General features: G+C 39.9%; 1 protein-coding gene and 3 long non-coding RNA genes across 15 annotated transcripts; 1 reads left to right on the top strand and 3 right to left on the bottom strand.

The window, feature by feature from the left end:
- Nucleotides 1-15,776: 15,776 nt before the first annotated feature.
- On the bottom strand, nucleotides 15,777-63,150 carry LOC144588384 (uncharacterized). Its single transcript, XR_013543918.1, has 2 exons — nucleotides 62,515-63,150; nucleotides 15,777-50,454 (listed from the first exon to the last, which is right to left on the bottom strand). It is a non-coding gene; the product is annotated as an uncharacterized LOC144588384 (long non-coding RNA).
- A 21-nt stretch (nucleotides 63,151-63,171) lies between these two features.
- LOC140705953 (uncharacterized) lies at nucleotides 63,172-99,016 on the bottom strand. Its single transcript, XR_013543917.1, has 3 exons — nucleotides 98,911-99,016; nucleotides 74,589-74,692; nucleotides 63,172-63,313 (listed from the first exon to the last, which is right to left on the bottom strand). It is a non-coding gene; the product is annotated as an uncharacterized LOC140705953 (long non-coding RNA).
- On the top strand, nucleotides 70,279-242,245 carry FGFR2 (fibroblast growth factor receptor 2). Of its 12 annotated transcripts, none has more exons than XM_078391162.1 (18): nucleotides 70,279-70,438; nucleotides 119,179-119,421; nucleotides 140,263-140,526; nucleotides 142,379-142,453; nucleotides 152,852-153,021; nucleotides 168,287-168,410; nucleotides 191,467-191,657; nucleotides 194,941-195,085; nucleotides 200,131-200,327; nucleotides 210,162-210,313; nucleotides 215,269-215,390; nucleotides 218,311-218,421; nucleotides 219,300-219,490; nucleotides 227,590-227,712; nucleotides 229,057-229,127; nucleotides 230,451-230,588; nucleotides 232,313-232,418; nucleotides 240,333-242,245. In XM_078391162.1, the coding sequence occupies exons 2-18, from the start codon at nucleotides 119,265-119,267 to the stop codon at nucleotides 240,495-240,497; spliced, it is 2,502 nt and encodes an 833-aa protein (XP_078247288.1). In that variant the 5' UTR covers nucleotides 70,279-70,438; nucleotides 119,179-119,264; the 3' UTR covers nucleotides 240,498-242,245. The 12 variants fall into 12 exon arrangements, with proteins under 12 accessions (XP_078247288.1, XP_078247285.1, XP_078247291.1 ...); XM_078391159.1 differs by having other exon boundaries at nucleotides 70,293-70,438; nucleotides 200,131-200,334; nucleotides 210,163-210,313; XM_078391161.1 differs by lacking the exon at nucleotides 70,279-70,438 and adding an exon at nucleotides 109,753-110,514 and having other exon boundaries at nucleotides 194,941-195,034; nucleotides 200,131-200,334; nucleotides 210,163-210,313.
- On the bottom strand, nucleotides 103,165-109,568 carry LOC140705952 (uncharacterized). The gene is made up of 2 exons (XR_012085590.2): nucleotides 109,420-109,568; nucleotides 103,165-109,282 (listed from the first exon to the last, which is right to left on the bottom strand). It is a non-coding gene; the product is annotated as an uncharacterized LOC140705952 (long non-coding RNA).
- Nucleotides 242,246-258,350: the final 16,105 nt, after the last annotated feature.

Raw genomic sequence — 258,350 nt, 5'->3', positions numbered from 1 at the left:
AGGTTGAATGGCAAGCTTTTGAGGGGTTTCTTATTATATTATGATAGAACATAGGTTTTGCAATCAGTACTATTTAAGGTCTCTGCAGTTTTAAAATGTCTTATTTTATATACATTCATTTTCACTGAGGGATTCTGAAATCACATCTATTGCCTCATAAAGGAAATCAGTAATGGACAGTATCAATTATGGCTCTGCAGTAGTGCAGCTATATTATTGTCATTTTGGTCACCTTGGGTCCCCTTATCAGGAGAAAGATGGCATATAAAACAAACAAACAAATTATGCAGCAGAGCAAATCAAAATTCTATAAGGCAATTCTAAAATTGGGGATAGCCCAAACCAATTATAATTTTGAAACTGGACTTCAGGTTAACACCAAATCTGGAAAAATTGTAGCAGACTGTCCACTTTTGCTCTGTGCCAAATTTGGGTAAATTTGGAAAATGGGGTTTTGAGTTTTTTTAAAAAATTAAAACTGTTTCCCCCTTGCACAAACAAGTTACCCCAAATGTCCCCAGATTAAAAAATAGCTCATACAAATTGAAAATATCAGTCTTACTTGTCTTGGAAGAGAATTCTTGTTCCCACCCACTTTTTTTTAATTTGAAAGAAATTCAGGCTGCTGATCCTCAAAATCAGGCCTTTCAGAATCGAAAAAAATATGACTGAACATCCATAGAACACACTTAGCAACGAGAGTGTTCTAAAGTGATACATTGTTGCAACTTCTTGTGCTGGGAAACGGTTTGGAGGGTATTGAAAGGTTACAAAAACAGTCAAAAGACAGGTTCCCTGGAGAGCCAAGAGAGTGTCCTGAAAAGCGTCTTGACTGCTGCCATTGGTGTTGTCAACATTCAGGATACCCTTTGCTATGTAAAGCTTGACATCTTTTTTTCTACTGGCAACGTGGTCATGATATTGTGCAGCAATACTGGACCATTTTCTGGCGTTTTGAATTGTGGACATAGAATGACAAGAATAGAATGACATAGAATCCCACAGTCATAAACCAGAGGGTTGTTTTGAAGAATTGAATTATCTTCCTTGTAGTTCAAGCACATTGCATTCTATTCAAAAACGTGGAATATTTAGTCCTCATGTCTATCAAAAAGGAAAATGTGATAGCAGAATCTGGATTTCTAATAAAACTAAGAAAAATGGAACTATTTGTAACTGATTATAGAGAGTTGTCTATATCATTATAGGTAGAACATAAGTGAATGTTATGGCTGACATCTCCTCTGTGTGTGTGTGTGTGTGTGTGTGTGTGTGTGTGTGTGTGTGTGTGTGCGTGTGCGTGTGCGTGTGCGTGCACGCATGCGTGCACACGCGTGTGTGTATGTGTGTGTTTGTGTCGGTGTGTGTGTGATACATTGTATCCAGAAATCAGACTCAGCACTGGTGTTTATGATTTCAAAAAGCTTTACTCTAACAATGATCAAGCAGAACATTTCTCCTTGTACTGATTTTATAATTAGTACACTGCTAGGATTATATTATGTGTGCATGAAAAATCAGATAATCAAAGTAGTTTAATGTGTTCACGAAGGCTTTCACAGCTGGGATCTAATGGTTGTAGTGGGTTTTTCAGGCTCTTTGGCTGTTTTCTGAATGTTGTGCTTCCTAACGTTTCACCTGTCTCTGTGGCAAAACAGAGTGCTGTCCTCTGAAGATGCCGGCCACAGAGACTGGTGAAACGTTAGGAAGAACAACCTTCAGAACACAGCCAAAGAGCCTGAAAAACCCACAACAACCAATCAAAGTAATTGTTTGGTTGAAGCCCCATTGAAGTGGATAGATGTTCCAAACTAATGGGATTCAGGGCAAAGAAAAAACAACAACATATTGTCAAGAGAAGATTAAAACTTAAATTGTAAACCATTTCATTGCACGTGAATGTTACCCATCTTCCAGCAACAAATTTAATAGGGAAAAGTGACAGTAAGTGTGCAACTGCTAAAGATCTCTTAGGGAGAAAATTGTACATGTTTCTGAATCTTCATGTTGCACCATACTTTATGTTCTACTTCAATCCAGTTATTCTGCTAAAGTAGTCCCACTGAATCATTGGTAACTTTGTAAGTTAACTCTTACATAAATTCCATTGATTCCATGGATCTGCTGTAGTTGAGTCTAACAATTGGGTTTTAGCCTACATTCCCAGACTGGAAAGATAAAATTGATTACCCTTTCTTTAAACTGATCCTGTTTAAAGATGACACATAACACATCCTGTTACTTACTTATTCTAGTATTAAGCCCAATAGTAAATTTCAGCGGTAAACTGTCACTAATAAAGAAGTTGAAGCTTGTGTTACTTTTGCATGCCAAGTCAAGTAACTGATGTGCAACAAGAAATATTAGCACCAACTTCTAATGTGGGACGTGGTGGCACTGCTGGCTGAACTGCAGAAGCCTGTGCTGCAGGGTCAGAAGACCAGCAGTCGTAAGATTGAATCTACGCAACGGAGTGAGCTCCCGTCGCTTGTCCCAGCTCCCGCCAACCTAGCGGTTTGAAAGCATGCAAAATGCGAGTAGATAAATAGGGACCACCTCGGTGGGAAGGTAACTGTGTTCCGTGTCTAAGTCGCACTGGCCATATGACCACGGAAGATTGTCTTTGGACAAAACGCTGGCTCTATGGCTTGGAAACGGGGATGAGCACCGCCCCCTAGAGTCGAACACAACTGGACAAAAATTGTCAAGGGGAACCTTTACCTTTACCTCTAATGTAGTGACAATCTGCTGCTGAGATTTAGGCTGATAGATTTATACCGGCAGAGGTGAGTAACAGGATTCTCAACATTATAATTTGAATGAAATGCACCTTCCTGTGTTGAAAAATGACAGTAATGTTAGATGACAGAGTTTGTAAATGGCTCTCGTGCATAGCCTCTCAATTCTTAAAAAAAGAGAACTTCAAAACACTTGAGATATAGTCTATCTCATATCAAACTAAAACCATATGCTTTTATGAAAAGTGTGTTCTGATCATGAGAGACAAATGAATGCAGTCAGTAGCTAGAAAACACCAGATACCAATTATTGCATAAGTGAACTACTGTTCCCCATGCTATTTTGTCCATCATTCTACTTAAAAAAAAAAACCAAAACACTTCTGAGGGAAAATTGTTATGACCTCACTACTTAATCTTCAAGTGACAAGTCTTTTGGTCAATGCTTTGAAATCTGTCTAAAGTTTTCCTCTAAAACATTGCCAAGGAAATAGCTGTACTTTTTTCCAAAAATCACATCTTGAGTTATTTCTTTATGAGAAGCTTCACTAAATAGTACAGGGGAAAAAAGAGTAATAATACTGAAATCTGCCTAAAAAATATTACAGGTGTCATGAATATTTAGAAATATTATCCAATTAGAGAAGTCAGCATTGCAAAAAATATTTCAGTTTTCCCCTCTAACTTTGAAAATGATTTCCAAATAACATCATAGTCATTCATCATTGTGGTGTCATGGATTCAGTGCAAAGTTTCATGTTGTCTCCAAATGAGCTACTTGAGAACTACTGAAGACTGTAGTCTGAATGTAGAAGAGGTGGGAAAGAGGGTTTCATCATGCTTTTGAACTTTAATGCGCTTGTTTTATGAATGGATGGAAAGCTAAGAATGTTTTCTGTGTTACGTGTCACCAAGTCACATCTCACATATCATGACCTTAATAATGTTTCCAAGGAACGTGAGATATTGAAGTAATTCCACCTGCCAGCGAGTTTACTTGGCCAAGTGGATTTCTGAGTCCTAGTCCAACATTCCATATATTACGGCACCTTGGCCCTCAAGGATGGATGGAAGCTCTCTATCCAAAAATGTCTTCTACAGCTCACCAATGAAGAGAAAAATGAGAGAGAACCAATAGGGATCAAAACGTAAGTACCATTGCAATTTTGCTTTCCCCTACAGAGTTGTCAATGGATTAGGAAAGTGAAAAAGGAGAGGAGCACATGCCAACCATAAGTGTATGTCTCTTGTCACTGTGGGGTTTTTTAAAGTATTCCATTTCTTTTAGGTGTGTAGATTGGTGATGAAAGTGGCTGTCTAGTGAAAACTGTCATAATGGGTGACAGACATAACCCTTTTAAGGTAGTTCACCAAGTCACACACAAGTTAGAATTTAATAGGAATCAGGGCTGTGCACCAGATTCAGGCAAATACCAGCTTATAATCAGATGGCCTGATTTTGGACAATTTTTATGAAGTCCAGATCAAAGCAGAATGGCCAGACTCAGTTCTGGAGAAAAGCAAAGTAATTTTAAGAATTGATGTTTGTCTGGAGCACAAAAGTTGGATGGGGCACAATCTTTTTCATTTCTTTTCTTGAAAAAAAATGCCCAATATGCGAATCTCAGAATCTAACTGTCTGACATTTTGTTGGTTTCTGCCCTCTTTAGGGGGGCGGGGTAAAAATCTAATAAAAGTAAAAAAGTAAAAGTAAAAAGTATTCCTCTGTACCAAAGAATACAGGGTGTGAGGAGGAAGGTGAGACCTTAAGACGAGAGAGGATCTGCATCCATGATGGGTACATCCCCATGCCTAAAAAGACTGGAAAATATGATCCCACAAGACAGCCTTATCTCAGAAAGAGAAATAAATATTTTGAAAAAGGACAGAAGGGTATAGATTTACATTAAGTTTGCTCCTGCAAATTTATATGCACAGAAGCAGATTTAGAAATACTCACTATATATATTTTTTAAAAATGTAGTACATCCCACCAGATGGTGGAGATGGTGGTCACATGACTTGTGTGAATACTTCTTGTTGTGGCTGTCTAGCCATTGACTCTTGGTGGGTATTTTCAGAGTCCCTGCTTTCTTTTCTTGTTGCCACATGCTGTCAAGTTGTTTTCAACTCATGGTGATCCTGTGAATTAACGATATCCAAAAGTTCCGATCCTTAATAGCACAGCTGAGACCTTACAGACTAAAGGCTGTGGCTTCCTTTATTGAGCCAAACCATCTCAAGTTTAGTCTTCCTTACACAGAATTATGTTAGCATAATGTGTGGACCTATGCCCTATAACACAGTGATGCTGTTTATGTAGATGTAGAATGTATAGAAAACATGCCATTTGATAAATCAGATATAAGTGCTGAGATATGGAACAACTATTCCAGTTTGTCTTTATATCTTAATTTCTGTCCCATTGCAACGTAAGTATCTTCTGCTATTATGAACCACTCCCTTTGTCTCCCACTCCACCCTCCCTAATGCACTGATGTGGAACAGCTACTACATTTTAGGATAATCCATCAAGAATTTCTCTTGCTCAAGCCCTAATTAAATGAATGAGTAATACAGAAGAAAGCATTCTGTCATATGCAAAACACATTTCATCTGCCCCTACCATAACCTTTATACGAAATTATTAAGGGCTCTATTGAGTATTCTCCTTATATAATAACATTTTTGGATTTAGTGAATTGGATGAGTTGTTGCTATATGTGATCAGCAGTGAGTACAATAATGGCCAGTTCTCTCTTCATCTGCATCCGGGCTTCAGAACCTCTCAGTGGGTGACTGGCTTATATTTATATACTGCCTTTCCATTATTCCAGTTTATGGAAGATGTAATAAAACAAAATAAAAATAATTCAGTTATTGAATATTGAAAGAAAGAAAGAAAGAAAACAATAGCTACAACAATAAAAGTCTGTCCAAACAAGAGGTTCTGCAGCCAAAATGTACATTTAGCCTCTAGGACTGAGAAATTGGAAACATTATCCACTTATGATAGAGATGATTTAAAGCTGTGCCACATCGTTGCCTAACAAGTGTGTGAAAAACTGTTAGTATTTAATATTTCCTTAATATTGTTTGCCTATTATATAACGGTGTAATATGTGAAAGTTACCACCTCAGAGACCTAAGTTGTGCCTACTTGCTTCAAGCAATGAGGGCTTTGCCAAGGTAATCCTTACTGAAGTCAAGGAGGTTTGAGCTGAGATTGTCCTTCAAAAAGTCTCTCTTCCCTTCTAACGATAATATTTCCTTCTACAGAAGAATCCCTACATGTGGCATTATATTTCTCTGGCTGGATTGCTTAGTTAGGTATTTGGCTGTGCAGACAGAAGTTAGGAGTTCAATTTCCCACTGTGCCTCCTCATGCTTCCTAGGAGAAGATCCAGATTATGTGGCCTTGGGCAAGCTGCACAGAAGAAGGGAATGATAAACCACTTCTGAGTATTCTCTACCTGGAAAACCCTGGAAAGGGTTGCCATGAGTCAGAATTAATGGCACATGATGATGGTTATGATTACATATTTTGTAAACTATCCAAGGTCTAACAATATAGCAATATATTTTCTATTTTACATGTGTTGGTGCTAGAGTAATGTTTGGGATAGAGCTGACTTTTTTTTGGCTACTGGTTTCTGGCAGTGAGAAACATATTTCCAGGACAACTTGACCAGCCTCGTGTTTTCCTGATTGACAAGAAGACAAGATAGCATCAAAGCAATTCATATTATCCCTTCTTTCCTCTTGGACTCAATAGTACAGCTGGGAAACCTTCACATTTGAGGGAGTCAGCTCTCTCCTGCTTTTTCTTAACATTTAACAGGTGTTAGTCACAGCCTTATGCAAATGACACACATTCAGAATGAAAGAATTATGAGTTTGTGAGTTAGGTTCTGAACTTCAAAATTGGACAAGAGTTCACATGCCTGCCTTCCATTCAAAAATTGAGTCCTGTTGACCCAAAGGTTTCTTCACTTCAGCAGTGGTATCCCTAAGGAGATAGAAGGTTATTTTATTGCTGGCTTTGCTAGTATTTTATTGTGGAACAAGTGGCAGCCAGACATCATTGCTTACAAAGTTCAAATCACACAGAAATGTACAATATGTCCAGATCTACCTTCTGTCTGCTCTTGCACTATAGTGGCTTGGTACAGATAGCAAAAAGAATAGGACTCAGGCCTAGAAGATAAGAAACTTTCATTCATGAGGGCTGGGGCCTTAAAAGAAGAGTAGCTGTGAACCAGGATTGCAGGAGGAGAGACGTAATACCAGAACCTCCCAGGAGGCGGCAGTGTGTGGTTCTTCCCAGTTTGGGATGCCCCTGCTGGCATGTGTGCCTTGTGTGTTTGCCCTGAATCAAAATGCCTCTCAGTCTGAAAGCTTTATCACCTCGGATGTAAGCCATAATTGTTGTTTAAAGCAGTGGTTCTTAACCTTTGTTACTCGGATGTTTTTGAACTGCAGCTCCCAGAAACCCCAGCCAGCACAGTTGGTGGTGAAGGCTTCTGGGAGTTGCAGTCCAAAACTCCTGAGTAACCCAAGGTTAAGAACCAGTGGTTTAAAGCAACCACAACAATAAAGATAGCAGAGTTACATATAAGTTAAATATAAATTTGAAGATGAGTATTTCCTTCAAAAAACAGGAATGCATGTGAGAGTTTGAATATTTTAATATGATGCCAAAAAGATAATGAACAGGGGATGCTAGACAGGCCTCCATAAGTAAGAAGCATTGGATCACTGCTACAGAAGTGGCATTCCTATCTACTCTTGACTGATAGAATTAGCTGCTTCAAAAACAGAAGGCTATATCTATATCTACAAAAAATGGGGAGGAGGATCACCTTTTAAATCACAACATTTCACGTGCAAAAAAGGCTATATCTATAGATAAAATGAGGAGGAGGATCACCTTTTAAATCACAACATTTCATAAGTGCAAAAAAGCAAAGTGATTTATAGATGTTATTTTAAAATGTACACAGAACACAGAAAAACATCAGGAGGCAGCTCTTGCATAAAAGTCATTTAAACAGCTGGAAAAATTGTCATTTGTCAGAGAATTATGATAATCTAGTCTAGACACGACCAGTCCTTAAAACACACTTTCCAGTTCCTAACACGTTAATATTCATTGGCACTTAGAAGTGCTCTTTAGATAGATGTAGATGTTTGCATTCCAGGGTGTGTGTGTTTTTTCCTTCCTGATTTAAAAATATTATGTTTCTAACTGATAAGGAACCAATGTAAGGATAACAGATTTTTCAGACCCTGATAGCCCTGCCTTAACTCCATCATACTGATGTGAAATTATGTTTCTGCAGTTCCTAAAAATGAATAAGATCAACAATAGATCAGACTTGAATCAGAGACAAGCAGGTGGGAAGCAGAAACATCACCTCATTAGGCTTTGCATGAACAAGCAAGCTCATCTGAGTGATCATCTCCGTAAACAGGATCATCAAAGTCTGTTAAATTACCTTTTGGTCTCCCCCTCTCCAGTACTTTAAAAATATGAAATCATTCTCCCTGACAAGGTCAATAGGAGAGTCTACAAGACAGCTTTAAGGTACCACATCTATCATTTCATGTTGTCAACCATCTTGAGGTCACCACAGATATAAAGAAAAGTGATCACTTAGCCATGTAGAATATTTTCTGGAAAACATTTTCTCCTCTTGGCTGTGTTTCATTTAGAACAAGGCATCCATCAATGGTGGGTATACTATATCTGCACAATTGTTTCAAACCTACTTTTATCTTTTTTAAAAAATAATTGATTGTCTTGTGGACCAAATTGCCATGCCATCACTTCACATGAAAGCAAGATCTGAGCAATTAAAACAAGTGCTGATTGACTCATTACCAAAACTGTGCTTTGTCTCAACTCTTGAAGTTTGTGAGTGAACATTTTCCTGTTTTGAGTTACAAGGAGATTGCTCAATAGCAGTTTTGTGGGAGGGCAGCCTGAAAAATCTTAACTTGTGCCACTAGTTAGTGGTGTGTGTATTTTATAAGATTGTCCTTAAAGTTGCCCCTTGGCAACATATTGTTTGATCCAATCTAGTCTGTTGACAGTTTTAATTGATTAATTTTAATTGATTAACCATATGGGGATCTGTTATACATGCTGATGACATGACTGATTTTCTTACTTTTTGATTTCAGAGTACCAGCAGACATCTCCTCATATTTTCCCTCCCTCCCTCCCTCCCTCCCTCCCTCCCTCTCTCTCTCTCTCTCTCTCTCTCTCTGTGTGTGTGTGTGTGTGTGATCAACACTGACTTATGGTGACCCCTTTCAGGGTTTTCTAGGTAGAAAGTACCCAGAAGCGGCTTACCATTCCCTTCTTCTGTGGGCATCCCAGGACTGTGCAGCTCACCAAGGCCACATAGGCTGGCTCTTCTGATATGCACCATGGGGAACTGAACTCCCAACCTCAGGTTCTGCAGCCAGATATCTAACTCACTAAGCTATCCAGCCAGTTGGAAAAGTTCACCATAAGGCGACTTTTAAGGTAAATGGATTGGGTGGTGTCGCGTCGACCCAGTGTCCTTTGTTTATTTTCCCTAAACACCAGTCCACCCTCTGGATGCATTTCCTCTCTTCACGCTGCCACCAAGTATTATACACTCAATACCAAATAGATGTCTCTTAGACACGTGCTGCCAATACAACAGATTTATTGATATTATAGTTATGCAAATCACAGATGTAAATCACAGATGTTTAGCATCATTTATTAAATAGCATTTGATTCCACGTTGGTTTGTATGTGTTTTTATTCACTTTAACAATACTCTTTGACTGTCTATTCTCTATACTTTTTAACTTTTTCCTATTCTCTCTAGCATTCCAGCTTTCCAATCTCTGTCTTAACTTTCTCAATTCAATCTCCTAACTATCTCTCTCTCTCTTCAATTCCCTATCTCAAAACCTCTTTTCTCCAACTCTCCTTCTAACTGTCTCTCTAACTGTCTAACTGGTCTTTTGGTTCCGCCCCTCCTGTCCTATGATAGGCTCCTCCCTTGAGTTCCCCATGATGGACAGGCTGGAAATTTCCACGACTGAGCAGGGATTTGAACCCAGGCCTCCTCAGTCCATCACTCTATTCACTACACCACACTGGGTATCTCCACCACACACAAGTCTCATACAGTAAGATTTAAGCATCTCTGGTTAAACGTGATGACTGAATGGTTAAAAGCAGTAGTTGCACTTTTGTGGAGCAACTAAAAATCCATGGATTGCCCTCACTTTCCTTTCCGGTCGTGCTCAGCATCAGACTTTCTCTGTTAGTCCCAGTTTTCATTATGAAGCTTTGCACTCCTACCACCTGGGAGCAATGTACAGAACATATGTGCTTATAATTTATTAATATTGGAGGAGAGAGAGCAAGAGAGAGGAGTAGGTTGTGTGGTGTTGAATTCCCCACAGGTTGGTTTGATTTCCTTGATGTGTTAGCAGAATGTTTTCAGGGGGTTAGCATTTCCTGTTGTAAAAGCTTGATTCACTGTCATGTCATAACACCAGTTCCCTTGATTGTTAGCAGGATATCTTGGTTTAAATGAAGCCCCACCCCACCCCCACCCCCACCCCCAATAGCATTCTACAGAGAAATCTGGCTTTTGGACTGACTTCAGCTTGCATTTGCAGCATGGCAAAGGCCACTGAGTATCAGAGCTGACTAGCTCCAGGTGGCTTCTTTTCATCAGGTCTTGATCTAGCTGAACTTCCTACCTTAAGCCTATCCAACAGTCTGGTGTGGTGTATCTTTTCTTCAGATTCTGAATCGAGTGTGACCTGTGTTGGGAGCGAAATCACAGCAACGTTTTTAAAAAATCCAGCTTTCTACCACAGAAGTGGAGGAGAAGGAGGATATTTCTCCTTTTTATTTTATTTATTGGATTTATTGTTGTTGTTTAGTCATTAAGTCATGTCCGACTATTTGTGACCTCATGGACCAGAGCATGCCAGGCCCTCCTGTCTTCCACTGCCTCCCAGAGTTGGGTCAAATTCATGTTGGCAGCTTCGATGACACTGTCCAACCATCTCGTCCTCTGTTGTCCCCGTCTCCTCTTGCCATCACACTTTCTCAACATCAGAGTCTTTTCCAGGGAGTCTTCTCTTTTCTTGAGATGGCCAGAGTATTGGACCCTCAGCTTCAGGATCTGTCCTTCCAGTGAGCACTCAGGGTTGATTTCCTTTAGAATGGATAGGTTTGTTCTCTTTGCAGTCCAGGGGACTCTCAAGAGTCTCCTCCAGCACCACAATTCAAAAGCATCAATTCTTCGGCGGTCAGCCTTCTTTATGGTCCAGCTCTCACTTCCATACATATATCGCTACTGGAAAAAATTGGATTTATACCCCGCACCATCTAGCAACCAGGCCATTCTGGGCAGCTAACAACAATATAAACAGCAATATTAAAACACAATAAAAATTAAAATAATACATAGTAACAAGATAAAACAGATGGCAATGAAGGTGGTAAAAGGCTTTCTTATAATATTTATTGGATTTATACCAACAGCCTTATCCTCATTGTGGACTTATAAGCTATCACTCCTCTGAGCCTCGAACTTTATCATAGCAGCCTCTGTTATAGGATGTTAGAGGCTCCCTGGCTCCAGTGAAGCTAACTCAGGGTTAGAAATCAGCAGAGACTGGGCAGGGGCAAGTGCAGTTAGCAAGAGTGACATCTATTCCCAAAGTTATTGTTTCTCATTCCCTGATTACAATAAGCCCTATTAAGCATAGGCTAGATTGTGTTGAGTTTATGCATCTGGGCATGGGTGAGGGGCTACCCACTGCAGGCTCACACCTACACATTTTTTAAAATTACGGCTTCTCCTTGTTCCCCATGGAGAGGGAGACAGAAGGGGATGCAGGGGCTAAACATTGAGATCCTGATCCAGCTGGACTGGCTAGCTGCACCCTAAGAGAATGTAAACAGTTCTATTCACACTGCACAACAAACTGCCCTGACAATTACTATCAGAGTGTCAGACTGTGGAGAAGATCTCCCATTTATTATTATTTGGAGACCTTTTCCATAGCTCTTTGGGCACCTTTTTCTTTTCATATTCTGGAACAGTTCCCCCCACCCCCTGCCAATTTCCCCTCATTCAAGGTAGTCTACTGTAAGGCAAACTCAGAGCCATCTCAATGATAGTGGAGACTTGAGAAGGGGCATTTGACGTTGTGGAAACAGCAATAGCTCTGTTAAATACTGAATTCATAGTTTCTCCCTGTACCAGAGTAAATATCTGTATGCCCATGGAGAAAATACCCTGTTTCCCTGAAAAATTAGACCTAACCTGAAAACAAGCCCTTGTATGACTTTTCAGGATGCTCGTAATATAAGCCCTACCCCAAAAATAAGCCCTAGTTAAGTGAAATCCCACCCTCCACCATTGTGCAGTAGTGTGCAGCAACTGGAAGATGACATGACTGTAAAATAAAACATCCCCTGAAAATAAGCCCTAATGCCTTTTTTGGAACAAAATTTAGTATAATACACTGTCTTATTTTCAGGAAAACACGGTAAATCCTGTTTTGCATTACGTGAGGAGGAAGACCCCATGTTAGTTGGGATATTTGGGGTGTTATATTCCCCTTCCCCAAAATCTTTTTCAAATACTACAAAAATATGTAAAATAGCCCACCAAGAACTGTTCAAGAGCAAAGACAAAATATTGTGAAATAGAAAAATAAGAGTAATACTTGAGAATCATAACTATAAAGATAGTCTTCCTGGATTCAAGGAATTATTATTTTTGCCACTGGTCATTTGTTGCTTAAAACCGAGGTGATGTTGACTCTTTAGATAGCTCTTTTTGAAACAGTTTCTCCACGGTATTGTGCTAGGAATGTATGTATTCACTTTTGATCAAAACAGCCAGGAATGGTAGGCCTCCTTCAAGAAAGGGGGCCTTGTTAAGAGCCAGAGTGAGGTGAGTTAAAATTAAATTGACCTACAGCCAGCTATTCCCAGGGGGCTATTTATTTTTTTGAAATCTAAAATAGAAAGTGTGCATATGGCATACACTGTAAATCTGAGCAAGGCAGATCTCCATTTCAACTAAAGCTCTCTTTGTGCTCGTGTGCGTCTCAGTGCCCTTGAGGAAAAGTGTGGCAGTGAGCCGGCTTCCCCTTCTGACACATGGAATGTGTAACGTTTTCAACTTGTTTGGGCGGGAAGTAGCCTGGGGTATATCGTGGGTTGTTTTTGCTTTGGGGGCTTAAAGCAAAGAAATTAGTGTGTGTGCTAGACTGCTGACAGAACTAGTAAGAGTTTAGGAGCTGCTTTATTATAACCAAATAGACCATACATTCAGTTATTGTTGTAGAGATAATTTCATTTCCTGCACTTTAAAGTTTGCTCTATGAAATGTTGAACTATATAATAATCATCCTTGAAAAAAAAAAACACTATCAGACTAACAAACAAATGCAACTTACTACTGATACAACCAACCTGACCAATCCGTTTGTAACAACAGGTGTCTCAAAAGAGCAATGCTATCCTTCAAGCAGAAGTGCTGTGCAGCGTCCATTAATTTCAGTTCGATTTGCATTAGAGTTCTTGCCCATTAATGGAGGTTGCACCTTAACAGAGCTTGGTTGACTGCCAAAGTACAGCCTCTCTGAGCAAGTATAGCACAGATAAATTACGCCTTCCGTAGAGTTCACTCTGTCTATGAGGTCTGAGATGATGGAAACATTTTTTCAAAAAACCAAAATCTTGCATTTTACAAACCCTTGAGCTTGATCTACAAATGATGGTGTCGTGAATAAGGATATCACAAGAAAAGACATGAGGAGACATCTAGAAGAACAGTTCCTATATACAGTATTTATTCTCTATGACTTGGTTGTAATTATAAAGGTAAAGGTAAAGGTTCCCCTTGACAATTTTTGTCAAGTCGTGTTCGACTCTAGGGGGCGGTGCTCATCCCCGTTTCCAAGCCATAGAGCCAGTGTTTTATCCGAAGACAATCTTCCGTGGTCACATGCCCAGTGCGACTTAGACACGGAACGCTGTTACCTTCCCACCAAAGTGGTCCCTATTTATCTACTTGCATTTGCATGCTTTCGAACCGCTAGGTTGGCAGGACCTGGGACAAGCGACGGGCCCTCACTCTGTCGCGTGGATTCGATCTTACGACTGCTTGGTATTCTGACCCTGCAGCACAGGCTTCTGCGGTTTAGCCCGCAGCGCCCCCACGTCCCTTTGGTTGTAACTGGTTAGACTGTAATTTTTTCCCTGTAATTAGCTGCACATTCTTGTGATAATCTATGCCATTGGTCACTTCTCTTTTTAAAATGGGTTGTTATTTAAGTGGGGGTGGGTGAGAATCATGCCTTCTTTTAAAACATTATCTTTTGTTTTGGAGGGTTTATTTTTTTTGAAAAAAAAATATGAAGTGTTCGGAGGGAGGAATCTGAGGCCAGCTAAATTGGCCTTGAGGCCATTTTAGCATATGATCTGCAGACTGAAGGATTAGATGAATTTTCCAAAGTCTTTCAGGCAATTCCAATTTATCATCCATATACTTGCAATACATTCCTTTATAAATAAAACCAGTAAGAATGTGAGCAAAATAAGAAGATATACATTTCAACATCAGGCTCCAACATCAATAATTATGCTATTACCTACTGTTATTTTCTTTCAAACTACCAGACCCATCTTTCAGTACAAGGCTCAAAGGTAAAAACTGTTAATATTCTCTGTATTAACACATATTGTTCCTTTGCAGTCTCCTTTAATCATGTCACTGCTTACAGATGGTCTTTACGGTATCACAACTCCCCAACCCCCCTTTTCCACTCTTGCTTTATTTTCTGTTTTCTGTCTCTTGCTTACAACACGTTTACAAAACCAGACTTCAAAAGAATTGAACATCGAATATATGTAAACAAATATTGCACATGTGAATTGCAACCATACACCACCAAGGATCCCTCTAAGGCAGGGGTCTCAAACTCAAATTACCTGGGGGCCACTGGAGGCAGAGTCTGGGTGAAGCTGGGCCACATCAGATTTTCCACCAAGTGGAGCAAGAGCCTGAGGAAGCCGCCCAGGAGTTTCCTTAGCCTGGCTGGGGCTCCGAGGAGGGGGGGTGCGAGCCCTCGTTGCCGGCCAGGACCCCCTCCAGCTCCTTCTTCACTACCACCACCATCACCAGCAGGTCGAAGAAGCAGAGAAGGGAGGGAGCACCGGCGACCGCCTAGCAGGGGGGTAGGACGGCATGACATAATTTTTTAAAAAGCCTCACAGAATCACCTTGCCAAAGGAGAAAATCCCCCATTGATACCTGCGAAATTAAAAAGAACAGGGTGGGGGCCCCACAGGTGCACGCACGCACACACGCACACGGAGGTCCAGCAACCTTCCTCTGAGGGCCCCCCCTCAAAAAAAGGCACACTCAGGTGGGCTGGCTGGCAGGCTGCAGTTCTGGATGGAGGGTGCAAGAGGCACTGTTCTGGGGGAGAGGCAGCAAGCGAGGCGAGGCTTTTTTTTACTCTTGACAGCAGAGGACGGGTGGGCGTTTCAGGGGGTGCAGGCAAGGCAGGGGCATCAAACTATCATCCAGCGGGCCTCAGATGGCCCCCGGGCCACATGTTTGAGACCCCTGCTCTAAGGTGTGTGCCTGCATGTGTGACTCTCCTCCCTCCGCACAGCTTTCCTCTTCTGTGCAGCCCCTTTGGTTCCAGTCATGATGGATCCCAGTGTTTGTCTGTGTGGGGGGGGCAGGGTAGAAGGCAGAGTCCCATGTGCATGCAGGGGAAAAGTTGTGCATGAGGGAAACAGAGCGCCCCCGCCCAAGCAGGTCCAAAAATTAGAGGGTATGTTGTAGACCCTGTAGAGGGTATGTTGTATCTGAAAGCTGGGCATGAATATTCTATTGTGTGAACCTATATTTTAACTCATACCTGATTATCTTAAGAAGTGGACTTGTCCATTAAAGGTCACATTAAAGTATAACAGTTCGTCTTTAAGGTACTACAGTGTTTTTTTTTCTTCTGTCCTTTTAATTATTATTTTTTCCTTTGGGTTCTGCCTGATATGCTTGCACAGACGAAAACAGCTTCCTCTTCTAAAACTGATGATGACTCCTCACCATTCATGCAAAATAAAAAATGAGGTGGGAAGGTGGGCTCTTCCACCAGGCCCTGCTTTTTCCTCACTGTGCCTCCTCCATGTCCCTTTTAAGAACTGCATACCTTTAGGCAAGGGCTGCCTTTGAAAAATCTAACTGCATGCAAGCTACTCCAAGTGCCTTCTTTGGCAAAGGAATTGGGGTGGGGCGGGGGGAGGGAATGCTATAAACAAACAAACAAACAAACAGATATTTGACTTTTGAAGACAACCTTCTGAATACTTTGTCTTCTGTAGCCTATAAGCATTAATCATTATGCATGGCCAAAATACAGTGGCGCCTCGTTTAGCGATGTTAATTCGTTCCGAAAAAATCGCTGCTAAGCGATTTCATCGCTAAGCGAAACACGGTTTCCCATTGAAATGCATTGAAAACCAGATAATCCATTCCAATAGGAACAAATTGCCGTCCTTAAGCAAAAATCGCCATAGGAAACATTGCTAAGTGAAACGCGGTTCCCCAATTGAAATGCCTTGAAACCTATTCAATGCATCTCAATGGGGGAAAAATACAACAACAAATTAAAAAAGAGTCAGAACAAAGTCAAATTTGGTTAACAAAGGGTTTATTAAGTGCACTTTATGATTTCAAACATTTTAAACAGTAAACTTTAACTTTATAAATAACAGAAAAACATTTAAAAAACAGCAAACATGAGGCTGTTTAAACCATCGTTAAGCGAAACAGGGGACCCAAATATTTTTTTAATTATAATTTTTTATTTATCTAAGGATACAAAAGGCAAAAAAAGGGGGGTGAAGGGAAAGGAAGGGATTAGGGTTGGGGAGGATATCAGAACACATAATATGCCATCATCCAATCAAATCATATTGCAAGGAAACAATTCTACTTTCAGCTCTTTTTTTTTTGTAGTTCATTTGCCCACTTACTATCCACTTACAACTTTATTTTAGTTTGCATCTATGTTATTCCGACACTGTCTGAGACCCATCTCCATTTGTATGTTATACAATGCGGCAGGAAAACAGGAGTACTTATTCAGCCCCATCATGAAGCTAATAGAATGGATTCTAGGCTATGTTGGGTTCTGTAGCTGCACAAGACTCTGGTGCATTCCTGTAGGTTCTTATGTGGGACATGGAATGGAAAGATTCTCTGTAGCAAGGATCCAAACAGGCATTATAATGAGGCATCTTTGGAAATGGAGCTTTCTTAAGACTTTTTTTTTTCTTTTAAATCTAGCACATTCTTTTTTAAGTGGCCCTTGGGAAATAAACAACTCCCATTCTTGGCAAGCTAACTGCAGACACAGCAGTTTCGACTTTCAAATTGCAAAGCTACGTCTCACCTGGTGAAAGATCCATGTTACCAATATTCACAGGTGGTGATGTACACATGGGTTTTATGCTACCTTGTGCAGGGGACTATCTTCTTCAGAGGAGTTTTAGTTGACCACGCCAAGCAGTGTCCTTTAAATTGATTGTCCAACGAACGGGAGGGACATTATCTTCGACTACCCATCTCCACATAATATTTATTTAATTAGTTAATACTCAACCTTTGTTCCAAGGTGGCTTAGGAAAAAAAGTAAAATAATAATAATAAAACAGAAAAAATGCAATAAACTACAATGACTGAAATCCTGTAGCTTTAACTTAACTCTGTGTAAGCCTGATGATGTCATCAGCTGTGAGAATTTTTCAAACATTCCAGTCCCTCCTCCCAAAAGCTCTAAGGATCTCTAAATCCTTTTCAGTGGGGGAAGGTATTGGGGGCACAGGATAAGAGGGTTGGGGTGGAGTATTTAATTTTCAAAAATCATGGCCTTTGGAAAAATCATCCCATTAGCAGCAATTTTTAGAAATTAAAAGCTTCCCCCCATTTATTCCCCCATTCCATGGTCCCCAACCATGGGGACCTTCCAGAGTAATCAGAACATTTTAATTTCAAAACAAAACCACTGCAGCTGATAATATCATCAGCTTCCCACAGTTTAAGCTAAAGCTATAGGATTTCACTCACCATTTTTAAAAGCTAGATATTACAGACTGAAACTACAGAATAAAAATAATTTAAAAACACATTTTAAAATATATGGAATATATTTTTCCCATTAAAACCCCTTCCTTAGCAGTCATTTACCTACCCAAAATCTACCTGAATGGAAAGATCTTTGCCTGCTGGTGCTAGGTCAGCCTAGTTTTGCCATGGAAAGACAGAACTTTGAGAACAACTGAGAAGGGTCTGCCTTGTGTCCTTATAAGGATAAGAAAGGCCTCCCCTGATCAACTGGAGAGGCTCAAATGGGGGATATCATCCATCAGGTAGGGTAGACACAAGCTATTTACAACTTTATAAATGCAAACCAGTGCCCTGAATTGTGCCTAGAAATGGATATGTAGCCAGTGAACATGTTGTAACAAAGAATTTCTGTTCTCTCTATAACTTCCTCCGGGCAGCAAAGGAAGACTCAGATGGCGCACCTTGCTGTATTTATTTATTTATTTATTTATTGCATTTATACGCCGCTCATCGAGTTAATTGACTGTGCAAATAGAATGAAATGAAGGCATGGGCCTATCATATACATGTAGCTGTGACCTCTCAGTGCCATGAAGTGTCATGGAAGTACTCTGAAAACCTGTAAAATAACAGTGGTATAATTAAAGCTTTGAGTGAATTTCTCTGTTTTTGTATAACACCTGGGTGGGCATTTTACCCCCAACCCACGCACCCAAGACAGGAGAGGGTATCTTCTTTGAATTCATTTAACCACCAGTTAAAAAAAAATTTCAAAATTCTTCTTGCTCACAATTTTGGATAATATCCTTACCATTCAAAACAGTCTTTTAAACAGCCACAAGAAAACTGCCCTTTGAACTACTTGCTCTGCATTAGATCATTGCATTGCTTTACCTTCAGGGTTTTCTTTACCTGTTCAAGGAGGTGCATCACAGGTTGATGTAAGATGAAATGATCAATGAGTCCTGGAAAATAACTGGACTGGTGCTTCAGGTATGCAGATTTAAATGGAAACGAGTGGCCTATGAACAACTCAAAGCTAGCCGGTAAGCCTCTCTTTGCCTATGTAGCACCCTGGAATTCTTTTTTTTTTTTTTTTACTTGCTTGTGTACGCAAGTGGCTGTGCCATGGCTTTGGTCAAATCTTTAGCAATAACGCAAGCTTTAGCAATAAGTTCCCCCTCTTCTTGTTTTCATTGGCTCCAGCCAGACTGAGCAACTGAGAACATGTCATAAGGCTGGTGTTTTTACAATGCAAGATATAGTCTGGAAGAGATGGAAAAGGTTACAAAAGTTCTGTTCATGTTCTTTCAAAGATGTTTGCTTTAGAGGTTTTTTTTTTTTTAAAAAAAAACAATTATTAATTGAGGAGATTGGCAAAATGGTAGACCTTTAGCTTGCTTAGGCAAACTAGAAGTGGGAATTTGATAGGATCTTTGTGGTACAAACTGACATAGGTCAGCAAAATACTGCCTCACACTGTTGCTCCTCCAGAATGCAATATTTTGTAGATTCCTTCACGTCTGGCAGACCTAAGCCTCACTGTGCCCAAAAGAATGTTTATGGATCTGATTGCAATAAATCTTGGAGTGGTTTAAAAAATGGTCCTAGGAATGTCAGAGCTTGGAAAGTTACTTTTTTTGGACTGCATCTCCTGTAACTTCTTATGCTGGCTGAGAGATTTTAGGACTTGTAATGCAAAAAAAGTAACTTTCCAGGCTCTGCTCTTTGTACTCTACAGCAGTGGTCCCCAACCTTGGGCCTCCAGATGTTCTTGGACTACAATTCCCTCTGCTGGCCAGGATTTCTGGGAGTTGAAGTCCAAGAACATCTGGAGGCCCAAGGTTGGGGACCACTGCTCTACAGGACCTGATAGTAGCTTTCAGCTATTTACAACCCAACCTGTGAAAGGTGTAAAAGAAATTAGCTTGTAACTCAACCAAGTTAGATGTTCCCTCCATTTTCAGCTTATTATTCATTTAGAAACAACTACTGGGCGTTATGGTACCCTGTTTCCCTGAAAATAAGACCTAACCTGAAATAAGCCCTAGTATGATTTTTCAAGATGTTTGTAATATAAGCCGTACCCCCCAAAATAAGCCCCAGTTAAGTGAAACCCCACCCTCCATCGTTGTGCAGCAACCAGAAGAAGACATGACTATATTTGAATAAATGTAGATTGTTGTACATGAAAAAAATGAAAATGTCCCCTGAAAATATGCCCTAATGTGTTTTTTGGAGCAAAAATTAATATAAGATCCTGTCTTATTTTTGGGGAAACACGGTATTTTAAAAATGCTTCAATCTTACATATTTCATATATGTCTGCTTGAAAGCTACTGTGAACAACATTTGGGAATGTCGGATATGTAGTGCTAAATAAATATGAGAACCTGACACCTTTTGAGGTATGGAAGCACACAGAGAGCAGACGGGAAGGTTTACTGTGAGGTGAAGTGTGAACAGGTGTGCTTGCAGTGAGAGGTAAACAGCAGTATGGGGGTAAAGAGCAGTATGTGGGAAGCTAAGATTCAGAGGACAGAAAGGTTGTGTTTCAGCTTGTATTTACTGAGTCACATAACCAGCTTTTGAACAGTTCATTTTAATACAGTGGTGCCCTGCATGACGATGATAATCCGTTCCATAGAAATCACTGTTTAGCGAAATCATCGTCTTGCGAAAACCGTTTCCCCATTGGAATGCATTGAAACCCGTTTAATACATTCCAATGGGGAAAATTGTTGTTTTGCGAAGATCACCCATAGGGCAGCCATTTTGCGAAGTGCCAATCAGCTGTTAAAATGGCTGTCCTGCAAAGCATTGGTTCTGAAAACCTAGGGAAGCCATTTTGCGAAGCCACCGATCAGCTGTAAAAATCGCCGTCTTGCGAAAAATCGGTACATGAAGCATGGACCAAATCATCGTCCAGCGAAAATCACCCATTGGAATAACTGTTTTGCGAATCGCTGTGTCACAAATGTTGCAAAATGTGAGCTATTCCCCTATCTGATCACATCCTAATTTCAAGTATAAGTTCCAGAAGGGACTGGAATTGTGATTTGTAGCCATCCTTGAACAATCTTCTGACCAGTTTTTCAAACAGGAGCAGAAACTACTAGAATTGTTCTCAGGCTGCATGTGAATGGAGCAATTCTTATTTGTTTGTGGGTTAATTACAGCAAACCTACGGAAATCTCCTATCATGAGCAGGTTTTGCAGAGTAATGGCTGCAGCCTCTTTTTCTAGGTCAATCTATGTCATGTTTGGTCTTCCTCTTTTCCTAGTACTTTCAGTTTTCCTATTAGTGTTGTATTTTCCTGTAACTTTTGTCTTTGTATAATATGCCCTAAAAACAATAACCTCAGTCTAGTCATTTCAGCATCTGCTGGAATCCACTTATTCATCGTTCAGGCCTTATTTAAACATATAATATATTTTAGAGCTTTTTCTAAAAAGTCCCAAACTAAACCTGGAACTTTGGGATTTCTCCCATGGCAGCTACATCCTTTTAATGCCTGCAAATGGCTCCCCTTCAAGGGCTAGCAACACAAGCCTTGGCAAAACAAACAAACAAAAGACCCCAAACAAAAAGCTCTTTTCTTCCCACTGTAAGCCCTTTGCATCTTTACTGCCAATAAAAACAAGATACTGAAAAACTGTGCCAATGGCAGACCTCCCTCAATATAACTCCTGTGATTATTGAGCTGAAAGAAGAAATTCTTCATACTTCTTTTTAGTATGCAGGAGAGGCAGGGTTTCTTGTGAGCGTAATTTTCCTGCATAGTAGTTTTAATAGCGGCTTCATGTTTTCAAATGATTTCCTATGACTGGGCTTTTCCCCCCTCTGTGAGATATGGTAAGGAGGGTGGAAAATATGTATTTTCATTGGAAATATTATTGAGCCTCTTTTTTTTCTAAATTGGGGATGGGGAAAAAGTTAGCTGAGGAGTGGAATATTTTTGTAGGCTCACTTTACTGCCTGCTATATATTATTTGTCTTACCTAATCTTGATCTCAAGTAGCAGTTTGCCAGTCCCACCACTTTAATCAGTGTGTGCGCTCCAGTGTGAGGTTCTTCTGTTTCTCTTTTCTTTCACTCAAGTGTGCTTCTGTATATAATCATGGAATGCTTTGGAAGTCTCAAACACTTCACGAGGGGCCCCTCTCACTAAGATCCTGACATGAAAGTTGGCCTTTTCATTAAGCCAAAGCTCTGCCCGCTTCATCCCTGTTAGAACCCAGTCTTCTTGAGTTGGCTGTTTGGCAACGCACACTGCTCCTGAGATGTGAAGATAGCTTAATAATAGAATTTCCTGCAGTGCTGGACTTACATACCCTGAAATCCTAGAGAGAGTCAAGGAAATCTGCATTAGAATACATTGTTTGGAACAGGTTTGTGCACTGTGGGGGTATACAAAATGTAACGGAAACTAAAAGTGTCAGGCGTCTAATCCAATGTGGAGTCTGTTTAATCTCTTTCAAAAGAGGTCTTAAGAACTCCCAGTGTCTTCATTGCCTGATTCTTTGTGATGGATTAGTAAAGGGTATGAGAATAGTGCACAGGCAGGATGTGATAGCTGAATCAAGCATCATTCCAACATCTCAGCACTCCTTCTCCGCCCCCCCTCCCCTGCCTAGACTGCAGCAACTTAACTACTGTTCAGGTTGATTAACACAGAGAATTGTGCTTTTCTTAAAAGGCAGACATGGGAGACTTCAAGAAAATGTATCTATCATTGGTGGTTTTTAAATGGTAACTACAAATAACTTCAAAGAAGGGTTTTGTAGCTTCTTGGGCATGTCAAATAATAAAAGAGTGATAACTATATACAGTACTTGGGCCTCTTTTTAATGCACACAGACCAACATGTTCAGAACACGGCCAAAGAGCCCGAAAAACCCAGAACAACCATTAGATCCCAGCCGTGAAAGCCTTCACGAATAAATATATATTGTAGTTTAAAAAAATAAAAGAAGAGAAAAATTCAGAAACAGAAAGAAATTGCACCTGTGACATGTTTCATGAATGATTAAACTGTCTATTGAATTTACAAAATGAGGCTGGGGAGTGCACTTTTGCAAAATATAAGCGAAAGGTATATAAAATATTATATTGTAGGCTCAAAGCTGTTGCAGAAAAAAAATGTTAAGGCACCTACAAATTCCCTTGGAAATGGAAAGTTAAGGAATTTGCCTTAACAACTACACGGGTAAACAGGTACTGCAATATGTAATTTCTACACAATCTATACAGTCTTACATATTTTGACTGATAACTTCACATCCATATATCTTTACTCCTTGTCTTGGCCCCATAGCCCTTATCCACTTCTTCCACTTGGATACTGCCATGAATCCCTGTACTAAAAGATGAGTAAGATGGATGAATGGATAAATGGATGAATGAATGACCTCACAATTTCACCCCTAAAATGTGGTCTCTTTAGTCATATGGGACTTCCTTTGTAGCATTTAAACTGGTTTTTTTTTTTTTTTGGACCACCACCTCCTCTGGTTAGTGGTACTATTACTGTATTTGGAAGAAAGCATACTCAAAGCTGTGGATAGAACATATCCCATCTTTGCTTCCTATCAGGCAGAGAGAGTCCATGGGCCACCCTTATTCTGATAATTATGTGACCATGTGCATCACAATTTAATTTCTCCGTATTCTAATGAATTTTTTTATGATAAAATTATTCAATATTCTTCTTTCCCTATTACCTTCATCCCCTTCATGTATTGCTGCCTTGTCGTGGCAAAGGGGCTTGAGTAATTCAGAGAAGCTATGGGCTATGCCGTACAGGGACACCAAAATGGACAGGTCATAGTGGAGAGTTCTGACTAAACGCGATCTACCTGGAGAAGGAACTGGCAATGCCACTCCAGTATCTTTGCCAAGAAAACTCCATGAACAGAAACAAAAGGCTATAAGATATGACACTGGAAGATGAGCCCCTCAGGTTGGAAGGCATCCAACATGCTACTGAGGAAGAGTGGAGGACAAGTACAAGTAGCTCCAGAGCTAATGAAGTTGTTGGGCCAAAGCCGAAAGGACTCTCAGCTGTGGACGTGCCTGGAAGTGAAAGGAAAGTCCAATGCTGCAAAGAAAAATACTGTGTTGGAACCTGGAATGTAAGATCTATGAACCTTGGTAAGCTGGATGTGGTAAAACAGGAAATGGCAAGAATAAACATTGACACCCTGGGCGTCAGTGAACTAAAATGGACGGGAATGGGCAAATTCAATTCAGATGATTATCATATCTACTATTGTGGGCAAGAATCCCGTAGAAGGAATGGAATAGCTTTCATAGTCAACAAAAGAGTGGGAAAAGCTGTATTGGGATACAATCTCAAAAATGATAGAATGATTTCAATACGAATCCAAGGCAGACCTTTCAACATCACAGTCATCCAAGTTTATGCACCAACCACCAATGCTGAAGAGGCTGAAATTGACCAATTCCATGAAGACTTACAACACCTTCTAGAACTTACACCAAAGAAAGATATTCTTGTCATTATAGGGGACTGGAGTGCTAAAGTAGGGAGTCAAGAAATAAAAGGAACAACAAGTAAGTTTGGCCTTGGAGTTCAAAACAAAGCAAAGGCTAATGGTCATCACAAACACTCTTTTCCCACAACAAAAGAGGCGACTCTACACATGGACATCACCAGATGGGCAATACCGAAATCAGATTGATTATATTCTCTGCAGCCAAAGATGGAGAAGCTCTATACAGTCAGCAAAAACAAGACCTGCAGCTGATTGTAGCTCTGATCATCAGCTTCTCATAGCAAAACTCAAGCTTAAACTGAAGAAAGTAGGAAAAACCACTGGGCTAGTCAGGTATAATCTAAACCAAATCCCTTATGAATACACAATGGAAGTGAGGAACAGATTTAAGGAACTAGATCTGGTGGACAGAGTGCCTGAAGAACTTTGGATAGAGGCTCGTAATATTGTACAGGAGGGAGCAACAAAAGCCATCCCAAAGAAAAGGAAATGCAAAAAAAGCAAAGTGGCTGTCCAACGAGGCCTTACAAATAGCAGAGAAGAGGAGGGAAACAAAATGCAAGGGAGATAGGGAAAGTTACAGAAAATTGAATGCAGACTTCCAATAAATAGCAAGGAGAAACAAGAGGTTCTTCTTAAATGAACAGTGCAAAGAAATAGAGGAAAATAATAGAAAGGGAAAAACCAGAGATCTGTTCAAGAAAACTGGAGATATTAAAGGAACATTTTGTGCAAAGATGGACATAATAAAGGACAAAAATGGCAAGGACCTCACAGAAGCAGAAGACATCAAGAAGACGTGGCAAGAATACACAGAGGAATTATACCAGAAAGATTTGGATATCCCAGACAACCCAGATAATGTGATTGCTGACCTTGAGCCAGACATCCTGGAGAGTGAAGTCAAGTGGGCCTTAGAAAGCATGGCTAACAGCAAGGCCAGTGGAGGTGATGGCATTCCAGTTGAATTATTTAAAAAAAGATGATGCTGTTGAGGTGCTGCACTCCATATGCCAGCAAGCTTGGAAAACTCAACAGTGGCCAGAGGATTGGGAAAAATCAGTCTATATCCCAATCCCAAAGAAAGGCAGCACCAAAGAGTGCTCTAACTACCATACAATTGCACTCATTTCACACGCTAGCGAGGTTATACTCAAAATCCTACAAGGTAGGCTTCAGCAGTATGTGCACCGAGAACTCCCAGAAGTACAAGCTGGATTTCGAAGGGGCAGAGGAACTAGAGACCAAATTGCTAACATGTGCTGGATTATAGAGAATGCCAGAGAGTTCCTGAAAAAACATCTACTTCTGCTTCATTAACTATGCAAAGGCCTTTGACTGCATGGACCACAAGAAACTATGGCAAGTCCTTCAAGAAATGGCAGTGCCTGACAAGCTTATATATCTCCTGAGAAATCTAAATGTGGGACAGGAAGCAACACTTAGAACTGGATATGGAACAACTGATTGGTTCAAAACTGGGAAAGGAGTACAAGGCTGTATATTGTCTCCCTGCTTATTTAACTTATATGCAGAATACATCATGCAAAAGGTAGGACTTGATGAATCCCAAGCTGAATTAAGACTGCCCAGCGAAATATCAACAACCTCCAATATGCAGATGATACCGCTCTGATGGCAGATAGTGAGGAGGAATTAAAGAACCTCTTAATGAGGGTGAAAGAGGAGAGTGCAAAAAATCGTCTGAAGCTCAACATAAAAAAAAACTAAGATCATGGCCACTGAGTCCCCTCAGTTCCTGTCAAATAGAAGGAAAAGATATGGAGGCAGTGACAGATTGTATATTATGTGAGCTCTATGATCACTACAGATGGTGACAGGAGCCCTGAAATTAAAAGTTGCCTGTTTCTTGGGAGGAAAGCAATGACAAACCTCAACAGCATCTTAAAAAGCAGAGACATCACATTGCTGACAAATGTCTACGTAGTCAAAGATACGGTTTTTCCTGTAGTGATGTATGGAAGCGAGAGCTGGACCATAAAGAAAGCTGACAGCCGAAGAATTGATGCTTTTGAATTGTGGTGGTGGAGGAGACTCTTGAGAGTCCCCTGGACTGCAAGAACAAACCTATCCATTCTAATGGAAATCAACCCTGAGTCCTCACTGGAAGGACAGATTCTGAAGCTGAGTATGGCGGAATGCCCATCTCCCACCTGTCAGTCATGTGAAGCTCTAGAGTGAGAGCCAATGATAGGACAGGAGAGCGGAGTCAGGGGGACAGTTGGAGACAGAGAGAGAAGGAGAGAGGAGGTTTTGAAGGTTGATGAGAGAGACTGGAAACTCGGTGCAGTTGGTTGATGTGTTAAAGAATAGTTAAAGGATAGAAGTATAATAAAATAGATAGTCATCAGATCTTATTCCAGTGATTGATGTGAAGTAATACAAATAAACGTGTTTAATATCCAAGTTGAATGCAACACAATAAAACATCTATAAACCTACTTATGTGATTCAACAGCCAAATAATAAATAATCATTTATATTTGACAACACGTGTCTATGCAACATTACTGGTAAAGTGTGGATAAAGATCCACTGGTGGCAGTTGGTGAAAGGAGAAATAAGCAAGTCGTGTCCAAAGGTGGACCTGGGTTTGAGGGAAACAAACTAGGGACACTGAGGGTGCATGACACTGAGGCTCCAATACTTTGGCCATCTCATGAGAAGAGAAGAAGAAGGTAATAGTAAACCACTTCTGAGTGTTCTCTACCAGGCAAACCCTTAAAAAAAAGGTTCACCGTAAATCAGAATTTACTTGATTGCATATGATGATGATTATTAACTACTCTGTAAACTCTAGACTGCTCTAAGGCATCATATGTTATCTTAGAATGCCCATACACTAAACAGCATTGGGATTTTTTAAAAAGGTACAATCAAGTAAGAGAAGACTCCCTGGAAAAGCCCCTGATGTTGGGAAAGTGTGACGGCAAGAGGAGAAGGGGACGACAGAGGACAAGATGGCTATACAGTGTAATCAAAGCTACCAACATGAATTTGACCAAACTCTGGAGGCAGTGGAAGACAGGATGGTCTGGCATGCTCTGGTCCATGGGGTCACGAAGAGTCGGACATGACTAAATGACTAAACAACAACAACTACCTTCATCTTTTCCTACTGTTATTGTCTAGGTATTTTATCTGTAAACTTTGCTGACATTTTGCCCACAACTGTTTTTTTCCCTTCACTCCCACCCCCATATTGACATGCATTAATATTACATTGTCACTGAAAAACTGAAATTACAACGGAAATTTATAATTTTGGAGTCTAATGCTAACTCAGGAAAATAGCTTGAACTGTCCACCAAGATTTACTTTAGCTCTGAGGTTCCGTTTTATATCACTTTTGCATGTAAGTGGGTCAGCTTGTAGGTTAACGTGCTAAGATAAAACTTTTGAGCATGTAATTTCCAGTATCCTTTTTGAAAAAAGAGCACATCACTTAAAAAGTTTCAATATTTATTTCCCTCCCCCTTTCCATCACTTACCCAACCTACCTCCTTTCATACAGTCATTTTTTTCTCTTTTTTCTTCACATTACCCTTCATTTGTTTCTGTCCCTGTAATGTTTTTTCATATGGGAATCATTCTGTGAACTCATCAAAACCCATAAATATTGTGAAAAAAATACTAAGGAATTTCAGTGGATGGTGGTAAAGCTGAATCCCCTTTCAGCCCAGTGTTTCAATCTTTGCCCTGGCCATGATATGAAGGAATAACAGTAGAACACCGTGTACATATTAACCAAATGCTAAAATATGTACGTAAATACTCCTACAAAAGTTTTAAAACCACAACACTGCTTATAAAACTAGTATTGTCTCCTTCCTTGTTGGCATCAGAAAGATTGCTAATGCCAATTCTGGCTTTGCTGCTTTCCAGCCACTCTACTTTGAAAAAATAATATTTTTTTTCTGCATCTTTCCAGAATACTTGTCATTTTGGATCTCTGTTGTATTAGAACAAAATTCCTTTCCTTTTCTGTGGTAGAGATATGCTTAGATTTTTTTGTCTTTATCCACTAAACCTCTAGAGCTTTTGCTTAGTCATCATATCTACTGATTTTCTTCAATTAATATAAGTCAAGGGGTTTGCTTTGCACCTATGTAAGAGGTGGAAAAGTTGCATAAATAAACATTTTCTTCATTAAACTTCAGTCCTTTCAGTGTCTGCCTCTTTGCAGCTGCCTCTATAAAGAAATAATGCAATGCTGCTAGTGTATTCCAGTCCCTTTCAAAAGGATACAATTCTATTTAACCACACAGCTGCTCTACTAGAACACAGAGGAGCACAGTAGTGGGCTTGTTAAGCCAATTAACACCTAATTAATTGTTTTCTGTTTAGCAAAACAGAGTTGAGTTCAACAGGTGTCTAGAAAATCAACCTGCCTGAACAGGAGCCCAAAGTCCCCCCCCGCCCCGATGTCTGAGCAACAATGAAATAAAGGAGAGCTGTAAATATCTCCACTGAATACTCAGCAGGAGAAATCAAACTAGTCATTGTTGGAATGAGCTGAGTTCTTCTGTCCAACCTACTGGTTGAGATCCTTTAGAACTTGTATTTCCCATTTATTTTCTGTCCTTTCCTTGCCCAATAGGAGATAGACAATGGGCTTATCTGTTTCAAAACTGTTCTCTTTCTTCTTTCTTCACTTTTAGGACTTATTGGGAGATGGCACAGCTGGGGTTAACAATGCCTAACTACAGTTAGATTCTCATCTGAACATGTGTACACTGTGTGAACACTATTAACTTATTGCAGACCAAGGTCTCAGCAAAATTCTTGGAGAAAAAAGGTTGAGCCCTCTCCTGCCCACCATCACATTCTCCACATGGGGAATGACTATGCAAGAAGACTTCTGCTTCCAAACAATCAATAACTCTGGAAAGCTGGGGTCCTTGTTCACATGGCAAACTTACACATGAGCAGCAACCCCTCCTCTTCAAACAGGTTGCTGTCCACAGGCAGGAAGCAATGATGGAGATGGCTGGGACTAGTCATTTCTCTGTCAGTATGTGGCTGAAAACCTGTTTAAGTACCAACTGGATAGAACTAAATTCAGGGTAACATGTAAACACCACCATAATCTATGGGTTACTGCAAATCCATATTTCCTCCCTGTACAATGTTATCTCTTTGACCATGCAGATATTTCGGTGCTGTTTGCCTGAGATAGGAGACATGCAAATTAAGCTGTACTCTCTGTTGACCAATCTGAAAGCAAAAGCAGGCTACTCTGCCCAATGTGGATTAAGGAAAGCCGGTTAGGGTAAGCAGGCTGTCTTTTCTTCTTAATGGAGCTCTACTTTTAATGATGTGTTAACTGTATTGTCTAGTTTGGCCTCACAATAGGACATCTCTCGGGCCAATGGTGTCCCCACTGACCCATCGTGGGTGACACCCCTCTGAAAATGTGTGTGCTTTTCCTGATTAGCAGGCGGGTGGATAAGAGAATGGAAAAGGGTCCTCCACCTTACCAGAAATGTTCTAGATAGGAAAATCACTACAGTATTTTGTAAAGTCTCCAGGAGTTATAACTCTACTTTTTATAGGTTTGTTCTTGTCTGGGAGGGTCTGAGGAATGCAAAAATGGATTAAGTCATGTGGCCCATTGTCTACATGCTGCCCATTCCTAGTGTACTACATTGAAAGGTGACTCTGAGACAAAAGCATAAAGAACCGAAGCAGGACCTATGTCTCTATGTAGGCACATGAATACAACCAACAAAGATGTCAAGAGTAGTTAGTAATCATAGCCCAGTCAAGTCTAAGCACTCCTTTGACATGGAATATGGTAAGTCTCTTTGAAAATACATGGCTGGAAAACTCAGTGGTTTAGATATTTGGCTGCAGAGCCAGAGGTTGGGAATTCGATTCCTTACTGTGCCTCCTTCAAGAAGAGCCAACCTGTGTGGCCTTCGGCTAGTTGCATGGGCCCAGGGTGCCCCTAGAAGAAGGGAATGGTAAACCACTTCTGTGTATTCTTTACCTAGAAAACCCTGCGAATGGTTGTCAGTTGTGTGACTTGATGCCACACAATTGTTATTGTATCAGAAAATGCATATCCTAGCAGTTGATATGAAACAAACCATGCTTTTGCCTTCTCATGGACGAAGGCTGAATAAGTTTTTTTCATATATAAATATTTGTGGTTATCACTGGGAAAACACTTGTTGGCCTTTTCATAAGTTGCATCATCTGTAGGTCTTTCTTAACCTTCATTAACTGAGGATTACATTCTATGAATAGAAATTATTCTTACCTAACAACGTTACAAAAATCTAACCACAAAACATGAAAGATGTCTACATACAAAGCACAGACCTTGCAAGTCTGGTCTGATGGCTTTTAGTGGAATTATACGTTGATTTCATGAGAACAAGGGTGAAAGGTAAAACTGGTCTGTCATACAGCAATGGTGTGGCATGTGCTTGAGTGAAACACATTTTGTCCAGTATACATCTTTCCTCACATCACATTTAAAATGGATTTTAGGAATGGGGTTTGGGAAACAATGGAAAGGATCAAGATGGTTTCTGAAGATGGTGATCTCACGCTCTTGAGTTTGCCTGAATTTCAGTACAATAATGATCTCTTTGTAGAGTCAGGCTGACTCAAGCATTCTTCAGTTTTCCTGCAAATATTCTTTAGAAAGAAATACCTAAGCTTGGCAAATATTATCTGGCCAAGATAAGGACACTATAAAACTCTTAGAATGCCTTGATAGTTAGATAGACTTTGAAATACAACTCTTACGGAGAGTTATTTCCCCCACTTGATCCATTCTACTTTCTCAATTTAGGGTGGATAGTTTTCATTTGTGGTCCTTGTAATTTTGCAGTTGTTGACTCAAGTCAGCAAGTGATTACAGTTAAAGAGCAGTGGGCCACTTTGGCTTGCTTGATTTTCAGTTGTGTGTATATAAAACTCATTTTAAGTGGTATCGATTAAACTTGTGCTCAGTTTTGTGAAGTAAAGGGAATGGCTCCATCGGGGGATGGGACTAGCCAAGATTGAAAAGTCTGTGCTCAAAAGATTTAGACTTGATTCTCAAATGGCAGCTCTATGACACAGGGCAAGCTTTTGAGGGGGAAAAAAGAGTGTCCAAATTAGAAATGATATGAGTTCTCCTGCTCAAGGGAAAATTTAATGTCCCTGCACAGGTTTTAGAAATGTTGGGAGCTGACTTATGGTGTAAACGTGTTATGTGCTGTCAAGTTGGAACCAAATTACACTGGCTCCAATGGTGCTTTCAAGATAAGTGCGATATGATACACAGTCCAGTCTCTGCTATAATAAAGTTAGTTTTCTTAAAAACTAACTTTATTATAGCTATAAAGAAATTAGTTTTCTTAAAAGCACACACACGTGGTGTCCCATGGAAGGAGTGGATCTACTTAGATTTACATAATTACATTATAAATTATATAATAAATTCCCCAACCTATAGCAAATATCTACTATGTACAATTCTTCATAAGCTAGTAGTGTTATTTAGTAATTGTTTTCTAATATTCTGTAACTGTTTTTAAATGATACTGATGATCTTTTGGAATGAGGATAACTGGTTGGGACCATTATGTAGCCGGTTTGTGGAATACAAGCCAAATTAGAGAGTATTAACATTAGTTGGGGAATTGCATGCCCCTGAATTAAATTCCCCAACAGGGCCTATGCCGTTTAGCCCTATTGCTTTTCTATGTCATAAATTCTGAGTTTTAGGTTGCCGTACTAAGTGTAAAAGTGACATACCTGGCAGAAGGGGCCTGGTGAACACCCAAGCCCCAAATGTTTGTAAGCAACCCATACCTTCACTTAGCAAATAAGCCAAATCCAATGGCAATTGTCATTCAAGGATGATTAATAATCATCATCATGTGCTGTCAAGTCAATTCTGACTTACAGCAGCCCTTTCCAGGGTTTTCTAGGTAAAGAATACTCAGAAATGGTTTACCATTCCCTTCTTCTGGGGGTGTCTTGGGACTGTGCAGCTTGCCCAAGGCCACACAGACTGGCTCTACTCACATGAGGCACAGTGGGGTATCAAACTCCCAAACTCTGGCTCTGCAGCCAGATACCTAAACCACTGAACCAGCCAGCCAGCTCAAGGATGACTACATGACCATTTTTCTCTTTGTACAGGAATATTTTGTTGGGGTTACCTTCAACATTTTTCTCTCACAAAATGGCACTGGCATTCTTCTACTTATTTTTTTAGAAAAAGGCAATTAAGTCCTTGTATTTGATTAATAGCTTTAGAGCCGCATTACCAGTGTGAAACAGAAGCTTCCCTCTATGCATGGCCTCTGGGACATTTCCCCCAGTGCTCTTCTCTAGTGGTTCCTACTTTATGAAATTATTACAGTTGGTGAACAATTAGTGCAGTCTTTCTAGACCAGTGGGGAGTGCTCATCCAGGGAGGTGTGTTACTATTTCAGGGGAGATGTGTTTAGAATGAAAAGAAAAATCAATATACATTTTTATTTGGAAGATATGAAAAAAAAAAACCCTACTAGTACTTGCTGCTTTATAGTATGCAATTTACTGCATTATCTTGTGATGCACAGTATCATTACAGTATTGCTACTGTATTGTTACAGTATCTTTATCTTTCTTTCTGTCTCAGTTAATCTGAAATGAATATAACTTTTGTTTTGGAAATGAAACAATTTCACACCTTAAATTTTCAACTGCTTTGATTTATTTTTAGCTGTTGTAGTTAAAAATTGAAATAAAGTTGTCAGGGAGGAAAATTTTAAAGGGGCTTACACTTATTTTGTGATGATCAAAAGGGGTCATAGATTTTTTTCAAAAAAATTGAGAACCATTATATTAGCACAGTTCAAAGGAAGATGTTTAATGACATATTAGGCAAAATCCTGTTGTGAAATGTAAGCAGAGTTGGTTCATTCTTTGTGGGTCAACAAAGATCCCCTGTGGTGATTTTTAGGGGCATGCATGAATGTTGGCTTGATGCTTCCACGTGCCTGGCCAAGAATCACAGTAGGACTCTTTATTTACCAGTGTAGAATGGACCAAAACCTATGTCTTTGCTTCCTATGCACTTTGTCCCAATCAAAATGGTAGCACCATTTACTGTTTGGCTTCAGTTAGCAAAATGTCTTGGGATCACCTTGGTTCAAATTATGCTGTACTTTCCCTCTCATAATGTTTTGGCCTTCTGATGCTCAGGAACACATTTAGACTTGTTAACTGACTCCTCGTAGCTAACTAATGGCATTGGGGGCTGTGTTTAATTTCCCCCCCTTTTTTTTCCTGAGAAAGGAAACATTATTCCCCTGTGAGGATGTGATTCTAACCTGTCTTTGACATGGAACAAGGCTAAGTCTCCACTGCCTGTGTCAGAATTTTATTGGTTTCATTCACAACGGAGCTGTGTAGCTTGCACTTAGGCTGCTTCGGTCAAAATTGATTCTTTGTGAGAGTGAGACTTCATATTAACACTATTACCTGTCTTCTGTGTCAGCCTTGTAAAATGCCCATTGCAACTTCACAAACAAGCTACTTTGCTGAACTTTCGATGGCCCACGACTGCAGTACAGACCGGGCATCTCTGTAACTAAATAAATGAAAAAAGAAAGTTACCACTGCCTTCCATTGGTAGCATGAAAGGAATGCCACTGGCAGAACCACTGGGCATAAAGTAATTCTGCAGGCATTACCTCAGCACTGAGCTGCAGGATTTCTTTTTATTTTCTTTTTCCCTCCTTAAAGATGCAAGGAGGAAAAGAAGAAATCCATATAAATGAGAGAGGCAAATGTCTCCATGCTGTCAGGACTGCGTGGGGTTCTTAGATTCCTGGTATTTTGTATAACATGGGTCAATAAAATGTTCTCCCAAGCTGGGGGCAGATTTCAAAGGCTGTTTTTGCTTGTCAGGGCTCTTATCTTAGCCCCCTCTGTTTCACAGGAAAAGAAGAAAAGATGAATGGCCGCTCTTGGAGACCTTCACTTTTAAAATAAACCAGAAGGCTTTGTTTCGCCATTAAACACACCAAAACTGGAACTACATTTCTAGCTGCTTCTGAGTGTGTTCTAGCATTTCCAGTAATCTGTGCAGCAATTTGAGAGTTCAGGGGACAGAATATTGACTCCGAGACCCACTAACACTGCACACCTCCACTGTATAATTTGCCACATAGTTCTCTCTCTTTGCAAAATACCAAAAGGTGAATTCTGCTATTAGCTCTACTGTATTTTCTTCTGATCTTGACTGGTTGAACTCATGAGCCATTTGTCATGGTTGGATGACAGAGTGCCCTTTAGCATGCCTCTCTGATGCCCGACTTAAGCCTGTTTGTCTATGGTGTGTAAGGAAGGCTTCCAGCTTATCTGGTGATCTTCAGCTGTCGTCTTTTTCTTCCTGCTGGAGAAAGAAAAAAAAAGATACAAACCCAACAAAGCCACCCAACCGTCTTGATCTGTTAGAACTCCTAGGCTGACCACAACCGTGGCATAGCCATGGTAAAGAGTGATCAGAGTTGTAGCTCACAATATCTGGAAATTATAGGTCCTGGTGCTCTACCACATTATAGTTTATTGCCCATCTTCAAAACTGAATGATGAGATGAACATACCAGTTTCAGCTTAGCAGCCTGGCCCTGCCCTGATTACTCGCTTACTCACCCCCATCATCTTCAAGATGCTCACTCCAACTGCCAGTTTGGGTAGAACTCCTTGTTACCCATAAGTAAATGTGGAAGATGAAGAGCTGGTGGGTGAGGAATGACACATAAGAAGGCAAATCAAATGGGCTTGAGCCAGCCTTCTATTTGTTGGTTATAATCATCTGACAGTTCCCTCTGAAGGAGAGGCCTGAAGAACATGCTAAGGGTCCTTGTACTGGTGTAGTTTCTTAGTTGAGATGAAATTGCTCCTATTGTGCTAGGCAGGCTAAACATTCAGAAGCCACATCTGCAAGAGCAGACGAAGAACAGACAGCAGGACTATTTTGTAGTTTTTCAAGTGTTGAGCTTTTTCGTTATGTCTTTCATACAATATTGCCAACATTCTTCAAAACAAGCAAGCAAGCAAATGAATGAATAAATAAACAAACCAGCCAACCAACCTGGTCCTATTATTGAAACTGTTTAAGAAAACCATAACTACATGGTTTTCTTTTGCTTGAAATTGCTAGCATCTGTTCCTCAGGAACAGGTTTTCTCAGGAAAACATACATCTGATGTATGTCAGGAAAATGTATGTCTGATATCGGTTGGCAAAAGGCCAAGTGATATTCACACAATGTGGGTACTTGAAATCTAATCACATTGAACCCCATATTCTCCATCAAGGTCACTTGCGGCATGGAAACTGAGGAGAAAAGCCAGATATATAGCTATCTGAAAAATAGTTGCATCATTTAGTTCTTAGGAGGTTTTCATACTTGGGTGACAACCTGGCCATGGAGGAGAAGAAGAGGGAAATAGAAAGTGTTTACATGGTATTCCCTGTGTTGTTCTAGAAAGGCTGTACTTGACCTACAGTGTGGATACTATTGAGATTGTGTTTATATAAGCTCAGTACAAAATGAATTCCTCATTTTTACTGTCACATGTGATAAATATTAGGTAAGGGAATAAAAACAGTGAAGAACATGCTACCCACTATCCCGTTCCTTAGGTTACACTGAATAAGTACTTTCGATCTGCTCCTCCCTGGTCAATGCACTAGTCTTGCTGCAGTTCTCAGGGGTGCATGCATGGACATGCTGTGAGAATTGAGGGTGTGGGAAGGCATGTAGTTTGTTTACCAGGGAGGAAGGGACTGAAAGTCACCATTTGGCTTATGCTAAGCAACAGGATTTTTTGGTCACTGTTAGTAAATAGGTTTGCTGAAAGCACTTTGGGATGTCTGTGTGGGAGCAGGTGGTGTGATGGGAAATAGGTTACAGAGAACTATAATGGCTCAGATTTATTTAATTTTTTTAAACAAAGCAGTAGTTGCTTCATTACTAATTGGGCATGATAAACAAACAAACAAACAAATACAGCTAGCCATTGTTACCCCATTAAATTTACTGAAAAAATTAGTTGGTGGTGATGTTTGTTGCTTTCCTACCAAAACATGGTGTGGCTCACTTCTTCAAATCCTATGGGTGTATTTCATTTGCAGTTGCTTGTTCATATTGGAACCCACAAGCAGACAGACTAGGCTAGCTCTGTCCCCCTTCATCCTGGCTCTCATGTGTGGAGAGCTAAATCTAAAGAGGAGAGAAGGACCTGTGGGTGGAGAAATTTCATGTATTCAGAAAACTTGATTTTCAGGTCTCCTAATTACATGGAAACCCACCTCACGAGACTGCTGTCCTCTTCGGTTCTTGCTCTTTATGGAGATAGCTGCCGCAGAGTGGAGTGAGGTTTGCCCACTCCCTTTACTCATGGGTTAAGATTAATCCTTTCATTGAATGCTGAAGAGGGCTCAGCTCTCTCTGATTATACCTTTTCATAGCAGTCTGCTCTGGTGTTGGTTTGTAATTTATTCCATCTTGCTTCACTAGCTGGATTGGTTGGTCTCTTTGCCCTATGCCCAACCTCTGCCATTAATGGAGTCATCTGAAAGCTTCTGCAGAAACTAAACACTGTAGCATTAGGAACACACAGGCTCTTTCATGGTTTTCCTGTGGCTCACACTGAGGTTTGGAATGCTGAATTGCAATGTCTTCATCTTAATCAACTAACCTCAAGTCAGCGCGCCAAGCATAAAACTTGGCACATTACAAATCTCAATGCCTGATTCATATATTCTGTGGAATGTTAGGCTAACACCATAGAAACAATAGACATGGTACCTTTAAGGCTCTATACAACTTCCTCTAACACCATGCAGACCTTGGAGACACAGTGGGCTGCCAATGTCTCTTGAAATCTTAATGTAAACTGTGCTCTGTAGGTATGAGTGTTTTCCAGAACTAGTCATCTTTTCTGGCTACCTTTCTCTCTTTCTCTCTCTCTCAAAGGTGGGCCTCACCAGCCCAGTAAAACAAAGCAACAGCCAAAGTCAGCTTTCACTCCTCCCGTGATCTTCATCGCCAAACAAAAGAAAAACAAACCAAAATGTACTTCGGGTGGTGTTCTCTGAGCAAAGCAAGGAGGGCTGTGTGCAGCCGTAACTATTTGTATCGGATCAACGATATGTATGTTAAAAATATGGAAGCAGTCTCACAGTACATTGTGGCTTTGCCACCAACAGACCTGTAAGGCTTCTCAACTACTATTGTTTGAACAGCTGTTTTGTCTGCTATCACTTTTAAAGGTTTAACAACAACAACAAGAATATCACAATATTCTCCAATACTGTGTTTTAGCCACCAGGTTTGCGTTCCCTAGCTCTTTCCTTTTTGAATGGTCATTGACACCGAAAAGAGGGCTTCCACTCTGACTCTCCACACCATCAGTTCTGAAGTTGTTCTTTAGACTCCCATTTATTTGTGTTAATCACCTGGCTTTTGGGGGCAAGAAGGATATATTAATTCATTTACTATCAAAGACAGGGGATGTCCAGCAGGAGATAGCAGGGAGGCCAGCATTCGGAAAGATAAATGCTACTGGAAAGCACCAGATGGGGCACACCAAACAAACAAGGTAAACTTTCCTTGTGAAGGTCTTTGGGGTTTGGCCTCAAGTTCTGAAACATCTGACAGCTAGGCTGAAGATTATTGCAATTGAAGAGACTGCATAATCCTAATACGCCCTTTTATTGTTCATGAAAAACACAATCAAGTTTCTAAAGGTGATAAATTTGCATCCATAATTCTGAAACAGATGTGTGTGTAACATGTGCCTGCAGCTGCTTAGCATCTCCTTTCAGTCAGGGGGCATCTAAGCTCATGTGCATGTTTACCTATCCATCTCCTGTTTTTGTGCTGAGTGTACACTGAAATACTACTGTGTGACTGATTTCGCCATTTAACTTAATGCATGTATAGGCGCCTTCAGAATCAATATATCATACCACTGCCTTAATTGGAGTGAAATATTTCTCAATACCAGAAACCTGTAAAGTAATACCACAGAAACTGCCTCTGAGCACACTTCATGCATTTGAGGACAGGGCATTACAATGAAGTTTGTCTCTTTTAGAACACTTGGCAGGGTGTGTCGTGTGCTCTCTTCTTGGGCCTGTATGTTTATCTTTCTTTCTTTGTTCATGTCTGAAGCACCACTATACAATTAAGAAATGTTTCAAATATACAGGCAACATCAAACACCAAACCTTCCATAATATACAATGAAGGACATGGACTACACTGAGCTAGGTATGAAATGGTCTGATCTTTTCTTGACTTGCAAAAAAACCTGTGTCTGTGTAAAATGCCAATTTTCTTAGGTTTTCCTTGGTTCTGCCAACTTCAGTCAGTATCCTAGCAAGTGACTTCCAATCAACCCGGTGTATGACTGGGGGCTAGACTTTCCTGGAGATCCATCAATTTTTAAGAGGTGGGTAGTTCTTTCCTTCCACACGGCCTGGCATTCTCTGCTGTTTCTTCAGAATTCACAGATGTTCTGAAAAAAAATTCTTGAAGTGTACAGAGATGCAAGTACTTGTCTGTATGTGTGAATACAAAGGTGAGACCAGTGATGGGGGCATCATGGTTTCCTGAATTACTTGGGAATGATACATTCTTGGACGATGTGTGATAGGCAAGTTCTCCAACAGCTCAGAAGAGGTCAGGGCTGTTTCACATCATGACCCCCCCCCTCAAATCTTGGCAAAAGAAGTAAAAAATATTTTAATGTAAAGAATGGCATGTAAAAAAATTTAAAAAACTAGAATGCATAATAGTAAAGCAGATTTAGCTAAAGAGACTACCCACATGAGGTAAAGTCTGGGTCAAATGGCCCCACTGCCTCCCCCTCCCCATGGCCTGCTGGTGGGGTCTTTGTTCTTCTTGAACCACATCAATGAACTGTGTTCATGTGCACTTTATCATTCTTTGGGTTACCTATACTGATATAGACTGTTTTCCCTATTTAAGAGGTCCAAGGACATGTCTGTCTCACTACATGGTTGGGATTTCCTGCTACTAGTTTCCTAGCTGGGCTCCAAGTCTAGGGTTGTGATTGGTTGAGGACCTACTCCATTCCACTGCTGTGTGCAAGAGAGTGCTTGATATTCTTCTGCATCATTTTGCAATTCTTTGTGGCATGAGTTTCCTCTTGAAGAATCAGGGATGGTGATAGTGGCTATACTGTGAACTAGGATCTCTCGCATAGCCATGCTCAGAGCTTAGGGTGTACAGACAGCTCTTTGGGTTTCTCCAAAGTTAGTCCTCCCTGTCTCTGTGCTTAGTGGTATTCTTCTGAAATCTGTTCTTCCATTTCCTAGTTCTTTGAATATGCTCAGAAGTATTCTGCAGTGGGAGTTCTTACATACAATCACAAAATTGATGAGAATCTTTTCATTCTTAAGTTATTGTAAAATTAAAATGACTTGTGTGCAAATTTACCAAAACAGTAATTAAGCAATCAGCTATAACACCAGCTAATCCAACATTATCTTGCATAGTTTACCTCCCACACACATTGCTGCAACCAGAGTTTTCTTAACAGAAATATGGGCGCCACCTCTTGCCTGCTGAAAACCACCTCAAAGTCTTCTTGTCTGAATTTCCTGTCATGTTTTAAAGATTGGTTCTAAGGTGAAAACTACAAAACACACGAAGCATACATCTAGACTGCTGAAAACAGCAGCTACAGATTTAATACTTATTTGTCCTTCTCTAACCCAGAGCCGGGGGATTATTGCCAACATTTTGCATTACTGTTCCCACAGTTCTGTATCATAGGCCATGTTGAGTACTCTATTTATCTACTGTCACTGTATTTATAGAAATGAACTCTCCTTTTAATAAGCAACCATAACTGCTACAAAAAGAAGGAATACACTCCAACATTTCCCCACAGCATACTCATTTCCATAAGTTTTTAAGTATTGCTGAAACCATAAAGTATATATGGGGCACTGACAGAATAATCCAATGTGTGTTTACTCACAAGTAAGTTCCACTAAGTTTGGTGGGGCTTACTGTCTACTAAGTGGGAGACAGAGCTTGGGTTTTCTGTTTACTTGCTTGTTCCTGCTGAGGTTTAACAGTTTGATTACTTCTGGGTAAATATTTCTGACAGGTTTGGGAGAAACCTGGAGGAATTGTTAAATACAGTTTTGTACTATGCAATAAGTATTTGTAAGGATCATTACTAAAGAAACAAGCAAAGCTAGAATTTATCCAGCTGAGTAAATTGTAATAGCTGAGAGAGCAATCCCAGGATTGGCTAACCCTGGGATAAAGCAAGCAGACCTAGCACATACACTCTGTGGTGATGTGGGTTGGTGTCGTTGTGGATTGCTGTCGTCGTGTTGTTGTGCTGGAGTATCCTGGAAGAAGCCATGTCTTCGTGCTGTATATTGGAAGAAGAATTCTGCCTACTGGACTGAACGTATGGTATTTGACTGCTGAACTAATTTACAAGGACTTTGACCTGATTTATGCATTGAACTCTGTGGAAACTGCTGTGTATGACTTTGGGACTGGAAACAAGGACTAAGCTGTACATGTATGTATATATCCTGTAAATAATACAACTATTCTGCTATCAACACTGCTTTATTGCTTGGCGTCTTCATCTCTCTGGGGAATTCTACTGGTTAGCGCCACCTAGTGCCTCCTGGTAATACCGCAACTCTGTCAATTTCTTCACTCAGCGTGTTGTTAGTCTGTGGAACTCCTTGCCACAAGATGTGGTGATAGCATCTGGCCTAGATGACTTTAAAAGGGAATTGGACAGATTTCTGGAGGAAAAGTCCATCACCGGTTACTAGTCATGTTGGAGATGTATAATCTCCAGGCTTAAAAGGAAGGTACCTCCAAATGCCAGATGCAGGAGAGGGATATCAGGAGACAGTTATCTAGTTGTCTTGTGTGCTCCCATCTGGTGGGGCCACTGTGACTAGATGGGCCCTTGGCCTGATCCAGCAGGGCTTTTCTTATGTTCTTATTGTTCTAGCCAATTACATTTTCCCAGCCAACAAACTATAGCAAGTATGGGGAACATGTGCCTCTCTAGATATTACTGGACTTCACTCCTTATCATCCCTGCCAGTGTAACTAATTGTGGGGGATGAAGGGCCACATATTTTCCCCCTCTGCCTTTGATTTGGATATAGCCTAAGAAGAGACAGTGAATCCTGTGGACTACAAATTGCTGGGTAGCCCAGTGGTTTAGATCTCTGTCTGCGGAGCCAGAGGTTGGGAATCTGATTCACTACTGTGCCTCCTTGATAGGGACTAGACTCAGTAATCCATACGGTCCTTCCCAAGTCTGCAGTCCTACGTTTATTATTATTATCATAATTTAAGTTCCATTGCTTTTATATAACTCACTGAGTTGTAGCACAGGGGTTTGGATTCCTCACTGTTCCTCCTGGGAGAAGAGCCAGCCTGTGTAACCTTGGCAAGCTGCACAGTTTGAGAGCACTCCCAGAAGAAGGGAATGGTGAACTACATCTAAGGAATCTGTACCTAGAAAACCCATAAAGCCATTATTGACTTTATGGAACACAATTATTAATATTGTTACTCAAAGTATGACTAATTTTAGATTAGTGTCTGATTTCTAGGGAAATCCCACACAATTTGTTGAGGTGATCTACTAAACAGGAAACGCCTTATCAATTTGGGTTTCTTCATTTCAGCTATGAAATGATATTTATACACAATGACAATCTTTTGAGAGGGAATGGCTATGATTGAAGACCAGCTATGCATTTGAATTTTTTAACTTGTATACAAGTTAACAATTCATTTGCTATGGATCATAAGTCAGTTCTTTGAGATTTATTTTTGCAAGTGCATGCATGGGTACAGTTTCAGGTGATGACCTGAATGTCTGAAAGAGCTCTTGCAGGGCAAATGGCTGAGAGAGTGATTTCACAGAACTTCACATTGCATCAGCTATGAGATTATTTTCCAATGCAAGCAGTTCCTAACTTGCAGCCAAATGCATTAAGTGATGAAACTTTGAGAGGTGTGCATTCCTGTGTCAATCAGGCCCCACTGCTTATCTTTATTTATTTATTAACATAAGAAAGTTCAGCTTTGGTCTTCAGATGAACATTTTTCCTGAGCAGTTTACATGTCATCAGTCAAAATATTTGCAATCAAAATGCTGCCTCACACAAAGAAATCAGAATGGGAGGGGTAGAGGAAAAAAGTGCAAATTCAGATATTTGCTCTTAAAGTTAAATAGTAGATTTTTTATGATAACCATGTGGAAACACTTCAGAGAGAGGTGGGGGTCAAAGAAGCTGGGTCTTTTAGAATAAATGATGAAATTGCCCAGCTTGTCATCCCTCCTTATTAATGATGGGTGACAAGAAATAGAGGAAATTCAAATAAGAGACCTTTCAGTCTGAGGACAATGGTGATGTCCAAAATCTTGTTGGTCATTTGTACTTACTTACTTACTTACTTACTTATACCCCACCTATCTAGACACAAGTCTACTCTGGGTGGTTAACAATAAAAATAGAATTAAAACAGTATAATAAAATAAAAAGCAACAATAGTAATATGGTTCGGGGGGGGGGGAAATAAAAATAGTCAAGTGATGACATGAGGTAAAGCCTGCCTAAAGAGCCAGGTCTTAAGTTGGCTCTTAAAAACACACAGTGAGGGAGCCAGAGAGATCTCTGAGGGCAAACTGTTCCAAAGGCGAGGGGCTACTGCTGAGAACTTCCTGTTTCTTGTTCTTTCTCGGCGTTAGGCCCCTCAGCCACCCTTCCTGGCTAGAATGAGTGATCTGGGCAGATCTAGGTGGGAGGAGGGGTTCCGCTAGATATCAAGGTCCTAAACCGTTTAGGGCTTTATATGTAATCATTAACACTTTGAAATCAATGCGGAAATGAACGGGCAGCCAATGCAAGGCAGCCAGAGTGGGGAAAATATGCTGATATTTTTGCATCCCATTGAGAAGTCTGGCTGCCACATTCTGCACCATTTGAAGCTTCTGCATCAATCTCAAAGGTAGCCCCACGTAGAGTGCATTCCAGTAGTCTAACCTTGGGATTACAAGTGCATGGACCAGAGTGGTGAGTGCCCCAACATCAAGATAGGGACGCAGCTGGGCAATCCGTCACAGATGGAAATAGACAGAGTGGACCACTGACGCCACCTGGGTTTCCATGATGAGCGCCAGATCCAGATGGACCCCCCCAAGCTGTGAACCTCACTCTTTGTGGTAAGAGTTATTCCCCCAAAAGAGAAGGAGTTTCCCAAACCACCGATAGAGGGGCCACCCACCCTCAGGACTTCTGTCTTGTCTGGATTCAGCTTCAGTCCATTCGTCTGCATCCATTGCAGTACAGCCTCCAGGCAGTGCTGAAGGGACGGAACGGCATCCACTGTTGTTGGAGAAAAGGAGATGTAGAGCTGGGTGTCATCAGTGTACTGATGGCACGACACCCCACACGCCCTGATGACCCCACCCAGTGGCCTCATGTAGATATTAAACAGCATTGGGGAGAAAATTGAACCCTGCGGAATTCCACAATTGAGATTCCACAGGGCCGAAACACTCTCCCTGAGCTGTACTCTCTGAGGATGGTCCTCCAAGAAGGATTGGAGACAGGCAGGTGCCAGACCACTGATTCCCAGCTCGGAGAGCCTCCCCAGGAGGATAGCATGATCGATGGTATCAAAGGTGGCTATCAAGGAGGACCAACAAGGACATTTTGCCCCTGTCAGCCTCCCTCAGAAGGTCATCAAACAGGGCAACCAATGCCATTTCCGTACCGTGGCACGGCCTGAAGCCCGACTGGAACGGATCCAGGGCTTTGGTTTCATCCAAAAGAGCCTGAAGCTGGTCAGCCACCATCCTCTCTACCACTTTGCTAAGGAAAGAAAAATTGGCGACGGGCTTATAATTGCCAATATTGTCCGCTGCCAAACTTGGTTTCTTCCTTATGGGTCTAATGAGTGTCTCCTTGAGGGAAACACTTGCCCTTCTGGAGAGACCCATTAATTATTGCTGTGTGACCATGGCCTCAGTCAGCTTGACTTAGACACAACCTGATTTTCCAGAAAAGCAGCAGAATCCATGATCTCTCGTTTTCCTAATCTTTTGACACAAGAGTTGTAAATCAAGGGGAATGATAAGTTCTGGGAGTTGCCAATGCTAAAATATTTCAGTAAAGCAATGGAAAGCAACACAAAGTGTACTGCTTTTATACCACTTATACTGCTTAAAGTCTCTCTGGGCAGTTCATAATTTAATTATGTAGGCTACACATTGCCCCCTCCTCAGTGAGCTGGGTACTCAGTTTACTGACCTCAGAAGCATGAAAAGTTGAGTCAAACTTTGGCCAGCTACCCAAGCCTAAGTGAGACTGAACTCAGGTCATGAGCATTACTTCAGTTTAGCCACTTCACTATGAGGCGCTTAGTACCATCTTGTATGATAACACTGCTCAGAGGTGCAGGCAAATGGGTCCCAAAGAAGGAAAGAAGCAGTCAGGAGTAGTATTTGAATCATCCTTGAGAGAAATGAACTTTTTCTTATTTCCCTACCCTGGAGATCCCTCCTAATAGACATCTCTGCCCAGTTTACTTTGTGTTCCCAGAATGCCATGCTGGTTGAGACTATTTAGTGAGAGAGCCAGACCTTTGGATATGTTGTTGTTGTTGTTGTTGTTGTTGTTGTTGAATCTCTTTTCACTTGGGTGCAAAAAACTGATGCTGAAGATTCTGCTATTGAACATATGACAGCAAATGTGCTGTTGAAATAATGTATTCGTTACATTTATATCATGTCTTTTGAACTGAAGGTTTCTCCCTTTTTAATCTTCACAAAGGCATACATGAAATTAAATTACAAATCTTTCACTACACAGTGTACAGATAAGTAGACATATTTTTTTGGCCAGGAAGCAGGGTTTTTCAAATACCCACATGAGAGTTGTTTATTTTAAATTGATTCTGGATCTGGGTTGTTTTTTAAAAACAAACAAACAAACAAACTCATTTTGATATGTGTGATTGCCTGTGCCAGAATAAATAGTGTCTGTGGGGGTCTGTGGGGTTTGCCAAGTTTTGGGATACCCTGCAGTCCAAACTCTTCCTTCCTTTCCTATCTCACAAGGTATGATTAAGGTGAAGAATTAAATTCTCAGTACAGAGAAAAAACTGAGAAAACCAGGACCTGGAGCGCCAGAGTGCCAATATACCAGGCAGCTTATGACCAGACTAAAAATTGTTCCCTCAGGACTCACCTACCAACACAAAATCCACATGACATTAAACCGATTTTTCAGAACCCTAAACAGCTCCTGATTTAACTCAACAGTGCAGTCACATTCTTAATTAAGTGAAAATAGATACAGTCAGCAGACTGGGGGACTCTTCACATCATGCTGAAATTCCAATTATTAAATAGGCTTGAACATGGTTATAATTTCACACTTAACATTTTGCAAGGGCAATTAAAATTACGGATGCAATTCATGATGCCAGTGACAGTGCACAATTCCCAACTCACAATACCTGAAGGTACAACCAATCAATTAGGTATCTGAACGCTATCGTTTGTGTCCACAATTAATTATGAGCAGGAAAATGGAAAGATGAGTCAAAACCTTTGCCTAAACTATCACAAGTATTATTTTATGTTATTCATCTTTGATTAAGTATTAATTATGTGCTCTGAGAAGCCATTTCCTTTTTGAGATGAAACATTTCCTTTGAGGTATATCCAACTTAAATATGAAAGGGAAATACAAAAATTCACATATAACCATTAGTCTAGAAACAAATGGGTGTTTTGTATTATATTTATATATACATGCTTATATATACGTGTATATCTATGTACAGTATCTATTTTGAAAAAAAACATGATTTATAAACATCTAAGAATTTCCTGTACTGCATTTTCATGTCACTAAAGTGATTAACTTTGATTAAATTCATCAAAATTTGAGTGTTTTTTAAAAAAGGAAATGGAGGGAGGGGAAACACATAGACACAGACATGCAACAGAGTAATTTTTATCATTTTGAAGAATAATTTTCAGGTCTTTGTGTTGCCTTTTCATACACATGCCTTAAAACCTATCTTTTGAGGTAAGGGCACCTAACCACACCAATATAAGGGCAAACAGATTGCTGCCCAACCTTTATGTATCTTTCTAGAAGCATTCAATTTGAAATGCTTCCATGTTGGTGTTGATATTGTGCTTTTCTGGATCCAATTTGTGGATCCAGAATTTGTGGGACTTCCATTCCCACAAATCGGATATGACATTGTCTGGAGATTACATAACATCATGAGAAATTTTTTCTGGCAAAATTATTTGCCCACCTCCAGCCCAGAATACACAAGAGCAAGGGAAGCAGGAGACAGTTGCTATGACTTTTGGCAGTGACACCTCTTCATCAACAAGAAAAGGGAAACCAAAGATGGGCTGGGAAGACAAAGATAGACACTCATGCCAAATCTTTGGCAGAGCATGGAGGAAAGGTAGCCAGTATACTAGCACTTGCTCAGGTGATGGAGATCAGGCCTATCCAGCACTCAGTAGGCCAGGCCTCTGGCCCAGATATTGTGCTGGCCAGGTTTTCTGGGAGTTGCAGTTCAAGAACACCTTTGATTACCCAAAGTTGGGTACCACTGGTCTAGATGGAGGGTTGTCCATCTAGATTGAAGGGCTGCTCTGCTTGTAATTACTTCTTGTGTTATTTTCACACCATGAATTATAAAGTTGATTTGGAAACCATTATATTGTGCTGCTTGCCCCAGAAGCCAAAATTGCTAATTATCGCTCTGGGTAGAAGAAATAATTTGCTCCTGATTTTTCAGTGTGAACTCATCAAATTTGATGTTGCTGAATATATAGGTGAATTGCAATGCACTTGCATACTGAAAGCCACACTTTTTAGACGGTTGTGGATTGGTTTGGAATTCAAAATAGTTAGGTGGTCTAGCTCAGTGGACTGGAGTGACTGGGGTTGTTGCCCTGCCACCCCTGCAGCCTTGGGCAAGCTGCATGCTTGCAAAATGCCTATAGAAGGAGTTGCTGATAAACCATTTCTCACTACTTTTCTATCTAGAAAATTTTGGGTTGATTGCCGTAAGTCAGAATGTATTCTGTGAGGGGATGATTTAAAGGTGCATATAAAACTATGTTTTCCCTGTAGTGATGTATGAAAGTGAGAGCTGGACCATAAAGAAAGCTGACCGCCGAAGAATTGATGCTTTTGAATTGTGGTGCTGGAGGAGGCTCTTGAGAGTCCCCTGGACTGCAAGGAGATCAAATCTATCAATTCTAAAGGAAATCAAGCCTGAGTGCTCACTGGAAGGACAGATCCTGAAGCTGAGGCTCTAATACTTTGGCCATCTCATGAGAAGAGAAGACTCCTTGGAAAAGACCTTGATGTAAGGAAAGTGTGATGGCAAGAGGAGAAGGGGACGATAGAGGATGAGATGGTTGGACAGTGTCATTGAAGCTACCAGAATGAATTTGACACAACTCCGGGAGGCAGTGGAAGATAGGAGGGCCTGGCGTGCTCTGGTTCATGGGGTCACGAAGAGTCAGAAACGACTAAACAACAAAACGACGATAAAACTATGTGCATTCGTTAAAAAATACCAAAAAATGTGTACATTCTTTGTGCAGACTTTTCTGGATAAAAAGCCTGGTGCAAATAGAAGCTGAAATGAACCTGTAGTGAAAAAAATCAGAAATGCAGCAAAACCTTAATGTGAAGATTCACTTACCCCTAGATATAAATTGGTGGCATCTACACATTTCCCATAATATTCTTCTTTATGCCAGTGTTAGGCCACAGATATAACCTTGCATTTGCATACATCTAAAGATATAGGCATTATATCTGGCCATAGATTTGTTTATCTAAGGCCAATATTGTTCCCCAAGACTAACTGGTAGGAGCCTTGTGGACCCTCAGAAATTGCCTACTCCCTGAACAAAAACAGAAATAAAAAAACACCAGCGAACTGGATACACCAGGAATCAAACCTGAAACTTAATGGATACAAAACATGTGTCACTAAGCAATTTCCCCTTTCCTGTAACCTGCATTCTGATTATAGCAACCCAGATAGGGAACTCTTACATTAAAATTTCATCTGAGTATATCCTTGCCCGTGTATGAAATACAGATATTTTCTGCTGTCAGTGGAAAGGAGTCACACAGAGAAGCAGGAGGAATGAGAGGAAGAGGATTGCCATCATCACCATCATCATCGTTGTTGCTATTCAGCCTGTAACTTGAATCTAGAAGCTATTTTTATCTGTTCCTGTCTAGTTCTATGTGTGAGCCCAAGTTCTTTGTTCTGTAGACTATAATATTCGAAGGCCAGTAAACAATTGTTCCAGTTTTTGCTGTCAGGGGGATACAGAAGGCCTTACTCCTCCTTTTTTTCTGACAGTACCATGGAAAAGGACAGTTATATGCAGGGCCTACTTATATTCAGATATTTACTTCTATTATCAACAGGATAGTGTTTCCTTGTGGCACAAATTAGGGAACAGGACTTGTGTAAGAACAGTAAAAATCTTGACATAGGCGAATTTTACACTCTGAACTGCCTTTCCAAAATAAGCTGCAGAAACTGGCAAATGGAAAGACCATCAAATAAAAGCAAGAGTTTGTTTTTGGATTTGGTTCATGTTCACTTTTTAAAACATCCTGTATTGAGGTCATGCCCATCATTGTGCTTAAGATATCTAATTTCAGATGTCAAACTGAAATCATAAACACTTTTGTCATGCACTTTCTGAACATGCTTGCTGGCTTCCTTTTCTGGAGGCACTGACAACATCTTAATCACATTTTGCCTGGCTACATATCACTGGTTGATTTGGATCCTAAGTTCCTTGATTGTTAGCTAAGTGAGGCTGTAGTGTGATTATGCCACAGTCTAGTAAGGTGGTGGCGATGTTTTAGTGGGTGGAGGATGTGAATCGCATTTCTACGTGCAGTTCATGATGTTCCATGAAATCTCTTATGATGGGAAAACCTGTACAAAAATGTAAAGTTTTCTGTTTTCGTGATGTAGTGATTTCTAGCCTAGTCTATTAAACCTGGAAGAAGGAAAAGATGAAGGAAAAAAGGGTTTCTCTGCCACTTCAACTCTGCTGCATTTCATTGGGGATATTTCAGGATCTATTGCTGTAAGCAAAAAAAAGTCATCACTGGGAACTTCAGGTCACAAATAATTGCCTAGCTTTTGCATATTGTTTTATGAGTAGAGCTCCACAGAGTCTGTTGACCTGATGGAAGTGATATTTTGGGCGATTTGCCCTTAGGCTACCACAAGTACCTTTTTAAAAAGGAACTCATTGTAGTCTTTCCCTACCAGCATTCTTATTACTTAGTTTTAATTGGGAACACTAGCTGTGAGCCATCCTTCCAGCCTTTGCTACTTCTGCTAGCCCTACACTCTCTTTCATTCAAAATGGATGTAGACAAGCTATATATAACCATTGGTTAGCATATCATTTTTCCTGCCTCATTGAATTCTGTTGTCAAAAATCTGTTGCATAAGTTAACCCTCATAAGGGTGACAACATCACAGGCAGGGGGAGATTTAAAGACGTCCTTCTTCTGTCCTGTGGCTTACCTGATTTGAAAGTATTCAATTTAATTGTGCAGAAACTTGGGTGCTCTGGGACAGAAGGAAGAAATTTCTAATTGTCACAAAAAGTCTCTCCTGCCCATAACAACTTTAGACAGCAGAAATTTTTGCCATCACTTTTCTGCAGGTGTAATTCACACAACAGGATTTTGTGTACTGTGTGCCTCCATGTTATATTTAGAGCTTGAAAAGCTTTAAAAAATAATTCTTCATTATTTGTCATTCTTCTTCTTCTTCTTCTTCTTCTTCTTCTTCTTCTTCTTCTTCTTCTTCTTCTTCTTCTTCTTCTTCTTCTTCTTCGCAAAGTGTTCAGTGCCTTTCTGACAGCCTAAAACCAGGAATTGAAGTTTATCTTCATCCTCACATATTTCAGGAACAAAGTGTACTTACTCCCTACTCCCAGCCCCCATAGGAAACCTCAATTCCACAATGCAACTTTAAGTCCTGTTCATTTTCCTTTGCCTCAGCCTTTTTCAACTCATGTTTCAGTCTGTCATCCAACAGAGCTCAATTGCCCCTTTGTTTCTGCAGGTACAGCTAGCCCTGGTACAAAGGCACTCCGTCTTCAAATTGCTATTGTCTCTGTTTGTTTATTGTGAGCTTGGCTGGAGCCTGCAGCTTCTGGTGACTAACACAGCTAAGTGTCACTGTGATGCTTCCCATCCACAGTACGGGACTGAAACAAATAAGTCTCCATTGTTGCCTTGTGCTATAAGACAAACTAAAATCAACATAGCAGACTGAATAATGTAAATAAGGTTTCTTAGCCAATGGTTGACCTCTCTTCACACTTCTGTTTCTGTCTTATGATCCAAAATACAGTACAGGAAGGCCTCATAAATAATTTCCAAGTCAAAGGACCCGGTACCTATACACTCCACTGTTCCTGCTTACCAGGACCAATCTGATACCTGTCCCAGGTAAGATGGTGTCACTGTGTTTTGTCTTTTCTGGAAAACCTAACAGGCTGCCATAGGGAAGGTGAAGTCTCTTGGCTCAGGTGCACTGAGAGAGGGAGTCAGCTCTTGCATGCCTAGTCATCACTACTGCTGGTCTGCTGTCACCTGTCCGAAAGAGGTAAGCTTGCTGACTGTAAAACAGATTTTAGTCCTATTCAGGCATTGAAAAGAACGTTGAATCAACAGGTGAAAAGAGGAACATTTTCTCTCCTGTTTCAATCATCTGCAACTGGAAAATAACTAGTCTGAAATGGAGAACCTCCTGTATCCATAGGGCGTGCTGGCCATGTGAATTTGTTATGTTATATGTCACCAGTTGCATCCAACATATAGTAACCCCAACAGGGTTTCAAGGAATGTATGATTTAAAGGGTAGTTGTACCATTGCTATGCCCCAATGGGTTTCCATGACCAAGAAAGGATTTGAGCCCAGGTCTCCTGAGTCCTAGTCCATCACTCTATCCACTACACCACACTGGATCTCACCCATGTGAATTAGAATACTGGGAAGTAAACACTTAAAATTACATGGCGAGCCCTACAACTGACAGAGGCTGTCTACTTCAGATTGTTAACCCCATGCTTAGGAGGGTAGTAGTGGGGTAGTGTGTGCCTACTTCTTGCATGTTAGTTTTATATTCCTTCTAATGCCTAAATAAGACATTCTTCTGCAGTATGTGCTGTAAAATTGCTTCCACCTCATGAGAACCTCAACAGGGATTGAATTTCCAAGGCTAGGAGATGTTGAAGGAGTAGATTACCATTGCTAGCTCTGAGAAGGGATCTGAATCCAGGTGTCTTGAGTCATGGTCCAAGCTCTATCCACTATATCATGCTCTTTCAATATTTATCACAACTGTCATTCATCTTATCCCTTAGATTTCATCTTCTTTTGCCTATTCCCTCCCCACTCCCTCTGGAACCAAAAGAAAGAAGAGACTTGCAGTTGCACTGATCATGTTAATAGACCAGAACATGGCAATTGGCTAATAGTTTTTAGACCATTGGATCCAAACCTTGCGCCCTCAGATAGTCTTGGACTAAAACACCTAGAAGCCTTCACCACTAGCTGTGATGGTCAGGATTTCTGGAAATTGTAGTCCAAGAAGATTTGGAGACCCACAGTTGGGATCCACTGGTTTTGAACATACTGTAGATGAAAATGTGAAGCAATCAGTTGCTGTGCAATACAGCGAAAGTCAGCAATTAGTTCCAGTGAAATAAATGGGATAGTTATGAGAGCAATCTAGTCATTTTACTGGATTACATGGCCTATCAGCCCCAACCAAGCCAATGATAAGGTACAATGGGAGTTACTATAGAACAACACCCATGGAACCACACCACACATTCCCATCACTGTGGTAGGATTTAAGTGCCTAATTAAGCATGTACATGTTATTCACGACAACTGGATTTTGTTATGGATATGAAAGGTTGAGAGACCTGGCAGGTGGGGAAAATCTTTCAAAATGTGTTATTGTAGCAGAGCTTTATGGATAGCATGGGCCACCCAGCAAGACAAATCATTGGGTTCTAGATCAAATTAAACCTTAACCCTCTCTGGAAGAGAAAATGACTAAAATAAAGCTGTTGAACTTGGGGCATATCATGAGAAACATCTCACTGGAAAAGACAATAATGCCCGAAAAAGTTGAAGTCAGCATGAAAAGACCAAGCAAGAAATGTATTGTCTCAGTAAAGGAAGCCTTGAATTTCCAAGGCCTTAGCAGCGCTGTTAATGAATTAGTGACCTATTGGGGGGTCACTAATTCATAGCTGGAAATGAGTTGGTAGCACATCACCACCACTACTGTTCTTATAGTACCTTCAGGGTCATCTATACTTGCAAGTTAAGTTAAATTTGAGGGATTTATGTGAATGCCAATGGAAAAAAAAAAACCCTCAGGAGTACTATTATGATCTCTGTGAGCAGTCCAAAACATCAGGCAAATGGATGCAAACTGAGGAGACTACCAGAAAACCTATAGTAAGTATAACAAGTGTGGCTCACTGTATGGACATTTAAGTTATAGCCTGATCTCTTTTACTGCAGCAGCCATTTTTGTGGTCAAAAGCACATTTGTTTTTGATATATAGCAGATGCTCCTCTTTCATGCAAGAAGGCTCCATGTTGAGGTCTGTCGAATCACTGCAGCTCTTTGTGCTCATCAGCCATGAGGGCTTATTTAGGAAATTCCTCATGGTTTTGCTTGCAGTGTTTCTCCTTCTGCTTTGAAATCCTACAAACTGTTGTTGTGACCTTCAGTACTCTAAGGTAATGTGACACGAAGCTGTTTCAAAGGAAGGGGGTAGCTGGAATCTTGCCAGACTCCTCTTGGTAAGAAGCAGTTTGTGCCAATGCATGAGGAAAACGTGCCCTCAGACACAGCACTGCTCAATGGGATCTGATGGCGGAAACCACCAAGATGGATTTGCATCTCAAGGTTGCTGTGCTTGAAAGAGAGGGGAACAATCTGATACATCACACGTGTATGACAATCACAGATTTGGACTCAGATGGCTCAGATAAGCCTGCTGGAAGTCTGGAGATGAGATAGGCACAGTCGTTCCTCTAAGAAATTCTCTCTCCCTCTCCCTCTTCTACTCTCTCACTTTCTCATTTATCTTCCATATTTTTACCAGTTTCTCCTTCCCTTTTAAAAAGAGTTTAGTGAGAAACTCGAATGGATAGAGTTGACATTACTGTATTCCATCTTAGGGTGAGATCAAAACAGTTGTAGATAATATAGCTATTAGAGGTTTCTTTTCAAAAAATGGTGCTCTAATGCTGGAGTATATACATTTTTGGCCCGCTGGGCCACTTTTGTTGTTGTCTGGAAGATCAGGAATCACATGTACACAAACATTCATCCCTCCCCCATAGCCCGGCATGCCTTGTCTCCTCCTCTTCCCAACTGATATACACAACGTTGAACCAGACTGTGGGGAAAACTGGATTCGGATTATATCAGGAGTGACAGAGAGTAGTGGCTGAAGCTTTAGGTAACTAGGTACAGTTATCTAGTTACTTGAAATAAGTTCCCTATTCCAATGACTTCCCTAAACTACATTATGTTATGACTAGGACTCAGTGATATATGACTTGACTCTTTTTGCTGTATAACTGTAAACTTTTGGTTACATTTATCATCCTGGGTATGTTCAGTCGTTAAATGGTGGAGAGGAATATCACATGGTTCAAGTGCTGGATTGTATCATTATCTTGTGCTCTGTTCTGAGGTGTTGTCCAGACAGCAAAGTGGATGGCAAACTATTGTTTTGCATGACAGCCTAGCTGCTTGTGGCATTCAGATTTTTAGGAATCTAGGAAAAGTAAATAAATAGCTTTTAAAACTGTGAACATAACTAGGTAATTATAGCTGTAATATATATAAAAGCGAAGTGTGCTGCTTATATACCACCCCATAGCGCTTAAATCACTCTCTGGGCTCCTTACAAGTTAATTACACATTGCCCCCCACCCCCCGTGAGCTAGTTCTCATTTTACCGACCTTGGAAGGCAAAACTTTGAGCTAGCTACTTGGGACTGAACCCTGGGTCATGTGCACAGTTTTGGCTGCAGGACAGCAGTTTAGCCACTGTGCCAGTAATTAACCAAACATCAGTTGTTTAGGTATCTGGCTGCAGAGCTAGAGGTGAGGAGTTTGATTCCCCACTGTGCCTCCTGTGAGTAGAGCCAGCATCTGTAGCCTTGGGCAAGCTGCAGAGCCCCAGCATGCTCCCAGAAAAAGGGAATAGTAAACCATTTCTGAGTGCTCTCTACCAGGCAAACCCTTAAAAAACGTTCACCATAAGTCAGAATTTAGTTGATTGCATATGATGATGATGACAATTAACTACTCTGTAAACTCTAAACTGCTCTAAGGCATCATATGTTATCTTAGAATGCCCATACACTAAACAGCATTGGAATTTTTTTAAAAGGTACAATCAAGTAAGAGAAGACTCCCTGGAAAAGACCCTGATGTTGGGGAAGTGTGAAGGCAAGAGGAGAAGGAACCGACAGAGGACGAGATGAATGGACAGTGTCATCGAAGCTACCAACATGAATTTGACCTAACTCCGGGAGGCAGTGGAAGACAGGAGGGCCTGGCATGCTCTGGTCCATGGGGTCACGAAGAGTCGGACATGACTAAGTGACTAAACAACAACCATCAAGTAAACCTCTGCATGTGTCACACATACTGCCTCCAGTACTGCTGCATGGGGTTACAGTCCTCCCTAAAAAAAGGTCTGAAAATTATGTGTGTCCTGGGATTGTCCCTAAGTCTGGATGCCCCGATATCAGTGGTGGCTAGGAGTGTATTTTTACAGATAAAACTAGTGTGCCAGCTGTGCCCATTCCTCGAAGGTTCTGGCCATGGTGATACATGCCTTAGATACATCCTGTTGGGATTACTGTAACATCCTCTATATAGAGTTGCCACTGGAAAATGTTTGGAAACTTCAGCAGGTCTAAAATGCAGTTTCCGAATTATTAACCGGGGCTGGTTACAGGGATCATGTAATGCCTGGTCACTTGTATAGTGTACAATAGCTTCACTGACATCTGGTCCAATTCCAAGCACAATTCCAAGTGTTAGTTTTGACCTATAAAGCTCTAAATGACTTGGGTCCAAAGTACCTAAAAGATTGCATCTTCTTCTATGCATATGCCAAGGTTTTAAAATCATCAGGGGAGACCTTTCTCCCTCAGAGGTGCATTTGGTGAGGATCTTCTGCAAGCAGGCAAAATTAAGCTTTTTCTTAATAACTGGCTGCCGAAGAGGTGGTTTCTAACAACAGGGCTGCTGTTTTTTATTTTTGTTTTTTATTAATAGAAGTTTTAAATGTTTGTTTTACTATCATAAGCCAGTCTGGGACCTCGGAGTATAAATATTTCAATTAAATATTTGAATAACTGTCCCACTATGGTTCCTGTATTCTGGTCAGAGTGGCCCCTTGCACATCCTCTCTTTTTATAACCTATTTCACCCAAAAGGATGATAGAAGAGGGAACTGATGTTCTTGGAGTTACATAGACTAGCTGACATGTAAAGGTAAAGTAAAGGTAAAGGTTCCCCTTGACAATTTTTGTCCAGTCGTGTTCGACCCTAGGGGGCGGTGCTCATCCCCGTTTCCAAGCCATAGAGCCAGCGTTTGTCCAAAGACAATCTTCCGTGGTCACATGGCCAGTGCGACTTAGACACGGAATGCTGTTACCTTCCCACCGAGGTGGTCCCTATTTATCTACTTGCATTTGCATGCTTTCGAACCGCTAGGTTGGCGGGAGCTGGGACAAGCGACCCTGCAGCACACAAAGGCTTCTGCGGTTTAGCCCGCAGCGCCACCACATCCCTGACATGTACAGTTGCAAAATTAGAAACAAATGTTTTAGTTTAAACAGAATTACAACACATCTCATGGAAGCACAGCAGATTATGACCAGGTATGCCTACTTAGTCTGCTATCCAGGTGCTAACCAGAAAGTCAAACTACGTGATCTTCTTTCTTATAAGTTCTTTATTTATAAATCACACTTGAATGGACACTTCTTTAAACACAGGGCATCATCAAATAGAGAAGTGGTTCCCAGCCTTGGGTCCCCAGATCTTCTCAGACTACAACTTCTAGAAATTATGGCCAGCACAGCTAGTGATAAAGACTTCTAGGATTTTTGTCTGAAAACATCTGGGAACCCAAGATTGGGTACCACTAAAATGGAGGCCTGCTGTGTGTCAAGGGAGCCACATAGCCAGCTTGGCATCGGTATTTTTTCCTATTAAATTATTGTTTCCATTTCTTCTTTGAGGCAAATTGTAGAATGTATATTCTTCCCCTTCCCTAGCCCATGTTTATTAGACATACACTAGAATCCATTCATTTTCCTTCCTCACTATAACTGAATTCCGAGTTCATAGTTAATGTGGTCAAATGTGCTACATTTTAGTTGTTCCATAAATACAACCAGACCCATCGCAGGCTGTGTTTTCAGTTAAATGTGTTTCTAGGCTGAGGTTTCAGTTTAAAAAAATGTAAGGGTTAAAAAAAAGAAAAAGAAAAGAAAATACCCTGAGAGGATTCAAATGTGGGGTAAAAAATACAAATAAATAAAAAAATGTAAATAGAGACTAACACATCTGCAATAGAAAGCAAGTCAGGAAGAACTAATTCACAGTAAATTAGTACAGCATATATATAGCAGCTGCATGCCTTAGTTTGCAGGTGTGGGGTAGATGGGTCTGGTATGCCAAGACTACTGGAAGTTCTCATATCTGCATATCTGTCTCATGAAACAGGGCCGACTCAAAACAATTTGCTGCCTGAGGGAGAGTAGAAGATTGTGCACTGCTCATCCACCCAAGTCCAGATGCATAATACCCAAAGGCAGACAAGCTCTTCTGACACTTAAGGCAGAAAACCCTGCAAGCACCACTTCCTATTCATTGCCATAGAAATACAAATAATAAACACTACACACAAAAGACCAGCTAATGACACCCATCAATCATAGTGACAGATAATCTCTCCTCTTTATCACAACAATACATGCTGTTAGCCGCCTAGAGTGGTCTTAACCGACCAGATAGGTGGGATATAAATAAAATAAATAAATACATAAATACACCTACAACAAGAAACACTAATCACCCATTTCCTGAAAAGGACGAAAGCCTATCTCACAACCATAAATACTCAACTCCCAAGCGAACTATACCAGAGCACAGAGTGCTGTCCTCTGAAGATGCTGGCCACAGAGACTGGTGAAACATAAGGAAGAACAACCTTCACAACACGGCCAAAGAGCCTGAAAAACCCAGAACAAGCATTTGATTAACTGTTTGCTGCCCTTTTACGACACCTGTATCTGGCTGCTTGAGGCAGCGTCTGGCAGTCCTTATGCCAGGCTGTGATCTCCTAGTAGGTCTTGACTCACCAGCTGAAAAGCGACATCCTAAGGGGGTGTTCTGGTACTGCAGAATAAGAAAGACTCTTGGGACATTTCAGAAGCTACGGGATCTTCCCCCTCAAAATTCCCAGACACTGAGTCTGAAACAAAGACTGCTCTCTTAGGGAAGAATAGAAAAATAATTCATATGTTTAAACTAATCACCCTATTTGACCGTTCAACCTGGTCAAGGTTGTTTGTGCTAAATCCTATGGACAAATGTCATCTCTTTTATAGGTCACAGAAAGAGACAGTTTCATGTGCAAAGTCTCCTTCTGTGACACATTATGGGTGTGTGTGTGTCAATGAGGAACGAGCTGTAGGTGGGGTTCTGCTTTTGAACTGAAAAACAATGGTCTCTTCAGCTTTTATTTTGGGACTCCAAAGTTTTCTGAAGCTAGAGAGAAAGAAAGAGCCCTCCAGGATGCAACCAAATAAAAGAGAGAAAGAACCACTAACCATGAAACAGCTTTGGTTTGGGACCTCACAGAGTGCTTCTAGGACTAGCCCATCTTTCAACCAAGTCTGCTAGAAATTAAGCTTTAAGTATAAATTTTCCTGTGAGAAACAAAACTCTGTAAGCTACCTTTTGTTCTTTACTTTGGCAAAGGACTGTAAATACAGCATACCATACTGTTTTCATAGACTAACCCCAAACAATTAGTTCTAATTGACTTTCAGGCTTTGTAATGTTGGATCGTATGTAGCTCCCCTGCTTCCAATAATAGGAAAATCCTGGCGGTCTGAAGAACAAGAAAAAAAGAAAATGAAAGCCAATACGGAGAGTTGGAGACATACTTCATTTGAAGGTCTTCCGTGGTTTTATATGATAAAATGCATAGTGCCGTTAACAGAGAAAGAAAGATCACTAGCTCCCTCTTTCCCAATATATCTTGTTGGCTACAGCATGAAAGACCAGTGACAAGTTATGTGCTGTTTCACTGAGGAGCCATTTTAAAATGAATAACACTGATTATTAGATGTCTAGTCTGGTTTGTTTGAATTGAGCTGCGGTCAGGGAGACGAACGCATACTTGACATTTCTTCCAAAGTAAAATGTCTAAAGCACTGCCAGCTCAGATCCAGTTATGGGAAGCTAGTAAAAAATCAATTTGGTATGGTCATGATCAACAGTAGTAACTTTTAATAAAAGGACATGGATTCTTACGCTCAATTTGAAAAATGAACAACGCTACTAGATGCTTAGAAAGAAAGACGAAAAACACTGAATACTTCATTTTTGATGCACAAATCTATCTCTAGAAGCACACATGCTGGGCGAGGTGACATTGCCCCATTTCTTTCCAGTTTAGGTGGAGGAAGATCACTTGTTAGACTTTGCAAAAACAAGTCATAAATATTTTTCCCAATGAATGTGCCTTCTGTGGCTCATATCCTTTTTTTTGGGGGGGGGGGTACATTCACCTATGCTTGTGTCCAGGTGTGAGGTGCTTGGATGTGCTCCCAAGGCATCATTACGCCTTTTCCTGCCATGTAGCTCATACTTTTTCCTGCCTAGAATCTTCAAACCAGTAGCATCCCATTGTCTGAGAATTCAGGGCCAGAACCTGAGAAAAGGACAGGCCATTGTGATGTCACAGAAGTAAGGCAGGTAAGGTTTCAGAAGGGGTTCCAGAACTGTATCTGGGTCAGCTGAATGTAGAAACAAGCATGAAGAGGATCCAGGTAGATAGTCCCAAAACTCAGATAAAACTTAGATAGTCATGTAATATGATAACCACACAGTCATGAAAATTCCATTTTGGGCTGCAATATGCTCCCAGTAGTTACAATAGTTGCCATCATTTCTGTTAGAGCTCCCAAAATGTATGTCTTTACCTTACAGCACATGGCACGGAGGATGCATTTTCCCAGGCCCTGTGCAGTTTCTGGGGCTTGTGAAATTTCACTGACACCCCAGAGAGAGTTTTGTTTTTCCAGGACCTATGTCACTCCTGCCTGCTTCTGCAACAAGAAGTGCCCTCTTTGCCTTGCATCAAGTAGCATGATTGGCCACTGGGCACTCACCAGGTCTTTCCCAGTGCTGTCCCCTCCCTCCTGGCTTTTTGGTGTGCCAAGGTTGTGCAAACAAAACACACACCCCATCACACAGCATGAGCAGCCAACTGGGAATGGGTTGAGAGTGCAAGCACCCGCTAGCTCTCTTTGCCCTTTGTTCTTGATTTTTTGGATGTGGTGATGAAGCACAAGACACATGCACAAGTGCTAAGGAGTCCTAGTGTCAGAAGGATGGGTGTCCAGCACATACATAAAAATAAAATGTTTTCCTCCAGTACTGCTTGGCCGAAGATTTGTCTCCCCATCTAAAGACCAAGAGAAATACAAGAATTCCAGGAAATTTCACTCAGTGTCCAGAGAGCAGGCAACTCTACTCCTTTTCCCAAACAAGCAATGATGAGTGAGCACTACTTGCTGTAACACAGAAGCAATACCTTCGGCAACTAATACATCAAAATGCAAAATAAATAGTGTGCCCTCCCCATGTTATTCCAAACAGTATGTCACTGCAGGCAGCGTCATTACTTTTAGCACATTACTTTCAAGCTCTGGTTGGGCAGGCACTGCACATAGAGTCCTGTGTTGGGTGATTTATTCCAAAAGGTGGTGCAAATCATACATCTTTATTTATTGGCCCCTCTCTGGGACACACTTCCCTTTTAGCTGCATACACAGTTACTGTAGATCTGGTTGTTGGGATTTGGGATTTGATTATTCCCATTTAGTGTGGGAAAACATGTGGGAAGGTCTGCCCAGTCTCACCACTTGCCTTGGAAAAGGAAAAATGATCAGTGGATATTTCTTGGTTGAAGAAAGCAAACAAAGAAACAAATGGCCCTTATATGTATAGTTCATGGCTTTCTTCTTTTGCAGTCATGTCATGTAGCTACATCTCTACATGTCTATCATCAGAGAACAGAACAGAAAAAGGTGAAGGAAGGCAAGGGGACCAACAAATGAAGCGACAGGAAGGAAGGAGTGGTTTCAAATCAATTCAACTCAGATTCTCAGCACATCAATTTGATCATATAAAGTGTTCAGTTTCTAATAGGACATCTCTTTGGGCTTCAGACATGCCCAAAACCTACTGAAATCCAGTCGGGCAATTCTGCTGGGCATAAATGGTGATGATGTCATCATTTAGCAACATTAATTTTTTTACTTAATGGTTTCATTTAAAATATCCTATTCTCCCCACTTTCAGGTTCTGAGGCTCCTTAGGGACCCTTTTTGTCCTGGGGAAGTCTTGGGGAGCCTCAGGATGGGGGCGGGAGCCTTTGATATCAGAACATTACCATCAGCAATCTCGATCTGGGAGTAGGACTACTGTTGGCTGTTTTCGAATTCTAAAGGCTCCTGCCTCATTCCGAGGCTCCCAAAGCCATCCCTAGCACAAAAGGGAGCCTTTAGCAGCACTGGTGATTACATCATAATGATTTATATGGCATAGTTGTGCCAACTAGATGTCAGCCAGTGGTTTAGTCATTGTCAAGCCTTGGAAGGAATCAGTTAAAAGTAATGCAGTTACCTATAACTACTTGCTTTTGGATAATGAGGGTGTTTAAAAGTTGCATTTCAAAAGTAACATAATGATTAGAGCAGAAGTTACTATTGCAATCAGCAATATTTTGGTTTACTTTCACTTGTTCCTTCTGATGTACAATTTTAGGGGCCAAGAGTTTTGACAGGATTTTCAGGATTTATGTGATTCCCATATGAAAGCTAAGTTACCCAGCTTAAAGTAGTAAAAAGTAACAACAAAAAACTTAATGAGCAGTGCAACAAGGAACATAACTAGTTGCTTCCCCCTCCCCCCAGAATTGCAATTAGTAACAGGAACAAATTGTTTCTCAAAATGTAACTTTGGAACTCCACACATACTGTAAAGTGTTTATAATCACTTGAGTAGTGAAATAGAAGGGCAGTCTGCACAAATGCTTAGCTTTCTCACTTGATATAATTAATTTTATTCCTAACTCATGTGTCCTGCATCTAAATTCTGACTTGTATTTGTAAATAGACTGGATCCTAGAGAGGTATAAACTACTGCATTGATTCTGAAATCATCCTATATTAGAGGTACAGAAGCATTATAAGAAGATTTAGAATCTCTCTTTGTTTGCCTGCCTGCCTACTCAACCAATGTTAGCAGAGTATACGAAACAAATTACACATTTTTACTAAAGAGATGAATATTAAAATGCCATAGTGTTCTTATTATGAAAATATTAAAATTTATGCTGAAAGTAAAATCTTAAAAGCTATAAAATTGTCTCCCAAAATGGCCTTAAAAAGGATTTATAGCAAATCCATATTTGGCTTTCATTCCCCCCATTATTATTTTCCTATTTTAAAACTTGTTAAACGGCTTTCTTTTTTTTTTAAAAAAAAATCTATTAATTTTGAACTTTATAATTAGCAGATATGTTCTTCTGATGCTATATTTTGGCACTCCTACCTCGGGCTCCACGGTTCATTACTCAGCTCTTGGTTTTATATCCTTACAAGATGGTGCCATTCATGTTCCACATTCCTTCTCTGTGCTAATTGATAAGGCAGCTGTCCATCCTCTTTCTTCTAGTTCTGTTTCCTGCAACTCAAGATTGACAGGTCAACAATATTGCATCACACATTGAATCCTGAGGTTTTTTTTTTTAAAGGATACTCTGTGCCTGAGTATTCAGCAGCATCCCAATCTGCTACCTCCTAGATAGCTAAAGCTGATGAGATTGATAAGAAAATGGCACAAAAATTGGGAAAAATAACTTAACTACCTAAAAATGTCTCAGAATACCTATTTTAAAGCATTTTCCAACAACTTTCTTACATTGGAGTTAACTTGGCAACTGTGTTTTGTCACTGGCTGACAAGTGAAGTGATGTGAACCATTCATAGTTCACTGAGTAAGCTCCTGTGTCCATCTTGTAGGTACAATAAGGTATTATCAGCTAGGCATTTTATAACTGAGAAAAACACCAAAGGCTCTTACTTGAACCACATGGAGGCAACAAATACAAGAAGAGAAAATGGAGAGATGGTTGAATAGGACCCAAGCATTATTTTGTGGAGCCTGGCACAAATCTGTAACACACCTTCCCCCTTACACACGACACCACAGTCCCTTACCCTAAGCCATGATCTACAGTTTATCCTCATTTCTTACCTCACAGCAAGCTCCCTCAGCCTAGGACCCTCTGAACCATTGGGCCCTTTCCTTCCCCACTTCATATGATAGGTCCCATGGGTGACTTAAAAGGCTAATCAGAAAGAGAGCAAGAGAAAAATTAAATTACAAAGAGGATTGGAAAACATGATTGTCATAAAAGACTGGCTCATTGCATTGAATAGTGCTGGGCCACATTCTGTTTCTGATGTAAAATTACTTTAGGACATTATGATTCATTCAGATTTGGTGGAAACTATTAATAAAAAAGGGATGAGTAGGAAGATGGGAAGAACTGAATTTGTCTCACACATCACAGGAAGAGATGTGTGAGACAAAGAGAAGGAAAACTACACTCAAAGAAGAGTTGAAACATAAGGAGGAGGGATTTCTTCATTTCTAAAATGCAGTCATATTTTAAATGTTTTTAACAATTGGAATGCACTCTGGTATAAAGCACATTATTATTATTATTATTATTATTATTATTATTATTATTATTATTATTATTATTATTATTATTATTATTATTATTATTATTATTATTATTATTATTATTATTGTTGTTGTTGTTGTTGTTGTTGTTGTTGTTGTTGTTGTTGTTGTTGTGTTGTTGTTGTTGTTGTTGTTGTTGTTGTTGTTGTTGTGTTTTGTTTTGTTTTGTTTGTTTTGTTGTTTTGTAATTATTCTTTCTTTCTTTCTTTCTTTCTTTCTTTCTTTCTTTCTTTCTTTCTTTCTTTCTTTCTTTCTTTCCAGCTGAGAACTCTCAGTTACCAGACTTCTCTGGCCTAGGTACACAAAATTAAAAGTATTTAATACAAGCAATACAGAACAACAAAACAGTGCATAATAAAATCAGCAGCAAAGTATTAAAGCAACGCAGCATATAAAAGCAAAGTAAAACAGAAGTGCTAAGATCTGAAAGCTCTGAAAAAACGGTTCTTAAAATCTGGAGACTTAATTTGAAACTTAATACAGTGGAAAAGTAGAAGCCAGTGAAGTTAATCAAACGAAGGAGTATCATGTTCAAACATGGCAAGCGGAAAGAAATAAAATGTGCAGCATTTCTAACAGAAATGGGAAAAAGGTCAAGAGTACAGATGGGCACGAACTGCCAGTTTGGTGGGTTGTACCAGTTTATCCTTCAGACAAACAGATGTTTGCCATTTCCCAGCCCCATCTCCTCTGGTGGATGCTCACTTACAGGCAGCACCCAGAGGTGAGGGGGTACAGAAGCCAGGTGCTGCCTCTGAGTTGGCGCCTGCCAGAGGAGACAGTGTTGGGAAGCACCATCATCTTTTTTCCAAAAGACGAACCGGTCTAAATGGCTGAACTGGCAATTTGTGCCCATCTTTAGTCAAGGGGCCTTGAAGGATGCCTGGAGGCAGTTCTGGATTAGAGAAGGAAGAACAGGTTGAAACTAAATCCAGATGGAGATCAGGTTGCTGGGGAGTTCTCCTGCCTGTCTGAGGGGCATTTCCCCTAAACTTGGTGGATTTGCCCTCCCTATTAAGGATCAGGCGCACAGCCTGCATTTGATTCTTCATCAGCACCAACTATAGAAAAACGTGCCTCCACTGTGGTCTACTCTGCCTTCTGCCAACCAGTAGTCTCAAAAATTGACTACTGCAATGCACTCTATATGGCGCTTCCCTTGAAGCTGGTATGGAAGCTTCAGGGGGTCCAGAATGCTGCAGTCAGATTGGTGGCTAGTATGAGGAAATGTGACTATATCACCCCAATTCTGTTTTACTTGCACTGATTAGTGACCTGCTTCTGTGCCAGATTCAAGATCTTGGTTCTAACATATAAAGCCCTAAGCAGTTTGGGACCTTCCTACTTGTCTGAATGTCTTCTTCCAAGTTCAGCCTCCCGTCTGATCCAGTCATCACAGACCTCATGCCTGTGGGCGTTAACTCCTAGAGAAGCCCAGAAAATACTAACCAGAAACTGGGCTTTCTTTGCAGTGGTCATGTCTCTATGGAATGCTCTCCTGCAGGAAATATGACAGACACCATCCCTTTGCACATTCAAAAAGATTCTAAAAATAGAACTGTTCAGATAAGACTTTGGAGAGAATCTTCCCAAATAGCTGGGACAATAAGGTTAGGATTAATGTAATATTGTAGAATGTTCTGGAAATTGATTCACCACTTGTCTTGGGTTGGATAGTCAGTTGTCTATATCACTGTATAACATATGTTTAATTTCTTGTACAATGCCAGAGTAGCAATTTGCTAGATGGGTAGTATAAAAATTGAATGAACGAATGAATCAATCAACAAATAAGATAGAAGGAGGTCAATGAGCAGAACGTTACACTAATTATGATGAAATATGATGATAAAAGAATGGGCAAGCATTTTTCTTTTAGAAAGGATGGACAGACTGGACTCATCCCACGGTTAGTGGTCTTAGTTCAGAGATGGATCTGGATTAGTGGTGCTTGTAACCATACACATAGGAACTGAGAATGCTCCAATAAAACGTAGAAATTTTAAGTGTAGTCATGGGAAAGGTAGGAAATGGCTGCATGTAGGGTGATGAATGAGATTTTACTTTGAGATGTATGAATTGCAAAAGAGGTCCTGGAAAATTTGCACCTAAGATCATGTCTCACACTTCTTGGCTGACCAAGATCATATCTAACACTTTACAAAAGTAAGTGGCTATTGCCATCTTCCCAACATAACATTACAAGTAATGTTGGAAAAGCAACGTTCCTGATAGCTTCCTGCCCCAACAGTCCCTGCCTCCACATGCATTTTTCTCCTTGGGCCCTGAGGTGAGTAATGATGCTCTGCTGTCCATCTGGGTAAGTACTTCCTGTGTTTTATTAGTGCTCTGAGAACAGAAATAGTGTGTCAATAGAGTAAAGAACAGCTATTTAGTGAAGTCATTTTCTCTTGCATTGAATGCCTCTGAATGCATCCATAAAGAATAATGTGGCGCATCCCAACCTGCTACTAGGGAGAGATGTCGGATTGCTATTCGTTTCACACAGCCGCAAGGAGGAAGAATACAGACTCCTGAGAAAATGACTGCTTGCAATTTTTGCTAAAAGAACTTGCTCAAAGCCACAGTGCCTTGGAAGGCAACGGGATCATATTTCAGTCGTGGAGTTCTGACACATGTTGTGACAGCCTGTGGCAGGCATGCCAAGAGCTTCATTCCATAAATCACATATAGAGTAAAGGAGGCCTCTGTGCTCAATAGTAGCAGTAGCAACGGCGGAGGCGGCCGTTGTTTCTTCTTTTTCTTGGCTGCCTCACTTGGATGGGGTAGAGAGACCAAACCTTTGGTTAGTAGGACCTTCGGAGGAAAAAAAACCAAACAAAAATAAAGCCGCTGAGGATTCCAGCTCTTTTCTTGTTAAGCGAAACCGAGTCTAAAGACATTGTTTTTTAATATATATATATAAAAATCCTACAGGAGTATGGCAAATGTGGAGATTCAGCAAAACTCTGTTTTCATTTAGTTTTCTGGCAGGAGTTTTCATGCTTTGTGCCTCTTAAGCCAGACCTGTTGGTGTGGATAGAATAACAATCATAAAAACAAGAAGGACAGAAACAGGAGGATGAGAAATAGCACTTCTGTTTTCGACCATGAGTTTTGTTGCAAGCATTTTACCAGATATGGGAAAAATAATGTGTTCATTAATGCTTCCTATGTTATGATCAATAATCTTGTTTCCTTCCTACAGGACACAATTTAAAAATATTTCTATCTTTTTCTGTTAGGCCATTTATGTTGTAAACAGATTTTTGTTACCTCTTAGGGGGCAGTGCTTCTGTGTAGCTGTTAAGTGTGTCACAAAACTCTTTAAGAATGGAGTACATTATTTTCCATTTAAAATTGGCAGGAGAGTCCGGTAGAGTACATGATAAGGTCTGTGACATTAAATTTAGAATTTTGGATCAGGAAGGTGTGACAACCCCAGACCTACTGGAGTATCCCACCCTGTAGTTATGCTGCCACCAACCATTCCCTATAAGGAGTCACACAGACCAGGAATGGATTTTAATAAATAAAAGAACAAGGTTTATTGAAACAACCAACAGGGTAAATAAAAGAATCAGGTAAATAGGATACTGGAACTTGGGATAGTCCCAATCATATACATACAACAGATTGGTTCCCACGGAACACTTTAAGGTAAAGCACAGACCCTGAACTTATCCGTTCTGGCTACCTAGATAGAAACCTGAACCTATCAGGTATGTACTATCTGACAAACAGTTGTACCCAGTCTGACCCACAGACTCCAACTCCACTTCTCCACGTCAGCTCCAAATATATATACAGTACAGCTCCTCCCCCCTGATGTCCCGCCTTCCACTCCCCATAGGATGGAACTTTCCCTCCAAACCCATGACAGACAGGTAACATCAGTGCTGTATGTGACAGAAGGTTAGTGACCTTATAGTGAATTTCTGCAGACTAAGCTTCTGAATTGTCTTTAAAGTGAGTCTCATATAAAATGTACTCAAGCAGCCCAGTTTGGATGTAACTAGGGCATTCAAATGGGCCTACTCTTACTGAAAAGTAATAGTAATAGTTAAAGTAAATCACAGTCAGAACAGGCCCACTGAAATCAGCTGAATGCACAGAGGAGCTGACTCCTCAAATTCCCATTGATTTGATGGGCCTCCTCAAGTGTGATTTACTGTACTAGCAACAGGATCTTGGCCATTGCCTCTTGACAAAATAGCAGCCAGTGTACAAGCCTGAGGTGAGAAAACAAGTCCTTGATACTGCCACAACTTATGTTTTCAGGAGGCTCTTCATCTTTACAGAGAGTGTACTCCCATCCAAAAGTAGCTGTTCAGATCAGCCAATCTCTCCACACACTCTATCAATGCTGAATTGAATTTCATCTTGCTTGCTAATTTATATCCCCAAACAGCCTCCAAATACCTGTTCAAGAGTTCCCCAACCTCTAAGGAACTGATACATAGAAACAAATGGTAGAGTCATCCACATATCAATGGCATTTCCCCTCAAACTTCTAGGTATCTTCCTCCCCGTGGCTTTGTGTAGACGTTAAACAATGGGGTGGTGCTACTTCTAGCTGCAGTCCAGGCACCGAAGACTGAGGGGCAGTAGCAGCTCCATCAGTATACCAAATATCTCAGAGTAGAGGACAGATGTTGGGAAAGTGGGAGGGCAAGAGGAGAAGGGAGGACAGAGGACGTGATGACTGGACAGTGTCACTGAAGCTACCAACATGAATTTGACCAAACTCCGGGAGGCAGTGGAAGACAGGAGGGCCTGGTGTGCTCTGGTCCATGGGGTCACGAAGAGTCGGACATGACTTAACGACTAAACAACAACAAACAGCAAAAGAGAAAAGAGTAAATTTATGGATGCCATGGATCACAAGAAAGACAAGTAAGTGAGTACTAGATCAAATCAGGCCTGAACTCTCTCTAGAAACAAAAAAAAACAAAAAAAAGAAAGAAAGAAAAAATGAAAAAGAAAAAAAGGGGGGACTGAGGCTGTTGTACTATGGGCACATCAAAAGAAGACAAGTCTTTCTGGAAGAGGCAGTGATTGCGGGAAAAGCTGATGATAGCCAGAAATTAAAGGCTGATGAAATGACAGAACTGTCCTAAACAAACGCAAAATAGACTTGCTTCTATTGGACACATTTGAAAACTGGCCCGATGAAGATGCCTGCATGGCTTCTAATATTGCTTTTGGGATAAACAACAACAATAACAATAAAAATTGGTACACCGATATCCGCATGGCAGGTGATGGCTAGAATTTTGCATCTACCACCCCATTTGCAATCATAGCAGTCCTCAACAGGTAACTGATATTTGTTTAATAAAAACAAAGCAAAATCAAAGTATTCTGATGGCTTTGAGATTTTATCTACACTTAAACACAGGGCTCATCCAGACTACATTTCTTCTTGGTAAATAAGTGGTTCTATCCCTAGATACTTCCTCAGGGCTTTCCTGCAAACCAATTCAAATTAGCTTAATGCCGCTGTTCTCAACCTTGGATCCCCTGATGTTCTTGGACTGCAACTCCCAGAAGCCCTTGCCAGCACAACTAGTGGTGAACTCTGGGAAATGCAGTCCAAGAACATCTGGAGACCCAAGGTTTGGGAACCACTGGTTATATGAATTTATAGGAGATTCAAATTAATCCCTTCCCTTTCCCTTCTACTTCAGGATTAATTTAATTCACCTGGGGACTTTTCCCTATTGTTAGTGCCAGATGTGTCAGCCATCTCTGTTTCTTTGTCCTGAATAAGCCCAGTTCCTATGGCACATGCACAATTCAAACTTTCCTGACATTAGCTGTGATGTTATATGTGGAAATGCCTTTCCTCAACCTCTGCCTCTGGGAAGGAAAGAGACAGGGCAGAAAATGAGGAGGGGATGAGAGGAAGAAGGGGTAAAAGAGGGGAGGAGGAAAAGAGGGGATGCCTTGTGGTATGGAAATCCAAATTGGAAGAATCCTGATTATACTCAATGAAAAATTAAAACAAGTATGGAAGCTTGGAGTGAGTGATTCTGGATGGAGGGTGAGAAGGGACCATTCTCCCAACCCACCTCCATACAACCCACACACCTCGTGTTGATAAATCTGCAGGAAATCCCTGAGGAAGTATCTAGGGAGGTGGGTTGTAATTCTCAAAAGCTCACACCGGAATAAATCTATTCATCATAAAGATGCTGCAATATTGTGCCTGTGCCTATGCCCACTTTTGTTGTGTTTCATTGGCCTAATGCAGCTACCTTTGTGAAAACGGTGATGGTATTTGTGCAGCTGCAGGGCAATTGCAGTAGTGCTGATGGAGCTGTTGTGTTTTCTACTCTATTGTCTATTTTCCAAAAGCTGAGGGAAATGCAAAATGCCTGCATCAGGACAACTTCCTTGAGGGAGGATTCATGGACCATGCCCACTACAAGACTAACCGTTGCACATTCACAATGGGAAAGTAAAGTCTCTATCTTGCACTTGTGCTCCCTGCATGTTAAGGCACTCAGTGAGTTAACTTTGCTAAAATGTGATATCATTTTCTTAGCTACAAGCCTCTGCCTCTTTGTAAGAATGCCACCCACATAATAGAAGAGAGCTGTCAAGCTGTAACACGCAGAAGGTACTTAGAACACACTTTTCAAGCACACTTTGCCTTCCCTTGAAGTGCCTCATGCTCCTGAAGCTTCTGCGTATTGAAAGGGAAATACACGGAGACCAGGTACTGTAGAGTTCTTGTATGATCTGAAAATAAATGGGTTTTGTGCTGCGGAATGGAAAGGGTCCCTGCTAGATCATCTTCATTGCATGTTTCTCTGTTCTTGTTTTTTTCCCCCCCCAATGGGATATTTGTGGGAGTGTAGAGAATTCATCTATGCATTCAGAGAGAAACAACCGCTGGTAACTTCAGCCTAGGACTGAATGCCTTTGTGTTTTAACTCGGAGGTTCCAATTCACAATTCTTGCTCGCTGCGGTTTACTGTGGAACAGATAGTCATGGTTTGTGTGGACTTTTTTTAAAAAATGGATTGGATGGATAGGACAGAGAAAGAAAGATCTTAAGGTTGATGGAAGAGTTTGGAGCTAGGGTTAGCAGTCAGGCATGTGCCACCTACTTTCCTTTCTGGCATGCTTTTTGTTTTTTGCATGCTTCCCTTTCTGGCATGCATTTTGGAATACAGTATGTGTTCAAATGCGCCATTCCTATAAAACTTGGTTTTTCACATCTTGTTATGTGCAGGAGTGTTGATTTGTGCCACAGGAGGATTTAGGAGACTGAGTTAACAGTGGCTCGGGGGGGGTGCGATGACAAGGAAAGCTAGGCTAGCAGTTGCTAGCCTTTTGCTCTCCAGACATCTAATGAGGATCAAAGGTATGGATAATTCTTGATAAGGATGGCTACATGAACACATAGCAACAGACAAATGTGCACATGTATGTATACAAATCTGTACACACCCCAAACTTTTTTCAGTTCTAGGGAAAAATACTTACTGAATCGGGCAACGTGGTATTTCAAGGATTGTCTGGAGCTTCAGAGAGTTGATTTGATTTTCATCCATTTAAATCCAGCAAGCCGATGTAGTATTGTGAAAACTGTTGGATTAGGATTTAGGAGACCTGGGTTCAAATCCCTGCTCAGCCACAGAAACTCACTGGGAGATGGCACTGGTAAAACCTCTCCTTCAAAAGCTTACATGCCTTGGAAACTCTACTAGGGTCACCATAACTCAGAACTAACTTGATGGCACATAACACACACATAGATCCTCAGAGCTGAAAAGGGCAAATATTGATACAATTAATACAATGGTGCAAGTAAAGCATGCTTCTCTTATGAGGATGAGTTTCCTAACAGGCAATTTATAATTTCTAAAGAAATTTCTAAAGATCCTATTAGCTGACTGAATAGCTCAGTGAGTTAGATGTCTGTCTGTGGAGTCAGAGATTGGGAGTTTGTGCACCACAGGAGAAGAACCAGCCCGTGTAGCCTTGGGCAAGTTATGCAATCCCAAGGTGCCTCCAGAAGAAGGGAGTGGTAAACTATTTCTGAGTATTCTCTATCTAGAAACCCTCCAAAAGGGTTGCCATAAGTCATAATTGACTTGATGTCACATAATTATTATTACAAAATCCCATTGCAGCATAATGCTCTATTTGGGCTTTATGTTCCATTATTTATTTATTTATTTAACATATATGCCACCCACGCTACCCAAAGGTCTCTGGGCGGCTTACAACAATTAAAAGACAGTAGAAAAGATAAAACAATTAAAATACAATTAAAATATATACTCTAAAAATTAGAAAATAAAAAAAAATAGACCAACATTCCAAAACATGGGAAGGGGGCCCTCTCTTACAAAAGGGGAAGGCAACCTTTGGCCCGCAGGACAAATCTGGCCTGCAGAGATTTATTTATTTATTTATTCTATTTATACCTCGCCTATCTGGTCATTGCGACCACTTTAGATTCCCTATTTGGTCTGTGGAAGTCTATGGACAAGTCCTGCCCCCTCCATGGGTCCTCCTGCTTTGCCACTGGGGCTACACTATCTCTCATCATTAGTGGGATCACTAGTGCATGGATCCTATGCATTAACAAGGGGCAGCTGAGAAGGCTTTGCTTCGTGCAGCAAAAAAGAAGGAGGAGGGAAACTGATCACTGACCAAAATTGTGCAGTTCATGCCACCACCTCCGGAATCTTTAATTTCATTCCACCACCTCCCAGTCCATTACATATAAAGTGTAGGTCTAATGATCCATGGCAAGTTGATCACATAAAGAAAGTTGTAAAAGAAATCAAAACATACTATTCAAGAGGAGGCTTGGCTTGGCTTTCTATCTGTTGATATCTTGGCTTTTACTATGTGACAGACCTTGTATTCTGATGTTCAGGCAAATGTGTAATAAGTGTCTGAAAGCTGGACACTTATTACACTTTTTTAAAATAGAAAGGTGGAAGCTCTGAGATGATCACTTCAGAATGTTGAGGACCTAGAGGTGGGCACAAACTGCCAAACCAGTTTGTCCTGGTTCATATTTTCAGCTAAACAAGCAGCAAACCAGCTTTCCTGCCCCACTTTCTCTAGGCTCTACCTCTCTGAGGGAGCACTCGCTGGAGGAGATGGGGCTGGGAAGTGCCAAACACAAGTCTGGCCGAAAAACAAATCAGCACAAACCACCAGTTTGGTGGTTGATGCCCATCTCTAGGAGGAACTTCCAAGGCATGAGTTAAAACCACAGGTTTATGTAGCTTCTAAGAGATTGCATTCAACCAAACTTAAGTCAGGGATACTGATAAAACATTAAACAATCAAGGATAAAGTGGTGTTCTCAGTGACACTGGAGGTTTCTACCCATATTTGAGTGTTTGTGAGCACAGACTGTGTTCACACCTTGCTGTTTAATGAGGCAAAATAAGGAACTGATGGAGTTGGGCACATGGAGATGTTGGGAGCGTGTATATTCCTATACTTTATGTATATGGCCCTTATGCTTTCCATACATATTAATGTAGATCACATCCACACAAATTTGTGACCCACAAAGTTGCGTTGCTTATGACTTGGGCCACGGAATCTGACAGGCCATCTTCTCCTGTATGGCCCTGTCTATTGAAGTTAGTAAGAGAGCTTCTTCTATGTCCCAGACACCATTAGAAGCATCACTAGCATGAACAAGAGAATGGTCTTTGTGTTTATCTGTGATGTGCCATTAAGTTGCACCAGAGTTATGGCTGTCCTCACTGGGTTTCAGAGGTATGTGAGATATTTAAAGAATGGTCTTACGACTGTTATCCCCCTAGTGAGTTTCCATAATCAGGCTCAGATTTGAATCCAGATCTTCTGAATCCTAGCCCAACACTCAACTGCAACACACTGGCTTTCATACTTATCTGTTGTAGTGCCCCAAATGTGAAACTCACTGGTCCTGGAGATTTGTGTATTGTTGTTCGTTTTGAAAATAGTACACATAGCTATCATCCCATTCTATATTTATTTATTTATTTGTTCCATTTTTACCCTGCCCATCTAGATTTGAGAATCTACTCTGGGCAGCTTACAGAATATAAAGACAAAAAAGCATTCAAATAACTTTGTTCATAAAAGCAATAAAAATCAATAAAGAAAATAGAATCCAAGATGGGATAAGGAAGCTATATAATGGAAGGGGGGGAAGGCCTGCCAGAAGAACCAAGTATTCAATTTGTTTTTAAAAATTCCCAGCACAGTTGCCAGTCAGATCTCTGGATGTAAGGTGTTCCAAAGATGAGGAGCCACTGCCGAGAAGGCCCGGTTTCTTGTTCTCTCCTTCCGGGCCTCTCTGGGTTAAGCCGCTCAGCTGCTCAGTCTGGCTAGATTGAGTGACACGAGTAGAACTAGGGTGAGAGCAGGTGCTCTGCCAGGCATCAAGGTCCTTAACCATTTAGGGCTTTATATGTAAGCATTAGTACCTTGAAATCAATGTGGAAACAAATGGGTAACCAGTGTAAGGCTACCAGAGTGGGGGAAATATGTTGGTATTGTTTCACTCCAGTTAATAATCTGGCAGCTGTGTTCTGGACCATTTGTAGTTTCAGCCTCAGTCTCAAGGGCAGTCCCACATAGAGAGCATTGCAGTAATCTAATCCTGAGACTATGAGTGCATGAACCAGAATGGTTAGCGACCCAACATCAAGATAGGAGCACAGCTGGGCAATCCACCAAAGATGTAAGTGGGCGGAACGGGCCATAGACGCCACCTAGAATTCCATGGTAAACGCTGGCTCAAGATGGACCCCCAAGCTGCGGACCACACTCTTCATGGTGTGAATTGGCCCCCCCAAAGAGAGCAAGCTTCACAAATCACTGATAGAAGAGGCACCCACCCTCAGGACCTCTGTCTTGTCTGGGTTCAACTTCAGTCCATTCTCCTGCATCCATTGCTGTTCAGCCCCCAGGCAGTGCTCAAGGGATGCAACGGCATCCACTACTGTTGGGAAAAAAGGAGATGTAAAGTACCACACCCCCTGATAACTCCACCCAGCGGCCTCATATAGATATTAAACAGCATCGGAGAGATTATCAATCCCTGCGGCACCCCACAATTGAGGAGCCATAGGGCTGATACATTCTCTCCAAGCTGGACTCTCTGGAAACAGTCCTCCAAGAAGGATTGGAGCCAAGCAAGAGCTAGGCCACCAATCCCCAATTCAGAGAGTCTCCCCAGGAGGATACCATGGTCAGCAGTATCAAAGGTGGCTGAGATGTCAAGGAGAACCAACAAGGACATTTTGACCCTGTCAGCTTCCCTCAAAAGTTCATCAAGCAAGGCGACCAATGCAGTTTCCATGCCGTGGCACATCCTGAAGCCTGACTGGAATGGATCCAGGGCATTGGTCTCATCCACGAGAGCTTGTAACTGATCGGCGACCACCCTCTCTACCACTGTGCTAGCGAAAGAAACATTGGCGATGGGCGTATAATTGCCATATATATGCATAATGAACCTGTAAGGTAGGCCAAGAACTAGAGCTTCACTGTCTGATGCCAAATTCCCTACTGAGTTTCATTGGAGACTGGGAATTTGAACCTGGTTCATGTTGCTCCTAGGCTGACCACATCCTTCCTTAGCTGATTTTCTATTGCTATCAGATTATTTATTTATTTATTTATCTGACCCTGTGAGATTGATTGTTCTTTTTTCTTTCTTTCTGGAATATTGCTTTAAACAAAAGTAGTTGCTACTATAGTTTCTGTTGTGTTTTCAAATAGTTGGATTGTATGACTTGATTTTGAATTTATGATCTTGAATATTTGCAGTGCTTAGGTCTGGTGTTGGAAGGTGCAAGGTGCAATCTCTCTCTCTCTCTCTCTCTCTCTCTAATCTAATCTAATCTCTTGTGGTCTTATTTGAAAGGTGAGATTTATATAGATATAGATATAACTCATATGGCTTGAAAGCTGAATGCATAAGGTTTATCCTAGGTTTGGGAAGTAGCTGTGCTGACTAGAAGGTTCTGAGTGTTTTGTGATTTTACTGAGCTCTTGGAGAACTACCATATAAGGATTCAAAGTGTGAGTACTTGGTGGGTCACATAGGTTGTGTTGGTATAGTACAGTAAATAGTGTGTAAGACTAGGACCCTGGAGACCTGGGTTCAGACCCCCAGACAGCCCCACAAAATTGGGAGAAGTGGCGGCAGTGGAAAACTACTCCTTGAAACCTGAGTAGAGTCCTGTAAGTCAGAAGCAACTTGACAGCATATAACACACAAGCTTTGTAGCGATAATGTACTAGAGAGAACCTTTGTCTTAAACATGTTGTTTGCAGAAATGACATCTTGGCCCACAGATGACTGTGGAGCTCATAGTACTGTGCAAAAAACAGCAGGGTCAAATGGTGGAGGCAACCTTTTGCGAAAACTTTTAATGCATTGTTTCCTCTGAGACTCCCTGAGCCTTTATTGCTTCTTTAAAATGGAATTTGCAGTCCTGAAAAGCAGAGGGATTTATTTTATTTGAACATATTTTCCTACTGAAAATGGCCCATATGTTTAAGTATTTGATGAACGCTACAATATTTAATACTATTTACTACAATTATAGATTGTAGAGTATGCAGAAGTTCTATGTATGTGTGGTGTGCATATAACCACATATTAAGCTTTGCATTGTCCAGATGTTAGTCATTGCTTCCAGGTAAACCTTTCCCCAAAAGACAGCCAAAATTTTAATGATGATCAGAGAGGTTGAAAATTTTCTTTTTAAAGCTGTTGAATGTGTCACTCTCTGGCAGAAACAAAGGCAATGGTAAACAGCATGTGGAACAGAGCACGAATTGAGAACCTTTGCTTTTCTAGGTCCTTTGGGTTACAATTTCTATCAGCTTCACCCACTATGGCCAGTGGTAAGGGATTGTGAGAGATGTAGTCTAAAACGTGTAGAGGTTCCTCACAACTACACCATCTCCAAAAGGACATGGTCATGAAGCAGGCATTTCTGTGGTTGCAGAAAGTGAAAGATGAGATCCATTACTTAAGTATCAATTACTTAAGTATTAGTGTAATTCAGCCATCAGTGGGCAGTCAGAAAGGCTGAAAGGATGTTGAACTTCCTTTTCCATTTTATTCTATTCGGTTCCATATTCCCTATTGAAAATTCCATAGTCATCTGGAAGAGGCATTGCTTACTTGAGGTATCAGCAGTGGCAATCCCTTCCAGCAGATTTTATTATCTTGAAGAAGAATAATAGTAATAATTGGGTGCCATAAAGTCAGTTCTGACCTATGGCGACTGTTTCCAGGGCTTTAGGGAGTGCTCAGAAGAGATTTACCCTTCCCTTCTTTTGAGGGCATCTTGGACTGCACAACTTGCCCAAGGCCACATAGGCTGCTTCTTATGGAATCCACTCTGGGTCCACAGCCAGATACCTGACTCATGATAGGGGAAAAACAAATTCACACTAACCAAAGTCTTTTTTCGTCATGATTGTATCACACTCTGTGAGACGATTAAAAGCTTGCACAAAGTTCTCATTTTTTGTTTTTCTGTTTGCTTTGGGTTTTTTTGGGGGGGGCATCAGGAGAAAATGGAAACCATCAGATTCTTCTTTCACTTGCTTCTTTTTCAAATTATACACATAAAAATGCATGTGTCTTTAAAATATCAAAGCTGGAAAGTGTGTGGGAAAATGTGTGCTTTTCATATTCCTGCCCCTGGTTTTTATTATTATTATTATTATTATTATTATTATTATTATTATTATTATTATTATTATTATTATTATTATTATTATTATTATTATTATTATTATTATTATTATTATTATTATTATTATTATTATTATTATTATTATTATTGTCTCACTAAATTTTGATCAGCCTCATTTTTATAGCTGCTACCATTGCATATCTTATTATAAATTTAATTTAAGTTGAAGTTTTGTTTGCTTTCTTTGTTTAATGACTTGTTAGTTTGTGTTATGGATACTTTTATTATAAGCTACCTAGAGTAGTGGCCCGATCACTGGATGGGTGGTTTAAAAATCAAATAAATAAATAAATAAATAAATAAATAAATAAATAAATAAATAAATAAATAAATAAATAAATAAATAAATGTAATTAGGAAAAGTTCATATGAAATGAATGCACATGAAGGAGAGGTAGGTAGGTTTTGGGACCCTGTACATAACTTGGATGAGATAAAAAGTGGAATCCTGAGAAACACAATGACAATGGACTTATGTAATGTTTTTATCCTCGGATTTTTGGGTCTATGACCGTACAATAATCTCAAGTCTTAAATGACAATGGACCTGACCTATGTTGTAGTCCTTTCTGCTTTGCCCTTCACACATCCTCACCATACATATATATTAGTAGAATGGCCATGGAAAGAAAATGTTTGGTTTATGCAGAGTATGTTAGTTGTTGAAGGTTTATTTATGACCCTGGTAATTGCTTTGTGTCTGGATGAGAAGTGGTTAATGAATGAAAAAAGGAGTAAGCTTCTGGGATTTTCCCTTGTTTGGTATCACTTTTGTGAGCACAAGAGTAGTGAGCTCAAGAGGGTATCCTGTAGACCAGTGGTTCTTAACCTTTGTTACTCGGATGTTTTTGAACTGCAACTCCCAGAAACCCCAGCCAGCACAGTTGGTGGTGAAGGCTTCTGGGAGTTGCAGTCCAAAACTCCTGAGTAACCCAAGGTTAAGAACCAGTGCTGTAGACCAGCTATTCTCAACCTTTTTTTGGCCACTCCCTTTTCTCAGGTTCCAGGGTCCCCTGTCACACACGGATACAACACAGATATATTTCAGAAACTTCTCAAATTTTTCAGTTTGTGGTCCCTTCAAATATTCCTGGCATCCCCAGGGGGCGATATGAGTCCTGTTGAGAATGGCTGCTGTAGATCATCTTGACTGCTAACATTTGTGAAAGGAAGTCAGCACAAGAGAGTATCCTGTAGGCCATCTTGATTGCTGCCATTGCTGTAGTCAACATTCAGGCTTCTCCTATGTAAAGTTTGGTATCCTTTTTCCAGCTGACAACATGGGCACAATATTGTGCAGCAATATCAGGTCATTTCCTGTAGTTTTGAATGATGGATACAAAAGCACAATATCCAACACTCTTAAAATGGAGAGTTTTTTCAAAAAAAAGAATTGAATTACCCTTAATGTTTTCTAAATCTCTCTCATTATTTGTGTGTTTTAAGTTGTAGATAGATTGTGGCAATATCCACTATGGATAAATTAATTTGTATGTACGTGAAAATGTTGTCTTGTGATTTAGCCCTAAACTAGTATATGGATACAATGACTCAGCACTGAACTGCCAGATTCAATAATAATAATAATAATAATAATAATAATAATAATAATAATAATAATAATAATAATAATAATAATAATAATAATAATAATAATAATAATAGAAGACGTGGACAGATTATATTTACCATGAAAAATTGGAGGCCATGGATTACTACAAATACAGCAGGTAGAAGAGGAGGAAAAATGAAGCCTAAATGATTATATCAGTACAAGCAGAGAAAAATTACTTAAGGTGGTGAAGATAGAAAATATTTTGAGAACAACAGAAACAACGGCTCAGTATAAGAAACAACAACTTGAAAATAAAATAAACAGTTGGAGAAATAAACCATTACCTGAGAAATATTGATGGAAAACATGATAATAATTCAATACAGGCATGACTAAAACTGGGGACCATTAAGAAAGTAATCGAAGGCTTAATTTTTGCTGCATAAGAACAAGCACTCCAAAACAATGTGATGAAAGCTAAGATCCAAGGAATTAGTGCTAACAGCAAATATAGACTCTGCCAGGAAAAAAATGAAACCATGTTGTACCTCATTTGTGACTGTCCAAAGATTGCACAGATTACAAAGTTAGATATGATAGAGTGGCAAAATTAGTGCACTGGTTTTTATACAAAAAAAATATAACTTGCCAGCCTCCAAAAACCCATGGGAACATCAGGTAGAAAAGGTGTCAGAAAATGTGGAAGTCAAGATCTTGTGGGATTTCTGGATACAAACTGAAAGACACCTTGAACATACCACACCAGAATGGTAGTAATAGAATGAAGAAATGTCTAGATCATTGACATTGTAATTCCAGGGGATGTCAGAGTTGAAAGTATACCCTTGACCGAAGAACGGTACACTCCTTCTATCTGGGATGGTCGTCCTCTTCCACCGAGCGCGCAGCTTCGGGAGGGACGCACATGGAGCGGTGAGGGAGGAAGGGGACACCCGCCTAGCCAGCCAGATCAGCCGAATCAACCCTGGCGATCAATGGGGTGACAGATGTCGCAGCCAGATCGCCCTCACATCCGAGTTGAAAGTAAAGAACTGGAAAAACTAGCAAAATTCAAAGAACTAGCAATCAAAACATCTCACTTGTGGATGAAACACACTTCAGTGTTCCCTGTAGTCATTGGGGCTTTGGGAACAGTATCAAGAAATTTCACACAGTATTATAAGCAGCAGCAGATCTCAGAAGCCGCCTAGAGTGGTATTAATTGACTAGATAGGCGGGTTATGAATGAATGAATGAATGAATGAATGAATGAATGAATGAATGAATGAATGAATGAATAACACCATCAGAGCTACAAAAAACAGCAGTATTAGGAGCAGCATACATACCATGCCGATTTTTAACTTACTTTTTTGGTTGAAACTTGTAGTCCATGTTTTTATAATTTTGTTTGACTGTGCCTGGTCTTTTTGAACAACAACAACAACAACAACAACAACAACAACAACAACAACAACAACAACAACAACAATTATAATAGAATTTGAATTGTTCCAGCTTGGAAAAGGCAGAATTCCCCAACAGAAGGAAAAACTATGTCAAGAGCAAAAATGGCCAGACATTTGTATTGTCCTTTATATCATGTGATCAGATAAAAAATCCAAAATAAACAAATGATTGAATTTATCTTTTTTATAACTGGAGGAAATCCCATGGTATTTGATTGTGCAGTTGCAGTCTCAGGCATTTGTGTTTACTTTTCAGTTTTCAAAAAAGTATATGCATGTGGTTGTAGGAAAACAAATAGGGAAAAATATGTTCTTCTGATATTTGTAGTCAGCTATTTAAATTTTACCCACTGTGGTATAATGGACAGAGTGATGGACTAAGACTCAAAAGTCCAGAGTTTGAATCCCTGCTTAACCATGGAAACTCACTAGGGGTGTGAAACTGGTTAAACCACTTAAATATTTTACTTATCTTGAAAGCCCCACTAGGTTCACTATAATTCAGCGACGACTTGACAGCACATAGCAATAACAATTTAAACATTGGTGGAAGTGGTAGTAATTGTCATTAATATAAATACGAGAAATCTAACATGAACTCAAACAGGAGTTTTCCAATCAAATGTAATTTGGTTGTTGTGGGTTTTTCGGGCTCTTTGACCGTGTTCTGTAGTTTGTTTTGCTGCAAACTAGGGCCTCATTGCATTTGACTCTGAATGACAGGACATACCTCTTCAAAATATTAAGGCTTCAAATGATCTAGAAGGGCAAAAAAGCTTTAGGAAACCTGGTTCATTCATTCCATTATCCAGATCTGCGAACTAATGTGTAGCTTTTAACAATTTTACTCTTTTGAGGGAATGTTTCAACAATTGATGAAGAAATGGTGCAACTCTGCTAGTTTGCAGGAAATTTTAGATTAGGTAAAGGTTCCCCTTAACAGTCCAGTCATGTCTGACTCTAGGGTGCAATGCTCATCCCTGTCTCCAAGCCGTAGAACCAGCAGCCCATAGACCAGTTTTGTCCATAGACAGTTTCCATGGTCACGTGGCCAGCGACTAGATATGGAACACCATCACCTTCTCACAAAGGTGGTACCTATTTATCTACTCAGATTTTTACATGCTTTCGAATGGCTAGGTTGGCAAGAGCTGGGTCAAGTGACAGGAGCTTACTCCATCACGTGGATTCGAGCTTACAATGACTGGTCTTCTGACCTTGCAATACAGAGGCTTCTGTGGTTTAACCTGCAGTGCCACCACATCCCACAATTTTAGATTAGGCAGGCATTATTAATAAATAACATTACCAAGTTTCAGAAAACTGCAAGGCCTCCTCATGTCTGCAGGCAGGGAGACAAATCTTAGGTTGACTGGTACTTTGAGGTGGCTTTAAAACTGAGGAACCCATTTCCGCCCATATCTAGCTGGCTGTTGGGAGTACAGGAGCAGCACAGAAATTGTGCTTATGTTTTGTTGAATATAGAATATGTGCTTAGAGGAGCTGCATGATTTTAACTCCGTAGGGTCTTCCCCTGACATCACAAAGGCTGGCCTGACAATCATTACTACAAGAATCCACGGAGAGCTGTTTCGGAAGTGTGCTAATGAGTGGACCCTTCTAGCTTTTCTGCTGAGAAAAATCTCAGATAGGTTCTTTCTTTTACTTACAGCAAGCATGGGACAGATTAATTTTTTTTAATTATGCTGTAGTGTGGGCTTCTCTCCAAAGTAAGATAAAGCAATTGTTGGTTTTTAGAAGATTTTCCATTGAGCGTCTATTGTTTAAAATGGCTCAGTGGGTCTGAATTGTATTTCATATTCTCATTTGCTCTTGTTTGTTTATGAAATATCATATTCAAGTTTCCTCAGTGGCATCTGGAGGCTCCATGGTTTTAGCACAACCAAAATAGAGGGAGGTGAAAAAGGGGATTCAAGATCTCTCTTTGTGCTCTTGGAGTAAGAGTACAATAATGTATTTAGTTCGTTTCGTTTCGTTTAGTCGTTTAGTCGTGTCCGACTCTTCGTGACCCCATGGACCAGAGCACGCCAGGCCCTCCTATCTTCCACTGCCTCCCGGAGTTGTGTCATTTAGTTACTTCAGCCTCAATTCTGTGCAAACTCCATGAGACAAATGAATAGTAAACTACTTCAGTCTGCAGTACCGATGTTAACATGCTTTAAATGAATTTAAAACAATGTTTAATTTGAGCAGTGTTTGAAGTAGCATTTGCATGAGCTGGGCAGAACTTGAACTACCGATGATACCACCTCAAGATGTGGTTCAATGACTGGTTTCAGTTAAAACCTTTCTAATGTTCATTTTTGTACAGCAGGAATGTGGAATCCTCTTCCCAAGCTTCTGTATTTCACATGGGGGGATGCACAGTGAAGTAGGCAAATAGTTTTTTTTTTAAAAAAAAAAAATCAATCAAACAGGGAAAGGATCCCACATGCACACACATGCATACAGAGGGGGAAAAAGGAAAAGGAAAGGAAAACAGCTTCTCAGCCAAAAGCCAAGAAAAGCAAAGAAGCAAGCAAAAAAGACAGGCAAATTACTAACTAATTAACTTGTTGTGTTGTTGTTTAGTCGTGAAGTCACATCCAACTCTTCGTGACCCCATGCACCAGAGCACGCCAGGCCCTCCTGTCTTCCACTGCCTCCCAGAGTTTGGTCAAATTCATGTTGATAGCTTCAATGACACTGTCCAACCATCTTGTCCTCTGTCATCCCCTTCTCCTCTTGCCATCACACTTCTCCAACATCAGGGTCTTTTCCAAGGAGTCTTCTCTTCTCATGAGATGGCCAAAGGATTGGAGCCTCAGCTTCAGGATCTGTCCTTCCAGTGAGCACTCAGGGTTTATTTCCTTCAGAATGGATTGGTTTGTTCTCCTTGCAGTCCAGGGGACTCTCAATAGCCTCCTCCAGCATCACAATTCAAAAGCATCAATTCTTTAGCAGTCAGCCTTCTTTATGGTCCAGATCTCACTTCCATACATCGCTACTGGAAAAAACATAGCTTTGACTATGTGGACCTTTGTTAGCAAGTTGAAGTCTCTGCTTTTGAAGATGCTGCCTAGGTTTGTCATCGTTTTCCTCCCAAGAAGCAAGTGTCATTTAATTTCATGGCTGCTGTCACCATCTGCAGTGATCATGAAGCCCAAGAAAGTAAAATCTGTCACTGCCTCCATATCTTCCTCTTCTATTTCCCAGGAGGTGATGGGGCTAGTGACCTTGATCTTAGTTTTTCTGATGTTGAGCTTCAGACCATTTTTGCGCTCTCCTCTTTCACCCTCATTAAGAGGTTCTTTAATTCCTCCTCACTTTCTGCCATCAGAGTGGTATCATCTGCATTTCTAATGATGTTGATATTTCTTCTGGCAGTCTTAATTCCAGTTTGGGATTCATCCAGTCTTTCGCATGATGTATTCTGCATATAAGTTAAATAAGCAGGGGGACAATATACAGCCTTGTCGTGCTCTTTTTCCAATTTTGAACCAATCAGTTGTTCCATATCCAGTTCTAACTATTCCTTCCTTATTATTGTGGTCCACACAGTCAAAGGCTTTTGCATAATCAATGAAGCAGAAGTAGATGTTTTTCTGGATCTCTCTGGCTTTCTCCATAATCCAGTGCATGTTAGCGATTTGGTCTTGAGTTCCTCTGCCCTTTCAAAATCCAGCTTGTACTTTTGGGAGTTCTCGGTCCACGTACTGCTGAAGCTTACCTTGGAGGATTTTGAGCATAACCTTGCTAGCGTGGGAAATAAGTGGAATTGTATGGTAGTTGGAACATTTTTTGGACTGTACTTCTTTGGGATTGGGATGTAGACTGATCTTTTCCAATCCTCTGGCCACTGTTGAGTTTTCCAAACTTGCTGGCATATGGAATGTACCACCCTAATAGCACCATCTTTTAAGATTTTAAATAGTTCCACTGGAATGCGATCACCTCCACTGGCCTTGTTGTTAGCCAGGCTTTCTAAGGCCCACTTGACTTCACTCTCCAGGATGTCTGGCTCAAGATCAGCAACCACACTATCTGGGTTGTCCGGGATATCCAGACCTTTCTGGTATAATTCCTCTGTGTATTCTTGCCACCTCTTCTTGATGTCTTCTGCTTCTGTTAGATCCCTGCCATTTTTTTCCTTTATCATGTCCATCTTTGCACAAAATGTTCCTTTAATATATCTGATTTTATTGAACAGATCTCTGGTTTTCCCCTTTCTATTATTTTCCTCTCTTTGCACTGTTCATTTAAGAAGGCTCTTTTGTCTCTCCTTGATATTCTTAGAAAGTCTGCATTCAATTTTCTGTAGCTTTCCCTATCTCCCTTGCATTTTGTTTCCCTCCTCTTCTCTGCTATTTGTAAGGCCTCATTGGACAGCCACTTTGCTTTCTTGCATTTGCTTTTCTTTGAGGTGATTTTTGTTGCTGCCTCCTGTACAATGTTACGAGTCTCCATCCATAGTTCTTCAGGCACTCTCTCCACCAAATCAAGATTCTTATATTTGTTCTTCACTTCCACTGTATATTCGTAAGGGATTTGGTTTAGATTATACCTGACTAGCCCAGTGGTTTTTCCTACTTTCTTCAGTTTAAGCATGAATTTTGCTATGAGAAGCTGATAATCAGAGCCACAATCAGCTCCAGGTCTTGTTTTTGCTGACTGTATAAGTTTCTCCATCTTTGGCTGCAAAGAACATAATCAATTTGATTTCGGTATTGCCCATCTGGTGATGTCCATGTGTAGAATCGCCTCTTGTGTTATTGGAAAAGAGTGTTTGTAATGACCAGCATGTTCTCTTGGCAAAACTCTATTAGCCTTTGCCCTGCTTTGTTTTGAACAGGCCAAACTTCCCTGTTGTTCCTTTTAGCTCTTGACTCCCTACTTTAGCACTCCAATCCCCCATAATGACAAGAACATCTTTCTTTGGTATCAGTTCTAGAAGGTTTTGTTAGTCTTCATAGAATTGGTCAATTTCAGCCTCTTCAGCATTGGTGGTTGGTACATAAACTTGGATTACTGTGATGTTGAAAGGTCTGCCTTGGATTTATATTGGAATCATTGTATCCTTTTTGAAATTGTATCCCAATACAGCTTTTCCCACTCTTTTGTTGACTATGAGGGCTACTCCATTTCTTCTATGGGATTCTTGCCCACAATAGTAATTATGGTAATTATCTGAATTGAATTTGCCCATTCCTGTCCATTTTAGTTCAGTGACACCCAGGATGTCAATGTTTATTCTTGCCATCTCCTGTTTGACCACATCCAGCTTACCAGGGTCCATAGATCTTACATCCCAGGTTCCAATGCAGTATTTTTCTTTGCAGCATCGGACTTTCCTTTCACTTCCAGGTGCGTCCGCAGCTGGGTGTCCTTTCAGCTTTGGCCCAACCACTTAATTAGCTCTGGAGCTACTTGTCCTCTGCTCTTCCTCAGTAGCATGTTGGACGCCTTCCAACCTGAGGGGCTCATCTTCCAGTGTCATATCTTTTAGCCTTTTGTTTCTGTCCATGGAGCTTTTCTGGCAAAGATACTGGAGTGGCTTGCCAGTTCCTGCTCCAGGTAGATCGCGTGTAGTCACAACTCTCCACTATGACCTGTCCATCTTGTGTGTTTCTGCATGGCATAGCCTATAGCTTCTCGGAATTACTCAAGCCCATTCACCATGACAAGGCAGCAATCTGTGAAGGGGAACTAATTAACTAACTAACTAAATATCAACCAGTCTCCCAACTACTAGAATTTGGAGAGAGTTCTCTCCTCACTACCACTTGATGCATTATTTTCTCTTCTTTGAGTTGAGCAGGCAGCAGGAAGCAGCAAAAATAATGCAAGAAAAGAAAGGGTTATCCAACAATGGACAGAACTAAAAAATAAAACAAAAAAACAAAAGAAAGGAAAAACAAAGGATAATGTAACAAAGTCGCAGTAAGAACTCATGGGGAAAATAACAAAAATTAATCTTGAAGTAGCACACTGGCATAGACAGGCTTCCAAACACATACAAAGACCAGCTGAAGGGGGGGGAAGAACACTCCTCAATGGGTCACAACCAACCCAGGCCTTTTTATAGATGAAAAATTCCTGCTCCACCACTGGTTCTGATTAGCTGCAGCTGTAGTATTCACAGTGCTTCTAGATGGAAAATGTCTTTGGTGATTTGACACCCAAAGGGTATAAGAAAGGTTAAATGAAACAAGGAAACATAACAAAGAACAAAATGTATATGTACCCCTCTTTGGTAATATGAGCCATTCATGTTTAAGTGGCTCTTTCAGTAATCAATGAAAGAACATAGAAACAAAAGGAGTGTCATTTTTGTATTTTTGTTTTCTTTAAGCAAAAGCTCCCTCCCTAATACCGTGCACCAGTTAACAGACTCCATGCCATACATTGCACCAGTTAAAGTTCCTGAACCCTTTTCAAGGATAGCTCCAACATATAGCACACCACAGTAGTCAAGATGCAGTGTAACCAAAGCAGGGAAGACTGTTGCCAAATCACATCAACTCAGGGCAAATAAGAAAATTATTCCTAGTGGTGTAGTGAATCAAATCTACCTAACCTATAGCAGAACACTTTCCTAAATTCCCATGTATAAGCATAGTTGGGAGTTCATATTAGTAAACTCCTGCAGAAACCATCTAATCTGTTTATCTTCTGCAGAACCTCCTAGCTGATTGTGTCTTCATGCCATAGCTCATGTAGAATTTCTACATCAGATAATTTACCATGGCATTGCCATACTTGGAAGTAGCTGAATATTCACTGTTCATAATGATGGCAAAAGAATGAGAAATGCAGTGGTGCCCCGCATAGCGACGATAATCCGTGCAGCAAAAATAATTGCTATATAGATTTGTCGCTATGCGGATTTAAAAAACCCATAGGAATGCATTGAAACCCCTTCAATGCGTTCCTATGGGCTTAAAACTTACCTTTTAAGCAAAAATCCTCCATATGGCGGCCATTTGGGATGCCCGGTAAACGAGGAATCCATCCCTGTTTTGCCCGGCAGCCATTTTGGAACCGCCGATCAGCTGGGGAAAAACATCGTTATGCAAAAATTGATAAGCAAAACAGCTTACCGATCATCGCAAAGCAATTTCCCCCATAGAAAACATTGTTATGCAATCGCAAAAGCGATCGCAAAACATCGTCGCTATGCGGATTCGTCGTTAAATGAGGCGCCTGTTATGTGAGGCACCACTTGTGTATGAATTCTTATGTATTTACAGTACAATTCTACAATGCACCTACTCAGAAGTTGAATGTCTTGGTGTATGTGCGATGATGGGATTTCATACAGAATTTTTCTGAGGGAGTTTGAAACTAGGCCATAATATGTATTCTGGAGAATTCATCTGCATTAAAAGATGAGGTTTTGCTTATGTGCTCTGGCATATAAATACTTAAGCAGGAAGAAATTACTGTACACAGCTTAATTCTAGCTTTTAGTGTGAAGGCACATGATATAATAACTTTGCTGAAACTAAGCAGGCTGGGATCTGGTAAGTTCTGGATGAGGGCCTGTCTGGAAAACCTATGTATCTTGCTTTCTGGTGTGTCTCATAAAGTTAGTTATGAACGTTATGAATAAAACATGTCATTACAGACTGACCAGATTTCAGCTAGTGTATCCCATCTAACAGGTGTTTGTCTAAAAGTCTTGCCCACACAACACCTCCCCATTCTGTCTGTTCAGCATTTTAATGTTAATGAAAACTGGTGGGCAATTTGTTAGCAGGTGCCAGAAAAGTTGATTCTCTGAACTATAGCTCCCAGCAGTGGCCATGATGCTTGTGATATTTTGGGAGTTACAGTCCAAACAACAATGACAAACACTTTTCCCCTTCTCTGCATCAAAATGGCAAATCTGAATGTCTGAATTGTGGTGAATGCATACTACTTTCCTTAAGACTTTCTCCTGCCTGAGACAAGGAATAATAGGGCATCTTTTCTTGCCCCAGAAGCAAACTGGATCCGGATCTGAATCTTGTTTAAATTCTGATAATGGAATTGCACTCTTCCTCTAATTTGACAGCAGTAGGCTAGCACATATTAAAGCATGCAGGAAATGCCAAGAAAGGGCTGGCTTTTTGGACTACAACTCCCAGAATCCTATAGCCAGCATGGCCACTGGTACTGCTAGCTGTGGGACTTTTGGGGGGGGGGGTCAGAGTCCAAAACTCTCTCAGATCTTTGATTTCTCTGCATGCAGGGCAGTCCAACTGGAAGAGAAAGCTTTGGGGTGTTTTTGTTTTAAGGACGGGCCTACCGCCATGCAAGGCAATTGCCTCACTTTGCCTGTTGGCAAGACCAGCTCTGGGAAAAAAGCGAGTGGCAACCCACATTTGGAATATGGATCTAATACCTATCCAAATGCCTTGAAAAACATTTCTGTGAATTACCGATGGGTTGCGCTAGCTGTCCAGAAGTTCTTTTTCCAGGTGGCTTGATGACAGAGTGGATAGAGAGCGTTTGCTATGCAAGGGGTCGTCTTGCTCACTGGATGAGATGGAATCAAATGTCATCCTTGTCAAAAACGCTTAACTGCTTGTTCCAGCTTTGTGCAGCCTTGGGCTCCATAAAGACAAAGACATTAATCTAATCGTTATCTAAACCACCATCATCAGATCCTCCCCACATACTTGGTGTCTTTCCCTCTGATTTAGCAATGTCTTTGAAGCCTTAGAGGAGGTTATCAGTCTTCTCTCCAGCAAATGCAAGGTGTGTCCCAGGAAAGATGCATGTGACAGCAGAGTTACGTTACATCGGAATTTATCCCAGAGGCCATGGTTGCCTCTGCATTTAGTCTGAGTGCCAGCAGATAGGATCATTGGGTGAGTATCCAAAATGTACTTGCAAAAGCTTTGAAACAAAGAGCCAGAAATGGCAGCTGGCACTCTTACCAGTGGCACTATTAAACATTTGCAGGCTACAATCCTAAACACACACTCATGTATCACCATGTATGGGTGTGAAAGCTGGACAGGAAAGAAAGCTGATGGGGAAAAAAATAATTCATTTGAAATATGATGCCGGAGGAGATCTTTTTCTGCACCGCCATAGAGATGAACAAGGGGTCCTAGAACAAATCAAACCTGAACTATATCTGAAGTCAAAAAATGTTGAAACAGAGGCTGTCTTGCTTTGGGTACATCTTGAGAAGGCAGGATTCTCAAGAAAAGACAATAATGCTGGGAAAGCTTGAAGGAAGTGAGAAAAGAGGAAGACCAAATATGAAATGAACTGGCTCACTAAAGCAGTCATTCCCAACCTTGGGTCCTCATGTTTCAAGATTAAACTCTTTGGCTAGTATTTATATGTGCTGAACTCCAGTTGCAGAATGCTAGCTGAGGAAGGCCAGCAACTCCGGCATCTCCAAACTGATTTACCTCATAAGGTTGTCGCAGAGGTATGAATAGATGTGAACTGAAATCCAGAAGTCCTGTGATGAAAATGTTTGAAACTTTATGTAGATACATGAACTGCCAGAGATAAAAATATTACTCCCTTTTGCAGCCTCACATTTTTGTTTTACACCTTCCGGATATAATGATAGGTATGTATTGCCATTTTGTGCTGCTTGTCACTGTGGTCTCATTCAGACCTAATGAGGAACAATGGCTTATTTTTACAGGAATGAGTCTAGTGTACTCTCTCTCTCCTCTTTGCTTCTCCTCCTCTGACATGACTGGATGGAAGAGCTCAAATGCATGGGGTTCTATTTAACACTAACCACAGATTGTCATAGCAAACTCAGAGAAATGGTGATTAGTCTTAATTACTGTTAATTGAAATAAGCCAGCTTCAAATAATGATTTATAAAGTCAGCTTGATTAAACCATTGTTAATGACTGACCACAATTCAGGGTTCTGTCATCATGCTAAACTGTGGTCAATTGAAGTTGGAAATTAATGCTTCTGATTTCCTCCTCACACTGGAGCAGAGTAAGTGCTCAAACCTGATGATTGTGTAAAAGTAAACTATTCGTTGGTACATTTAAGAAGAGTTTTGAATTCACTGATGAAATATATATTTACAAGACAGAGTGGATAAAACATGTCTGTGACTATGTGATATCCTTTTATTACCTATTCAAATACAAATATGTAGTTTTAGAAGAAGTAGCCATGTTAGTCTGTGCAAGCAAATCAGGCAAAATCCAGAGGCGGGGGGGGGGGGGGAAGAGACAACAAAAATTAAAGATAGTCTTCAGATTTTTAATTTTTTTACATCTCCTGTGATCAAGTGATATTCTGGGCAATGTGTTTCTTCTTACTGGAACAGTTATTGTGTATTCAAAATGGCACCGTTCTTTGTTTCCAATAGGACCATACCTGGTTCCTGTTCTTTACTGTTACCTCTCATCTACATTATGCTGCTCATTTACTCTTGGAATGGTCCTCATGTGAAAATTATAGGTGTGCATATGGTTTTATATCATGAACATTTTGAATATAGAGAAATGTAATTTTTCAAAAGTAGACGACAATCAAAAAGTTTGAGACTTGAAATTGGTAAAGTCCCACAATGTGCAGATCACACAAAAGCCCAGCTTCATTCAGTATCTGATATATATGAAGAAGATCATCAACATCACCACCACCACCACCACCTAAGAACTGCAGAAGTGGAAGGGACCCTGTGGATTATCAAATCCAGCCCCTGTCAAGGAGGCCCAGTAGAGTGGGGGGGGGGGGAATCAAACTTCCAATCTCTGACTCCACAGCTAGAAACCTAAATCAGATTTTTCTGTCCTTTTCTACAGCTAGCAGATAACTTGAAATTATCCACTGTTCCATGCACAGACTGTCTTTTTTCTTCAAAGACAAGTCATTGAGATTTTATAGTATGTAAATTTTTTACGGTCATAAATTAATTTGCAGACTTGGAAAAGACAGGCATTTCTTAAAACCTTTAATCTGTTGACAAGTCTCTGTGGAACAAAAAAGAAATGTTTGCATAAAACACAACCTGTAACATTTGACTGCAAGCTGTTTTATGCATTCAGCAATATCAACACTGAATTTAAAAGCCAACAGAGAAGTATTCAAAACAAGTGTATTTGGATGGCCTCAAATGCTCAAAGTAAGAGGCCCTGACAGACCACCAAAGAGTGGGTGCCACCACTGCAAGAGCTACCATTGCTTCTATTTTGGCACTTGCTAAGGAGGAGTGGATAAGATGATCTTCACACACAAGGACATCTAGGATTCACCTAGCAGAAATTGCTCCTTCAGGTAATCTGGTTCCATCTTTTTGAAATACAGTTGTGCCTCGCTTAACGATTACCCCACATTACGACGAATCCGCTTCACGACAATGTTTTAAATGGGTTTTTTCACTTTGCGAAGATCGGTTCCCTGCTTCGGGAACCGATTCTTTGCATTATGACGATCAAAACAGCTGATTGTCGGGGTTTCAAAATGGCCACTGGGTGCTCAAAATGGCTCCCCGCTGTGCTTAGGGATGGATTCCTCGCTATACAGGCACCGAAAATAGCCACCGTATGGAGGATCCTCGCTGGACTGTGAGTGTTTAGCCCATTGGAACACATTAACTGGGTTTTAATGTGTTTCAATGGGTTTTTTTATTTTTGCTTTACGTTTTCGCTCTACAGTGATTTAGCTGGAATGAATTAATGTCGTTAAGCGAGGCACCACTGTATACTGTGTGAAAGATTGATTCTGCCACTCTACTATTTCAGAAAGCAGAAAGGAGGAATCCCGCTTTTAATACTCTTTCCCCACAAGAATTATCATAAAATAGAAACCTTTAAAAGTCCACATCAAATAAAGTGAAGACCTTGCGCCCTGGTATGCTAGTATTTTATATAATGGTCTGGGCCAGCCCTACCATTAAATATAGTAAGGCAGCCATTGGAGACATTCTATTTTGCTTGCCAAAAATAGCCAGAGATTGTGTTATTATTGCAGAATTAGAGATGGTAAGTGGGGCTGCTGGGATTTCTGTCATCGTGGGCCCAGGTAGGTTGACTAGCTGTGCACTTTTTGAGTAACCGAATGGAGTAATAGGTTATTTTGCATTGGGCAACAATTCCCTTCATGTACCTTTGGTGCTACAAGCTTTTTTTCTTTTTCTTGTTTTAAGTGATGGGCATAATTATAATCTCCCACCTTGAAACTTTTAATTTCAAGCACTGATTTTTTTAATACCATCTCAGAATGTATTGCAGGAAGGCTGTGATAGTCATCATGACTCTGCAGATGTGGCAAATCTGATCTTCTTCCTTTTTATATAAAAATATCATCGCTCATTGATGGTGTGAATAGGCCTTGGACCTTTTGCATCCTGGAGTTTTGCTTCCTTTCATGTTTAAATCAGGGCAGTCATGAAATGGATAGAGAAGGGTACTGGGAAAGTGTTCAAAAGTTTCTAAGAAGGCCATTCATCCCCTGGAAGTGGGGCAGGAGTTGAGGGAAAGAGAGTCAACACCAAGAGGAAGTTCATGGCAAACCATTTGTGGCCTATAGATCACAGGAGCAGAAGCAATCATTTAGAGCAAACAAATAAAGACATTAACCACAGGTTCACCACAGAAACGTCTCCCACATCCTCTGGATATATCAAAGTATGTGTTCTGCATGCTGTCCCTCTCTTCTCTTAAACATCTACATTTCACAAACAAAACTACTGCAATTCCCAATAGTCTGTTACTTTCTATTAAGTTAAGCAAAACTATTGTCTCTATACAGTAGTAATAGACCTATGCAAAAACAACAAATAGCACAGACATACCATATTGTCCTACTGTGATCAAATGTCAGATCTGCTATTGGACACTTGTAATTCTTGATGGTTGTTTTATCGTTTTTTTATGTCAAAGATTAAAAAGCAGTAAAATGTTACAATAACAATACATGATTTTGGCTGTGATGGATGTTCTCCCCTCGGGCTCCATGGAATTCTGGAGAAAATTATCCGAAGAGCCTACCCTTCCTCTCCCATATGCTTTTCTCACCCTTTACCTCTTTCAGGAAAAAATGTGTTTCCAGTTTTACATATTCATAATAATACTCCAATAGGTGATTTAAAAGGAGTGGTTGCCCAGAGCGAGACAAAAAGGCTATGTGCTCAATGAACACTGTATTCATTTTAGCTGCGTTCCCACACAGATTCCAGAAAATTTCTGAAACAAAAATGTTCGAGCTGTGAATATTTTCTAAACTTAAAGGTGGAGGGTTAAAATTTCAACCTGTAAATTAGGTTTTGAATAATCTAATGATTTGGAAGATGGCCATCTAGAGAGGATCATAGCGAATGCCAGAAGTTTCATTTTAATGCATTTGGGGAACCATGTTTGCTTTGCCTGTTTGTTAAGAGTTCCAATCAGCATAGTTGTTATAATAAATATTCCGTCTGCACTTATTATGAGGCAAGCAGTTTTGTGCACTGCACTCCCTTTTTCTTTAGTTCCCAGTCAACAGAGTTTCTCCTTTTGGTGCCTGAGACTGTGTCAGACCCCCCTGTCAACTGAGTTATCGTTTCTTCTTTGTTGCTTTCATATATTAATGCTGGTCTGCTATTAACTGGGTGCTGAATTACACTACATCCTACACACTTACATGGGTGAGATGCGCATGGCATTTAGTGACATGGAGGCAGTTGTTTCTGAATGTAATGTTCCCCCTCACACTGAAGGGAGAAATAGTTCCTGCCAGGTTTGAGGCTAGTATTGCGTTTCTCTGTCACCTGGGCAGTGGAAGTAGATTGAAGGGATATAGGAGATCATGTGCTGCCTATGAATTTGCCCCATTTCATCTAATCCCCATGTTGTGAATACACTCAGAGCAGGGAACCCAGGCCCGCACACTCCGTCATTGCATTCTTTACAGTTTCAGCACTGCATCTAAAGAGGAGAGATTCCTGCTAACATTTTGATGTTACACAATGAGCAAAAAACCTTGGGGAAATCTGGGTTCTTGCCAGTATGCAGAACCTACATGTGAGCAGGACCCTTCACTTCTAAAAACTCAATGCTGAAATTGTGAAGCAAATGGTGATGGAAGGCGCAGGGCTAGGTATGTGCCACTCAGTTCACAGCACTGACATTTATAGTGCCTGAAGAAGATTCTAGTCTGCCGACATGGCTTTTTTTTATTTATTTATTTATTTTATTTATATCCCGCCTATCTAGTCGATAGACCACTCTAGGCGGCTTACAACATGGGATAGCACTATAAAAACAACAGAATTACATAATAGAAAACTTTTCCAGAAGAACGGTTCTGTCCAGGTTCTGCGGTTGCTACTTGCTATTATGGTGGTGTCTCTGGCATTGTGTCTGTCAAATCCTGCTGGCAGTTCTTCAAGATGACACCGTGTTTCTAAATTGATTAAGTCAAAACATGACTTGAGATTCTTAAAAGTTGTTCATGAAGTTGGTTCATCACTGTCTGAAAATTACTTCTTGCCACTGCTGAAATATTTGTAAATATTTTACTCCAAGCTTCACTGGACAGCTCTATCTGAACTGAAACAGTGCAGTTTTTCCCAACAGGGAGTCAAACTTACATTATATTGAATAAACCAGTAGGAACATGCTTGGCTGTTACCTTTTTGCTTGCAGTTTGTGTTCTTTGTTTAAACTGCAGATATAAACAGGAGGAAAATCTAAATTTATTCTACTGTTCTTTTTACTTTTTCTCTTCTATTTTTCATTGCACAACCAAGCTGTCCCTTTTATGAAATTTGTCATCTCTGCTTCCGTCAATTCCCCTGGAGAATGCAACCATTTCTGTTTAAAATATATCATCGTCTTCATTTTCCACAATGTAATTGGCGGCTAGTTTCTACTTTATTTATTTATTTATTTATTTATTTATTTATTTATTTATTTATTTATTTATTTATTTATTCGATTTATATCCCACCCATCCGGTATATTCTACCAGTCTGGGCGGCTTACAAAATATCAAAACAATTTAAAAACATAAAAACATTAGCATACAACAATAACAAATAGTGCAGGAATAAATAAATAATAAATAGCAAAGCAAAAGAAATCAGTAGTTGACAGGAGGGAAGGCCTGGATGTACATCCATGTTTTCAGCTGGCATTTGAAAGTACCCAGTGTAGGGGCCTCGCGAATCTCCAGAGGAAGGTTGTTCCAGAGGCGAGGAGCCACCGCCAAGAAGGCCCGGCTTCAAGTATTTTCCCTCCGGGCCTCCCTTGGCGTCAGGCTCCTCAGCCTCACCTCCTGACTCGTGCGGGTGATCCGAGTAGATCTTGGTGGGAGCAGGCGCTACATGGAATATATGGAATAACTCCGCCTGCTGGTTGAACGCTTTGCTTATCCGGTTAGTGAAGAATGATCGACATGCAGCCTTTACCTTATTCTGGTAAAGGTTAGTTGCGACCTTAACAGCTATCCAGTTATGGTCTGTCGGGTTCTTCCTCCATCTACGCTCTAGCCTTCTCCTTATTCGCTTCATAACTCGAAGCTCCTGGTTAAACCAGGGTGCTGGCCAAGCTCTACGATGGAGAGGGCGTTTAGGCGCAATCATGTCTATGGCCCTGGTGGCAGCAGCAGACCAGTTGTCAAACAGAGCATCGACAGGAGCGCTAGCCAGTCAGCAGTCACCCCTCTCATGACATCCTGGAATCCGACTGGATCCAGTAGTCTTCGAGGGTGGACCATAGAAATAGGTCCCTGCTCCCTGCGAGGGGGGAGAGCCACTGTGAGGTTACATTTTATTAGGTGGTAATCTGACCATGACAAGGGGATTGACATGAGGTCCGTCACCACCAGATCACACTCGCTCCAACTGGAGGAAAAGACCAGGTCCAGTGTGTGACCACCCACGTGGGTGGGGCCGTTGACATGTTGGGACATGTTCAAGGAAGCCATGGTTTCCAAGAACTCAAGAGCTGACCCAGATGCCTCTGCCCCCGCGTGCACATTGAAATCACCCAAGACCAAAAGCCTCGGGGATCCCAATAGTGCCGCGGAAACAAAGTCAGTCAACTCTGGAAGGGAAGTGGCTGGAACGTGGGGAGCAAAATCCCAATACCATCCTTGGCCCCAATCAACACGTGGAGTGCCTCCAGAACCGGCTTTACCACCGAGGAGCGCCTCCAAGCTGGATTTATAAACAATGGTTACTCCTCCCCCAACCCTCCAGTCTACCCTGGTGCTGGGCAGCATAACCAGACGGACAGACAAGAGCCAGGGGAGGACCCCCCTCCCCGCTGATCCACGTCTCAGTTATGCATGCCAAGTCTGCATTCTCCTCCAGGATAAGATCGTGAATCACCTGGGACTTGTTGGCTATAGGCCTGGTGTTCAACAGTACCAGAGTTAGAGTGGAGGGCTGGCTGGGCTGGCTACCTCAATACAGTGGGTTGGTCACAGTCTCAGAACAACAGACAGCCTTCAAATATCTGTTCATTGTTCTTCTGACACGAGTAGGGACTGTGCCAACGCCATATCTCCCTCTACCTGTGATCACTGGGATGTTAAAAGGCCCCTCGCTGGGCAAACAGGTCTTCCATTCCATATCAATAGAAAAGAAAAGAAAGTACAGAACAGAACCCTAAATAATACCACAACTTAAAGAAAAGTGCAGGACAAATACAAATATAAAACAAATACAATATTATAATTAAAATCTCAATACAAGAGCCCCATATATAAAATTAAATTAAGAAACACCAAGACGTTACCCCCCACATATAGTCCAGGTCTGTCCTCCTCCACCACTTAATCTTGTCCTTTTAAGTTTTACTGGTCTTGATGTTATTGGAGCTATTTTCAAAGTTGTTAAAGTTGATGTTATTAGCAGTAAAAACAGTGGAGTGAGGGTGTTATTCACGGGTTGCATCACATAGGTCTTAAAATTGAGCATAGGGAGAATCAGGAACAGTAAAGTCCAGGCAGAAAGATATTCAGTCCCCGGCTTTTCTTTACCCTTCCTTAAGAAGGAAGTGTGGTGTCTCTGTAGACAGTCAAGAGCAGCAGGGTGAGCAGTCCAGTTCTAGGAGGAAGGCTGCCATTAGGGAACCCAATATGGAGACCGCCCAGCCGAGATCCACAGTAGACAGCTCTCTCTCCTCCACGGCCACCCAGAAATTTTTCCCTGCCATCCTGCCACCAGAGCCTGGGATGGTCGGTTCCACCTCACCAACAGCCAAGACTTTCAGGGCTCCCAGACCTCAAATCCGCCTCAAATTGGGCGAGCTCGGGCAAGCTCATCGGGACGAAGGGGGGCGCTGGGCCTGCAGCCTCCAGATCTCTCAAGTCCTCTCCCCTTTGGTGGCAGTCTCCACTATGGGCTTGAGCTTGGTCGCAAAAAAACCCCGTTCCCCACCAGCACTCATCCACCTCCTCCTGAGAAAAAAGGCTCCCGAGCCTCCGAGCTCTGCCAAACAGCTGAGGCTCCACAGCCGAGCCTCAGCTCCAGCCCTGCGTTTGAGCTCCAGCTCCAGCCCCCGCGGTCCCACTCTCAATCCGGCGACCGACTACATGCTGAATAGGAAAGTGGATTGCTGATTGTATGGCTTCAGGGAATATAATTCACAAGCAAGAAATAGTCCTTTCCTTTGTGGCAGCTGCTTAACTGTATAAATAGTGTGAACCACTGTACTCTTTCCTGCTCTGAAGAACTATGGCTGAATAATATGTGGGTAACCATATCTGTGCAGTGTTTAGTCATTTTTGTTGCATCTCCATATTTTACGTTTTGCTCATGGGTAGTTTAATTTATTCACATTTTGGAAGAGTTAGTTTTGGAATTTGGTCACATTTTTTTATCAGAGGTACAGTACACAGCCTTCCATTTCTTGTGAAATCTGCAGTGTTTAGCAATGTTGCACAATCATTACTTAATACTTATTTGAGAATGCATACTTTATTATTTTATGCTTTTCTGATTGTTTATATATACTTATATTAGATACCAAATGCTACTTTTTAGGAGTGGTTCGGTTTCTTTTTATGTGTACAGCCTGCTTTAATGTTATATAATATTTAAAAAAACCCACAAAAATGTTATCATAGATTTGATAAATGCCTCTAGCCCCACCCCCACCCCCAATTCCCTCTTTACGGACTTTGGAGCAAAATATTTTGGGAACTCACATGCTTTTTATGATTACAGGGATGTGCACTAGAGATGGGGGTATTCGTATTCGAATATGAATATCCCCACGCAGCTGGACTTAATGAGGGGCCGGCCCCTGCAGCTGGCCTGTCCACTCACACATCAGGCAGCAGCAGCCTTGCTCATCCTGGACTTTAAGCATTTGCATATACAGTATCTTTTCCAAGGGGGAAGAAAAGAACTATTTCACCCTATCCTAGTTTTAGAAATTATTCATGCAAAACAAGAAACTAGAGGCAACAAACATTAAGAATCAACAATAGATGAACAAACCTAGATTGCAGGTACCTATGATAGACAGGCCATCACAGGTCTATTCAGATCACAACCAGTTGATTGTCCCATATCGGTACTGACATCTGATCATCGTAGGATAATATGACCCCATGCTCCTGCAAAACAAACCACAAACTTCTGCAATCTGTCTGAAAATAAAACTGGTTATCTTGACCTCACTGCTACATGACTTGACATTAATTACTTTTGTAAACATTTAGCACTTATGTTATAAACATTGTTTTAGTCTTATATATAGATTTGTCATTCTATGTTTGAATAATCTCTTAATCAAATATACAGAATTTCTGTTGGCTAAAAGATGCCAGGTACAGTATTAGAACCCGTGAGAACTCTTTTAATGCTGGATAATGACTCAGATCGAAACAAAGTATTTACTTGTCTTCATTATATTGTTTTTATCTTTTGACTGGATTTTGCCACTAGCAGCCAGTGGTAAAGAGAACAATTCATGTAAATTGTTGCAAACATTTTGAACGACCTACAAATCCATTGTACAATCAAGCCTTCAGTCTTTCACACAACATGGCAGCATTTGATGCAGGTTACTACTGGGAATTCCTTCCTGTTGTCACAGACTTGGCAGGAAAAAAACCTGTGGTCATGTCCACAAACAAAACTGATGATACAAACGGCTATTTACAGTTTGGTTTCATATGTTTTAGCCTCTGGCACTTCTTGCTGTGGTTACTGTTATGAACTAAATGGTCTCTGGTGGCTACCAATTCAGTAGTGCAAGCTTGCCAGTACATAAAATGGTAAGACACAATTTAACGTACACTGTACAAGTAAATCAGATGTATCCAGTCCACTAGAGGGCAATGGTAAATACTCTCAAAAACTGATAGGTGTTGGATGAATAAACATAGTGAAACAACTTTGTGTCCACTGGCTAGGAAAGGTTTTTCAGAATTCTTGGACTGCAAGTTCCATAATTCCCCATTCTGGGAATTCTATCCAATATACCAATACTCAAACATGGCTCACCTGGAAGAAAAGGCTTAAACTGGAAGGCATTGAGTCTCAGCTATGACTATTTCTGCCAGCCTTCTTTTGAGAAATAAAGCTTCCAGCTAGCACCAGGGTCGGACCAGGAAGCTTGAGTGTAGCTAGGCCTAGCTAATCCTCAAAACCTTTCTGTTTGGTCTTTTCTCCCAGGTGAGCCACATTTATGTATTTGTAAAGTATGTGTAAGCCAGGTGGAACTCCCAGAATAATGAATTATGGATTTTGAAGTCCAAGAGATCCAAAAATTCCATCTCTAGCAATTGTATTTAATTGACAATTAACTTCTAGATCCAATTCCAGGTTCTGGAGATTAGCTTTGTCTTCTCCTAGTTATATTAAATTCTTAAAAAAAGCTGTACCAGTCTCAAAGCCATACCACGCAAGGGAAAATCCTAGAAGTTAACCCTGCTTTCATCCCCGCCAAACACAAAGCAATTGTTTTTCAACAAGTATGAATGGCAGTGAGTAGAAGAGGGTACCCTGTAGACCAGCCCTTCTCAATGGCAGGGGGGGATGTGGCCCCTTGGGGGCTACTGGCACATTTGAAAAGGGCCACAGACTGGAAACAATTTTTCGCACACCATCTTATAAGGTGTGTTATGCAATTTATACAATTCAAATTTGGCCTATATATCTTTCCTATTGTGTTTGTGGCTGTGACCCAAAAAAGGGATTGAGAATGGCTGCTGTAGGTCATCATGACTGCTGCCATTGATGTTGTCAACATTCAGAATGCCTTTTGCTATTTAAAGCTTTGCATCCTTTTTGGAAAGCTGGGAACAATAGAAAAAGAAGACAACACAATGAAAGAGGATTTTGGTTTACAAGATCTGAACAGAGTTGTTAATGATATGACATTTTGGAGGTCATTAACTCACCATGTGACTTGATGTCACATAAATTGTATAGTGACAAGGCAGATGGAAAAAAATTAAACTAGGACAGAATATAGGCACCAAAGCTCTGCTATCTTTGAGTAAGCTCCTGCATTTTAAAAGTGGGTGGGGCCAAAATTTCTGATTCAAGATCAGCAAGATTTGTCTTCAATTTATCTGATCTTTCAAAACTCTGAGGATGTTTAGGGTCACTTGCTTCTGCATGGTGGGGGGAAACAGTTTTACTTTTTAAAAAACCATAACTCAAAAACCTGTTGCCCAAACTTCCCCCCATTTGGCACAGAGCAACCACAGTCCTTCTGCCAAATTTGGTGTGGATCAGATTCAAAGTTGAATTTTTTTTGCTTGAACTGCCCTATTTTCAGAATTACCTTGTGGAATATTGATTTGCTCTGCTCCACAATAACATCGCTGCACTCTTGTGCAATGACAATATATTGAAGACATCTTAACTAACCTTCGTGTTGTGCAGTTTGAAAGCTGCAGTGGGAAGAAATTATCCCAAGGTTCTGGAATGGAATCCCTTAAAGCAGAAATAGGACACATTTGCCCCTTAATTTCAAAAGCTTATTTATAGGTGATCAATTCAGACCTCTGCCAAAATGATCTGCTACTTCTCTAGTATCTTGTTAGATGGGGACATGAGAGAGGAAGAAGCCTTATTCAGTCATTATCTACCTGGCTGTCATCAACAGGCTTAGAGAGATGTAACTAGTTCCGCCCCTCTCTGTTATTTGCTTTCCATGCGGAGAAAATCTTTGGATAGATTTCTGAAATCCACACTGCCTGTCTGCACTTTTGCTGTTAAAAATGTTTTGACTCTTGACAGAGCCAACTGCGTTTTTGTGCCTGCCTTGTTTTCCTCCTCTATCTGTCATCCCCAATGCATCTTCCTGAATGTCCCATGGATGTCTTAAACCAAACTCCACAACCTGTCTTTCTCAGCCTCCTGACAATGTTCTTTTATCTCCTAGCCTCCAGTCTTTCTTTCTCTTCTAAATGCCTGCCAATTTCCTTTCCGCCCCCACCTCCATCTCTGCACACACAGACACCCCAGCCAGGCGAAGAAATGGTGCTGCCTCTGGCAGAATAATGTTGCTCCCACCAAACCAAGGTGTGCAGTGCCCAAAGCCAGCCAAGTTATTTTGGCACAGGAGGCGGAAAATTTGACAAGCACCTCTCCCTGGCAATTAAAGAAAATACAATAATAACAAAGTAAATAACTAATCATTTGTTTTCCATGCATGATATCCAGAATCTGCTGCCTGAGGCACCTGCCTTGTTCTTGGCTAATGATAGGACTGTTCTCTCTCTGTTTTTTACACACACACACACACACACACACACACACACACACACACACACACACACACACACACACACACACACACACACACACACACACACACTTTTACCTTTTTGTCAGCAATGTGACCATCTTTAACTTTATTATTATAGCTTCTACTTAGGTGCCACATCTTTTCTGCAAATTTATCTTTCTGTTCTGTCACTAAGTCACTTGCATCCTGCTACTACAGTCTCCATACATTTTTTTCACAAAATTGTTTTTCTCTATAGGGTGGGGTTGCTTTCTTAAAAATCCTCTACATTCATCACTTTTAAAAAGTGATTCTAATGTTTATTTCTGTTTCCTGTTCAGTTTTCTCCTGATCTACTGTTTGTGAAGTTTTGCATGCAGCCAAATGTCCAAATACCAACGGTGTGATCAAATAAGGCCACTTACTCCTACTTAGCATAGGCCCTTTCAGATCAATGGGGCTTAAGTTAATCATTGCTAATTCAAATCCCATTGATCTCAGCAGGTCTGCTCTAAGTACAGCTAAGCCTGGCTCTAACCTAGTGTTTATTTCTTTACATTCAAAATATGCAAATAACAATTTTTGACTGAAAAGCCCGTGCAAGGAGAAAGCATTCTGAGCAGGGCACTTCTTGCTGCTTGAATACACGAACTTGCATTCTTCAGTTAGTACTTGATCTTAATCTGGCTAAATTTATATCATGAAATTACAATATTTTTTTTTTTACAAAAGTGAGGCCACAGATGAAGTGGATCCATAGATCTAGAGGCAAACAAAAATTCATAACTTCCTTTTCGTTCAATTCCTGTCTCATTTTCCATTTAGTCCCTATGCTGAGAAGCAGTGCTATTTGTTCTTTTGATAGCTTTGGTGCAAAAGGGGGTATTGGGGCTCCTAATTTTCCTTACTCCCTATTGATGTATCATTACCAAAATTTAAAAAAGGATGTCTCAAGAGCTCCCCCCAACTCTTTTTTTAAACAGCAGCAACTCAAGACATTTTATGAAGGGGGAAGAAACAGGAAGATAATAGAACTCAGTTGGGGGGAGAGAGTTTCTGAATGGAGGCCTTGTCTGCCTTTTCTTTGGCTTGGAACCTGGAGCTGTTGTTCCTATTTCAGTTCAAACTGTCACCTTTAGCTCTTGATGGCTTTACTGCCCTTGCTGCTGAACCTCAACAGATTGGTCTTATTTACCTATTCACACTCCACCGTGGAACCTCATTAATAGGCTTATTAGGCACACCATTCACGTGCAGAGGGATTGACAAAAAGGATTCTGGCCACTTTCAGAAGAAGAGCATGGAATGATGATAATTAAAAAAATAAAATAAAGCAAGGAGAAAGAGATCATTCTTTCCTTCAGCCGCCTAACTAGTTCGAAAGGCTTCCTGAGATCATTTGAATCCTAAATACTGGATGATGATGATGACAGGATTGAGATTTTCTTTAAAATACCAAACATGTTTCTGCTTCTGTTCAGTTGAGAGGGTTGTTGTGGCCGAGCTTGGAAATTGGCTCATTTAAATGAATAGGTGCTATTGATAAATTGTCTTTTCATCATCCTGAAGAATAAATTCTGAAAACTGCTTCCAGACAGAAGGGGGAGGGGCAAGTGTCTATATTTTGTAATCTTCAGTGGAACATTTTCTCTCTCTCTCTTTTGAGTGGAGGCATAGCTATTGACAAATGGAGAGGAGATATCACTGCTTCCTGTGCTTACCAGTAATTTATGTGAGAATGTGTTGACAATGCTTTCAACGGGCAAAAGACATGCTTGAGTTGGCAAAATCTGTGTCTTGTGACATGTCAATTTCTGAATTAGAAAATTCAGATCTTGTAGCAATGGTGCTCAATGACGGAAAGAAAAGAAGGGCGGGGAGAGACTGCAAATCAATGAAAAACTTCCCTACATTTGTATGAACAATACTGAAGGGCTGAAGGAGATTAAAGTAATCAGTGAAAAAGTTGAAGTGCCTGATACCTGGAAGAATGCAAAATACAACTTTGGTTTCATTATATTTAGCAGGAATTTATATTACCTTTATTATGTTTGAGAGATATCCAATTTCACTTCAGATTTGCCGGTGAAAATCAGGTTTATTTATCTGCACTGCAGAGGGGATAGAAATAATACAGACTAAGGATCTATGCATTTAAACACTGGTATGCTTTAGCTTAATTTTATTCATTACAGTTCTTACTTCCAGCATTTTTTGTTTTGTTTTACTCTTTTCAGCCAGCATTTCCAGTTTTTAAAGTGATAATTTAATTTTTTTTGTTGTATTCTAGGATTAATCCTGATAGCAGCATCTTTCTTTCTTTCTTTCTTTCTTTCTTTCTTTCTTTCTTTCTTTCTTTCTTTCTTTCTTTCTTTCTTTCTTTCTTTCTTTCTTTCTTATCTAGTATGGCATAGTAAGATCTGTTATTTGTTTTAGGCATAACAAATACCTTTATTAAACAGTTTGTTCTCATGTTGGCAATTCTTGGGTATCAAGTCCTAAGCCCCAAGTCTGAGTCTCTATTAAAAATAAGCTCCACCCTCCCCCAAAAGGGAGAGGATGGATGTGTTTCAAGTTGTGAGTTAAGTCAAGAGTCATTGGGAAAGAAAAAAAAAATTGAGCCTGATGCAAGTCACCAGTGCCACTTAAGTTGGACTTGACAGCAAGTCCTGCAATTTGAGTCCCCATCCCTTTTACTAGCAAAGGCAAATGACTGGTGCAGCTGAAGAAACTTAAAACTTAGATGCTGGTGCTGACAAAATTATGTGTGGCCCTTTCTTATATCTACTTTGCATTTTCTTGTTTAAATATTTATATAGTTTTGGACATGCACACGTTCACACATCCCCACCTTCTTTGTGTTCTATAGATTGCATATCCATTAATTTCTATTGTCAGAAGATAAGATTGTTTTGCATGCTTTCTTAAACATAGTTACTATCTCTACCTGTTAATGGACCGGTGTAGTTTTTGAATTGTGGGAACAAGTCTTAATCTTTGCTGTTATTCAGTGATGATTATAATTGTAGGGTTCCCCTGAAGACTTATTAGTACATACAATTGTATAGTACTTCATCCCAGAGTGCAGGACACACAACAGTGAGCTCAAGTTACAAGAAGATTTTGGTTGACTATCAGGAAAAACTTCTTAACTGTTAGAGCAGTACAACAATGGAATTACCTCGGGGTGTGGTAAGTACTCCAGCACAGGAGGCATTCAAGAGAAATTTAGACAACTAGCTTGCAGCTATCCTTTGATTTGTATTCCTCAACTGAGCAGGGGGTTGGACTTGATGGCTGTATAGGCCCCTTCCAACTTCATGATTCTATGATTTTATAACTCATTATTTGATTTGCATGAAGAAAATAATACTCTAGATAGGCCAATTCACTATATTTAGCCAAAATGCTTTTCAAAAGAGCTGATAAATTTAAAAAAACTGTCATAATGTGGTATAATATAATTCAAATATTTATGAAGATGGAAAAAACATATTTCTTCCTGCTTTCCTTTTTGCCACTAGTTTAGAAAAGTGTACAGATTTCAGTTTAAAAAGAGACAGCTAAGCTAAAAGAACCAGTACAGGATCTGGGAGCTACGCCGTAGGCAATTAGAACAAAACATAGGCAAAAAACCTGAAAATAATTTGAAATGAAAAATTGTTAATATTCCCTTGACTCCTGATGAGAGGATAGTTCAACAAGATTTGGAGACTCACGAGTTGTCCAATCCTGCTCTAAAAGGATACTGACTTTTCTAATTTGAGAATGTTGAAGAGTTTGTCCCCATCAATACCTGCAGTTACGTCTATAGCTACATTTCATCAATGTGCATCTGAAATGTACAGTGGTGCCTTGCTTAACGACAACAATCCATTCCAGGAAAATCGTCGTTAAGTGAAAACATTGTAAAACGAAATTAAAAACCCCACTGAAACGCATTGAAACCCGTTCAATGCGTTCCAATGGGGTAAAAACTCACTGTCCAGTGAAGATCCTCCATACGGCAGCCATTTTCACTGCCTGTATAGCGAGGAATCCATCCCTAAGCACAGCGGGGAGCCATTTTCAGCACCTGGTGGCCATTTTGAAACAACCAATCAGCTGTTAAAAAACACATCATTTTGCGAAGAATCAGCTCCCGAAGCAGGGAACCGATCATTGCAAAGCAAAAAACCCCCCTATTTAGACATTGTTTTGTGATCGCAATTGCGACTGCAAAAAGATTGTCATACAGTGATTTCGTCATAATGTGGGACAATCGTTAAGCGAGGCACCACTGTACAGCTAAGCAATATTGGCCAGCATCTTATTGGTGCCCCACCTCATTTGCTCAACCTATCTTGAAACAGCCCATTCCAGCCAGTCTCATTGTCAGAGATGGAGTGTTAGAGCCCCATCTGTTCTGCTATAAGAATACTTGCTTATCTGTTTCTGTGTGCAAATTAATAGTTTTTCCCCTAGCATCCTATTTTGACCACATATGGCCACTCCCAAAGGACTACCTAGTCTAATGCTCTGTTTCCTAACAGTTGGGAAGCCAGCCTGCCCAGCATACGCACAATAACATGTGGCCTTTCATTAAAAATCTGATGTCTTTTCTAGTGCCCACCATCCAGTGTAACTCTGTTTATCTCTGTGATTCCTGGAGGGCAGAAAGGTGGTGGAAAAACGCTTCCAATACATAGACATCTTTATTTCTCTCTCTTCTTTGCCTCTCCCTGCCATTTAAAGAGTTCTGTTTTCAGGCTGGAAGCAACCATAACTCATGGCTGACCGGGAACAACACTTTCTTAACTGCTGCACCCAAAAACCACTCCTCTGTTTGAGGTACATTGATGACATTTTTCTGATCTGGACCCATGGAAAGGAATCCCTAGAAAAATTCCACCAAGAGTTCATAATTCCTTGTTGTTGCTCTTAGTTTATGCCATACAGTTTTCATACACTATTTACTTTATGCCACAACACTTTCTCTTTTTTCTTTTTCTGAAGTTTTTTTTCACCATTTTCTTGTTTGATTTGACATACCCAGCTTTCATCATGATTTCTCTTTGTAATTTTGTCCCTTTTTTCCATTTGAATTTCTCTTCTTTCCTACGCACAGTTGGCTTTATTATTATATCATAAGTTCCATTGATTCAATGGGCCTATTTTAGTTGGGACTTGCTATACTAAAGTAAGTCACAACTAGAGTAGGACCATTTTTGGAATTAATGAAACTTATGGAGGAACTGACTTACAGAGACCCTAATAGGGCTTTCAAAGTAAGTGAGATATTTAATTAGTGTTTTTACTAGTTCCAACGGGATTCAAACCCAGGCCTCCTGAGTCCTAGTACATCACTCTATACAGTATATGAAACTTAAATTTAAGGACATTCTGGACATTGCATACAGTCCTCAGGGCCTTTTCCTTCTATAAGCATCACTAAAAGAAACAGATAACTATTTATTTCAACATAACTAAACAAATTTCTCACTGCATTATATATACAACCATTTTTTTTTATAGCTGGACAACTCAGCCAGAGGTTGGGTGTTTGATTCCCCACTATGCCTCCTAGGAGAAGAGCCAGCCTGTGTTGCCTTGAGCTTGGTGCAGTTAGAAGAAGGGAACAGCGCTGTCCCTTTCTTTGGGTAAGGGTAAGAAATGTGCAGCTTTCCAGATGTTTTTTTGACTGGAACTTCCATTAGCCATAGCAGCACAGGCAGTGGCGAGGGATGGTGGATTTGCAGTGTAGCAGCATCTGGGGGGTGCACGTTGTCTACCCTTGCTTTCAGCTAAATCCAGATGTCAGTCTCAACTACAGTAAATATACAGAAGCCCTACTCATTCAGTGGATCTACCCTAGTCTGGACTATCTCTTGGATTTAGTTCTTTTTCATAGCTCGTGGCTCATCTTAATATCTCAACCAAAAACATAGTTACAGTGTTAAGGAATGGGTCAGAAACTGCGTGTTCAGAGGGGACATGTCACCCAGCAACATGACAGCTATAACTCTGTTTCCCATTATTAGCCTCTGAGGACATTAACCACCATCATCATTATGTGCTGTCAAGCCAGCTCTAACTTAGGGTGACCCTTTTCAGGGTTTTCTAGCTAGAGAATACTCAGAAGTCATTTACCATTCCTTTCTTTTGGAAGCATCCTTGTGTTGCAATATATCTGTGAAGATTCTCAGTCATCCAGGTGAGGTTATCTGGAAGTTGAGCCATGGCAACTTGACTTCTTTGTCATAGGTCATTAACAGTCCTTAACCGTGATCTTTCTGGTGGGTGTGGTCCTGATCTTTCTGGGGTGGTTGAAAGGGCAGCATGATAACTAGGAGACAGATTGTATCTAAGGCCTTCATTTGAAGGACACCAGACATTCATTTGTCGATGAGTACTCATTTTGGAAGGAAAAGGGAGAAAATAGGTGATTTGAGAGAGGGGTCAGGGAGGCCATACATGCTCATGTAGAAAATCCCTCACTCAACAGGGCTGGAGGCTTTAGATACAATCTGTCTCCTATTTATCATGCTGCCCTTTCATCCCTCCCCAGAAAGATCAGGACCACACCCACCAGAAAGACCACTGTTAACTATTGTTAAAGACACATGACAATGGGTGGAGAGGTGGGATTTTTCACTCAACCCCCTTCCCATTGTCCATCTAACGAGCCTATTCAGACTAGGGGGAAGTGAAACCAAGGTGGAGGATATACCAGGGATCTCCTATCAACTCTCATCAGACTGAAGAAGCTTCTTGAATCATCAGTGAAACATTTCAACCGAATAAGAAAGAAGTCCAGTTGCCATGACTCAGCTTCCAGACATCCTGGTGTTGTGCAGCTCGCCCAAGGCTGCACTGGCTGGTCTTTCTGGGGTACACAGTGGGGAACTGAATTCCCAACCTCAGGCTCTGCAGCCGGAAAGCTAACTCAGAACTGCCCAGTCAGCTTATAATTGTGTGCCATCAAAAGTTGATTCCAACTTTCCAGGGTTTTATTCTGAAGTAGAAAATAAAAGTGGAAGTGGTTTCCAAGTCCCTTCTTTAGGTGCGCCCTGGGACTGTGCAGCTTGTCCGAGGCTACACAGGCTGGCTCTTCTCTCACGAGGCTCAGTGGGTCGGCAGAAATTCCTGTGGACAAAAAAAAAAAGTGAACCTCGAATCATCACAATGGGCAGACTTTTCCTCTCCTGCTGGTACTGTAGCTTCGGGTTTTAACAAGTTTGTCAACTCCCAGCCAAAGTTACGACAACGAAGAATACACGTACACACTGCCTTTTTTTTTCATGCTTCTAAGTTGCGCCAGCGAGAGAGAAAAATGAGATTTTTCTGAAAAGCTTTAATTCCCGCCCCCCTTTCCTCCTGCTGATTTTGTGGTGCCGCTTGGAGGCGTCTCTCCCCCCCCCCCGTGCTTCTCCGAGGTTGCGGGAGAGGAAAAAGAAAAGAAGAAAAAAGGAGGGGGGTGAAAAGAAGGAACTCCCCCCACCCCCAGTGCATCTCTAGTGCAACGGGAAGAGCCTACGGAGTTCAACTATTGCTGAACTGTTGTGATTGGCAGAGGAACTGTCCAGGAAATGGCTCAGGTTTCAACTTCGGGGGAGTGACCAGAGAAAGGAGGGGAGAGAGAGAGGGATTGAGAGAGAGAGAGGGAGAGAGAGGGAGAAAGGGGTAGTAGAGTTGATAAAGCTTGCGCGAGTCGTTGCAACAGGGATTCTGAATGGACTGCATCTGGACTTAAGGCATCTGTTTTGCACTCCAGTCTTTTCCCCCCCTTTTTTAAAGAAAAAGACCTCACTTTTGGAAGTTTTTCACTTTTCCCAATCCTGGATCCTTAGCGAAGTGGGGAAGGAAACGTTGGTGACATACTGGTTCCCGTCTCTCTTTCCCTCCCGTTCTCGTTTTGGTTGATGTTTTCCGACTAACTTTTGTGACGGTCCTTTTTTCAAGAAAACAAGATCGCCTTCGAACCGAGGCACAGCTTCCCGGTTCTTTCCTTTCCTCGCTGGCTGCTCCGTGGGAGCTTTCGGAGTGGGGCTTGTTGTGGGGGGGGGGACGGACGGAAGAGGAGACGAAGGAGACGAAGGCGAGTCTCGAGAGCGCAAGGATGGGGCTGACGAGCGCCGAGTTCCCCCGCCCGGGTTCGGGGGCTTCGGGACGACGGTTTTGAGCGCTGGGAGATGGCATAAAGCCGGAGAGGATCGTTGCGTTTTTGCCAAGGGGGTCTTTTCTCTCCCTTCCCCCCCCACCCCGCCACCCCTCCGCCTTCTCCGGGGGGAGCCTGCCCTCCTCGCTTTGCTTCATCCCGTACACACGCCTGCTGCAAGGGAGTCGCAGATCGCTTACCCGGAGCCTTTTCATACGAGGTAATTGGACCAGGCTTGGCTTGCGGTTGAGAGGCGCAAGGCGGGGGCGGGGATGATGGGGAGAGGAAGGGGGGCTCTGGAGAGGGGGGGGAAGAGAAGAGGCACTAATCCCTCGCTTTAAAGAAACTCTAGGATCGCAAAGTCTGGGGAGGGGGGGATCTAGTGGAGATCCTGCCCCCCAGCTCCGAGCTGCTCTATACTTTCTCGAAGCAACGTGTCTGTGCACACACACGCGCGCACACGTTTACTCACACACCTATGATCCCCATGCAAAAAGCTCCCTCCTAATCGTTCTTGACGGCTGCCTTTTCTGACAAGGGATATCCCATGTCTCTCCCCCCCCCCCCCCCGTGGATGTTCTGCACTTTCAGGTAATTTGGGCAGGTTTCCTGGTCTTTTGAGAGACGGAGGCGGGTTGGAATCAGGAGTCGAGCAGTGCGGCAGCGGGTTCCAGGGTGAATCCGGTGTGTGTGTGTGTGTGTGTGTGTGTTAGGGAGGGCGCCCCCGATTGGGGTCCCGCGGAGGTCCGAGGTTCCTTTCTCGGACGCGGGGGGGGGGCGGGCGGGATCGCGCGGATCACTGTCCCGGGCTTGGCTTCTGGTTGACAGCTTTGGGTCCAGTCCTCCGTGTGCCGCGCTCTTCCGAGGAGATCCTGGAGGATGATGGTCTTGCGTGGCCCGCCGGACGGCTGACGGACCCGGCCCCCGCGCTGGTGGCCGGCTGGGCTGGGCAATCCGTAAATTCCATTTCGGTGGAATGGACCGGGCGCTGCGTGGGCGCTGGGCGCGTAACTTGCGTGGTTCACACTTAAAAATAAAAGTCAAGGTGAGAGCATTGCGATTGCCCAACTTTTGTGTCCTTGTTGGAACAGGCACAAGTTCCTTTCTCCGAATGGCTTTAGCAGTTCCTGAAATGCAAAAGGAAGAGGGGCCCCATACTGTTAATTAGTACCTGAACATCTACCTGTTCAGTATGTAAAAAAACAGATTTTAACTTCTGTGGACGAGCCTTCTGCAAATTCTATAACGGGGGACTTCATTGGAGCAAAATTCTTAGCTCTGAAAATGGTTCCGTGGAACACTTGAGGTATAAATAAGGGGTACCCGGAGCATGTGCAAAGTTTCTTCCTTCGGGCCACCTGAAGGATCGCTGCTCCCCTAATGGAGGGTTTTGTGCTGACGTTTGAACCTTGGCACCCTGCTTCGTTTGTTTGCTTTGCTTTGCCTTTTTTAAAGGTGCTAAACTCTGATCACTGCTGCCCCTTTGATTATGTTTACAGATAATCTATCTTTTTTTTAAAAAAAAAAGCATTGTGGATTGTTACGGTCGTGTAACAGAACCCAAACGGTAGAGCTGTGATTTAACTGGCGTGACATTAAAAAAATGCTTTTGTTGGAAAAGGTGGGAGAGGGTTTGAAGGAGGCGAAGGCGATCTAGTCGATTCAGTTGCAGGAAAAATGAGTGATCAGGTTTTAGGACTACGTCAAATCGGTGTGTCCTCTTACTTGTAGTGCTATCCTGAAGGACGGAGGAGGGAATAACACATGGACTCTTTTAATGTGTGTCTCTGTGTAGGGAGAGAAATGATTTACATGGAGCTTAGTGGAAACGTGATGTAGACGTAATACAAACCAAAAGGACAATAGGTTTTTCTGGTGGGGAGGCACTGTTTGAAAGCTGCTTTTATTTTATTTTTATTTTTTTAGAGTAGTGATTCATAGGTTTCCTTCTTATGAAGAAACCATGATGAAAGAAGAAACCCTGATGAACATATATATGTATACGTGCATTGTGTGTATGTATATACCGGTGTATGAAACTGCCCTTTCAAACAGGGGCTCATTATATGGTTGGTGTGAAGCGCCATCAACATTTCAAACCTCATTGTCTCCTTTGTACGAAATCCCTGTAAATCTTCTACTTGCCTTTACTCATTTTCATCTGAAAAGCCTGTTTGGTTTGAATAGACTGCAATGAGCAGCCTCTGTACCTCTCTGGAATGTCAATTAAAATGCAGATTTCTCTCTCTCTCTCTCTTTCTCTCTCTCTCTCTCCCCCCCATGCACAGAAAACTCGGAGAAAAACAGGGTAGTCCAGGAGAAAAAGTGAATGAAAAAAGTTGAGACAATGAAAAACTATTGATGCTGCCTGGTCGGTGCCCCCTCCCCACCAATAACCTTCCAGAATTAATGTTTAATACCAGATCTCTTTGAAGAGTGCCGGTGCAAAGGGGAAGGGGGGGGAGCTTTGACCCAGCGTACTGTCCCCTAATTGCTATACAGCTAATTTTCTATAAGCTCGTGGGGGTGGGGTGAGGGGGGACATTGATCTGTGCTTGCACAGATTTTCCTGTATTCCCAGTGCCTAAGGAGGGGAGAGGCAGGTCAGGGCATTGATTTGGATGACATACTCTCTACAAATTACAACCTCCCTGGAGAGCGATAAACATCACACACATAACAATGGGGCTAGATTAAAATGAATGCTTAGGCTTGAATTTAATTACCGCCACTCTAGAACAAGTACGACTTGTTTGTGTGTGTCTTACACACACACACACACACACACACACACACGCACGCGCGCGCACGCACACACACACACACACACACACACACACACACACACAGAAACACAAACAAACTGCAGCTACAGCTTGAAGGAATTTGGTATGGCTCCCATCCCAACCCCAGGCTGTTTTTTTTCCCATGCCTGTCAGTCTGGCAAAAGGCATTTGGGCAGGTATGTGATGAGGTGAAAATTGACTTGATGAGCGGGTGGCAAGGCTGGAGCCATCACTCATGGGAGGCTGACAACTCCTCCCCCATTAGAGGGGCTGGGGAAGAGGGACTGAGGGTTCTCTTTCTCCGGGTAGGGGCTAGGAGAGAAATAAATACAAAACGTGGCTTTTGCTGAGCCCCAAGACTCCAGGAGGGATTATGCTGTTTAAGGTCAGGAAGCTAAACTTGTGAAGGACGATATATATATATATATATATATATATATATAAAGGCATGCTGGAGTTGTGTTCCAAAGACTGAGATCCAGGGACATAATTGCCCAGGGTAGGAGGCCTCTTTATCAGATCATGGACTCATAACGGAGGGAGTTGAGGAGATGAGTTTAGGGCACTTGCCATTTTTCCCCTTCTGCTTTGAGAGCTGCAGGAAGAGAACCATGCGTAGGGAGGTACTCATGATTTTTGGAAATGACAGAGAGAGAGAGAGAGAGAGAGAGAGAGAGAGAGAGAGAGAGGCATTCTACTCAAAGGAGGTTGCAGATTTGGCTGTTCAAAGTGCCAGGAACATGTTGTTTATTATGGGTGAAGTGCAACATTTGCTGACAGAAGTCAAAGGCTTGCGTGTTGCTCGCCTGCTGGTTTTTGCTGAGGGAAGTTCATATTTCCAAAGAAGTTTCTAGAGAAGGAGCTTTGATTTCCCTTTCTGTTCTCAGTGTCTCATACAGAAGAAGAACCCCTTTTAACACCTCCCTTTTCCCCCCAAAATATCACACCGAGCACCTGTATGAACTAAGGAGGGTCAGACCTGGTTAGTACTTTGACAGGAGACCACCAGGATATGCCAGAAGTCACCAGGCAGAGCTAAAGGGGAGGGGAAGGAGGGGATTCTATGTGAAACCTTGGAGAACCACCACCAGTTGGAACTGAAAATACTGACCTAGATGGACCTAAAGCATCTTCCAGTATTCCAGGTTTCCTAAAATGTCTATGCGGCAGTCTTCTTTCCACTGAGATGGAGAATCAAATGATTTATATTATTTTCAAGAGACTATGAAACCTGTGGTAAGTCATCTGGTAGTTGAAGGGTTTGGAGAACTGGCTGAAAGGAGAACAATTTGGTAGGGTTTGCCATGTAGGGTTTGCCTCAAAATAGCCTTTGAGCCTCAGTTATTGTATCTAATTGGTATCTGTGGAGTTTAAATAGATTTAAAACAACCCCATTCTTTTGGATGTGCCATGGGCTTTTCTGGTAATATACTAATTGGTTCTTTAATGTGCCATGTGACTCAGTTCTATTTCCCATCATCACTAGAATATGCGAGTAAAACTGTGCATTCAAGAGTTTCTTAAAGCATCATTTTATCAAATAAAAGCTTTAGGCAAAACATAATTTCATATGTGAAGTAGCTTTGGAAGTTTGTTACACAGCATCCAAGATTTCCGTGGTGTGTCAAATCAACTGCCATTTTCTCTTTTAGAATTTGTAATAGTAAAAACAAACAGTTTTGCAGTGCTGGTGGGTTTGTGTCAAAAGCAACCTTTTCCAGATAAGTAACTGCTACTAGATAGTTAACTAATATTGTCCAATAGATGATGAATCATTTCTAGACCACTGGTCAGTGGTGTGTGTGTGTGTGTGTGTGTGTGTGTGTGTGTGTGTGTGTGTGTGTGTGTGAGAGAGAGAGAGAGAGAGAGAGTAAGAGAGAGCAAAACATTTTTATGCTGTTCACTGAAATTCAAAATGTGCGAACTAGGTTAGGCTAAGAGAGAGAGAGGAACAAAGAGTGAATGTGTGTGAGGAGACAGTGGAGTCTAGCTAGAGATTGGATATGGGCTATCAGAATTTGAAGAGTTACTTTTTGGGATTATAGCTCCCTGAATCTTTATGCTGAATAGAGGATTACAGAGGTTGTAGCCCAGAAAAAGTAACTTTTTCAAGGTCTGCTACCACTCATGGTTCCAAAAACACATGTACTGGAGAAAGAATCTTAGATTTTTATGGTGCATTGTTGCAGAATGTTTATATTTCTTTAGCATTGTGCTTTAAGTAAAACACTGCTGTTCTCTCCGTTTTATAGATTAAATGTGGCTGTGCAAAAAGACTGAATTGCTTCCAGTCACTTCAGACCGATAGATCAATACAAACAGTAGTAACACACTTCTATTTGTCTTGTAGAAAACAAGAGAAAATATGGGACATTGTAGATAAGAAAACATATGCCTGTAACAACAGCAATGTGCCGTGAAGTCAATTCTGACTTATGGTGACCCTTTTTTAAGGGTTTTCCAGGTAAAGAGTAGAGAATACTCATGAGTGGTTTACCATTCCTTTTTTTTCTGGGGGCATCCTGGAAAGATGCAGCTTGCCCAAGGCCACATAGGCTGGTTATAGATACATGTTATTTGTATCCCTTCTTTTCTCTTGATGTTCATGGCAGTGTGTGTAGCTGAACAAGGCTCTGAAGCTGAATTTTGATCCAGGACTTTGCAATGTCTCCCTGGAGTTTTCTAAGTACTTCATGTATAGCATCTCAGACAATTCTTACAAGTGGTCCATCAGTTTGACAGGCACTGATGGCTCCATGTGAGAACTTGGGGACTAAGACTGGGGAGTAAGGGTTTGTCTGCAATCAACAGAATTCAAGTGTCAACGGGTGCTACAAATGAAATGGGACTTGGGGGCACTGTTTTACAGTGGCGAAAAGTCCTTCCTGGAGGAAAGAACTCACAAGGTGGTGCTGGGGGATTCATGCTCAACACCCTGGCCTTTGACCTGTAGAGTTCCTCAGAGTTGTGTCTTGTCTCCTATTTTATTGAACATTTACCTAAAACCGCTGGGAGAGATTATCCGGAGTTTGGAGGTTCTGTGTCACCAGTATGCGGATGATATCCAATTCTAACTCTCCTTGCCACCTAAACCTGAGGAAGCTGCTTTACTTTACTTTACTTTTATTAGTTTTTTTTTACCCCCCCCCCGACAAAGTCTACTCGGGGCAGCTTACATACATGATAAAAACATCACAATAACAGATATCGTAAAAAAATTAAAACATCAAAATTTTAACACTTATATAAATCATTGCCAAGATGAGATAATTAAAAAGACAAAGTATAAAGATCAGTTAATTGACTGGAGGGAAGATCAGTGGCTCTAGATCAGTGTTTGGTATCAGTAACGGAATGGATGAGGGTGAATAAACTGAAACTTAGTCCAAGTAAGATGGAGGTGCTTCTGGTCAGTCAAAAGACAGATCAAGGAATAGGGATGCAGCCTGTACTGGAGGGTATTATACTTCCATTGGAAAAAAAAAACAGGTGTGTAGCTTGAGGGGTGCTACTGGATTCATCCCTGAGCCTGGATGCCCAGGTCTCAGTGGTGGGCAGGAGTGCATTTGCACAATTAAAACTAGTGTGCCAGCTATGTCCATTTTTAAAAAAGATCGGATCGGGCCACTGTGACACATGCCCTGGTTACTTCGCGGAGGGATTACTGTAATACCTTCTATGTCAGGCCGACAATGGAAAGTGTCAGGAAATTTCAGCTGGTCCAAAATGCAGCAGCCAGATTGCTGAATGGGGCTGGTTTCAGGGATCACATACCCAACCCCACTCTGTTGCTGCAGCTCCACTGGCTGCCGGTCACTTTCTGGGCACAATTCAAAGTGCTGCTTTTAACCTATAAAGCCCTAAATGGCCTGGATCCAAGCTGTCTCAAAGACTGTATCTCCCATTATGAGCCAGCTCAAGTGTTAAGATCACCAGGAGAGGCCTTTCTCTTGGTCCCACCACCTTCACAGGTTTATCTGATGGTGACGCAGGAGAGGGCCTTCTCTGTTGCTGCTCTGAGACTTTGGAACTCCCTCCCACAGGAGGCCAGACTGGTCCCCTGTTTGTGTACATCCGCAAGCAGGTAAAGACCTTTCCCTTCAGGCAAGCCTTCCCTCAGTAATTTTGTCATTTTTAGATGGATATTGGTATGCATTACTACTTTGACTGGATTTTTAGTATTACTGTACTTGTGTTTTCTGTATTTTGTGTTTTCCATTTCTCAGAGTGGCATTTTTTTTAAAAAAATTGTATACTTAATTTTCTTAGTTTTAATATTGCATTTAAAGGATGCAAGATGCCTCTTTATACTCATTGTTCTTAGCTTCAAATATTGTCTTTCAATGTTGTAAGCCACCTTGAGTCCTTTTTAAGGAGAAAGGCAGGGTATAAATAAATAAATAAATAAATAAATAAATAAATAAATAAATAAATAAATAAATAAATAAATAAATAAATAAATAAATAAATTGGGGCCACTTACTTCATCTGTTTTGCCTCAGCTATCTGATTCTCCTTTTACAGTACATGTGGCTGTCCCTCTATTCCCGCCATTCCTGTCATGTTGAGATGTAGCTGTAAATTTTCTGTCCCTTGTATGGTCTGTGTGCAGCTGAGCAATAATAGCAAACCAACGTGAAAGCAATTAATCCAGAGACCTTGATTTCAGGACTACTGCTTGGTGTAGTGGTCCTGTGTATGTGACGTATGTGACAGAACCACGGATCACATACTCCAGAACTTCCAGGCTTATAATTACTTGCTCTAGAACAGAACGCTTCCAGAATCAAATGCTGGAAGGACTGAACTGCATGAAAGACTATTTTATACACTTCCAAACCATGTAAGGCTATAGTAGTCCCTGAACGAAGGCTAGAGATACTCTGTCTTTATCTGGCATTGTCTGTATGCATGTACCTTGATAAAGGGAGTCTGCTCTAATTGATTCTTGGCTGTCAGCCGTGCACATTCATGGCAGGACCTGCACAGTGCAAAAATAGAATGTAATAATTTTGTAAAATGAGACCTGATGGGTCCACACATGTATATAATTATGTTGTTCACTTAAAACAGTCTTTGCATATTTATTTATTTTTTTAAAAAAAATCCAAGTAGCTCCTTTAAGCAAATGTTCCTTGGCCTAAAAGCATACTGAAATAATCAAGTGTCATGCAGCCATGAGTTCCAGTAAAACTGCCTCCAACGCACATACCAGTCTTCATTGTTTCTGCTGCCAGTGCCACTGCTGCCATCTCCCCATTGAAGAGACATTTTTCTGGGAAATCAATTGGGGATCTTCTGGGAAATCCTTGTTTCAGATAAGATGCTTACAAATGTAGATTTTTTAAAAAAAAATACAAGAGAAAACAAATAGTTTTGGAAACATGGAACCAGTGAGATTTTCATCCAGCAGATCTGTGTACTATATAGCTGTCTCAGTTGAATGGTCCTTGGCCATTCTAAGAACAATTACTGAGAAGTAAACCCCACTGAAAACAGTTCATGGGAGTAAGTCCCATTACAGTTACTTCTAACTGTTACTTCATGCAGTTACTCTGCATGAAGAAGATGGATATTTTCAAATGCCGGACATTTTCTTTTCGAAATGGAGTGTTAAAATTTAATCCTCAACCTTTCAATTGTAATTCCAAGGAGAAATAGTTATTTTCTGCCAAATGTAATGCCTTCCCATTTTGCAAAATTAATTGCTTAGTTTTTCTTTCCTTTAAAAAAAAAGAAGCCCAGGTCCAAAAGCCATTGGTAGAAAGCACACTCTCCTCTCATCTATCTTGTCATTGCTTCTGCAAAGAGGTTGAGCATGAAGGAGCAGCATGAGGCAAAACATGAGGCAGTACTTTAGCCATTGATGTTTGTTTCCAGCTTTTCCCAAGGCCACACCTCCAGAACAATCAAAGTAACAAAGAAGTTACCATTACAGTGCAAATGGATTTGTTATCTCTGACTGAGTTACAATCATAATAGAAGGTAGTTACAGCTTTGTAATTGGGAAAAAAAAGAGAATGATTTAGAAGTGACTCTTTATTTGTAACCAGTGCCTCCCAAACTCTACATTGCAATTTTTTTTTCCTTTCCTGCAGGGGAATTTGCAGCAAAGAGAAATAAAAACATACTTATCTAGGCTGAAGGTGCTGCTTTCAGTCCATGCTTGTGTAGAGGAGCTCAGATGGGATTAAAGTCCACATGGAGGCATGGAAGAAGACCAGGGACTGGCACTGAGAAGATGATCAATTGGGATTCATGTTGCCTTATCTGCCTGGTGGTGGTCACCATGGCTGGATTTTCATGGGCTCGGCCATCGTACACCACTCTGGAACCTGAAGGTGAGCTACAATTTTATTTCCAGTTTTGTTTTTTTTTAACCACAGGACTAAATGTTTCAAAGGCAATTCAGGTTCTGTATAAATATCCATGTGCTGAGCCCTACCAGCCTTAGCTCTGTTGGCAGATGTGTTTTTGACTTGTTCTGGGCTAGCTTCTTGCACTGCCCAGGAACCAGTTCTTAATTCCAATGAGCCCAAGTCCTCTGTCCCTCCGCGTTACCTTCACAGGAGGGATTTCAGTCTCATATCTCTCGACGGAGACATCCCCACTGACCCAAAACATGGGGGCTGCAGGGCAGGGCAAGGTTTTTTTTTCATAGGTCTGCACTGAGGGCAATGGTGCTGGTCTCTTGCCCATGTCTTATCACGGCTGCTGGTTCTGGCATGTCCACTGACATGGTCTTCACCAGCATCACAGATGAGTAGCAGTAGGTTCCCTGGGGCTAGGCCGGCTCAGAATCTTTGTTCCTTCCATTGTCATTCTCCCCAGTGTGAGGACTGGGCAATGGCTGCTGACGAGTTGCCTTCCTACCTCATCTTTGGGCACTCTGAGCTGTACCAGTGCCCATATCCAGTACTCCTCTTTGTATATATATATATATCCAATCCCCAGATGGCTCTGGTTTCTCAGGGAGCATTCCTTCTTCAGCCTGAACATGCTCAACCTGGTTTTCCAAGATAACCCCCAGGAACCCAATTCCACCTCCTCCTCATCTGCTATGTTTCCTGTCTGCACCGCCTGTTCCACCTTCTCTTCTACAGTCTGGGTCTGTCCCCCCACGTCCAGTGCCTCCTTTTTATCTCCCAGTTCCCAAGGCCCCATTGCTCCCTCTAGGGGTTGCTGTTCTGGATCCAGGCTTCCAGCCCATGCGTTCCCCTCCAGGACCTCAGATGGCAAGAGTGTCCTCCTCTTGCCATCAAGGTTCCTGGCCTGTTGTCAACTAAATCTGTCTTCTCCCAGCTCGATGGGGCAGCTCACCATCCAGAACTTGGCAGGTCCTGGGTGACGGTGAGACACTCCATTAAAAAGGGGGAGGGCTTGCCACCATCAGTGTCCTCACACACTCTTACTTTTACTGTATTTTTTAATTTGTGGAAAACCTTTCTATGAACGAAGATATTTTTGCTGATATGCATGTTGTTAACATTCCATTGTTCGGGCACTCATGACTGGGGTCACAATAGCCATGAATATAATTTTAGTGCTGAGTTAGCAAATGTTATTATGGATACAGCACATGGTAAATATGATTGGAAGAGTTGTGCAGCTCCTAAGGAAATGTTGGCTGTGGATGTGTGCAATTGCTTTCCAAACATACAAGTATTCTCTTCCTAATTTAGGAACCTTTATTGGCTAAGGAGATTGTTTTCAAGACAGAGGACTTAATTATTAGCTTGATGACTTAAGCCTACAAATAGTTTCATGTATTCTGTTTGATCTAAGCTTTGATTTCTGGAAGACCTTCTTTTTCATCTGCTTAACCTTAAACCCTGAGATCAGTAGCAGTAATAAAGGCTCATACTGAGACATCTGTGCTCAAACAGAGGTTTTTTTCCCCCCTCTGTCCTTTTCAAAGGGGACTCAAGATTTCTAAGCCATAGTGGCTGAAATCTATAATAGTAACTACGCTAGGCCCATTGAATCAATGAAACTTAAGGAAGAGCTGACACATCCAGTTCCACTGATTCAGTGGGTCTGCATGAGTTCTTCTCGCTACTGGGTTTCAGCCAATATTTTATATATTTATCTGCTGAACTTGTCCCAAAGTTCACCATTTTACAAATATCCTTAATTTGCTATCCTATTCCATTGGAATAAAATTAACATTTTACATACTAAAATTGCTTCTCATTAAAAAAGAAATAAAATCCAATAAAATGGTTCTTCTGGCTCTAGTTAGTTTACTGAAAAGGTGTGTGCAACTCAAAATGGCCACCAAGGTCATTGTTAACCTTTGTTTTTTTTTAAAGGCTGTTGCCTCTTTCATGGGCCACATGCAACACATTTATTTTTTGATGTTACTTAATTTATTTGACAAAGCAATAGCTGCTTTGTTAGACTCATCAATGCCTGTGTAATTATGATCTCCTTTCCTGAGCATTGTAATTAATATATCCTCTTCAAATTCCTTCCCATTTATGGTTCCTCTTAAGTCCCATATTCCATTGCTCATGAAGCCACAAAGAGGCAGTGTCGTGGATTTTCTGCCTTTAGGTAATCCACTTTTGGCCATACTAGAGAGGAACAATCACCGTAGTTTAGGAGTAGGCAAAAATCCTGTTTGGCTTCAGTTCCCAGTGGTCTTCACCTTTGGATTAGTTGCACAGGGCTTATTGGCGCTGTAGTCTGATAATATAGGGAGAGCTGCTTTTTGCTTTCCCTCTCTTGTCAGGGCTGGAGAAAGTCCAAACTTGAGAAGTAGCCTCTAAACTTTGTGAGTATTCAGGAAGTTCTTCCCTTGGACATGCATAGTTGGTAGATTGCAACGGAATTGAAAGCAGTCCTTGGTGGGCAGCACATTCAGGCACATGGGTCCAAATGCTTTGACAGCCCCTTGGCCCATGGGTGGTGCATTGTGTAAGATGGTTGATGGGAAACAGTCATTCTTTCTGTGCTCATGTTTGATTCCTCCTGGCTTTCTAGTACGCTTCCCTTATTGTTTCAAAGCCGCAGAAGAATCCTGTGGTGCTTACGGTGTGGGGGTGAGCTGAAATCCAAACATGATCCGTATGCCTATTCATGCCAAAGAAAATATGGAAGAATGACAATACTTTATGTTGCTACAATGTTTTGGACAAATGAAGGTTTTCACAGCCATCATGGTTTAGAGTGAACATTGTGAGCTGACATTCGTTAGGGACTCTGTGCCTCCCAAGTTTCTTAAACTCCTGCAGTATTTATGGAATTCTAAGATGATGTTTCTGATTATGGTACATTTATTGGAGCTAGGAATGTTTTTATTATCCTGTACATAATACAGCCCAGCCCAACCACCCCCCGTGCTCTCTACCCAACTTGTGTGTCCCATAGTAAGGGAGTTACTGAATTTATTCACGAAGGCTTTCTTTCAGGTTACTGCATTCTTAATACAAATTCTGCTATCTTGTAATACAACAAACTAACACATTTATATTATACAAACTGTCAAAACAATATTGCCAGCATAATGTTTATGCGACGGGCCCTCTCCTAGAAGCTTTGTTCAACTTATCCATCCTCTACGTATTATAATGCAACTTCATTTACCTTCCCCCTGAATTTTCTTGGTTTATTTGCATGTACGTTTAATTGGATATAAAATTAGGCTTATTCAGAGGTTTAGAATCAGTTTTCGGAGTATATCGATGGTTCTGCTGAATTATGCATTTCTAGGAAAGGAATATTAATAAATTATGGCAGTAGTATAGACTGTCTTTGTTTCAGCCCATTAAAGAAGAGGGTTTGGGGTTTTCTGTGAGCCTCTTTGCAGGCAAACTGTGCACTTAGCCTCTAATCTACAAGACTACGGCAGACGTACCTACAACCTGCTCCTCTGGGAGAATGTCAAGCTTTAGGCTTCTGTGGCTTTCAGGGTAGCTGAATTTACAAGGCTGTCTTACTTTTTCCCCTTCCATGACACACAGTGCAACTTCCCAGGTATGCTCTTGTTGCTACGACATCCATTTCCCTACCAGTGTCAGCCAGTGGGGTAGCATTGGTGGCCCTTGGCCAAGGCAGGGAGATTTCACTCTGAAACATCTGTATGAGATGCTCCTCCAGCTCAGAGTATGAGGTCTCCCTGGTGAGTAGACTAGAAGGAAAGGAAAGTGCAGCTTTTTTTTGTGATGTTAGTCTGGGGAAAATATGTATATTGGTGTTCGGATGTCCTTTGGAGTGGTGAGAGGGAGGGTTATGAATAATAATTTGATGACTGGGAAAGCTCAACCTCTATCTAATCTAACATTGACATGAGTTCAGATTTCAGTTGCATTCATGAGGGCTAGTGAGCTGCTACATTGGTTTTAGAATGAAAGCTCATGCTGCTTTTTAAAGGTTAAGTAGGATTCTTGGTTACATAATCTGATTTGCTATGGGGTTGTTCTATTCAGGGTCCTAAATCTCTTGATTACAAGTGTAAAGCAAGTAGTGATATTTGTAGGATACAATGAAGACCCATTCTTTGGACGAGGGACCATCATCATAGTACAATTAATATTTTCAGGGAACCTTTATCTCCTGATTTAAAAGCACATTGCCTGTAGAACAGACACTGTGCAGAATCTGGATCTTATCAGCACATGGCATTATTGAAAAACAGCCACATTTTCTCCCTGCGGCAGAAATGCCGTTTACATACATGAAATAATTTCAGATGTGAGAACTCTGAAGAATTACTGGCAGAGAGAAAACAGACTTCTAAGACTAACAGCAGAATAAGAGCTTTCACGTGGCAGAGGTGATGGAGAAGAATAAGGTAATAATGCTATTGTGTGGCGAAAAAAATCTCCCTTTTACTTGCTCAGCTATTTTGTTTTTTTGCAAATCGTGCTTCCATAGTTACTGGCACAGCAGAGGGGGAAAAAAAAGAAGTTTGGAAGCCCCCGTGAGATCCTTCTGTGCCTTACCACTTCAGAACAGAATTTAAGGCTTAGTTTGATTGGAAACCAATCAGTTCATTGATTGAATTAACAACAGAGCCCTGCTTGCCTGGATATAAATCTACTGTGCTCAGTAGAACCTGTTCCTGGGAAAACATGTGCATGCAGGATTGCAGCCAAGAAAAAGAGAGGAGAATATTGACTTAATGCGAATGGACCTCCCCAAACATGTTGAAATTCATGGAAATGGAAAGAAATTATATACATAATGTTTGCTTGTGGAAAAAGAGTGATGCCCAAATATTATTTAGATATAATATCATCTTAATTACCCTCCTGATTTTTAGATATTTCACTAATGGGTTCAAATACTGATCAGGGAGCAGCTATCATAAATTGGATAGTGGTTCCCCCCCCCCCCCGTGTTTTTAATAATTTTTATTCAAGTATTGGGCTTCATTTACAGTATCTTCACAAAGTCCAAAATATATTACAACTGAACATTAATGCATTTTAGTGAAATTTAAATATTTACTACCATGCTTTAAATCAATGGCCAAATCTTATGAACTTTGACTGGATCAGGATTTTAGCTCTGGAAGTTTGAACTGATACAATGCTATTTATGCAAGTATAACAGAATCTCAAAGAATTGTAAGCATGCATTTGTTACCTGCCTACACACACCTTCAGGGACTTGAGCAAGCCTGGCATTTAGAATACAGTACATGACTGAGTCTACACTTTCATGTAGGAATGATTTGTACCTTGCTGTCAGTTTGACTAACATATACTGAACCTGCTACAGCTAACTATAATATGGCATCATTTTGATGGGAGTAAGTGCCAGGTGATTAAGTACATTTGCATGCGCTGATCAGTTTGTGGCTTAATAGTCTGTCTTCAAAAATTGTGTCAATGTCTGTTTGCATAGCCGTGGATTAGACCCCAGTCCTGAGAGCCGCCTCCAGGCATTGCTGTTATGCAAATAATAAGTCATATTTGCACACTGGCGTATGTTTGTTGTAGGCATGCCATTGCATCTTGTCGTATCAGATTTGTTGCCAGGTTTAGTCACCACTAAAGCCCCAGTGGTATCAACACAGATTTCTAAATGACTGTGCTCCATTGTGAAGTGCTACAAAGTAGCATGAGTCATGGCAGAGCTAGGGTGTATATTGTTAACCTCTCTCTCTCTCTCTCTCTAGCTATTATTAGAACCCCCAAGAATCTAATCTTCTCCATTTACTTTCTAGTCACCCATGGCGAGCCCCAATTTTCTCCTGGTGACAAAGCATGGTGTGTTGTGCACTTTCTAACTAGAAACTGCAGAAGTGGTTTGTGTTTGGAGTGTTGGCAACGTGTGTCACAAATGGATAAAAATCGTGCACCAACCCATATTGATGCCACCGTGGTGTTTGCTTGAGCAGCCCACAATTGAATCTTGAAGGTCTGCTCAGTAGATGAGAACTTGGCAAGTAGATCACCATAAGCTCTTTGTTTTCTCCTCTTTTCATGGCCACTGACTGCAAGACCCTAGGACGAGTGCTTTCCCCAACTGTGAGAACACAAAGAACGAACAATGGGTTCTATTTATTTAGCTTGTGGTTATGACGTTAGCAATTCCTTCAGCTTCCCTTCACTAAACTCTGAGTTTTAATAACTTCATGCATTATTTTTCTCGTGGTACTGTGTGTTGCTGGATGCAGACTTGAAAAATAGGAAAAGAAGGAAGGGCTTCTTTGTACACCTATAAATCAAGCACACTAGCCCTGACTTACTCCATATTCTTCTTTTGCAAACTTCTTTAAAAAAAAACACAGTAGCTCAGGCCACAGGAGACAGGGAACGTTATTTTTCTGGACTAAGGCATTTTTTTTTCATGGCTGGGATATTTTGGAAATTGTAGTCCAATCAAACAACTTTCCAAGCTCGGAGCCAATCCTCCTGCCTTGCAGTTTGAGTACTGTCTGGAAATGATTTTGGATTCCTAGATGCTATCAGTTTTGGATGCTTTGGTGATCTGGGCATGCAGGATTTTCCATAGCCTCCTTATCTGCAACATAGCCAAAGATTTTAAGTGCAGATGGCTATCCATGTGGTGATGATGTGCTCTTTGATTACATTGTACACACCCATGCATATGCATTTTGTCAATAGAAAATTGGACAGTGTAGGCCTTTGGCTTAGACCAAATGTTACCATTTGGGGGAGGGCTCAGAATAGACACCAAGAGGTTACAGTTCTTTCTCCTATGTGCATGATTTCTTTTCAACGCATAAAGCAAACAGTCTGTGGCAATTCTGTGCACGTGGAATGCCTTGTGTCTCCAGACTGGCTTTTAAATCTGATCCACATTCCTGCCATAGGGAGATTCCTAATGAAGTTAACCCTTAATGATGGGGGATTTGACTGCATGCACAGGTTGAAAGGCAACTTAGCTGAACTGAATAATTAGCTCAGACACATATTTGATAAATGGCAAGCTCACTCTTGACCTTCTCTCACCCATGTTGTCTGTTGGGAAACCTGCTGGGCCAGTTAATTTGGCCTCTCTTTGGCATTTAACTCCCTCCCCCCCCCCTTTTTTTGGCTGATGAATGGACAAGCACTTCTACATTTTTTAAACAACATAGCAGCATTTTATGCTTGTTCATATTTTTGGCGTCTCTTGACATTTTTCTAAAGCACGGCTGAATCTCTTCAAACTTTAGTTTAAAATGAGCCCTGTCAGTTCTTGAACAGGTAATAGAACATATTTTGGGAAAGTTGCTTTTTTACACTATGATTCACAGAACTCTCCCAGCTAGCATGGGCATGCTGACTGAGGAATTATGGTAGCAATAATGCATGCACGTGTGTGCACGCCTGCACACACACTTTATGGTCACAAATCAGTTATCCTAACATCTATGGATCATGAGCTATTGACTCTTCTTTGCTGATGATTATGTTTGTTTTCTACAGACGTTTATAGGACAACTATAAAATGCTATGTGTTGCTGAAATTGGTTACTGATGAGTTGAAATTTCAGAGTTTTGAGCAGCAGTTTCTGTCAGATTGACATTTTCAGGCTGAATTTCAGGATTGGGAAATGTGTGTTTCTGTTTAGACTCCAGTAATATTTGATGCTGCACATACAGGCCTAGGATTTTAAAATAAAGGCCAGAAGCTAGTTGAACATTTGTGAAGTATAAGTCCACTGTTGTAACTTGGAACAGTGAATAGCCACTAATTAACAAGTCCCCAATGGAATTCCTAGTTGCCCTCTAGTTGAATGGCTTGATATGCAGGGAGATGCTAATTAGTGACTACTGCCTGGGTTATATCATTGCAGTAAGGCTGGTGCAAATATTCAGCAGGATTTTGGCCAATGACTTTGGATTTCAGATTTTAAGTAGCAAAGTCTTTTAACTCAAATTTTACACTGAAATCAAGAAATTAGTTAAAGTTGTTAATTCTCTTCTATATACTTATTAATGTTTTCTTCAGAGGTTTTTTTTTACGGACCCCTGTTGGATTAAGTAAGATGGTCAGCTACTAGGGAGAGGCTCTTTTTAGTAGTAATTCTGTAGTTCTGGAGCAGCCATTCCAGGCAGTTTCACCTAGCATCATCTTTATGGTGTTTCTCCATGCTAGGTGAAAATGTCTGTGTTCACCCAGACCTTTGAAATAACTAATGAAGTAGGACCTCTCGCCTTTAAAATCTGTGGGTCAAATGTGATTGTTAGTTTTAGCTAAAGCAAAAGCAGCTCATGACCAGGCTCAGTAGGATGTATCCATCTGACATTTCAAGGGGAGGTGGCCCTATCCCAGTCTATAGGACACCTCTGAGCTAGAACAGACACAAACTTTTTCAGTTGATTTGATGGGTCTGCTTCACTACCCTATTTAGCAGTTGCTGGTTCATGCAAAAACACAATACAGAGCTAACGACCGTGAATGTATCTCATCCCTCTGTTCATTTGGTTAGGGAAAGATCCATATAATGAAGAACTATCCAGTGGATATATGAACTTTGTAAGCTTACCAACAGCAAAAAGTCAATAGTTAATACTCATCTTGGATATGATGCTAATGTTATGGTGGCATGAGGGAGGGGAGACATACAGAATACCATCTAGTTAGGTTGTTCATCCTGTGACTGTAGCTTGGTTCGGAACTGTTCGGTTGAGGATTTCGCCCTTGAAGAACAGCCAACCTGGGCAGCCTTGAGCAAGTTTTACTGCTCCAGAGCGTCTCCAGTAGAAGGGAATGTTAAACCACCCCTGAGTACTCTACCTAACCCCCCCCCCCCCCGGAAAGTCAGAACTGACTTGATGGCACATTGTTGGAATTGTTTTAAATATATGGAATTGATTTAAAGTTGTATTTTAGAGCTACAGATATATGAATATAGCTTTATTTTGACAAACAAATAATATGTTTGTTGTTTACAATGAATGAAGACCAGAACAAAAAGCTCCTATAGTGTAGGGACAGTTGTATTTAAAGAAATCATTTCTACATAAAGCTTAGCTATGCAGAATGCTTGAAAGCTGCATAAAGATTTTTTTTTTTAAAAAAATACAAATCATACCTATATATCTTGCTGCATATGGATCCTCACATATGGATCTGTGGGTTAAATGCTGATACTAATTCATTCTTAGTTCTTGTGACGGGTTTATGGGTATTAGGCATTTTCTTCCTTAATTTTAAAATAGCACTAGTGTACAATTAAGATTCAGGCCTGTAATCAGTTGTCATAAGCAAGTTCAAGCATCAAATGCAGCAAAATAGAGTTTACTATGAAAATGTAGACAGGGCTGTAGCTGTAAGAGAAGGTATGGTTATATAGCAGAGGCAACAAAGAGTTAAACTGTTCCCCTAATAAGTGCAACATAACACTTCACATTTTTAGACCCCGTCTTCCAACTCCAAGAGAAACATTTTAATCTCCTCTCGTTTTTTAGTACCTCATTTAACTTCAAAGATGCAGTATTTGCTTAAAATAAATGTTTTATTTGGAAATACTTATATAAAGAAAATACTTCTATAATGCATGTATTGTTAATTCAATAAAAGAGCTGGGTTGTTTTGGAAAAAGTTAAACATCACAAAAAAGGTTTCTTGCATCCTGATTTTGAAAGGATGCCAGAACACAGTTTATGTGGTTCCAGAAAGTCATCCAACTAAAATTCACGTTTTCCCCCACTTGGGTCCTGCTCATATGGGGTGCCCACACCTGCTGTTCACCCTAAATTGAGGTAATGAGTGCAATTGCTAACTGGATATATGGTTTCATGTCCCTGAGCTAATGACCATATCCACCGCTATATGTGGTGACAACAAATTGTGTAGACGAATCATGCATTTGGCCAGAATCCTCTTGGATTCATGTCTCATGAGTAGGCAGTCATGCAAGCAAACCTTGTCCATGTTATTGCCCATCTCTTGCACTCCTTCCCTTTCTCATGTTGACTGCCCACCACCCAGATGACAAGCCAGGAGGTAAAATGCTTGCACATATGCATGCTGCTTTTTTCTGATAGGATTCTAGCTTTCTTCTGTGTGAAGAAAGTACCTTTCTGCTGTGTTTGCCAAAGCTTCTGCCCATCACTTTCATGGGAGAATTTGACAATTAGGGTGTTATGAAAGAGGTAGACACTCATCTTCCTATCCAGTTTTTCCACACCATATACACCTCTCTTATTTCCTCTTTCCTTGTCCAGACTAGAGGCCATGGACAATCTTAAGTCTACCCACTGGTAGCTGTGTCGATGGTCCTGATGCAATGACATTCTAGCATAGAATAGTCAGTGTATCGCAACAGCTATTATATCACATACCCACTCTTAGGTGTAAGCCCTGATCATGCTCTGCTTTAGTATTATTTGGCAAATCATAAGCTTGGCTGTTGAAGTTGAGGATCTCTTTTAATATTGTTGTTTAATGATGTGAGCCACTTTGGATCCTTTTCAATTAGGGTAAAAATATTTCAAATAAATCAATATCTATCTCACCCACTGCTAGGGAGCATATCAGCTGTGGGAGGTCATGCCAGAGGGCTCTCCAGAAGGCCGACATTCCACTTGCTGATCATAACAATTTTTGTTTTTAAGGTATATTATAATTTGAACCAGTTTTGTATGCTTGCAGGTTTGCATTATCTTTTTCTGTACAGAAGCTATAACTGTGTCTAACAAGTCTGTGTGGCTGGAATGAAGCTTCTGAAAGCAGAATTCCAGTTTGGCTTTTAAAGGAAGCCTTTAATAGAACAGCAGGCTTCTATTTCTCTCTCTCTCTCTCTCTCTCTCTCTCTCTCTCTCTCTTTTTTTTTTTTTTTCTTTTGCATTTCCAGATTTAGGAGATCTCACTGAAATTTTTGCACTCCATTTTAGATCCATCTGTCTCAAAGTATAAGCAGGGAAGTAACTTTGTTCCCAGGCCCTTTCCCCCTCTCTACAAACAATGATCTTGAATTTATCACACTTTCCTGCTTGTGTATTATAATTAAAGTTCCCAGGGCATAATTTTGGTTTTCTGTCAAAGGATTCAGAAGCAGCCAAATTCCTTTCCACAGCATTGTTCTACTACAGAAGGGTTTTTTTTTTCCAAAGGAGGGGAGCCTTATTTTTTTGCGGGGTTGTCCTTGGCAGAGGAGAATTCTTATCCTTCAAGAGGATGTTTACGATGAGCTTACTGAATATTCATCAGCACAGCTGGAAAAGTTGATAGTAGCACAGAAAGTCCCACATATGGGTAATGTGCTTTTGTAGCTTGTGCCTTGTAAGAAAATTAATACCGAAACCGCTTTGCTGAATGGAGCACACAAATTTAGCAGAAAAATTGTTTGTTGCACTTTTTGATTTCATTGTTTAGGCAAGTAGAATCCTTCCATAAAATTGGTGTATATTCAGGTATGCATGAAGTAAAATGGAAGATCCTCTTTCTCATAACTTTTTGGCTCCTAGTTTTTGCTTCCTCTCGCTGGATTCCAACTTTTCCCCAGTTGTATGTTCTGTCTTCTTTCTTCTTGATCTGGTTATTTGTACTTTGCCCATCACTTCACTTGTTTCACTAGGTCAGGCACCTGTTGGAAGTAAGAAAGGGAATGGCTACAGTAGGTTCTGGAGTGGCTAACAGGATCTGGGAGAGAAATGAATCAGTACAATGTTCTCTTATGGAATGGTCTCTTCCATAGTGCTCCTCCATTCTGAACTCCAGATTGGGTTAAACATCTCACTTCAACCCCTGCCCTTACTCAGGTGCCTCTACCCCACTGGTGACACAATTACAGCAGAGCACCTAATCTTTCCCTCTGTCATTGCATTTGGTTTTTCATAGCTTTAGTTCCTGGTCTACAGGAGAGATATTCCTGCTGATACGTAGGTTCTACACACAAGCAATACTTACGAAAAATCGGTGTACATAAGTAGGAGCCTTGTTGGGGGATGCAGCTCTCACAATCTGATGTTGTAGAACAGAGATGGCCCTGAGCATCTTCTCTGAAATGACAAATATAAAAGGCAACAAAAGTGTAAATCTTGTCTTCAGGATATGCAGGGTCCTTGATCCTGCTGTGTGCAAGGAGTCTTTGAGTTCCACACAGGTTACTATAGAACAGGAAGAAGCATTTGAAATGCCAATGTTTTGTTTTGTTTTGTTTTTTGGACTGAAAGAATGACCCATGAAGAGGCATTATGGCAAGTGAAAGAAGGTTAAGAAGTCATAACACATGGAGAATTCAGCAAACTAGAATGTTGTGTCTATTGGCTAATGAAAGGCAAAAAAAATACAGTTTGCTACACCTTATCTTTCAGGATAAAATAATTGGAAAAACAAGTGCAGGAAGGAGAACATATGACTTCTCTGTTCTACAGCAGAGATGGGGAAAATGTGACCCTCCAAATGTGATATGTAATGTATGTATGTATATATTATATATCTGTGTTCATGTATAGTAGGACCCCCTTATTCATAGGATCAGTATCCACTGCTTTACTTATTCACAGTCTGAAAATATTAAAAATATCAACAGAAAAAAATCCAGAAAAAAACTATTTTACATGTATTACCAGGACGGGCCACAAGAGGGAAGCAGAGACTGTGCTATAAATACTTATTAGTGAAGGACAAGTATTTATAGCACATGTCTTTAGCACCCTCTATTGGCTATTTCTGGTAATGCATATGAAAATGATTTTTCCCTGTTTTTTTCCTTTTACCATGCTATATATAGAGAATGTTCTCTATTATCCACAGTTTTCAGTATCCACAGACAAATCCACAGGGAACCAATCCCCAGAGGATATGGGGCTCCTACTGTACACAGAATTGTCTAGTATAGCACAATATGTAACACCAAATGCATATACAGTAGGTATCTAGACTGCCATAAGAAACGTTTATTGACCATTACTGTTGAAATCCTTGCTTGTTTTGCCATTAAGTAACTACTGGCTCATGTACTCGGCATCTGGCATTTGGTATTTTATATCCCCCCTGCCCAAAGGATCTACTTTGCCTGCAACCTCAGACGGCATCATTTTTGCAACTGCGGGGCTTCTCAGAGTGTCCTTCCTGTGCTTCTCTATTTCCTTGTGCTAAATTATGTGGGGTTTTCAATTTAACCTGTACACCCAGACTAATGCCAACACTAAAAATAAATGAATGAATAAATAAAAAAATCTAGTTTCTCAGCCAGGCTTCTGTTTCCTCTGCCCAGTGTATCTGATTCTCAATACCACTTTAACTGCCACTTTAAATTGTGGGATATGTATCTCAGTGAGAGATCCACTCACAAGTGGACCCCCAGTCCCCTAAATGTGGCAGAGAAGTCTAACTTGCCAAACTATAAATCTGGAGATTCTGTCGGATAGCAGTTTAAAGTGACATCAAACTTCTGTAACTCTATGTTGGAGATGCACTCTAGTCCTGGCCCATTTAGCTTAAATGCTGTGTCAGTATTAAATTAGCTCAGAACTTTGGTAGTCTTGCAGATAATGTATCTGAAGGCTGAGGAGCTCCCTAATAATACTTCAGTTAATTGGCATTGATCTAGGGTTGAGTCTGTATTAATTACTTCCAGGGCAGTTGCTGCTTTTGCTTGCTCGGGTCTCATTCCAACTCAATATACATTTGAAATGGAAATGTATGGATTGGGATTCCCATTCACTTCCCAATGTGTGCCTTTGGCTTCTAGGGAGAGGAACTATTGTCACAGGAAGCTACCTTATACTGAGCCAAACCATTGGTTGGTCTGGTTTGGGTATTGTAACTTTTGACTGGCGGTAGCCCTTTCATTATCCCATACCTCCCCATTTGTGGTGGAATTCAGAAAGGGGAGGCCTCAAGGATGCCAGATACATTATTCAGGAATTAGCCACTAGCTGACCCAACATGGAGAAAATTGGTTCCAGAGGTTCTCAGCACGCAGTCAAAAAGGGGCACGCCAGTTAAATGTGGGAGTATTTGCCACATGAAGCAGCTTTATTTCTCTCATTTTTAATGGATGGCCCTTGCTTAATGTTTGTGGGTCTGTGTTTGCCACATGTGTTTGGTGAGATTCCATGGATGGATTGTAAGAAAACATCTGTAAGCACAAGGGGAACTAGTAATGTGTTGAAGTTTTCAGAAGGTGGCTGCTATGAACAGAATGTTTATAAAGGAAGCCATTTTGTTTAATGTTTAAAACATTCTAGCAGATATGGCATATTTTAAGGTTTTTTTTTTTTTTTTACAAATAATTGACTTAATATTGTCAGTATGATGAATACTTTTTAAAGCTTAATTCTTTCCTTACACATCATCCAGTTTTAAGTAGCTATCTTATACATACATACCTGAGTTCAGTGGGGTTTACTCCTGAAAAAAAGATTACAGTATCAGGATTGCAGTATAGTCAGTATGTATTCCATTTGATGTTACTGCTCCCTGATGTGGAAAACATCTCTTTTCAGTTGCATGGTTTCAGAGAGGCCAGGCTAACGGTGGTTAAGTGAGAATGTTGCACTAGATTCTTTGCAAGAATTTCTGAAAATCATAGTTGCATTTGCTTTGCCTCTATTTCCTAGCACCACTAAATAACAAACTGTGCAACTAGAGTTTGGTGTATGGGGATTACCACTGTGTTTTAGATTGCAATTCCCAGAATTCCCTAACCAGCAGTCCAGGAGAACAACTTTTCCAAGCTTTGTGTACTACGTCCTGTCAAAACCTCCCTCAGTCTTCAGTACCTACCTCTTGTAACAGATGTTTATGTTTCTTGGCTCTAAAAATGGAAATGCAATTGATTTTGTTTCTCAAAGAAGCACTGCCTTTGGAAGAGAGGTTTGGATGGGGAAACTAGGTCTGTGCCAGTTTCATGGTTTTTTTTTCAACCTACAGTTTGAAACTTGGAGATACAGAGAGGAAACTTCTCCTTACCTTTTCATTGCTTTTGGCCCCACCTCTGCGAAAGAAATAAATTCAGGCAGATAAGATTTTAAGCCAAGAACTCTGTTGGTTATGAGCCTCTCCTATGATGGGACAGTTAATGAATTAGCAAGAGCTGGGGAAAGTGGGAATAACTTCTATTTCTTCATTCCTTCCTTTGCTTGAAATCTGAGACCTGGGAGTGAATCCAGATGTTGCTTCTCAAGTGGCAGCTTGCTCCAGGGTGCATGCATCCACTTAGTAACCTGGCTGTGACTAATGTCCTGTTAAGTGGCATGGAGAACTTCACCACATAGCAGCATCTGATCAGAAGTCTGGAGGGGTAGAGAGATGTCAATATCCTTCATGCCACTGCTTGATTTATTCATGTCCTGCCTTTGCTACAGTGAGCTTAAGGTGGCATACCTGATGTCCTCTTTCATATTGTATTTTTACATTACCTCTGTGAGGAAAGCCAAGTTGAGAGAAAGAGTGACTGGCCTGCAATCTCCTGGTATATTTAGCCTGAACCTTCCAAAGCCCAATCTAGTGGTACATATTTTGGTTGTCTTGGCAAGACATTACAGATAGTCACCTTCCCACTTGGTTATGTAACAGAAATTAGGAAGGAAGAACAATGCCTCCAGTTCTTCCCCTGCTCTTTTCTTATGTTTCAGTCAATCATAGGAAATTTGCACCAGAGTTGGGTTGGTCATCTTATGCTTTGCTACTCAAAGAAGAGTTTATTTCCCTGCCTAGCAGCACTGCAGGCCGAAGAGTCTTCTTTGCTATAGTGCTGTACTTAGAACACAGGAAGTGTTCCTCGAAGAACAGACTTATTGCATGCATATCATTGGTTCCTGACAAGCATGTGGTTGGATAGGGAACCCTGTGGACCAAAACACACTTCCTATTTGTGCTGGGATGGCTACCTAAATAACTGGACCATTTTCCTTCAAACAAGGAAAAAATGTGCCAGATAGTCTATATAGAAGAGTGGCAAATTGTGACGCTGGGACCACATGTGACCCCTCAGGCAGTTTTGTGCCTTCCTGTCCTTCAACAGTCCCCCTTTTTCCAGCAAATAAATTGCTTGTTTTAGAAGCTGACATGAACAGTATTTCATATTTTAAATAGGGTCCTCTCTACCTTTTAACAGTGAAAGGCACTGGGTTTTCAAAACTGGAAGTTGACATATAGCCCATTTGGATTTCTTCCTCTCTCTCTCTCTCTCTCTCTCTCTCTCTCTCTCTCTGGCATTATGGCCAGTCTGTGTGAGCCCCAGAGAATTCTGGAAGGAGAAAATTGGACTCATGAAAGTTTCCCATCCTTATTTACAGAATCATTGCTTTAAGTCAGTGCAGAAGCTTGTCTTTCATAGTTTTTGTGCTAAATCCCGTGTAAGCATAAAAAGTATTTACTAGCTTGGCCTGGAGCATCACAGTGGGAGACAGGTTAATTCTGCAGAGCAGTATAGTTTCCATGTTGGCTGGGACTCTTAAGCACTTAAACCTGTAGGACTTTTCACATGAAAGAATTGGACAGGATAACATGACTGTATCCCACCTGTTCTCTGTTTGCTTTTGGGCACACTGTCAAAACTGTGCCGTGAGAGTTTTTATAGGCAAGTGTTATAAAAAGTGACAGTTTTTAAGTGTTCCTAGATTTGAATTTGGCAAAACAAAGGCTCACCTGAAACAGTTCTTGAAAATGTGAGTTATTTATGTCAAGGCAATCTTGTTGTTTTATCTTTGCCATCATGTTCTCCACCACTGGAGAATCATTTGTCCTGCTTCTCATGTCTAAATCTTATGTATCCTGCATCATTCTCACAAACTGAGGGATGTATCCAGAAGTTTGATGGACTTTGAGGTTTGAAGTAATATGGGGCTATTCGTATGGGGCTGTGGAATTATGGTGAGTGGGGGAATAGTTCAATGTGGTCTGGGCATGCTTAGCAGCCATAGAACGCTGACTGACCGTTGAGGATGGAGAAGTAAAACCAGCTAGAAAGGAGGGTAGTATGGGGTATGCTAGAGAGAGACGTGATTGACTGAATGGGAATAGGAAGGAGAAGCAGTCTACACCACAACACTTTGTTGTAACTTCCAGTTATGCCTTTATTTTGGATTGGATTATACAGTGCAAAATCTGAGGGAAAACCTTTTCCATTTTTGATTCAGTGAACGCTTGGAAATGAGTACAACTGTTTGTTTTGGCATGGAAGCACTGAAAGACGTAACAGTCCTAACTTCCTAAATCAGACTCTTGGAATGAGTATAAGGCATTTGTATACCTACCTACCATGTTTCCTTGAAATAAGACATGGTCTTATATTAATTTTTGCTCCAAAAAAAGCATTAGGTCTTATTTTCAGGGGATATTTTTTTCATGTACAAAAATCTACATTTATTCAAATACAGTCATGTTATCTTCTGATTGCTGCACAATGGTCGAGGGCAGGGTTTCACTGAACTGAGGCTTACTGTATTTTTGGGGTAGGGCTTATATTAAGAGCATCCAGAAAAATCCTACTAGGGCTTATTTTCAGGTTAGGTCTTATTTTCAGGGAAACAGGATAACTACTCATAATTTCCCTTCACATATTGGATTTGATATTGTTCCAACCCCGGTCTGTTTAACCTACGATTTAGTTGGGAAACTGTTTTGTGATATCAATTTACTGAACATGTTCTTGAGCTATGATCTGATCTTGATTTAAGATAAGATCTTTGTTCATAAACCATCATTAAACCACAGTTTACAATTTCTAATGCAACAGGGTTCCCATTTGTTGAATATGTACCAACCCAGCATGCTATGCATGAACTAATTACTAACCCAGTTGGTCACTTGATGCACTTTAGAAGAGAAAACATCTCTAGGAACATGAACTTGTTTATTCACTTGTTCTTAAACAAGCAGTCAACAGTTCTATTTCCTTTCCAACATGAGATGCTTAACACTCTTCACTACAAGACAGTTTGCATTCAGTTAATTCTTGTTGCTTGTCCTCCATCTTGTGAAGCAGATGTTATGTTGAGCTCTCTTCTTATCCATGGGTTTGAGAGAGAAAGATAAACTATTTTCTACCATGTTAATGAACTAAATGATTCTTCTTTTTACTACTAATGATCCCATGTCTTCGTGTCAGGTTTTTGAGCACATAATTTTGTAAGTAAATATTATTTCCTCTTTTTATTATTGCCTGATTTATTTTTATTATAATTATTATTTTGCTATTCTACTTAGATAAGGGGAATTCTTGGGAAACATGCTAATAATTCTAAGCTTAGGTGCCCCATTTTTTTTTTTTTTTGCTATACAACCACACAAAACTCAACACCATTAAGGAAATGAGAACTGTGTGGGTCCTGGTTTAATAAATTATAGTTACATCTTCAAACCTATTGTGGTTATGTTACACTGCTGGACCTTTTTTGTTTTAATTAGTCTCTAAAATCCCTCATTGTAGTACTTAGACACATTACTGTGCAAAATGGATATCTAATTGCAGTGATCTGCATACATCTCTCCTGTTGAAAAATGAGCTTGAGTTTAAACATCTTTTAAAATTGATAATCTCAGCCAAACCTAGTGAAACTTTAAAAGAAAAACTGTACCAGATAGTGTACTGGATTTTTTTAAACAGAGAGTAGGGTCAGCTGTTTGATAAAGTAAACCAGTTTTGCTTATTCAGAAGTAATTGGCTCTGTGACATTTTTGGTATATTTCTTGGATTTAACCTTGTACTGATATAAAACATATATGTAGAAAACAGCCAGTTATGCATCTGAAAAATGTTCCCCTTTTTCCTAATAACCCTCTATTGGTACAAAATGTAACACCTGTACAGTGGTTTGAGGGAATCCATAATTACCCCAGCAAGTCTGTAAAAGGAGAAAAAAACGTAACTGTGTAAGATTTAGGAGAGTTGCCTGCCAAAGAATTTTGAGCTGTTAAAAGTTCTGAGGCCCAGTTTTAAAATCAAAACATGTAAAGTGTTAATATTTGTATAAAAAGCTTGTTTAGACTTAAATCTGAGTATTCAGGAACAGCAGTTCCAATCTTATTATGTGAATATGAAAAAATACTTTTCCTTGTTGGTGCAATTTGAAGGCAAAGCTAGGAGAAGGAACATTTTTATCATGGAAAAATAAGCAGCGCTCTCCTGCAGTGCTAATGGATGGAGGTCTTAGGGCAAGATTAGTCACTCACTGTGGGGTTGGCCGTTGATTCTCTTATTTTCCACATTTGTGTTTAAAGTCACATCTTCAGACATGTTAAGCTGTGTAATACTTCTCTATTGGTGACTTCCATTTACTGTGTGTGAAGTGCTGAGTCTTGTAAGGCAGTGGTCCCCAACCTTGGGCCTCCAGATGTTCTTGGACTTCAACTCCCAGAAATCCTGGCCAGCAGAGGTGGTGGTGAAGGCTTCTGGGAGTTGTAGGCCAATAACATCTGGAGGCCCAAGGTTGGGGACCAATGCTGTAAGGCATGCAAGGTCTTCACATGAACAGGGATGAATGTGTTAGATCCCCCCCCCCCCGCCATTACCAGTGTCTTCATCATTCTTCAGAGATTGGAGGCAAAGGTCTCCCTGCAGCAGGGAAGCAATGAAAGCATTTCATGCTCTCCTGGAAGCAATGAAGACCACAGTACAGGCGAGGAGCCAATGCTTTCTTTGCTACTGTTCTCCCTTATCGTGAGTAGGGTATAATGTTGTCCTGATGATGTTTTCTGCTTAAAAGACTATTAACAGCATAAGCACAGTAAGATTACTTGTGAAGACCTGCTTGACAGGCAGGTTCCCAAACTATAGGATAAACTAGCCTTGAGTTGTGATCAACTCCCTTTCTCACTGCTTTTGAGAAAGAGGTTGAGATACATCTCTTCCAACTGACTTTTTAAACTCATTATACAAATTGTGTTGATCATTGTGATTTTAATGGTCTCTTAAAATTTGTTTTTAATTTCTTCTAATTTGTTTTGATTTGTTTTTAATTTCATCTAATCTGTTTCTAATGGCTTTTACCTTGTTTCTTAAATGCATTGAGCATGATTAGTCAGTCAAAAGTCAAGACAGAAATGCAGTGCGTCAACAATAATTAAATAAAGGCAGAAAAACAGCATCTGATAAGAGTCGCACAGATGAACTTGGGAGCCATGAAAGGAAGAATAGACGACTCCCATCACCATACATTCAGGCTTGTTTCTAAAAAAAAAACACCTTGTGAAGACCAATGTACTGTGTAATAAAGCAAGGCGGGTTGCTGTTTGTAGGCTTCCCATATTCTAGAACTGGACCTGGGAATGATGTTAAGTGCAGTTTGGAAGATTTCCTCTATGGCCCTATCCTTATTTGCACCGGACAGCATGAGATGCTGTAACATAGTAGCAAAACCTCAGAAAGTCACCCGGCACCTTAAATACTAATTTATTGCTGCTTAGACTTTTTAAAGCTCTAAGCTTTACTTCATCAGTTACAGTTATCAAGTTACTGGGATTCTTGCTTGTAGCATATAATCAAGCTGCATGCCTCCCGTTTCTAAGCATAATCCCTTTTTTCTGCTCTTGCAGTCATTCTAATTCTTACTCAAAGCTGACCGATATATCCACTTCCTCCACTTTATCTGCTTTTATCCCAGTCCCATAAACTGGCTGAAACAGCAACAGCAACAGGGATCGGAGTTTCACCAGTTACTATTTTGAGTTTTATGAGATCAGCTAATTTGGCTTATGTTTTTTAATACTTTGAAAAAAAATCGGTGAAAGTGTATTCATTGACAGTTGTTGGAAATTTTGTTTCCCCACTCTGATTTCCTCCTCCTTCTTCTGCACCTGCCTGTTGTCCACTTTTGCAGAGCCACCAACCAAATATCAAATCTCTCAGTCCGAGGCACACTCTGCACTTCCAGGAGATACTCTGAAGTTGCGCTGTCAGATGAAAGATGCCACCACAATCACTTGGACTAAAGATGGGGTCCGTTTGTTGCCCAACAATCGAACAGTCATGACTGGGGAATACTTGTGGATTAAAGATACTACACCCAGGGATTCAGGCCTTTATGCTTGCACATTTAGGACTGTAGAAAGTGAAACCCTTTACTTCATTGTAAATATTACAGGTGAGTTGGCCATAATGAAGCTTTAACTATGTACAAACAATTCTGGTCTAAATTAGCTGTACAGGAACATAAAGTCATATGTTTAAGGAACGTTCTGGTTGTATGTAGAATTCACTAAATTACCAATCGGCCTGTGCTCTTAGATTGTCTGAACACCTTTTTATGTGCCTTCTTGTCCAAAGTGAAGTGCTGCAGTGTCACTGGGTAATCTAGTGTCATCATTTGGGAAAACTATTTCTGTAGACTAGAATTCTTTGGGGGAAAACATTTAGGAAGGAGAGTTGTAACCCCAACAAAGTAAAATATCCAAGCTCTGAATGGCATTTCCTGAACAAATGGCAATGTTGCTTTTTCTCCTGGGTCAGGGGAAAAAAGCCAACAACCCCACACTTTAATTCACTCAGTCTTTAAAAAGTATTCTTTACATACATTTTACTAAAACATTTGCTCTTTTATTTACTAGAGCTTATATTTGTGACTTTACATTATTATTATTATTATTATTATTATTATTATTATTATTGTTGTTGTTGTTGTTGTTGTTGTTGTTGTTGTTGTTGTTGTTGTTGTTGTTGTTATTAAATTTGTGTGTTATTTGCGAATCAGTGTAAGTAATGGGTGGGAGTAGAAAATGTTTTAGTTAAATATTTTTCTTTAGGATTAATCCTAGTAAACATTTCAGAAAATTTCACTGGCTTTTGATTTTATTGTTCTCCCACCTTTTTACCTACGATCACAAACCATACACAATGAGCCATCTTATTTCTTTACATAGCACTAGAAACATGAAAACAAGATTTGGTTTGCATGTTTAGATTTGCCCTAAAACTGTTTAGGCCTCGATACCTGGCAGAACGCCTAGAGTTACTCGAGTAACTCGTCATAGTCAGGAAAGACAGCTGAGGGGCCTGACGCCGAGAGAGCCCAGAAAGAAAAATCAAGAACCCGGGCCTTCTCGGCGGTGGCCCCTTGACTTTGGAATAGCTTGCCACCAGAGATCTGCCTGGCACCCTTGCTGGGTGTTTTTAAGAGTCAATTAAAAATTTGGCTCTTTAGACAGGCCTTCCCTCCTGCCAATACTTGATTTTTATTTTTTTTATTTTTCTTGTTTTCTGCCGTTCACTTTCCCATCTTGATTATATTATTACTGTAGATTTTAATTGTTGTTTCAAAATCTGTTTTTGTGTTTAATATATTGTGAGCCGCCCTGAGTAGACTCCTGTCTAGAAGGGTGGGATAAAAATCCAATAATAAATAAATAAATAAATAAATAAATAAATAAATAAATAAATAAATAAATAAATAAATAAATAAATATGGGGACTGGGACAGAGTGATTAGCACAGCAGCCCTATACTCAGAAGTAAATTCCAATACGTTCAATGGAGTGTCCTCTCCAAAAAGTAGATACAGGGTTGTAGCCTACATTAACTGCAGTGAGCTTATGCGATAACTAACACGTTCCATTAATTTCACTGAGAAGTAAGTACAATGAAGCCTGGATGAAAGTAATTGGCTTGTTCTTCATAATATATTCTGAGTTCAGAGCAAATTATTAAGGCAGGCCTGGGAGGCTTGCGACTCTTCATTTACTGTTGAACTGCAACTCCTATCAGCACGAGCCAGAATACGTAGAGATGATAAATGCTGTAAGCTACTCAACCAACTTTAAAGGGTTTCACACTAGGCTATTGCTGCCTTTTACTACAGTGTACAAAGCTGGAGGTGTATGTGATATGGGCATTCTTTGATAAAATGTGTTCCAGATGTTCTTTTTAAAAAACCCAGAATAGAGAAAATTTGCTAATGCTATGTATCGGGTGAATATATTTTAAAATATTTTAAACTTCAGATGTTCTTTCTTCTGGAGATGATGAAGATGACAATGATGGCTCTGAGGATTTTGTGAATGACAACAACGCAATCAGTAAGTAATTGTGACTACTGAAGTAGCCTGAAAGGATTCATTTAGAGAACTTTCTTCCCCCTCTACCCTTTTGTACTTTCCTCCAGTATATATTTCTTGGCTGTAACTTGCACTGCACTATTTCCACTTCCCAGTGTTCTCCTTGTTTTTGAGGTATTTCTGTCATTTGAAATAAATAAATTATTTTCATGTTCTTGCCTGGTCTATTCTTTCTTATTTTCCTTAACTTGGTAACAGTTCTCTTTCTAACTACAATTTAACACAATTTGTTCTGTTCTAAAAATCCTCTTTCCTTCAATTCTGGATCTGAACTACAATCTCCTCTCTCATGATTATACATGAGTGATCGCTGTGAAATTGAGATAAACTAATTTTGTAGAAACAAAAATAATCTTTTAAGAGAGAATGGAAGGATTTGATATAAACTGAGTAGTACCTAACATATTAAGTCCAAAAGTTATGTTGTTCCTTGTTACCAGTTTCATGAAACACTCATTTGGGTGGACCACAATACGGTAGTGGGTCAGAAGTATTAGAAACAGGTTTTCCTCTGGAAATGCTACTTTTAAATAATCAATTTCTGAGACCCATCAAGCATCTCAGATGACACCTGCAGCAAAATGAGTTTTATCACTTCAATATAGATGTGGAATTATATTTTGAATACAACCTGTGGTATTTTTCATCAGTAAACACTTTCTGCATTCAGTAAACTGCCCAAGAGAAACATCAGAGAGAAAAGTATAATAGATGTGCTAATTTTTCTCTGTGCAGGGGGCTTTGTTTTTATTTGTGTTTACCATTTAGGAACTTTAGAAATTGATTTCTGAAACACTGTCATTTTTGTTCAGGGACAGCTCATGGACCAAGCAGGAGGTATTTGAGGTATCCTGGGTTAGTCATGAGCCACCTGTGTCTTAGTCCTTAGGTTCTTAACCTGTGGTCTGCAGATCCCCAGAGGGCTATGATGCTCTCACAGGGAGTCCTCAAAGGCTTGAAGAAATGTTATGCTCTTTCACAATTAAAATAAAAAGAAATAATGAATGAAAGCAAGAAAGAAAAGGAAATGTAGAACAAAACCTTAAATCCTCTTGCCTGTTTGTGTAAAACCTGGATTTTCTAACCTACCATCTTCATTAAAAACAAACAAAAGTAAAAACAGGTTATGAAAACAATTGTGTGATATTTCTGCACATGGTGAGAACATGCAAGTGAATGACACTCAGTGGCTGAGAGAAAGTGCATGACATTTCTTGCTACTGCGTAGTCAGAAGATACAGAAAGAGAGAGCCAGAGTCAGTCATCATCAATATGAGTTGAGTGTTCATACAGATGTTGTGATTGTGTTTCTTCTTTGATTTCTGCTAATAAAACTGGTTATTGTTGGGTAAAGTGACTTTTCAATATTATTAGAATGAATTTTATAACAATACATTTTGGCTGATCCTCAGAATGGATCGCTGGCTGAAATTGAAATGTGAAAGAACTGAGTATGTTGATGAGGGTGCAACCTGCTCAAAGCGAAATGAAGCTCCCTTCTGTCCAAAAATTTGGTGGATGTCTGTGCTCTGTATGCAGATAATGGCTGGAGGAAGTCACAAGATGAGTGTGATGTCAGGGACCAGTTCATGTAATATTGCTTTGTTCCTGGTTCATGTATTCATGACTCCACTTTTGTTGAGTGCCTACGTAAGACAGATAGCAAAGCTGAAGTGACTGTTTCCCACATTCTTTGAAATAGCTAGTTCTACAGTGTTACATTGACATTTAGGGACATCACTCACTCCTCTACACTGACTTTCTGTGCTGTGTTCATTCACCCACAGCAGTATCAAAAGCTGGTTTCAGGCTGAACAAAAGGCTTGGAACCTGGCTATTAAACAGATCACATGTTTCCTTTTGAACCTGTCCAAATGTTAAGATCTTCAAGAGAGGTCCTTTTGAGAATGCTGTCACCTGTGCAAGCCCCCTTGAAGAAGGCGTCTTTCTGTTTATTAGTAGTGCTCTCCCTTGAAAAGCAGTTTCAGTGGGACCAAGGGCCATTTTTCAGATTCATTGCTAGCTTATGGGCTACACCCCCTATTGGATGGAGCTAAATTGTAGGGTATAGCCAGAGAGGCTAATTTGAATACTTAATTTTTATTATTTGTATTCTTTTTTAAATGCAGTGGTTATGAAATGTAAAAGTTATTACTCCTCCCCCAAAATGGATTGTTTTTTTAAATTGTGTTATTTAGTTGAGAAAAACTAAAAAGCCCTCCTTATGCTTTTTAGTCTCTCTCTATTTTTTTTCTTCCCTGCCCAACATTGGGCCTGCAGGGATGCTGGAGACCCATCCAAAAATGGCAAAATTGCACCCCCACCCACCCTAGGGACCACAATGAGACTTTTTCAGAAGACCTATCTTTTAAAAATACTAATTTGGGGGCCAGGGGTCCTGGATATATGGGATCTGCGAAGGTGGTCATAGAGGGCCACACGTGGATAACCCCTGCCTTAAAATATCAAAGTGCCATCTAGAGCAGGGGTGGAAGAATGTTAGCTGCCTATATGTTTTTGTTTTCCAACTCCCATAGATATTTTGCATTGGCTATGCTGGATGTAGTTGCTGTACGTGGAGACAAAAATATCTGGATGGTCAAAAGTTTCCCACCCCACTTTCCCAATATGAAGAATTTTGTCAGAGTCAAAAGTGCCAAGAAGGTTGTGTGGAATGGATAGTCAATATCTGTATGTAAAGGAACTTAGTACAGTATTTGCAAGAGGCAGTGAGTTACAGTGTTCAATTACATATCGTTCCTCCTGGCTAGGTATTTTTAGGTCCCTCTGTCAAATAATGATGAGTCTTTTGTGAGAGATGGAACTGCATTTCTGCTCAAGTTTGCCCTTTCACAAATATGGCTGTCAATGTTATCTTTTTCTTTCTTTTTCTTTCTGCCTTGGACAATGGATTTTTGTGATTTGTGGTTAGGCCTGTAATTCAAGCTGTTTTGTTTTAATTACTAGAGAAATAGGGTTGTGATTCTTGGAACCTTTTGATCTTGAAGAGAACTAGGAGTGGTGAGGGGGATCCTCTTTTCTCTGAGATTTTTCTTTTGTGGTATTTCTTCGAAGTTTTGTGGCCCTTTTGTCTAGAAGGAATGCCAAACTGCACAGGATTATCACAGTTCCTGCAGAGAATGGCATCTTTCCTGTGTGGGGTGCATCTAGAAAGGGGAGAAGGGACTCCCAAGGTGTGCAGAATTATTAAAATTCCTGCGCAGAAGTGCATATTTCCTCTGCAGGATTTACCAGGAAGCAGGTCAAGCTATGCAAGATGTTGCCATTTTTGGCACTAAACAACCAGTTAAAGACAATTTTGAAAAAAGGTGGGAGGAGATGAGACTTGGTTCTTGTTTTTATGGGAAGCTGGGAAGTTTGTGCTGGTGTAGGGAAACTCACCTCAAGGCAGGAGTTAGAGAAACTGAAATTCCTCCTAAGAACTACTAAGCTGTCTGGAAGGAGAAGAGAGAGTGAAGTGCATGAGCTTAAGATGTGTTTTGAGGGGGTGGAGAAGGCATTGCATAAGGTCATGCGGATAGTGCTAGACCTCATCTTAACATTTTCCTGAGCTTTATGGTGATAAATGTATGGATATATCAATGTATCTGTGATACAATTTAGATTGTAAAAAATAAATTGTGGTGAGATATTCTAACTGAGGAAAAATAGGTAAGATTAATCCAGGCCACATCCTGAATGTGTGTTTTATTATTTTCACCTGTTCAGATGCCTATTTCTACTAAGGTGCACAAAGGAAATGGCAGCAGAAGATAAATATCTCAGGCCATAAAATGGAGTAAATGGGAACACCTTGTGGACCTATGGGTCTCCCTGAAAATTGATGTTGAAGGCCAGCATCTGTATGTTAAAGACTTTGGTGGTGTGTGTATAGGCTGAAGTCAAGATTGGCTCTTGTACTTCCCATATGAACCCCCATGAGAAGATAATCAGAGAGGCCCTTCTCTGGGTCTTGCCACTGACACAGGCTCGTCTCATAAAGATGCAAGAGAGGGCTTTTTAAGTGACTGTTCTCAGGCTTAGAAGATTTGTTTGAACCCCCCTTCCCCTGCCCCACATAGTATCCTTCTGCTGGCATTCTATTTCAAGCAGTTGTTTGGCATCTAAAACGGACATTTAATGGGATGCTGAGTGGTAGTTATAGTATCTTACTAATTATATATGTTTGAATTCTTCTTTGTTTAATCATTTTTAGGGATTTATTTATTATGTTTCATAGAGTATATCACAGAAGTGAGTACACCCACTTGCATTTCATAAATATTTTAGCATATCTTTGATTGATTGATTGATTGATTGATTGATTGATTGATTGATTGATTGATTGATTGATTGATTGATTGATTGATTGATTGATTTGATTTGATTTGATTTGATTTGATTTGATTTGATTTGATTTGATTTCTATCCCGCCCATCTAGACCCAAGGTCTACTTTTCATGTGACAACACTGAAGAAATGACACTTGACTACAATGTAAAGCAGTGAGTATTCAGCTTGTATAACAGTGTAAATGTACTGTCCCCTCAAAATAATGCAACACACAGCCATTAATGTCTAGACAACTGGCAACAAATGTGAGTACGCCCCTAAGTGACAATGTCCAAACTGGGCACAAAGTGTCAATATTTTGTGTGGTCACCATTATTTGCCACCACTGCCTTAACCCTCTTGGGCATAGAGTTCACCAGAGCTTCACAGGTTGCCACTGGAGTCCTCTTCCTCCACGATGACATCACAGAGCTGGTGGATGTTAGAGACCTTGCGCACCTCCACCTTCCATTTCAGGATGCCCCGCAAATGCTCCATAGGATTTAAGTCTGGCAGCATGCTTGGCCAGTCCATCACTTTTACCCTCAGCTTCTTTAGCAAGGCAGTGGCCGTTTTGGAGGTGTGTTTGGGATCGTTATCATGCTGGAATACTGCCCTGCGGCCCAGTCTCCAAATGGAGGGGATCGTGCTCTGCTTCAGTATATCACAGTACATGTTGGCATTCATGGTTCCCTCAATGAACTGTAGCTCCCCAGTGCCAGCAGCACTCATGCAGCCCCAGATCATGACACTCCCACCACCATGCTTGACTGTAGGCACAACACACTTGTCTTTATACTCCTCACCTGGTTGCTGCCATACATGCTTGACACCATCTGAACCAAATAGGTTGATCTTGGTCTCAACGGACCACAGGACATGGTTCCAGAAATCCATGTCCTTAGTCTGTTTGTCTGCAGTAAACTGTATGCGGGCTTTCTTGTGCATCATTTTTAGAAGAGGCTTCCTTCTGGGATGACAGCCCTGGAGACCAATTTGATGCAGTGTGCATGTATGGTTTGAGCACATATGTCTATTTCCCAAAGCCATCCTCTGGATATGACACTGAGCACAAGAACTCAACTTCTTTGGTCGACCATGGCGAGGCCTGTTCTGAGTGGAACCTGTCCTATTAAACTGCTGTATGGTCTTGGCCACCATGTTGCAGCTTAGTTTCAGGGCTTTGACACTCTTCTTATAGCCTAGGCCAGCGATGGTGAACCTATGGCATGTGTGCCACACCTGGCATGCATAGCCCTCTCTGCGGGCACATGAGCCGTAAGTTGCCAGATCACTAATCTCCCCCATAGCCAAACCTGATGAGGCAGCTGCAGCCACAGTGCTGGCTCCCTAAGCAGCTGGCACTGGTGGTGGATCTGAAGTGGGGTCTTGAGGCACCTCTGTGCCTGGGATTCTCCCTTCTGCAGCCAATTCCAGTTCCGCTGCCACTACCACCCACTGTTTTTTCTTTTTCCAGTTTGGGTGCTAGGGCCCAAAAAGATTCGCCATCACTGGCCTAGGCAATCTTTATGTAGAGTAACAATTCATTTTTTCAGATCCTCAGATAGTTCATTACCACGAGGTGCCATATGGAACTTCCAGTGACCATTCTGAGAGAGTGAGAGTGATAACACCTGCTCACACCTGAGACTTGTGACAAGGGTCTCATGACACCAGGGAGGGAAAACGGCTACTTGGGCCCAATTTGGACATTGTCACTAAGGGGTGTACTCACTTTTGTTGCCAGCAGTTTAGACATTAATGGCTGTGTGTTGCGTTATCTTGAGGGGATAGCACATTTAAACCATTATACAAACTGTATACTCACTGCTTTACATTGTAGTCAAGTGTCATTTCTTCAGTGTTGTCACATGAAAAGATATACTAAAATATTTATGAAATGTGAGGGGGTGTACTCACTTCTGTGATATACTGTATGTCCATTTTCATTGTGCTAAACCATCTGCAGGCCTTTATATAGGGTGAAAAATGGTATGTATGTATGTATGTATGTATGTATGTATGTATGTATGTATGTATGTATGTATGTATGTATGTATGTATGTATGTATGTATGTATGCATGCATGTATGTATGTATGTATGTATGTATGTATGTATGTATGTATGTATGCATGCATGTATGTATGTATGTATGTAAGCAAATAAGTAAATAAGTAAATAAGTAAATAAGTAAATAAATAATCCCCTCAACCCAAAATAAGTCCAAATAAAGAAAGCAAAACAAAATAAAAATGTAAAATGCTATAAATGAGAACTTAATCAGTGCACATTAGACCTATGAACTGTTTTTTGAAAGAAGCAGGTCTTCAGAATGCTTTGGAAGGAACCCGTTTGTTTGTTTGTTTGTTTGTTTGTTTGTTTTTGTTGTGGTCAGTGAAGCATCAGTGTGTGACAACACCAGGAGCAAGGTTTTTCGTAGGTCTGGAAAATGTAGAAGTGCAAAACTCCATAATATGTACCTATTATCTATCAAAGTCTTGGCCCATGGGCCTTGTACTGTGGCCTTGATTCCTGGTAGAACTGAATGAGAACATGTGTTTTTCTAGATGTTGCTGAACTAAAGGTCCCATCCGGCCTGGTCTGTAGAGACAGTGCTGAAGACTGAAGAGAACTGTAATTCAACATCTGGAAAGCCATGGGTGTTTCCATCATCCTCTAGAGTCTGCATCCCTGTGACAGACTCTAGAGGATAATAATATGTGACTGAATAATAACATCAACCAACAATAATAAATGTTAGCAGACGCTAACATGCACTGACAAAACTACAGCCCCACTCCCAACCCCTCAGACATCTGTTCTGGAGAGCTAGGAAGCTCTAGTATACTGCATTTAGATTCGTTTAAGCTCAAATCCCTCACATTAAAATAACTGTGCTGTATAGCAACCATCCTTTCTTGGCTTTAGGAGCCACAGTTTGTCCAAAACTGCCCAAATTGTATCTCCAATTCACTGGCAGGTTGTCCACTGGCTAGTAAAGTTCTTATCTGTAGGTTGGTACAGCCACATAACTAGAAACATAACACTGCTATTGGAGAACAACGCAGAAAGAGACTTCATGATTGCTGACCTTTTGTGGTTTTAGCAGCCTGCACAGATTCCTGTCCTCATACACCAATCCTGTTCACGTACAACTTGGATTAACTTTATCAGGAATCTGGGATTTGTTCCAGCAGGTTTCTTTTTTTCTTTTTGGAACAAGCTAGTGCTAGAGCAAAAAGTTACTCATCATATATTAGTAGTACTTAATACCATTCTTGAGCAATGAGCCTTTTAAATTTTCATTGCTGACTTAACTGCTTTGTTTTGGTCTTTTAAATTTGTCTGTAACTTTCTTCCAATTTTATTCCCAAGAAAACATGATAATGTGGGATAATGAAACATTTTACGGAAGGACGATTTAATTTTAAGTAGTTATATCTTGCCTGATGTTGTGCTTGTGGCAGCATGTTCAAATGGCCATTGATTTTTCTGGTTAATTAGTTTGAAAGCCGTCATGCTGAAACAAAAATAGTCAGGCATCTTTTTTTTTTCTTTTTTAAATTAATGCTGAAATTTGGGATGTTTTCTTTGGGCAGGGAGGCCTGTTAAAGGAGTCTGTTGCTCTGCTCTTCTCCAGCTGTATTTTTATTTTGCTGTGTGTGGGGAAGTGGGGTGCAGGAATTTGGAGTGTGTGCAGATTTCAAGAACAACAATAAATGTGTGATGAGCGGAAAGGTTTATTTGTTATGGAGCAGGAGGCTGCTTAATAAAGGAAGTGAAGCAGGGCTAAGAGAGGAATGGTTGTGTTTCTTGACCCCTTTGGTCTTAAAAATTTCCATAGTAAATTGATTTATTTCAGGAAGGTTCTATTTTGAAATAATTAAGTATCCCTACTGTTTAACAGATCAGACTTTACTTTTTGAACGGATATGTGAGTGAACTGAATTAAGTGTGGTCATGATATTCTTGTGCAGTTAATCAGATTTCCATTAGCTTCAGATTGTTATAGCAGCAGCAATCCTGGATAGATATTGAAAATTTCTTCATTGCTCCTAGTAGTAATTAGAGCTAAGCCAAAATGGCTCTGGAATGTTCAAGTTTATGATCCATGTTTTAATAAGAACCTTTCTTTCCCCCAAATATGCTATTCTTTTTGGAATACTTGGTTCCATGCTAGAGCTTATAATTTCAGATGCTTAGACACTAGGCAAAGTCACACAACACAGAAATCCAGGCATCCTGGATGTCCCCTTCTTTTGCTTATCCTTAAAGTTGCAGCCAACTATAACCAACTAACAGAGCAAAGTCAATGTTCTCCAACTCATACATTTGCTGGCCATGCAAATAGCACACCAGAGAGCATTTTCTAAAGTCTAGTAGTTCTGCAGGAAGCCATGTAGGAATAGTCATTATTCACAAATGCAAAATAGTCACATCAAAAGCTAGCGTTTTTTCTTTCTTTCATTTCTCTATACTGCATCCCATTCTCATATCCTGCAGTAACCTTTCAGGTGAAGCAGTTCTCTACACTGTCCCACAATTTGCTTACAGATAACCGACTAAGAAATTTTCAGTAGAGTGACACCTGAAATTAGTTAAGCTTGGTTTGTTGAGAAGCAGCAGCCAATATGTTTGTTTGTTTGTTTGTTTGCTTGCTTGCTTGCTTGCTTATTCGTTCGTTCATTTGTTCGTTCGTTCGTTCGTTCGTTCGTTCATTCATTCATCTGGAAACTTCCCTTCCCTGTGAGATGGAACCTGGGGTTTGTTTTTCCCTAGTTTCTAGTGGATTCTTCACTTTCCATGTGGCATGAATCAGGCTTTTAAGAGACATTATTCACTCATTAATGGGTGGCAAGAGGCTCTGTCTCTTTGGCACCATTAACTTCACATTCACTGTAGCTAGGAAAGAAGGAAGCATGTCTCCTTATCTTGGGGAGCAGATGATTGGGTATAGAATGAAGTGGTCTTTGAGTTTCCTGGATTTCTGTATTGTTTTCAAATAATCCTTACTTTGATAGCCCAGATTTCAAAATGAAAATCAAATCCTCCCGAACTTTAGGTAGTCTTCTCAGTTTTATACTCCTTAAATAATCTGTCTTCTGCACACAATACAAGAATGTTCCTGATTTATCCCTGTGATATTATGTGAAGGCTTATGTCAGGTTAGTTAATGTAATTAAAGGGAATGTACTTCTTAATTCCCATCCAAACCATAAATCATTATGATGATGATAAATCCTGACAAAGAACTTGTTCTGGCCACTCAATAATGAAGGTGGTCAGCAATGGGGAGAACAGGGTGCTTAGCTGCCACAGCTTAAACACTCAGTTGGGCTGGAATGAGATGACTGCATCTCCTTGTATGAAAGACTTCAAATGATTTCAGTCCACCTAGTGGGAGACATGTTCTGAAATATCTTTTAAACATACTTGCTCAATAGAAATATGGTTGCTCCTTCCTTTTAAAAAAATAGACCCAGAGATAAAATAGTTGTATTTGTTAGTTATTTGGAAGATCATACTAACAGGCCATAACTGAACAAAAAAATAATAAAGCCAATGCTTCCATTGAAACCTCTGATTTTCACTGTCTGCGCACAAAGTTTTAGAAATCTCATACTATATGTATTTCAAACTATATTTTATTTTCTGTTTTAAAGTTATTCGCCTTGGGCGTAAAGGCTGGGGTAAGATGACAGTTTGAAAAATGAGAACTAGCCTCATTCTTGAATCATCTTTTCCTTCATCCCCTTAAGGCATGAATCATAAGAAGTAATTCCAGTTGAAGCAGGCCAGATATTTGTCTTTAGGTACACAATGAAATTTTAAGGGACTCAAGCATCATGTATAATTTGCCAAAGGCAACATAAATCAACAGTGTAGAACATCAATGGCCCTTCTAAAGTATATTGTGTCTCACTAGAAATGCATGCAGATAACAAATGCATGATATGGTGTTGCTGGCATCTGAGTTAATTGTGAGTTATTGATCCTCCCTTTCTGTGTTCATTTTTGGTAACAGAAGCACCTAAATGGACTCAAACTGAAAAAATGGAGAAGAGGTTACATGCCGTTCCAGCAGCTAACACTGTAAAGTTCCGTTGTCCAGCTACAGGAAACCCTATACCAACCATGAGGTGGTTAAAAAATGGGAAGGAATTTAAGCAAGAACATCGGATTGGTGGATACAAGGTAAGAGCTATTGTGACTTATTGGATATCAGGTGTGATTTTTGGGGGGGATTGTGGGTATGCTTGTGTGTAGAAACAAAGAGATTTGGGATGCTTTAGAGTTCTAATGTTTTCACCCTCACAATAGTTTTAAAACAAATTATGAAAGTGCCATAGAGCAGTGGTTCTTAACCTTGGCTTACTCAGGTGTTTAACTGTAGCTCCCAGAAATCCCAGCCAGCATAGCTGGTAGTGAAGGCTCCTGGGAGTTGCAGTCCAAAAACACCTGAGTAATCCAAGGTTAAGAACCACTGCCATAGAGTACTGTTGCTAGATGGAAAGCATGTGGTTCCATGTCCCATCAGAGAACAACATACATCATTGGATCCTTTTTAACAGCATCCCTTCCTGGTAAGGATCCTCCCTGTTTACCTCATAGTGTAGCAACTTACATCTAGACCACTATAGTAAGTTGCAACTGGAGTTGGCCTATTTGAATCAATAAAACTTATGGAGGAACTGGCTCATTAAATTCTCATTTGGTCAATAAGCTTATTTTACAGCAACTGGCTATTTTGCAACTTACTACGCTGAACAACAGAATTTCAGCCACTATAGACAAACTAAGATGGAACAACGGTATAAATGGCTTCTTCCTATGTACCTACCTGCCATGTCTGAAGACTAGCTTTCCCTCTCTCATGAGCCAAAATTGGCCCTTAACCTAGTTAACTCGTCTGGAACTGTGATTAAGTCACATAAATACTTACAATCCCCTAAAAAAGCTTTTGTTGTTTCTCTCTGGATCATTTTACTCTGTTTACTGACTTAGTAAAGTCACTTTATTTGAAAGGTCAGAGTCAGATTTTTAAAAAACTGAATTTAAGGGGTTAATGTAAAACAACAAGGAAAAACACCACTTTACAATAACATCCTTCATAGATGTGTTCTTTACAGTCTGTGCTTTTGAGCTGTGCTAGCCTGGGATCTTTCAGTTTGCAGAAAAATAGTAGAAAAAAGCAAAGCAAAACAGTATGGCTTAGTGATTGCAGCACACTTAATAACAGAGCAGGAAGAGTATTTTAATGGATTTTATGGTCTGTGAAATAGACGAGGGAAGCAAATGTTTTGTGGACATGCAACTCCAATGACTAAAACCAGTTTTCTTCCATTTCAAGTATCATCAGATTCATGGTTTCTGTTTAAACTGTTACTGATTAGAAAGGACATCGAGAGAGGTTAGCGAGAATGCCAAAATAAAGTTAATGTTCAACATTTAGGGCATCTACTGGGGTCAGCTGGGGAAGGGAAGGGGACAAGATTTGATATTTTTCTTTTTCTTCTGATATTGTTGCTAAGAAATGGGCAGAAAAACACACAAGATTGTTTAATAAAAAGCCAAAATAAAACCCTGACACAATAAAATGAAAATTGGTCCAAATAAGTCTTTTCTGAGAATAAAAGATGTATAGAATTGTGGGTCTTTTCCAGTTGGACTCTTCCTCACACTGGTAGTTATGTGGAATAATGTGGCAAGCATGTTAACATTTCCAGTGTGGAGAAAGTAGGAAGCTGCCACATATTAGGAAGGGGATGCAGAGGATAGACAATATGGGTTCCTCTGCTGTGGCAGGCCTCCTCCCACATTGCACAAACAACCATTTAGCTGGTTGCATGACCAATCTCACAACCACTGGGCACCCAAAGGGAGCCTGGCAGGACTGGGGGCAACACGTGCGACCGCCTTTCTGTGATGACATAAGGCAGTATGAGACTAGCTGGTGAATTCTTCATGGCATTTCTGTTTTGCAAGCAGTCAGCAACCCCAAACTAGTGCATGGCTTTTGTTGAGGCCTATCCTGTCCATTTGAATTTCTTCAAACAAGCACAATATTTTATCAGTTTTATTGGTTTGCTTTTCACTTTCTCGTTTTTTGTCAGTTGCTGTCCAACATCAACTTTACCTTTGCTTCCCAAGACAGAAGTATCAGCTTTCTGTTCTGAGGCTGTTGTTTTGGTTGCACGTCTTACTGAATGCTCTAGCTGTGTTGTTCCATTACTGATTTTTGTTTTCTTTCCAATGGCCAGTCTAGTGTCATTGCCTTTCTCTCTGTTCTTCCAACCTCTCATTAGGGATTTACTGTTTCATATCTGCTGACTGGGTCCCAGACTACACTTCCCTTCTAGTATTCCCCTTCTTTGATTGTTTTAGCTGTTGTCATATGTTAAGGCTAAGGCATGGACAGAGATATGGAGCTATGTGTACTGCCCTGCCCACTACACTGTGGTGGCAGGAGTTCTATTGTTGTTTGTGTAAGATTTGTTTAACTTTCCATGTTATTTGATAGGGTACCAGGGTCCATCCCAGTTGTGCAATCAGCCACATGACCACCATACATGCAACCAAGATGCATCTCAGCACCTTCTCAGTTAGCTGCAATTAGCTGCACAACTTATACATGTTGCAGCATTTTGAATTTTTGGTTAAATTCCTCTAGCTGTGCAACAGAAGTGCAGGAATTCACAGAGCAGAATAATTTCAAGTTCCCCAGAGTAGTTCACCTTTTTTCTCATTAATTGGCACATACAGACTCAATAACGCACTCAGACATTTCTAAGAGAAAGAATAAAAATGTTTAATTACTTACAAATCAACAGCAAACTGACAAACATGACTGATTTCAGCAACACACTTCAGCAGACTCCAGAGAGGGAAAAAGACACAGAGCAGAGAGGCAGGGCTATCTTTGAATTCAGAGGCAGGGAAGAAAAATTGGTTAGTGCTGGATAGACTGAAAATCACCCCAGCCTAGAAAGATCCCTCCCAGCCAAACTTACTAAAGGCAGCATGTGAGGTTGTAAAAATTCCCACAATGCAAATCTTGCATGGTCACTAATTAGGTTCTGGGCACTAAGTGCTAGCTCCACCTCCTTGGTTCTAACTGAAGAAAAGTTTCACTTGTGTTTGCTTGAACAGCAACATATCCAAAGGGGCATCTCAAGAGCTGAAGATTTGGTTTGTAGAGGATTTTCACATACCTGTTGCCTCACAATTGTTCAGTCCTGTATGTGTAAATGCCTTCATCTCACATGAAGGTGGACGTACAAGGGAGTAATCATGATATCACCTGTGGGAGAGGGGGAAAAAAACCCTACCATCAAATAGGGTCCATGGAACTAGAGGGGTAATTTCAAACTAAATCACGAAGATGACACTCTTAGCAAATGGGGATGCATTTACCAGCAGAAGAACCGTGTCAAAAAAAAAAAAAAATACATTTGGCAAACAAGGTCACCCTGGTCTTCTTAGAAGTGAGACCGAATTGTGACGGCACAGGCCATGACTTAACCACAGCAACTGAAGTGATCTTTTGAAAAGGCAGCTGCCCTTAAGGATGGATGGCAAGGATATAATGTTAATAACCCTGCACTGCTTATATGTGCTTTCTAACGTCTACACTTCTTTCTCATTATATGAATTCTACGAATATGAATTCATATATTTGTTCAAGTGTGTTAATACCTGACTTCAGTTTGTAAATCTACAATGGCCAATTTGTTTCAGCTGTTTACTGCCCTCCGTGGTTTTCTTACTAGGATGTGTTATAGGCCTTGCCACAACGTGAGAGAATAAACTCTCAAAATATGCCTGCTACAAATACTTTTATTTCTTCCTCTGTAGCCAGATTTTCTATAAAAAGTGCCATTTTTTTTCCAGCAAGAAAGGTGTGCAAATATTCCAGATGAACCTTAATTAATGAAGTAGACATTGCTAACTCCATTTGCTTACCTCATAAAATATGAGGGTGCACCTGGCAGCACCTCCTGCCTTTTCGTAATGCTGAGAAACATAAATGAATTGGCTGCCTTTCCATGTGTTATACGCTTGTCTTAGGGATGATGGAGTGAAGGAAAGCTAATTAAGGTAGTTGGTCTTGTCTTGGAAGAGAAGATGAACTCTGTTCATGACTAATGAGTGGCTTTTGGGGGGGGGGCAAGAGGTGTTGGCATATCCACAAACTGTAAACTGATGTTTCTTAATTTGTCAACATTTTCAATGAGGGCTGAGCAACTCCTGTGTGTGGCAGTTGTATTTTCCTGTTTCAATCCCCGGGAGGCCTTCCTCTGCTGCTGCCACCCTGCCACTGCAGTGCTACATTTTGGTAGTGTCTGTAGTCAAATTAAGCAATTAACCCTTGAAACAACAGTGGAAAATGGTCTCTATGGATTATTGTGGGCTGTTTATGCTTTAATGAGAAGGGCTGGGGAGCCAAAAAAGGAGACAAAGAATTCAATACAGCCAGCATGTCTTTTGACTTGGATATTTTCCAGCAATAGTCCATTCCTTCTCCCCGCCAGGTAGCAAATAAATTCTGAAATGGACTTGCAAATGCACTTTGAACAGCAGAAATTATATATCTCTTTTACATTATAAAGGACAAGCCTTCATCTCACATGTAGATAGATGGGCCCAAGGGCTTCCATCCCCCTAAAGTACTCCTTTTGACTCAGAGAGTTTTGACCTGCAGAAGTTTACAGCTTTGCTGTAATGCTTTAGCATCTGAAGTTGCTAGAGAGATGGCAGGCTCCATGTTCCACTGGAGTGCCTATACATGTGCACTAGTGGGGAGAGATGGAGCATGGAGAAACCTTTCCTGCTGCAGTCTTCTAGGTGCTCTGTGCATGTTCAGCAAATGCACTGAACTTGCCCGCAAAGTCTGAAATGAGCTAGTACATCACTGTGAAAAATTTCCCTGTGTAAACATTTGTACTGTCAGGATAGTTGAGCTACTTTTGCCTTCTTTCTGATGAAGAGTTCTTGAGTCTTTCAGTGACAAAAGAAATCGACGAAGAATATCATTCCTTCAGTTTGATATTTCTGATCTGAGCAGGCTGTGGTTGTAGCTTGCCTTTCAGAATAGTACTGAAATCTTTTCAGATCTTGGAAAAGGCATTTAAAAAAAAAACTAACTATACCAGTGTGGGGATTCTATGGGTTTAATCATTTTTGTTTCTACTCTGTTTGTACAACAGTCCTTTATTTATGTGGTGTTCTTTCTTTGTGTCCCTGCATGGGGGCTTTACTACCTGTGGTGCATTTGGAAGCTTGTTGCTTTCAGTGACACAATCTCTGCCTTGTGCGATAGCAAACTGGAGATCAAGGGAAGCTCGGCAGCCACATGGTATTATAACTCTCCATTTGCTTAGCTGGATTCTGTCTCATGAGCTGTAATCCTGACTTTTGCCTCTTTACTTTACACTGTGAAGTCATCCTGTGACTCAGAGTAGGCCCTCCTATTGTATTTATGTGTGACAATAAATGAACTAAAGAAACTCAGGGAGAAAATGATTTGCAATGGTGTGTGGTGGGCATAGACTGCCGTGATGTAGGGGCTTCTTTTAAAAGTGGTCTTACGTTCCAGTGCCAGAAATTTAGAGAGAGAAAAATGGGGGAACCAAAGGAAAGGAAAAAAAGTGAGATATGGGTACAGATGGGAAAGTAAAGTCTGGCAGTTTAAAACATGCTAAAGCACTCTTGTGATGGTGCAGTACAAACAGCCAGCAAAGAGCCAAACAAATTTTAAAACAACACTCCAAACTTTACCTTAGAGTCTTAACTGTGTTGACTGCAGGTGTGAAACTGACAAGGGGTTTCTTCAGAATTTGCTGGTTCCCCCTCGGTAGCAAATCCATTCAAATATTTCGGGAGGGCGATCTTTGCAGGACTGCTCCAAAGGTGAAATAGACAAGTAGATCATCCAGACTTTGCTTTGAGAATTTTTCAGCATTATGTAGATTATGAAAATAAAATTTTAAATAAAATTGCCAGGGGCATGGAAGAGAGAATGTTGAGTTTCTCCAAAAAGCAGTGATCAGTAGATGTAGATGATGTTTACACACCCGCATGCTACAAGGCAATCTCAAAGGAACCAAATATCATGCTTGAGATGAGGATCTTATCTTCCAGCCCCCCTACACCCCTAAAGGGTTTTTTGACCTCACTGGATATCCCCTTAACAGAAGCATACTCTTGAGGGACAATACTGAATGGCCTGCCACAAATGAGAAACAGATCCTACGTTTGCATGGGCTTGCGTGTTCTCATGGGCTCGACTGGCCGCGTTATGACCCTTAAATATGCATGAATACACAGAGAGACATACACAATGATTTTACACTGCATGTGTCTCTTTAGTAACATTGATTCATTCATTTGTTCATTCCATTCAAACATTTAAACTGCCTATGTACCATCTGATTGGTACATTACACTTTTAAATTTACAAATACACATGGGGATGAATATAAAAATGAATCAGGATATTCATTAAATATCCCTCATTTGTCAGATATTTGTTGCTTCATATTATTGGGGTCCAGAGGCCCCAACGAATAGGAAGCAACAAATATAACCCCTTTATATTTGTCCCTTTGTTCCCTATCTGCTTATGCACCAGCGGATCAACTTTTCCTCAAGGGCATAAGCAGAGAGGGATTTTTCCTTCAGGCAGCTTGCTAAAGCCTGCCCATAGGGAATCCCACTCTACAGGCTGGGGGATGGCGTGGTTCCCCTTTCCTCCTCTTCCTATGCCTGCATGACATAAAAGAGGAGGGAAGGAATCAAAGGGATCCCCCAGCCACTGCAGGATCGCTTTGATCCCTTCTTTTCCTCCTTTTGAGGGAAAGGGAAAAAAAAGACCCAATTGATTATTCATTGTTCCTTGGGTCGGGGGGGCAATTTGTGGCCCACGAAGCAAAACAATTTTGGCACTTTGTCCCCATTTCTATTTACAAATACAGCAAAATTTGGGGACTAATAATGGTTGGAATTCACCTGTTAATCTCCTGTCAATCTCATGTACAGTGGACATTCTGAACAGTTGGCAAGTCAATACAGTGGTGCCTCGCTTAACGATTTTAATTGGTTCAAAAAAAATTGTCGCTATGGGAAAACATCGCTAAGCAAAACGCGGTTTCCCATTGAAATGCATTGAAAACCGGATAATCCGTTCCAATAGGAACAAATTGCCGTCCTTAAGTGAAATCGCCATAGGAAACATCGCTAAGTGAAACGCGGTTCCCCAATTGAAATGCATTGAAACCTATTCAATGCATCTCAATGGGGGAAAAAAAATTCAACAACAAATTTAAAAAGAGTCAGAACAAAGTCAAATTAGTTTAACAAAGGGTTTATTAAGTGCACTTATGATTTCAAGCATTCTAAACATTTTTAAACATTGTTAAACATTTAAAAAACAGCCAATATGAGGCTGTCAAAACCATCGTTAAGCGAAACGGGGACCCAAACTGTCATCGCTATGCGAAGCATGGTCCCAAACATCGCTATGCGAAAATCGCCCATAGGGAACATCTTAAACGGAGTGCAAGATCGCTCCGAAGAAGTCATCGCTAAGTGAATTCGTCGTTAAACGAAGCGCTCGTTAAGCGAGGCACCACTTTATTTATCTAAATCCCACTGATTCAGTGAGTACCAATTGGATTAAGACCACTAGATTTAACCCATGTTAAAAACATATGAACTGTCACTATATTGGTACATCAAACACAAGAACTTCAGGTCTGTTACTATTAATTCTGTTCTGTGTGGAATGATAAAGAAGAACATAAGAATAACCAACAGGGCAATGTTTATAAAATGGAATCATAAGTGGCTGTATTTTTATTTAAAAAATCATTTTGGAGAGTCACGGTGAAGTTATTACTGTTTTCACTTAGATCAAATTTCTGATGTCAGAAAAATGCCATTATATTGGCTGATCAGTTATAAGACTTACCTTCTGAATGAGTAAGTATGGAAGGAATAAAAATGTCATATGCTGAGCCAAATGGGTAGGTTTTGTAAATCAGGTTGTACTGTACTTTCCTGGTTTTATAGGTGTAATATCTCCAACAGACATATTCAGAATCCAGATGCCTACTGAAGGATACAAGACATCTAGAGTTACAGTGGAATAATGATATTGACCTCAAGTACATCATGTTTTTCATTTATGCTTTCTGGCTTGCTTGTCCTCCTGTTCTGATAACCAGCTAGAATAAGGCAACTCCAAAATTCATTCAGGCTTGTTGGATAATTTTAGCTTCCTCCCTCTTTCTTGAACAGAAAGAGTGATATAATTTCAAATGTTTTCTGTTGTGGATGTGCAAGTTTGACCTTTCATGTGATCAGCATTGCCATTTTAGTTTTTATACCTTGGCAGTAAAAACGATAGCTGTTCTATAGGGAAGTATAACCCAGAAGTTGATTCTTCTGCAGAGAGCGACTGTTTGTTTTTTCAACATTTGGAAACTCTTAGGTTTTCCAAGATATGTGCAGAGGTCATATATCAAACAAAGAGCCATTACGTTCCTTCTTTCTCAAGCTAACTTGTGTGTGCTTCAGCTCACCCCGTTCTTTCATGTGTGGCTATGGGTCTTTTGAAGAATTTCTGTCATCTCACCCCCCATATGGACCTTAGTAAGATAATGCATGCTACTAAGAGTGAACAAGACTCTTTAATTTCTCACCTCCCTGAAAGTAAATTCAGTCGTATCAGTTTTTACTGTTATAACTATAGGAAAGAGTATTTGTTTCCACAGCTGTGTTTTGATAAGCCACATTACCACAGCCCTTTCTACACACTAAAGTTTAGCTTGAATAAATAAATGATATTTTTCTATCTGTACAATGGATAGCTATAGGAGCCACGTACCCATTCATCTCAGGTTTGTGGAAAAGAAATATCTGTTGGCAGCCAAAACTGTAAAGAATCACACTTCCTTCTTTATTCTTTATTTCAGTTTTTGCCATGTTTATTTTGGGGACAGAAACCAGGTAAGGGCCAGGATTGAAATGATGGCTGCTTTCTAAATCGAGCGTTTCTGCAAACCATGCAAGTGACAGCACATTTGCATGTGTCAACAGTAAGACCTGATGGCTTCGGGAGGCAAATGGTTATAGAATTATAGACTCAGGCCTGCCATTTTGTAAGGCTGAGGCAAGCAACTTGTGGCTCTATGGATGGTAACTCCCAGCAGAGCTGGCCAGCATAGCCAGTTTTGCAGGCCAACTGGAGTTGCAGAGGACCAACATTTGGTGAGGCACATGTTGACCACATCTGCCATAGAATTCTACTTGGTGAAACTTAAGGAGACATGCATTAGTTAGTTAGGCATCCTTCAGTCTCGAAAGACTATGGTAACGTGCTCTGTATGGAGGACTTGGAACAGCGTCTAGTGTGGCTGAGGAGGCCAATTCGAGAGAGATAATCTCTTCCACACTGAAGACAAATCCAATATGACCCCTGTCCAGCTCCCTGCTTTTGCTGCTTTTGTGACTTCCTCTTTACCTCGGCCTGCTGGATAAGGGTCTCTTCAAATTGGGAGAGGCCGTGATGCAATGCCTGCCTCCAGGCTGAACGCTCAGATGTCAGGGTTTCCCATCTGTTGAGGTCTATTCCTAAGGCCTTCAGATCTCGCAGATATCCTTGTATCGCAGCCGTGGTCTCCTTCTGGGGCGATTTCCCTGCACTAATTCTCCAAGGAGACATGCATAGAACTGGGCTATAAATAGTACTATGGTGTGCCCTGCTGTAGTATAGCTGAGATCATCTCCTAGAGAAGTGTTGATGGACCTGTGCTTTGTCTATTTTAGTAAGTTCCTTAAAAAAAAACCCCACCATTCAAAATACAGTGACTACTCTGTTATCACATAGAGAAGATTAGCAGCCATCTTCCTACTTTATACAGAATGTGGAAAAGTTACGGGGATTTCAGCCAAACCCAGTAGTATTAAACGGCCAATGAATACGTATCACTGTATGGCTCTAGTCTGATGTTACATTTTTGTTTCAATATGCTATAGAAAGGAGGATCCCAGCACAGGTCAACCAAAGATAGCTGTGATTGTTTTTAATGGACACTTCCTTTCTTCTTCCTTTTTCTTTTTTAAAAATAACACTTTTTAGATGTTGAGTCAGCAACACAAGTTAAAAGGTGCTGGCTTCCCTAGGACAGCCTTTCATCCTAATCACACCTACACATATAGAAAACTATTAGGAGGCTACACAACTCTGAAGTGTATATAAAACATGCTTCTTTCCCTGCTTCACTCATAAAAATACACAGGGAACCAGTCAGTTACCCTGCTTTCCCGAAAATAAGACCTAACCTGAAAATAAGGCCTAATATGATTTTTCAGGATGCTCGTAATATAAGCCCTACTTCAAAAATAAACCCCAGTTAGGTAAAATCCCACCCTCCACCATTGTGCACCAACCAGAAAAAGATGATATGACTGTATTTTAATAAATGTAGATTGTTGTACATGAAAAGAATAAAACATCCCCTGAAAAATAAGCCCTAATGCATTTTTGGAGCAAAAAATAATATAAGCTCCTGTCTTATTTTCAGGGAAACATGGTATTTGTGTGCTGCCTAACATTTGCCTCTGCTCAACTCTAGACTAATTCCTTCACCCATTGTTGGAATCTGGCACATCTCAATGCTGATCTTCTGTGGCCATGAAATGCAGCTTGAAAACTCCATTCACAACTTTATGGCCCTAAGACATAGCATTGTATCCATGGCAGAGAGGTAAAGAGTGACCCTTCACATGTTTTAGGATTGCAGCTTTTATCAGCCTTAGCCAGCATGACCAATGGTAGGGAATTTTGGGAGCTGAAGTCCAACATCTGGACTTCATCTGTACATTATTTACATGGTAAATGTAATGTAGTTATGCTGCACATTCCATTTCCCAAGGTCAATATAAAATCAGAATTAGAAATAAGGCATGGAAGATGATTTACAAACTTTAGCTAGGAATGACCAAGTAACATGCATACTGGAGACTGGGACAAGTTTACATCCACTTGTGCTTGGTGGCATAACAAAGTACATCATGTGAACATGAAGAGGATGTAGTCTCTGTCTTTTCATCTGAGCACTTCAATGTTTGCACAGGCAAAAGCTTGAATCCGTATATGAACATCTTCAATGATGATTGAAGTAATCACTGAGAGGATATGTACCAAACCTTAGAAATCCTATTCAAAATAAGAATTCTAATTTTTGATGTACAATCAATACTTTAAAAGGTTCCACATTTATAATTGTTTATGGTGGGTAATAGGCGAGATTCTTGCACTTTTTGCATCTTAGCTTGGGTTCGCTCTTTACATAAGAATTAAAAAGAAATATGTTATGTTTGATCTCTTCAGGAAATCTAATATAAGAAGTTAAACAATTTAAATAAGGATTGAAGCTTCCTTTACATTTTTCTGACTCATATGTGATGGGATGTCCTGCAGAGAAATAAAAGCAGGTAAAAAATATATTAAATCCTAGAGGTGAAGCAAGAGTATCACAAATTTGGAACGTGTCATAACATCTGGCAGTGTAGATGTGGCCTGCAAAGTAAAAGAAAAATCCCATTAGCTGAGATCGTAAAACAATCTGATTTTAAAATAATATTGTCAATTTTTTTGCCCTGATATGAGTTGTGTTCATATTTTATCAAAATCTGCATAAGGAGTCAGCATACTCCCCGTAAACCCACATCCCACCTTCCTTTTAATTTAAACAACCTTTGTCTGGTAGACATGGGACAAATGTCTCACAGTGGAATTATGTAAAGGTTAGCTTTGTAAATAGGTTAGTTTAACTCCCATTGCCATCTTTCTTTAGTCCATCCAGGTACCTCGATCACCTTGTCTAAAACTTTAAAAATTGTGGGTTTCCCCCCATCCCCTTTTGTTCCTTCCCTAGTCCTTTGTTTTTGCTCTAAGACATAGTTTTCTGGATTTATTTGTACTGTATCTCAGCAAACTGAGATACCTCTAAAATTCTGTTAAACTGGATTGGCTAAGACAAGATGCCAAGTCTAACACAAGGCACCATAAAGCCAGAGGTTACATTGTTTATATGTTTCAAAGGTTAGTAGGTGGATCTTTTAAATATTGGTTTTGCATGGTAGTTGCAACTGTACACTAAGGAATGCTGAAAGTGTAACCTCTGTCCTCTTTGGCTGTGTCTACGTCTGCCACTCTATGAACATTTAAATGAGGAACTTTTGAACCTCTTGGTGTTTTGGACTTAAATGTTCTGGGAATGTTCAAAACATTCTGAAACCCACATATTCCCCTCTCATGAGGTAAACTGTTTTGTCCTAAAAGGTAGCTTTTCAGATTACAGTTGGAATATTTTGGGATGTTACCAAATCTCAATGGAAATGTCACATCGGGGATGCATCCTATGAATATAGCACTGGGGTGAGGTGCTATGTAAAACAAAAATATGTCTAATAATTATAAATCACTTCAGGGACATTGCCAATTGACTAGTATACCAGTATTTTGAATAATAAATTAAAAAAGAAGGGAGGAAAGATAGATGTGGACAGTAAAAAATAGAGGACTAACAGTAGTTTGTCTTAATCTTGTCTCCTCTGTATGTAAAGAGGTTTGGATACGTAAGTTCTATACCTGATGTAATGTTGGCATTCTGTGCATGCTAAGAATTGGTCAGACTGTTCAGTCCTGGTTGAGGCCTTACATATTTCATTCTTGAGTGTGTGTTTGGCCTCAGGAGTTTTGGAAAACAGTGTAGAAGAATAGCAATCAAGGGAGGAAGCAGCACAGTGGAAGAGGACATAATTCCAGTGAACCTGGCAGGACCTGCTAATTTTGGGTGTGCATGATCACATTTGGGCATTTAGAATCTGGTTTAATGTTCAGATTTGAAAACAGCACATTTCTTCTTTTTGAATATGTTAAGACATAATTTATTTATCCAATTAAAAAAGGCAGGCCTGCTTTGAAATCCAGGGTTGTTTTTTCCCTCTTTCTCTAAATAGCACCTCCTAGTTCAAACACTGATGTTCGCCTTTCAGTTGATTATTGTAGACTGTTTTGGGTCTCACTAAAAGTTTGCTTGTTGTTGCTATGCATTTTACCTTTACTTTCAAAAGTGTAGCTCCCAGAATAAAGGCAAAAGTGAAGTTTTCCCTCTCTTTTTCTATGACTGAATGAAGATCTGCACAGCCTACGTGAACTGATGAGTTTGCTAGATTTGAGGATTGATTAGCTGGTTAACGTCCTGATTCCATCACTTCCCAGCAGCCAACATTCCTGTCAGTGAAGAAGACAGATCCTATTAGGCCTTTTTGTCTTGTCAACAAGATGAATAACTTGAACAGTTCTAAATGTAATTTCTTGACGTGGTGTCATAAACACTTTGTGCAACTAAAGTGATTATTTAGGACGATGCAAGTCAGCTTAAGTTGTGGGCTAAAACAGTGAAACAATATCAATCTCACTTAGACTGTTGGATGAAAATTGTCAGGGTAGCAGGGTTCCCCCCCCCCCCGTTTAGACTGGTTAAGCTACATGTCTATGTTACTTCCCGTGTAATGGATAATGTTATCTCTCAAACTTAGTTACTTCTTTCTCAGACATCAGGCTGCTTTGCTCACTTTCAGACTAGATATGGTAAAGAGACTAGGTTTATCTTGGCTAATAATCAAAACAATGTAACGTACAAAAAACATAATCCAGAAAGGTTTTTTTTCTTGTCGTAAAGTAACAAAGATGATGAACTAGGTGTGCAAAATGTGAAATAGCTGAGATGCAGCATACCCAGGACTGTATTAACCTGTGGCTGGGCTCCTAGGCTTCCAGGTATTTTTGTCCCCCTCTAGCATTTCAATCTTTCACTTCACTATAACCTATAGCCTGACCCTGGCCAATTGATGGGCCTATAGTCCCTGTGGGGCCTCTATGCTTCAGCCTAGTCAACCTTATGAATAATATGGCCCAGAACATACTGCTGTTGTTAAAACATTATATTTTGAACTGGATTCAAATCTCTGTTCAAGCATGTTTATGGAGAAGCTTAAGGGAAACCAATGGTTATGCTTGGATATGTTAATAAATAAGAATATAATTTTAATAAGTAAGAATATGACTGAGCCTTGTGGCTTGTTCACATTGTCCATTCGTTCTTCTTTTTGAGCAAATGAGTGGGTGAGCAAGCAAAGCAAACAAGCAAAGAAACCACCATGTCTTTCATTAACTATAGACTGCTGTTTTGTATGACCTGGGAAACAATGGTGAATGGGTTTGGTACAAAACAATATATTAACCCAGCTTAAATTAAGCAAGAGATATAATTGATTGAACTTGCCCAATATCTCTTAGGACTCTTATGTCTTCATCTATTAACAAATGGAGATGTACCAATAAGATTTAATTCCTTAATTTATAGTAAGTTTCTCTAGACTGGAGATGGATGAATCTGTCAGTTTGCTTTCTCCCATATCTACTTTTTAAAAATGTAATTTTGAAGAATGTTGCTAGTTTTGTAAGTGCTTGCAATAAAACAAACTGAATATACTTCATCTCTACCTGCCAAATTCAGCAGGTATGGCTGTTCCAAGTTTCATGTTTTACCTGCTTTCCATGTGACTGTGAAAGGTAAGAAACCTCTTAGGGAAAAAAAAGGTGGTAATAACCCTGATTCAGTGACTCAAATACAACTGAATATCCACAGATTCATTTAAGGTCTAAACATTCTAAACTTGTTCTCTCAAGTTCATATCAAAAAGGGAAGCATGTGAAATTTGCCTACGTCTACACTGAGCTCAGTGGGACTTAGCTTTAAGTAAACAAGAATAAGGTTACACCATAATCCTGGCTTTGGTACTGTAGCTTTGGAGGGGGACAACATAAATTCACCCTGCTAGAAGTGCATGGCTTCCAGATGTAGAACATCTCATACATCCCCCCACAAATCATATGCCAGTCTTTGTCTTTCATTGCTTTCTAAAATATGTGAAAGAACCTTTGGCTTTTGTCCTTCATTAGCATGACAAACTAAATAATAATGCACTGGCAAGTGTGAGGAGATGTCAGATGGTATATTTTTAAGGTATGTTGCATATTGAATGTACTATAGAGAAGCTCAATAAATCGAACTCAGTGTTACTATTGATTATTGAAAGAATACTGTGTTTTCCCGAAAACAACAGGTACTGGATAATATTAATCTGTTTTATTTGGGGTTTTGTTACAAATTTGTCAATAAAACATAGTAGCGCTACATCTGCCTTGTTGTTATAGTGATATGAATCGCTCTGTGAGGTGAACCTCTGGATCCGTGACTACTTTAGCTGTTTCTTACCCACTGATGGGAGCTAAATTTTAAAATTAATGTATTAGTGCATTTTTGTGAGCAAAGAATGAAAATGAATACTGGCTGTTCTAAATACTTTTCTGAAATTCTGCTAGGTACGAAATCAGCACTGGAGCCTCATAATGGAAAGTGTCGTCCCCTCAGACAAAGGAAATTATACCTGTATTGTGGAGAATGTACATGGATCCATCAATCACACATACCACCTTGATGTTGTTGGTGAGTATATTCCCAGTTTATTTCTAAATAACAGTTTAAATTGATTTTTCTATTATTTGTTTCCACCACCCCAACCACCCCTGCAAATTAGAATGAAGCCTGAATGAAAACTGAGGGGGAAGTACAACAAAATGTCAGTTTATCTTGTGTGTTCACATGTTGCCGTGATGATGCAATGAAGTCAGTTGCAAAAAGAAAAAGCATTTAAGACAAGAGTTGTACTCTAACTTGAGGTTTCTTTCGTGTCTAAAATGTTTTTTTGTTTCAAAACATTTTAAAGATGCATGAAAGCTGGTGGAGAGTTAAGGCCTCAGCGTGCAGCTGGCAATCTTGTTGGGCCTGGAAGGATGCCTGAGGGCCACGTTGTGTCACCCACTCTGGTCTGGGCTTTATTGAAGGGCTGTTGTTTTTTTCACTACAGCCCTCAGACCTGTAATGGGGATATAACCATGTGCTCCACTGCAGGCTTGTTGTATTCTTTCAGCCCAACCCACAATCTAGAGATAAAACAACAAAAGGTTGTTTACCTTCAGTACAACCCCCAAATCTACACTAAGGGTCTAATTCAACTAGACAACATTAGGGCATTGTCAAAAATCACACAGAACAATTCATGGTGATCATACACCAGGTACAACTTTTCTAAGCCACAGATGCCTCTCCTCTGCAGAATGGGAACAGTTAACTGTGCTTGCTTTGCAGTTTGCATTAACAGCTTTGTTTTTAAAAGAGTTCCTCATGTCAAGTAGGAACTATGTCAGAAGGAGTAGGAGTTCTTTTCTTTGTTGATAGTTTCACAGGTGGCTTTGGTATGGGTGGGGTGGACACATTGGTGCCAAATCTCAGCTACTTCAACATCTTGGATTTCTTCCTTTATTTCTGTTGGTGACTCTCCCTTCAGTCCCTGGGGACATTTACAGATAACCGCAGTGTGAACCAGGAAGTGACTTTTCTAAACAGTGCCTCTTTCTACTCTTATCTATCAGCCTATCTACCTTTGTCATTCTCTTCCAGACATTCTATTTTGTTCTCACATCTCACTCACTTTTCTCTCCCCCCCCCCACTCCACTTAGTCCTGTGGAATCTTCAGTTGTGGAGAAGCTGGCTGGGTTTGTCTTGTGCAGACTGATTTTGGTATACTGCAAACTGTGGTGGTTCCCCACTCTTGCCAGTATTTCTTGTGTACTGGGTGGTGGAAGTTTGGGAATAGCCCAGCCCACTGTTGGTGTATGTGATTGTTTTTTAAAGGACAGGGTCTTGGCAAAATTCAAACTTATTTTTAACCATGTCAGTTCCTTCCCTGGGAGGGCTGCTGCTTTAAGAACCAAGGAAGTGGAGGGTGTTGCAGAACTGTAGGTAGTGTTTTTTTTTATCAGCTCTTGGTTCAGCTGAAGTGAACTAACCTGGAGACTAAACCATTTCTGTTTGAACACTTGTTTAAACAATGTTTATTGAAGGTGCAGCTCCAACGGCTGCCAGGAATTATAGTAAATGGCGTTCCACATGACTCCATCCTGTACGGAGCAGCTGCTGAAAGAGTGCAACTAAATTATGCTCACTCACTGGGGAGTAGGTGTGTCCATAGTATCTAGCAAAGAAGGAAGCAGAGGGAATATATTCCATTCTCTGCAAGAATACTCCCCCCTTTGGTGTATAGGGCTTCAGTGGATCACTTAAACGAGATAAGTGATAAAACTTTTCAAATTAAGCTGTCTAAAAGCCTGTAATAATAGGACCACCATACCGTTTCTGGTTTCTACTACTGGAAATGTTAATCTATTTTGTTTAGCCTGAGCAAATATTTACCAGGAGCCCCTTGCCTCATCTTCCTCATCTGAGCTTTTTCAATGCCTTGCATTCAGGAATATTCTGCACAGTTTATTTTTCCTGGCAGCAAGTATTAGTGACTTGCATGAATCAATGGAATGGTAATGAGAGTTATGTCATTTATTGCTATGTCTGCTACTTTCATAGAGAATCATAAAAGTAAACAGTAAAGCCAAGTTTTTCCACCATGATGAGTGGTTTCTGAGTGGTAAGCTGCCATCGTGGGGCCTCTTGTTTCTTCTTCTTTTCCTTCTGCATAAGTGTTCCTTGCATATAGTATTTGTTATTAACTCTCCTTTAAAAATGTGTAGGCTGTGGTTGCAGTATGTTAGAATTAATGCTTTTCAGAGACTACACAGAAGCATTGGGTGTAGTGCTGAGTATTTGCTCGTATCAAGTGGAATCGTGGTAAACTTTTTCCTGAGTCCTCAAAATAGTCCAGGGTATAAAAGCTAGAACAGAGTCTAGCACAGGGAATGAGACCAACATAGGGAAGGACTGACATTAGAAGTGAGCAGATTTGTAGTTTTGGATCACAGTTCCCAGGAATTCCGAGAGCTGTAGTCCAAAAAACGCAAATCCACATACCTTGCAGTGGAACGCATTATTCTCCAGTCCATTGCCGATGCTGGAACTGATAGAGGACTTGACTCACTAAATCCCCATTGATTTAGTGGGCCTACTCTAGGTATGACTTGCTGCAGGATTTCAGTTACTATCTTCTAAATCCCCCAAGTGGAAGAATAGTTATTTATTAAATTTACATTCTGTCTTTTTGTGGGACTCAAGGCAGCTCAGAATAAGGCACAAATAAAAATGGCAAAGGCTATAGACAGCATTATAAATATTTTATAAATATGAACATAAAGAAGATATTTTGTTTTATCTTTACCATATAATCAACAAGTGAACAATTGCTCTATAATGAGTGTACATGGGTCACAAACTGACTTTCAGTCAAATATAAAGCTTCTAGGAGCCAGTCTTGACTCGGTAAAATTACCTCAAAAAGAAATATGAAATAGAAATAGTCAGATTTGAAATAGATGATCTGGAGCAGGTTTATATTTTGTTCTTGCATGTATCTACCTTGTTCTCTGGAAGTAATCTATGGGAAGTTTGTCTGTTTTTCTTTCAATTGTGATCAGTATTCTAACTTGATGTAATCACATACTGGCTGAAATCCTGTTGTTTAGTGTAGTTGCACTAGAGTAGGCCCAAAAAATCACTGAAGATTTGGTGAGTAGTGAGTGTACTTCACTCACTATGTGAAGTACACTTCACATAGGTCTTCAAGGCGAAATATGAACAACAAAACTATCCTAGGTTGAGACTTTACCTGAAAGTAATTTGGTTACTTAGATAGGCCCTGGGTGTGTTCTGGTAGATCAGAGAGAAATTACCAAGAATGTATCTTATTTTCTCCTAACTGAAATTGATTGCGGTACTACTGATGAGAGAAAAACAAATACAAAACAAATAGAGTGCACTAAAGAGAAATAGCAGCCAATGTTTTGAAGGGTTTTTTTTTTTTTTAAATCCCTAGGTTTTGGGATAATAAATAAATGTAACAATCTTTGGGACAGTACATTGTAACCTAGTTACAGAGTTTGGAATTGTAATCAATTTTGGAATCTTGGCGCAAAAGTCAAAACTTTCTTAATTTTGCTTTCTTACACTTCCATCTTTTCCATGTGCTTTTAAATTTTCTCTGACGGAACAAGAGGAGAGGAAGCTGATAGCTGAACAGCAAGTCATAGAGTAGTGGTTTCAGATATTAATAGCAATGGTTGGTGTTAAAATGGGGTGATACACTTACACTAACATGTCTGTATAGCATGCTATATTGAAATTTGTTATGGCATCATGAATGTTGGAGTTTTCCCAGCAAAGCTCTTGCCAAGGAGTGACACAATACTATATTGGAAATAGCAGCTATTAATTTCCCCGTAACAACCTTCAAAAGCTTAAATCTTTCATCAGTTCTGTGCTAATAGCAAAACATGGAGGGTTACATTTGAAGGTTATATATCCTAAATACTCTCAGCTGTTGGTTTGGGTTTGTGAACATAGCAAATCCATCACAATCTAAGAATTTGCTGTAAGTGTGAAAAACTCAGTGTTGAAATAAAAGCAGAAAATTCTTAGTAGTTGTTGTAACAGACAGCTTTAGGCTGAAGACAGAACTGGTCTAGGAACTTCATATTGAAAAAAATGGTATATTAGATATTTTAGCATTCAACATTTCCATTTTTGTTATGATAAACATAAAACATCTGGTTCATAAGAATGTGAGTGGTGTCTATCTGTCTGTTTGAGGTGTCCGAAAGTGGCAGCTTCCTTTGTGTTAGCCTGTAGACCTGTAGCATTTTTGCAGACTACACATATGAGCACAACTGATAGTAATCCTGCCTTGTGGATGTATACATTCCTTTCATATAGGCATCCTTCAGTCTCAAGAGACTATGGTAACATGCTCTGAATAGAGGTCTTGGAACACCATCTAGTGTGGCTGAGAAGGCCAATTTGAGAGTGACAATCCCTTTCACACGGAAGATAAATACAATCTGTCCCTTGTCCAGCTCCCTGATTTTGCTGGTTTCGGGACTCTCTCTTTGCCTCAGCCTGCTGGACGAGTGCATCTTCAAATTGGGAGAGGCCATGCTGCACCACCTGCCTCCAGGCTGAACACCCAGAGGTCAAAGTTTCTCATCTGTTGAGGTCTATTCCTAAGGCCTTCAGATCTCACTTGCAGATTTCCTTGTATCACAGCTGTGGTCTCCCTCTGGGGTGCTTTCCCTGCACTAATTCTCCATACAGGAGATCTTTTGGAATCCGACCATCAGCCATTCTCACAACATGCCCAAGCCAATGTAGACGTCACTTTTTCAGTCATGTATACATACTAAAAATCCCAGCTCATTCTAGGACTACTCTATTTGGAACTTTGTCCTGCCAGGTGATACCAAAAATGGGTTGGAGACAATGCATATGGAACATGTTCAGCTTCCTCTCCTGCCATGCACAAAGGTCCTGGACTTTAATTATTCCTTTAATTATGGCACATATAATGTTTTCAGTTTCCATTCTGAAATCTATCCATTTCTATTGCAGTATGCACAGGGGAAAAAAACCTGCACCCCAAATTACCACTTTCAGCCATTACATCATTTTAAAGTTTTCAGAAATGCTATAACCAGTAACACTCTCTGCTCTCGTTGTCTCGGCAGCTAGTGTCGACCTCTGTATTATATGCCAGGCTCTCTCTTCCCCTCTTTCTGAGCTCAGATATGTTATTGCCCATTCCATCTCTGTTTCCAATTCAACAACATAATGGTGGGAAAAGTGGTTCAATTTCAAGTCTGCCTTGATCCTAATGTATCAGATAATTGGAGTTCTGGTGCTATGAAAAAGCACAGCAATTGTTCCCTATTTATTTTTGCCAGCTCATTTCACATTTTATGTACCTGCTGTTCAGCAGCTGTCCTTGGGATCTTTTCATTTTCAAGATGGTTTTTGTTTGGATAGAATGTCTCCATTTCAGCCTCAAGTAGGATAGGTTGATATGTTTTTAAAAGATCTATATTACTATTTGGGCTTTTTTAGTTTTTGCTGTTTAGGTGGTGTTTTCATTGCCTGTATACATCAGCAAAACAACCAGTAACCATGTTTTATTTCCCATGTTGGTAGACGCCATGTGGGCAACCTTTGTTCTGTGGGCATCATGCAGCCCTGGGGAGTTTATGTAGAGATGGCACAGTTCCCCCGCCCGTCATTGTGACCAAATGTAAGCTAAGGAAAAGGGTGCATGAAGAATCATCTCCATGGCTTTATCAACAATTAGCCAAACAGTCATGTAGCTGGCTGCGGGTGGTATAGTGACACGAGGAAGGTGGTTAACCTCTCCCTGTATACCATACCCTTTATGCCAGTATGTGAGTATGTTTGATTTGTGTGCATAGGAACATGGAGAAACTGAGGAATTCAGAGGGAGAAGGACAATGGGGGAAATGGGAGCATAGTTATGGGTTACAGAGGACACCAATCGTGTTTGCACCCATGGCTGTCCCAGAAATTGTCCAGCATACCAAATCTTCTGCCTCTTGGGACAAAGAGGTTGCTCACCGCTGATGTCACGTTATTTGGTTCTTTTTCTTTTTCTTTCCTTCACTTGAACTTCTGAGAAATTTTAGTCCAGGTTAAATATGATCAAATATGGATATATGGTCAGTATCTGACCATATATCCATATTTGTCAGGAGTACATTGCAGTTGGGAATCTAACAGGTTTAGGAGGTATGCTCAAGACTGTAGCTAGACCATCTGGAAGTTACTGGTACTTAATAGACAGAAGTAAGGAGATTAAAGAGCAATCAATCCTAGATACAGGACAATTTTTTTTGTGACTGTGGAGAAATTCAATCAATGCAGAATTTACCTCCATGCAATTCATGCCCCACAATGTGTACAAAAGAAGATCTAGCAAAAGGTCAGAATATATGTCATAAATATCCATACTTTTAAATTGGGCAACATTTACAAATAAGTAAGTAGGTAGGTAGGCAAGCAGGCAGGCAGGCATGCTGAGTAATCCAGGGTTGTATTCTGTGATTGTGATAATCAAAGCATGACCATAGGAAGAATCCTCTTCCCAAAATTTTCTGCTTCCAAGAATTGTGCCCTGACATAGGTAATAGTCATAATTTGTATGTGAGCGGAACAACGCTCTATTACATTTATTATAATTAGTGCCTTACAGAAGAGAAAGCTATAAAGAATTTGGTATAGGAGATAACTTCTATATTGGATACTGACATGCTCATGCAATATAATATGCGCTGAATGCAGGCTTTTTGACTAAACCCCTTAGCAATCCATGCTTGCCAAGAGTTTACTTGATACAACATTGTAATGTAGTAGTTCAGATTAAGCAGCCGGTGGACTACAGCTACAGTCTGGTCAGATGTGAGGACATTGGAAAGATTACTTTTGGGGGCTACAAGTCCCAGAATCCCCCAGAAAGCATGTGGGCTAAGAGAATCTGGGCATTGTAGTCCAGAGGGTTCTGAACTGTGGTTGGGAACATGATCCCAGGCAAATCCTGATAGTGTTGCCAACTTTATGGTAACCATCCCACTAACTTTCCTGCTATTCTACTAGTTTTCCTAGTAAGCATGTCCTAAGGACTGAACACATTTGAAAGTGGATTTCTTACTTGGTTTTGGAGGCAGATGGTAGCTGATTTTGGAGACTAGTGATAATTATCCCCTGATAGATATTATGACAAACTAAAATTCATCATAGTTCTTATAAGAAGAGGATGCTAGTAACACACGAAGAAGAAGCACACAAGAAGAACGGTGAGAGCATGTGAACATACACCATTATCCCAATGACCAAATCCCATGGCTTGGTCATTGCCTTTGATCTGAACGTATGAGAGGCTATTCAAAGGAAGTCTGAGCTTTATGACTATATAGAGCAGTCAGCTGCACATCGTGCCTTTCTAGTGGATCTGTAGGTTTGTTTAAGGTTAGTGCAGGGTAGATTGTACAGCTGAACAGAAAGAACATCTGAACGGTGTGTGTAAGGAATTATGTGTCTCCCAGCACATTGGAGCAGATCTCTTTTCCTAAAGCCTCTGCAAGGTCTCTCTGATAATAAAAGTGTTTCATTTGTTTCCAGGAATACCTAAGGATAACTTTGGTAGCATTCCAAATAGATATTTCAAGGATACGTAGAGCTTCACATAATATTCCACTAACCTTTTAAGGAACAACAGTGTCACATCCCTTGTGAGTGTAATAAAGCAGAGTGGATATCAGAATAAATATTCTCCCAAGATTTTGTAAAATCTCTGCCAGATGGGTGCTCCAGCTCCCAGATAATTATATTTATCATTTTAGAAAGTGTGAACATGATTAGCTAAAGATGCAAGAATGTGGGCTGAATAGACTTATAGGTTTTGTCACACAGCCATCAGAATCATGTCCCTGTCATAACTGTTGCACCCACACAAATTCTTCTAATTCTGTATTGTTCATAGGTACCGGTGGTCATTTGTGAAACGTATGCTTCACTAGTGAGCTATAGTTCTTTTCTTTAATGGAGGAATTCCACATTGTAATTGCTATAGCAATGCATGAAGAATGTGTATCTTTTAACCTGCAGTTTGAATGCATGGCAGAATGTTGTACTTTCACAATGAGAGCTGAACTTTGGGGGATGTTTATGTGCAACGTAGCGAGAAACAAAATCCTCATTTGTCATAATGAAATATACTAATCACTGTGGAGTCACAGTGTACAATAAGTTGAATATGTATGCACTTCCACTCAAGTAGAAACATGTGCTGTACCTTTGGGAAAAAGTAATACAGCAATATCGTTAGCAAAGTCATTATGCCTCTGCATTTGCACACATATATGGAAATGAATCCATGGTGAGGGTAGCAGGACCATGCTAGTTAATTCAGGACTGTACAGCAAGGAGATAGCGATTCAATTCTGACCAACACTAACCATGTTGGGAAAAATATTAAGTACAATTTACTGTATCTTCTGCAAGTCAAACAAGATTTTGGGGGGAATTGCAAATTATTTGGCAGTAGGCAATTTTCCATCCAGTAATATGATTTCATATGAGAAATTAGGCTGGTTATTAAACTTCCAAAGGAAGCCTGTGTTTGTCTTCCAGTGACCAATGAGTAAAGAAAACTTAACTGAAATGCAAGGTGTTGAGCTGAGTAAAAACACATGTTGTGATGAATAGATATTGTTGGACACTCAAGGAAGGTCCATCTCTGATAACAGGTTTACTGTATTGCTTAGTCTGACTTTTAGTGGTCAAGCTAATCTTTCCAGTCAACTGGGAAACTGAGATCAGAACTCATAGTTTGAAATGGGTTTGCAAAAATGGGTTTGGTTTGTTGTCTGAATTTATGATTAATTGTAGCAACTTTTCCTCTATTTCCAGAGGCCACAGATTGTAACACCCAGAGCAGGATGAAAATGGAACCAGACAAGGAACTGTTACTTGTCTGTACATTTAGAAGCTCAGTAGTTCTGAAGTAATGATTAGTGCAAACTGTGGCTCACATGATGTAAAAAAAAAAAAAAGAACGGCAGTTCTACTGCAAGTGTTTTGAGACAGGCATTTTTTTTCTGATTTAAGAATCAGGTTTTCACTGATCTTATCAGAATTTTTCCCCTTATTCAAATGATATTCCTCTTGTCTTATTTTGTAGCAGGTTTTATTTGTTGTTATTGTTTCAACTTATATAACACCCCATAGTGCTAGAGCATTCTTTGGGCTGTTTACAACATAGCTGTGCAAGGAATGCTTTACCCCACACAAGCTGGGTACTCATTTTACCAACCTTGGAAAGATGGAAAGCTGAGTCAACCTTGAGCCAGCTCCTTGAATCCTTTGGGATCGAATTCAGTTCATGAGCAGAATCTTGACTGCAGTACTGCTGTTTAACTATTGCTCCGTGGGGCAGTGATTTTCTTCCTTCCAAGTTCCCTTTTTTCCCCCCTCCCAAAATCCTTTTGTTTTGTTTCATTTTGATTTTTGCCACATGTCCTTGGAGGTAGGTTGGAGGTTTACTGTTATTGCACTTCCTTGGCATTTTAAAGCGAATGTACCACAAGATAAACAGTAAGCAACAGTTGTTTTTTTAAAAAAGAGTGCTGTGTACATCAGTGGTGGGCGTGGTGGCGCTGCGGGCTAAACCGCAGAAGCCTGTGCTGCAGGGTCAGAAGACCAAGCAGTCGTAAGATTGAATCCACACGACGGAGTGAGCGCCCGTCGCTTGTCCCAGCTTCCGCCAACCTAGCGGTTCGAAAGCATGCAAATGCGAGTAGATCAATAGGGACCACCACGGGTGGGAAGGTAACAGCGTTCCGTGTCTAAGTCACACTGGCCATGTGACCACGGAAGATTGTCTTTGGACAAAATGCTGGCTCTATGGCTTGGAAACGGGGATGAGCACCGCCCCCTAGAGTCGAACACGACTGGACAAAAATTGTCAAGGGGAACCTTTACCTTTACCTATGTACATCAGTGGCTTCTTGCAAAATCATGGGATGGAGGCACAGTTTGTAGAGAGCTCCAAGCAAACACTGGTCATAGTGGTAAAGTTGCTGAAACACCTGAGACTAGTTAGCAGACAAGTCCTGATAAAATATGGGATCTCGTGTCTTGTAGGGGAGTGGGAGGAAAGACACAAAGTGGTGCAAATGTATGCGGAAAGCTTTTTCAGTGACGACTCGTTGCAATTATTGGGACTGAAGTTTTGACTCATGGATGTTCAACTAATATCAGTGGGTTTACTCTAAGACTGTGTCCTTTGATATCACTTTGACTGCTGTGGTGCCAGTAATTAGAATTCCTCACTATAGAACTGTACTATACTCGTTTCACCTGCACTGGTAAAGCTGTCTAGTAGAGCAGTGGTCCCCAACCTTGGGCCTCCAGGTGTTCTTGGACTACAACTCCCAGAAATCCTGGCCAGCAGATGTGGTGGTGAAGGTTTCTGGGAGTTGTAGTTCAAGAACATATGGAGGCCCAAGGTTGGGGACCACTGTAGTAGAGAACTTTTAATTCCTCAGCAAATTACTGTTTCCAATAGAGATGGGCATACATGGCTGGCTTGGCGGATTGTGCCAGTTCATTTGTCAGTTGAACAGGTGTTTGGCGCTTCAAGGCCCCACCTCTTCTGGCAGGCTCCCATTAAGAGGCAGTACCTGGAGGAGTCAGGGCAGGGAAGCCAGGTGGTTCATGCCCCTCTCTAGTTCCCTGGATTCTATAGTATGTAGGCATGACAAAGTGCTATCATGTTGTTGCAACTGTAGTTCAGATACACTCTGTGTACACTTTTAATCAGGGTTAAATTAAGTTATTCTTTTGATAAATTGTTGAGGTTTTTATGTTTCTAATTAAATGCTGATGCCTTTTTGTCTGACTTGGTGCATCTCAGATTGTGTTCCATGAAAAGAATGGCATAGAGAAGCTCTCTTTTAAAATACAGAACTGAAAGTGCTGCTGCAGTTACCTTTGAGCACAGATGAAATGCATGTAGCTCTTCCAAGTTGAAACTTGCAGTCTGGCAGGGAGGTTTGCTGTTGTTGACTCACTCTTTACAGGAGCAAGGGGAAGCCTGACATACTTACCTGAGCACTGGAGGGCTGGGACATGCTGAGGCAAGGGGGAAGGCAGGCAGGAATCCACACTTGGTGCCTTGCCTCTAGGTATTTGGATAAAGTGAGAAGGAAGAAATGTTCCTTCAAAGCAGTGAAAAGCCTGACTGTGGACTTTACACCCAGCATGGGCCTTTGGCAGCACATGGATAACTCGTTCAGAGAGAGAGAGAATTTACACAAATTGTTTAGGGCTAGAGGCTGTGTGCTTTGCTGTTAGTGACTGTCATGGCTTATCAAAGGCTTACAAATATATATATGCAGGTGCTGTTACTTGTTGGATGAATGCTGTCATATTTGCATTGCACCCTTTGGATCATTTAGATCCCTAGTTCCTACTTTCCCTGCCACTACATGCCCATTTGTTCTCCAGTATCTTGTTTATTTTCTCTGTCATCCTCTGTCATCATGCCAGGTCTGACATACACTATGGAACTCTTTCTTTCTTTCTTTCTTTCTTTCTTTCTTTCTTTCTTTCTTTCTTTCTTTCTTTCTTTCTTTCTTTCTTTCTTTCTTTCTTTCTTTCTTTCTTTCTTTCTTTCTTTCTTTCTTTCTTTCTCTCCCTCCCTCCCTCCCTCCCTCCCTCCCTCCCTCCCTCCCTTCCTTCCTTCCTTCCTTCCTTCCTTCCTTCCTTCCTTCCTTCCTTCCTTCCTTCCTTCCTTCTGAATTCTGTGCTTTCAAGCAACCATTCCCAACGGGCCATATGGCCCCCTGGAGAGCCCCTAGCACATTTGAATGGGACCACAGACAGGAAACAACTCTTCACTTACCACCTTAGAAGGTTTGTTATGCAACTTACAGAGTTCTGATTCGGCCTATATTTCTTTTATATTTTGATTATGGCCATGGCCCAAAAAAGAAAGTTGAGAATGGCAGCCTTAGAGCAATCAGAAAATATTATGTAGCCACTATAATGTACTGCCAGAAAAATAAAATGGCTTATACTTTGGCACATACTATTATTTAAACACTTATTACCTTTAAAACTGTATAGGCTTGAAATCTAAGGGAGATATTTCTAGGGTAGGCAACTTTACAGTCCTAGCACTCTGCCATCAATATTATGAAGTAGGATTTGTTGATATAGTCCACTGCAGCAATGGGCTTAATTGTGGATCACAGACTTTTTACCCATAAGGTCCCAGGTTCAGTCCATTTGCAAATAGATACACTGAGAAAAAATTTCATGTCTGGGCATTTTTGGGAGCTGTTGCCATGTTGTTGTCTTTGTTGTTGTTGTTGTTGTTGTTGTTGTTGTTGTTGTCGTCGTCATCATCATCACCACCACCACCACCACTATCATTATCATCATCTTAAAATTGCAGAGTTGGAAAAGATCCTATGGATTACCAAGTCCACCCTCTGGCAAGGAGGCACAGTTGAGAATTAAACTCCTAACCTCTGGCTATGTAGCCAGAGACCAAAACCATTGTGTTATAGGCAATACAGAGCTAGATAGGCTCAGTGGTATGACTTCATAAAAAGCAGTTTCCCATATTTTTTATTCTCGTATTCTGGAGGTTTTTCTTCCTCACGTTTCGCCAGTCTCTGTGGCTGGCATCTTCAGAGGACAGGAGTCAGAACTCTCTCTGTGTTCAGGCCAAACAGCCTGAAAAACCTACAACAACCATTGGATACCAGCTGTGAAAGCATTTGAGAATACAAACATATCCACCTTTGCTATATGGTACCGCTTTATGGACCACTTAGTATATCAGCTTTTAAGGCCACATGACTTACTGACTGGTTCTTAAAGTCCTGTGTTTCACTGTTGTACACATATTAGAGTAATTAAGGAAGGGTCTGCAGAAGAAATATACAGTGGTGCCTCGCTTAGCGATGTTAATCGGTGCAGCAAAAATTGCTGCTAAGCGATTTCATCGCTAAGGGATTTTAAAAAGCCCATAGAAACGCATTAAAACATGTTTAATGCGTTCCTATGAGCTTAAAAACTAACCTTATACGAAAATCCTCCATTGCGGCAGCCATTTTCGGTGCCTCTAAAGCGAGGCAAAACAGCGGGCGACCATTTTGTTTACCCAGCGGCCATTTTGGAACCGCTGATCAGTTGGCTGAAAATGGGGGCTTTGCGATGATTGCTTCCCTGCGATCTTCGCAAAGCGAAAAAATCCCATAGAGACCATTGCAAAGCGATCACTCTTGCGATGGCAAAAACTCTATCGCAAAGCGATTTTATCGCTATACTGAGCAATCGCTATGCGAGGCACCACTGTATATGGAGAGTGTAGTCCTATTGTGCTTGGTTTAGACCAGTGGTTCTTAACCTTTGTTACTTGGATGTTTTTGAACTGCAACTCCCAGAAAACCCAGCCAGCACAGTTGGTGGTGAAGGCTTCTGGAAGTTGCAGTCCAAAACTCCTGAGTAACCCAAGGTTAAGAACCAGTGGTTTAGACCATAATGCCTGCCTATGTGGGATGGAGACTGCTCCATCCATTTTGCCTGCAATTGTGGTGCCATAGAAGTCAATCTGCTTTCCTTCAAGTCTACTTAATTTGGTATCTCAGGGTTGTATCTTCCAACAGCAGCTGGCAAACTCATCCCATAGGTCAGTGTCGAAGGTGATAGGACTTGTATGACTTTCATCTCCTGACATTCTTGACTAATCTGCAACTTCAAAAAAACATAGTGGTACATTGCCAGGAGGAATTTACACAGAATCTAGAAGAGCTGCTTCTTTGTAGTTCAAGCTCCAGCCTTATCTAAGATAAATTGGGTCTTGCATTTTACATTCTAGAGAAGTTCTGTTTTATTCTGCTTTCAACCCAAGAGGGAGAGAGAGAGAGAGAGTTTAAATAGGAAAAGGTCCTTCAGTCACACTACTCATTGTTATGCTTCCCATATTCTCCCTCACCCAGGCAAAGCTCTTCTTGTTTGTTCAGATGTTCTAAAGCTCTGGCTTTTGCCTGTGCCATATTAGGGATCATATTGGTTAACTCTAAAGATTAGCAGGGTAGACATTACAGCCTCTTTTCAGCAAAGACACATTTTGCTCTGGGGAAGCTGATGAAATGCACACTATGGCAGTCCAACAATAGCTTTTTTTTTTCTACACGAAAGGCAGACTGGTATTAAGACCATTAGCCAGTGATGACAACCAGGCATTTTAAAACAAGAGCATTCATGTCATCTACTGCCAGTTTCTGAGTGGCTGGTGTTCCATTGTATCTTTTAAACCTCTGATGTGCATACTTTAAAAGAATATTTTGATGCTGCTTTTGCAAAACTGGGTGCCAAATTTTCTGGGAGTTTCACCTTTGCAACTCCCATTCAAATGAATGGGAATAATTTTGATGGAAAAGCCATAATAGCCACACAGTCAACTTTATAAAATTCTTTCTGCCAATAAAATTTGGCTCTTTTAAAACATTCAGTTATTCTCACCTTATGCTGTTACTTACACATTTGCATGTCTGTTAATGCTTACAATGTGTGTTTCTAAGGGTTTTGGATGGACTTCTAAAGTATGCAAGAGGAATATACACCAAGATACAAAGTGATATCTGATCCATTAAGAATATATTGGCAAAGACAGGGGGGAAATCACAACTCCCAGAATAGACTGTATGTGCCGGAGCAATTATAACTGTGAGGTTCTGGGAGTTATTGTCCAGAAAGGGTAGCTTTTTTCCAACTCTAGATCTGCAAAGACCTCTTTAAGACATCTGACCCCTGAAAGCAGAAATTCATAGGAAGGAACAAAATAATGGGTATTTAAAGTAAATATGTCTATAGTGTTATCTCATTCTGGAAAGCCACAAAATTGCCAACCAATCAACTTCTTGGAATGATCTTTCAGAGAGTACATCTGTTGCTCTGCCTTCCTTTCTTGCCTCTTGCTGTTGGTCACATACCAATTGAATGGATATGCTCACTATGTGTGAACTGGGAGTTTAGTTATCACTTTATGGACATCCTTGTATGGGACATGCATGATGAATATGATTTGAGTAGGTTTCCTTAATTTTCTGCACCAGTGTCTAAGACTGCCATGACTAGAGAGACATGGAATTGAGCTCCATTGAATCCAGTTTTAAAATCAGTTTGGAGGAAATTCTTGGCAGAGCGATAGAAAACAAAAAACATTCTGATAGATATAAGTATTATTCACAGACTCCTGGATTACTGCCAGCCAACATACCTGAGAGTTTTATACAGACAGAGATTCCAAACATTGCTTAGAATTAAATCAGTGATGAAAACAGAGTTATGAGCTGAATTTGCCAGATAAATTTCTTTAAAGATTAAACAATGCTAATGAAATATATCTAGTTGCGCTGGCCATGTGACCACAGAAACTATCTTTGGACAAACGCTGGGTCTATGACTTGGAAACGGGGATGAGCACCGTGCCTTAAGATCAGACACAACTGGACTAAGTGTCAAGGGGAACCTTTACCTTAATGAAATATATATACGTATAAATCTAGATAGGCTGCCCTAAGTGTAGATTCTTACTTGTTGAGAAAACAGGTTTCAGGTATGTGGCAGTATAGAAGTAAATTGGGCACACATAGTATTTCAAATGCTTCTGACTACTTCGCTGCTACAGTCCTTTCTTTATTATTTATGGAGTGGGTATAATGTCTAGTGATTTCATTCTCTAGGTTTTTTTTAGCAATACCTTGTTTTTCTGATAATGAATGGTCAATTCTTTCAGATAAAGAACATGAGAATTTATCTTGACAGTTATTCAGTGAAATCTCCCCATGTTTGCAGTAAATTTGGGGTCTAGTCCATAGCGTCTACACCTAACAAAGATTCAAGCTGTGAGAAATGATTTTGGTGCAGTTAACTTGTAACCATTAGGGTGGTGCTGCGCTTGACAGCCAAAGAGTAGACCAGTTACATGTGCACTCAGTCCTATGTAAGAATGAAGCTAATCTAAAGTCCATGTGCAAAAGGACTCACATAATGATAGGAAAGCAGGAATGAGCTTAATGACTTACATGGACACTTTGCTCTACGACAATGCAAGGATTCTCAGTGTGTTGCAACCACTTGAAGGCTGTTCTCTCACATACATACACCAAGATAGCTATTTCTTCTGTGAAATGCACGAGAAGTAAATTGGTCCAGGCCACATTGTCTATGCAGTATGGCATACTCAATAAAATTACTAAGTATCATTTCCCTTTAAAATGATGGTAACAACCATTAACATTCTCACAAAGCCAAGTAAATAATCAATCAATAAAAATGTCGAACATTCTTCTTCTTCTTCTTCTTCTTCTTCTTCTTCTTCTTCTTCTTCTTCTTCTTCTTCTTCTTCTTCTTCTTCTTCTTCTTCTTCTTCTTCTTCTTCTTCTTCATCATCATCATCTTAGAAATGCCTAGCTGGAAGAGACCCTGTGGATCACTGCGTCCAGCCCCTGTCAAGGAGACATAGTAGGGAACCGAACTCCCAACGTCTAGCTGTACAGCCACACACCTAAACCCCTGAGCTACCCAGCAATCCTTTGTTCACTCCCATCCCAACAGTCAATCATAGCAGCATATTAGTTCCCGCTTTCTTTCATAATAATGAACATGTCACTTTAGATAGATCCGAGTGTGTTTATATATTTTTTGCATTTTGTCTGTCAGTCTGAATGTTGAACTTCAGTAAAGCTCACCAACCTTCCCTTTTCTTGAAACCTTTTCCAACATTGCTTCTGCTTTAACAATAACAGAACTGTAGAGCTAGAAGAAATTCTCTGGTTCGTTGAGTTCAACTGCTTGCTAGAGCAGGAAATCCACTAAAGTAAAGGTGACCATCTAACCTTTGTTTAAAAATCTCCCATGAAGGAAGGCCCACCACCTTCTGAGACAGGCCATTTCTGCTGTAGAACAGCTGTTGCTGTCGTGATGTCCTTCTTAACGGCCAGGTGAAATCTTTTTTTCCTCATAATTTGAAGACATTCATTTAGTTCCTAGTTCCATCTTTGAAGATGGCTATCCTATCGGTTACAGTCCCCCCACTTGTTCCTCACAGGGCTTGGGGGTTCCAGACATTTTGCCATTCTGTTTGCTTCCTCTGGATGTGTTCCAGCTTGTCAATATCCTTATAAAATTTGATGTCCAGAACTGGACGCAATGTTCCAAGGGAGGTCTGATCAAAATGGAATAGAGAGGTACTTTTACTTCCCTTGATCTAGGTACTATGTTTCTGTTGATTGCAAGTGGGTATCTTTGGATAGTAGAGGGAACAGAATTCCATTGAGTTTGATTAATGCATACGGGTACACTTTTATTGCTTTAGTAATATTAAGGGCACTAAGCCAGCAAGTCTCTCATCTGGTGTCTCCCTTTTTATTTAATTTTTTTTTTTTTGGCATGCAAAAGCTCTTATTACCAACAGAAATGCTGGCACGTTTTATGCAAACAAGCCATGAAAATGGTCAAAATGGTAAGCTATAAAGTTTCGATTAGCAGAGATTTATTTCCCCTATGCCTTTTTGACCTCATTGTGCAGGAGTCAACATGTGAATAAATATACTGAAAGCTGATGGATTTACACCACTGGGAAGGCCAAAGGCTGTGTAGATTTTTAAAAGTCTTATTTTAACAAAGTGTCATTTTGAATAAAATTATTAATAAAGATTCACTTTAAACATGATATTTCTTCAGTTTATGTCAGCAGTCCTTTGTATATTAGAGCTTGACTTTGTTTTGAAACTGTTTCTTGGAGGGAGCTTTTATTCTTCTTTAGAAATGAGTTGGTGCTTCTTATCACTGCTGTTGCTGCTTGCCTATATAGCAGCTAGTGTATAACAATGAATTTTTTTTTAATTACCATATTTAGACAGGATACACAGTCCAGTTCTAAGAACTGCAAAAACCTGTGAACTCCAGTAAAATTCATGTTTTAATACATTGCTTCCTTAATTTGTGGAGAAGAAGCTGCAGTCAAAGACAGATTTATCAAATAAAAAGAAACGCCACAGAAATAGTTCCCAGTTCAAACATTTTCTAACAGCTATGTTGTGCCTGATTTGCAACTCTATATATTTTTGTGCATAATAATTATTATATTACTCGAAGGCAGAAACATAATTTTAGACCTTTAGATATGTGTTATAGCTGAAAGCCTACAATATTTTAAAAAGTCAAATATACTAATGTTTAATCGGTTTGCAATTTGCAAACCTGGACTTTTTCCATGGTTTCCCTCAGCTCTTTTCAAATTGCAAAGCCTGACATTCAGTCCAATTCATGTGTACAGTTTGTGACCTTGACACAAATTCTTTTACTGCACCTCTGATGCCAACATGAAGCTCAGTTCATTGAATGGCTGTTCCAAAAGGCAGCTTTTTCCAAGAATATGCGATGCTGGCATGGTAGTTTTTCATGCACTCTGGAAGGAATAAGTGATGAGAGACAATTGCACATGGCTTTGCATGGCCCCTGCAATATGTTGAAAGAAGATGTAGTAGAAGCACAGGACCACATGAGTTAGTTCTGCCCTCATGCTAGCAGAACACCTGGCTCTCCTTGGTTTTTATGTCTGGACCATATCAGAAAGATTGCTATAGATACACCAGTGTACATATATGGAGCTCTGCTATGTCAAAGGAAACCCCTCCATACTTGCAAAGGAGTTCTAAGTTTGTACTATATATGTTGGTAGGTATATATGGCCCTTTCTGTTGCAACAGTGTGTGTATTGGGCATAGCAGGGATATGGAGCCGCTCCACACAGTTCTTTAGTATTTATTGCGAATTCTTTGTAGAAGGCTTTGCCTCAATCCATATGTTGACACCAGAGCATAGATCAGTCACCCCTGGAGAGCTCAAAAAATTTATCCTTTGGTTCACAACACTCCAGTGGCCCTAATGTTTGGTGGAATTCTGAGAACTGTGGTCAAGAAACCTGATTTCTCTAATCTCTCAATTTGAGACATGGTGTTTTAGACCTGCTCCATATAGTTAGGATGGATTGATTTCATAATAGCAGCAAACTTGCCATGTGGACCTGTGTGGGATCTAAGTATGGCAGTGTTACACAGAATTGAAAGCTTGACTTCTTCTGTGGTAGTTGCTCTGTTCTTCAATAGGCTCTCTGCGGTGACTTGAAAAGTAGCTAAAGATTTCCATGTTTCATCCAGTGAAGGCCATTTGTTATTAGGCAAACTATATTAAGTAGCTCAGCTGTTGCTGTGTAATGCCTTTCTAAAACAACCAATATTTTGGTAATAGCTTTTACCTTTAATCATCCACAGCCCGTGTCTTGCATTCATATTTGCACCCTTTTACACACTCCCTTTAAAGTTTTAGAACCAAAGAATCCAAGACCAGTTCAGCTGCTATAGATCAGGTGAGTTAGCATATGTGGCAAAAAGTTAAATAGTTTTCAGTGACGTAAAACACATTGCATGTTACTGTTAGCATAGAGGTGAGCCTTTTCCAATGGTGTGGGGTTTTTTTGAGAGAGAGAGAGAGAGAGAGAGAGAGGGAGAGAGGAAGGATTGGTTACTTATATAAGGGCAAAAAGTAAGGTCGTAAAGGAAATCAAATCCTGATGTGGATAAATGAAACATGAAGCCTACTGACTTTCTAAAAACATTTTAAATAATATTCACTAAGGTTTCATTTTATACTGAAGGCGATTGTAATATGTTTTGGAAGATGGTGTAAGGTTTCCATTAAAGGGAGATCATGCTTGCTGTTTCTTGTACCCTAAAAAGGGGGAGGTGATATGAAGTTAGAGCTTATTTAGTGAAAGGCTAGAAATTTTATAAGTTTTCTGCAGGATTATAAAAATAGTAACTTATACCTTATACCGCAATTTGCATGTTATATTCATTTTTAATTCATGCCAGTGCTGCCTCTGACAGAGCAGCGCACACAGAGTAGCTCTAGTTGTGAATCGTAACAAGGTAACAAATATGATGGAGTTGCACTTCCTCCATTCATCCGTAATGTCTATTTTGAAGTGTCTGGAGGTAGAGTAGGTGCTTAAGCTCCTATGCCTTCCTGACACACACACAGTCCATGTGGTGCAGATTATTAGAATTAGGGGGGAAGGGTTAATTCGCAGATCATGGTGCATCCTTCTGATTGATTGAGAACAATGCAAGGAGGGGAAAGTATGTAAAGTTATAGGGCAATGCACATACTTACCAGCTTACAGAATCATATCAATTGCCATACACTGGCGAAATGTATGAAACCTAACATTATTTTTTTTAAATGGATTATGCTGAAACATAATCTGGAACTGTATTATTTATAATAAAAGAGAAGGAAAAGAGTAATGTTTATTTTGCTATTTAATATCTATATGAGGCCACTGGGTGAGGTCATCCGGAGTTGTGGGGCTCAGTGTCATCAGTACGCTGATGACACCCAGCTCTACATCACCTTTTCTCCAACTGCAGTTGATGCTGTTCTGTCCCTTGAATGCTGCTTGTAGAACGTTCTGGGGTGGATGAGAGCAAATGGACTGAGGTTGAATCCGGACAAGATGGAAATCATGCATGTGGGCGGCCCTGGCATCAGTGGGTTGGGAAACTCCCTTTCCTTTGGGGGAGTGACTCTCCCCACGAAGAGAGAGAGATCTGTCTGGACCCAGATCTCACCATGGAAACTCAGGTGACATCTGTGGTCCGGGCAGCCCATTTCCATCTTTGGAGCATTGCCCAGTTGCATCCCTATCTAGATGCGGGGGCACTCACGGCTTTGATTCATGCACTTGCAATCTCAAGAATAGACTACTGGAGTGCTCTGTACGTGGGGCTCCCCTTGAGGCTAATGTGGAGACTACAACTGGTTTAGAATTCAGCGGCCAGATTAGTAACTGGGGTGAAGAAATTTCAGCACATCTCCCCATTCTGGATGCCCTTCATTGGCTACTGGTTCGTTTCCGCATCGACTTCAAGGTTATGATGATAACATTCAAAGCCCTAAATGGTTTAGGATCTTGGTACCTAGCAGAACGCCTGCTCCCAGCCAGATTGGTCCGTAATACACGTTCTTCACAGGCAGGGCGGCTGAGGGCCTTGACCCCAAAGGAGGCCTGGAGGTAAAGAACAAGAAGCAGGGCCTTCTCAGCGGTCACCCCCCCACACACACCTATAGAACAATATGCCCATGGAGATATGCCTGATACCCTCATTGAATGGGTTTAAACGAGCATTGAAAATGTGGCTCTTCTGTCAGGATTTCCCTGAGCATTAAGTTGCTGATATCTCTGCTTCTCTTTTATAATACTTTTGCCATCCTTTCATCATCCTTTCTACCATCGTTATAGGCATCTGTTTTAATTTATCCTACTAGTTATTGTATCTGTTGAATGTTTGTATTATCTTAATTTTATTGTGTTTTAATATTATGTCATTTGTCTTGTTGTTAGCTGCCCAGAGTGGCCTGGCTTTCAGATGGTGCGGGGTATAAATCAAATAAATAATATACAAATGTAGCCAATAAACTAGTTGTATATTCTTTCAAATGCTTATTTTGAGAATATATCAAGAAATACAGTATTGCATCCCCGGATGATGGGACTGAACAATCCCTCCCATTTACATCAGGTACTAAATGGTGTAAAAACCCAAATCACGAAATGGAATCCTGAGTTGTGACCTTTGGAAAGTTGTGTGTTCTGGATCAAGGATATAACAAAGTAATAATAGGAATTGTTTTTTCTTGGAAGAAGGCTGTTTGGAGAATGTTAGAAAGGACATTCTGAGCAGGCAGCTGCTCTTCTGCTGCAGCTTGTCTTCTGAAAGCATCAACCCAAATTTGGGAATGTCAAGTGCCACAGAGACGGATCATCTAAGGTAGTGGTGGTGTTCAGTAGCGCTGTTGTGCACCTGTGGAAGCCTTTGGTTCAGGGCCAATTCTATCAGAGTTCCCCAGTTTCCTAGATTACAGACACCATAACACGAGTGGGGAAACAGGTGACCCTCCAGATGTTAGAAAGCAGTTCCCTTTCACCCTAGCCAGTAAAGCCAGTGGTAGGGGATTATAAGCATAGCACTCTGGCAATATTTAGAGGGCCACATGTTCCCCATCCTTGCTATAAAAGTCATTAATTTAGTCTGTCTGTTCTGCACTGAGCAGTAGCAATGATTACCAGAAGTTAACTATTAATACCAGACTGTACTTTCAGCTTTTTGCTCATGATATATATTAATTGAAGCAGATTTTAGCCTTTAATACGTATGATGTTTCTGCTTGGTTTATCTATCTTCCTTTTTAACATTTATAATGATGAATAGCAAATTTTTGTAGTGTTAGTGCTGTTTTATTTGTAAAGGCATAGTTTTAGTAGCATAAGACAGGATGTCTTACTTCTCTTTATCCGAGAGTATGATAGCAACTGCAACATGTATACAGTATAGGCTTTGAATTGGATTATTTGTTTTGTGAGTCCTTGTAATTTTTTTTTATTTTTTTATTTTTAATTTTTTTTGGTGGAGGAATCTGCTTTGACGTTACCTGGAATCAGTAAAGGAAGGGTAAAAGCCAAGCTCTCTCACTTTTTAATAAGGGCAACAGTGGGGAACGTTTTTTTGATCTTGTAGTCATTCCCCCAAATCTGTGAGCATTTCTAGGGACTGCAAAAATCACTGAGAGAAACATGTGTTTCTCACCCATGAATAAGGGACAGACGTATTGAACTGGGTTGTCATATATAACACCAATAAAGGGAAAGTGTATCATTAAAAATAAATTTTAAAAAACTTAAGAAGAAGCACTCAGTGGACTGTGCCCTAGATCTTCACTCCATATGACTTTGTACTTCACAGTGTCCTCTCCCCTCCCCTTTTTAAAAGGATAAACTTCAATAGCACTTAAACTGGAGTGTTCAGGAACCTCCTTTGAAGTGCAGTTTTTGTTCTACATTTTGGTTACAGCATTATTTCAGTGGAGTCAGCCAACAGGCTTGCAGGGCTTTTTGGCTCATGTTCACTAACAGTTTTCTTGGCAGCGCTGCTTAGTTCTGTATCTTTTATACATTTCTCTCTCTCTCTCTCCCCCCTGCTCTTTTTTCCTCCCTCCCCCTCCATCTTTGCTTCATGACAGAACGTTCACCACACAGGCCTATCTTGCAAGCTGGGCTACCAGCGAACACCTCTGCGGTTGTTGGGGGAGATGCAGAGTTTGTGTGCAAAGTCTACAGTGATGCCCAGCCTCATATCCAGTGGATAAAGCATGTTGAAAGGAATGGAAGTAAATATGGCCCAGATGGACTACCCTATCTGGAAGTTTTAAAGGTGAGCTTTAAAAATTATTATTATTATTATTATTATTATTATTATTATTATTATTATTATTATTATTATTATTATTATTATTATTATCATCATCATCATCATCATCATCATCATCATCATCATCATCATTATCATCATCATCATCATCATCATCATCATCATTATACTATTATCATTATCATCATTATCATTATCATTATTTATCTTTATATTAATATTAATTGTCGTAGTTATAAATTTATTAATTGAATGGTAAACATATTCTTGAATGAGGTTGAGGGTTTTGAAAATGGGATAGAATTTATTTTAATGAGTCATGTTTGTCCACACATGAACAAAATGGAATATTGAGTTTGTTGGCCTGAACAATTGTCTCATGTTTTGCCTTCCAGGGAGTCTTTTATCTTTGTGCATAGTTGTGTATTTTTCAGACATCATGAACATGCATTAAGCAATGCTGCCATGCTGCCATCTTGACATCACTTATGATTTATTCATTGGCAAAAAGTGTCCAAAATAAACCAAAGAAAATCTACTCTGTCTTTGATATTGAGAGGCTGGAAAAACATTAATGGTCCTTCTGCAGTGACCATATTTGCTGCCAAAGCATGTTTCCAGTGTTGGATTTTCTCTATGTTAGAGATACTAAGATTTCAATTTTTCATCATCTTGTTATGAAGCGTCCACATGTCCATTTAAAAATGTATATGCTTTCTTAACTTTCCAAGAAGCAGCTTGTTTTTAAAATAGTGTGTGTCTCCCCCCTCCCCCCCATGAAGCCAACTGATAGAATAAAGAATATAATGTACTGACATCCTGATTCCTGAAGTTCATTGCATTCAGAAGCATCTCCATGCCAATAAGACACCTTTGAAATATGAAGTCATCTATTTATTTATGTTTAAGCTAACTGGGAGATTCCCTCAAGTATTTTGGTGGCGGGACCATGTTGGTGTCTACGTTTGGAGCAGCAGTTACATTGTTCTCCTATGTTATTGGTCTGTTCTAGCATTCGGGGATAAATAGTTCCAATGCCGAAGTGCTGAAACTGTACAATGTGACAGAGGAGGATGCTGGAGAATATATTTGTAAGGTCTCCAATTATATAGGGGAGGCCAACCAATCTGCTTGGCTTATGGTTCTGCCAGATAAAGGTAAAAATGTCTGTTAAAGAAAACTGGATGTAGAAGCTGGAAAAAGTGGTGCTTTGGGACTCTTCAGGCAGCTTCTAGGATAACGCCGTGACCTTGGTGTTTTTATAATCCTCTCTTGGAGATGCAACTGGTGTTACTCCAGTAGCCATGGAAAAATTCCCACAAATACTCTGTGTGTGTATTTATAGTCATCTGTTTTAAATCCTTTTGTATTCTTTGCTCTACTTTGAAGCATCCTTTGTGTCCATATTTATTTGTTCTCAGTGTCATCTGAAGAATTCTGATCTGACCACTCTTGAGTCTTTCCCAGTCTTGTGCTGTTGGCTTCTCTTTCTTAAACTGTGTGCACAGTGTGTTCGTTACTGTTCTCAAAGTCCCAGCTACTATTTGGGACTGGATCAAATGCTATGATGTAACAGTGCAACAATTATCTGGCTCTCTGCTGCACAAACATTCTGGTAGGAGAGAGAATACTAATTCCCGCAGATGCATATGTTTGAGGATCCCATATTGATTACCCATTATGATTAGCTTTACTCACATTGGTGGCCATGATACTTCAGTCTTTTTGACAGTATGCTGGACCCTTAGCTAAATGAAGATGCTTCATATTATTAGTTTTTATGTCAGCCTATGTGGCGTTCACCCTAAGTTATGTATTATAAGCTATGCATTATTCATAAGTTGTATGTTAATGTGCTTGTGAGGCGGGGCCAAAGGGGGCTGCTGAGAGGCAGAGCCTGGGAGAGAGGAGTTCAGCCAGTCAATCAGAGAGTTATTAATTATTATGTAATTAATAAACCTGTTCTGTTAAAAAGTCAGCACTGGATGGACCTTCATCTTTTATAAGTAAAAGAAGTCGATAAAAAGAATAAACTAGTGGCAGCGTGTCAGAGGGTGTGCTGAGATACCTTGTGAACTCTGTGTTTGGGGAGACAAGCAGGGGCCATGGGGTAAATGCCACAGCATGTTTGAGAGATAGTTTACGATGGTCTTCCTCATGGTCATTAAGCAAGTACTTCTGTTTTACAGAGTTCTTAATTCCTCTGTTTACTACGCATCACAGCAGAGTGCTAAATCTCTGACACAGGCTATTCTAATCTAGGGTTGTTTAACTTTACATTCCCTTTTTTGGGCTTTCAGTGGTCATACTGTATGCCTTATGTTTAGTTTTGATACATTATACCATATTCACTGCAAAGTAGCTTTAACATGAAAGACAGTTTTGCATCTCGCTCCTCTCAGTGGTCTATATCAATTAAAGCTATTATTTTTTTCTGGGCTGGGCAAAGTAAACTGTTCAGACCCAACTCATCACTAGGCAGATACTTTGGAGCACTTTCAGTCTCTATAATAGACCAAAGGGTAGATTTATCAGGAGCAGGCGGCTATTTTAACATACAAGTAGGCACAATTGGTTTCAGCCTCGATTCCCCTGACCACCCCCTGACCATCTGTGGCCTGATTCGCCCTAGAACTGCTGAACACCCATCTGTGGTTGATCAACATTTGGTCCTCTTATGGGTTTATTTGGCACAGTGTTACATTTAGACCTCAGGTTATCATGTGTATCATGCCCAAAGGCACCAAGAGCATGAATTACTCTCAGACTATTCACTATAGGAAACTCTATGAGCGCTCTTTAGTCCAGAGTATAATGAAGATTCCTGCTTTTGAAAACTTTGCCTTCTGTTTGTTTCCATCACTTCACATGTTTCTGCAGTTCTACAGCATTCATCTAAAGGACATCTTACATGACATAGCTGATGGTCCTTGTCCACATCCATCTGTGGATGTGCTCTTTCTGTGTGTGTGTCCTTGTTCTTGTGTATCCTTTTGTATTCCAGTGTTTTGTGGATGAATTTTTCCATGTTGTTTGATTGCATGCATATGTAGGTGGTGAGTGTAGGTTTGGTGAAGGGTGTCCATGATTCATTCTTCTATGAGGTGAGCTGGGATCTCTTGGTAATTGCCTTTTGGTTGAGGGCTTTGTGTATGGGATCTCCCCACAGTGGCGGCACTGTTATTTCTTCTGAAGTGCCAAGCCCCCGTGGTTACACTTCCCATCCACAAGAATTCCTGAAATGTCTAGCTTTTCTTCTTTTGCTTTCCTTTTTTTTTCCCCCTAGGCTGCCGGTGTTAACACCACGGACAAAGAGATTGAGGTTCTCTATTTACGGAATGTAACTTTTGAGGATGCTGGGGAGTATACATGCTTGGCGGGTAATTCTATTGGGATATCCTTTCACTCTGCATGGTTGACAGTTCTGCCAGGTATTTACTGCTATCTTTCAGTGGTTTCCCACCTATCCTAGCTTCATTGTTGATTGCTACGAACTTAGCACAGCTTCTGTTTTAATTTACTTAAAAAATCAGCAAAGTGCTGCATTTCAGTTTCAAGCAGGTGCTCTCAAAACTTCACTAAATTTTTTCCAACTGTTTTAATGGTCATTATAAATTTGAAATAAAAGGCTTTCTGTGACACTCCATGAGATATCTAAGATCAACAACCATAAACCTCTTCCTGAGAAGTATTCAAAATTCCCCTGGGAAGTTTAGAATTTTAAAGGGAGGTTTTATTAGCAGCACTTTATGAAAAGCCTCAAGCCAGTCAAATTGCCTGGTTTCATATTTTTAACTGTGTGAATTTGCTGTGCTGAAATGTGAATACAGAAGCAGTGTTCTCCTATATATCTTTTGAAATCAATTTGGTGTATTCTTTCAATACTGCATGTTCTAAGCAAATGGCTACTAATTTGCTTTTTTCCCTGCAAAGCATGTTTCACCATGCTTAGGCTGATGTTGTTTCTGTCTTGAGCAGAAACACACATTAATATGCTTCTGTGCCTGAAAATGATTGCTTATCAGATAACATAGTTTGAAATTTCTACTATAGTGGAGCTTTTATTGAGTTGCTTTATTACTGCTTAATGCATCATGGTTATGATTTCTGATGAAACTTGTACTGTATGCAGCCAGTCAGTATATATATTATGCCTTAATGTCTTTTAAAAACAAAGATCCCTGCATGTATGCATTGCCAAAGTTCAGTGCTCACAGACTACTGTGCCACTATTTGAATTGTATCCACATTTCTAGTCTATTTCTTCTCTCTTTGTGTATGGAGGCAACCTGCATTGTTACCTGCCTTAACTATTAACTTTTGAGGCTTTCGAAGTGCATTCATCACTAAACAGGTGGTCAGTATTTAAAGTCACTGTTGCTTCTGCTTGCAGAGATATTTCACATTTGCAAGTATGTAAATACCACTTTTTAACTGATTTGCCCATATGCAATATTAACACAAAACAAAATGAAATAACATACTGCAGTATGCACTGCTTATAGAATAATCAATTATTGCTGTAGGATGCTTACCATCGCTATTATTTATTTATTTATTTATTTATTTATTTATTTATTTATTTATTTATATTTAAAACATTTGTAGACCACCCTATATCACAGGATGTCAAGGCCAATCCAGAGCTATATAAAACAGTTTTAAAACATAAGGTAATTTAAGCAATTTAAAGGACAAAATTACAATATTCAAACACCAAAAACCTGTGCAGGCTATGATCCTCAATCCGCGAAGGCTCTAATACATTAGTATGTCTTGACTCTGTGCCTACATGATGGCAATGTCAGTGCCAATTGAGCCTCTAAGGGGAACCTGTTCCACAATTGGGGTACTACAGCAGAAAAGACCCTCCCCCTTATCTCCACATAATGGAGTATTCTCAATGGTAGGATATAGAGGAGGGCCTCCACAGCACATCTTAGTGACTGGGCAGATTTCTATAGGGACAAGCACTCCTTCAAATATCTTTCATCATCATCATTAATAGTGAGAAAAAGGGCTCAGGAACAGGTTACACAAACTAATGTAGCACGTTGTCATAATTATAAATCCCTTGCCATCAGAGAACACCCCCCCCCCCCAAAAAAAAAAACAACAACCCAACAATATGCCCTTATGCATTGCAGGCCCATACCCAGAATCTTTGAGCTGGAGTGGCCTAAGAATAATGATGGTAACAATCATGGAAAGTAGATGAGTTGTAATGTTTTCCTCCAGGAAATAAATATTCAGGCAAGGCAGTGCAAAGGCAGCCTGTTGACAACAATGGTCAAAGGATGACACAATGAAACAGTGGCAGTATTATTGTCAATGGAGCTTTTTACAACTGGACAATAACAAGTCATTGCCATTGCTGAAAAGAAAAAGCATTGGCAGAAAATGCTTGAATTGTCAGAGTGTCATTCATGGACTAGAACTGCGGAAAGTCAGACATGAGCATGTTCTGCTAATAGGCTTACCTTTGTAGCTGCTCACATGCATATGTAGGTACTAATAACAAAATTCAAAGTGTTTTCTCTGAGTGCAGTTCAAACTATTCCAGTTGGGGCAGAGTATAACTTTTTTTTTAAGCCAGTATTGTTACTGGAGCAGACTTATGAACACAAACCTTAGAGATATATACCTGGTACACTAACCTTCCTACATAATTCCCATCTGTTCTCATGGGATACTTCCAGTCTTTATACCATGATGGAAGGTGGAGGCCATGTTCTTGTGAAAATACCTCTCATTTTGATGATGGGTAGCCTTGTGGTCCTGTAAACATCCTTGGCAGAGTTCATGTAATTCCCAGCCAGAGGATGTAGCATTCAGCATATAGCCAAAACAATTTTTCCCATTGCAGGAGCTGAACAGATGCTTCACTGTCATTTGTCATTAAAATAGGAAAACATTACATGCAAGCTGTTCTGCAAAAGAGAAAACAAAGCCAGCATTCAAATCCATAGTGACAGATGTACCTGTTTTCTTTAATCAACATGCCCATGTTCTGTTCACTTATTTTTACCTACTATTATTCTTGAGATTTCTAATCTTGTGAAAAGGTCTGACTAGAGATATCCTCCAAGATTTGGCCTAAACCAAATTCTGAGGTGAATTTTGAGGTTTCTGTTCCAACAGAAGGGATTTTTGATCCCTTCAGTCAGACCAGAGAAACCTTTCAGAGATATCCTGTACCACATTTTGCCAACCTGGTGTCCTTTAGATGTTTTGTGTTACAACATCCTTTACACCCCAGCTACCATGGTCAATGGTAGTATTGGCTATGGGTGATGGGTACTGCAGTCCAACACATAGGGAGGGCATGAAATTGGTGAGTAAGTACAAGATTTTTGTCTTACTGTGAAATTTAGACATCTTTGCCACATTTCCACATTCATCTGAAAACACTTTGAGGAATGGAAAAGGCATTTGAATAAAACTGGGTGTGGGGAGGTACAAGAGAGAGAAGAGGGCATTTCTCATATGCCTAGATTCCACATGGATTTTGGTTCTTGAGCAACTACATTTATGGAACAAAATCCTATTGCAAAAAACCTGCATGTGTTAGAGCAATTGTGCAAGCAGTTTTTGCATCTCCCAGACTCGTGGACATACACCTGAACACACAATCAGTAGCTTTATGGTTGTGTAACCTGGAGAAGACTGGGCGTGCAACGGACTGTTGAGATAACAGGTAGCATGCTAATGCAGTTTCCCTTAGACACTCACGTAAGGCAGTTGGATATTGTCCATGGAGGCCAAAAAAAAAAAAAAAACCCACACACAACAACAACGACAAAAAAGCTCACCATTCTCTGGCAGTGCAGAGGTTACGTTGTCCTGGCCTTTTATGCAAGCCTGCGTTCAGAAGCTAAACCAAAACATTGTGTTGTTGGTTGCAATGAACATTTCTTCTCCACCCATTTCCCCAGGTCATACTTTGTATGGCCTGAAAACCAGTCCTGAAGAATTCTTAAACTTCCATGGCTGGTTTTATCAGTGCATGGAACTGCAGTTTTATTTCACTCTCCTGATTCCACAGGATTCTAGTAGTACAAATTTTGTAGGATCCTTCCTCAGGTGATTCTTAATTTATTCCTGCAAATGTCATTATCTGCAAGGTGAAGTGGTCCCTGGAGTCCATACTCGGTCTATAGTTGCCTGATTTGTGTAGAGTTATGCATTGAGTATAACTCCGAGAAAAACTGCTTGGGGAATTCTGAGAATTGTTGCTCAGTAAACATGATGTACAAATGTGTACTCCTCTATCAAAGGATCCAGTTAGCCACTCAAGGTCTACTGACTTTTGCAGTCATCATCCAGTCCTTAAAAAGTACATTCCATAAAGAACTGTGGACCTGCCCCAAATATGTCTGCATAGGAAGGTGTTGTAGCTAAAAAAGAATGACAATCCTTGTCAGCCAGGGAGGGGTGTTTCTGCCTGACTCTCAGAAATATTTTGATGCCTGAGTCAGGCTAGTTCATGCCTAAACTTTGTTATGCTTTGCAGTCCCATAAGCCTCGCTTTTCAGCTAGCTAATTCAGTGCTTGTTTGGTTTTCATTGTGTGTTCAGGTGGCGCACAGAGTTAAATACAATGCTCTTGAAAAATTATTTGAGTAAACCTGTCATTTGCTGCAGGCCAAAGATTGGGAAATTGGAATAAATATTGATTCATCTGGAGTGAATTATGTGCCCGTTTCCCTGTCTCAGGCAGCTTCGCTATAAAGATTTTTAAAAAGGAATGAGAAGAGGTGGTGATCAGAGGCCTAATTTCAATGTGTAGCCTTTAATTTTCAAAGTTAAATAGCACCAGCTATTTTACACTGCAGCTATTCTGTGCAGAAAGTATCTCAAAAGTCTCACTTAGAGAAGGAATAGTGATTTAAACCAGTTTTCTTGGGAAATGTTTTAATGAGTAGCCTTCCCCCCTGTTGAGGGGTGTGGGAGAGTAGTTATGATGAGTTGCTTGGAAAATCTCTTCATGTAACTATTTTCACACACTGGAACTTGTTCACATTCTGCATCTTATCTCTAGTCTGATTTATTGTGCTTTAATTTTACTTGTTTTAACCTTGTGAGCTCACTTGAGTCCTCTTATGGGGAAAAAAAGCTGGCAAATAAATAAATAAATAAATAAATAAATAAATAAATAAATAAATAAATAAATAAATAAATAAATAAATAAATAAATAAATAAATAAATAAATAAATAAATAAATAAATAAATAAATAACTGCAGAACCTTGGGAAAATTACTTTTTACAGCCATACTAGCATACTAATTTAGGGAAATACTGCCCACAGAGTAACTTTACCAGGCTGTGATTTGGTACTACTTTGTTTGAACAGCAAAGTTGCTGATCAGTTTGCATTTGTTATTGTATTGCGTTGTTGTTGTTGTTGTTGTTGTTGTTTGTTGCATCCTAATTCTCTCTCATGATAACTATTCCTCCCTCAAACTTGCACTCTAGCTCCGGTAGAAGAGAGACCATTTCCCACATCCCCAGACTATGTGGAGATAGCCATTTACTGCGTAGGGGTCTTCCTGATTATCTGCATGGTATCGACTGTCTTCTTCTGCCGCATGAGATCCAGCACCAAGAAGCCAGACTTCAGTAGCCAACCAGCTGTGCACAAGCTGACCAAGCGCATACCTCTGCGCAGACAGGTAACAGAAAGTAGATAAAGAGTTTCAAAGACTTATTGCCCTTTCCCCTAAAAAACATGCCAGCAGATGTTTTTGTAGACTACCAGTTTTTGTGTCTAAGGAATGCATTTGAGTCCACAGAAGCTGACGTTGAAATAATCTGCTGGCGTTAAAGTTGCCACAAGACTTGTTTCTATCTTCTTTTGTCTTTGTTGTAAAGACACTGAGGTTCAATAGTCAAGTGACTGAAAAAGATATCAATGTCCTAAAACTCACATTTGTTTAGAATTCAGTGCTTCCTGGCTCAGCAGCAGAACACAGAAATTTTACTAATTGTTTGGACTAAATCTCCCAGCATCTCCTAACAGCATGGCCAGTGGTTGGAGGGTTTTGTGAATTGTAATGGAAAAAAAATCCCCCCCCCATGTTTTGTGCAGAAGCAGTGAGTTTTGGTCAAAGAAGAATCAGACAGTGATTCAGTACTGAAGAGAGAGCTCTCTGTATAAGCTCAGAGGAACCTTGTTCTTCAGCAAATGCAGAGCATTTTGCTGATCCATCATGCATTGTCCAAATGCAGAGCAAATTTGTCCTGTTAAATGTTGGGTCAAATTCATTTGTCCAAGTTCTGCTGCAGATCCTGGAAACCCATTCCAGGTTGCATTAACCAGCTTCAACAGGGTGGCAATTTCTGAGCTGCTGACTGTTAATGACAGACCATAAACTGTGAGTGTTATGAAGTTACAAAAAGGTAGTGTGAAAGAAAATAGTTGTTAGGATCTAGTAAATGGGAACAGTTTAAAAAAAGAAGAGGAAAAATCAAAACAGCAAATTCCCAGGTAAATTCTTTTGAGCTGTAGACTATGAGAGTAACTGCTATTGTGGGCCTGAGAGGGTAAGGGAATATATCTGCTGAATAGCAAGAATTTTGCTTTGATAAAGCATTCAGCTAAACCAACACATGCTACAGGGTAGGTGGGAATTTTGTTTTCCCATCAACATTTTCCCTGTTCCTTCTGTCTCAGTAATCGAACACAAATTCTTCTGAAAGATATGGGAATATATATTTTCATAACATGTGACCAGTTGCAGAGATAAAAAATATATTATTAAAACATCATTCCCTGGCTACTCATCCATATCGTGATGCAGTAGTATTGCAAATGGCCATTTGACTATTTTGTATTTTTGTTCCATTGAGTTAGATTTTGACTATGACTATATAATGGCTCATTTTTCTGTCAGTAATGCAATATTTTTGACACTATCAGAGAAAGGGAAGAGGAAGGTGAGTTCTCAAGAGAAGAGTAGAAAGTGCAAATGAACGGAACACAAATGCTAAAGGGGAGGTTCTTGAATGTTACCCCTAAAGGGCAATGATCCTTGTATAAAATATTCATTAATACGGTTTTTCTGGACCATTGATGATATGTTTAGGTAGTTTTATACTATTAGCACTATCAATACTATTTGTACAAAAATAGTACAGTAGTAAGAGTACAAAAACAATAATAGCAAATTCATTAGTATTTAAAATTTGTTATGAAAAATTTACAAGATTTTTGTAACGAATTCTAAATACAAATGAATTTGTTGTTACTGTTTCTATACTCTTGCTACTATTTTTGTACCATTGATATTGATAATATTACTCTAATTTCTAATATTCTTACGTGTTACCATAGATGATAAATACTGTACAGTACCTTATCTTATAGTTACTGTATTATTCTTTCAGACTCTTTGAAGGAGAGAGTTATGAGACATGAGATGTGAATGGTTTAGAACCACTGCTCTAGCAGATTGTATGGCCACTCTTTATAACACACAGGGTGTAATTAACCTTGGGTATAACATACATGTGCATCTGTGCATGCCCACATCTACACCTGAAAAATCTGAATATCTTGAACTCTACCATGGAGGATATTCAGTCTAAGCCTGCTTAGAAAGGGCGGTTTCTTTCACTGCCTTAATAAAAGGAGATTGGACTGGGGCTGGAATGAAAGCTTCAAGATGACCTGATCTCATATGGTGATGACAGAGAAAATGCCATTGGTACATAATGCATCTGTCAGTACGCAGACCATGGATCATCCTAAACTCATTGGCTTCCAAATGGAGGTTATCCCAGGCTGTTGGGTTTGTAAAATACTCTTTCATCAGTTGTCTCTTCTGTTGCCAACAGCAGGTTTCACTTTCATCATTTGTCATAAAGCTGCACTGTGGAATTTCACTACAGACAGTGGTTTTTAAAAAGTCATTTAAAACAGTATGCACTCCAGGGTTAATTTAAACTTAATACATACTTTTTCATGTCCCAGATCTACTAACCAGATGATTCCCCCCCCCCCTATTTTTATAACTCTAGGAAAAAATACTATCTCCAATAGCATGATAGGTAGTTTTCTGGTAACAAGTGGTAACTTCAAAATGTTGCTACATGTTACTCCGTATTTTCAGATATGACCCCTGCTAAATTCTGATTTGGGAAAATGTTTACTGTATGTATCTTAAGGAACTATGTCCCTATTTTTATTGTTTCAATCACTGCTTATGCACAAGTTCTCCTGCTGCCAAAATCATCCCACGACATCAGTCAAAGAAATTATGGTTTCCAGAGGCCAAGATTACGTGCATTTTCAGTTCTTTCTTTTGCTACAAGTAACTGTTTAGTTTCAGTACATTAAAGGTTAGGGTTTCATACTTTTTGCTGTAAATCTGAAGGAGTCAGGGAAACAGAGGATGTTTTGTTTAAAAGATGTGAGTTACTGGATTAGTTGAATGCTCTCCCCCCTCTTTTTTTTAAGTTACGCTCTTGTCTGGCTTAGCTGTATTTTTGAGACTTGAGACATTTCCCCTTTATTTTTAAGCTTTAGAAAGATTAGGCAGCACAACTATTTTTATCAGTTGAGTTAAGTAAAAAGCTGTAGAATGTCAAATGTTCTTTCTTAATTTTGTGTTCTGTAATATTGGGTGTAAATAACCTGATTACCTTTGTACAGGCTTTAAGGATCAGATAGTTTAGATGACATGTGGAAGTCATGTGGATGAGTTGATGGCATTCACATATATGCAGATTACTGAATGAAAACATGGGCTCTACAATTTGTGTGTACTTCAGAATGTGCCATAATGCTGGTAGGAGATCATATGTAATGTTTCAGGGTTCCCAAGATGATTTAGTCACCAAATTCACCTGTACCAGAATAAGCGGGCTATAATTTGCAATAGAGAATTTTATTGACTCTAGACTTTGGTGACTCACTTCTCCTGAACCATATACTGGAAGAAGTTAGTCATGCAACAAATGTATAATATTTCTCAGATATACTCAGATGATGAATGAATTCAACACTAAGGATGGAATAAATTAAATTCTTTGTTGGTTTAACCTGTCTTGTGTCACCTAGAAAGTTGAAAAAGTTGAAAGTGCATGAGGTTTTTTTTGCCTTAACCTGACAGCTCAACATGAAAATTTCCCACCTTAGGCTCCCCATAATTTGTGCAAAACCAATTACATTCACTCCTTAAAAAATGAAGCAAATACAAACAGGAAGCACTGAAGGTCTGATTGATTAAGATTGATTAAGAACGAAACAAAACCTTTCCAATGCTTTATATTCTTAAAATGTCCATGAAGCAATGTAACAGCCATTCCAGGCTTACGCAAACATGGCTATTTACATAATTCAGACCATTTTTTGGAGGGAGGGGAATAGATAATTTGCACAAAACATCATTCTCTCTGCTGCAAGAACAGCAGCAAGAGCACTGCAAATTCTTCACCCCCTCACTTGCAAGGACAAGACGAACAAAGATCTATGATTTATTTTGCTTTATTTTGTTAGAGCAGCCCATTGTCTATGTTGAACTTGACCTTAAAATACTGTATCATTTGCCAGGTGAAACCAGCATCCAAAACCTGATAAAAACCTGTGGCTAAAATTCTAAGTGTATTTTAAAAAAAGAATGGCTCAAACAGGGATGCTTCTTCACAGATGGATCGGCAGAATTAGGAGAGAGTGAATGTTCTCTTAACCCTACTTTTTCTTTGTTTGTCCTGTTGGTTTTGTTCCAGAAGAAGTCAGGGTGCATTAAGGTGGACAGTTGCTCATGGTACCAATCAAAAGGCGTTGTGCAGCTATTCTAATTTTCCTTCCCTATCAGATTTTGGTTTTTTCTATGGAAAGAGAAAAGATGAGAAAAGTGGCAGGAATATGGTATCCACTTCTGTGTTTGAGGCAGATAAACCCACAGTAAATTCCTTACCTGGAAGTGCTCTTAATTATGGGAGCTGTCCGAAGGAAATAATGATGACTCCTGAAATTAAAACTTTTGGATTTGGCTTGATAGGCATGTATTTTCTCCTTCAGATGTTTATTTTTAGTTTAATGTTACTTGAGAGATATTCTGTTCTATGGCTTTTCCACACCCTTCTACTCAATCCAGGAATTAATATTCTCAGTTGCAGTTTCCACCAGTGCTGGAGAAAAGATTGTTTTATTCTTTCTTGTAGTCATAATGACTTGTGGTATTTCTTCCCTTTGTTAGAAGGCTTTGTAATTGAAAGGTCCTGACTCATGAATTGTGTCTCCTGACTTTTTAATTTATTTATATAATTATGGCCAGTGATTTCACTCAAAATTTACATTAGGTGGAGTCCCATAATATATTTATTCTTGTTATACCTCTATCAATGTAAATTTAATCAGTGAATTGCTGCAAGTTAGGCACGCTGCTTCATGCTGAGTCATGTGACTCAGAAATTACACTTGTTAACCCTCTCAAGTCATTCAGAACAAAGCCCTAAACATCTTAGGTCCAAGCTGTCTCAAGGACTACCTCTCCTTTTATGAATCTGTCAGGATTTTAAGATCAGCAGGAGAGACCTTTCTCTTGTACCTAGTGCCTTCACAGATGCACTTGGTGGGGACACGGGAGAGAGCCTTGTCTGTTGCTGCTCCCAGACTTTGGAACTCCCTCTCCCAGGATGCTGGCTCCATTATTGCTGTATTTCCTCAAGCAGCTGAAGATGTTTCTCTTCTGGCAAGCTTTCTCTCAGTGACTGATTGTGTGAGTGGGGTTTTAAAATGGACTGTTGTACTGTGTTTTGGCGTTGCTTTTTAATATGGTATGTATTTGATCCTTTCAATATTGTATTCTCACTGTTAGCTTCACATGTCTTTTAATGTAAGAAACTAGAGTTTTTAAAGGAGAAATACAAGCTGAAAATAATGTAAGTAAGAAACAATATGGAAACACAGGAAAAATAACAGGACATATCAAAATCAAACAGAATTTTTCAGAACATTTCTATTGGGTACAGATTCTGCAGAAGTTTAATGTAAACGTTTTCTCCAAGATGTTCTTTAGAAAATGTCCTTCACCTCTATTTCATTGAGGGCTCCCCACCCCCTTATTATTTAAAGCCAAAAGTATCACATTATTGGAGCAAATGTTTTCTACAGTTTCAATGTCTCAGGAGAATTGTCAGTTACAGAAGAGTTTCAGTTTTATGCAAAAGGATAGATAGCATAATCTGGAAATAGAAGAATGGAGGAAGAGGATGTCCCAAATTGTATATCTGAATTTATGTTTGTGGACAAACTTTTTTAAGAGGTTAAGGAACAAGCCATACAATATAAAATAATTTGTAGAAAATGAATATTCTCAAAACATTCAGAGGGACTTTTTCTGTTCTTTTGCTCAGTGGAAGAATAAGACTTTTAAAAGTATAGGAGGGTCCCAGAAGTCCTCTTTAGATCATAGGCCAACTCATACTGCTGTACTCTTTTTATAGGCCTTCAGCCTCCATAATATGGCACACTGTCCCAATGAATCAATCAAACTATATTACCTGTGTAATTAGTCCATTCCATTTTTAAATATATAGATATTGCTAAATAGTCCCTGCATAATAGGTCCATCCTTTCAGTGTAACCTTGTTGTAATCACGGAGGACTTTGTGAGAACAGTTACTATGTGAGCAAAACAAGCAGGATCCCACCCTTGATGGCACCAAATAAAACATTTGATAAATGTTTTTTTTCCAGCTTGCCCTCGACACTATTGTGTGTAGCACAGTAAGGGTGTATCCTTTATTTTAAGTTTAAACAGATTTTTCTGAGTCAAACTACAAACAGCGTTTCTTTGTGTGGAGAAAAACCAATGATAAAGCCTCTGAGATAAGTGTTGGTAAATGGACATGAGTGATAAAGTGAACAACTTACAGATAATTTCCCAGTATGTATGAAGTATCACGTTAGGAATCTCTGTTTGTTTTGAAATGTTCATGCATCAGTACTCTTGAAAACAGCGTCTGGCATTGGGGAAGCTGTCAAACATCATTGTGTAGTACTCTGCATATTTTCTCACTCAACAGTGTATGGATTTGACTGGTTTTGCCTGTATTGAATTTTCACCAGGTTTGGATTTATCTTGAGAACTACTATGCAATTTCCCTCATTTTGAGGGTCATTGTAACTTACTACAGTTGGAACTATGATAACCATAGATAACAACTACAGTTGAAACTATGCTCTTTCTTCTCCTCTTTCACAAGAGTTTCCAGAGTGATCTCAGGGCTGTGTTTGATTTTCGTCTCACCACTGATTTCTAACACAATTCCCCTTTCACTATGAAATCTCAGAACAGCTTAAAATAGCAAGAAACCAACTGGAGGAAATAAAGCAGCAATCTTGCTCTTACTGCACTTCTCTTCTAAATGCAGAATAGGAACTCAACAGATGAAAGAGGAAGAAATGTGGAGGAATGGCTCACAGTCAGTCATGTAGTCACAGTTGGCATAAAGGATTAAATGGTTTCAGACATCATCACACTAGCCATTGTAGTTCCATGTCCACTTAGACTGTAAGTGGTTCAATTCAGACTAGACAGTGTGTGGCATGTCATTGCAGTCACTCAGAAAACAAAATTGTATTGAGTTATCAAGCTGGAAGAAACAGCAAACAGGATTTCAGTAGGTTGGTATTTGTCTTTTGTGTGTGCGTCACAGTTCTATTTAAATGTTTTCTTTGGTTTATAATGTAATAATTATGTGATGTCAAGTGAATTCTGACTTTATGGCAACCGTTTTCAGGGTTTTCTAGATAAAAGGCAACCTTTCCCTTCTTCTGGGGTCATCCTGGCTACCATTTTGTGTTCTTCGCAATGACCTTTTCCTTATATTATTCTGAGGCATTATACAGTATTAGTAGTGTGGAGGCATTCATAAAGCATAATAGAGAACAGTTTAGAGAAAATTCTGCAAGTCATCTTCTAATCCTCAGGGAGCAAAAAAAAAAGAAAGAAAGAAAGAAAGAAAGAAAGAAAGAAAGAAACTAAAAAAAACCCCTGAGAATGTTTCTCAGTGACATATTGTCTGTGCGCTAGTTGTCATCAATTTTCTAAAGGCTTTACTTCCCCCAGGAAGGAGACTTCCATTTTTCTGCCTCATTCTCAGGGCCCCTTAGAATTTCTCTTCATCTTACTGTAATGTTGGAAGGAGGTCAATGCTGTTGCATTGGTTTTTACCTATTAGCACAGCTCATCATCACTTTGCAGCTTCCCTGGGTACTCACACTTCCTGATCTGAAAAAGTCCTGTGGGAAACTGCTATACAATATCTTCTGATGAACTTTAATTGAAGTGTTGTGAATGCTGACAGCTACAAAGAAAGCAGCATTCATGCACATTACTTGGGCAACTAATAAGCCCAGAAAGCACAAGAATTGTCAATTTCACCCATGATAATTTCTCTGAATTTTTAAAAGATGCTTTTGTTTTTTCATAAAATCTAATGGCAGTCGTTAAAGAATATAGGCAACATTTTTGGCACAGCACTACCTCTGTTATTGTGGTGTCTAACGGCATAACTCTTGTCTATATCAGATCCTTTTAAATAAGGGTATATCGATCAATAGCTTGCATATGAACTTGATATTTCTTGCATATGAACTTTCAATATGTTATGATTAATATCTGTTGTCATGTTAAAAAGTGATAATAGAGAAGTTTCAGCATCTAGAAGCAAAAATGCACATCAGGAAACACCTTCACCCTGAATCGTCATGAATTCCAGAATTAGTTTAGATTATGCTGGGTGGAAAGATAATTCCTTTTATTGGGTGGCATCATTGCTTCATCTTAATTACAACAGTGTTTATGAAAACAAGATTCCTTTACCCAGTCTTTGCTAAGGGGAATATCTCACCTATGTTGAAAACCTTGTTAGGGTTGCTCTAAGTGTGATCTGATTTGATGGCAAATAACAAGTATCGTGAACTCTGTTCAATTTCAAACTTTTAGATGGGGTTCTTTGGAATATGGTCACAACAGAAGTGAATGAAGCAAAGGTCAGCTACTTAAGGCTTATAAGAAAGCAATTTGGTATGGCAATAAAGGCATAATCCTAAAAGGTGTTCAGCCCTTCAGATATCTGCTTGGGTTTCAGACCTGAGGGTATTCCTGGACCGTCGCTACACATGGAATTTTATGTTGCAACAATGAAGAGGAGAACATTGTTTATGTCTGTTTACTGAAACAATTTCTGGTGTGAATTGTTTTTACTAAATGCAAATATTATGGCCATGGAGTAAATGCATTCCAAAAAGCTTTTATTTCAGTCTTCACATCTGCCTGGCATATGGTGATGAGGTAAACACTAGCTTACTGGTTTTTAGAGAAAATAGAGAATCCTTGAATCTTGATTGTGCAGGAATGGGTTTTTCCAGCAAATGCCTTACCATTGTAATATGTGGCTGAGACCCGATCCAACAAATGCAATGATTTATTTCTGCCTTTTGGGTGCTATTTTTAGTGGAGATTTTAATCTGACTATAATGTTTGAATTGCTTACACCCCGCTTAACAAACATAGTTTGCCTGCCTTGTTATATTCTGACATTTTTGCAATTGGCAAACAACACGTAACCCTTACTTGAAAATACTTTGGGGATACAACTGAAGACACAGGAAGAAATCTTGCGGATGTCAAGTCCTACAGAGCTTTCAAAAATTCTATAACAACTTCCTATTTGTACTGCCTTCTAATTTTAAATATGTTAGATATTTTTTATTTTCATATTTTAAGGGTTTAGATAGATTAGGTATCTGTTAGAGATCCATTGTAAGTTTCCCCATAATTCTAGACTGAAACCTGCCTAAGATTTTCATAGATGTTTAGTTTATTATAAAACAGGGGAACAATGCCTAAAGAAAATTGTGGTTTTTCCCAGTATTTTTTCAAGTTTTAAAAAATTATTGGCACTATTGTTCAGAATTACTTTTCTCAATTAAAAAAGCTCCACCGCATTAGAAGCTGCTTTAACTTGCTAATACCCCTTTCAGAACATAATCTCTGTTTCAGCAGAAATAGTATTACCATCTAGATAATGATGCTAATGCTTTCTTGTGACAAGAGTAACAAACACTGGTTTGATTGAGCCACTTGTGACTATAGTATCAGCCAAGTTTTAACAAGTCCCCAGGTTGTACTGATGAACTTCATGAGCTTGACCGAGAATTTAGAAAATGTGCTTCTCTCTCTCTCTCTCTCTCTCTCTGTGCAATCAAAATGGACACAGTCCTTTTAAATTGTTCTTTAGTTAGAAAATGGGAGAGAAAGATTGCTGCAGGCATGATTGATAATTTATGTTTATACCTAATTAGATCTGCATATTAAAAGTTGTATGGTAACTTTCTATCTATAACTATAACTTATCTGCCCTGTAGGATTAAGGGAAAATTTAGTGAACTGTGTCCCATTTATAAGCTGGCTGGCTTGGTATCTGTTGGCAGTTGGCAATAACTGGGCCAAGATTACATCTTCTTTTTGTGTCTTGCATTCTAACAACAGGTATCTGCCGACTCTAGCTCTTCCATGAACTCCAACACACCCTTAGTGAGGATAACTACTCGCCTCTCCTCCAATGCAGATGCTCCAATGTTGGCAGGAGTTTCAGAGTATGAACTACCAGAGGATCCAAAATGGGAGTTCCCAAGAGATAAGTAAGTCAACTCTTGCCATTAATCACTTCCCAATTACTACCATAACTTTGGAAGAGTATCTCCATCAGTGACAGTGTTCTTAACACCATTTGTGCTGGCTGATTCTAACGCAAAATGTGATTGTTATTTTAATCCAGCATTTTTCTATTCTGTAGAATTTTTGGGCCACCTGGATTGTTAGTTTTGGAGATAACATCTTTCATTTTCACATTGCTGCCTGCCTAATTATTCAAAAAGTCAATAACCAGAAATTTTAAAATGGTTTAAGAGGAGTAAGAAATGTTTGCCTCTGAAGTTTGAAAAGCAACTGAACCTTTACAACATAATGTTCTTCAGTTTTAAAAGAAACCTTTGTTCAGGTGAAAAACAGTACCATATAGGAAAATTAAATTATATCCCCAGAGTTTGACCAGTACAGTGTTCCTCTGCATTGAATTTATACTTTTGCACACTGAAGAAGAACTGAGAACTTTTGTGATTTTAATGAAAAACATGTATAGTTTGAGATTCTCATATGTATCACATTACTTACATAAGCATGTTTGTTACATCTGATAAAAAATTGTATTTCTATATGTTTGCTGCTATGATAATATTCATGCTGATAATTGGAATAATGGAGTTGGAAGGGGCTTGTAAGTCCAACTCCCTGCCCAATGCAGAAATCCAAATCAAGGTATATCTGACTGATGGCCATCTTCCTTTATTTTGAATGGCTCCAGTGTTGGAACACTCACCACCTCCTGAGGTAATTGATTCCGTTGTCATACTGGTCTAACAGTTACTGTAGGAAGTTAGTGTCTATGAATTGTCTATTCAGGAGCTAAAAATAGCACAGTGGCTGAAATCCTGTCGGTGTAGCTACACTTGCAGAACAGTGACCACATCACCACCAGGGTGAGCATTTAGGTGCTGAAAGACTTCCTCCTTCTATCCTGCGGCTTTCTGACTTGTAAATAATCCTTTTCATCATGTGAAACCTGTGGGAACTGTGGAATCAGATTAGAAGGTCTTCATTACTGAAAATCACCTGTAGGTAGTAGCATCAGATGCTGACAGGGATTCGCGATAAGGAAAGACTTCCTCCTTCCATCCTGAGGGTCCCAAAACTTCCATATGATGAAAGGGAGAGAATTTGCAAGTCTTTCATTACCAAAAAGCAAATCCTGCTGGTGGTGTCATCATCCCTCCACAGGCTTAGCTGTGCCAACAGGATTTCAGCCAATCTCTGTCTGCTGGCTCACGGTTTAATAAGACACAATAAAGAGGAATGTATCGAGGAATGGAAGGAATAAGCAAACAGGGAGCTAAGTCCCTGTAGCTATTATTTTCTGTTCAGATAGAATTAGCCTGAAACTTGCCTGCCAAGTATCACATTATTATTCTGTTCTGACAAATTATTGTTTATTCTGATGTGAACAAAAGGATTTCCATGTAAAACATAAGCCTTCTGTGCTAAGGCACAACAGATCACATCCAAAATAGTAATATGTACGGAAATATACGCTTCTTCACATATGAAGCCTCATGTGGTTGCCAGTGCAAAAGTATGTATTTGAGGAGTAGAGAGTTGCCTACCACCTCTCTTTGACCTGGGTTCTCTGGATGGCATAGGGTCTGCTGAAACTCTACAGAGTGTATGACTTTCTGCCTAACACCAGGTGTGATACAATGGGATGAGTTATCATTTTGAATAATCACCGACTACTCACACTGTCAGGAATTTATGCAATACCTATAAACTGCCTTGAACCTAGCAGAAAGTTTCTTTCTTCTTCCCCTCCCCCTCCCCTTGTTGCACGGTTGTATAAATATACATTCTAGCTAATTCTGAAATCCCATATAAAATGTTAATATAGTAAAGTTGCTGAGTAAGTGAAGACTTTCAGCCATACAGTGGAGCATAGCTTGCATCACACATTTTTAAAAGCCTGTTGTCACAACCCTTTTGGTGCACAGTGACATATGTCAAGCCTGAGTGCTGTTGTTTAAAAGCTGATTCTGTCTATGGTGAGCTGTCATGTAAATGTGCTCCTCCAAAGGTTAAGAAGAATCAGTGTGCATGAGACTAATATATGATGCCCTGAAGAGGTTTTCAGGCAACATAAACCCCTGTCTTCCAATATCATCATATTCTGATCCTTTACGAATAGTGTGTGTTAGTAGTTATATACATAATGAATGGTATTCTTGCATTAAAACAAGACACACATTAACCTCAGGATTAATATTAAAGCCAGTAGAAAATAATGCATTTTTAGAGCCCACTCTCTGATTTCAAAAACTAGAAACCACTTTTAGAACTTTATATGTGGTGTTTTTCTTTAAAGTAATAAAGCCTTTCATGCACATTTGTGAAAATATTCTTAATTACATGAACAAGAGGTGGTGCCATGCATTTCTCTTGCCACCTGCAAGCTTCTAGTCAACAGTGGGGGTCTATATATTAATCCTGTCAGGCCTATCCCTTAGGGAAAACATTAATGCGGAAAATCTTAGAGCATTAAACATTTAAAAACAGCATTTGGCATAAATGTGGGTGGAGCAGGTTTGTAATGAAAGAAGGCTTTTAAAGAGCAGTTTATTAGATTGGGGGCCTCAGGCACACAATGACAGGATTGTTATGTTCATACTAGAAGCACAAGAGTACATAAATTAACCATTTTCCAATGCAAATGTTTGCTTTCTGCCAAGAACTTAAATTCAATTTTCGTTTCAGAGAAAATGCAGCATGATCATGACACAAAAAACATATAGCCCTTTTGTCTTTGTGGATTGTTGAAGCAGCATGCACTTTTCATAACAGATATAATCCAATATATATATTCACATCAGCATGATTACACTGAAAGCTTTTTTCAATTAAGACTATATTTAAACTCATCCCATTTGATTTTTAATCATGGCATTTTGCCAAACCTGCTTAATTTCCTCCCCCCCCCCCCCCCAAGAGAACACAGTGTACCTCTCTTAAATGAAATGTATTCATATAGCTAGTGGGTTATATAGACAGTTAGTGTTAATTCAACATATCATTTGGGTTGAATTCCCAATCTGAGATTTTTACTAACAATGCCTGCTTGTTGCAGAAGCCGGTTGTTTCAAACAGCTGCAAAAAATATGGAAAAGAAAAAGAAAATTCCCAAGCTGCGTATGCAAATTTTCTTGACACATTTCAAGATTAAATTTTATGGGCAGTAACCTGTTCAATATTTATATGTGCTGAGCTCCAGCTGCAAAATGCTTGCCGAGGAAGGCCAGCAACTCCAAGTGATGAAGACCAGTACCTCATCAGGTCATTGCAGCAGCTTCTACAGTTGGAGCTGTGTGCACATAAACATAGAACAAGATTATCAGTTTTAGCATTTACAGTGGTGCGACAGAGTTGCCTTGCCTTGCCTTTGCAATATAGATGGTCATGGGACACCTTCTGTGAATATGCTCCTGAATCTAACAGCACTGAAATGATGCAAATGCTCCCTCCAAACAGTTCCCAAATCATCCCGATGAGATGATGCAATGTCAGCATCCAAGTTGAACTGATGTCTTTCTCCAAATCTGTAGACCAGTGGTTACCAACTTTGGGTCCCCAGGTGTTGTTGGACTACAACTCCCAGAAATCCAATCCAGCACAGCTAGTGGTGAAAGCTTCTGGGAGTTTTAGTCTGACAACATATTGGGACCCAAGGTTGGGAACCACTACTGTAAACAAAAGGGTTAAACTTAGTTTCCATCTTGGGAAGTTATTTTAACTTGCATCCTGACACTGCAATGCCTGGTCAAGATGATTTTCAGACTTCTGTGAATAAAAGAAAATTTTAAAAATTAACCTGTCAGACAGACAAAAGTGCATATTAAATTGGCATTGAATATACAGTATTCTATCATATTATTCTCAGTATCCAGTTATTGGTAGCATTGATAATGCTATCTCTGTGGCCTTTTGTGAAACAGCCCAGTCCAAACTAATTTCATTTTGCTGAAATGCTTATGACATTTTCTCAATATTTATTTATTTATTTATTTATTTATTTATTTATTTATTTATTTATTTATTTATTTATTTATTTATTTATTTAACTTATATGCCGCCCACATTACCCGAAGGCCTCTGGGCGGCTTCCTTGATTCATTTATCTTTACTTTGTGTAATATAATCAGAATAGGAGCCTGTACCATTTTCTTTTAGTTTCCTAAGTAAATCAGTACTGCTTTTTTTCTGCAAGGAAATGAAACACATTGGAACACAATTTTTTTAAAAAATTCTGTCTTCTGGCCTGTTGGTGCTTCAAAGATCCCATGAATGTCCGTGTTGCAAGCCATGTTAGCTTCCAGTTGTTATGTGAAGAACAGAGGTGCACCTGCCTGTGTTTTGGACTACAACTCCCATACTGCCTGGGGGGGGGTTCTGGGGTCAGTAGTCCAAAAACATAAACACATACCTCTAATGAGGATTTAAAGTCATGTTTGAATACAAATAAACAGATTTTGTGGTCTACCTAGAAAAAGGTAGGGAAATGGAGAAAAGCAAGTTTCAGGACAAGGTAAAACTGCTGGATATCTTAGTGGTTTAGGCATCTGGCTGTGGATTGAGAGATATTGGGAGTTCAGTTCTCTACTGTACCTCTTTGACGGAGGTTGGATTGAATGATCTATAGATTCCCTTCCAGCTTTGCAGTTCTAAAATGAGGAAGACAATGACAATGACGATTAACAGTTCATGATACTGTTCTGGTATCTGAATATCACACTGTGGTTACTTAGAAAATCAAACTTCTCTACATATTACATCTGGCCATAAAATCAAATTAATCTTCTCCCAACTCTGTTGGGTAGTTTTGTCAGGTAGGTATTAATTGCATAGTTACAAATGCCCTCCATTTATCGAAAAAGTTTTTTGTTTTTTTTTTGCTCTTGAGTTTCACAGTGTGTTCATCCTTTATGTATCTCCCTAGGTTGACTCTAGGAAAACCTCTTGGGGAAGGATGCTTTGGTCAAGTGGTCATGGCAGAAGCAGTGGGAATTGACAAAGACAAGCCCAAAGAAGCTGTTACCGTTGCAGTGAAAATGCTGAAAGGTAATATGGGGGGTGGAGAGGGGGGAGCACAGAAGGAGTGGCAGGTTTTATGAAGAATGTTTCTTTTGTGGCGTCAGGACTCTCTTGTTGTAGAAGGCCAAAGTGCATCTAGTTTACCTCAGGCTTCAGCAGGTTTCAGTATAAATTAGTGCCTTTGACAGCCTATTTATCTTTAGCAGTGGGCATTTACAAGCAACGCAAAGACTTCTTGCCATTATTTATTCCTCCTCTTTTGATTTGATCCGTAGGGGAGTTAGTATGCTCTCATTTTGTTGATTAAAAGTTACTCAAAAGCATCTACAGCACAATCCATTAGGAAATAAAGAACAAGGCCTGATCCATTTTCTTCTAGCGCACCTTTAAAAGAGAGAAAGGGCCAAGGGTGGATAACATGCATTCTACAAAAATACACAGATGGTAAAATATACTTTAGTGTGCCAAATACATGTTTCTAATTTAATCTGAATGGGATAGCTGAAGAATAAATCATTGTAAACATAGGTAGTTTTTCTGTCCATTTTGGCCAGAAAAAAGGCCCAACATGTTAAAGAATGGTTGAAGACCGCTTGTCGGAAAACGAATGACAATTTAGAGTGGATCTATGATATGTAAAAATAATTTGTTATAGAGCTAGCAGACCTCATTTTTTCTGCCATATCAAGCAGTGGTATAAATCAGAGTTATAAATATTTGACCAATTGAAAAACTAAACTCTTTCTAGGCACAGAGTTTAGGAAGTGTCCTGAAAGTAGGCCGTAGTTAATTAAATGTATCAAGAGACTTTTTAAAAAGTAATCTGATTTGATATAATGAGGGTCTGTTTTCATCTTGCAGTTAGGGGTATCTGTCCCACATTACTTTTTTTAAATGGTTCCTTTTGTGCAATTTAAAGAAAAAAATTGCAACTTAAGCAAAATGCAAATGAAGCAACTTGTGCAAAGTGCCAGGGCTTTTATTTATTTATTTACTTATTTATTTACTTATTTATTTTATTTTATTTTATTTTATTTAACTTATATGCCGCCCACTCTACCCAAAGGTCTCTGGGTGGCTTACAACAATTAAAAAACAATAAAAATACAATAAAAAGATAAAACAATAAAAATACAGTTAAAATAGATGCTCTAAAATTGCCATCAGGACCCACAGTTGATATTATTTCAATTAAAAGCTTTCTGGAACAGAAAGGTTTGGACCAGCGAAATGTCATCAGCGTCGGCGCTAGACGAATCTCAGTCAGGAGGGCATTCCATAGTCTAGGGGCAGCTGCCAAAAAAGCCCTTTGTCTACAAGCCATCCCTCTTACCTCCTTGAGGGATGATGGCTCTTTCAAAAGGGCTCCATGACTAGATCTTAACTGCCGGGTAGGTTCATATGGAAGGAGGCGGTCCTTCCGGCATCCAGTGCCCAAGCTGTTTAGGGCTTTATATGTCAAAACAAGCACTTTGAATTGGGCCTGGGCAGCAACTGGTAGCCAATGTAATTTAATCAGAATTGGCTTGATATGTTCCCACTCACCAGCCACACAGCTCTATTCTGGACCAGTTGCAGTCACCAGACCATCTTCAAAAGTAGCCCCACATAGAGCTCATTGCAATAATCTACACGAGATGTTACCAGTGCATGTGTAACTGTCATGAGACTCTACTCGTCCAGGTAGGGCCGTAGCTGGTACAATTTCCGTAGCTGAAGAAAGGCACCCCTGGTCACCAAGACCACCTGGGCTTCCAGAGTTAGACTGGGGTCCAAGAACACCCCCAGGCTGCGGACCCTGTCCCTTAGGGGGAATGTAACCCCATTCAGGGCAGGGAAATGGCTCTCCAGTGTGTCCGGCGAAGCACCCACTAACAGCATGTCCGTCTGTTAAAGGTTAAAAGCATTGGAAAGATTTTTGTACCTTTTTGAACAATTAGTCATTGTTCTGTACATGCTGTATATGTGCATATTTTGCTTTTCAAAGGGAAAGAACATCGGTTTGTTCAGATAGTTTGCGGATGCTGTAGAAATATAGACAAAAACAAATGGTACTCCTTGTCTTAATGTCTTCTGGAAGCAAGGAATGTTGTGGGGGTTAAAAATTCCTTGCTGAGATACATGATCAAGATAAGATAGCCTAAACTGACAAGAACAAAGACTCTAGCAAGTATTACATAAAACTGTTAAAAACACAATTATTAGTAAATTCCGTCAACATACTGTCACCTCCATATAGCAGAACTGACTTGGGAATGAAAACTAGCTCCCCCTCTTCAATCTCCCCTATTAAAAAAGTATGGAGAAGAGGAAAGAGCAATAGCCAACACAGAGAAATACAGTGCTCTTATAGTTTTGCTAACAAATTGGAAGTGAAATCAAGCTCTGCCACCCTACCTCCAAGAATATGATCACTGTTGATCAGCAATGCATCAAGAAAGGAAATACCTTAATGAAAATCATTGCCTGTATGTTTGGGAAGACCTGTGATTCTGGATTTGGAGATAGACAGGTACATATCAGGATACTTATAATGTAATGTTCATTCTAAAACAAGAAGTCCAATCAGTTCATGGATATTTTCTATGATACCAGTATATCTATTTCATTTCTTCGTTCTTTTTTCCAGTACTTAATCATGGAACTTGAAAGGCTGTCAAGATTGAGTTGCTCATTGAGAGCAACATCTGGGAACCATGCCTCTGAGAGAAGATTGTCTGAATATTAACCATATTTGGCTTATATAGTGGGGGGGGGGGAGGAAGCATCTTCCCAAACTATGCTGAGTTTCAAATAGAGTAAAAGAGGGAACAAGGTGTGGCTTCCCAGAGGTTCTAGGATAGTTAAGTAACAATCTACTGACAATAGATCAAAGCAGCAGGTTACGACTGTAATTGAGTTATGCTGGTACACTAGTTAAAACTTGCCATGGAATTTGTTTTTGTAGACGATGCTACAGAAAAAGACCTGTCTGACCTGGTGTCCGAGATGGAGATGATGAAAATGATTGGGAAGCACAAAAACATCATCAATCTCCTTGGGGCATGCACACAGGATGGTGAGTGCCATTTTGATTTTGCAAATGAGATATGATAGGAACAATGATTTTTTATTGTATAACATAGATAATAGAGTTGTTGATTCCGTGTAAGTGAAATTAAAATGAATCTGCAAGAGGCAGTAGAGAGGAGGGGTTGGATGACATCCTATAGCTCTTACAAAAAAACTTCAGAAAGGAGCATCCACGCTTTGAAAGTTTCAGTTTCCCTATTGTTATGATTACTTCCCTTCAGTCCCAAAGTTGGGTGGATTCAAAGTTCATTGTATCCTCTCCCTCCTAGGATAAGTGTTGCTTTGTTTTTGTATTCTTCAACTGGAAACAAGGAAGACATTAGTGACCAGTTAGGAAGAAAGAGTCTCAAGGAAAGAAGGGGTGGACATTTGGCACAGATTGCCACTGTGGAGATTGCACATTTCCTTAATTTAGGAAATGGAAACATGCATTTTACACAAGTGGAATAGCAGCAAAAGAAGGAGGAAGTCTTCTTATGTTTACATCTAGTGCTATTCTCACTGGGGTTCAACTTTTCTGTCCCAATCACTGACATTAGTATTCAGCTCACGGCACAGGGCAGCTATCTGCTTTGTATTACTGTATAAATTCTGAAAAGGTGGATGGTTGGGTCAGCAGATACGTAGGTATAAGAAAATGACATGGTGTGTATTAAAGAGCTGAGGCAATTTTTTCCCTGTCACTAAATTCACTACTTGTGTTACAGATTGGACGAGTTTATGCTCTAAATCAGTAACTGGCAGAAGAATTTTTAAGTTTTCCGTGAATCAGAAACGTGAATTTGTGCTGTGCCGTTATGGATGAATGCCACTGAACCTTTGTAAGTTCCAGTTTCATTCTCACACTGCCTTCTTGCTTTGAAGGGCCATTGTATGTCATCGTTGAGTATGCTTCCAAAGGGAATTTGCGAGAATACCTGCGAGCGCGACGGCCACCAGGAATGGAATACTCGTTTGACATTAACCGAGTACCTGAGGAGCAGATGACATTCAAAGATTTAGTCTCATGTACATACCAGCTGGCAAGAGGCATGGAGTACTTAGCATCACAAAAAGTAAGCCAATGCTATTAAAGCACTTTCTGTTGCTTTTTAATGCATAGAGGAGTTTTGGATGACTTAAAGGACATTAAAGTTTACTCTTGGTAAATATAACTGTATGTTTAGGGCCTATATCCATAGCAAATCACTGGACAGAGAATTGTGAAGCAGATTTTACATTGAAAACCAGGCCTGTCAGGTACCTATGCATCATACTGGGCAATACTATGCTCAGTGTCTCTTCTGTGTAATACAAACTCCGTCTCCAAAACTGAACATTAAAATGTGCATATTCAGCTTGACACACGTTGAAATGTATGCATACCAGCCTATTCAAATGCTTCTTCAAATATATAGGCATTTGAGTTGTAACGATGTGCCTGCCTATAAAGACAGAAGGGAGGAGAGATTATCTTTGTTTCTTTCTCCGTCTGCTTGTGGCCTCCCATCTCCTCCCTCTGAGAAATGGAAGGCGGGGGGCTGTGGCTTACAGAGGGGAGGAGAAATCAATGAAAATCACCTCCCCCTCCCTCTAGGACTAGAAACCTTGCTGCTCATGAAACGCAATTCATCACTGAAATCATTGTCTTATATGTCCATGCTTAGTAATCAAAGGTGTGTAGACCCACCCCCAACTTGATCTCTACCCCAAAAAATGGGCATACAAATGAGGGCCATTCTGCCTTATACCATTTAAAAGACATTCTGTCCCTGGGTCTATGACATTATCTGGATCTTAATTTTAAAATATCTTACAAATGTAAGAGGGAGGAACAGCTATGCCGGGAGTGGGATGAGGTTGTATGATGTATGCACTCAAGACACGATACAACAGTTTTTTCTCCACAATCACATACACATTCAGTCTAGATAGTGTAATAATATTTCTGCAGAATTTAGCAATCTAAGCTGAATGTGGGAACAAAGAATATGAAGACTATTCTGGAATGCAAAAAGCAATGCAAATACTCCTTTTTACCCTCCATGAAGTAGGGTAGAACAGCTCAAAAGGGATAAATGCACAATGTAGTGACCTCATTCTGAGCTCTTCTTAATGCCTTTATAGTTGGATTGTCCAGGGGAAATCTGGGTTTTATTAGAGGTTCAACTGTCACTTGCCTTCTCCTTTGATGCCAGTAGCTCTATGTGTGGTATTACTTTTGATTTCTCCTTTCATAAATTTACAGTGGACCCTCTTCTTAAGGAATTAATCCGTATTGGAATGGTGGCTGCAAGTCGAAAAGTCTGTAGGTCGAATCTCCATTGACCTACAATGCATTGAAAACCGATTAATCCCATAACCAGCGGTTTTTATTCTATTTTTGTTCCATTTTGGTTTTTTTCTGGTCTGTAAGTCGATTCTCTGGCTGCAAGTCGAATCTAAATTTTGCAGCCAGAGAAGTCTGTAACTTGAAAAGTCTGTAAGTCGAGCTGTCTGTAAGTCGAGGGTCCACTGTAAATCAGAGATCATCTTTCTAACACTGTGAATGATGTATGGGATACAGAAGATCCACTGTACTGTTTCACTGTCCCAGGGGTGAAGAGAACTTCCTTGCTCTGCCCTATAGCTGGTGCAGAATCATACAAATAGCCTTTCTTCAATCTACTTTTATTCATTTGTGCTAATTCCTATTACTAGTACAGAAATGGTATCACAGTGATAAATGCATATATTTCATAGGGTGTATGCTACATAGTTATAGCAATTTGATAGCAATTTAACTGGCATGGCTTCATCTTGCAAGATCTTTGGTGAGGTACTGAGAATTCTCTGCTAGAAACTCTCATGCATGCCCAGAACTATAGCAGAAGGTTTCAATATACTATGAATCCCAATGTTCTTTACAGGGGATGCAAAGGTGAAACCATTTTAAGGGTGTTAAAGACAGTATCAGACTGTTATAACTGTGTACAGTAGATACACTCATTGTTGCAGCTTAAATTTTAATTGTGTGACTTTTTTGATGACACAGACTATGAAACACATGAGTTGCAGAGTTCTTTTAATCTTAATTGGAATTAAGCACACCTCTTGATTTTAAATAACTTCATCATTATGTCAGGACATGGGAGTATAGCTGTAGGAAGATAGCAGTAGGATCAGCCTAACTAGTTAGAACAAGTTTGCTTAGAAGATGGACATTTTTACACATATGAGGAAAATACTCAAAAAGGGTCAGAGTCAGTCTTTGCTTGCTCACGTGGACTTGCTGAATGTTTCCAGATGGGGCTAGAAACAATCATGTCCATAAGAATATTTTGCATATTATATTGATAGGGGTGCGAAGAAAAGAAAGAGTAAGCAACTCTTTGTGGTGAATGGCTTGCCCTCTCACCTTTGAAATTTTCCATCTAACTTCTGTGAATGGTGTTCTCAACTTTTCTTGGTTACTCTTATATTACGGTGTATTTTCACAAGCTGAATTGTTCAGTGAGGGCTCTGGTGAAGCACTGCATTTAATCTGCAGTAATCAAACTAAACAACTAAACAACAACAAATCAAACTCCAGGTTATGCTTATTAAGGTTTCTATTAAAGATGGAGTTGTGGGAGTAAAAAAAAAAATCAATATTCAGCAACTAACATTGCAAAATGAATTTAGAGATTTATGAATTCAAACACTAATGTGGATAAACTGTGAGCTGCTTAGCTAAGCAGGCAACAAAAATGTAACCTGGAGACTTGCTTTATTAAATGAAGACCACAACATTATGTTAACTTACTGAACATGAAAGAGAAAGGCATCCATTTCCCCAGAGCGTTTGAGGGAATTGCGTATGCCAGTATTGGACAGCTGGTAAAAGGAAGAAGTGGCAAAATTCTGTGAACAAATTACTCATTTGTCTCCACTTAAAATATTTGCCTGCTGAGAAAACTAGCTGAAACAGCATAATTTTGATATTCGCTCCTTGGAGATTCGTATTGGGTAGTTTCCACTGCCACACATTTTGTTAAGTTATAATTAAGTCAACCTTAAATTTTCCTATCCAACCAAGCCTCTAAACACATCAGAGTCCTCTGCTTAATAGGATCAGTCAAGATGATGACCAGCTATGCTAGTGCTAAATCAGGCAGAACGTAATTGGCTTTGTTGCTATCCAGACTGCAATATAATTAGAGAGGAAAGGAGTGATAGGTTGGAGGAACAAATCTGTTACCAGGTAGCTTGTATCACAAATCATGTAGCACTTAGTTATTAGTTCTCTAAAGACTGCTGCTCTGACTGGAAAAAAATGCCACAATTTCCACAAATGTAGATTATTACTAAATTTCCAGACTAGAAAGAAATCTTGGTGTTTTTTTTTCATGCTCCCTTTTCAATTAGAATTCTAAAATAATGAGCATCATTCCAAAGATTTAGGATGGCATGGGGAACCTGGAGTATGCTGATGGACACTTACTACCAGTATCCTCATCGAACAGGCCGAAAGAAACTGATAGAAATGGGAGCCCAACAATATCTGGAGGGCCACAGGTTTCTCTTGTTTAGGATTTTCAGAATTTCTGAAACAGTTCTGGCCTGACCTAGTGAGCCTTATCTAGTGAGCCTAAAAAGAATGCTTTCATTATTTCTTCTGCTGGTGTTTGTTTCCTTCTCATGCTATGGATTTTTGTACGCAATGATGCAGCATTTAGACTGATATATGTAGTATTCATCTAGATCAACATTCTTCAGCCTGGTCTCCTTCAAATGTTTGGGATTAGGCCTTCCCCCCTCTATATTACCCATGCTTTAAAGTGGAGAGGGCAGTGGGGAAAACATCTAGACAGCCACCATCTGGTAAAAGCTGATCTAGCTCTAGAAAGCTAATCGTGTTTGTATGTAATATGCTGTCAGATCACATCCAATTTATGGTGATCCTAGTAGGGCTTTTGAGATATGTGTGATATTTAGGCAATGGTTTTTACCAGCACCACACTCCACTGAGTTTCCATGGCCAAGCAGGGATTTGTCCATTACTCCACCCACTATACCAGTTGGGAGCTCTGGCGCATAAGCTTGGAGTGTAACAGAAAAGTTTGAGTCCACCAGATGTGGGCTTCAGGTTGCACATAGAGCAGAGGAAGAATGAGGGAACCATCACCCTTACTGACTGATGTTGCTTGGTGGGTAATAGATGCAGATGGCAGTGAGGAGTAAGTGGTTGAGGGGCATGGATTTGGTGTTGCTTGCACTCCTATGCCCAGCTGAGGGAAACTGTTCTCATGTGAAGTGCTATAATATCAGTTTATTAAGACTCGATGTTAGAGAAGAGCAGTGGTTAGAGGCATTCTTGATTGGTATGTAAAGGAAGTAGTAGAAGTACGAAATTGAATGAATAAAGACGAAGGATTCAACAAATACTGTACATAAACTGCAGAAAACCATTAGTTATATAAAGATAAATAAATACAGATTGTTATATCTGATCCATCAAGGTAAAATAAATGGAAAGAAGTCCAGGAAGGTGAAAAATCTGGGAGAATGGTTTGGATACAGCATTGTGTCACTGTTTATGGCCGTTGAATACAAAGTTGGATTACCTGTGATGATGTCCAGCCTTCAGTAGGAGAGCAACAGCAAGAAAAATAGTAGTGAAAAGGAGTGAGAGGCCAGTTCTAAAAAGTAAAATGTGGGATTAGGCACTCATTTCACACGTTATCAGACATTGTTCAAATTAATCAGAATTAACAGTCCAATGACGTAGTGTTTGTGCTTCCCTTGCATTATTTATTAGTACTGACAAGAAAGTACTGTAAGTTTATCTAATTGTTTTCTGCCTAGTGAGTGGTATTAAATAAAATCCTATGAAAAATCCAGAAATAATTCAACAGGCAATTTTAGCAGGGACTTCAGATGTTGTAATAAAAATCACATTTATGCTTTTGTGCTAAATGAAGTATCGCTTTACAGCTAGGCCATAAGTTTCAAAGAATGCCAAATAAGGAAAGAAAAGGATTTTTTCCCCTTTGCTGTGGTGCCAGCAGTGGCTCCACAGCATGTTGGCTTGACTACAACAGAGGATTATAAACCTCACAGGGAGATCATTAAGGAATGCTTACCTATGTCAACATTCTGAGTGGTAGCTGTGATATTTTAAAAACGTCTTGTTCTATGTGATGTTGTAGACATGTTAAATGCAGCACTTGCAAGACAATGCAACCAGATCAACCCATATACAATCTTGGTATATATGAGGGGTGCATACACTGTGCAAGTGTATATGCAGCACAGGAAATAAAAAGAGGCTATGGAAGTGAGATGTAATCCATCCATTGCATTTTCTTAAGCTGTGATGGCTGATACCCAGGCATGCATGTACACAGCAGTTGGCTTCTTACTGCTACTGTTTGTAGTAGTCAGCATAAGGCAAAGAAGGTCTGGAAGAACCTCTTCCCCTCCCAACCTATGCAGAGGTGGTCAGCCATGTCTAAACCTGGCACTGCTAATCAATGGCCTCAATCAAATTATTGAGCCTGACTAGAGTTAGACTCATTGAATATAGTGGGCATATGTCAGTCTTAATGTACCAAGTTCCAATTGAGTAGGTCTACTCTAGTTTATATAAACAGTTGAATTTCTGCCCATTTGTTTAGTGCAGCATATCAGAGTTCCTTGTTGAAAATCAAGGACCAGATACAGTTGGCAGGCCATCCTACTGGAATCAGGTAGCCAACTCTTAAGTAGCAGCATCCAATGGTAAGAGTAGAATGGGGACTGGTCTTCAAGTAGCAGGATGGGCTCCCCTGTTTGCACAAAGCCTGCTCTCTTATGTTCACAGCCTGCTTACTCAACTAAAGATCATAGTGATCAGAATGGGGCTAAATTGATACTGGACAAATTTTCTGTGAATGTGGAAAAATCCAATCAGCGCAGCATTTATGTGCATGCAATTTATGCTGCACCACATGTTCAAAAGAAAACCTAGTAAATGGCTGAGATAATGATATTGAATGCATTGTATATATCATATACATCCATAATTTTAAATTGTGCAACATTCTGATACGAATAAAGAAAAGGAAGATAGGGATCCTGATAATTGTTCAGAGAGGCATATATTTCATGAGATGAATAATTGTTACCTAATGTACATAAAGAAAAGTAACTTTCACCGTAGAACAATGGGCATCACATCTGGCCCACTGTTTGTGCATTTGCTTCTTCACCTAAAAACAATTTTATATTATCTTTGCTTGGTGAAGAACTGGTAGAACTGGAAAGCTCTCCTTTTTTGCAACTTTTTAGTGATCCAATAAAGGGATCATTCAGCCCAGAAATGTTTATCACACTGTATATATGGTGATAAATTTGTCACCAAACTCCAATTTTTGTGCTAACAGATTACCACAATTACTTCAAAACTGAGCCGTATTGGATAGTTTTCTAATATACATGTTTAAGTGGGAGTTTATTGCAGAAATAAATCACAAAAATAGCAACATGGAGAGGATAGTTTTAAAACAAAGAACAAGGCAAAAGATAGTTTCCCTTAAACAAGTATGCATCGATAAAAGCATGCATTGTTGTTCCACTGAAATAGTGTATTTTGGACAAAAATTCAAAAAGAATGTTTCAAAACCTGTTTTCCCTCCTGCCTCTTATTATTACTGACAGAAGTGCTTAAACCGAGCTATGGTTTACATCAGCAGGCAGGCCTTCCTTTCTGAGTCAAGAAAGGTCAACTGCACAGTTTCTGAAAGGTGGTGACGTGAAGGAAAAAAAGGTTGTGAGGGCAGGAGACCACTTTGAAATTTCATTAGGAATGTTCTCCAAAAGCAGGAAAATAACAGCACGCAGCCTTGGTTTTTTTCAGAATTAAGTTGTGTATGTTCCAAAACAGGTCTCCTGTTATGCTTGGTTACTTTGAAGGACAGTGATGTGTTGTACTTCATCTTACCATTTTTTTAAAAAAATGTTCTTAACATTACGTAGGAGCATAGGAAGTTGCCTTGAACTGAATCAAATCATCCATCTAACTAGCCCTGTAATGTTGACAGTGATTGGCAGCAGCTTCAGGGCTTCATTTTTTCAGTCCAATCTGAAGATCCCAGGAATTGAACCTGGGACCTTCTGTGTGAAAAACAGTCATCGTGCCAGCAAGATATGCCCCAAACATAGTGTATATATATATATATAGCGAACTAACTGCAGTAGTATTTTTTTACAGTTAACATTTACAATTTAACATACAGTCCAGAACATTCGATTCCATGAAAGGAAGGTCTGTTGTTATAGTTGAAAAATGGAGTTGCGAGTCTCAACTTCATTTTTCTCTAGTAGTCGCTGAAGGAAGGATTTGATCATAATCTTTTAATTTAGTGATTTCATTAAAAAGTAGAATAATAATTATTGGATCTGGCTCCATACAATAGACCTGTGTTTCACTAGCAGGAGATAAAATCAATAGGTTTTCAGTGGCAACTTTAGCTTGATTCTTTGGAGAACTACTTTTAGAGCATTTGGCACATGTTCTTTGGATATTTTTAAGGAGAGATACGTATTTTGCTAGATGGCCTTAAAATGCCTCTCAGTCTATTTAGACTGGTGGCCCCAACTGTGTCTTAATTTGGTTATTTAAAAAACAGTATCTAGCAATGATAACGGTTTTTCTGAGTTCCCTTTCTGTTTCTGTTGGCCCAGGATCTTCCTCAGGTTTCATGTTCCTCAATAAGTCTTTCTTTTTAGATTATTATATTATTTGGCTGTGAGAGTTTAGCCGCCTAGAGTGGTCTGAGCTGACTAGATAGGCGGGATATTAAATAAATAAATAAATAAATAAATAAATAAATAAATAAATAAATAAATAAATACTAGATACTGTACCCTTTTTAATATTGTACGCGTGAGTTGGGTCTAATGTACAGTATGGATGGTGAATTAGATATACTACAAAAACTGCCCAAGGCGGCATGCACAGTTCTGTTTCAGAAGGGAAATGTTGGTGTTCCTTGGGTCCTGAGAAATTCTGCTATTTTAATTGTCCAGAGAACATTTAAAACATTCACGCAAAAGTGGTCTTTACCTTGGCTGCACTGATGCATGTGTAACCCAATGAAATAATATGGATGTTGATGAGCTTTAACAGGTGGGTTTTGTACTCCAAACTCATGTATTAATTTTTCATTTTCAGTGTATCCATCGAGACCTTGCCGCAAGGAATGTTTTGGTGACTGAAAATAATGTCATGAAAATAGCTGACTTTGGGCTGGCCAGAGACATCAACAATATAGATTATTATAAAAAGACTACTAATGTAAGTGGATGACAATCTTATCATTTGATCCCGTATCTTTTTTCAGAGGTGCATTTAAGTATGGCAAATGTATTCCTAATGGACTTCTTGTACAGCAGCCTAACTTTTAATCAAAGAAATGAAAATAATAGGCAAGTTGTAAGGATTTCTAACCCCTTTTTACTAGGAAAGGAAGGTTATCTGCTTACACAGCCTGGGAGAGTATGTGTTACATGATGCTTTCTAAAGGATAAGGTTTACCCGTTGCTTTTTATGGTCTCCCTGAAATGTGTAGCACATTCTTTGACTGTTAGCGAGATAGGGAATATAAATATAAATTTGCCTTTTTTGTAATCAGTGGACAATTTTGTGGAATGCATCCATTCTGTAATTGTGAACATTTGGTTTTAGTTTTGTTGTGGTCTTATATTACCCACATTTCAGTTTGGAGTCAGTTGAAGCTTGGTGACATACTTGGCAACCCACTAGTTCAAGTAAAAGAGTTCACAATTTACTTTATATGCCCTTGTTACAGACAGCAGCTTATATGGGTAAAAACAAAAATGAACATCTGTACTCATACTCATAAGGCCTGTGGCGCTGACAGCAGAAAATAAGCTGCAGCACTAGAGTAATAATGCATTACTCCAGAAGCCTATGCATGGGGGAATCACATCTTTTGGTGTGGCCCCTTGCTGAGAGACAACAACCATCTGTTTGTCTATGTCTGCTTTGGGCATTCATGTTTACTTTCTTTTGTCATGGGAGCACAAGAAACTACTGGCTACCCTTTGGTTTCTCATCCAGGTCCCAGACCTTAGCGTAGCTTCAGCAACGTGGATGTATTATATGCCACTGACCTATCAGTTGGCAAGTAGGTCGGATCAGAACTTACTGAATGACTGTGGAAAGGTGCAGGGCTGCTGGGAAGCATACTCCCCATCCAGGGTCACTGAAAACTGTTCTAGTATTTTTATTATTATTATTTTTAACCCATGGCTCTATTTGACTAAGACAAAGTAAAAGCTTTTTTATTACATGGGTAGATTCCGCAGATGGAGAAAGGTGCCTGAAGGTTTGTGTGGTGAGAGTGTGAGACCTTGCTTTTTTTTTTAAATTCCTTCAAACATTTTTCTTCTTTTTATGCATTTAAAATCTGATTCCAAAGAACGCAGTAAGAATTGGAATTATATTAATGACCCAAGAAAGTTGGAACGGAGACCTTATTGTCTCCTGTTACACAATACTAACAGTTTATTTGCTTTAGGATCATTTGAAGCCTCAATTAAGGTTTGCCAAGCCAACTGTGGCTAGTTATTTATCTTTACAATATCCCAGCTTTTCACTTTTCTATTTCATGCCCAGGGTCGACTGCCTGTGAAGTGGATGGCACCAGAAGCTCTCTTTGACAGAGTTTATACACATCAAAGTGATGTGTAAGTAACTTTATCTTAGAACCTTTCTTTATCTTTTTAAAAAATTAATTTACTGCTTCCTCTTGGTGAAACTGAATTGCATGTAATAGAAACATATTTAACGGATTAATATAGGTCTCAGATAACGTTGTTTTTCAACCCTTTGATCCACCGGTGAAATTAATTTAGAGATCAGACTTCTTTATTCTGTCTGGATAAAAAGCTGAAAAAATGTTTTCTAGTGGTTTCCCCTACCTTCATCTCTTAAAAAAAGAGAAAAGAAAAATTTCTCTTGCCACATTAGACCTCAGAACCAAAGAAAACAAAGTGTATTTTCAACTTGATTCCTGTCCCATGGATTCTCCCCCTGCCCCCACAATATTGTTGATCTCGCTGTGGTAGATTCTATCCATCCTTGCCTCTCCAAAACTCGTGGTTACCATTTCATTCCCCAGTAAGAGAAAGAAAGAGATAGAGAGAGGTGGTCTTAGAAAATGAGGATTTTCTGGAAGACTGCAAACCAGTGCTCTGTTACTAATCTGGCTGGCTTCAAAGTACACAAAAGACAGAAAACACTGCTTCCTCTTCTCACTACAGAAATTTTCTTTCCTTGAACCTTTCTTTACAGATGTGTAGTTCCAAACTGTTTTTTAAAAAGTGGTTTGACTTGTGGAGAATCTTCTCAGCCGAGGAATACTGTAGTCTCTATGTCTTGAGATACAAGGCGTGAAAGACTGTTGTTCGTTTTGATATTGGGCTTAAGTGGAGTTCGATTTTCCACTGTCCCTCCCTGACAGAGAGTGGACTCAATGATTCATAGAGTCCCTCCCAGCTCTGTAGTTCTAAGATGATAATGATGAAGATGATAATGATATGTTATTAAGTTGTTTGTTTTCTGTTGGTAGAACTGCAGATATCATTGATATGGTGTATTTTATTGTTTTATATATATTGTGTTGCATGCCATTCTGCATCTCTTTCAAGAGAACAGAATATAAATGAAAAAATAAATAAATATATATATATATTTTGGACAATGGGCTGGGCAGATAACTTAATTGTCCTTTGGAAACATATACACCAGACAAGTTTCCTGTCTCTTTGTATCCTTGACCCTTTCAGCACCCCATGTAAATATCTCATGCATGCATTTTCATGATTGAAGGAGTTTCTGTACCTCCTCTGGCTGATCAGACTTGCACAGTCATGGCAATTTTGAGGCCAACGATTTGTCCACCTTCCTGTGTTCTGTGTTTTCTAGTGTTAAAAGTGCATTGCTATGCTGTCCTTTATAAATCTGGAGAGATTTCCTTTTTACTCCTCTTTTCCCTTGTTTTGTTTTAGGTGGTCATTTGGTGTCCTAATGTGGGAGATATTTACTTTAGGAGGATCACCATACCCAGGAATCCCAGTGGAAGAGCTTTTCAAGCTGCTTAAGGAAGGGCACAGAATGGATAAGCCTGCCAATTGCACCAATGAACTGTAAGAATGCTTCTTCCTCTTCCTTTACTTGGTCATGTACTGGACAGAGATACTAACTTCCTAGCTGAAATCCAATCAAATAAGCTTATGTCACATAGGCCTGATGACATCATCAGCTGCAACCATATTTTGTTAATAAAATGTTTCCTATTCCCCCCCCCCCGTCCCAGCAGGTTCCTAGGGTCCCAAAGATCCTGAGGAAGCATTTAGTGACTGTGGGATGGATTGGGGGGGTGGTCTTAAATATCTGAAAATTACCACTGCTGGTCCTCTTATTTCAGCCACTAAATTGAAAAAATGTATTTTGAACTTTTGTTGGAGAATACATTCTCTTGCACACAGAGAGAGAGAAAGAGAGAGAGAAAGAGAGATCATAATGTGTTGAAACCAAATCCTAGTAAATTGGTCTTTGCTTTTTGTTGCATCTTAGACCTTGGCTTATGCCAACCTTCCTTGACCTGGTGCCTTCCCAAAATATTGGATAATATCTCATATTATGCATAGTTGACCATGTTACCCTGGGGATGATGGAAAGTGTCTTTCAACATATCTGGAGGGCAACCATTTAGGGAAGCCTGGCTAATGCACTAGCACATGGAGGAGATCACTTTCAGACTTCAGTGTACATTTTATAAATTGGCTGGCTCCTTCCATTAGGCAGGGAGAACAATAAATTTTTGAGTGGCATGACAAGGTAGCAAACAATTGTTACCTGCCTTGAATCCTGCAAGAATATGTTGTCAGAAGAATTGTCTGTGACCCTTACATTTTAGATTATTTTTCAAAGCATTTACATAACTCCTGTGACTGCCTCATACACCCAGAATTGCTTTTGCTTGACCTCCTGTGAGTAAACCATATGGTTTGCAGGTCCATTGTGTAACTGGCAACAAGACTCACTGTTTGTAGTTCTATCTTTAACTTCAGTATAATCTGTCGCAATTTCTAGACAATTAAGATAACATGTCTTATCTTTATTGCAGCATTTGTACAAGCTCTCATCTATTAGCAGTTATAGGGCATTTCACCTTCATGTGAAATATTTCAAAGAATGGGGATAATAATGCTTTGATTTACAGGTTTGTGGGAGAGGAGAAATGGGGCAAAATGGGCGTCCCTGTACTGGCATTGTCCAGTGATGGTATATACAACCAACAAGAAGAAGGGAGAAGCAGCACAACAGAGTAGCATGACTGATTTTTAATTTATTATCTAAACAACTACTGTATGGAAGTACAAGTCTGATGGCTAGAGCAAAAATCCAAAAACAATTCAGACAGCCCGCCATAGGTAGAAGCTGCGTCACTGATTCTGCTTGACAAGACCCACTAATCTGCAGGGTTTTAAATATCACTAGAAAACATTTGACTTGGACAGATAAGGACTTTCTATAGCAAGAATGGGGAATCTGAACCCTTCCAGCTCTTGTTGGATACGGACATCTATCAGGTCTACCAAACATAGCCAGTTTTCCAGGATGAAGGCAGCTGTAGTCCAAACACATCTTGGAGGGGCACAGATGCTCCCCAACCCTCTTCCGTAGGAACCATGATTACTACCACAACTCCCTTCTCAACTTCCTCTTTTCTTAAATGTGAAACACTGCTAAATTGTACAATATAAGTTGACCCTGGCTGCAGTTAAATAGCAGCTCAGTATCGGGAAACTGGAAGCTGCATGATATAGATATGTTAATTAACATGGTGAAATGCTGGTTTCCACAGCTACATGATGATGAGAGATTGTTGGCATGCAGTGCCTTCACAGAGGCCAACCTTTAAGCAGCTTGTGGAAGATTTAGATCGGATCCTTACTCTTACAACCAATGAGGTGAGTAAAGTGCTCTCTCCTTACATGTTGATTAGGTTCAATAGCTCCTCCGATAAATGTAATTATTGTAATTAATGGGAATGCGAGACATGACTATAATTCATTTAGATATAAAAAAAGCTACTAGGACCATCCATCTTCCTGAAAGAAGAGTTGTCTTCAATTCCTCCTGGCACAGCTGGATTTACACAGCAATACAGAGGTATATTAAAATTTGTGTACATGTGTCTTGTGTCTACTTTTTTGTACTGCATAAAGCAATACTGCATAAAATGTGAAGCAATTGGCTAAAGATGTGTGAAAAGGAAGCAACTAAAGGCTCATATGGAAGAAAGTTCACGTCCTTCACATTTCTTTATTCACTTTGATTCCTAGGTTTAAGAGGGAGATGAAACAGCATAGCTTGAAAAATGGAAGTTCATGTCTGCCATACACAGTGAATTAGATTCTCATTGAAGCGCCAGTAAAAATGGTTTAAATATGTTTTATGACTGAACTAGAAAAATGCCTTGGAATACTGTACAAAAGTGTTATGATGGATAACATGATATGTTGAAAGAGAGCCTGTATATCACAAAAGACTCCATATATGCACTTTTTGCACAAGTCACGTTACATGCCCCTTGCAGGATGATCAACAATTGGTCAAGCCACCCAAAGGAAGGCAGATTTTGCCCACTGAAGCTGTGTCCTCAATGTACAAATATAGATAAACTAAAGCAATGTTATTGAATGATACAGTTGCTAGGAGGCAGAGGTTAAGTCACTTTCCTGACACCTCAAGCTGCTGAAAATCATGCCTACTTCATAGCTTTGCCATCCAGAGTTCATTTTCTGGTCATGTTAAAGTGGCACAGTACCTGATAATTTGGCTTTTGCTTCATGGACCTAAATCGAGAATAATATTACTGGAGGAAAATAGTGTGCTACACTACACTTGATCTTAGCCAAAAGGCCGAGAAGCGATGTGCTAGCAAAATATTAATTGTTTCCAGTTGCACAGATGGTAGCATACTGCCAAGAATTGGGACCAGTTGTACAGTTGATTGCACAACTGATTCTGGAAAAGCTTATGCAGCTATTTGGGCACAGTGTGGCACAGCTGAAAACTTGGTGAAATCTTTCTCTTACGCATAGACTGGAACTAACTCTTTCTAAGTGTAGTGTTCTTTGCACTATGAGACATCACCAACCTGTTTTACATAGCTTCACAGAGGACTAGATACACTATCAAGACTAATTAAGTACTGCATTGTGAAATGGTGTTTAAGAATCTGTTGTGGCTACATACCGTCATCTTTGTCTGATGAAGGTGGTCTGAGGCTAGATGTTTTGAGAAGAAATAGGATCCACTTGGATAAGGAACTATCATGGGGCTGAATTTCCCTGATACTTGTACCAAAACTAGAGATGAGCATACCAAAAGGTGATAGTAATTGATTAGCTTTTTGGCAATGGCTTCCCCAAACCTGGTGATCAACCTCTGTTTGCATATTAAAGCAGACAACCAAGTAATCAAATAAACTGGTTCAAATGAACAGTCCTGGAAAGAATCTGTTAAATCTGCATGGATCACAGTTTATTTCCACGTGTGCTAGCAGCTTCCTCCTTCAATGTGTGCCAGAAATGACCTGCCATATCTTGTTCCTAAAAGCTGTCATGCTAATTTATATTGAGGAAATGATAGTTTCTTTTGATGTCAATGGGAGGTTTGCCATTGATAATGGAGGCGCCACGATTTTAGCCTGTGCACAGAGATAGATCCATACTGTCTCTGGATAGAAATGGAGATCACAGAGATCAGACATGAAAGGATACTTATGAGATATGGAAGTAATGTTAGATCAAACATGTAGTATGAACTATTTTTTGCTCTCTACTGTGCTGTCTTTATTTCACAATTAATCATCATTCTCTGCATAGGAAAACATCCATGATGGTGATCTATTTTACTTTTAAGGCGGTCAGGAATTTTGTTGTAAAAAACACAATCCAGCCTTATTTGATTGATTTTTCTCATCTTAGAATCGTAACGTGTGGTTTAGTAAATGAAGAGATTGCATTTAAATGAATGCAGCTGCTCTGCAGAAGTTGAAGGCAAAGGAGTATTTCAAGGGGAAAATAACTTTCTTCTCCTGCCAAAATTGTTGTTGCTAGAACTGATTTAGCCTTGGCTTTGGATTCAGCTGATACAACAGGTTTTTCTTTTCTTTTCCTCTGTCCTGTCCCCAAACTCTGTGAGTCTATTAAAACTCAGTGGGATGAGCCTCCAGGCCCCCACTGAAAATAGCAGAGATACTGAAGAGCATGAGAGCTATCATTTGTTTCAGTGGGTTGTGTCCATTGTCCTGATGGCATTTGCCTGCACTGTGTTTTAACAGACGTTTTGACGGCAGGGAGAAAGAAAGAGCAATAGTATCAGCTGAACCCCAAAGGAGTGCTCTAAGCATGCGGTCATTCATGCTTTTGTCTTGCTCCCACTTAAGAATATGGTGTCCCACAAATATTGCAACAGGCAGACATGATGATCAAATAATAAAAGGAAATAAATAAAAAGGAAAACACCACACTACAGCACCTTATTTTGTATTAGTAATGTTTGAAATGCCACGTTCAAAAAATTGCTTTGTGAACATGGGGATACAGTAAAGGACAAAACAGTCAACTTGACCGAATGAAAGGATCTTTCCCTCTGCAAATCGTTTCCATGTGTTGGACAAAAATAGTTCTATGTAGGGTAAAATTTTGTTTTTATCATTGTAAGCAAAACGTTGGCTTTTGATGTGGCTAGACATATATATTTCAACTGGTGTGGTTAAAGCTGATGTTGTTGGAACTGACACATCTGCTTCAGAAGTCCTCTTTTTGTTGTTTTGCCTTCCCCAACCCCTATTTTTCATGCTGCTCTGAGGACGTCTAGTTTTATGAGTAGTGTAGCTGTTAGTATTTTTTTTTATCCTGCTGTTCCTCCAAAGACGTTTGGACAGTGCACAAAATTCTCCTTCCCTGCCCCAAGGTTTATCCTCACACCAATCCTGTGAGGCAGTTTCTTTTCATTTTGTTGAGATATTTTAATTTTTTTTAAAAAAAGAGCTGAAAGCCTACACAAAACAGGTAACTTTTTAAGAAATTTGGTGCATAAAACTAAAACCATCCAATACAACAGTGATGGTGAACCTATGGCACACGTGCCACAGCTGGCAGGCAGAGACCTCTCCATTGGCACATGAGCCATAAGTCACCAGATTGCTACCCCTCCACCACCCCCCCGCAGCTGAACCTCAGGATCGTAAGCAACCTATCCCTGCTACCTTCCTTGGTTACGACACTTGTAAATCAGTTCTTTTGAAGATCGTAGATAAAGCTATTTTATTGTTCACTGCTGTAGAAGAGCCCACGGCAGGTAATCCAGCAGTTAATCCAGTTTGTGAATTGCTACTTTCACCGGACATGACTACAGGCAGGAGGGAAGGCTCCAATTAAGGCAGGAATGAAGGCGTGAAAGAGAAATGGGTGGATTCATCAAGCTTGTTTAAATATAAGATTGTAGAAAATTTAAGGAGGAAAGCAGTGTGTGTGTGTGTGTGAGAGAGAGAGAGAGAGAGAGAGAGAGGAGAGACTGACTTTCATAAAACCATGAAAAAAACAATGTGACTTCAAGCAGGAGGGAAGGCTCCAATTAAGGCAGGAAGGAAGGTGCAAGAGAGGGACAGGTGATTTCATCAAACTTTCTAAAATGTAATGAGAGGAAATGGGGGTCATAGTGAGCTGAAGCAACTGACTGTAGAAAATTTAGGGAGGCAGAGAGGGAGGGTGTGCACGAGACTGACTTTCATAAAAGCACGAAAAAGAACCTTCCAAAATGTGTGTGAGAGTGAATGAGTGAGTAAGAGACTGACTCATAAAACCATGAAAAAAGGAACCTTCCAAAGTGTGTGTGTGTGTATGTGTGTGTGTGTGTGTGTGTGTGTGTGTGTGTGTGTGAGAGAGAGAGAGAGAGAGAGAGAGAGAGACTTTCATAAAACTACAAAAAAAGGAACCTTCCAAAGTTTGCTTTGATTGCAACACGAAACAAAAGGTCTTACAAACAAAAGACTGTGTCTATTGAGTTAATCCATATCATGTGCAGTCTTACTCTTTTCCTACTGCATTGCATTTTTTTCTGCATTGCTGCCTTTTCCAGTGAGCTTGTCTTCTCATGATGCCACTGTAGTACAATACCCTTTGTTTGGTTATTTTAGCTTCTAGTGAGAGTCCACACTTAATTCGCTTTACTTATCTTTCTGATAAGTCATGATATCTGTAAAACTCTTTTCCAGCACTTCAGTTCAAATAAGTGAAATGTGTGTATACACTTTATGTAGTGTATAAAATGTGGGTAAACACTTTAAAAGTTTGCACTCCTATATATAGCTTCTTTTCTGAGGGTGGCTTACTTTGGAGGAAACAAGTCCAGGATTTCAGTGTAGTTTATAAGCTTTATAAATAGGGTGCATTTAATTAGATGTCGAGCTGGATAAACACATTGGCAAATCAGCTGCCATGTTCTCTAGACTCACAAAGAGAGTATAACTTAACAAGAAGTGACAGCATATACCAAGATCCATGTCTATAGAGCCTGTATCCTGAGTACAGTCCTATACTGCAGTGAGTCCTGGATCCTTTGTGCACAGCAGGAGAGGAAGCTGAACACATTCCATATGCGCTGTCTCCGATGAATTTTTGGTATTACCTGGTGGGACAAAGTTAATATATATATGCATGTATATATTACTGAAACAGCAATGTCTACATTGGCTTGGGCATGTTGTGAGAATGGCTGATGGTCGGATTCCAAAAGATCTCCTGTATGGAGAATTAGTGCAGGGAAAGCACCCCAGAGGGAGACCACAGCTGCAATACAAAGATATCTGCAAGCAGGATCTGAAGGCCTTAGGAATGGACCTCAACAGATGGGAAACTCTGACATCTGAGCGTTCAGCCTGGAGGCAGGCGGTGCATCATGACCTCTCCTAATTTGAAGAGACTCTTGTTCAGCAGGCTGAGGCAAAGAGGCAGTCCCAAAACCAGCAAAATCAGGAGCTGGATAAGGGACAGATTATATTTGTCTTCAGTGTGGAAAGGATTGTCACTCTCGAATTAGCCTTCTCAGCCACACTAGACACTGTTCCAAGACCTTTATTTAGAGCACGCCACCATAGTCTCTCGAGACTGAAGAATGCCTACAGATAAACAGCAGTAATATTGCATTATGCTGTTGGCAACATCATGAGAGAAGAGCTGGTGAAACTGTTGTCTTTGCCTGGAAGAACACAAGGGAGATATATTGACAATGCTGTGATGGAGGTGTTTTTGTCACAAGACGTAAGAGCAGAAAAATTTATTTCAGTTACTAGTGATGGGGCAACTTGCATGGTGGGAGTTACATCTGGTTTCATACAGTTCTTTGTTAAAGAAGTAAAACAACCAGTCATTCAGTTTCATTGTATTATCCATCAAGATGCTCTTCGTGCCAGAGAAAACAGCAAAAAATTAGACAATATCCTCAGAGATGTCACAAAAATGGTGAATTACATCATGGTTCATGCTCTTAATTTTCAACAGTTTCAAGAACTTCTTGATGGGGGATGGGCACAGTATAATACTTTACTTAAGTACAAAAATAAATAAATAATGTCCGGTGGCTGAGCAGATGACGAGTCCTGGAGAGATTTGTAGCCTGCTTGGATGAAATTAGGCTTTTTATGACTGAAAAGGAGTAAGAATATCCACAGCTCATTGATATGGCCTGGCTTACCAACCTCATGTTTTTTACAGATTTTACAGTACACTTCAATATACTGAACAAAAAACTGCAAGGTTTAGGGAAAACAGCAGAAAGAATGTTTTGTGACATCAGAACATTTGAGAGAAAACTGCAGGCTTTTGAGAGAGAACTTAAAAGTGGGCAGCTGAAATCTAAAAATACATTTGGAAAATTCTACAACATTTACGGACAACCCTACAAGCCATCAGGAAATCTACAAGGAATTTTCTAGCATTGTAGCAGCTGCAAAGGAGAATTTTCAGAACAGATTTTTACAGTTCCGTAGGATGGAAGACAATCCTGTGTTTTCTTACTTCTCAAGATAAAGCCAGATTTGAAGAACTTGATCTCTCCTGCTTACACTGGTTAGATTTTGGAAATCTGGAAATGGAGCTATTGGAATTTCAAGAAAATATCTGGAAAAATAAATTCTATGACCTGCATGCAACACTGGTGAAGACAGAGTGTGAAGGGATGACAAAGGGCAGGACGGTAGTTCTGAAAATGAAATCCTTAAAGTGTGGAATTTTCTGCCAAGTAATTTTAAGTCAATGAAAGCACTTGGGATTGCTCTTCTTACTTCGTTTGGGTCATTTCATGCTTGTGAGCAGCTGTTTTTAGCTTTGAATTATATCAGATCTGATACCAGAAAGAGACTGACAGATGACCTGAGTGCCGCATGTGTTGCTCCCAAACTAACAGCATATGAGCCAAGGTTTGACAAATTATCAGCATGCATACAACATCAAAAATCACATTAATTGTGCAAAAGCATGCCAAATTCAAACTTTTACCTAATACAGTGTTTGCAAGCCAAGACACTAGTTTAGGAGTTGTTTAAAGTGTATTAAGCAAGTTTAGTTTTCTTGTTTATCTTGCTCATCCTAATACAGGCTGACTTTTACTTTTACTAATCTAACACCTGTAGAAGCAGGGAAAGGACCTGGAGTAAGGCTTGCCCCATACAGTGTCAGTCTGGCATATACTGTAATCATATTACAATGGTTGTTGTGGGTTTTTCGGGCTCTTTGGCCGTGTTCTGAAGGTTGTTCTTTGGCCGTGTTCTGAAGGAAGAACAACCTTCAGAACACGGCCAAAGAGCCCGAAAAACCCACAACAACCATTAGATCCCGGCCGTGAAAGCCTTCGCGAATACAATCATATTACAAGTTTACTATCTCTTATCTAAAAATACAGGCACAGAATTATTATAAAGGTTGTATAAATTAGTTGGCTTCAGGCCGTGTGTACAATGTTATTACTTTAATATTTTTTTCCATTTACTAGAGTTGATGGGCTTTTTTTCAATAAAAAGTGTTTGAATCATTGAAAGCTCTGTTATTATGTATTTATTTTAAGAGGATATGTGTTGATTAGTTCAGACAACTGTATGAGTTTTTTTTTCTAAACTAAAACCTTAGTATTCAGGTTTAATTGCAGTGTTGGCACTTTGAAAGAAATAATTTGGGTTTGTGTTGCAGTTTGGGCACTCGGGCTCAAAAAGGATCGCCATCACGGCAATACAACATCTGTATAAGACTATAAATACTGCAATTGTTGAAACTTTTTTCCAGGCCAAGCCTTAATTAAAATCAGATTGTAAATAGCCAGATTTTTAAGCTCATTGAAAACTTACTTGTGGAAGAACTAACCACACATTCTCAGGAGAGTGGAGTTTGATAGAAATAGAGACACCACTGAAAGGACCTTGTTTGTTGCCAATTAAAAGATCTCCATGGAATGCACGTGAGCAGAGCTTCTAAAATTGATTGCAAAGCTCTGGTTCATGGATGTATATGCAGTCCTTCACTTAACCTAGGTACTAGCCCAGGATTATCCAGCAAACCACCTATATAATCTTCCTTCATTCCAGTGTTTCATTGACTGAAATCCCATTGTACAATTACACAAAAGGCATAGATTTTAGATGTGAATTGTTAAATCTCTGTAGGCATTACCTGTTGCAAAAAGTTGCACTTTTTGTGTAACTGCACAACAGAACCTTTTCCTATATGTTTCTGTAAAATATATGTGTTGCTCATGTCACAGACCATTCCTAAAGTAATGTGCAATTTATTAATATGTAGCTGTTTTGTCTTGTTTTGTAGGAATATCTTGACCTCAGTGGGCCACTGGAACAATATTCACCTGGCTATCCAGACACCAGAAGTTCCTGTTCTTCAGGGGACGACTCTGTTTTTTCATCTGATCCAATGCCTTATGAACCTTGTCTCCCTAAATACCAACACATAAATGGCAGTATTAAAACATGAAAAGAACCTTCTTTTATTCCATACAGGAATGAAGAAACAAGAATGTCTACCTAACTATGTAAAACAGCCTTCCTTCAGATGCACGATATTTTGTTTGTACATATGAAATGTAGGGACCAAAAGGGATCAGAAGAACAAAAGAAAGAAAGAAAGAAAGAAAGAAAAGAAAGAAAGAAAGAGTTTGACAAGATGTGTTCTGATTATATGGGGTAAAAATTGTACTTTGGAATGCCAGCAATATTCAGAAGAAGAATTTTGTGGGCTAGAGATGGACACAAGCTGCCAAGTTATATGTTTGGCCTGTACACCACAGCATCCTTTCTACCTTCAAAGGACCAGTTGGACTTCAGGCAAACACTGGGTCAGCCTTTCTTGTTTATTTTGTAATATTTGGAGAAAATATATGTCGCCACACTTACAGAGCACAAATGCAGTATATAGGTGCTGGATGTATGTAAATATAATCAAATATGTATAAATATATATATATTATATATTTACAATGAATTATTTTTTGTATTGATTTAAAAATGGGTGTCCCACTTCACCAAGGAAATTAATCTCCTTTAAAAACAAACAAAAAACAAAGAAACAAAAAACCCAACAACAAAAAAGAAACAAAGAAACAGCTGCTTGTAATTGCTGTTCATATATAAGACTTCTCCTTTTTTTTAAAAAAAAAAAATCACCATCCAAAGGTGAAAAAATACTTTGCTTTCAGGGAAAATGGTATCTCATTAATTTATTAATTAATTGGTAATGTAAAAAAACAATTAATCTTTATAGGGTTGTGTTGTATTATAATTTAAATGGCATTTCTATGCAGGCATCACAAAGAACTAGTAGATATGTTGCTCAAACTTTACTAGTTGTCAGATTTTTTTTAAAAGAGAGAAATATTTACAGTATATAATTAATTTGGGGAATTGAGGTTTTAATTAATTTGGGTTTTTAAAGTTTAATGAGAGGTTATTGCTCTAACTAAAACTGAACTCTCATAAATAAGTGTCCTTTAACAATGAAAGTATTTTCCTCTCTGTATCTCCATTGATATAGCTGCTTGGTTCTCACACATTTTAACTGTTCAGGGGAGAGGGGGGAAAAAAGATAATATGTCCTTCCATTACCTGGGCAATTCCTCTTCTGTCTCTCTGAGATGAGCCCATATTCAAGGACAGAAAAGCCAATTCTGTAGACATCTGAATTAATGAGCTTGTCTGACCAGTGTTACAATTTTAAAATTCTCATTTCCAGCTTTCTTTACATGCCTCAGATCAAAAACAGTTTGCTAAATGTCCCATAATGTTTTCCAGATATTTCAATGCTCACTTTTTGAGGATGTTCTTATATTGTTATTTTATTCCTGAGAAAGCCAAGATAATCCTAAATATTGTTGTTAACAGAAAATTGTGTTGGAATCTTATGCGTCTTTCTGAGAGGTTGTTTTATTCTTCCTCTGTTATAACTTTTCAAACCATTCTCAATGCCCGGCCTAAGCACCGGCAGCTGGCCAGGAAATATGACTGCATTTCCATAACTTGTCTCTCAAAATTATAAAAGCATTCTGTTTTCACTTTGAAAACACCTTTTCATACTGGTGTAGCCATGCAGTACGAACACAATTCATTCTGACTTCACATATTTAAAATGGGGAAGGGGAGGGGAACAAAAAGTATTAAAATCTGTTAATTTTTGTACTGACAATAAAAATCTTTCTACGAATATTAATGATAAAATTACAAAATAAATGTCATGCATCTTTTTTTAAAAAAAAATCAACAATGTCTTATACCATAGTTTCAGGGTTTCTGCCCAACAGAATCATTCATAGAACCAGAAACTATAAATTCCATATTTGTTTGTGAAAGCTAGCCGATGTGTGTAATGCATAGCGGCTGTTTGCATTTGGCGCAACCCATCACGTACCTTCATATGCAATGGAAAGCTCTCCAACATCAGGCACAGGTAGTGATTCTCTCAGTGGAGATAGCACCAAGTGTAGAGAGGCAGTCTCAGCTGCTCATGTGTCATAACAGGGGTGGGGAAAATCTCTCTCAAACACACACACACTCATTCACTTTTAAAATATGTATTTGCTGGGAAGGTCCCCTTGTACCACTAGGGACAATATTTAGCCCTTCCAAGCTCCCCCCCCCTTTTTTTAATGTCACTGTATGGAATAAGGATGTGTTTTAAAAATAAAAGAGACTATTAAGAAAAATATTGGGGAGGGGGCAAGTGCAAGTCCAGAGATTTGAAAGGGCTCCTGTGGCCTTTGGAAGCTTCCCACTTCTGCACTGTAGTAGTCAAACAGCCAGTTGCCACATGCTGGTCTCTCTCTGTCTCTCTGTTTCAGGACCACTGCATTCGTTCTTAAATGATTTAAATGCATAAAAACATCTATAATAATGTTTGCCAGCCCTATATGTGCTTCTGATTTTTGAGCTTTATGCCCTATTAGTCACCATCCTGTTGGGTTTATGTGGTGAAAACCTAAAGTTTAGTAGGCACAGTTCCAGAAATCTGTTGTGCGCTCAGAGATACCTAGCTTATGCATGTGGGCATGTGGCAGACGGCCACAAAACTACAAAAATGTTTGCACAATTTCCTTTAAGCAGGTTGTGTTTTGCAGACGGGTTCCAGCCAGTCCAATTTCATACTTTCCCCTAAAGCACAAGATTTTCAAAACGTCTGCTAAGAAAGCCATATCTCAAGTAATGTTTCTCTTGTGTGTTGTTTCCCGAGTAACATAACTCTCTCTTCATCCTTTTTCCACAGTTCCTAAGTTATCTCTGAGTCTGAATTTGTGGATTTTGAGCAAACTTTTGGAAATCATAGTCTCAACAAAATGTTCTCCTTCTTTATTTGGCTAATTTATCAAACAACCCTTCAGTACTGGCTATTTTAAATATCTATTTGCCAGGTTGCTTATGATAGGGAAGCTTTAGTCAATTACAGGAAAGCTGATATTTTTGTTTTAGTCATCTGTGTGCTACAAATAACTGATTTGGGTGTGTGGCCACAGGTTCCTAGTAATCTCTGTTTGTGGTCTTGTTTCTTAGCAAGTCCATATTATGCTCTCTGATTTATCCATATCACCTTTGGGGGAAGTGTTTGGGCTAAATCTAGCTAGAGCGGACCTAGTGAAATCAAGGGGAAATGGATTGACCAAGTCCCCATTGGTTCTGTTGATCTACTGAAGCAAATGCTGACATATATACTAAGGCTAGTATCACTGAGCAGCTTTACACTGGTATGGTGTAAGACAAATCAGCAACCTAATGCCTGTCTCGGAACACAGATTTCCTTGCACACACTAGTCCAAAAGCCACGCAAGCAAGGAAAAGGTTTGCTGTCTGAAGTAACTTTTTAAAAATATGCTCTCTCTGCGCCTTCAGATATTTATATAGCTTTATAATCTTAGAACTGCAGAGCTGGAAAGGACCCTCTGGATCATTGAGTCCAACCCCTGTCAAGGAGGCACAGTGGGGAATTGAACTCCCAACCTCTGACTTTGCAGCCAGACACCTAAACCACTGAGCTGTCCAGCAGTTCAGTACGTTATACATTAGAATGATATTCTTTCTAAAATATGCCTACTCCCCATAAAATAATGAAGACATTTATTAGCCTAGGCCATTTTTGATACCTTTGTTTCCTTTTAAGGAAAGCTACTGGTCTATGCTTGAGAAAGCTTTGTAAAACATGTGTCTGGAAATGCTATCTATGTTAAGAAGTCAAACTGAACTTACGGAGGAACAGTGTTTTCTCATCCTTTTTCAAAATTCTGGCTTAACTCATTATATTTTCCATAGGACTCATCAATGTTCTGCGCTGTGTAATTTAACCTGAAGTGTTAGAGGGAATGTGGAAAGATACAGTAGGAAAAGCTATAAGCGGACCACAGCAAACAGACATTTGTGCTAATTAGTGTGATGCATTTTATGATGAATTTTCTATAGAACAGAATTATCTAGTCATGAACAAGTGAAAAAGAACAGTATCTTTACAGTAAGTAAAAAGATTGAACAGACATTTGTTTCCATGGGGAAAAATACCGAAGCTGACCCAGAGATTGCAAAGGAAAAATAATCCAGCATTGTATCAAGGAGAAATGTAATATTTCACACCAGAATGCTTCAGAAATTATTTTTGCTCTCTCCTAAACAGAAAATGACTTGTTTATCTTGTTGGGATCATGTGGGATCTAGAAGTGGAGGGCAACCCTCTTCTGTGCCCCTGCTTTTCAAGAATCCAATAGCAGAAATCTGTTTTTTTAAAAACCTGAAAAAAGGAGAATTTATGGGAAAACCCATACTGCCAAGAACCATGCTTCAGTTTCAGAGAAGCCAGTGGCCAAGGTACAATACTGTGTCTAGACATTCTTCTTTGGCGCGGCTATTTTTTAAGATCTATATTCAGTGGAATATAGCACTTCTTTCCCCCAAATTCTGTTGCCACTAGAAACTAAATATTGCACAATGGACAGTTGCGAATGTGACACAGATGCTATTCCTTTAGACTGGCACATTGACTGTGGAGTCAATACTTACTTTGAAGAAGTCTTCAAGTGAATGAAATAGCTTTGTCTTACATTGTGAATGAATATGCCATGTACTTTTTAAATCAAACATGACACAGTAAATTTACATGAAAGTCAGAGAGTGGTGTTAATTCCTGTACTGTGATCTATAAAGGAAACATAAAGAATGGGATCTGAAAAAAGATTCAGCCCATATCTCTTCAGTGATTATCTCAAGGATTTTTTAAAACTTTAATTTTATTTTCTAAAAAATCAAATGTGTCATTAACGAAATAGTGTGAGCTCCCAAAGCTAATAATAGCACTTATTTTGGTGCTATTGTGCATATCTTATACTGGAAGTATATTCCTATACTGGAAGCCGCCTAGAGTGGTTGAGTAGACCAGATAAGTGGGGTATAAATCAAATAAATAAATAAATAAAATAAAGGTGATTTATTTATTTAAAATATTTTTGGCACACTTTACTCCTTGAAAGGATCCATCTAAAAATTCATCCCAGAGGAATTAATGGCTAGATTAGATTTAAATCCACACTCAAGCAGCACATTTTGGGTCTGATTTGGGGCTAGCAGGTTTATGTGGAGAAAATTATGGGAAGAGCACCACACACCCACCTATAGAAGCTGTTTTCTGCCAGTATGGGAACTAACTGCAAAAAGTAAAAAAGATGGGAAGAAAGAAACAGGAAGTAGCCAGAAAATCTACATTTGTTTCACATAAATACTTCTCTTTTCACCTTATAATAATATGGAAAGGGGCACAAATTCTACAGGAGCAGCAATTCCCCTGTTGCACCAACATTCCTTTGGGGTGAGGATCCCAGGGAGGGGGACAGGGCCCATATGATTCTCAGCCCCAACAGAAGGGCTTATTGGAGCATCATAAAATTGTAATTCAATATTGCAGTTTGAGCAGCCCGGGGTTGCTATAGAATACATAAAATAAATTCCAAACAGACAGAGGACTTATGTTGGAATTGTTGATATATTGCACCCTCACATGATGCCTTTGAGAGAGTTTGGCTGGGAGAGAGCTGTGATATCACAGCCTTTATGTTTTTCAGTCAGGAGAGTCCTGCTCTGTTTGAGTCTGTCAGTTAGCAGTATTCTGTTAGTGTGTTCAGTTATGGAGCCAGAAGTGAAAGTTAAAGTGAAATGTTCTGTCAGCAATGTAACCAGTCAGTCAGTTAGTAATGCAGTAAATTAAACAGTTAAGCTCTGTAGTGCAACAAATTAACAGTTCCACAAAATATGTTTTTTTTATATATAAGAAGAAATGTGAATAAAATGAAACTTTTTCTTCTTATTCATACCAGAGTCTCTGAGTGAATATATTGAAACATTTGCCAGTTGAGGTAAACTAACAAATGAGAGGTGGTCTACTGAGGGAGACTGTAATTCAATCTGATCTGTAGGTTCCTTCCAGAACCATTGTTATCTGCTGATAAGAGGAGGTTTATTTTTATTTATTTATTAAGCCCACACTCAATTTTCCTCACACCAACTCTGTCAAATCCCAAGTAGAAATAAACTGGAATAAAACTGGTGACAAATGTAGTAGTTACAGCTGCTATAACACTGACCAACAAGGAAGAACAGATCCATGCATTGGCTTACCACCAGTCTATCAATGAATATCCCCCTCTGCCTAAGGGAAAAAAATTCATTTGTGAGATGACAAAATGAGGGGATCATCATGGACAGAGACCATAATTGTCACCAGGGAATGAAGCTGGTGATGTCCCTGCAAGCCAGACCTCACCCTGGGGGATCCTCAGCCATGGGAGGAAGACAGAAATGTAACTCTACTTCCTCAGACTTGGTAATGGTATTGACCCATGCCCAACAGCCAAGAGGCTATTAACCAGTAACTTGAAACACACACATATCTCCCCACCACACACCCACAGACCAAGTGCATAATAATTGAGGAGGGAAGGGAACATGCATGCCACAAATGTCTTAGCAGCACAGTCATGGCTCCTTATATACTCCCTCAGCAGACCAGATAGAAAACTGCAGTTGAAGTCAGGGGAATTACCTAGGGGCTGTCAACATGTACCAAAGCACTGAAAAAACAGCCTCATGACTGACACAATGGTGGCCACCATGTCACCACTCAACTTACCACTAATGGACCACAAAACAGAGGTGGAGTAAGATCCCAGTCCTTGAGCTTGTGCAACTTTATCCCCATAATTGATATTATTTGCCAACTAAATAGCAAAACTCATTTTACACAAATAGCAGTCACTTGGCCAATTGTCAAAGAAGAAAAACCAGGCTTGGTTGTTTTTATTTAGAAATTAGGTTTTGAAACTCCACCCAATATTTCTCTCTCTGTTGTTGTTTTTTATTACATCAGCAAAAAGATCAGTGTTTCGTGCCAAGCCTGAGTGTGCTCCTGACAAGTCTTGCAGTCTGCTCTTGTACATGTTTGCTCAGAAGGAGGTTTCGCTGAGTTCAATGTCTGACTTCTAAATATGTTTGCATAGGGTACTTACTAGTCATGCAATTATCACAGAAGATCATACTCTGCTTCATTTTGTGTGTAAGCTGTGATATCCTTAAAACTCATCACAGCCACACGAAGGAGTGGCGAAATAATACATTCCCATGTCTCCTTAAAAGTCAATGAATGTGATTCTCACCCAGCTAACACTTTGTGTTCCAGATCAAAAGGATTTCAGCATTTGACTATTTAAAATATGGATGCATAAGAAGACAACAACACTGTTTCGTGTGTGCTCACAAGAATGTATTGTGCATTATTTCCCCTAGATATTTTTTTAAAAAATCTTTGAGTCATTAATAGTAACACTACTCCTGCTGCATCAGCCCCCTCTATCCCAGTGCTGAGCCTATTCCACTGAGGTAAGCTACACTGGTCATGGGGCAACTCACAGAAGGAGTCATCCGGTACTACAGTAAAGATTAGATGTTTAATAAGACAATATAAGGCCACGATAAGGTAGGGTATTTTGGTTGCTTTCCACTACATCTGCTCTTAAGGACCTTCCTACTCTTTTGGTTCCATGAGTCTTCTTGTGCCAGCAGACATCATTTTTTTTCTAAAACACATGTCCGCCGAGGTTTCCATACTGTGAAATTTTCTTTGCACACAGCTGTTAGCCCCACTAATCACTCTGTTCTTTGTGATAATTCATAGATTTATGGCATTATATTTATCAAACCTGGAGCGCTACAGGAGATGATGATTAGGGAAGGATTTTAACTTATAGTGTTAACTCTCCTCAGTTTTTCTGAACAGAATGTAATAATGGCTCCACAATATCTAGGATATGACTTAGCTAGAATCACTGCACATCTCTTCTTCATAGGTTTGAAAACTGCAGTTATTGCATTGTTAGATGACCTGTAGAGGGAGGCTGACAGGAGCAAAACATCTCTGTTGGACCTCCTCAATATGTCAGCTGCCTTCGATACCGTTAATCACGGTACCCTCCTGGGGGAGGCTCTCCGAGTTGGGAATCAGTGGTTTGGCATTTGCCTCTGGAACAGTCTGTCCGCAGAGATCTGCCTGGTTCCCTCACTGGGTGTTTTTAAGAGCAAACTTAAGACCTGGCTCTTTAGGTAGGCTTTGCCTCCTGTCTTCACCTAATTACTTTTGCCATCTTGAATTATATTATTACAGTTGTCTTTATTTTATTATATTGTTTTTACTTTTATGAATTATTGTTAGCCGCCCAGAGTAGACTTCGGTCTAGATGGGTGGGTTATAAACAAACAAACAAACAAACAATGACCGTGTTGCCTGGTTACATCACTAATGCTTTTGTTTTCATATGTACCCAAAGCTCACAAAAAAGCAAAGCATTATAAGGCAAAATCCAAAGAAACAATACAAAACAAAAATGACAAAAATATGTGGCACCTTAAAGACCGACTATTATATTTTAATATGAGCTTTCTTGGACCAGTCCTCCTCACCAGACATATGGAATATTTCCCCTTATGTCTGATGAGGTGAACTTATCTATGAAAGCTCACTTTAAAATATGATAGCTAGTCTTTAAGGAGTCACAATGTTTTTGTCTTGTCTTGTTTTGTTTCTTTGGATTTTGCCTGAGATGCTTGCACAGACTGACATAGCTACCTCTTCTTAAAAACAGGAAAGAATATTCTCCAAAATTGCTGTGACAAATTGATTTGATGCTTCATGTTCAGTTTGAACAAAGCTGCAATTAATACAGTATTCTGTCAAGGAAGGGACAGATTTCTGTTAAGTCATTCGAAAGAATCGGCATTTTGTAAACTCCGCATGGCTATACAGTACATGTAAACAAATTTGCTTTTATACTCTTTTTATTTATTTTGTTATTTTCATTGCCATTGCATTTTATTCATTCCCTCCATGGAAATGTATGTGTTTATGTTTGTGAGTCTCTATTAGACAAAGGAATAGATAACTGCTTTGTCTGATGTATGAAGGAACACAGGGGCATGGCACCATCTGGTTGCTGAAGGAATGGATATCATCCGAAGGATCCCTGGTAACCTGGCAAGAACTTTACTATTTATTTATTTTTATTTCAATTTAAAAGCCAAGAATTCCACCTTTATAGCTACAAATTAATTTTTGAAAAACATGTCAGAAAAGAATACAAACTAAAATGAAGAGAATTTCAAAAGATTCTCTTGTACTTGTTCAAGAAATTTAAGTTATGCTATTAAAATATACAGGGCATTTTCTCTGTCATTCTCAATGGCTGGCAGAGGTGCAGTGAAGTATCATAGCCAGGGATTGTAGAGTTTAAGCATGAAGACTTTTGATTAGCAAGGAAAATGACCTCATCTATCAACTCCCTCAGGCTTCCTCATTCCTTAAGTGTAATCCCCACAGTACCTGGGGAGGGGATTTTGAGCAGTAACAATATATTGGTTGGAATCTGATTGCATAACAGTGATGAAATCATCATCATTACCATCATCAGAAGCAGCAGCAAGTCACCACTGATTAAAGGCTTCCTTTGGGAATTTCAGAGTGCAGACAGCATCATCACATTGTGCCCAAGTCGCATGCAGAGATTCACCTTTGATCAGCAGTGATCTGTCACTGATGATGACATCACCCTTGCACACTCAGAGCTCTGCAACTGGATTTCAGCCACTGTAGTGAGTGTGCCTGTTACTATGCAAAATATATTTAGTGTGGCTTGATCTTCAGTGACCTGTTAAGGTTCCTTAGCTTAAGATTCTTCCCCTGATGAAAATGAACACTGCTAGAACTGCCTTTTTGCTACAAACCAACACAGCTGTTTGTGTTTTTGGACTTGCATTGGGGGTCATCATTTCTATGAAGACTGTCGTGATATATGCCTACTTTTCAAAATGTACAATGACATCAATGCTGAGATAAAACCCACTCCGGTAACTATGTTTATCTTGGCTATGCCTGTGGCTATTCTAAACTGTACCTATTTGTCCATTATATCCACCTCCAGATTTGTCTCAGTGGAAGCTGGCGGTTCTGATCTCAGGAAGGCAGTGAACCTGCTTTGGTTTAGAGTTAGGGTTCGTTTAGTAGCCTACACTTTATGAGATGTATTCATGGTGCTGAACCACAACCCCCTAAAGAAATCCAGCACCTTGGAGGGTTCTTGTAACATTTGGATTAAAACCCAAAACAAATGCACCTCCCCTCTGCTGGCTTGTATGTAATTGAGCTCTTTTTCATTTGCTCAGTTCTGGTTCTTCTTCTGATTCAGCCAAACATCATCCACAAACTGAAAACAGTGATCTTGTGATTTTCATCCGGTGATCTGACCTCTGACTGGGCTTGTTGTTTTGCTTCTCTTTTGTCCCTTGTTTGAAACAGGCTCAAACTGCCTACCTCGTGCTATTGCCTCACTTTTGTTTGCTCATCACACACTGTTCTGGGTCCTGTTTCTGCATTAGTTCAGTTCCACCCAGTTCAAGTTCTGATCCTGAAACTATTGCCTAGTTATTTAATGATATCATTCAGTAAACATTGCTACTGCTCCCTACCAGGACATTGATTTAACTTCCTATGGCAAATTCTTGTTAGGCTCTATAGAGAAACAGTCTTGAGAAAAAAAACATGTAAGTTTCCCAGTTTTTCACCATGCAGAGTGAACGGAAACTAATTTGTGAACCACAATGAACAGCTGCTCCCATTCAGGGTATTTCCCAAAACACAGAATTGTTTGTTTGCTTCTGCCAGAAAAGGAGAGCACCCGTACACCTGTGTACAAACACAAATGCTTTAGTAAAATAATAAAAATAAAACATAGACCAGTATTCTGTTCATTATTTAGGTGCACAGAACTCTAGTAGCAGAAGCTGACACAGTGGCACAACCTTACAATTCTCAGACGATGAAAATGATTTTCCTGTCTGCTCTGCTAATTAACATCCCCACACTCCATAAATATCTTGTTATTGTTGAGAATCACCTTGGGGTGCGATACAGCAGAAAGAGAGAAGATAATTCTAAAATTAATACCTTGCAAAATTAAATGATTAGAAACAGCAAAACTGTTCATAAAGCAAAACTGAATTATCAAGGCCTTTGTGTTTGATGTGCCATTGAGTTGATTCTGATTTATGATGACCCTAGCAGAATTTCCAAAGTATGTGAGATGTTTAAGTGGTGTTTTTACTAGTTCCATCCCACGATGAATTTCCATGGCTGAGTGAGGATTTGAACCCAGGAACTCATGTAGTACTAGACCAGATGGGCCAGAAGTTTGACTCAGTAGGGGAAAGCTTCATGCATTCATACTATTTTCAGAACAGGCTGCAAATGTATATTAATGTAATGCAAATCAGAATTGTACAATTTGGCTATTCAGCAGGGAAAAAGGAATTGAATTCAGTTCTCACTCCAACTTTCCTCCAAAAAGCTAACTGACATGGTTTGTTCATTTTCCCTCATGCAGCTCTGGCTGATAGATATGGCAGTACAGCTGTGCACAGAGTATCTCTGCATGTTCTAGTTATGGATATATATATCTCTCTAAATGTCTCTCTTTCTCTCTCTCCTACCCTATCATTCTGTCTATCATGAATGGGCAATTTGCAGCCCTCCAGATTTTGTTCAAATGCAACTCCCAACTCTGTTAACTAGCATGGCCTTGCTAGAACAAAGACAACAAGTGCCATGGTTCACTAGCCTCTAGTAGATCACCCATTGGCCACCCCTGATCAAACAAGGAGGGATGCAAGAAGCTCCACTCAAGGGTGGGGAATATCTTTCAGTCCAATGTCTGCTTTCAATTTCAGACCTCTTGTGGGGGAGGTGGAGGGATATCCTGTTGTGACCATAGCCATCTATCAAAAGATGGGGCAAAAATGCCACTATATTTTAGCTTAGCCCTCTTACTGTCAGTAACTAAGTTTTAGCCAAAGACAAACAAATAGAATTGAATACAAACAACAGTTCAGAAAGCTCAGAAACCACCAAGCAGTAGTATCATGGGGAAAGGGTGTGGCTTTCCAAGAAATACCAGAGGGGAGCAGGAGGGTCAAATTTGGCCCCAAAGCTTGTGGTTCTCCACCCATGCACTAGCTGGATAGGATGACAGATTATATTATTTCACAACTTGAACTGAACATCAAAAGCAACAACATCCAGAAGTGTTTCCTTATATGTTGCTCAGACTGAGGCTGTTTAATATGAAAAGGGGATTATTTTATTATATCTGGCACATGAATCATTACAAGATTCAGCATGACCATGTTTTACAAATGCAACATTTATATAGGGAATGACACTTTCTTCCTGGATGTGCAGAGTCTTACGGTGCTTGTATTTTAATCTATGAGGGATTGTCAATACTGGTTTGTAACACAAAAGTGATGAGTATTTGGCTGTTATAAATTTCTGTGGTTTAACATCAGACAAAAGCAGTCAATGTATTGACCTTCTTAATTACTCATCCACCCCTATGAAAATATAAATGTAACAGCTGTCTGGCTGAGTCTTGAATTTGGAGCAAATGTCCCATTTATTGCCAAAGAATAAAACACATGGCGGGATGTTAGGTAACAACAGGAGGATGGGACTGTAAGCCATAAGTGATAGGTTTATAGAATTGACAGGAAAAGAGCCATTTTGTATTTGGTCATTGGCATGTGAAGTGTACAAATACAGTGGTGTTTGAAAGGTTTGTGGTTTGGCATAGCAATGATCACACACATAAGCAAGGATTAAGTACAGATACAACCTGATTTCTGTACCACAAGATACATCTACAATATCCAATAGGATGGAAAATATAAGCCGCCTAGAGTGGTCTTAATTGACTAGATAGGCGCGATATAAATAAAATAAATAAATAAATATATTTTGAAATTTGAGGGAGGAGTGGTCCTGATCTGCTATTTTTCAAAGCTGGTTCATCATAGTTTTATAACATTTGATAGTTGATGCTTTATTTATTTTAATTTTTTTGTTCTATCATGTAGTGCATTTTGTTACATCTATGTCCCTCTGAATGCTGATGGGCTGCTACGCCAACCTGTCATAGTCAATAACTGAGTTAAGACAAGGGTGGTGAGAGCTGCAGTTAATAAGAAGGACCAAAACATCCTCTGCTGAAGCAAGGGGAATATTTTTCAGCCCAAGGTCCAGATTCAATTTCCAGAGCTCTGGGGTGTACCACAGAGCTTAAAACTTTTGCTGTTTTATCAGAGCTGAAAACTTTTACTGCCAGTAACTAAGGCTTGGAAGGGGCATTTAAGCATTTAAGAATGAAAACTTTGGGATTTGAATGTAGTTTATAAATTTAACAACCAGCCTGAAACAAAAAATAGGTAATATAAAGCATCACTGTAGTAGAACAGTAGTCTTCCATTCATTCAGGACATTCTGACGTTTCTCTTGGTTGAAGGTTCTTTCTCAGAACCCATGTTATGAGGCAGAGCTGTCAGTTTCACATCAGGTGGTGCAACTGTGAGGTAGGATTGTCTGCTCTGATCAGGACACCATTATGTTTCAGCTAGGAGAGAAACCAATCTCTCTGTCTTGGTCTCCTGGGTCTTCTGCCATGTTGAATGAGAACTTAGCTCTGCTGAACCACATGGCCAGATTTTAAGACCAGGAGGAGAAATTCCACACAGCTATCTGCTCAAACATCTTCCAGATCGGATGAATGCCCAGGATTAGCCATTAACCTGATGCCCACTATCCTCTTGTTCATATTTCCAACTCCCCATATTACAAGTATTCTTCTTTTACGTTCTGTGTCTTGAAACTGTATTTATTTATTTATTTATTTATTTATTTATTTATTTATTTATTTATTTATTTATTTATTTATTTATTTATTTATTTATTTATATCCCGCCCATCTAGTCATTCGACTACTCTGGGCAGCGTCATTCACAAAAAGAAAGAGAAAAACAGAAATAAATTGATGAATAAAAACATACCCAAGTTCTGCCTCCCACACTGTACATGGAAGAAAGTGTGGAACTCCAATTTATGCGCATTGGGAAAAATCATACATTCGAATGGCTGTGAAGAGGGGGAAAGTCCCAAATGACAGCTTTAAGGCTATGGGTCAGGTTTAACTGGTTTTCATTTCTAATGGGGTGTTGAATTAATTATTAGGGGCATTAATTATCTCTCTCTGAAGTAAGATCAAAGAAAAAGGCAGAGCCAACATGAGAATAGTAATTCTATATTATCTCATTACCACTTCTTGCAAAAGCAAGACATTCCTCCATATGATGACAAGGGCAAATCAAAATTTGTCTTCCAGTTGTAAGCATATATAAGGCATCCTCCTGAGCCATTAAAACCTCACCATGGATTGCATAATCTACATGTAGAATGATGGCAGCATTACAATGAGTGGTTATGAGGAGATTGTTTAAATTTATGCAATGGCAATGTGAATTATGAAACATATCTCTAAAATTATAGCGACGTTTAATGTGTGCACTATAGGTGAAATGTCATTGACAAAAGCTCTAAGTTAGCTGAAAAGGCAAGATTTTGGAATATTGCTCTACCTCAAAGTATTTGGGTATCACTCTGGATTGAACCCTGACCTAGAAAAACATCATCAAAACACTAAACAGCAAGTTGCCTCCAGAAATAGCATACTTAGGAAACTGGCTGGGGTGCACACCCACAAGCAGTAAGAACAACAGCTTTGTCCTTGTGCTACTCCACAGCAGAATATGTTTGTGCCATATGGTACAAAGCATCACATGCCAAAATAAATGGAGGTGGCTCTTAATGAATCATTCAAGATTATTACTGGTTGCCTGAAACCTATACCCAGTGGAAAAAAAATATAGTATTTGGCTATCATTGCCCCTCCAGAACTATGTCAGGAGGTGTTAGCAAATGGTGAATGAAATAAGGTAATACAGTATCAAACCGATGCACTTCATGAACACTAATCCTCTAGACAATGGCTAAAATTGACAAAATGTTTTCAGCACACATCACAAGCTCTAAACCAGAAGAGGCTAGGCTAACTCTATGGAGAGCAAAACCAATACACCTTGTCAAATGAATGAATGCTAAAGAGTGTCTCCCACCAAGACAAGAGTCTGGCTGGACTATCTGGAAGTGACTTAATAGACTTTGAAGTGAAGTAGGAAGATCAAAGAACAAAGTAAAATGGGGCTACTTGAATACAGGACAATTTTCTGTGCACGTAGAGAAATTCAATCAATGCAGTATTTGCCTGCATGCAATTTATGCCTCACCATATATACTGAAGACCTAATGAATAGTCGAGATAATGCTATTAAAATAGCTTGCTTCTGGTCAATAGTCTAATCATTTTAATACAGGTATTTAAAATTTATTTGAACTTTTGCTAGAGTCCATATATGTCCATAATTATAAACTGTACAATGGTCTCATATGAATAAAGAAAAACAAAAGATTGACAAAAGAGGTAGATCTCTTTTTTCATTAGAATGGGACATTATGAAATTTGTTATAATTTATGACTTTTAAGATTTGTCATTCCGACCAGCTTGTTGAGATGACAGTGCTGAATGGGATGGTCTCCTGAACTGCAAGGCCAAATATTTCAGTGTAAACTTCATTAATTGTGCATGTTGAAAGTTCCACATTTAAGACATGACTACTCCATAGTCCAAGCCTCCATGTTTAAATTTGTTCATGCATAATGCCTTCTGTGAACTGAAAAGTGTTTCCAAATTCATGGCCAGCAATCTGAACATTTACTGTAATTTACCCCCTCAGCATGTGATTTTCAAGACCACCCTGTATATACAGTTTTTATTAGTAGCAGGTTTTTCAGTGGTTATAACCAGGGCCAAATAAAATAATCTGGTATTGGGAATACCTTTCTATGCCAATTCCTACATTCATGAGGTCTGTTCACTTAATAGGGGTGCAGCATTCTTGATTATATAACAGGTACTCTTAAGTATAGGCATTTGGACTGTGGCTCCAGTGACATCATTGCCAAAATACCAGGGGAAACAAAATGTGTTTCCTTCACTTTGGTCTCTCTTTTAGTTAACACCAGAATGTGCTTTATAAGGTGAATTTGGCCAATCTTCCTCAGTTTTCTTCTGTGGGTTTGGGAAGGCAAAAGAAAAGCTTCTTGAATCAGTCTTTCTAGTCCCAAGTTCTGTTCCCATGGCAGTCAACAAGATGCCTTGGGAAGTCTGTAAATAGGACATGACTGCAACTTCACCCTCATGTTTATGTTCCTTGGCAACTGGTACCGAAAGACATGCTAACTTTGACCTTGGAGGGGGCTTATAACTATTGGACAGAATCCTGTTAACTTCTTCAACTCAGTAGTCTATAATGTGAGCATTGGACAGTTTCTGAACTGGCGCAGGGAGGTGCCTAGTAATACCTCCCTGCACAAACTCTGAAATCATCCACTCCTTTGCACAATTGCACGAGTGAAACAAATGAACAGGATTTTGTCATTGTGATTGACACGGACAGCTTTGTTCACAAAAACCAAAAAGCAAGGGTAAGCTTTCTATTCATGTGTAAATTCTACAGAATTTGGAAAAAAAAGAGGCAGTGCTTGAATAGAAATATGAATGAACAAATGAATAATATTGTAAAATATCACAAGATCAAGTTATCTACATATTCTTGTTTTCCAGTGTGTCACACAATGCCATCACACTCCAATCTAACTTGTTCTTGCCTGTTCGTGGCTGAGTTTCACGTAAACCTGAAAATACTGAAATATTTTTTTCTCCATGTGTTGAGTAAAGTATTCACAGACAAAATTTTCCTGGGCTTAGAACTGTGCAGTCCTCCAAAAGGGGACATCGAAGTAAGACTTCATGAACAAAATGGGGCTTAATTTTTGAGCCAGTACATAAACAATTATATAGTCCATGGTGCTTCTGATTTTTGGGGAGTAGTCTTGTGTCCGAAGGAAACATGGCACTTTTCGCTACTATCCCATATATTTCTTGGACACCAGAAGTTCCACGTTGGTTCTCAGCTTATTTCACATAATGATTTGTAGACAGTCAAACCATTATAGAGATGACAAATGGCTAAAGTGATGCCAAAAAAGTTGGGACTTTGGCAGGGATGGAAAGAATTTGGCTTTGTTTTTGACTTGCTGAGTGGCCACCCACACTTTCCCTTTCCTGCAAATTCACTCCTCTCCAACATTATTCCCCCCCCCACACTCTTCCAGCTCCCTTAAGGCCAGGTACCATAAAATACTATTTGGGAACCATTCATAATTGATATTTTGTAGCTGCATTAAAAAGATTAGTAAGATATTAAAAAGATTAGCCACCTAGAGTGGTCGAAATGACTAGATAGGCGGGGTATAAATACAATAAATAAATAAATAAATAAATAAAAATAAAATAAGATATATCAAGAAATTTTAAGTATTTAGAAACACCTAATCATTGACTGGAATTATTTACCAAGATTTTGACATGTATATGAGTTACACTGGTCAAAGGTACCATTGTCTTGTGTTGTGTGGGAGGAACCAGAGTAAAGAATATTTATTTAAAATCTTTTTACTCTGCCTTTTGTCTTAAGAAGGACAAAAGGCGGCTTACATCATTGAAAGGCAATATTTAAAGCTGAAACAATGATTATACAATGGTTTACATCATTAAAGACAATATGTAAAGCTAAGAACAAGGAGTATAAAGAGGCAGTTTACATCATTAAAAGACAATATTAAAGCTAAAAACAATAAGTATGCAAATATTAAAAAGGAACAAACAAAATACCACTCGGAGAGATGGTAAACACAAGTAGTACTAAAGAACCAGTTAGAACAGTAAGCCAGTACTAATCCATCTAATAGTCATCCTTATGTAG

The sequence above is a fragment of the Pogona vitticeps genome, chromosome 3 (genome assembly GCF_051106095.1).
Source record: "Pogona vitticeps strain Pit_001003342236 chromosome 3, PviZW2.1, whole genome shotgun sequence".
NCBI lineage: Eukaryota > Metazoa > Chordata > Lepidosauria > Squamata > Agamidae > Pogona > Pogona vitticeps.
This window is presented reverse-complemented; position numbering and strand designations above follow the sequence as displayed.

Coding starts and splice junctions, on each gene's coding strand:
- FGFR2 (XM_078391159.1), top strand. CDS start 119,265: ATGGGATTAAAGTCCACATGGAGGCATGGAAGAAGACCAGGGACTGGC. Junction 119,422..140,262: donor CACCACTCTGGAACCTGAAG/GTGAGCTACAAT, acceptor CCACTTTTGCAG/AGCCACCAACCAAATATCAA. Junction 218,422..219,299: donor TGGGGCATGCACACAGGATG/GTGAGTGCCATT, acceptor CTTGCTTTGAAG/GGCCATTGTATGTCATCGTT.